The following is a 288,358-nucleotide window of genomic DNA, read 5'->3' on the forward strand; positions in this document are numbered from 1 at the left end:
TGCAAAGAGAGAGCTTTAGAGTGTCGTGCCCATTGAATGACCTAAGTAATAGCCTCACAGAATTAATATTGCTGAGTTTAAGAGCCTGATACCCACCTAGGAAAAATATTCAAGAGATATACAAAAGATGAATGAACTTTGGTGAAGCCATAGGTATACTTTCGTGGTACATTTTGTGATTTATTTACTCTAAGAATACCTTTTAATTTACATTTTATATATAAAAGTACAATTTTTGGTAAATTTAGGACAACCTATCTTGATATATTTATTTCCAAATTGGGTACACTAACAAGTCTGGGAGTAGTGGATTATTGAGGTAGGTTGGTGATTACCTGAAGTAATTAAAGCCTAGAAATAGGCAAGTGATGTTAAAACTAAGAGGAACATGATAGATTAGGTCAGAGTATATAACCTTAGACTAGTGAAGATAAATATATATAGTGGATTGACATCCTCTGTATAGGTAAGGTTACTTGAATGACAGTGTTGTTGAAAGGTTGTTACTCAAGTGTTTTTATTGGAGTGAGTTCTTCCCAGATTAGCTGATTTTTATAAGTGGGATGAACACGGGGAAGAGATGTGAGGCTGACACTGACTGTTGGGTTGAAAAAGTGCGTTCACTGAGGCAAGTTGTTGATAGAATGAAGCTGGTTCTGCTGACTATTTGTTATGAAGGCTCTAGAACAGCCAGAATTTTTCTAAAATACAGTCATGAGAACCTTTTTTAATCTCGAAGAATGGGCAAAAAATGAACAACAAAAGCAGAATATAAAAAAATCTGTAAAAAACACTTAAAAGAAACATAAATGTAATTACTAGACAATATAAGTAGCTTTCCAAAGAATAATGTGATTTACTAGATAAGAAGCATCTACCTGGAAGAGAATAAAAGTATACTCCTGTTTCACACTGTGTACAAATATAAAATCCACATGCATCTAAATTACCAAAATAAAGGAAAATGCCTTAAAAGCATTTTTTAAAATGTCAGATGTACAATCTCCATATGGTGGTACCACTTAACAAAGACTGGATACAAAAAGGGTAAAAAAGAAAACATGCAGCTAGTTTTCTATGCATAATTTATAACTTTTCTCTAGGAAAATATTTTTTCTAGTGCCAATAGACCAATAAATTTTAGTTTTACGAAGCAGAAAAAAACAAAAACCTTTTTATTTTGTGAAAGAGGGAGGCTGATGATCCATTGTTCTTCATGCATTTTACTTATCATAAAGAGCAGGTATTACTTTGTAATTTTAAAACATCAAATTTCAAAGGAGATTTGAATCATTGCTATGTAGAAATTTTAAAATTCCACGTGAAATAAGTAAAAGCTAAATGTTGTCATTTGTTCAGTAAAATTTTATGAATCCTGCCACTTCAGTTCAGATCCATATTTCTTCTTGTTCGCATGAAGCCAGTTATAGCCTGGCCTTGGCCGCAAGTGCCCATGTCATAATGAGGTAGGAGATACAGGAAGTTAACTCAACAACCATAAAATAGCATAAACATAACTAAATACAAAGATTGTTAAGGAAAATAGACCTCAGTTAAAAAATGAATGAAAATGTACAGTGTGTTTCCAGGAAAACATCTTTGAGCATCCTCAAAGACAATTATGCCTTATCCATATAGAGTAAGTGGGAGGCAGCAATCCAGGTCAAGAGAACGTGGACAAAAGCACAAAGCACCAGTACCCTGATGCATTACAATAATTACACAATGCACGGCATGACTATAGTGTAGGGTGTTTTGTAGGAATACTAAAATGCAATATCGGAAAGGGAACTCTTTTGGAAACTGATAGATACAATGATGACATACAAAAACATATACTATTATTCATGAAGAATAGTGTCTGTTCCAAAAAATTTGGATAAATGTGTCATTGACAAGGTTTGATGTTCAGTAGGAAACAATATGATTAAATACCTCAATTTATTTTATCACAGCATCTTTCAATAGGCATATTACTATAAACCCCCAAGAAAGAATCAGTTACTAATTTGCACTTAATTTTACAAAATTGTAAGGTAAAACATTTTAGGAATAAAGCCCTAACACAAATGATCACATATTGCTTTGTAAATAAGGGCTCAAAATTATATCTAATCACATTTGCCTTGTGTCTGTTGCTGTTATTGTTGTTAATCTGTATTAATTAAATCATAATTTGATTTTCTAAAAACTAATCTTTTGAAGAAAATGTCATTAGCAGAGGCTAATGATGAATTCATATATGAAGTGAACCATTGCATAGCTCATTAAAATTAAATAGTATGAAGTTAAACAAACTGATGGGGAAAATTAATGAACAAAGTATCTTAAAAGTTAAGGTCTTATTTTTCAAATAATCACATTATTTAAGTTTATTAAGTTATGAAATATTTGACAAAACTGTAAGTCTTTCACTTTGTCCAAGGTGTATGAACACTTTTTAAATAATTTATTCAGAATATTCTTACTGTTACATTTTCCAAAAGAGCAGTATTTGCTCTTTTGTGCCTTCTAGCTTTGAATTTTCAAGTTCTTAATATTAATCAAGTCAAAAAAATGTCTATTGAGGCTCCTCTATGAGTCCAACTTGTCCGATTCCTGCTCCATTGAGCAGCCTCATATGTAGAGATTAAACATACATCTTATGCCTTCATCCTGCACTTGTTCCCATGTATGTTTATAGCTTTCAGACCTCTAATGAGAATCCAATCAGGTTTGCTGGGCTGGACTGGACAAATGAGAGTTAAAACTTGAAATTTTGGTAAACAAAGTTGTAAAGTTTCTGAATCCGGATTATTTAGCCAAATTTTTTTTAAAAAGTTTTTTATTTAAATGTGAATGTTTTTCCTCATGTTTTCTATTTTTAAGCTATTTTCAACATAAGTATAGTAAAAAGGAAAAAAAAAACTTTAAACCAATTATCATGCAAAAAATAAGAGGAAAAATATCTCATCAAAAATGTTCATTGTTATTTTAAATATAGTTGGCTGAACATTAAAAATAGCTGTTACAGTGCAACCAAAAATACATTTCTCAATCTGATGGGTGCAATCTACAGATTCAATGCAATCCCCATCAAAATACCAATGACATTCTTCACAGAAATGGAAAAAGCAATCTTAACTTTCATATGGAACAACAAAAGACCCTGAATAGCCAAAGCAATCCTGAGCAGAAAAATAAATAAATAAAATAAATCCAGAGGTATAACACTACCTGACTTCAAATTATACTGTAAAGCTATTGTAAGCAAAACAGCATGGTACTGGCATAAAAATAGACACTCAGTCCAGTGGAGCAGGACTGAGAACCTAGAAATCCCTCCTCAGACTTTCAGCCATCTGATATTGGACAAAGGCAACAAAAATTTACATTGGGGTAAAGACTGCCTCTTCAACAACTGGTTCTGGGAAAATTGGATATCCATATGCAGAAGAATGAAACTAGATATGCACTTCTCACCATGTACTGAAATCAACTCAAAATGGATTAAAGACTAAGTATAAGACCTGAAACTGTAAAATTACTAAGAGAAAATATAGGTGAAAAACTTAGGAACTAGGTCTGGGCACAGACTTTATGAACATGAGCCGAAAAGCACAAGCAACAGAATTAAAAATAAACAAATGGGACTATATCAAACTAAAAAAGCTTCTGCACAGCAAAGGAAACAATCAGCAGAGTGAAATAACAACCTACAGAGTGGGAGAAAATTTTTGCTAACTATGTATCCAACAAGAGATTAATATCCATAATATACAAGGAATTCAAGCAATAACACATTAAAAAGACAAACAACCCAATTAAAAAATGGGCAAAGGCTAAATAGACATTTTTCAAAGGAAGGCATATGAATGGCCAACAGGTACATGAAAAAATGCTCAACATCTCTAGTTATCAGGGAAATGCAAATTAAAACTACACTTAGATACCACCTCACCCCCGTTAGACAGGCTATAATCAAAAAGATGGTGAATAACAAATGCTGGCGAGGGTATGGAGAAAAGGGAACACTACTTTACTGTTGGTGGGACTGTAAATTAGTACAACCACTATCAAAAATAGTATGGAGGTTTCTCAAACAACTATGGATAGATCTTCCATATGATCTAGCAATCCCCCTTCTGGGTATATACCCAGAGGAATGGAAATCATCATGTTGAAGGGATACCCACACTCCAATGTTCATTGCCTCTCTGTTTACAATAGCCAACACATGGAACCAAACTAAATGTCCATCTATGGATGATTGGATAAGGAAACTGTGGTATATATACACCATGGAACAGTACTCTGCCATAAAAAAGGATGAAATACTCCCATTTGCAACAACATGGATGAGTCTGGAGAAACTTGTGTTGAGTGAAATAAGCAAAGCACAGAGGGATAAATACCACATGTGCTCACTCATATGTGGGTTAGGGATAATTGGGTGGGGGACATGAGGTACAAATGCAATTTGTGGTAATGGGCATGCTGCCAGTATGAATCTGGCTTTCACATCTTGGGCACGAAAGGTGACAATCAGCTCTGTATCTCATGAATATTCATAACCAATAAAAAAATGCCTTTCTTTTTAAAACATACCAAGAGTGAGCGATATCTTTATTTGATGTAACAAGTTTCACTTTCAATCTCAGGATAAATTTTGACAATTCTAAATTTTTAATCCATTGTAAGTCATATAAGCTCTAAAAATCAAACATTTTTGAGGCCGTGTTTTAGTGTATGAAGTTTTTGTGATGTTTTGGAGTTTTTCAAGTGAAATGGAGTTGACCTAAATGAAAAAGAGGAGGGGGAAAAAAAGGAACAAAAATATCTGTTTTAAAAATTACTTATGGGGAAATAGGAAGGCATAAAACTATATCGGTATTGGTGAATATAAAACAAGTGAAAGTGACTGGGTGTTTGTGTGTCTCTGGGTAGGTGTAGAGAGGACATAGAAGAGAATCACTTCTCCACATGTAGAAATATGAAGAGATCAGCCAAAAAAAAATTCCCTTTGTGCATTGCTGATGAAATAAAATGGAAGCTAGAAAATCACTAGCACAGCAGAATCAAGGGTGTGGGTCTGTGATCTTTCTCTCACCTTTCCTCCTCCCAAGTCCAAAGCCCTTTCACTACCCAACATTTACGAAACATGTCATCTTGTTCCCCATTTTCATGCCTTTTAATTGTGTGATCCAGATCACTGTGATTCTGAGCCTGAATTGGAAGGTCTGCAGAGAAAATCCCTTCCCTAACAGGATGCTTGCACATATCTTGCTGTATAAGGAATAATAGAAGCTGGGTGGGCAGATATTACAAATGGGGAAAGGGATCTGCAAATTTGGTTGGAAACATTGAGCTAAATTATATGATGCAATTTAGGTTACAGTTTTGTTTTGTTTTGTTTTAAATGAGGAACAGTCTTTATGTCTTTATGATTTATACATGCTAGTCCATTTACCAAGCTTACCTGGTTTTTGCCAAAGAACTATAAAGTATTAGGTGGGTAGATGCCCCAAACTTTTCCATTACCTCCCAGGTGCAAACACACTGACACCTGTAAAAGTTACATCCCTGGTGGCAGAAGGTGATCCTGATCCCATAACACTTCAGTTTGTGATAACTCTGACTTAGTCAAGCTTGCAAGCTGGTATCCATGCCTCAGGGCAGAGAAACTCTTCCTTTGGTAGCTACCGGTCTTCTCCCAGAATTTGCAACTTGACTTTTCAGAATTACAACTTATGCCATTGGTGCAAATGCCATAAGGAGAGCAAGATTTTAATTAGCAATTTGACAAAATCTTCCTCATCAAAAGCACACACTCTCAAAAGCTCACTAGTGCTCAAAATTCCACAGAAAAAAATAGCTTACGTGTTTAATAAAAAGGAGAGAGAAAAGATAAGTTACTCTTTCTGTGAGAGTATTATATAAAATGAAAATGTAAGACATTTAAGTTGATGTAGCACAGAATAAAATGTCACTATTAAGTTTGTGAAGGAGAATGGATGATAAAATAAAAATGATGAGCACAGACAATCATTTTTATTATAAATGTGACAAATGCTGAGTCCAAAATGTGGGCATAGTGGACAGAAAAGAAGTCAGTTGCAATGACAAAAACAATTTAAAACAGAAATCATTTTAAGAAAAAAGAGAGATAACATTTATGATTTATATTACAAATTTTGGTTGAAGGGACATATTGTGTTTTTATCCAGAATAAAAATATCAATAAAGATAAGTGCATTATCTATATGATAAATATAAAAAGAAAATTCTGTAAAGACAGAAAAGTAATTGAACAAATAAAGCCAAAGCACCCAGGCCATTTAGATAAAATAGATTCATCTATGAGTTATTCACTATCTCTGTTATCAAGCAAAGTCCTGAAGTATATTTGAAGAATATTTCAACCAACCTTAACACTCGTAATCAACTTTATGGTGGCACATAAATTACTTTATTATTTATTTGTTTTACATTTTCCCAAAAATATTAATTATAATAATTAATATTATTAATTATTATGATTAATATGATTAATTATTATAATTAATAATTAAAAATAATAAAATAAAATATAATAGAAATAATTTAAAATTTTTATTAATTACAAAATATTAATCAAAAAATTTTAATTATACTATATTAATATGACCAACAACTGTATCAAGTAACATTTGATCCTATTACTGATCAAGTAAATGCAAATCAAGACTACAAGTAGATACCATTTTACGTCAATTCAATGGGCAAATTTTAAAATTTTACAGCAACTTTTGTAGAGAAAGTAGATCAACAGCATCTATTAAACATTATTAATGGGAGCAAGAATTGTTAAAAAATACCTTGGAAAACACTTTGGTATTTTCTTATAATACCAAATATACTTCTACATAATGGAGAAATTTCTCTTCCAGTTCTAAACTCAAAAGAACCTCTTACACATGTCCACCAGAAGATTATATCTACATCTATATCTATAATACAACTAGAAGCATTCTTTATGTTAACAAAAACCTGAACAAAACCAAATATCTATAAGCAGGAAAGTGAGTTAAAAATATCAAACAATGGAATCTTATATGGAATTAATAATAAATTAATTACAGCAACATTAATGGATGAATTTTAGCAATATAATACAAAGAAGAAAAATAGGTGTGATACATATATCATCACACTATATCTTAAAAGTTAAACACTAAAATAAAACTGTAAAACCTTATAATAATATGCATTTGTATACACACAAATATATACATAGAAATATATGCAAATATATATATATATATATGAACTACTTAGATAAATATGATCATCCAGTTTCAATGTTTATGTTGGGTGCTAGGTTCTCTGGTGCAAAATGAATTATATTATTAAGTGGGTAAGATTATTCTTGGACCAATGATAAAAGCTTTCCTGGACCAAGAATTTAAGTGATCCTATTCTGTGCACTGAGAAAGAGTAGACTGATATTTCTTTAATTGAAAAAAGTAATTTACACCTTTAGAATAGTTTGGAGAATTTATGTTTTCAGTATATTGCTCATACCTTGAGTAGAATTTTACTGTCATCTTCCCCTACTTAATTTTTATATTTCCTTTCACTGTGTTAAAACTGCCAAGGCAGATCAAACACCAATCAAGTATGCACTTAAATTGCCCTGAGTGATAATGTTTTTATTTAAAAGAAAAACAATACTCTCGAATACATAAAATATTTTCACTTTTAAAGTACTAAGCTGTTAAAAGTAATATTTATAAGTTTAAGTTGGGTATATACTGAGAAGATTATATTTTATGTTAACAATTCAGCAATCTTAAAAATCCGTATCTTTTATTGAAAGGAAGTAGAAAGAATGTCAAAATCTTTAAAAACAGCCAGAGACTTTAAGTACCATCTTTTATATAAGCAGTACCTTTAAGCACTTTTTTATTTGAAAGTAAATAAATAAAGGAAGATTCTGTGAAACATCAACTAGAGATAAGAAAATCTTAATTTCAGAAAAAGAGAACTCCAAGAACCTAATACCTTTCTCGGTACTTTCACTGTTTGGTACAGATTTAGGGTAAATAAGAAGCGCTATTTTTTGAGATTTAGAAACATCACTTTATAAACATGATGTTTAAATGATCCGCATAGTGGTTCGTTTTGGTTTATATTTCATAATTTTCATAATTCTTCAGGTACACTTATATAAGATTTCACATCCTTAAAAATATTGAGTAGTTTTAAAAATATATTTATACAAGTTAAAAACTACAACACTGTTGCTAAATAAATTTGTGATATTTCATGCATGATTTATTTCAGATATTTTAGTTTTTAATTTGAAATTGATGTATTTTATAATGACTTCATAAGACAATGATATTGAGACATATATGTGAAAACTCAATTCTTTCACACACTGTGACCTCTTTCTCTAAAGTTTTACTTTAGGTGTTTAGAGTGAAATTTCTGGGTTTTTTAATTTAAATGATGAAATAAATACCTTAAATACTGATTTATTCATAGATATTTATTTTATTTTTCATAATTTCATACAAATGTTCACTCTTTCCTAATGAAAGATAACATTTCTTCTTATAGAGAAAACCACAATTTCTGGGGAGATTTTATTATTATTTTTTAATTGATTGAAGTCTGTAAATTTATGTTTAGCTCTTTTGCATATTACATTCTTACTATTTTATGTTGTTGCAAAGAAGTGTTATAAAACAAAATTTGAGGATGAAACCTTATAATTTTATACCTTTTAAAATTGCCAGGTGTAACAATTCTTAAGTGGCAGCCTAAGAATTTTCAGGTCTCTTTTTTTGACAGAGATGAGATAGATTTCTCTTTCTTGGTAAACATTAGTTTGCCAGCTTTCCTTGAAATCCTGTTTTTAATATCTTAAAATCCCCTGTGACTTTAGTCTCAGCCCAGGTTGATGTTCAAAGTTATGCAGGAATAACTTTGTGAAAGAGATGTCTACAAACCGCATATTCTCAGGAGTAACACAAAGCTCTATCTGCCTTAAGATTTTAAATTTCTGCTCAAGTACAGTTCATAAAGTTTCTACTACAGAAGATTTCTTTTAAAAATTAACTTTCCAAGATGCACAGATTTGGAAAATATAATTTTTAAAAATCTGAACATCATCAGAAAATTAAATTGAAGTTCATAATTTTTTTTTTTTTTTTTTTTTGGCAGCTGGCCAGTAAGGGGTTCTGAACCCTTGACCTTGGTGTTCTCAGCACCATGCTCTCCCAAGTGAATTAACCGGCCACCCCCATGTTCACAAAATATTCTATAATACATGTTTATCTTTCCCTGCAATTTGTTTTTCAACTGCTATTATCAGTAAAAGGATATTGTGTTTGCACAGTAGAAGCTAGGTTCATAATAAAGCAATTATCACAATCCACTTGAGGACCAACAATTGTAAAGCAGTAACTATTGCAGATTGATGTGATGTCCTGTCATATTTGTACCATTAGAGACATAAATAAAGAATAATTCCATCTTAATGAATAGTGTAGCAGACTGAATGGTGATATTAATGAATTTTGCAGTGCATGTATAATATCAAGGATAGCTGGCTTTGGGACAATGAATGAAGAGTTAGTTTTAAAAAGAAAGAATTATAATAAAAGTATGACCTTTCTTAATAAAATACAAAATGGTTCAGGCCATTTACTAAGATTTTATTTCTAACCTAGCAAAATGGCTGACCCTTCTAATCATAAAGAGAGTAAATTTTCTGACACTTGTCTGGTTCTCTAACAAAAATCTGTAAATATTTTCATGTAATGTTCATTTTGACATTATTGTTGCGTTTTAGCAGGTTTATGAATTTTAAAGGAAATTCTCATTGCTGAGAAAAGTATCTCCACTTACATAGATCAGAGAGTTTTTGTTCTGGAATGATCTTGGAGACTATCTAGGTGCATAATTTAGATATGGGAACACTGAAGCCAAAAACGTTTGTGACATGTTTGAAGTTATAACAAAAACTAATGATGAGAAGTATCAGGATTGGATTTTCTTTCTCCAGATCTCATCAGATGCATTTTCTATAATGCAATGATATTTCTCCCAACCCTGAGTTAGGAAGTGCCAAGGGCCAATGGAAAATGTAAATTGTAGTTAATAAAAAATTGGTCTGAGGTCAGGTTAAAAATCAGTCTTAATGAGGGAATTGGTTTGCTTGATTTGCAAAAGTCTACATCCAGTTGTCAGTTTCTTAACAGTATATCTGATGCATGGTGATTGAAACAAGTAATATTATTGTTATACCATACATTTAATAATTTGACAGAATATAGAATATTTATTGTTTAAAAAGAAAAACCTTTCTGAAATGATTTTTTTTTTTTTTTTTGCCATTTTAAACAACCCTTATTGGAAGCACTAAACAAAATCTAAACTCCCTAACATCTAGTATCTAAACCCCTTTTTTGGCTATTCATTCACATTTATACCTGTGCCACTACAAACTCTACATTTCATTTACAAAGTGTTTCTTTCAAATTTGGAGGGTAGTTTTATATACGGTTACATAATGCTGTTTGTCCAGTGTTTTTCTTTTTTACTTCTAAAAATGCCAACGCTGTCACACTTACTTCAGTTGACAAATCCCTACTCATTTTTCAAAGCTGAACACATGTTCCTACATGTGTTAGTCCGATTTGTGTTGCTATAACAGAAATACCTGAGACTGGGTGATTTATAAAGAAGAGAGCTTTATTTGACTTATGATTCTGGGACAGCTGCAACTGGTGTGGGCCTCAGGCTGCTTCTATGCATGGTGGAAAGTGGCAGGGAGCTGGCGGGTACAAGCAGATCACATGGCAAGAGGAAGTAAGAGAGAGAGAGAGAAAGTGCCAGGGTCTTTTAAACAACCAGCTCTCCCGGGAACTAATAGAGCAAGAACTCACTCATTAATCCCCCGTCCCCCAGGGAGAGCATTAATCCATTCATGAGGGATCTGCCCCCATGACTCAATCAGTTTCCAACACTGCCACATTGGGGATCAGATTTCCACATGAGTTTTGGAGGGGACAACACATCCAAACTCCATCACTACATTTAAGAAGCCTTCTCAATAACTTCAGTAACGTAAAGTTTCCCTCTTCTGCCATCCCCGTCCTCACAGGCAGTGTTTAAGACATGCATTGGTATAGCACTTACAACATTGTGCTGTTATGTCTGCTCTATGTTGTTATCTCTTCTCTACAAAATTTTCCATGAACTGACATCATCAAATTTAACTTCATATTAGCAATTTACTGTGTTAGGAATTATTTATTTTCAGGTTGAAATCTTAAAATGTATGCCTTTTAAACACATAGTACAAAAACTATTGGAAATCTGTATGCAAAAAAATTTAAAATAATTAATCTAAACCTGGTATTATGTTCTAAAGATAACTCAGAACTGATGATAGCCCTAAATGTAAAATTTAAAACTATAGAACCTCCAAGAGAAAACATAGGAGAAAGTCTTTTTGATCTTCTAGCCATCCCCCCCAAAATATTTATTATATATGACAGCAATAGCACAGCTCATTGAAATTAAAAAAAAGGACAAATTTGACTTAAAATAAAGACATCTGCTCTTTGAAAGACCTTGTTAAGAAAATAAAAAAGATAAGCTACAAAGTAAGAGAAAATATATTTAAATCCTGTGGGAAGAATTTTAAGTGCATTAAATTGACCCACATACTTACAGACAACTGATCTTTGACAAAGGCAACAAGAACATACATTGGGGAAAAGACTGCTTCCTCAAGAAATGGTGCTGGGAAAACTGGATATCTATATGTAGAAGAATAAAACGAGACCTGTACCAATCACCATATACCAAATCAACTCAAAATGGATTAAAGACTTAAATATAAGTCCTGAAACTACAAAACTCCTAAAAGAAAACATAGGGGAACCACTTCAGGATGTGGGACTAGGCAAAGACTTTATGAATATGACCCCAAAAGCACAGGGAACAAAAGGACAAATAAACAAATGGGATTATAACAAACTAAAAATCTTCTGCATGGCAAAATAACTAATTAACAGAGTGAAAAGACAACCAACAGAGTGTGAGAAAATATTTGCAAACTAAGCATCTCAGAAAAGATTAATATCCAGAATATACAAGGAATTCAAATAACATGACAGTAAAAAAATAATAATAATAATAATAACCCAATTAAAAAATGGGGAAAGAAGCTGAATAGGCATTTCTCAAATGAAGATTGATCAATGACCAACAGACATAAGAAAAAATGCTCAACATCACTCAGCATCAGGGAACTGGAAATCGAAACCACATTGAGATATCATCTCACCATAGTTGGGCTGGCTATTATCAAAAAGACAGAGAATAACAAATGCTGGCGAGGATGCAGGGAAAGGGGAACACTCCTACACTGTTGGTGGGACTGTAAATTAGTGCAGTCAGTATGGAAAACAGTGCGGAGTTTCCTCAAACAACTGCACATAAAACTGGCATATGATCCAGCAATCCCACTGCTGGGTATATATCCAAAGGATTGGAAATCATTAAGTCAAAGGAACACTTGCACTCCCAAGTTTACTGCAGCTCTATTTACAATACTGAAGTGTTAGAATCAAGCTAAATGTCCACAGGGAGATGACTGGATAAGGAAAATATGTATTATAAATACTCAATGGAATACGACTCTGTCATGAAAAAGAATGTAATTCTGCCATTTGCAGCAACATGGATGAACTTAGACAAAATTAAGTGAAAGAAGCCGGGCACAGAAAGTAATACCACATGACCTCATTCATAAGAAAGAAAGAAAGTAAGAAAGAAGGAAACAATCACAATAATACATTAAATGTTCCAAAAAAATGAGAACAGAACTGTGGTTATTAGAAGTGGGAAAAGAGGAGGGGGAGGAGGTTAGCAAGAAATGAGTTAAGGGTTATGGGACCGCGCCCTTTTTCTAAGCAAAAACAACAGATGGCCTAAACAGATAAAAGGTGGTGCCCAAGGGAAGTTAAGGGGGAAGGCTAAGCATAGAGAAGCAAGGAACGTGCACATTTGACCTTTTCAAGGATTGGCCTAAGCTTGGAAATCCCTGCCTGCTAAGCATACAAATATGATCTTTTTTGTTACAATAAACAGAACTGTCCGACAGAACTCCAGCTGCGTGTGTATGTGTTTGTTCCCTATCTGGGAGAGCAGCGGTGTGCTCACCCATCTCTTGGAATCTCTTTTTGCCCCATGTCCTGGGGTGGGGGGGGAAGGGCAATCCCCTTGGCCCCAACCCTCTAGAGAAAGGAAAAACCTGTTGGAGTCCTGTGCGGCCCCGGAGATGCCCAACAGCCGGTGCCCCATGTGAGGATGGAGCCTCATACCACTTTCACCTTTTCCTTTCCATGGGGATGGCCAAAAATGCCACACGATCCTGAAAGACGGATGACAAAGAGGCCCTGACCTACAGTGTGGAGCTTCAGAAAGAAGGAAAACGTTCAAGAGAAATCTGCTATCGGGGTGAGTACCAATGGCCTCAAGGTCATATCTTTCCTTTTACTTTCGTTTCTTTCTCCTCTTTTCAGTAAACCCCAACCACTTGAAGATACATGGGGAAATCCCATAGATCAACTAAAACCTTCATTTCAAGCCTACCCTGTTATTGTTAATCCAGGGGGCAACAGACCAGCCCCTTGGTATTCTTGGGAAGCCCAGGATTTAAAAGAAATAAAAAAGGCTTTTGCCGAGGATGGCCCTAATTCTCCATGGGCAGAAACTATCCTTCACGGACTAGCGCATCAGCCCTGCACCACTCAGGACTGGAAGATGTTATGTAAGGGAGTCCTCCTCCCAAATTTGTTTACTAAGTTTTGTGCCTTTTATAAGGAGGAGTGCCATGCCCAAGTGGAAAGGAATCAAGCAGCCAATCCTGTCATCCCAGTTACCTTTGGCATGTTGTCCGGAACTGCAGATCAATATAGTACAGGAATCCAACAGGCGGCAATCCTGCCTCCTTACCAAGACCAAGTCCCGGCTACCACCCTAGCTTCCTGGGCAAAGCTCGCAGAGGGCCCCACGGAGCCCCCAATTGCTGGAATAACCCAGAGGCCCAATGAAGACCTCCCTTCCTTTATTGGAATCTCTTTTCACCCTGCGTCCTGGGGTGGGGGAGGGGGAAGATAAAATGGCAATCCCTTTGGCCCCAACCCTCTAGGGAAGGGAAAAACGTGTTGGGGTCCCATGCGGCTGCCGGAGACGCCCAACAAAGGGTCACAAAGACTGATTACATTTTGTAAACATGAGTATACTAATTATCCTGATTTGATCACCACATATTGTGTATGTGTATTGACATTCAATTTTGTACCACACAAATGTATATGACCAATTATCTTTCAATAAGAAAAACTGTCAAAAAAGAAAAAAAAATTAAATATAAAATTTTATATAATATTGAATTTAATTTTTTCTGATGAATAATCTTATCCATGAAATGTAAAGAACTTTTTAAACTCAGTAATAAGAAAACAAACAAAAACCAATAATAATGGCTAATATATTTGAATTAAGCACTCCACCAAAGAAGATACATAAAATGCAAGGGAAAATAGATTAAAACATAATGACATATACTTACACATCTATGAGAATAGCTGAAATTTAAAAGTGTGACATGACCATGCATTAGTGATGATTGAAGGGACTTAGAGTTTCATACATTTATGGCAAAAAACAGTTTGGCAGTTCAGTACACATGTAAATGTACATTTACCATATGATCCAGTCATCCTACTTTTTATGTATTTATCTGTGATAAATGAGAGCAAATGTCCATAAGAGCTTGTTCATGAAGATTCATAGCAGTTTTATTTGAAATAGTTCCAAATGGAAAACAACCAAATGTCTTTTAATATGAATGGCAAAACATACTGTGGTACAGTCAACAATACTTCACTTTTATAATACTAATGAATAAGCTATTAAAACATGAAAGGAATGGGTGAAGTTCTAAATGATTATGCTGTGTAAAAGAAGCCAGACAAAAACTATATACACTTCACAATGCCTTTATATACAACTCTAGAAAATGTAAACTAATCTCTAGTGACAAGAGATCTCCTTGTTGGGGGATGGTGGTAGGAATTGCCAAGGGGCAAAGAAAACTGTGGAGGTGGACAATATATGCATTATCTTGTTTGCGATGATGGTTTCATGAGTGTGTGTGTATAAACCTATCAAGAGGTGTCCGCTTTAACTATATGCAGTTCTTGGTTCATGCAGTTTATTTTCTGTCCTTATACCTGTTAAAATCAAAGAAAAGGAAACAAGGACAAAATAATCTTCAAGGAAAGTATAAAACTTAATGTTATTACTCTCTGAGACCCTGTGAGTGAAAAAGCTATTAAATAGTTTTATGTATATAGGAGTCCTAAAGCTATACACACATATATATTTTCAAATTAGTATTTGGTAAAGGTGCTTTTCCAAAAAGTCAAACTGCTGCTAGTTCGGGTTATTTTTAAATATGTCTTCAAAATACAGTCTTAATTAACAGTGCCTGTCATAAACTCAATAGATTTCCACCTCTTTGAATTCAATATATGTAAGACTAGACAATAAATCAATACACTGCATCCTTAAGGATAAATCAGTTAATGGTGAATAAAAGAAATCCATTCACCCAGTAAATATTCTATCTAAAAGAATGACAGGAACTGTCACTAAAACATAATATAACAAGAATTCCACCATGTATTTTGGGGGATGTTTGCTTTATTCATTTTATTTTATTTTTCATAAATGCTTTATTTTAAAGTTCAACATTTTACAATGCAATCGTTTTTCATGTCCCCTCCACCCCCACCCCCTATTCTCCTTTTCCACCTCTGGTGCCCTCAGTTCTATTCTCTCCTTCAGAAAGTTTTATGTATTATTGTGATTGTTCTATCATTCTTTCTTTTTTTTATGTGTTTATATTATAACTCCCACTTATAAGTGAGGACATGCAATATTTCTCTTTCTGTGTCTGGCTTATTGCAATTAATGTGATTTTCTCTAAGTTCATTCATGTTTCTGTATATGGCAATATTCTCTTCTTTTTTATGGTAGAGTAGCATTTTATTGTGTATATATACCATATTTTCCTTACCCAGTCATTTGATGATGAATATTTAGGTTGGTTCCAACCCCTGGCTATTGTAAATAGAGCTGCAATAAACATAGGGTTTTAGGTATCTTTCAACATGATGATTTCCATTCTTTTGGGTATATACCCAGCAATGGATTTGTTGGATGGTATGACAGTTCTATCCATAGTTGTTGGAGGAATCTCCATACCATTTTCCGTATTGGCTGCACCATTTTACACTCCCACTAACAGTGTAGGAAGGTTCCCTTTCTCCACATCCTCACCAGTATTTGTTATTCTCTGTCTTCTTGATAATGGCCAGTCTAACTGTGGTGATATGATATCTCACTGTGGTTTTGATTTGATTTACATTTCCCTGATACTGAGTGATGTTGAACATTTTTTCATATGTTGGCTGGCCATTGACATAGCTTCATTTCAGAAATGCCTATTCAGATCCTTTGCCCATTTTTTAATCAGGTTATTTCTTTTGGGGGTGTTTTTGGGTATTTTTTGTTATTTTTTACTGTCAAGTTATTTGAATTCCTTGTATATTCTTTGTATTAATCCTTTCCCAGAATGTGTAGTTTGAAAATATTTTCTCCCACTCTGTTGGTTGTCTTTTCACTCTGTTAATTATTTCTTTTGTTGTGCAGATTTTTAGTTTGATATAATCCAATTTGCTTATTTTTCTTTTTGTTGCCTGTGCTTTTGGGATCATATTCATAAAGTCTTTGCCCAATTCTACTTCCTGAAGTGATTCCTCTATGTTTCCTCATAGGAGTTTTAGAGTTTCAGGTCTTATATTTAAGTCTTTAATCCATTTGTGTTGATTTTGGTGTATTGTGAGAGGTATGGGTCTAGTTTCATTCTTCTACATATGGATGTCCAGTTTCCCCAGAACCATTTATTGAACAAGCAGTCTTTTCCCTAATGCATTTTCTTGGTGTCTTTGTCTAAGACAGCTGACTGTAAGTCTGTGGGCTTATTTCTGGGTTCTCTATTCTGTTCCATTGGTCCAGTGTTTGTTTTATGTCAGTACCATGCTGTTTTGTTTTCTATAGCTTTGGAGTATAATTTGAAGCCAGGCAGTGTAATGCCTCTGGTTTTATTTTATTTATTTATTTTTTGCTGACAATTGCTTTGGCTATTCAGAGTATTTTTTTGTTCCCCATGAAAGTTAGTATTTTTTTTTTCTATTTCTATGAAGAATGTCATTGGTATTTTGATGGGGATTGTACTGAATCTGTAGATCTGTTTGGGTAGTATGGGCATTTTCACCACATTAATTCTTTTAATCCAAGAGAATGGAATCTTTCCACCTTTTTGTGTCCTCTTTAATTCCTTTCAACAGTGAATTGTAGTTCTCATTGTAGAGATCTTTCACTTCCTTGGTCAAATTCATTCCTAGGTATTTCTTTTTTTGGTAAGCTAACTTTCTTGACTTCTCTTTCTATTAATTCATTATTGGAGTATAAAAATTCTGCTGATTTTTGAGTTGATTTTGAATTCTGAAACTTTACTAAACTCAGTTATCAACTCAAAGAGTTTTTTTTTTTTTTTTAGGCTTTGGGTTTTTCTACATATAGTATCGTGTCATGTGCACACAGGGACATTTTGACTTCATCTTTTCCAATCTGTGTGCCTTTTGTGTCTTTCTTTTGCCTGATTGCCCTGGCTAATACTTCAAGTACTGTGTTAAATAGGAGAGGTAAGATTGGGCATCTTTGTCTTGTTCCTGCTCTTGTTCCAGGATGATATTTGTGGGGGGCAGGGGTAGTTGTATATGGCTATTATTGTGTTGAGGTACTTTCCTTCTATATATAATTTGCTGAGAGTCTTTATAATGAAAGGATATTGAGTTTGGTCAAATGTATTTTTCTGTGGCTATTGAGATAATCATATGGTTTTGGAACATGATTTTGCTGATGTGGTGTACAATATATTTTGAATTGCATATGTTGGACCATCCTTGCCTCTCTGGGATGAATCCCACATAATTGTGGTGTGTAATTTTTTGGATGTGTTGCTGTATTCTATTTGCTAATATTTTGTGGAGGATTTTTGTATATATGTTCATCAAAGATATTGGTCTATAGTTTTCTTTTTTGTTGTATCTTTTTCTGATTTTGGTATAAAGGTGATGATGGCCTCATAGAATGAGTTTGAGAGAATGACCTCTGTTTCAATTTCTTGAAAAAATTTGAAGAGAATTAGTATTAATTCTTCTTTAAATATTTCACAGAATTAAGCAGTAAAGCCATCTGGTACTTTGTATTTTCTTTGTTGGGAGACTCCTGATTATTGCTTCAATCTCGTTCTTGTTATTGGTATGTTCAGATTTTCTATTTTTTCTTGATTCAGTCTTGGTAGTTTGTATGTATCCAGAAACTTATCCATTTCCTCCAGGTTTTCAAATTTGTTGGTGTATAGTTGTTTATAATAATCTCTAATGATTCTTTGTACTTTTGTGGTATCAATTGTATGTCTCCTTTTTCACATCAGATTTTTGTTATTTGGGTCTTCTCTCTTCGTTTTTAATTAGCCTAACTAAAGATTTGTCTATTTTACCTTCTCAAAAAAACAACTTTTTGTTTCATTGATCTTTTGTATCCTTTGGGGGGTTTCTATTTCATTTAATTCTGCTCTAATGTTAATTATTTCTTACTGTCTACTAATTTTGGGATTGGGTTGTACTTGTTTATTTATTTCTTTCAGGTATAGTGTTAGATTGTTTATTTGGAATCTCTCTATTCTTTTGATTTTGTTTATTTTAGTAAAATTCCCATTTAGTACTTCTTTTGCAGTGTACCACAGGTTTTGATATGATGTGACCTTATTTTCATTAGTTTTGACAATTTTCTTAACTTCCTGTTTAATTTCCTCTTGGACCTATAAGTCATTCAGGAGCATGTTGTTTAATATCCACATATTTGTATAATTTCCAGAGTTTCACTTGATTACTGGTTTTTATCCATTGTGGTCTGTGAAGATACTTGAAATGATTTGAATTTTTAAAAATTTGTCAAGGCTTGATTTGTGACCTAACATGTGGTCTATCCTATAGAATGTTCCATATGCTGATGAGAAGAATATATATTTTGTAGCTATTAGAAGAATGCTTCTGTAGATATCTGCCACATTTAGTTGGTCTAAAATATGGTTGTAATTTGGTGTTCCTCTGTTGATTTGTTGCCTAGATGATCTGTCTAATGTTGAGAGAGTGGTGTTCAGGTCCCCACCTATTATTGTATTTGGGTCTATCTCTTTCCTTAGGTCTAATAGTGTTTGCTTGATATATGTGGATGTTCCGGTTTGGGGTGCATATATATTTATGATTGTCATGTCTTCTTTCTGGATAGATCCCTTTATCATTATATGATGGCCTTCTTTGTCTCTTTCTATAGTTTTTGTTTTAAAACCTATTTTATCCAATATAAGAATTGCTACCCCTGCTTGGTTTTAATTTCCATTTGTGTGGCATATCTTTCTCCATCCTTTTATGCTTAGTCTGTGTATGTCCTTACAGGTAAGGTGAACCTCTTGTAGACAACATATAGTTGGATCTAGCTTTTTAATCCTATTATTCAGTCTGTGTCTTTTGAGAGGGGAATTTAATCCACTTACATTTAGTGTGCTACTGAAAAGTGTTGTCTTATTTCTGGCATTCTATCAATTTTTATTTGGATATTTTAAATTTGTTTCTTCCCTTCCCTTTTATTGTTTATCTTTGGTGTCTGTTGGTTTTTGGAAGTGGTAAAATACAGTTGTTGTTTTTTTTTTCCTCTCTTTCTCATTTGCTTTTTTGTTCTACCAGTAGTGTTTGTTCTTTCTTGCATGTTCTTGGAGTGATTATTGTTTTTTCAGTCCCAGATGCAGGACTCCCTTGAGGATTTCTTGTAGGACTGCTCATGTGGTGGTGAACTCTCATAGTTTCTGTTTCTCTGTGAAATTCACTATTTCTCCATTGTTTCTGAAGTATCGCCTTGCTAGGTATAGTATTCTGACAGGCAATTTTTTCTTTTAGTATTTTGAATATATCATCCCATTCCTTATGGCCTGTGGAGTTTCTGTTGAGAAGTCTACTGTTATTCTTATAGGGACTCTCTTATAGGTGCCTTGATTCCTTTCTCTTGCTGTTTTTAGGATTGTCTCTTAGAGTTCTGCCAGTTTGACTATAATGTTCCTTGGAGAGGAACTTTTCAGATTAAATTTGTTTGGGGATCTTTGAGCCTCCTGAATATGAAGGTCCATGCCTCTCCCTATACTTGGGAAGTTTTCCACTAATATCTATTTTTATATTCTCAATAGCTTTTTCTTTCTCCTTCCCTTCAGGAATATCCATGATTCAGAGGTTTTTGTTCTTAAGGCTGTTTGCTCTCTCTCTTAGATTTTCTTCATTTTTTAAAATTCTTTTTTCCTTTTATTGTCTGCCTGAGTTATTTCAAAGTAAATGCCTACAAGACCAGAAATTCCTTCTTCATTTTCTCTAGCCTAGTGTTTAAGCTCTCAGTTGTGTTTTTTATTTTGTTGAATGACTCCTTCAGTTCCATGAGTTGTGTTACATTCTTTTTTAAAGTATTAAACTCTTTGTCTATTTTTTCCTTTATATCCTGTATTGTTTTGCTCAATTCATTGTGTCAAGTAACTACATCTTCTTGTATCTACTTGGATTTACTTAAGATTTTTGACTCAGAATTCTTTTCCAGTCATTTCAAAGGTTTTATACTCCTTTGGAGGACTCTTATTTTCTTTTCTCTTCTTTTTTTTTTTTTTGTATTTCTAGTATGTCTACACTGATAGCTGGTCATCTGTTAGCTGTTAGAGCGGTTGCTTCTTCTCTATTACTCTCCTTCCCTGGACTCAGCTGGTGACCCTCCTCATATCAATGTAGTCGAATGCTTGGCAGTCTGCCTGAATAGCAGCAGTGGTTGCTGTGGCTGTTTCTGTGGTAGTAGGGCTACCCTTGAAGTGGCGGTGGCTGTGGAGGTGCCCAAGTGAGAGTGTTGGCTCCAGTGGTGGCAGGCTCTTTACACTACAGTGGTGGCTGCCTGGTGGTGCCAGCCAGTGGCAACAACTGTAGTGGTGGTGGTTGCAGCAGCATCCTACTTGGCTGCGGTGTTCACAGTGGCAGCCCACACATCTACAGTGTGTGTAGCAGCAATAGGGTTACCGTGCAGTGGTGGCAGTGGTGTTTGTGGCTGCAACTGCATCACTGGTATCTGAGGTGTCCTTGGCAGCAGTGGGGTTACCTTGTGGGGGTAGCAGCAGCTCTGGCATTTGCAACTGCCCCCCTGCATCTGCAATGTCCTCAGCAGCAGCAGGGTTAACTAACAGTGGTGGCAACAGCAGATTGGTTGCAGCCACCTCCCTCGCATCTGCGTAGTCCACAGCTGTAGTGATGGGCCACTGACAGACTGCTACTCTGTGTGGAGCTGCTCTGTGATGGGCAACAGTTCTGGGGACAGACAATGGCTCTGGTGACTGCAGCAGTGCTGGAGGTGGGCCTACTTTGATCTTCTGTGGGAGGAATGTACCCTGAGCACCTCTAGTCTACCATCTTCCCAGAAGTCTGTTTGTTTTATTTTGTTTTGTTGTTGTTGTAGTTGGACTTCATTCTTGGTTTTGATGCAAATAGCACAAAATATTTTTATGTGTAATATACATGTACACCTAAAAATTGTATATATATAATTTTTTTCTATAAATATCTGCACACTTGAATAAAGTGATAAAAGGTTGTAATTTCTGTGATCACCAAGTCATTTTACATCAAGTCTTTCATGGCACAAACATTTAATTTGCAACAGCAAGTGAAGAGCCTCCACTTAGGTATTGAGCAGTCAAATAAAAATAATGCATGGTTCTTGAATAACTAAAGTTGGTTAAAAATGCCAACATATAAGCAAAAAATGCAGTGTAATATAGCGACTACTCTATGGGGGTATGTAGAAACGTGTAAGAATGGCCGAAAAGTATAATGGAAAAAAATCATTAGACATGGAAATAAAATTCAAGTTTAAATCTTGTCTGTTCCACTTAATAACTATAGCTTTAAACAAAAATATAATGTTTCTTATCCTTAGTTCTCTCATTTATAAATTGAGGAAACTGAAAGTTATTTAAAATAATTATAAGCCTTGAATTAGACAATGTTTTTAGCTATACATGGCAAAAAAAAGCAGACTTGAAGCTCTTATCATTAACAACGTGGTTGAAAAACCTGAATCTAAACAGAAGTGAAAGGAAAATAACTTTGTTTGAGTGTGTCAAAGAACATTTCTACAAAGATGTGATTTTTCTCTTAAACTGCTTTTCTCTAATAGTGGTTTCAGATTTTAGCTAATCAGGAAATGACTAACTGGGTGAATAAGGCAATGATACCTACCCTTCCCATTTCTATTCAGAATTATAATAGCAGAGAAGTCTCATTCATTGCAATAAGTTAACAAAAAGAAATAATAGAAAGTTTTGAAGATAAGAAAAACTTACTTTACTGCAGATAATTATTTAGATAGAAAACTCTGAGACATCTAAAATTAACTATGAGAACGAATAAGTTCATTTATCAAGAACTTAAAAGAGAAAGTTAACACACTGTCATGTGTAATTTTATACTCTAGAAACAAACAATAGGAAAATTCAATAAACAATTCAATTTATTTTGCACCATTATATGTAAAATGCTTAGGAATAAATTTAACAAAAGCTGTGTGGAAAAACTGAAAAATACTGCTGAGAAAAATTAAAGAAGATATGAAAATAATTAGATATATTTTATGAATTGGAACACAAAATTGTTAAGGTAGTAATTTTCTGCAAATTGATCTATGTGTTTAATGCAATCCCAATCATAATTACATCCATTTTTTTGTTCATTTGCTTTTTAAGGACAGACAAGATTATTCTAAAATGTATGTGGAACTCAGAGGATCTAATATATTCAAAACAATTTGGTATGATAGAAACAAAGGTGGAAGACTTAACACTGCCTGATTTTCAGATATACTATAAAGCCACAGTAAATAAAACCTTTTGGTATTAGCATAAGGATAAACATTCAATGAACAGAAAAGAATAGAGTTGAAAAGTAGACCCATGCATACATGTTCAACTGTTTTTCAACAGTGTAATCAATTGAATTCAATATTAAAAGAATAATCTTTTCAACAAATAGTGGTGGTGAAACAACTCTATATCTAAATAGAAAAATAGATGATCTTTAACAATTACAACTCAGCACTTGCAAAAAATATATATATAAATGTGTCTTAATCCTAAAAGTACAAAATTTCTAGAAGAAAACAGAGGAGAACTGTTTATGACCTTGGAGCAGGCAAACATTTTCTACATAGTGCCCAAAATGTACAACTCATAAAGGGGGAAAAAAAAGGAATAAAATGTATTCCACCAATACATTTAGAAGCCTCCTTTTAGAAAATGAAAAGGCATTCCAAAAACTAGGAGAAATTTATATACATATATATGATATACATGTATATATTACCTAAAGAAGTTAAAAACAGAATGTACAATGAACTCTTACAAATCAATAATTAGACAAGCTACCCAGAGAAAAGATTTGAGCATATCTGGCATAAGAAAAGATATATAAATACTCAATAAATATGTGAAATGCTTCTCTTTATCTCTAGTCATCAGGGAACTGAAAATTAATGTTAATATATTAAGATACACAGACTGAAATGGTTGAATTAAAAAGACTGTCAATACCAGGTTTAGTGATGATATAGGGATATTGGAACACATATGCATTGCTTGTCAGAGTGCAAAATGATAAACTCAATTTGAAAAAATTTCTTATACGTTTATCCTTTGACCCAGCCATTTAAGCAAGTGAAATGAAAATTTATTTCCACATAACAACTTATACAGTGTTAATACCAGCATTATTAACAATACCTCAAATCTAGAAACAATCCAAATGTCCATCAATAAGTGAAGGGCTAAACAACATATGTCATAACAATTCCAACACTACACAGCCATGGAAGGGCCTCAACAATTGGAAAATGAAACAGAACGGAAGAATCCCAAATTAAGCTAAGTGAAAATATCCTGATACAAAAGTGTATCTGCAATATGATTCTATTTTTATGTAGTAGTAGAAAAAGCAAAGCTCATCTATGGTCACAGAATGTGTATCATTTGCCTGACACTGGGTATGGAGATGTGTGTAAGAGGGGGCCAAATGCAACACAACTTGTTGAACTTTTTGCATTTTTGACATGTCCTGTATCTTGACTGTGTTAGTAGTGACAGGGATGTATACACTCATCGCAACTTACAACTTACCTATATGTAAATGTAAAACACGTGCATTTTAATGTATAAGTTTTACCTCAAAAAGTTTATTTCAAAACAACTTAATGCAGTAAAGTTTAAGAGCTTAACCACAAATATCTTGCCTTCCATTCTGCTATCACTGGTTAAAAATAGACTCGGACACTTATAAGGCATGTGTGGGTGACCTTGATCTGAAATACATTTTTCGCAACCCATTTCTCTTTCAAGACTTATGTTCTCTGGAGTTGGGTCAGCGAACAGAAATGGGTAATTAGTTACTACTCATGGAAACAGAAAGACACTGGCCTCTCTCCTTTGGACTTAATCCTCCTTGTCATTGTAACTTCTGCTTATGCAGCAGCTTTGTGTAAGGGGTGTTTATTTTTTCCTTGGGGTGCTGCACAGCTTCCACTCAGTCTCTTTGCCATAGGGAATCCTCTTACAGGGGCACAACCATAACTGCTTCTGTCCTGAGCAGAAATCCATTAGCCAGAACCATCCCCGTTCTCCTATCACTTGATCATGTAGCTTCCAAGGCACCGCTGTGACTCCTACTCATTCTTTAACTTCCACACTTCCTGCTGGGGCACAGGATCTGAGTCCCTCTTCCTCCTGTTCTGGGATTTTTAGAGAACTGGAATGACTGACACGGTGCCCATGTTTTTCCCAGACGACCTATACCATGGTCCCTTCAAGCCCTTCTCCCTCAGAACAAACAAATGGATACTTAGAAGTCTCTATACCCTAAACAAGAACACATTTTTATACATAATTACCATTAAGCATTAGGGGACCAACACCACGTTCTTCCAAGAATTCCCCTACCATGCTCTGCTTCGTTCTGATGGCTACATGTGGTGAGCTTGCCGGTTCTACAGATCAGCAACTATACTGAGGGAAACCGACGTCAGTCTTTCCTTCCTGCAGATGTTCTCAGTCTAAATCAATAGCTTGTTTTAGAGCCATTGCCACTTGTGGAAGCAATCCCTTTATTCTCTTACATTAGGCAAAGGGGTAACTCATCGCTGTGAATACTGTAAAGTATGGAAGTCAAATAGATATTTTTCTGGTTTCCTTCTAAGCCCTTTTCTTTCTTAAACTAGAGAAATAGGACAGAGAATTGATAGTAAAAAAAGAGAAAAAAAAAGAATTCATAGTAATTGGAGATTTCTGCCACTTCCAAGTGAGAACTGAGGAAATCATAGCGGCTCATGGGATCTCTTTTCTTATCTCTTTTTCTCCTTTGAGGACTTTAGTGGTATTCTGTCCTAACATGAAAGGTCCCTCTCAAACTCTGTTACATTGCTTGTTGTTTTGCTTACATATTTGTTTTAACTTTTTAAATCTGAATATTATAAATATAAATATAAACCTGCCTATAAAGTTCAAATAGCCATTTTGCAAGAAAGCAAAAATACTTAACTTTTAATTTTCAGGGACAGGCTTTTTTTAATAGAAAATAATTTCTGTTTTTGACCACTATTAACAATAGCAACCAGTAATATACGAGCATCAAGTGAACATTGTATTGTATTACTTGTAGTAATTCTTAAATCTTTCATTTTATAGTTTGTTGACAATCTTAAAAAACATAAAAACTCTACTACATATAATATTTCTTTACATTCAAGTTCAATGGATTAACTCACCTCTAGAAATTTTTTGAATTATAGACTCCAGTTAAAACTTATGGCCTGGAAATTATGCCTGAATCAAAATAAAAATGCATGATATAATATACAACTTCAAACCTCTAAAAATTAGAAATAGTCCTATACCCTACCCTTCATTAGAGATCATCATTGTATAGAGATCATACCTTTTACCTCATATTTTCTCATGCTGGCTCACTTTTTATAACCCCTAAATTTCACTCATATAGATTAAATTATAAAGCGAGTTTCAAGCTCACAGTTTCAGCTATGAGCATCACGCAGAATTTAAATAACTCTTCAAAGACTGCTACTTGATGGGTCACATCGGTTTTATCATTTCTGAAATATTGAAATAAATAATTTCAGTTAGTTTGTTCTTTTGAACAAATGGAGAAACAAAATGTGTAGCAACTCATGTCTCTGAAAATTTAGGGATGGAATCTTTTATGTATTTTATATATACAAAAAATACATTCTTTGTTATTCATAAATAAACATAGTGCTGGAAATTAGAATTGTGAAAGCTTTGTGAGTTTTTGCATGTACTTTTGAGCCATAAAACTTATGAGGCTTTCCAGAAAATTTCAAACTTCAATATATTAGGCTTTCCTTGACATGTTATCACCCTATTATAGAAATGTTGTACCCTTATGTCACACACAAAAACAATGTGGTAAGAAAAATTATAGGATACTGTGATTACAGTCCCAAAATGAGATACTATATTTGAAAGTGCTTATCTGAACTGATATAAAGGCTTTATTATGGGTGACCTAAAACAGAGTACAAATCACTGTATAAATCAGTATATTGTATGTTTTTCCTGTAATCACTTAAAATCCAGGGAAAATAGTTTGTGCTTTATGTTAAGTCGTTAAGTTGCTCACATCAGAAAAAGAGCTCATACAGAAAAAGAGCTCATATATCTAGCATTACCTATTACTAGATGTTTCATCAAATCTAATAGAGTACTTACATCTCTACTTGGGACCAGGAAGGAAAGAAAAAAGTAAACTTTCATTTATCAAATGTCTTTTAATGTCAATTTCTGGACTTAATGCTTTTATATAGGAGTTCAATGAGATAAACTAGTGACCTTGTGTAATCGACAAGTCCCCTATTAAAAATCATGTGTTAAACATAAATATTATATTCATTTCCTATCGAAACCTAAATAGAATGTAAAAATAATAAAACAAACCTAAATAAAATATAAAAAGAAATACAAGTAAATAAAAGCAAAAAAAAATGATAAAAATGTACAAAACTACAGAATCAAAATTGAGAAAGAGAAGACAACTGTAAGTAACTGTTAGTGAAAAACTTTTGCAAGAGACAATACAATTAGATTAGCTGTAAATATTTAGCAAAGTGGAAAGTCCGAAACCAGTGTGTTTGCAATGGGGGAAAGATATAATGAGTAAATTAAATTAGGTAATTGTTCAGAAAATATCTAAAGTTGCATACTCAAGAACTAGTCATCTACACAGACATAACACAGTTGAAAGTGATGGTGTCTCTGGGTTGGGAAGGGGTGGGGCAGGCAACTGCATAAACCTTGAGGTACTATTACATTTTTAAGTTATATTCATGTACTGCATAGAGAAAACTATTTAAAAATAATTTTTAAGATGAGGAAAGAAAGCTTCTTTCTTAGTTCAAAGTGGTATCTCTACCCCTTGGTAGACTGTGCAGCATACAGTAAATACACCATAATGAGTATACAAATGACTGAATGAAGGTTATCTCAAAAAAAATCTCAATAACTCTCTGGTGAAAAACTTGGGGTGTCAGGAAATTTATTCATCACACAGTAATGGATAGATGTGAGTAACAGACCCTGGTTTGCTTCTCTGAGTGATCTGTCATCTACATCATGCTAGGCATTTTTCATTAAGAAATAAAGAAGAATATAAGTAGGTAGAAAGGAAAACATGATTCTACTTTCCCCAAAAGCAGGACAAAATGTTTATGTCAGTGAAAATTATTAAGAATTGGTAGCACAAACTGAAGTCTATCACAAAATAAAAAGCAATATGTAGCTTGTATATAAGTGTATCACAGTAGTATTGGATGATTAAACCATTTAAATAGTCGTGTTAAAGAGATTGTAGGCACCAAACAATATTGTGTTTTACAACAGTCCTCCAACTGGGATGCATGCACATTGGAGACACCTGACCATTTCGGATAAACAAACAAGGCTGTTTGGTTTATACATACTCACATTTCATAAATACTAAACGTATTCTTCTTGACTTGAGGGAATGTCTTTTGCTGAGGCATCATTTCAAATCTTCTATCTTACCTTTCTTATATCAATTATCCTTCCCCAATATTCAAAAAAAGAATGGCATTCTTCTCACTTGTCCCAGATTTCACAATTGGGTTTTGCTCCAGGTTTGAAAATGCTCTGTGCAGAGGCAGACTACAATTTTGAGGAAATTGAAGTTTATAAAAAGGAGCCTGCTTTAAAAAGTAGAATACAAAATTGCAAGTGCAAAATTAGGTATGAAAGTAAATATTTATTTAGAAAAACAAAATAAATCATGAATAATTTCTGGAGTGCTGGAGTTTCAGGTCCATTTCTTGTGAAATTGCTTTAGGCAATTTACCTGAACTGCTTACCTGTGAATGCTTCTTACTTGCAATCTGTCTTCATTTTTCTCCCAAGAGCAGTCCACAACTAACAGTAGATCCAAGCAGTCATAGAAGTCTGTTCAAGGTGGGGATATATGAAACTTAAGGTTCATTAACTTCAGGGTCATCTGCTTCTGCCTGAAGGCCACAGCAAAAGGTAGAATTTGTAATGAGTAGTAGTGAAGCTTTCTTGTTTGTCTGCAAGGTCATTGTAAACCCATGGTAGGGCCATGGTTCATTCCTTGCCTTAGACACATTTGTGTTGAGGGTGCGGTCTTTGTAGAAAAATATATTTTGGCCCATGCTCTAAATTTAGATATTTTGTAGAATAGAACAGAAAGAATAACGACTTTTAATTTAAAGATCATGTCATATCTCCGGACTGTTACCTCTGGTCATAACGAACAAAAATATAGGATGAGTCCTCCCACTCACAAAAATTATAAATCTGAACTGTACATGTGAAGCAAATATCTGCAGACAGTGGAAAAAGGCAGTACAACAATGAGATCATAACATTTTGAAAACGAAATGTTAAAACTGCCATTTATAATGGAATTAAGAAAAAATTCAGAACAGTATCAAAGAAGTGAAAAGGAAATCCACAAAATGGGAGATGATAATATTTGCAAATCATACATCTGATAAAAAATTATTATACAGAATATATACATATATACATAATATATATATTCTGTATTTTATTTATATATTATAAAGTGCATGTATATATACGTGTGTGTGTGTGTGTGTGTGTGTGTGTGTGTGTGTGTGTGTGTGTATACTCATACAACTCAACAACAAAAAATCTGATTAAAATATGGGCAAAGGAAAGGAATTGATATTTCTCCAAAGAATAAAAAGAATGAAATGAAAACATCACATAATTAGGGAAATGCAGATCAGTCCCACAATGAGATATCACTCCACATCTACTAGAATGACTATTATCAAAAAAAAATAATAAAATAATAACAAGTTTTTATAAGGATGTGGAGAAATCAAAACCATTGTGCATTGCTGGCAGGAACATAAAATAATGCAGCTGCTGTGAAGAATAGCTTGGCAGTAACATGAAATATTAAACATATAATGACCATAGGATTGAGCAATTACACTTTTAGGTATATACCCAAAATAACTGAAAGCAGGGATTAGCACAGATAGTTTTACACCAATGTTCATAGCAGCATTATTCACAATAGCCAAAAGGTGGAAACAACCCAAATACCCAACAGATGAATGGAGAAACAAAATAGGATATATACTTTCAATGGAATATTATTTAGCTTTAAGAAGGAAGGAAATTCCGATACATGCTACAATACGGATGAACCTTAAAAACTTTGTGCTGAGTAAAATTAGCCAGACACAAAAGGACAAACATTGAACAATTATATGATTCTACTTGTCTGAGGTAACTAGAACAGTCAAGATCATAAAGACAGAAATTAGAGTAGTGGTTACCAGGGATTGAGGGGAGAAGAAAATGGAGATTTATTGTTTATGACTAGAGAGTGTCAGTTTGAGGTAATAAAACAGTTCTGTAGATAAAAGGTTGTTATGATCACACAACAATGTGAATGTATTTAACGTCACTGAACTGTACATTTAAAATAGTTAAAATGGTAAATTTTATGTTGTGTATATTTAATCAAACATTTCTGGAAGTAAGAAATAATAAAAACAACTTAGAAATTAAATGATTAAATATTTGCAAAACCTCTACTCTAAAGTCTCCGAAAACGGCTTAGACAAATGAGAAGACTGCATTAAAAAGAGATGTATTATGTTAATTAATTGGATTCATAAATATTATTCAGGGGCCCATTGTCCCAAAACTGATTTATAGATTTAATGTGATTCTAATAAAAACCTCAGTAGGCATTTTTGTTTTATTTTGCTTTTCGAAACATTAAGAAACTCATTCTCTAATTTATATGAAAATGTAGAAGATCTAGAATAGCCAAAACAATTTATTTCTAAAGTAAAAATTAAGTTCAAGAACATATACTACCAGATTTGATAATTTAATATATAACCACAGTAAATAATTCAGTGTAGTTTAGGCATAAAGATAGACATATAGATCAGTGGAACAGAATAAAGAACCCAAAGTAGATATGTGGTCAATTGACTTTCAACAGATCAGTCAAAACAGTTCAAGAGAAAAAAGTTTTTCAACAACTAATTCCAAGACAAGAAGGTGCCGGAATAGAAAAATAAGCAAGCAAACAAATAAAACCACCATTGAACTCATTTTTACACTTTAATGACATTTAGATTAAAATAGATCTTAGAACTAGCATGACAGGCAGCTGTGCAGGACCCCAGCAAGCCCTGCCCCACCCTCTGAGAGCCCGACCAAGCCACCATCTAGGCTGCCAACATAACAGGCAGCAGTGCCATCAGAAACACTCTCTGTCACTGCCACAGGAACCAGCACTGAAGGAGTGGACTAGGACAGCCACTGCCACAGCAACTGCTAACACAAGTGTGGCTCACTGCCATACCAGCAGCCACCACCACCTCATAAGAACCTACTGACCATTCATCAGCATAGACAGAAGAAGAACCACTAGTGGAACCCAGGGAAACAGAGAGAAAATAAAGAGAAAATCCATCCATGGTCACCTATTTTAATCGAGGAGCACTAGGATATCTCAGTGCATCCATCAGGGTCAGGGGGAGCTAGCCAGTGTGCCAATAGGCCCACTCAAGAACGCCCACTTTAACATAAGAGTGACAAGAATCCAAGGCACTGCCCCCCAAAACTCAAGAGATTAACCCCCCCGAGTGAACCAACATATTGTTCAGCAAGGAAATACTAAATGCCACAGGGACTAGGCCACAGAGTCACTCTCACACAACTCCAACACTGAATTCAGTCAAAGTACCTACACGGAGACTGCACTACTGTGTCTACCTGGAACCAATACTAAAATATCCCATTCAATCATTATTATAAAACACATCTACAAAATAAACTCTCTCTCCTCAAACCCCACACCAGAGTAGTAGAAAAAGCAACTACTCTACCAGATGACTAAACAAAGATTAGAGACACTAGAAATATGAAAAAAAGAAAGAAAGAAAGAAAGAAAATATGACACCACCAAAGGAATATAATAATTCACACATACCGAACCCTATAGAATAAGAAGTCCTTGAAATAACTGAAAAGGAATCTCGAGTAAGTATTCTAAGGACACTCAATGAGATACAAGAAGACTCAGTTAAATGACACAATGAAATGAGAAAAAGTATCCAGAACCTGAAGGAGGAAATGTACAAAGAAATAAATGCCCTAAAAAAGAATGTAGCAGAGCTTGTGGAACTGAAGGTTTCATTCAACAAAGTGAAAAACACAACAGAGAGCTCAAGCAGCAGGCTAAAACAAGCAGAATAGAGAGCATTTCTGATCCTGAAGATGGTCTTTTTGAAATAACCCAGGTGGACAAAAAAGAAAAAATATTAAAAATAAAGAAAATGTAAGAGAGATAGCAGACGACATTAAGCACACAAATATCCATGAGTATTCCAGAAGGGCAGGAAAAGGAAAAGGGATTGAAAACATATTCGGTGAAATAAAAGTAGAAAACTTCCCAGGTATAGGGAGAGAAATGGACTTTCAGATCCAGGATGTTCAAAGAATCCCAACCAGATTCAACCCAAAAATGTCCTCTTCAAGATAGGTTATAGTCAAATTTGCAAATCTCAAAGACAAAGAGAATCCAAAAAGAAGGAAGAGAAAAGTGCCAAGTCACCTATAAGGGAGCTCCTCTGAGACGAACAGCATACTTTACATTGGTAACCCTAAATGCCAGAAAATAATGAGATGATTTATTCAAAATACTAAAAGACAAAAATTGCCAGCCAAGAATACTATACCCAGCAAGGTTATCCTTCTGGAATGAAGAACAAATATTGTACTTCTCAAACAAATGAAAACTGCAGGAGTTCACCACCACGAGACCATGCCTACAAGAAATCCTCAGGGGGTACTGCACCTGGTATCTGAAAATCAACCATCCCTACCATGAATACACAAGAAAGAACAAAATCCACCAGTAGAAAAAAAATGCAAGCAATAAAGAAAAAGGAATTTTATCTAACAACCTCAAGAAACCAACAAACATGGAAGACAAACAATAAAATGGAATGAAAGGATCAAAAGATATTTAAAACATCCAAACAAAAATCAATAAAATGCCAGGAGTAAATCAACACCTATCAATAATAACTCTTAATTTCAAAGATTAAATTCCCTACTCAAAAGACACAAACTGACTGATTAGATTAAAAGATAGACCAAAAAATATGTTGTCTTCAAGCAACTCACCTAACTTGTAAAGACACACACAGACTAAGAGTGAAAGGATGGAAAAAGATACATCACACCAATGGAAACCAAAAATGAGCAGGAGTAGCTACTCTTACATTGAACAAAATAGACTTTGAACCAAAAACCATAAAAAGAGACAAAGAGGGCCACTGTATAATAATAAAAGGATCTACCCAGCCAGAAGACATAAGAATCATAAATATATATGCATCCAACATCAGAGCTGTTGATTAAAATGATGGGAGACGCAAAGGAAGACAGAGCAGACGAGATGCAGGTGAAGAGCAGGGGGCTACTGCTCTCTCAGGCAAATAGCGCCGACCCAGCCGCAATTACAGCTTTTATTACATTTAGCAAGCTGTGCATGCGAGATAAGCATTAATGCATAAATTCTGTTATACTTTTCTCAAGAGCAGAAGGCCGTTACCTCCCTTCTCAAGCACTTGGTTATCTATAATGCGCCTCCTGGGAACATCCCAAGAAAGCGTTCTCACGACTTCAAGCGTTCTCAAGGATTGTTTGCAATCCTTGACATTTCTTGGTTAACTCGTTTGCGAGTTCGCCAAGTGAACCTGTCCTTGGGTGCTGTCCACAGAAGTCCATTAACCATTTCCTTCACAGAGCAGCCAGATATATATAAAGCAAACACTGTTAGACGTAAAGAAAGAGATAGACCCAGATACCATAATAAAGGTGGACCTGAATACCCCTCTCTCAAATTGGACAGATCATCTAGGCAAAAGATCACAGAGAAACACAAGATCTAAACCACACTTCAACCCAATCGAAGTTGGCAGACATCAACAGAGCATTTCATTCAGCAACCACAAAATATACATTCTTCTCATCAGCACATGGAATACTTTCCAGGATATACTACATGTTAGGACCAAAATCAAGTCTCAACAAATTATAAAACATTGAAATTATTTCCTAATTTTTATCAGACAATGATGGATAAAAACTAGAAATTAATAACAAATGAAACTCTGGAAATTATATAAATACATGGAAATGAAGCAACATCCTCCTGAATGACACATGGGTCCAAGAAGAAATTAAACAGGAAATAAAAAAAAAAATTCTTGAAACTAATGAAAATAATAATACATCATACCAAAACCTGTGCAAAGGAAGTACTATAGGGAAGATTATCACAAAAAACATATACATCAGAAGACTAGAAAGATGGCAAATAAACAACCTAATGCTACACCTCAAAGAACTAGAAAAACAAGAGCAATCCAACCCCAATGTTAGAAGGAAAGAAATAGTTAAGATCAGAGTAGAACAAAATGAAATAGAAACCCAAAAAAACATACAAAAAGATCAATGGAAAAAAGAGTTGGTTTTTGAGAAGACATTATCTAGGCCAACTAAAAAAAGAAGAGAGAAGACACAAATAAAAATTAGAAATGAAAAAGGAAACATTATAACTGATACCACAGAAATACAATGTATCATTAGAGACTATTATAAACAAATATATGCCAACAAATTTGAAAACCTGGAGAAAATGCACAAATTTTTAGACTCATACAAGCTACCTAGAGTGAATCAAGAATGCAAAGAAAACTTGAACAGACAATAACAAGCAAAGAGACTGAAGACGTAATCAGCAGTCTCCCAACATAGAAAAGCACAGGCCTGGATAACTTTACTGCCGAATTCTACCAAACCTTTAAATAAGAAAAAATACCAATTCTCTTCAAACCATTCCAAAAAATGAAACACAGGCCATCCTCCAAAACTCATTCTATGAGGCAAACATCACCTTGATACCAAAACCAGACAAAGATACAACAAAAAAAGAAAACTACAGGTGAATATCTTTGAAGAATATGGATGCAAAAATCCTCAATAAAATATCAGCAAATAGAATATAGCAAAATATTCAAAAAATTATATACAATAATCAAATGGGTATCATCCCATGGATGCAAGGATGGTTTAAGAGCCAGAAAAAACATTTGACAAAATTCAGCATCTCTTCATGATAAAGTCTCCAGCAAATTAGGTATAGAAGAAAATATTTCAACACAATTAAAGCCATATATGGCAAACCCAGTGCCAATATCATCCGAATGGAGAAAAGTTGAAAGCTTTTTCCTTCAGAATGGGAACAAGACAAGGATGCCCACTATTGCCACTCCCATTTAACAAAGTATTAGAAGTAGTAGCCACAGCAACCTGGCAAGAGAAAGAAATAAAGGGAATCCAGATTGGAAAAGGCAAAGTCAAAATGTTCCTGTTTGCAAATGACATGATCCTATACATAGTAAAGTCTAAAGACTCTACAAAAATCCCTTAGAGTTGATAAATGATTTCAGCAAAGTTGCAGGATACAAAATCAGCGTGTAAAAATCAGTAACATATTTATACTCCAATGATGTACTTGCAGAAAAAGAAATCCAGAAAGCTAGCCCATTCACAATAGTCACACACAAAAAATAAAATACCTAGTGATAAAGTTTTCCAAGAATGTGAAATATCTCTACGATGAGAACTACAAATCACTGTTGAAAGAAATTAAAGATGACACAGGAAGATGGAAAGATATCCCATGCTCTCGAATTGGAAGAATTAGCATTCTGAAAATGTCCATACTACCCAAAGTGATCTACAGAGTCAATGCAATCTCCATCAAAACACTCTTCACAGAAATAGGAAAAAAAAATCCTAACATTCATATAGATCAATAAAAGACCTAGAATAGCCAAAGCAATCCTGAGGGGGGAAAAAAATGAAGCTGGGGGTATATCACTACCTGACTTCAAATTATACTACAAAGCTAAAGTAACCAAAACAACATGGTACTGGCATAAAAACAGACACATGGACCAATGGATCAGAATAGAGAACACAGAAATCAGCCCATATACCTATAGCCAACTGATCTTTGAAAAAGGCACCAAGAACATATACTGGGGAAAAGATTTCCTCTTTGATAAATGGTGCTGGGAAAATTGGACATCCATATGTACAAGAATGAAACTAGACCTGTATCTCTTGCCATATATCAAAAGCAATTCAAAATGGATTATACAATTAAATATAAGACCTGAAACTATAAAACTCCTAAAAGAAAACATAGGGGAAACTCTTCAGGAAGTAGAACTGGGCATAGACACTATTAATATGACCCAAAAGCACAGGCAACAAAAGGAAAAATAAACAAATGGGATTATATAAAACTAAAAGTCTTCAGTACAGCAAAAGAAACAACCAGCAGAGTTAAAAGATAACCAACAGAGTGGGAGAAAATATATATAAAATATGCATTCAACAAAGGACTAATATTCAGAATATACAAGGATCTCAATCAACTTAACAGTAAAAAAACAACTAACTTGATTAAAAAATGGGCAAAGGAGCTGAATATGCATTTCTCAAAGGAAAATATATGAATAGCCAACAGACACATTAAAAAATGCTCAACATCACTCAACATATTGGGAATGCAAATCAAAACCACCCTGAAATATCATCTCACTCAAGTTAGACTGGCCATTATCAAAAAGACAGAGAATAATGAATGCTAATGAGTGTGTGGAGAAAGGGGAACACTCCTATACTGTTGGTAGGAGTGTAGAATGGTGCAGCCATTATGGAAACGTGTATGGAAGTTCCTCCAACAACCACAGATAGAGCTGCCATATGACCAAGCAACCCTACTGCTGGGTATATACCCAAAGGAATGGAAATCATCACGTTGGAGGGACACCTGTACTGCCATGTTTATTGCAGCTCTATTTACAATAGCCACGAGCTGGAACCAACCTAAGTGCCCATCATCAGATGAGTGGATAAGGAAAATGTGGTAAAATGTGGAGTACTATTCTGCCATTAAAAAAAAAAAGTGAAATACTGCCATTTGCAGCAACATGGATGAATTTAGAGACAATTATGTTAACTGAAATCTTCCAAGCACAGAAAGAGAAGTAGCACATATTCTCATTTGTACATCAGAGCTAATAAAAAGACAGATGAATGAATGAACAAATAAAGAAAGGAGGAAAAGGAAGCAGCAATCACAAGAACACAATGGACTTTTTGGGAGGGGAAACAGAGCTGGGGTTGCTGTGGGTGGACGGGGTGGAAAGAGATGGTGGGGGGAGCGTGAGGATCGGTTGCACTGTGTAATGGTAGATGTTCTCATTGCCCTGATTTGAACATCACATTTTGCACACTGGCATTGATGTTCAATGCCGAACCCCACAGATATGCACACACACACACACACAAAAATTTTTAAAAAGAAGCTCATCCCAGAAGTAAACCAGTTCCTTTTACCAACTTTGAAATCTTCCTGACTGAACATTGATATGAGGCCTGAAATTCCAACTCTGTTATGCATGGCATAAAAGAAAAATAAAGTAAATAAAATAGATCTTAGATCTCAGAGTAAAAGCTGACACTAATAACTAAGGGAAAAGGACATGGACCTGCAACTTGAGGAAGGCTTTTTCTCGATTCTTGCTTGTCCTGATCCCAGTCTTCTGAGTATTCCACGAGGTCAGTGGAGAAGAGACTGGGACTGGCCCTGCTGTGCTTGAAGAGCCAGATGTTCAATACTCTCACACTCACACCTGGCATTTAGCAATTAGTCAACAATTTTAGCAAAATTCTTACTGGCTTTATTGCATCTAGATCCTACCCTGTTAAGCAAGTAATGGTAAATATAAACCCTATCGATGTTTATTACTAAGAAATGAATTTTCAATAAATTGAAATTGTCCTTTGTGTACCACTAAAACTTGTAATGCTACCTCAATTCGGAAAACAAAACAAAAAAGTATACCTTGGAGTCGTAGGTCCAGAGAAAATTTTTAAAAATAAATGTAAATATTATAGTTTGGTCCAAGAAGCATTATGAAATAATCTGTAAAACAAAATTTCAAATATGCAAATATGTTACATGAGGATAAACTACCGGGTCCTGGGAAGAGATATGGAAATACAAAGTCAGAAAAAGAAAAAAAAAAGAAGAAGAAGAAGAAGAAACATTTTCAAGATTCCTAGTAATAGATAACATACTGTTTATTTTTAATTGATCATTACAGGTGCCAAAACTGAATGGTATATAGCTTCCATTGGATCCATTGAAAAGCATATCATAAAGGCTTTGTTTTAAATGTCAAATATTACAATATAATGGAAGTCACATCCTTTGCAAGTATTTAAACTTTAACAATAGCATAAGCCAAGTCAAAAATGGAATAAAGGCATATGGTTTGCAAAATTATTTTAGGAATATATGACTTAAAATTGTAAAGATTCCTAAAGTAAGACACCAAATAATTCCTATTAACATTTTTCCTGCCATGATGACAGGATTAGATACATACATTGAATAGGTTTCATTGATAGGTGTGTTTTCAGTCCTGAAAATAAGCTCTAAAAGAATAAAGGGAACAAAGGAGGAAGGGTTTAAGTTGTGCATCAATTTGTCAGTCTTACCTGCTAGTTGAACTTCTCCCCTTATGTTACTTTTATTTCACTCAATTACTGCTGTTGTTTTAAATAAGTCCAATGAGGAACATAGAGTTATCTGGCCTTCTCTGGGAATCTTCCTTCAAGGAACGGTCCAAGATCACGGATACTGAGATCATGGAATTCATCCTCTTCATGTTTGTAAACTCAGCTGACACTGTATGGATTTTGGCCGCCTGCTGAATCAACTCCTCTTTCTATGTATTACGCTATTCTCCAATAAGGACAAGATCTACAGAGTATAGTGTAAAGAAGGAATTATCAATTATTTTTAAAGTGATACTAAGAGCAAGGAAAACATACTGAAAAACCAATATGTCTTTGGAATTAAGGGAGAAAAATCTTAAAAATTAGAATAGTCTAGAAGAAACTCAGTAATTGAGTAATTTAAAATATCCACTGATATGATTCACTCGCTTATCCAGAGTGTCCAGAGGGCGTCGTTCACCACGTTCTCAACATCTGAACCCAGGATTATCATATGCCTTTTCCTATATTTACTATTGCATAATAAGTGATTAATATATCATTTAATAGTTAACTGAATGATTGATTTCATCCATGACTCTATGGCATTAATCTTTTTTATCTGGGTAAATGCCACCATCACATATATTATGGATGGGCTGTCTTTCACTCTGTCCTACTATTGAAAGGGAAAATTCCCCTTTATCCAAACAAGAATGCAGGAAAATGACCTATAATTTTCTATCTGAGGCTCCAGCTGGGATTTTTTTGCTTGAGCTGTGATACAAGAAGCAGAGACACTTGGTGATCTGGACATCATAGCAGTGAGCATGATGGTGACACCAAGAGTACAAATTGAAGAGTCCAGGCCAGACCATTCCTGCCAAAGTAGGTCTTTGACTCCAGTTCCCGCTAACAAGAGCTCTGGACTATAGTTAACAATGATCTATTCTATTCTTTAAAAGTGCAAAGAGAGTAGACGTTAAGTGCTCTCACCACGAAAATGATAACTATGTGAAATAAATTTGTTAATTAGCTAGATTTAAACACTCCACAGTGTGTGTGTGTATATATATACTTCAAAACATCAGGTCGTTCAGGATAAATATATAAATAGTATCTATCGATTAAAAAAAATTAAATAAAAATAAAAATGTGGATTTCCCAAAATTAAAATAAAATAAAATAAATATGTTAGTTGTGAGGATGAAAAAAAAACTCTGGATCTCTGCAAAGGTCTTTCCTTTCCAAGCCTGATTTCCAGCCCTCACATTATGTATGTATACTGTGCAGTAACCTGGGCAGATTCAAATAAGATACAGCATACAGTGCTCCATAGCCAAGGATAGGCTTCAGATGACATAAATATGTTACTTTTACAGCCTGGCCTGTGATTTTTTTTTTTTTTTTTTTTTTTTTTTGTCTTTTTCGTGACTGGCACTCAGCCAGTGAGTGCACCGGCCATTCCTGTATAGGATCCAAACCCGCGGCGGGAGCGTCACACTCTCCCGAGTGCGCCACGGGCTCGGCCCTGGCCTGTGATTTATTAATGATTATTTAAAAGGTATCTCATAGTGCAAAACTGACAAATAATCAAAATTACCCTTAAAATGTTACTATTGGAAGTTAACATAACTTCTCTTCATAAGCCTAATTCCAGATACCATTCCCCACGGTTATTTTCATTTAGTTTCAGATGAAGTTTATGTTTAGAGGACATATTATATGAAAAAGTCGTATGTTTAAATATGAGAGTCATGCTCACTACAAAAAGTTGTTTATTCTGTAAGGGGCACATGAGAACTGCTTTCTTGATGGAGTAACAAGATCACATTCCCCCATCTCATTTTCACCCTGTCTTTAAATGGGAAGCAAACTCACTCTATTTAAATTGTTTTGCTTTCTCACTCTCTGCTAAGAGTGCAGAGTTGTATCCATGCAAGTAAATGTGCCCTTAATGTGTCTCCCTTATGTAGAATACTGTTTTATTATTATTATTATGAAATAAAATTTGTATATAGTGTAATGAAAAGCAGGAAAAACGTAAAGTTCTAACCGAGTGCACTGTAGAGTTTAAAATTATAAAGGAGTTTCAAAAATATGCACTTTCACTTGCACTTTTTGATTGTTCACTTCTGGAACTACAGGTGATTAACCACACGGGATTTCACTCTTCGTTCCAATCACTGTCCTCTTCATTCGGTATTGTCTGTTCAAATTTATCAACACATACTTTCATTTTTCCCTCAGCTGATTTGATTGCTTCTCTAATCTATCCTTATTCTGTCTTATATAGTTTCTCAGAGTTTTTGTACATAATTTAGCAATTTTCTAATTATCTGTCTTATAATTTCTACACTTAGTCCAAATTCTGTGCTGTCGACAAATATAAGAAAAGTTTATTTCCTCTTTTATTTGAGATACTGCCACATATTTGGACATAAACTTAAGGATACAATTTTTCTAATTAAAAGTTACAACCCTAAATTTTCTCAGAAAATATTATTGCGCATTGCTCACTACTTTGTCGGAATTCTCATTATAGTTTTCCCATTCCTAGGAAACAGCATGATGTCTAATTATGAATTTTTAAAAAAAGATCATGTTCTAAACATCACAATTACTGGTACACTTCTTAGCATAGCAACTTTATTTATTTGTTTATTTTTTACTTCTCCTCCCAAATACTTATTTGACATGACACTGAATTACAGCCTGAAAGTGCACAAGGAATAATTTAGAATTGCTGGTTTTATATCCTAATTCCACCTTTCTTCCTTGTTTGTATTTTAATGCAAGTTTCGACTTCACAGTCATTTCTGTTAAGCTTAATCTTAATAGATTCAAGTTTTAGTCTTTATTTGTTGACTTACCTTGCTCAAGTTATGGGCCTTTACTCTTTTACTGGCTACTTGATGTTCAGAAACATCTCTGCCTGGCAGGCGTTGGTGGTATAGTGGTTAGCATAGCTGCCTTCCAGAAACATCTCTGCCTCAATTCCTCCATTTGCATTGAAGACTATATACTTCAAGTCCTTTTGCCATGAATTAATGAAATCAGTGCTTGCAATGGTACTTTGCACATGTTAATTGTTTGATAAGTATTTCCTATTACATCAAAACACTTAAAAAAATAAAAACTATTCAGTTTGTACATTAGGCAAACTTCTGCCATGAAGTGTTCTAGTTATACATGTTAGCACTGTGACAGCTACAATTTGGGTTTCTACACTCTGTTAGTTTCTGGTGGCTGCTGTAACAAATGACCTTAAACTAGGTACCTTAACACAACAGAAATTTATTCTCTAAAAGTTATAGTGACTAGAAGTTCTAAATCAAAGTGTAGACAAGGCTGCACTCCTCCAGAGGTTCTGGGGAGAAAAACTATCTCTTAGAGCTTCTCATGGCTATAAGGCATTCCTTGACTTGCAGACTCATTTCTCTTATCTCTGCCTCTGTGGTCACCTTTTTTTCTCCTCTTCTGTCAATTTTCCTTCTGCCTCACTCTTTAAGGACATTTGTCATTGAACTTAGAGCCCCCAAAGAAAATAGAGGGTAAGCTCTTCTTCCCCAAATCCTCTTAATCACATCTTTTACCATGTAAGATAATATTCACAGGTTCTAGGGATTAGGATGTAGAGATATTATTGGGCGGTTATTATTCAATCTACTACATACGCCAATTATATTACTATTCAAATCACAGACAAAAAATATTTACCCGAAGAGAGCTGCGATTTACAATTGGAAATTGTTGCCAGTATTTACATGATTGGTGGTATCACTACTTGGCACCTGTGACATGGTACCTTGGAACTTACTCAAGACATGAATTAGCTATGTGAAGTTGGGCATGTGACCTGAACTTCCTGAGCCTTCAATATCACCTATACAATTAGGAACTTTTCCTTGATTACCCCCAAGTTATTTTCAGCAGTAATTTCACAATTGCATAATTTTACTCAGATATAAAAATGACAGAATTTTTTTATTTTATGATATAAATTAAACTTCAAAATCTAGTGAAATATGAATATTTATTAGAATATGAGTCAAACAAGTATTATATGGCATTATGAGATGAGTGAAATAGTAATTGCTATGCAATTTCTAGAGAATGATTGATTACTTCTAATTCAGATGATCACAGAAGGTTTCATGGAGAAAGTCTAGAAGGAATTAGGTAAAGACAAGACAGAGAAGAGGCAGAAAAGATGTGATGGACCTCCAATCCAAGAACCACTTGATAGTCCTGACATAAATGGACATGTATTAAGCATCTTTAAGAATTGAGTGTTTTGCCATTAAAAAGATGAATTAGGATTTAATAAAACTTGTTGAAGGAAAAAATTCTAAAGTCTAAGTATTATGATTAAAACTTACTGTATGGTAAAGCAAACAATTTTTAGTAATTTAATAAATTTGAAATTGCTAACTTATCATTCTATATAGTATTAATGCATAGACATAGGAATTAAGCCAACCCTTGGAGAGAACCTTGGGCCAGTTCCCCAAAACCGTTCTCCCTTCCTAAGCCCATGGGTCTGTGATGGAAGGATCAGCCTCAAAGATCTCTGAAATGCCTTTAGGGTCTTTCTTCCATTCTCCTGATGATTCCTTCTTTCCGTCCTTATCTCCTTAACAAACGATGCTGGGCTACACTCTTGATTTTCTCTACTGAACATGCTTTCTTACTCTTTACATGGCCAGGCTGAGAATTTTCCAATGTTTGCCCTCGGCTTTCCTTGTAATTATAAATTATGGCTTTATGTCATTCCTTTGTAGCTTAGAAATTTCTCTGCCAAATATTCTAGTTCATAACTCGAGTCCTGCATTTCATAAAGCTTTTGGGAATGGACAGAATGCAGCTAAGTTCTTTGTAACTTTATAACAAAGGTGACTACTTTTTCTCCAGTTTTCTGTAAGTTCTTCTTCATTTACATCTGACACCTCCTCAGAATGGCCTTTCCGTCCATATTTCTACCAGCATTCTGGTCACCACCATTTGCCTGCTCTCTATGGAGATACAAACTTTCCCTGGTCTTCTAGTCTTCTAAGCCCTCATGGAACCAGGCTTTTCTCCCCTGCTGCTCCAGATTATTCCATCCTTAGCCCATCACTCAGTTCCAAAGCTGCTTCCACATTTTCAGATATCTGTTATGAACAACATCCCACTTCTCAATACCAATTTTCTGCATTATACTTCTGTTGCTTATAACAGAATTCCCAAAACCGGGTATTGTAAAAAGAAACAGAATTTTGTCTTACAGTTTGGAGGCTGGGAAGTCCAAAGTCCAGGAACACAGCTGGTGAGGGCCTTCTGCTACAGCTACACAGGGTGTCACATGGAGAGGATGGGCTGAGCAAGAGAGTTACCCTTCTCACTTGCTCTCATTGAAAAGCCATCAAACCCATACCAACTGCTCCATGAATGGATCAAACCATTCATGAGGTCACAGTCCTCACACTCTGATCACCTCTTAAATGCCCCACCTTTCAGCTACCATAATTAGATTTCCCACCCTCTTAATACTGTCAAAATGGAGATGAAGTTTCCAATACATTAACTTTTGGGAAACACATCTCCCGTAACACTTGCTAAGCAATGTTTAGTATTAACAATCACGGCAATAATGCTTTTCCTGGGGAATGTATTATTTTTTCCCATCACAAATGACCCTACAATAGAATGTATAAATTAGCATCCCCATTTTGCATCTGAAGTTTAGAAAAACTATGCCCCAGTCACAGAGCTACTTGACAGAAGAGTGGATTATATAGGAATAGGAAAAAGAAAAAAAAACTCTTAACTTTATTTACTCATATTTCTGTTTATACAAATTCGACCTCAGTATCTTCTCCCACATAAGCTGTGATTATGAGTATTTGTGTGGAATTTGTTATCTACAAATGTAACAGGAGAAAGGAATAATCATTGCATGTGTGGGAGGCTAGGAAAGTTGTTTTCACAAAATACTGTGAGGGGGAAACACAAACAAACAAACAAATAAACAAACAAACACCAAAACCTAAGCCTCATATGTCTCCAAAATCTACTGGTAAATTCACATTTGAAATTTCTTGTAATAGAAAAAGTCAAGGAATTCTTTGTTTCTCAATAGTTTTAGGATCAGGAAATTAAATCTCTTCTCTGTCATTCTACATTGATAATGCAATAGTTTCTGCTTATGTGATAAGAAAAGAAATGCTTTACCTCCTTAAAAAATGAGAATAATAGAACTTACAATATAACACAAAAGAAAGAAATTATCTTCCAAGACAGAAAACAGTACAAAGATACAATTACAGCTGGCAACAAAGGACATGCTAGTGCCTTGTTGTTCAGCATTTTCTATGGTAGCAGGTGATTCAAAAATTCTATTGCAGAAATGGTAGAAAAATAACAAAGATTCACAAAATCGCCAAGTAAACATCAGTAAAATAAACCCAGTCAACTACTTGTTATTTATTTGACTAGCAATGCTGAAGAAGTTACATTTTTTCCTAATATTGACTAGAGTAAAATATTTTTAATATATATTTCCCAACAACAATACCAAGTCACTTAGAAGGCAATTAGGTGGAAAAAAATATCCTTTTCGTGGCGGAGCCACCCAGAAAGAGTGCAGTTGAACAATTTATAGAAAGCAGCTAAGAAACAAAACGGCTTCTTCATCAGGAAAAAAACCCACAAATCTTTCAGGCTGCTAAATTGAAGCTTGTGGAGGAAATTATTTTGTTGATTTCTGACTGCATTTTTGACATATACTGAAACAAAAATACCAAATACATATATTAAAATTATGAAATTAAACCTAATGCATGCACATTATTTCTTTTGTCTATTACTCTTTTTCGAAATTTGTAGAAGTATAACATTTGGTTGGTCATCATAATTTTTATTTCTTTATAAATTATCAGCAGATTCGAGATTCTAAAGATAAAAAATAAAGCTAATGGTTATAACTTCAAGATAAATTTGTATAATAATAAATTATTTTTAGACTTCAAAGTTAATTACAAATTGCTGTTTGGGTAAAATTAAATAAAATAACATTGACCTTCTACACACATTCTGCAAGTGAAACTGAGCATATTCAGAAGTTTTGTTTTGTTTTGTTTTGTTTCTATTTGTGAAGCACTATACTGACACATTTAAATAAGCAACTGGAGCACTGAGCCATAATCACCTACCACTCTATTTTAATTGTTCTTTAACGGCCTTATACTATCTGTTCAAATGTAACTAGTTGGTGATATCACATGAAGAAATTATACTTCCAGCTGCTGCAAGAACTCTTCAATGTCAAGTTCAAACAATAGTATTTTGGTTTTTGAAGTAAAAATGAAATAAATTAATAAGCCATTGGAAATATTTTTCAGTCCTACAATGGAAAGACATTTAAAGACCATCAGTCACTATCAGTGTATATACACCTTCCTGATGTGCCTAGTAGTTTGCATTTAAAATCTAATGCAGGGGATAGACGACTATGTGTATGTGAATCCAATCCAGCCAATATTTAATTTTCTGCTATTGATTTTTTAAACATATATTAGTTTATATATTTCAATCATTGCCAAATGTTATATATTACATTTGCAGCATTTCATAAAACAAGTTTTATGCTTTAGTAATTTTAATCAAAATGCTTCCTTAGGTTATAAAATAATAAAATAAATTTCTCCTTTAGAAGACCAAACGTACTTAAATGGAAACCTTTATATCCTACAATATATTTTGATATAAAATTATGGAAAGTCTACCATTCTTTGGAAAAAATTGTTCAATAATGTTTGTTAACAGTTTCAATGAACTAGAGGAGTCAGTTGATTCCTACATGGTATAGAGATCTCATGTACTACATCATATTTTATAAACAAATCACCATAAACTTTTTGATAAAGCTTTTCAGAGAAAAAAATAGTAAATCTTTCTTCTTCCAAATATGTTATTATTGTGATATCATATATCACACACAAAAAACGCCACTGATAAATAAAACTCAAAAAAGTATCAAGAACATATAATAGCCATAATATCAAAAGTAGTAATATAATACAATTACAAGTTATCAGTGTGAGACTAGATCACAGAAAATAGCCTGCAACATACAAACATTCAAAATGAAGTTATCCTTGGTGACATACCTCTGGTATTTATTGCTTTGCCAGCAACCTAGATTTTTGTATTTGATTGTTTTATCTCTAAGTGGCAAATTTTGTCCTTATTTTAACATGATTATGTGGATAATAACCTGGTGTTAGAAGCCAGGAAAAAAATGTATTACTAAATTGTGTATGTAAGCATGTATGTATTTTTTTTCCCAATGGGATTTAAAGAGGCTACTAACACATATATAATATTAGGTATTTCATATTTTTTTAAGTAATAAAAATTGAGTTAAGGAAATTATGCTTGCTAGAAACTAGGCAATTTTTATAGTCATGGTTTACCAGACTGCATATAACCCTATCTTTTAGGGTGTTGGGGTTTGTTTTCTGACGCAAAATCATTTACATATAATATCAATTAGTTTATATTGCTGATAAATTATTTTACATTTCTAAGTAGATCAGTAGGTAGAATATGGGGCATGTGATTTTAAATGGCTTATAAAACAATTTGGCTAGAAATATTTCCAAATAAAAATTGGCAAGTAAATATGCTTACTCATGATAGAAAAACTAAGATGCCCGGAAAATAATGTAGAAGTAGGAAATAAAATAGGAGGTGTAATAGAGAATTGAAATATATCATTTTATTATAAAATTTGAATCTATTTAAAAAGAGAGAAGCTAGTATAAATGTTCATGAAAGAGAAACGCTCTGAATGTAAGAAAAACATAAAATGGACACAAATAAAGAAATGGGAAACTAAATCTGATTTGACAGGCCCTACCTCAACTGTATAATTTAAATAGACTATTATTCTAATTCTTTAATTATTTTGACCTTCACAACAATTCCTTAAAATAGGAAGAAAAGATATTATTTTTCCTACTTCGTAGTTTGAGAAAACTGAAGTTTACTGATTGATTGATTGATTGACTGATTGATTGATTTGACAATGACAACAGGTATAACCAGTCCCCCACCCTTTGACTGGCTGGATCGAAAATGGGTAAATTTGGTAAGAGTTAACCTATACACCTTAGCTTACGTATATATTTTACATCTGATGCAAGCTGTCATTCTCTTGATACAGCAGAATAAGTGGTTCCAGGAGGTATTAAGATATAATTTTAAGTATAAAACAAGAGTAATACAATACAATGTAATATAATATAAATATAGAGAAAGACAAAGAAAAACAAAGAGAGAGGAAGATTTTACACATTTAAAGAATTTCTTTCAGTGTCCCAAACACATGGTGTAATAGTGAACATTTTAAAAGAGTAGTGTACTTTTTTCAGCAGTAATTTATCAAATTACTTATGGATGTTTACAACATACATTTATTTCTATAATTGTAGTTGTTTTAAATATTTAAAATATTGTGAACTTATGAAAATTCCTTTAGCCTAAGAATTTCTTTCTCTATCTTTAAAAAAGTTTTTAAATTTCAACAAAATCCTTTTCAAAAACTCAAAAGCTTTGCTTTTGATCAAAATTCAGAGAATGGAATGATCATTGAAACATAATCTATGTAAGAAATTTCATTCAATGCTTAGGAAACTTACATGCTTTTTGTTCCAGTTGTCATCAAATAGTAATTTAAATAAGGTAAGCAATTATAAAGGAAACTGGGTTTGTATAGTTCAAGTCATTCTCTAAGGGAAAGGATTTATGAAAGCCTAAGCATGGCCTTTGCAATAAGGCTGTGTAGTTCTATTTTCAGATTTCTATCTCAGGACAATATAAAATACGAGGGGTCTTCAAAAAGTTCATGGAAGGATCCATATTACGTTTAATTCAATTTTTCCATGAGCTTTTTGAAGTACTCTTGTATGAACTGAGAAAAGGACAGAATTCGTACAATAATAAGAAACATTTTAGTTTCAGTTTTACCACTAACTAGTTAAGTGAGTAAGAACAGGGTACCTAGGCTTTCTGTATTTCACTTGCCTCATTTGTAAATTAACAAGGGATGAAGTCTGTGGTTTTTATACGGTGATTCTTTGAAACTAAATGTTCCATGAAGATACCACTGTGCTACTGAGAAAGAGATGAGAGTAAAGTCAGGTGGAGAGGCCTATAAGCTGCCATCCCTAATTTAAAAAGAACAACTATGTTATTTGTTAATGCTTCTTTAATAAACATGTTTCACGTTAAAATATTTCAATGTCATTGCATTATGTAAATAAAATAAATGCATTTGAGCATGTATTGCATATCAAACTTTAACTTACCTCCTTATATCATTGTAGCACTGCCAACATCCTCCTGTTTTTCCAGATGAAAAAAATGAGGCAGAAAGGGGGTAACTAAATGGCCAGGGTCACAAACCCAGCAGTTAGCAGGTCTGCCAGTAAATCATAGCTCTGTATCACTTGTATATTCATTTATTCCCCTTGGGCAGGGGGTCCTTGGAGAACTTCAAGTGTTCCTAAAATTATTGAGAAAGACTTTTTTTCACAGGAATATCTTCATTTTTATTAAAAATGTTGTTATATTTAAAATATAAATATTATATCAAATTATAATACATTATTATGATGATACAATACTGTTATAGTATATTGATAGTAAACATTTTCAGTTTGGGAGACCTAGCTTCTGCCTTTCTCTTTTTCTAAAATAAGTTCATTCATTTCCTTTTGCAAAGCTTTCCCTTCCTTATTGTGGGCCCTCTTGAGCATTCTTTCTCCTAAACCAAGGGGACTTGGGCAGGATTGATGATAAACTAGTTGGACTAGGTAGTTTGGCAGTTGTTTCTCTTTTGGGGCCTCTCTAAGTCCTTCCAATTAAAGTACATTTTGCCTAAATTATCTAGAGTAGATTTCTGTTGTTTGCTTACCAAAACCTTTGATGATACAGGTACACAAAATGTTCCTTTATGTAATTGTTATGGACTGCATCTGTGTCCTTCTTACCTCAAAATTCATATATTGAAATCCTAACCCCCATGGTATAGACTTAGGAGGTGTGGACTTTGGAAAGTAGTAGGTTTAGATGAGATTATGAGGGTGGAGATCTCACAATGGGTTTACTGTCCTTATAAGAAGAGAAGGAGACATGAGTTCTCTCTCTCAGTCATGTGAGGATACAGCCTGAGGCAGGTGTCTGTAAACCGAGAGGGCCTTCAACGAGAACTCAACCATGGTGGCACCCTGATCTCAGACTTCCCAGCCTCAGCAACTATGGGAAACGCACTTCCGTGGTTTATCCCATCCAGTATGATTTTCTGTTACAGCAGCCCCAATTGACTAAGAAAGGTATTGACACAGAGAAATGGGACGTTTGTGTAACAAACAGCTACAAATGTGGAAGTGGCTTTGAAACTGGGTAATGACTAGAGGCTAGGGGAGTTTTAAGATGTTAGACAAAGCTGGTATTTCTGTGAAGAGACTGCTAAAGGTGATTCTGGTGAAGGCTCAGAAAGAAAAGAGAAGAGCTGGAGATAATTCCTCCATCTTCTTAGAGAACACATAAGTAATCACGTACACAATGTTAATAGAAAGATAGATGGTAAAGGCCATTCTGATGAAGTGTTGGAAATAAGAAACATGCTTGATAGAGTTTGGATGTGAGTGCTGGAAGCTGATTGAGTCACGGGGGCAGGTCCCTCATGAATACAGTAATGCTCTCCTTGGGGGCAGGGGGTGGTGAGTGAGTTCTCGCTCTGTTAGTTCCCACAAGAGCTGGTTCTTTACAGAACCCTGGCACTTCCTCTCTCTCTCTCTTTTCTCTCTCTCTCTCTCTCATCTCTCTATCTCTATCTCTATCTATCTCTCTATCTCTCTTGCTTCCTCTCACCATGTGATCTGCTTGTACACACCAAGTGCCTGCTGCTTTCCACCATAAGTGGAATTTCTGCTATGAGTAGAAGCAGCCTGAGGCCCACACCAGATGCAGCTGTCCTGGAATCATAAGCCAAATAAGTCTCTGTTCTTTATTAATTACCCAGTCTCAGGTATTTTGTCATAGCAACACAAAACTGACTAATACAGAAAATTGGTACTGAGGAGTGGGTGTTGCTATACAGATACCTGAAAATGTGGAAGCATCTTTGGAACTGGGTAATGGTTGGAGGAGTTTGGAGGACTCAGAAGATGACAAAATGATGAGAGAAAGTTTGGAACATTTTAGAGATTGGTTAAATGGTTGTGACCAGAATGCTGATAGAAATGTGGACAGTCTATACTAAGGATGAGGGCTCAGATAGAAATGAGAAACTTATTGGTAATTGGACAAAAGATCATCCCTGCTACACCATACCAAGGAACATGGCCACATTGTGTCCATGCCCTAGGACTTTGTGGAAGGTGGGACTTAGGAGTTGTGAACCAAAATGTTTGACAGAAGAAATTTCCATGCAGCAAAGCATTAAGGAAGCTTCATAGCTACTTGCAACAGCTTATGCTGAGTTATGGCAGAAAAGTCATGACATAAAGCCAAAATTTAAAAGGGAAGTAGAGTGTAAAGATTTAGAAAATTTGCAGCCTGGACATGTGGTAGAGAATGAGAGAGCCCTTTCAGGAGAAAAATGCAAGGGTGCAGCAGATAGACTGGTTGCTAAAGACTTAGCTTGGCAATGAGGTAGTTAGATGCTAATAGACAAGACAATGGGAGAAAGTCCCTGAAGGCATTTCAGATGTCTGGATGGGCTTTCCTCCTATCACAGGCCCAGAGGCCGAGGGGGACCTTGGGGTTCAGGAGGACAGATCCAGGGCATAGGTGCTCTTGGGAACCTGCTCTCTGCATACCATCTGCTCTGGCTGGAGCAGCCCTGCCTGAAGAAGCCCCAAATGTGGTTTGTGCAGCAGTTCTGGAGAGCACAAGCTGGAAACCTTGGTGGCACCCAGGACAAAGGTTAAGTCCACAGGTTGGCAGAACATGACAGCAGTGGAGGCATGGCAGCCTCCACCCAGATTTTGGAGGACGGATGGGAAAACCTGAGGGTCCAGGCAGAGCCTTGTCATAGGGGTGGAGCCACTGCAGAGGCCATCTACTAGAGCAATGTGGAGCAGAAAAGTGGAGTCAGAGCCCCCACAGAAAACCCCAACCAGGGAAATATCTAGTAGAACCAAAGCAGGCAATTTTAGGGCCACTGGAAACATTCAGTGCCTGCCTGGAAAAGCCACAGGCACTAGTGCAGCCCAGTGGGCTGTGCCTAGCAGAGCTGTGGGGGTGGGGCTACCCAAGGCTTTGAGGGCCCAGATGCCCCACTGTGCCCAGGATACAGGACTTGGAGTCAAAGAAGATTATTTTGGAGCTTTAAGATTTAATGTCTGCCCTGCTGGGTTTCAGACATGTTTGGAGCCTATTTCTCCTTTCTTCTGGCCTATTCCTCCCTTTTGGAATGGGAATGTGTACCCAATGTCTGTTCTACCATTGTATCTTGGAAGTACATAAGTTTGGTTTTGATTATTACAGGTTTACAGCTGGAAGGAGTTTTGCCTTTGGTCTTAGATGAGACTTTGGACTTTGGACTTTTAAGTTGGTTCTGAAACATGCTAAGACTTTGGGACTATTGGGATGGAATGATTGTATTTTGTATGTGAGAGTGATATGAGTTTTGGGGGGCCAGGGGCAGAATGGTGGAGTTTGGATGTATCGTCCTCTCAAAACGCATATGGAAATCTGATCCTCAATGTGGCAGTGTTGGAAGCTGTTTGAGTCATGGGGACAGATCCCTCATGAATGGATTAATGCTCTGGCAGGGGCTGGGGGGAATGAGTGAGTTGTTGCTCTATCAGTTCCCATGAGAACTGGTTATTTATAGGACCCTGGCACCTCCCCTCTCTCTCTCCTGCTTCCTCTTGCCACGTGATCTGCTTGTACACTCCGGCTGTCTGCCACTTTCCACCACGAGTGGAAGCAGCCTGAGGCCCATGCCCAATGCAGCTGTCCCAGAATCGTAAACCACATAAACCTCTTTTCTTTATAAATTACCCAATCTCAGGTATTCTGTCACAGCAACACAAAATGGACAAATATAGTGTTACAGTCATGCAATGTTTAGTGACTAAATATGTTCTGAGAAATGTGTCACTAGGAAATTTCACTATTGTGTAACACAAACCTAGGTGGTATAGCCTACTATACACTATGCTATGTAGTATAGCCATTATAATCTTATGGGATCACTCTCATATATATGGTTTATCATTGACCAAAATGTCATGTGGAACAATCCTTGCTACAGAGTGGGAAGGAACTTGGCTAAATTGTTTGTGTTATAGGGTTTTGTGGAAGGTAGAACTTGCCAATGATGAAATTGGATATTTAGCTAGGGAGATTTCTAAGCAAAGGTACTTTAATAAAGTATCTTAATGATTATATATATATATATATATATATATATTATATAAGTGTGTATATATATATATTATTTTATATATATATTATGTTTATGTTGGATTTAACACATTAGGAAATGTCACCAAGAATGGTTCCAAATATATATTTTTTAATTTTACTATTACCTTAATCTCTCAATATGAAGTAATCCCAAAACTTTATTGCTTTTTGTATTGAGACATGTCTGACAATGGAGGATTAAAGTCTCCATTCCATTAATTCTACCCCTTCTGTTGGAAGTGCACTGCCCTCAATATTTATTTTCTACTTTTATCAGATCCCTAATAAAATGTCTCCTTATTAAAGCAACCTCCCCAGATCACACTTCATTAAATGACATTCGCCACTGTCACTATCTTCTTATAGACTTTTTTTTGTCTTCATAGCTCCTGTTTACTCTCTGCTATACATTTCATTTAATTTTTGTTTGTCTCCTCAAACTTCACCCCCAACAAACACTGGACTGAAAGTCCCCAGAACAAAAGCATGTTTTATGTCACCAGTAGTAGACCACTACTGACACAGAACATATTTTAATAATCATTCAGTGAATACATGAATGAATGCCTTATTACTGGTAATCCATCTGAAATACACAAAAGGCAGCATGGATTTCTTCAGGAACACAAAACTAATATTAGAGAAGGCTAGAAATGCATCAAAATTTGGATTTGTGCCCACACAAGAACCCATTATTTCATATACCTTACAAGAGACATATCACTGTGTAAAATTAAGACATTTTGATGGTGTCATATGCCTTACAATGATTGATCTGATTTGTAGCTCTGTGTAAAGGTGAAAATTAAAATGCCCATCACTCAAGCAGAGACTATTCCCTCAAATTGGGTGGTTCTCTGCTGTTATGCCACACACAGATGTGACAAAATTAGCTTTGCCAAAGCTGAGGATTCCTGCGCCCGTGGCCCAACTTTTCTGTGTGCCACATACAGGAATGCTTTGTGATATTTTTACATCTCCTTCTTAAGGGCCCAACAGAATGGGTTGTTATTAATCATCAATCCAAATAAACTTTCTCCCTTTCCCAGTCACCTCAAATCTCTCTCTTCTTTTTCTCTCTTCTAATCCTTCCCCTCTTGCTCTTCAGCAGTTAACAAAATCATGTAATGGCATGCACACTTTTGACAAAGATATAAAAAGCCATTTTTTAAAATCATCTTCTGTTTCTTCTCTATAAAAATCCTTGAGTCAAGAAAAGTGAAGCAAGATAGGGTGCCAGAAATGTGACATTGTGTGTTCAAGCCTATAGCAAACTACACATACTTCTGTTTAATATGTGAAGTAATATGTGAAGTTTAGTATGTTGGAAACCTTTTGTACAATGTATCCTCATTCATAAAATCAAACATCAGAAATTCTGCATTCCTGCCTCTGGACATAACAGTGTCTGGTTATAATCTTGGGAAATACGGGGCCCATCTTACTGTCTGAATATAAATAAATGAAGTGAAGCTCAAATAGACAGAGAAGAGTCAAAGCGCAAAATGCATTGCTGGGAGCTTCTATTTCTTTTGGGCAGCTTATTATGTGAAACAATGTGGATTTTATTGTTTAAACAAACGAAATTAGGTATTTTGTTACACATCTGAGTCATCATAATTGACCCTTGTGATGACATGGGTTGAAAACAAACATTTAACCTAAAGGTGTTATGAGGAATCATGGCATCATATAGCAAACTTTCACTTAGCTTATAAAATGAGCTTAGCAAACTCCAATTCTAAATTTTCCCACATTCTTTTGTAAAAATGCTTAATAATTATTGCCATATAAATGAAAAGTCACACATGTTCATATGTTATTTACCACTACACAATTTTAACTTTTGTATTTATAACACACGAAAGTAGTCTTGGCATTGAAATGGTTGTGAGGAGTAATTAAACTTTTGTTCTTCTAAATTGACCAGCAAGAATAAAACCCTGCCCTCGCCCAAAGAAATATATGCCTGGGAGAAGGTGGGCAGGGCTAGAGAGCCATAGGAAATGTGGACTTGAAGTACCAGACACCTGCATGCCTGGGTGCATCCCTGGGTTACCTGCCATAATTAGTGAGTGTTCTTGAGAGTGCTGTAACTGGCAGAACAAGAGAGTGTAACAGTCACAAAATTAACCCCACAATCTCCTGGCAACCAGGCTACAGGGCTATGTACATCTCGAAGGACTGGAACATTCACTGTGAGTGGCATTAGTATCCTCTGTGTATTGAACCTGTCTTTGAGGACTTGTAAGCAGGCTCCTACCTTTCTAACACTATCATCAGCAGTGCTACATTTTTAGAGCTCTTTTTACAAACTGCTGTTAGAGACACATCTCACATCCACATGTAACATTGGTCACTACTCTTAGAGGCTGGTACATCTGTCTGTGGTTTTCAGTGCAATTTTGACATTTCCTGGTCACGCTCTACTTCCAGGAAGCATGGCAGTGCTTTATTCAAGCTTGGATATAGTGATATCCTACAATGTCTTTAAGCTGAGCGGCCAGCTACTACCAGTTCTCCCTCTGTGATTCCAGTGTCTGAGGTCCTCATTCTAGTAGTGTATTCGTCCATTTCTGTTGCTTATTAAAAAAATACCTGGATCTGGGTAATTTATAAAGGAAACAAAATTTATTGCTTTGGAGACTGGGAAGTGCAAAGTCCAGAGAACCCATCTGGCAAGGGTTGTGGTGGTGGCAAGAGCAATCCAGGGGTCTCACATGGCAGAAAATAGTGGAGCAGAGTGAGACTAACCGCTCATGTGCTCTTCTTTTAAAGTCCTCAGAACCATGTCCCTGACCACCGTTTTTAACTCACTCACTACGGCATGGTCCTACAATCTAATCATATGCGCCCCACCTTTCAATTGCCATAGTAGTTACAGTGGGAATTAAGCTTCTAATATATGAGCTTTGGGGACACAATTCAATCAATCCACAGCAAGTGAGTTTATGTATTTAACTGAAGTTTCTTATATTCTTCCTTTCAAGTTTTTGTGAACCCAACCAGATTTAATCTTATTTATTCATTTATTTACTTATTTCTTAAAATCTTCATACAAACTTTTAAATCCATTAACTTAAAACAGGACCTTGAGAAGCACTTAGTAACCCAGAATGCAGGTCCTCTGATCAAACAGAGGAATTTACTTTTATGGATATGAAGGAAGTCTGGGCCTTAAACACAATGGCCTGGATATCTTCTTTGGAGGGAAGAAAACAACTACTGCTTCCTTTCTATAGTTGTGAAATACTAAATGCAAACTATTTTCTTAGTAGATTTTCTTGTTATATTATATTTCAAATAAATTCACTCTACTGTACTTCTATTACTCTTACACTCTTGTAAGAGGTCTGCAAAATAATTAATATGCTCTCATGTGTTGGGTGCAAGCAAGATTACATGTTAAGATAAATATTGCATGTTTTCATAATACATTGCTGAAGTCCAGCTTCAGCGAGGGGTGGGTAGCCGAAAAGTGATGGAGAGGATCAGCGAAAATAACAAACACAGATGGAGACCTCAATGCATCACTATGCATGTTTTCTCTCTGTGGGCCGTCATCGCTTTCGAGCTGGAGCCCAGTAGAGCATGAGACAATGCCTTTTATTTAAATTTACAGCTCTGTAGGGGGGCTTTGGGTACTATTTTTATTACATCAGCAAGCTTGAGTCAAGAATTCAAAAAGGACGGGGGAAGCCAGTTTTTTCCCTTCGTCAGCACGTCTCAGGTGATTAGCTTGTGCTTCCTCCTTTTGGTATCACGTTATCAGATCGGGACCATCTTTTCATTGTCCTGAAGTTAACCTGTGGCCTTTTCCTGTTGGCAAGCTGTGGTTAATATCTAGCCTATTAGCAGGGTTCGGCTATTGCAGTTACAAAGTGATAGACAATACTATCATATGACCTATGACTATTGTTAAATGTAAGTACAAATTTGCTAAAAGGAACAATGCTAACATTTAAATTCTAATGGGGATCTACTGATCTTATGTTCTAATGGAATGAAAAGGAACAATGGATATTTGAGCAGCATTATCATGCACATTTTGAGGTTATGCATTGGCTGTGGCCCTGTAATCTTGATCTAAATGTTAAAGTGTCCTTGTGCACAGCACCATCCCTCACAAAATTAGGTGTACTCTCTTATTTTTCTAAGATCTAATTTTGCAGGTTTAATAATTTTACAGCATATATTTTTATTCCAATACCTGATTTTTAATAATTTATTAAAATTGGACACCACCAAGTAAAAGGGGTTCTATGGCTTCATTCCCATATACCTAATTTGTCCCAATCATATAATTTCTCATTAATGCCAACCATTCTCTTGCCATTAATACAATCTCCAATAAATGACATTTGCCAACTTAGATCATACTTTGGACGTCCCCTGGGAGGGTCCCAATTTTTTCCCTTCGTCATTTTATATCCCATGTAACCATTTACCCAGATGGTGGGAAGAGGATGGGGACTTATTTTATTAATTTCGGGCCGAGCCCGTGGCACACTCGGGAGAGCACGGCGCTGGGAGCCCAGCGACGCTCCCCGTCGCAGGTTCGAATCCTATATAAATGGCCGGTGCACTCACTGACTGAGTGCCGGTCACGAAAATAAAAAAAAGGCAAAATAAATATTTTATTAATTTCTCTGGTAAAGGCAATTGCTCATGATTAATCGTGACCGATGTTTTTGAAACATCCGTTGGCGTAATTAATTGACTCAAAAGGGACAATTTGGAATTGTTCAATCTTCCCAGATCTTTGGTGGGACTATCTAATTATATGACAACAACTGTTTGTGTGTCATTTTCTGCCACACTGACCAAAACATCAAAAGAGAAAATAAAAGCAGTACCACTATGCCAAGGCATAGATCCTTACAGCGAAAGCAAGTGCTCATAGCCATGGCCCTGCCAGCAGCTCTCCCTCTGGTGTCCTTGCCAACTCGGAGAGGGCAGCTCAAGCTATTCTTTTCAGGACTCCACCATGGCATGGACCATGCCAATACATATTATTATTAACAATTATAATAATGGCCTATATGGAGATCCAAACCCAGGACTTTGGTGTTATAAGGCTGCCTTCTAAGCAACTGAGCTACCAGGCCAGCCCTAATATTAATATTGAATAACTTTATTTTAACTAGATTTTGGTTATTCATTACTTTTCTTTTCCAATCCTGTCCTACTTTGGTATGGTAAATCATAAGTTGATTAAATTTGTTTCAACAGAAGAGAACTGTATTGCATTAAGCCCCAGAGAACATTTCCCGCTATTTTAGATTATAAAGGGATAGAATCACATAAATAGAATGGATTATATAAATCTATTAGCACAGCAAATATAAAATGCTTGGATCTACTGAAGCTGAGATTATTAATTTAATTTAAACCTGTTTTCCCTGAGACTATAAAAACTAGACTTATTAGAATACAGAGATGGTAATACAAACCATCAATATGGTATTTGATTTTTCATTTTATATTCACAGTTAATTAGAAAATTAGGGGGAAAAGTACTTAACATATTTGAAACACAATTTTTAAACTCAACAAAATTCAGTGAAACAGTTACTTATAACACGAATATTGGATGAAGGTTGGGAAGGACAGTCATGTGCGGCTTGCTAATCCTTGCATGGTCTCATAAGAGTGCCTGAGTGTTGAATTATCCCTTACGTAGAGATAGAGAGCCCTCACAGCCTGTGATGGGCATATTGTGTTTGTTCAGGAATATCTTTCCCTATTCAGGACTTCATAAATACTTCTTTGTTCTGATTAAAGCCTGTGCATCACATAAAACTTGGCCAATCTCACTTCTCTATCTGCTCCTTCCAGGAAGGAAACAGAGCCCTTCACCTGCAGCACAGAAGGGGAGTGTGCAGGATGGTAAGAGATTAACTGATCATTGAGGATCCACATTCAGTATTAAAGGTAATCTTGTTCTGTGGCTTCTCTGAGTAAAGCATTGTTCTATGCAGTGCCTGCATACGTTGTGTTCTTTCTTGGTGACCCTGACAACAGCAAGCTATGCAGTGAGTTGGCATCCTGGGACTGCTGCTCCTGGTGGTGTGCATTATTATGCTCTTTGCATAAAATGTAGTGGGACTCCTCGCTTGGTGTGGTAACAGGTGTCACTTGCTTGACAATGCATATTTTCAATCTGATATAAATCATTAGCAGAAATTACTTAACAGTGATGTCAATGAGTGAAATTTTGCATTAAAAAATTAAATAATGGGCCAACCCCGTGGCTCACTTGGGAGAGTGCGGCGCTGGGAGCACAGCAGCGCTCCGGCCGCGGGTTCGGATCCTATATAGGGATGGCCGGTGCGCTCACTGGCTGAGCTCAGGAGGGTTGCGATCCCCTTACCGGTCACAAAAAATAAAAAAATAATAATAATAAATAAATAAATAAATAAATAAATAAATAAATAAATAATGCTGAGCAGCTTTTCATATATGTGTTTATGATTTTTATGTCTTCCTTGGAGAAATAGCTATTCAGGTCTTTTCCCTATTTTTTAATTGGGTGGTTTGTTGTTCTATTATTGAGTTGTTTAAGTTCTTTATAATATAATTTTGGATACTAACCTCTTTTCAAATATATGGTTTGCAAATATTTTTTCCCAATCCGTAGCCTGCCATTTCATTTTGTTTATTTTTTTTTGTCTTTACTGTGTAGAAGCTTTTTCATTTGATGTGGTCCCATTTACTTATTTTTGCTATTGTGGCCTAAGCTTTTGGTGTCATAGCCAAAAAAATCATTGCCAAGGCCAGTGGTCAGAAATTTTTTCGCTATGTTCTCTTCTAGGAGTTTCATAGTCTCTTGTCTTACATTTAGGTCTTTTTTCTATTTTCAGTTGGTTTTTGTGTAAAGTGTAAAATAAAGGTCTAATTTCATTCTTTTGCATGTGAAAATCCAGTTTTCCCAGCACAATTTATTGAAGAAGCTAGCCTTCCCCATTTCGTCCTCTTGATGCCCCTGCCAAAATATGTTGACCATTTATGTTTGGATTTATTTCAGGACTCTCTATTCTGTTCCACTGGTCTATGTGTCTTTTTTTAAGCTTGTACTGTACTACTTGTTTTGATTACTTTAGCTTTGCAATATAATTTTAAATCAGGAAATGTGATGCCCCTAACTTGGTTTTTCTTTCTCAAAATCGTTTATATGGAGCCTTTTATGTTTCCATGTGAATTTTAGGATTGTTTTTTCTATTTCTGTGAAAAATACTATTAGAATTTTGATAGGGATTATGTTGAATCTGTTTGTTGCTTTGAGTACTATGAACATTTTAACAATATTAGTTCTTCTGATTCATTAGCATGGGGTATGTTTCCACTTATTTGTGTCTTCTTCACATTATTTCATCAATGTTTTAAAACTTTCAGTACACTGACTGTTCACCTTTTCCTTGGATATATTTATTCCTAACTTTTTTGATGTTATCATAAATGAGATTGTTTTCTTAATTCCTTTTTAAGTTAGGTTGCTATTTATGTATAAAAATGCTACTGATTTTAAAACTTCTATGAGATATCACCTCACCCCAGTTAGGAAGGCTATTATCAAAACTCAAAAGATAATAAATGTTGGCAAAGATGTAGAGAAAAGGAAACTTTTGTACACTGTTGGTGGGAATGTAGATTGGTTCAGCCACTATGAAAAACAATTTCTAAAGAAATTAAAAATAGAACTACCATATGACCTACCAATCCCTCTTCTGGACATATACCCAAATAAAATGAAATCACCACCTTGCAAAGGTATCTGCACTCCCATGTACATTACAGCATTATTCACAATTGCCAAGATATGGAAACGACTTAAGTGTTCATTGACAGATGAATGGATAAAGAAACTGTGGCATGTATATACAATGGAATACTATTCAGCCCTAAAAAAAAAAAATAAGAAAAAGTCACTATTTGCCACAACGTAAATGACCCTGGAGAACATGTGATAAGTGAAAAAGCCATCAAAATATCACATGGTCTGACTTATATAAGGGGTCTTTAAAAAGTTCATGGAAAGATTGTATTACTTTTTATTTCCATTTTTCCACGAACTTTTTGAATTAACCTCATCTATGGAATGAAAAAAAAATTTAAATACTCACAGATAGAGGATAAAACAGTTTGTTGACCAGTTTACTAGGGGAGGGAATAGGAGCAGGGTGAAACTGGGGAGATACAAATCAGAGGACAGAAAATAGCAGATATATAGGATGAACAAGTCTAGAGCTCTAATGTACAGTTTGAGAGCTATAGGTAGTAAAATTATACTATATTTGAGATTCTTACTGAGTATATTTTAGCTGCTCTTGCCACAAAAACAAACAAAAAGAATGGATAACTATGTGAGATGATGAATGTGTTAATTTGCTTCAATATAGCCACCTTATTACTATCCATATGTATCCCATAATATTTTGCTGTATACTTGAAATATATAGAATAAAATTTATTTTAAAAAATAAATTAAATATGCTTATTTATGAAATTTGAAAGTTGAATCATAACATTTGACCTGTTAAGGAGTGTAATTTAAAAACTAAAAATAAACAGAAAGTTCTTATAGCTCTGCCGTAAGAACGTGCAACCAATGATACTGTTCCCAGCCATTTCTGATGGCCCTATTGGTGAACATCTGACATAGGCTGGGTCAATAAGATTTTTCTCTTTCAAAACTTTAGTCACAGTATAAGGTTACAAGCAGTTAACTGAGTTGGTAATAGCAGCGAAAGAACTAAAAGAATATGAAAACTTGGGGAAAAAGATATTTCCACTGAAACACCCATGATGTCAGAATGTGAAAATAAACAGCAGAGTAGAGACAGCAGCCAGAAAAAAGAACAAAGACAAAACAGATATACAGAAGAGATAAGAGACCATGGGACATCAGAGAAAAAAATGGTAAGGCTTCTGCCTGTGTCCTGATAGCGTTTCAGTTACCATGTTCAGTCACTGCTGAGGCCAGGTTGTATTCTGTTCCTTCTCTTTCTGAGATTTCTTGTCAGTCCTAACAATAATAATAATAGAATTTCTTGAAGGTAAAATTCAGTAAGTATACAACAAAATCTTCTTAGGGAATTCTAGAGTTAAGCCATATTTGGAAACTATTCGCATAGAGATGCTTTAGTCAAAATTTCTCTATACTAATTTCTTCTAGGAAAGCATATTTTATATTAGAACAAAATTTCTCCTTGAAAAGTCAAGGTGTTAGTTATCTACATTTAATAGTGTTACAGTAAGTTTCCAGATGGCCGACATAAGCTTTGTATAATCCCACTTACACTTGGAGCACTTTGGGGACCAATCTACCAGGACTCAATATTCACCATGTTTGAAGACTTCTAATGAGAAAGAAGGTGGATTAAGGAAAAAGAGAGAAGAAATGAACAATCAAAAGAATCAGAGTAATTGGTCAGCCTCAGAGTAAAAGGATTACTTTAAATACAGGAGGATAAAGGCTGCTAAATTTCTTTCTCTCTCACCTTTCCATAGGAAAGGAGTATTAAAAATTAACAGCTAAAAATGCTGCAAAATATTAGGAGCACCAAACAGCTCTCTTTTGTGAACTGCACAATGGAAAGTAGCACCAATGGTTATGAAAAGTCAGAGGCTTTATTAGTATTAGACCTCATCAGCACAGCCATGATAAGCAACTTTCCACCCTCTTCCCCCTCGCACCTCCCGATCTCATGTTAATCGACTTTCCACCCCCTACCCCCTTGCTTTCGGAGAAAAACTGGAATTTGTACAAAACAGTTTCTTATGCAAAAACAACCACCCAATGCCCTTCCTCTAATTCAAACCTTATAAAACCTTTTTCGTCTGTATGGGGCGTGGGAACTGATCTAATTCACCTATCCACACTGGTGGAATGAAGCTTCTTGGCTGAAATAGTGCCTGGCTTGGAGTATCTCTCCCTTTTCTTTCTCTCACTGAACCTGATAATTATCACATTGGAGAACAGATGGAGAAATGGGGGAAGGTATTACGTCACAGAGGATCCCAGTATTGAGCACCAGGAGTAGCAGAGATACTGCTAAAAAGCCTGCAATGGATGGACAGAAGGGAAAAAATCAATTCCTTTGTTAGACAAGAGATTAGGAGCACACATGAAACACTTCTAGAAGATTCATGTGCTAATAAAGGGCAATTAGGAGGAAATGTATTATTTAAAATTCTTTGCATGGGAATAGAACCAGATGAAGTGTTTCTCACTGCGACCACAAGCATGATCTACTTGAGGCAATTCATTTAAAGTGCATTAAAAGGGTTGTACTTTCTGCCTCAGACCACCTACCTGAAATTAGAGGCACCGAGGAATTATGGCTTTTGATGGGGTTATTCTAGAAAAGCAAGATAATTACAGCATATATAGTATTATTAGGAAGGCTAGAAATGTGGTCATCCTATAATCATGGGAATTCAATAGATGACCATGAGTTTGGTGAGCGAAAACAAAAAACTGGAAAAAGGAATACAAAGAATATGGTGAGAGATCTATGCAAATTTGTCCTCTTTGAAATTTATATCAGATTTAGTGAATTTCTTATATTTTCAATAAGTCTCACGTTTAGTTTCACTTGGAAAGTGGATCTTTCACTCTCCCTTTCTCTAGAAAACTTATATATATATATTTGTATTCATCTCTAAAATCAATATTTCCATACGCAGGGTAGATGCGGCCCTATTCTCCCCTCCCTTGAATACCAGGGTTCCCCTCCCTCGTCCCTGAGGAGGCTGCCCCTGGCAAAGGCAGTTACCCAAGGAGAGGCATGTTCCCTTTACACAAACGGAATGCTGGAAGAAGCAGGACACTAAGTACATGAGCAAGCACTCTGATGCCAGGAGATGAGCAGGTAGATTAATTTATCTACCCTACCATAGCTTGAGCATGCGCAGAGTTATGTGAGCTGGTTGAAGGTCTGCACAATAGCCTGAAAATGATTTACATTCCTACCTTGATCTGTTAACTATATAACTGCTGTATGTACTCTGTGGTGGTGCAGACTTATCGACTGGTCACCATCGGTGCCTTTCATAAGTCTAATAAACCAATGTCTCTACCTGCTGGACCTCTGGGTGATTTCTCTGGAAAAGGTAAACACTATGCAAGTATTCTGTCGATTTGGGCTCCCGTATTACACCATAGATACAAATAATTTTCACATTGGAATAATTAACTAATTCGTGTTTCCCCAGATTTGTTTAGACCTTAATTTAAATAAAATGATTTATCAGAAGCACCCCCTCCCAATGAATGTTCCAATGTGTTGTGTTTATGTTTAAAAGGTTGTATAACATGTAGAAATCTATTATTATTGAGGAAAGATTAAGAAATATTCCAATTATTCTTTTACAATGCAATCTTATTTAAATAATCTGTCAGGATGGTTATAAATAGGTATTAGTTACCTACATTGCTATTAAAATCTAAATTCTTTACACAGAATTGGAAGAAAAAAAAATAAAGTGGCACTGTAAACAAACTTTTCTCTTTAAAAAGGATTTTTTTTTTCAATAGGAAGAAAAGACAAATTTTATTATTTAATGTGCTGGGAGAAGGCAAAGCACAGGGGACTCACAAGAGAGTAATGTCCCAAACTCCAGTGGGAGTAACAAAGTTTGTACATCAGTGTTCATGAGAAAGTAAAGGTAGAGGGAGGTGGGAGCCCCAGAACAATGGCCAGAGCCAAGGTTTCTCTGAAGTTCTGGTGGGAGTTGTTGCCACAGGTGAAAGAAGGAAGTCAGAAGTTAAAAGTTGAGTAGAGACATCTAGTATGCAAAAGAAAATACTTCAAGGAGTTAAAATCTAACTGTTGTTCACAATGTCATAGTACAAGTACAGGAGATACTTAATTTCTAGTGGAAGTAAACTGAAAATACACATTTCAATTACAGTCAGACAGAATTAAGTTAGATAGTAGATTTTAAATGTTGCAAAGGAAGTTATAAAAAAAAATTTAAGAATGTGCTTCTGTTATTTTTAAGGTTCAGCTCTAGCTCAAAGTAGAAAGATTAATTAAATGAATTCCTGATATCTGTCTGATCATCAAATTTCATAAATATCAAATTATTCAAATAGTTTGTCAAAAAAGTATATACATTTTGTGGCACTAATCCTACTTAAGTAATGCCTGAAGAGTCCATTTGATTCATACACAATGAAAAAAAAAATGCTTCCCTTTTATAATATTTATTTAAAGGAAAATTTCATAAATATTCACTTTTAGACATTAGGATATAGAAGATGTTTTTGGTTTTTTGTTTTGTTTTCCTGCAAGGAGGACCACTTAGACTATCCAGGCATATGGGATCTAAGATAATGCTATTTAAAAACCTTTAGGGAGATCCATCACGCCAAACCACTTTTCTTAATGTTTAACTTTGTCCATGCCTAGAAAATAGTACATTAGACCTAATCTATATTGTTCACGCTATAACTTAAGCCAATTCTTTGTCTTGTTAAGTTCTTACTGTAAGAGAGCTGCAGCTGTTTACCATCTTGTGTGTAATAAATCTTCAAAGACCAATATGTATCTTGACATCCCTCTCTTATTCAAGCATTAAGTAAATAAACATGTAATAAATAAACAGTTTACTTTGCCTCTAGAAAATACAAAGTCTTTGATTATAAGTTTATTTTTCCTAAATATGTTATAAGATATTTGTTTCATTCAAATCATGTACTTGGAAATAGCCACAGAACCATTATAGGTTAACAAGTATTTATAAGCGTATAGTGTACATTGTTCCTCTCAAGACATCCAAATTTTGGCACAAAAACAAATATTTGGACAAGACTGCATGTTGGTAGAAGTCATCGTATAATTGACCATTTAAACACATGGGGCTAATCAGTTTCAGTAGATTCCATTTTATTTTGCAAAGATGGTTGCATGTTATTCTATGACCTAGTCAATCCCCCATCAAGAAGTCAAGTCAAATTCCCCTCTCCCTAAATTGAGGCAGAACATGTGACTAAATTGTAATGAGAAGAAAGAGGCAAAAAAAAAAAAAAAAAAAAGAAGAAGAAAGAGGCAAGAATTAAACTGCATGAAATCCAAGGCTGAGTCTTAAAAAATGGTAAAAGTTCTGACTCATAAGTTGAAACACTTGCCTTTGGAGCCCTGAATGACCATCTAGGAAGTTCCAGGTTTCCATGCTGTGAGAAAGCCCAGGTCACATTGAAAGGCCATGAAGGTGCTCTAGACATATTCCCAAATAAAGTTCCAACTGGCAGCCAGCTGTAAGAAATGTACATGATGAGTTTAACCCAGGAGTTGCATCTTCCCAGCTGAAGCCCTAGATTAGAAACAGAAACAAATCTGTCATAATTGTTTTTCTCCAAATTATTGACACACTACACCAAAGATAAACATAATAAGAATGGTTGTTTTGAGTCAAATATTTGGGGGTAGCTTTCTATTGCAACCATAGCATGTGGAACAGAAGTTTGGCAAGTAGTAGCTGAATGCTGCCATCAAAAATCAAAAAACCAAACTATAATACATTTAAGACAGGAAGTACTGGTTTAGAGAAAGAGCAACAAGTGAAGTCTGGAAAGGCTTTTAGGGAACAGCGAAAACCTCAAAGTCTCGGAAGAAGGAAAGAGAACCTTTGTTATGTAAAAGCAGCATTTGGCAACAATGTCACCTGTGGTAATATGGAAAATAGGAAATGTATGTAAGGAACTTAATGAACTAGCTAAAAATATTTTCATAGAGAAAATGAAAAAAAAAAAATCTGCCCTCTTCTCAATGAGAAGAATCTGAGAAGAAATCAAATCTGATGATAAATCTGAGAGGAGAAAGATCAGCTACAGAATGCATTGTTAAATACAGAGGAACCAGGACACAGTGGAATTAAAATAAAACTGTTTCTCAGCTGATAGCCAGCAGCAACTGCCAGACATGTATTTAAAGACACCTTCAGAAGATTTTGTCCCAGTCTTCCTAGAGGTGTCTTCAGACATTGTGGAACTGAGAGAAGATTGATGGATCTTGGACGTGACTGGCACCATTGTATACACAATAAGCACAAAATAGCCCCCAGCCTTGTCTTCCACTCCAGCACCAAACCCCTCCTCCTTCCCTTTGCGACAAGCCTCCTGAGTTCAACAGAAACCTTTTGCTTCTGCAAGGACACAGTTCTCCACCCTGGTCACATAGTTTCCACATTAACATAACGCCCCTCCTTGATGGTATCAGGCAGCCCTTGGCACACTGTATAAGCTCTACCTCCCCCACACCTGGTGCTGTCCCCATTTTCAGGGCAGCTCCAGGCTGCCTGCCACTTTGACCACAGCCCGGCAGATTCTTTACATTTAATAAAGCTTGACCGGTACCCGGCATCTCGGCTTACTTTCTTACAAAGATGTTCTTGCTTTAGCCTTTTGTGATGTCTGATTCAAAGAATCCAATCTTGAGGTAAGTTTTTAATTAAAAATTTTAATGAAAAAAACTAATGTTTTAATAAAAACATTCGGTGATTTTCAAAATTTTATGTACATATAAATCCCCTGGTGATCTTGCTAAAATGCATATTCTGATTTGGTGGGTTAAGGTTAGGGCCTGAAATTCTGACTTACCATCCTCTGGTAACGAAAATGCTGCTGGCTTCAAGAACCACACGTTGTGGAGCCGCCTTACACAATTTTCACCAGATTAATACAAGAGAATTAAGACTTAAAAAAAAAGATACATGTGGTTCTCCCCTCAGATCTACCAAGAATGTAACATAGCACCATCCTAGATGCATAGGAGATACACTAATTCAATTCATAGGTACATCAAGAAGAAAGAAAAGAAGATATAGTTAGGTAACACGGGTCCGCTTAAGAGAGAATTGGAGTTGAAATGCCAAGTTAGTTCTGGAGTTGTCTTACCTTTGGATTTAAATAAAATGTTCTTAAGAATATGTTTTAGAATGTTGCTTCCATATTGTGCTGGTGCCAATTTTTGCTAACTGTAAAATAAAGGGAGGATCAGAAGAAATAAGCCTTTCTTGTTACTCTGTAATTCTTCAGGGGATGCCTAGTGGCCAAAAGACAAACAATTTGTCCATCTTCATTAGAAAATTACCAGTTAAAATACCTTCTGATTTTTTCTTCTCCTTCTCTTAGAAAACCATTATACTTCTTTTAAACAGCATTTAAACATATTCTCCTTAGTAGAATATAGGAGCTACAGTAATTTTTATAGAGCCAAGCTAGTCATAAAACTTGCAGTTAAAAATAAAAGATCTAAATAAGACTTCTGGAAAACAAAGGAAAAAAGAACTAGCTAGCAGAGAGTTGCAGAAATTTCCATTAACTTTGGAAATGATTCAAAAAGGGATAGCCCACAGTGTTGTTTCACTTAATTTGGTTATAATGTTAGGACATTTTCTTAAAAGACTTATCTTGATGAAACATTTTTGCGCTTCTTTTCACTGCCCTACTTTTTCTGAAAATTTCACAATAAGTAGGAAGAACAGTACAAAAAATAAATAATAAATAAATAAATAAATACATACATAAATGGGTCCTTGCAGTCACATGTGATGAAAATTATTTTTTAAATATACAAATTAAACAAATAATTCTAAAGGGATCATTGTACTTTTTCATCGCATCACACTGTGATACCATAAAAACTAAAAAAAAAACTTACATTTTTGGGTTACTCAGGTAGTGTATATTTACTTCTACAGATCAAAAGGAAAGCAACTTGTGCATAATCAACGTTCTAAGTAGCCGGTGAAAAAGTTTACACATTATTTGAATTCCAACTAATAGGCACCCTGTAGCTTTCCATTAAAATAATATTGCAATTCAACTCAATTCATTTTAAAAACAATTGTATTTAAATAGAATTGCATAGGAGAAAGTGTAGAGGAGGATAATTATTAGCTATGCAGTATTTGTAGTATTCTTACAATCAAACACTGCAGGAAACTTTGCTTGTAAACATAGCTCTATACTCAACTAAATAATCCAAAAGATTTAATTTTACTTTTTGTCTTTGAAACAGAAGAGTTGATAATTCACATTGTTTAAAAAGAATACAGAAAAGTAAAAGATATATGAGTATAAATCTTCATGAATCAACTAATAATACAGTGATTGTTATAAAAGTGCATTGCATTTTCCTATTCAACATACTAATTTTTATTCATTCATTGCTTTATTGCTTTATAAGGCAAATACATACTGAGAAGATATTATCTGTCAAATACTTCATTGTAACTGTTCACCAAGGAAGAAACCATACATGATCTATGCCTTTATGGAGTAAAGTAACCAAAATACAAATATGTAATAAATAATGGCATGTGCTATAATAAAAAAGAGTTGATATACAGCAACTGAAAAGAATCTTCTTTAGTTTGGTTGATGAGGAAAACACTCTCTGATGAAGTGATCTAACCATTGAGATCTAAATAGTGAGGAGGATCCAGCCATTTGGAGTGAGATATTCAAAGCAGAGAGATTTATACACAGAACTAAAGAAGACTGTAGTTGATTGCAATGGATTGAATGTCACCCCTCCCCTGCCCCACCAAACTCATTGAAGCTTGACCCCCACTGTAATTGTTCACAGTGGGAAATTCTACTATGATAATTGAAAGGTGGGGCCTTGAAGAGGTCATCAGACTGTGAGGACCATGTGGTGGTCATGAGTGTGGTTCTGAGGACCTCAAAAGGAGAGGAGTTAGCTCTCTCTCCACTCCAATGTTCTGGCTATGTGACACCCTGCACTGCTGTACAGTCACCTCACCAGATGTGCTCTCTGGACTTTGGACTTCCTAGCCTCCAAAACTGTAAGCAATAAATATTGTTTCTTTATAAATTACCCAGTTTCAGGTATTTCTGTTGTAAGCAGACAGAAAGTTAGACTAATACAGAAAATTGGTACCAGAGAAGTGGGTTGTTGCTTATAACAAATATGTGAAAATGTGCAAGTGGCTTTGGAACTGGGTGTTGAAGAGAGGCTGGAAGAATTTGAAGGAGCAGTGTAGAAAAATCCTATATTCTGGTGAGAGTTTAAGAGAAAAAAAGACCATAGAAAGCTTGAAACTTCTTAGAGACTGGTTAAATGGTGGTGAGCAGAATGCTGGTAGAAATATGGAGAGTAAAGTCCATCTGAGAAGTTCTCAGATGTAAGTGAGAAGGGACTTATTGGGAACTGGGGCAAAGATCACCCTTGCTATGAACTGGAAAGGAATTTGGCTGCATTCTGTTCATACCCAAAAGTTTTATGGAATGTGGAACTTAAAAATTCTTAACCAGGGTATTTGGCAGAAGAAATTTCTAAGCAGCAAAGCATTCAGGAAGTTGCATGGCTACTTGCAACAACCTATCCTGAATTATGGCAGAAAAGTATGACATAAAGCCAGAATCTGTAATTCAAAAAAAAGTAGAGGGGAAAAAAGTTGGAAAACTTTCAGCCTAGCCACAAAAGCAAGGCTGTAGCCCAGCTAAGATCAGTAGAGAAGGGAGGGATTATCAAGAGAATGTAAAAAAGACTTTGAAGACATTTCAGAGATCTTTGAGGCTGCCCCTTTCATCACAGGGGTAAGAGACCTGGGGAGGCAGAATGGTTCCCTACATGGGTTTGCTTCTTAGGGTCACTTCTGGAAGCTGCTTCCAGCACCAGCACCCCAGCTGCTCCAGCTGCCTCACATTATGCAGCTGTAGCTAAACTGGCCCCAGGAGTGGCTCGACCCGCAGCTTTGGAAAAGACAAGCTGGAAGCCTTGACAGTGAACACGTGATGTTCAGTCTACAGGCTCACAGAATTCCAAAGCTGTGAAGGCTTGGGGGCCTCTACCCCAATTTCACAAGATGTATGGAAAAGCGTGGGGACAGAAGAGATCTGTCATAAGGGTGGAGTCACCACAGACAGCCTTCACTAGAGCAAGGCCTAGTGGAAACGTGGGGTCAGAGTTGTAGTAGAGAAATCCCATCAGTGTCGGAGGACTTGGAGGACCAGCCACCACACCAGTGTGCAGGAAATACCAGACATAGAGTCAAGGTACTTGAATCACCAGCTTTGAAATTTGATGCCTGCCCTGCTGTGTTTTGGACTTGTTTAGACCTGTTATGCCTTTTTTTCAGCCAATTTCTCCCTTTTTAAATGAGAATATGTACCCTATGTCCCACCATTGTACCTTGGAAGTAGATAACTTGTTTTGATTTCGCAGGTGGGACTTTGCACTTAGGACTTTTGACCTGGGACAAGTTAAAACTTTGGGGCTATGGGGATGAAATGATTATATTTGTATGTGGAAAGGTCTTGAGCTTTGGACGGGGCAAGGGTGGTATGCAGTGGATTGAATAAAGCTTAATCCCCACTGTAACTGTTGAGGTGGGAAATATTATTATAATAATTGAAAAGTGGGACCCTGAAGAGGTGATTAGATATTGTGGAGACCATGTTATGGTCATGGGAGTGGTTCCAAGAGCTTTAAAAGGAGGAATAATGAATTAGCTCTCTCTCTGATCCACCATTCTTGCCATGTGACAACCTGAATTGCTGTAAAGTCATCTCACCAGATGTATTCCCTGGACTTTGGACATCCCAGATTCTGAAACAGTAAGCAATAATTTTTGTTTATTTATAAATTACCCAGTTTCAGGTATTTCTGTCATAAGCAACGAAAACAGACTAATACATTGATATAGGGGAAAATACTAGCCAATGATTAAACAATACAGAACCTTTTGTTTATATCAAAAAAATGAAATTTCATTATTGTGAAATCTGAATTCTGTTAAGCAGAATGCAATGCTCTGGCACATATATTTTTAGATATCATTTGGCCTTCTTTGTGAAGAGTGCTCTGAAGTAGAAATGCAAAGTGAGAAAAACAGGTACAGGTAAACAACTAAGACAAGAGGGTTGCTTACATAGGCTCCTAGGAGTAGGCAAAGAAAAGTGAATTTGGACATATCTTTCTTAAATTAATTGTTTCATTCTATATATGTTTAATAATAGAGGTTAAGAAACATTATTATTGATGGTACAAGAAGATGTTGTTGGAAAGTAGTAGAAGAGGAGGGGGGAAAGAACACCTGTACTTGTTTTAGGCTTATTCTTTATAATAGGAGAAAACCATTTTTTTTTTCTTTCTGCACAGTATTGTAACAGGTATAAAGTTTGTTTTAGTTAATAAGGGAATTGTTTTCCAGAGAAGAGACAATATCATGTAACATCTTAAAAAGTAAAAAATAAATTTGTAAACTAATTAAAATTAGCACTTACCTGCATAATTTGTAAGAGTAATTCTTGAAAGAAAATATATGTGTGTGTTTTTCTTAATTTTCTTAACAGTAATATTAAAATGTTTAGAATCATAGAGAGTTTTTATAATTTTAAAGCAGTTCCACATACATGATTGCTCAATTTTCTCATAACATTGATACATACTTAGAAATGAGACTCAATCAGGTTATTGTGCCCTCACAAGAAGGAAGTGAGTTTAAACTCTATATATTATGGAGGAAAATTGATGTAAAGTTATAATCTAATGTAGTGGTAGACATTAAATACTATTGTTGTAAAGATTAAATGAGAAAAAAATGTAACAGTAACAAAATACCTGGAACAGGGTAATTTACAAAGAAAACAAAATTTATTGCTTACAGTTTCAGAGGCTGGGAAGTCCAAAGTCCCAGGGAGCACATCTGGTGAGTGCCTTCTTTGGTGGTGGCTTTATAGCAATGCAGAGGTCTCACATGGCAAAAAATGGCAGAGCAGAAGGAGACTAACTTCCTCATTCACTCTCTTTTTAAAGCCACCAGAGCCACTCCCATTATTTCAAGAATGAATTAATCCATTCATGAGGGTACAGTCCTCACAATCCAATCACCTCTCCAAGGCCCTTCCCTTCAACTACCTAATAGGATTTCCCCCCCTTTTAACACTGTCCCAGTGGGGACCAAGCCTTCAACACATTAAACTTTGGGGGGTCACAATTCAATCCATAATATAAGCCATAAACATATATTTCCTTACAGAACAGAGACAATTAAACTTAAAACTAAAAATTCGATTTTGTTTTTGTAAAAATCATAAAAATGACAAAAGGAACATTTTCTAATATAGAGTCCTATGCCTACAGTGATTTTGCAACAAGGCCCTAAGTAAATTTTATAAGTACTCTTTAGGGCATTCTGATTCAAGTGATTTTTGAGAGAGGGGAAAACTAGACCAAACTGCTTGCATGTTTTATACATCCAACCCAACTTTAAGTTATTTTATGCATGATATTTATTAAGTAATGAGTAGAATGAGCAACTACTAAATTTTAGACAGTAAGCAACATCCTCTCATATGTTACCTCATTTAATCCTCACAATAAACCTAAGAGTTAAGCATTGTAACTAATACCTGCTAGTATATGACAAAGGATAGTTACATGTTAGTCTGACCTTAAAACTTATATTTGCTCTAATTCAACACAAACAGGAGGCTATTCAACAACATGCTCTCTTTGGAAAGAAGGACCTTCCAATATTTGTAGGGATATTCAATGTTTCTAATGTTTTATGGGAGATGGAGAAAAGTCGGGTAGAAGATACCTTTCCAACTTTTGACTTCAAGTAAAACCACAAATGAAGCTAAGATAGTCATGTTCCTAATCCTGGTGTTCATAGTCCTCCTCTTCAATCCAAACAAATGTAAATAGCTTTGTCCCTATACTTTTAATTTAAAAAGTGATAGTAATATTGCAATAAGAATATTTTAACAAAAAAGAAGGGAACCACATATAACTATGTACCTAGCAAACACAGGCTAAAATGTAAGTAATAACAATTTTATCCATTTTAAAACATTTTTGATAAAAAATGCTGCCAAATTGAATAATATTTTCAAGTTTACAGTCAAATCCACTATCACATTCACTATCAGGTTATCTCATATCTTAATTAAACAAGGTTCTTCAAAAAACAGAAGTAAGAAAATATAAATCTTTTCATTAACTTTTTGAAGACTGCTCATATAAATGAGTGTGTGTGTATGAAATGAAAATATAGTAATTCAAAACCAAATCATAAATTCTATTTAATGAAACAATTTATTTTTATTTAATATTATACTTTAGCCAAAAGGTATAAAGGTGATGTATAGAATAATTACCCTACATAAGAATTACTAGAATAAAATAAAATTAATTTGTTTTATTTCCATTCATTCTTTCAGTTAATTATACAAAAAAAATTTATTTGAGCTTAACATATGCCAGAATGCAAAAATATAATGATGAGCAAAAAAGAATCACTGTTCTTAAGAAACCTGTAGTCCACTGGTGAGAAATTACAATACAGAGGAAACTGTTATACAATGCAGTTGATGTTAGAATATTTGTGAGTATATTTAGAAAACTAAGATAACACTTCAAATGAGCTGATTAGTCCTGAGGGATTGGAGAGTTTGCTGAAGTGTTTATATCTGAGCTGAATCAGAATAGAAAAAAAAGAAATGACCTGATTAAATTGAGATAAAGAAAGAATAATGCAAAAATAAAAGAATTGATACATATGTATAATGTGCATATACATTTTAAATTTGCTTGAGAACATATTGTTTCAAGATTCATTTTGTGAGAGTAAAGTCAGAAAGATGGCAGAACAGAAGATCCCCAGCCTTTGTACCTCCACAGAAACACCAATTTAACAACTATGCACACATGAACAAAATGCCTTTGTGAGAGTTTTGAAATCCAAGGGAGGAATTACAGCACATAGTGGAGCAGAAAAAAACAGAGAAAAGTAACATTAAAGAGGGTAAGAAGAACAGTCTCACTTTGTCTCCATCACCCCTTCCAAAGCCAGGATTGAACAGCACTGAGAAGGACCCCTCTCAGAGATTGATTTCTCTTATGTGAAAAAGATACAGTGAGACTGACTTCTATATTGGCTCCCCCAGAGCACTGGGAAAATTGGCATGAGTAGATCACCAGGAGACACTTAGATACAAAGAAAATGGGTGGTAGCACTCAGCAACAGTGTGCAGGCCTTGGTGGCAGACCCCATCTACTCATAAACCTTGAGAATAGGCCCTACCAGCACATGAACTCCAGCAGCCAACTCACCAAAGAATACCTGGCCAAGTGGACTGGTAAAGGACTTTCCTTGCTGAAGCCATTCTATAATGTCTAGAAAATGTGACTTCTTGTTCAGATATAAACACAACAGTGCAAGGATCAAGAAAAATCAAGAAGAATCAAGGAAACATGACACCACAAAAGGAACCTAATAAGGCTCCAGAAACAAACCTTAAGGAAATGGAAATCTGTGAACTTTCTGACAAAGAATTAAAAATAATCATTTTAAAGAAGCCCTATGGACTACAAAAGAACACAGATATACAACTAATCAAAATCATGAAAAAAAAAACCCACAGTAACAAAATGAGGAGTTCAATAAAAAAAAAAAAAAGAAAGAAAGAAAGAAAACAAACAACAAGCAAATAAACAGAAATCCTGGAGCTAAAAAATACAATGACTGAACTGAAAATTTGAATAGATAATTTCAGCATCAGATATGACCAGCAAAGAAAATAAGCAGTGAACTTGAAAACAGGACAGTTGAATTTAGACTGACAAGGAAGTAAAAAGAAAAAATGACTGAAAAAGTGAGGAAAGCCTATAGGACATCATCAAGTGAAACAATATCTTCATTCTGGGAGTTCAAAAAGAGAAGAGAAAGAAAAAGCAGAAGAGAGTTATTTAAAAAAATAATGCTGAAAGCTTTACAAAGCTGGGGAGGAAAAATAGACTTCCAGATTCATTAAGCCCCACAAAACCCAAATAGTAGGAACCTAAAGATACCTACACAATGACACATCATAATCAGATTGGTCAAGAGTCAAAGACAGAGAGAATTTTGAAAACAGCAAGACAAGTGACTTAACGCACACATGGGAAGCCCCAAAATGCTATCAGAGAGTTTCTCAACAGAAATTGTGAAGCCAGGAGAAAATGGAACAATATATTCAAAATACTGAAAGAAAAAAACTGCCACCAAAAATCCTATACCTGGAAAAATTGCCATTTGAAAATGATGAAGAGATAAAGACTTTAACAAATAATGAAAAACTGAGGCAGTCTGTCACCACTAAAAGTAGTTCTACAAGTTGGAATAAAAACATGCTAATCAGCACACAAAAGTATACATAGTAGTATAACCTCACTGGTAAGGGTAAATATATACACAAACACAACACATCATATTATTTTAATGGTGGTGCATAAAAAGTAAAATCTGATATCAATAACTTGATGTGTGGGAGAGGTAAAAATGTAGATTTTTTAATGTGATTAAAGCTAAATTGTGGGAAGCAGGACAAGATGGCTGACTAGATGTGCCCAGGGTGTGATCTTCCCACAGAAAAGTACCAGAACAACAAAAGACAGCCAAATATTGATGGGAGCATTGGTGGGAGAGGGTAGGAGTATATCAGGAGACTGCTGAGACCCCTGCGGAGCACAAATGCCCAGGATAGTGGCAAAGAGAGGAGAGAAAGTCACATGGCCTCAGCTCCCACATCTCTGACACAAGAATTCACACTGGAAGAATTTTCTTTCGTGGCAAAAAGTAGGCAGAGCACCCACACCAACCCGCATCCTCACCACAGAAACCTGCAGACCCTCTGGAGGACAAGCCCAGAGCCAGGTGTGGGGAGAGCTCTAGAAAACACACATTGCATCACTCTAAAACACTAGCACAAACTGTGAACTCCCCATCCCCAACCCCCATGACCCAAGCCAATGAGAACAGAACCATACTGAAACCAGAGCCATTACAGGAGCACGTCCTACCCTGGGGCCAGAAGCCCCAGAACTTCCCCAGCCTTAAGGCTCTGCCCTTTTCACAGTACTTTCACGTGAGAAGCTTCAATGCCTTGATCCTGGTGAATTAAAGCCTGGATACACAGAGGCTCAGACTCTAGGTCTGCAGTCTGGGAAGTCAACCTTACTCCTGCGGAACTTATGCACCCCCATGTCTCCAGCCAGAGAGCAGACAGGCAGACCCTTCTAATCTGAGTGAAAAACAGCTTGGATGACATTTTTCTGGCAGGCTTCCCTCTGGTAAGAGAAGCAGAATGGCGACCCTGCCACTGGCAAACCAGCATGGGAGACCGTGACATGCCATACACCCACCACCCCAGCCTGAGAATCAATCCAGCAACTGCATCTCCAGTGAGGCAGATCCTAAGACGACTGAACCACAGGGCCACAAAGTTAAGTCTCTATAAGTTCAAAAAAATTTGAAATCATATCAAGTATTTTTTCTTAGCAATAGAATAAAACTAGATATCAATAACAAAAGGAACTTAAACAGCATGCTCTTGAACGACCAGTGGGTCAAAGAAGAGATTAAGAAGAAAATAAACAAAATTTCGGGAAACTAATGAAGACAGAAACACAGCATACCAAAACCTATGGGACACAGTCAAGGCAGTATTAACGGGAAGGTTTATAGCAATAACTGCGTTGGTCAAAAAATAGAAAGATTTCAAATAAATAGCCTAACAATGCACCTCGAGGAACTCCGAAAGCAAGAAAAAACTAAACCTAAAATGAGTAGAAGAAAAGGAATAGTAAAATTCAGAGCAGAAATAAATGAAATTGAGACTAAAATTACAATACCAAAAAAATCAATCAAATAAAAAATGAATATACAATAAATGGTATAACTATTATTCAAAGAGGATTTATACCTTGCTCAATACCCTCAAAGGCAGGACTGCTCATCCTCTATTTCAAGCATGTGTATTATTTCTATGTAAAATGTCATTTCTGAAACATCTAGTCACCTTTTGGCTTGTAGCCCTCGTTGATTTTGCAGGATCCCGCAGAAGTTATGGTACAACGGACTGTTTCACCAAAAGGCTAGCAGATATAGCAGCATTAAATACATCTCCCACCAACCTTTGACCCCAGATGGAACTCTTTCCCTGGCCTCCCACATTCCAAGCACATATCAGTATTTTAGCAAATGCCCTGCATGTTGTCTTAAAAGAGAAGTGTGAGTTATATTGAATCTGGAAAGGATCAGAGAAAACAAACACATTTGTATGTCACATTTAATCAACTATTATTGCATATGCATTTCACACACTATTATAGGAGACAACAGAAGAAGAAAAAGATACATGTCAGTCTCCCAAACTCTCCTAGGTTATTATAATACAATTAAAATTAATATAAATGATATTGTGCTAAGAATAAAATGTCTAAGACAAAAGCTAAACCAGAAGAGACACCAGAAGAACATGTGTAAATCATTAGAATTCTGGGAAAACCAAAATATGTGGTCATTCTATCTTTATGCCTTCTTTTATTACTACTTTTCCTTTTATTTTTGTATTCTCTTTTTCATAGTATTTTGTTACATCCTGACTCTTTCTCATGTGGATTATATTAATAGAGTGCATTTTACTTGTAAATATATTTATAAGTATGTAGTTTTAAATTTATCAAACTTTTTTGTTTTCAGATAAACACGCACTGAAGTTTCTTTTCATAGATATAAATTCCCTTCATTTAAAGATGTTCTAGAATTATACTTCTAAAGTTTTTAAAGCAACAATTATTAAACAGTGTTTTGAAGAATAACCATATCTATTTAAAGAAAAGCTTAAATAAATACTGGAAGAGGGAGGAATGAATAGGTGGAGCACAGAGGATTTTTAGGGCAGTGAAAATACTTTGTATGAAACTTTAGTGGGTGGATACACATCGTTATAAGCTTGTCCAAACCCACAGAATGTACAACACCATGAGCAAACCCTAATGTAAACCATGGACTTTGAGTGATAATGACGTGTCAATGTAATTTCATCAGTTATAATAAATGTACTGCTCTGGTGGGGGATGTTGATAATGGAGCAAACTAAGGAAGTGTGGGGGCAGGGAACTCTACTTTCTGCTTAATTTTGCTATGAACTTTAAACCTCTCTAAGAAAATAGGGTGTTAAAAAAGCAGAGGCTGGTCAGTTAGCTTGGTTGATTAGAGCACACAGAGTTATAACACCAAGGTCAAGGGTTGGGATCCCCACACTGGCCAGCTGCCAAAAACAAAACAAAACAAAACGAAAAACTAACCATGAAAATTTCATCAAAATGCAAAACTTCTGTTCATCAAAACATGTCAATAAAATCAAAAGACAAGCCACAGAGTGGTAGAGAATATTTGCAGCACATATGAAGGAGTTGTGTGTACATTTATGTACTGTGTGTGTAGGTCAAACTTGTCAATTGTGCACATAAAATCTATACATGTCACTGCAGGTGAATTTTGATTCAATACAAATTAAAATAAATATACTACATTTTTCAAAAAAAAATACTGTCAAGATCTGTATAGAAAAAAATATTGATTTTTATCTCAAAATATACATGAGTTCATTCTTGATTCATCATTTGTTCTAAAATTACTTTTGTCTGTTTAGTTAACTGTCCAAAATACTCACCACCCTCTTCCCAGTAAATAATTTGTCCTTTTCTTCCTGAGCTGTGTCACAATGAAAAAAAGTAAAATTAATCAACTGTTTTATTTAGGTTTTCTTGCTGTATTGGGAGAAGATCTTCAGAGGAGGGTCAGCCTGTATGTCACATCTGAGTCCCTCTTACTGGCCAGATTTATTGAAATGTTATACAATTAAGCTGACGGTGTTGTTCAGTGACGTTCAATTGAACTTAGGCTCCAACTATAGAATTAGCATTGAGAGAATTCATTTTCTTAAGAAAAAGGTTACAGAAAGAGAGAATAAATCTTTTCTTTTTCCCTTTTTATGTCTTCTTGGGAAACCAGGAAGATTGGTGATAACTAGTTCATTGCTTGTCACTAGGTATGACTTCTTGACAGATTCCTCCAGTACCTTCAAATTCTTGGGTTGCTGGAATAGAAAATAAAGTACATAATTTCAACACAGCAGTAAAAGAAATTTGTGATAGGCTTTAAAATGGGAATTGTGGAAATAAGTTCATTGATAAGCATTGCGTGTTGCAAGTAAAAATTGAAATAAAAGAAAATTACTTAAATATTCTGAATAAAAAGTTTGATAACCAGACAAAGAAAAAACCTGGCATGTGAAACTTCACATAAATACAATATTGTTAAAGTAAAATTATTGAGATGATAAAAATATTATTTTTTAAATGTTATCTTATGATGTGACAAATAGGTATATTTTTTGTATTCTCACTATGAAAAACATCATATGCTTTATGCTTCCCGAATTATCCTTCTCCCTATGTAAACATGTTTACTTAATAATTCAAATGGATTTTGGACACTGGCAATTTAATTTTGAAAGAAGGACTTTGTCATTTACTAGTTAAAAATGCCTGACCAAGTTATTTCCTCATTTTGAGCCTCAGCTTTGTGTGTAAAATTAGAAAACAATGCCAAACACATAGAAGTGAATGTGGATTACATGGAATTTTATATCAAAATGTTTAAAATATTAAAATTGTAGATGATGTTAAAAATGTTATGTGTTAAAACTATTTGTAATAAAAAGTTTTGTTATGAGTTTTAAAAATATAGTCAACTATAATATCTTACCAGCTATTCAGTGTATCAGTCCATTTTGTGTTGCTATAACAGAATACCTGAGACTGGGTAATTTATAAAGAACAGAGGTTTATTTGCTTACGATTCTGGGACAGCTGCATCTGGCACAGGCCTCAGGCTGCTTCTACTCATGGCAGAAAGTGGCAGCAGCCGGCGGGTACAAGCAGATCACATGGTGAGAGGAAGCAAGAGAGAGAGAGAAGGTGCCAGTGTCTTTTAAACAACCAGCTCTCCTGGGAACTAATAGAGCAAGAACTCACTCATTACTCCCCTCACCTGGGGAGAGCACTGATCCATTCACGAGGGATCTAATCCCCGTGACTCAAACTGTCAACTGGAGATCAGATTTCCACAAGTTCTGGGAAGACAATACATTCAAACTCCATCATTCAGTTATTTTGAGTGAATACCTGTTATTGGTTAAATTGTGCTCCTCCCCCCAAATTTACATGTTGATATTCTTCTACTCCCCAGTACCTCAGAATGTGATCTTATTTGGGAACAGGGCTGTTGCAGATGTATTTAAGTAAGATGAAGTCAACCTGGAGTAGTACTTCAATATGACTGGTGTCCTGATGAAAAGAAGAAATTTGGACACAGACACATACACAGGGAGAACGTTATATGAAGATAAATGCAGAAATCTGGGTGAAGCTTCTACAAGCCAAGGAATTCCAAAGATTGCCAGCAAATCACCAGAGCTTAGGAGAGACAACCTTAAACATATTTTCTCTCATAGTCTCAGAAGGAATCAACATTGCCAACAGCTTAATGTTGGACTTCTAGCTCCCGGAGACAATACATTTTTGTTTACACCACCCAGTTTGTGAATTTTTTTCTCCAGCATCTCTAGAAAAATAATATAATGCTTATTGCCAGTGCACTGTCTTCTGTAGAATTGGACTATCCTTAATTCAAATCTCTATACATTGCTCAAGTTTACCTAATCTTTCTTCTACCGATTTAATTTACTGCTGTGTTGTTGATTGTTTTCATAATATTTTGACCTTATCTTTATAAATATCTGGTTTCTATGAGGTAACCCTTTATGACTTCTACTACAAATTTATCTTTTTTATAACTTGATTATTAGGACAAAGTTAGCCTTTAGCACATTCTCTATTAATATGACTACTTTTTCATAATTCTCTCCAATTATATACTTGTTAAGGATTTTTTTTTCTAACAAACCTCTCTAAGTTTATTATCCATTTATTCAGCAGCTCTTATATTTCTTTCTTTCTTTCTTTCTTTCTTTCTTTCTTTCTTTCTTTCTTTCTTTCTTTCTTTCTTTCATCCATCTATCTATCTATCTATCTATCTATCTATCTATCTATCTATCTATCTATCTATCTATCTATCTATCTATCTATCTATCTATCTATCTATCTAGGTGGTTGGCCAGTAAAGGGATCTGAACCCTTGACCTTGGTGTTAGGACACCACACTCTAACCAATTAGCTAACCGGCCATTCCTGTTGTAATTATTTTTAAAGCACTAATGGGATTGTGCCACCCTCCAGCTCAAAAATATTTTTACAGAATTCCTTCACATTCAGAGTAAAATTAAATGCCTTAAAATTGTCTTCAGGAGCCTGCCTGTTCTAACCATTTTTTGCAGTTTTTTTCTTTTTCCTTTTCTTATTTTTCTCAGTCTCATCTTCACTGTACTGTACCTCAAACACACAGAGCTCACTCTGCCTCAGCCCAGGGTTGCCAGATTGGATCAAAAAAAAAAAAAATACAGAATGCCCTGTTACATTTAAATTTCAGGTAAATAATGATTACTTCTTTACTGTAATTGTGTCCCTTGCAATATTTGGGACATATTTATAATAAAACAAATGCTGTTTATCTGAAATTCAGATAACTGGGTTGCTTGTGTTTGATTGGGCAACTCTGGCATCAGAGCTTTTACACTTGTTCTTGCCAAGTATACACTGACTTTCTTAGATCCTCATATAACTTGTTTCCTTACTTCTTTCAGGTCTCTTCTTAACTGTCATCTTCTCCAAGAGGCCCTTTTTGGATCACACTACTTCAAATAGAATCCTACTCATGCCCTACCATGGTTTATTTTTTTCTTTATAGGACTTAGATTTAATACTCATGTGTTCATTTTTTGTTTGCCTTATCCCACTAAAATTAACTTTTAAGAAGACAAGGATTTTCATTTGTTCAATTTTATCACTAGCACCTAGAGAAATGATCATGTGCATTTTCCTTCAACCTTTATCCTTAGTCCATATACATTTGTAACCTAAAAAGTGTTTACTACATTATTTTATAATAAATGCATCAGCGATTGAGAATAATCATTGAATGCCAAGTATTATGCAGACATAGTGCTAACATTTAGATGGGAAACATGTTATACAGATTTTATTTATTCTAGTAAAAGTTAAAACCTTTCAAGATATTTTAAATTGTTGGAGAAGCTTGTATAATCACATGTAGATTTTGGAAGGGGAAAAAATAAAAGATCACTGGACCTGCAGTGTCAAAAACAGATGGCAGAGTGAATGCCGATGAAACACTGTGAGAGACATTGGGTACATCCCAATGGGAAGTGTCAGTTTGAACTGGGAGATAGAGAGAGAAAGATATAGATTAAATCTGAGAAATGTCGAGGAAGAAAAATAGACAGGACTTAGTGGTAAATTACCTACTGTGGGTGAAGAAGATGGATATGTCATGGTTTATTGTTGGCCCACTGGCTTGCAGAAATGTATTGAATCGGACCACTTACTAAGATAAATAAAATAGAAAATGTAGCAGTTAAGGAGATGATCAGTTTGGATGATTTGTATATGTTGAATTTGAGTTTCCTTTGACATATGTAAAATTTCAATTAGGCTGCTACGTAAATAAGCAGTAGTCAGTGGAAAAACAGGAGTTAGAGATATAGAGTGATGATGACACATTTAAGTATAGGTGACAATTGCATTTTTGTGAATGGATACAATTGCTTAAGGATAAGCCATAGTGCTTCTCATCTGATCTTGACTAATTCCAACAAAAAATGGCTGAAAAGGGAGAATAAATCAGCAAGGAAGAGAGGGATAAACAACTAAGTAGGCAAGATGACCACTTAAGACTGTCGTGAATGTCAAGATAATAAATGTTTCAACAGGAAGAACACCCTCAGCAGGCTTGATGCTGCTACAGATTTAAATATGTTTAGCACTAGCAGGGTCTGCTTGATTTTTTTCTATAAAAGGCAATGCTGATAATAATGGCACGTGTGTGTGCACACGCATGTGTGTGTGAAGTTCAGAGAATTATTAGTCAGAAGAGTAATTTAACAAACGAGATTTAACTCAAGCACTATATCTGATGTACATATAGCAGGAATACATCTCTCATTTTGTATTTCCTTGCCTTACAAATTCTTAAAGATGTTAAACTCTATGACTAACAGATTGTTTTATAAGTGAGAAAAAAAATTAATATCTTGTTTTGTTTTCTAAACATTATTTATCTATATCATGAAATTTGGGGGTAAAATAATATTACTTATTACAAAGAGGAGAATTGAGGTTTTAGTCAATAGAATTACAGCTTTTAATGTATATATATAGTTTTTAAAAAGTAGGTTGAAAAAAAAAATAACCTAACCTTCTAACTCAAGAGCTAGAAAAGTAATAACAAATCAAACTCCATGCAATGAGGAGGTAAGATCCTAGAGAGTAGAACAAAAAGACAGGAATGAAAAATCGGCGGTGGGGGGATAGTAAGGGATGTAATACAGTATGTTCATTATCTAATTCATACAGGAGTTTTAAAACTTATTTTACAGATTAGCATGCAGAGTAAATACAAAATTTTTACATATAGCTGCACCAGGGATAGCAAAAGAGTCCTAATCCAGAATGGAAAAGAACTCTTCCACCCCAGGTAAGCAAAGATCACTGACAAAGGTATATGTAACTGGCATGAAACTCTTATAAGCAATACTGGAAAATATATTCACAAAATGAGGGAAATGCTCTGAATCTAGAATTTATATGTTGTGATATTCTCAATTCAAGTTTGAGAACAGACTAAATATCGGAAAGGTAAGGACTCAAAAATGGTGTGCTATTTATACCCTTTCTAAGGTAAACAATGCTAAAAGCATCTCTGAAAGAATGTTTTAACATCACATAAATAAAAAGACAGAAAAATGACATCTGAGAAACTAAGGATCAACAGAGTGTTGTAAAAAGAACTATTAGGATATTATAGCACATGAATTCAGAGAAATTAGAAAAAATGTCTTCAAGAAAAAAACTCTGTAAAGAACAGTATTTAAGAATCTGGAAAATATTAGTGGAAGCGTACACTTCCCAGGATACAAGCTAAAAAAGGATGACAAAATTTTTGGAAAGAAGTCCCATTTCTAGTTGCTTAGTTGTTTGGGTATCCACTCCAACCCTCTGATCAAAAAGAAAAACATACAAGATGAGCTGCCAAAAATACTTTCAAAAATATCAAAGCTGTTGAAAAATAGGACAAAAGTATCAAATTAAAATCACAGTAAAACAGGAACTCAGAGAAGCGGATTTTGTTCTGATGGCATTTTCTAAGTCTTACAAAATTTGAACTTTAGTTTTCATTGCTTTGTGGAGAATGGAAGAGGGACAGAGGCAAAGTCCAGTTCCACTACAAGGTAGGTGACCCTTCTGGGCAAAGCATAAGCACCAAAAGCAAAGTCATCAGTGTATGATGAAAACAGAAATATATTTTCTCTATCTCTTACACGAAGGACCTGATATAAAAAAATACCATATCTGTGAGCAAAGCTGAAGAATAAAATGAGTATCTGAGAAGTTATAGCAAAAAGCTCATCTTCACCTGTACTTACAGATCAAATTTACTTAATCTAGGTGTTAAAAATACAAATTTCTAAGTAAGTATAAACCACCAGACAGGTAATATTCCCTGGTACCTGGCAGAGCACAGGGTCATCCTCTATGGTAGAAATTAGCTTAAAACTAGAACTTAGAGATAAAGATTTCCCAAAATAATTTCCTGAGAGTGCATAGATGAGAATTTAAAAAAAAGAAAAAAAGATGTAAGAAATCCGTACATGGAGTTATCCACCTGGTGTAAAAACAGACGTAGAAATAGTCATGCAATAATATACTGGAATAATCAGGCACAGAAAGAAAACAAAACTATGCCTACCATACTTAGACAGACAGACACACACGTGCATAAGCATAAAACCATTTCCAAGGAAAAATTCAGTACAAAAACACACAAATTCTAGATGTGTAAGGATTTGGAAATATTAGTGAGATAGTGGAAGCATATGCTTCTCAATGTACAAACTAAAGAAAGATAGCAATTAAAATCCCCACAATCCAACAGCATGCCCTAACTTCACAAATTTATCAACTCTAAATATTTGATTATGTCAGATATAAGGTATATTTTGTGTTTTTAATATTTTTAAATAGACTCAAATATCACTTTAACCAGTAGAAGAAAAATATCTAAAATTTTATCATAAACATTAAGGGTGAACAATAACCATAATAAAGCTTCTAAAAAAGGAGAAGGGGCTTAGTACACTTTAAATCTTTATCATTTTATTGTAATCAACATATAATGACACTACAATATAAGTGCCCCTAGAGCACTTCATCTATTCCTATACTTCACCTGTTATAAAAAGCAAGGATAACAACTACAGTATTTGAACAGTGCAGATATTTTTATGAAATTAAACCTGTACATAATTTTAGGTTACTGGGAAGATTATCAAGTATTTCTTCTTAAGCATATTTAATAATAGCTAGTATCTATCTTATGTCATTTGTAAACAATAGAACATTATTGACGGCCCTATCAGATAATTGTCTGTGGGCCTAATGTCTTTTTCTGCTTTTCTGCTTAACTTGCTTTTACCTCTTTTCTACCTTAATTTTATGTGGTGCTCTAATTTTTCCTATATGTATGTACAACTATACATCTAGTACGTTTGACCGTAATCTTTTTCTTGAAGGATCATGTGAAGCTTTGAATTAGAAGTAAAAGTGATTTAACAAAAGGAAGGAGCAGATATATTAATAAAACAGTGCTTTAACAACCACTTGATTGTATGCCTACATTTTTCTTAGTATGCTTTTATGAATTTTACCTGTACTCAGTAGAGTTTTACTGAGCCATATATAATAAATCACCTCTGCATTGGAATTGAGCTGTAGGAAGATGTTTGCTCTTAATAGCAAATGTGCAATAACACAGTAATAAGGGTATACACAGAGGTATTGAGATCAAGACTGGGTAAGGATGAAGATAATGATCACAGGGAGAAAGGGGGAGAATAAGACGAAATACAAAGCACTGCTAGCCCTATAGTGATAAGTGCATTTGTCTATTTTAGTCAGAAACGTTTTGCCCATTATCCTGACACTTGCTATATTCCTCGCATAATGATGAAAAACTTCATTTAACACTTGCTAGCACAGTTTATCTCTCAAAGTGTTTCATAAAATTTATTTTGCATAATAAAAAATAATAATTATTTGATTTCTATAAAGGATGAGTTTGGAAACCCCTCATCATTTATATAGTTATCTTAATATGCCTAAGTGTCATAGACATTTCCACATAGATTTTACATGAAAGAGGAAAAAACTGTGGTAACAAACAAGCTGTTTCTGAGATTTTTATTACATGTAATAAATTTTAAATCTCTTTGTAAAAAATTGATAATGAAATTCTAAATTTTTCACTGTAGTGATAATGTTAAGAATTATCTCAGCAAAACATTTTCTTTCCAGGTAATCTATTAATTTATCATCCATTATATTTCTATGAAATATAAGAGCTCTCCTGCACTTGATTACTGTGTTAGAGAATTTGCCAAGTGCAGCAACATTTAGATTTCTTTTGTAGAATCTTTTATTTTGTTTTTAACATCAGTGACTGCTCTAGCTGCTTTTCTAAATACCTGTCATTAACAAAATAATGTGTTTCTGTTATACTCCACAGTAATTTCATGGGTATCACAAACTTCAAAATTAGTTAAGAATCCATAATGTTCAGCTTTTTTCTCAATGTATCTGCATGAAATTTTCATTCTTTCCAACAAATAACCTCAAGCTATTTCATCCATCAGCAGTTTCTGTCTGCCGAATCTACTAAAGAAAAAAAATATTTAAGTTGTTTTAATTATTTAAGACAAAAAACAAGACATGGTCAAAAGGCTGGGGCACAGAGCAGTTGCCTGTGCCCCAGATTTATGCATGTAACGGGGAGTGATGCATCAAGTGAATTTCATATGCCTCCCCATAAAAAATAAGTGAGCGAGATGATGGATATACGAGAGTATTTCAAAAAGTTCATTCAAGTATTTTTATTATCTTTTCATTCTATTTTCCTGCAAACTTTTTGAAGTATCCTCATATTAATTAGCTTGATTTAATCATGCCACAATGCCTACATATATCAAAGCATCATATTTTATGCCATGAATGTATACATCCGTGATTTGTCCATTCAAAAAGAAAGCTCTTGATGGAGGTGAGCCTTGCAGCCAGCTACTCTGTAGACTGTATTCTGAGGAGCGACTTTCACCTGATACTCCCATTCTCAGACTTTAAGCAGATATAAACATTTCAAAATAGCATTATATGTGGGGGCTAGGCCTATTAATATTCTAACTCGGTCTCTTCTCATTAGTTCCAGAAGAAGGGCAGCGCATCCTGAAGATTATTAGGTGCTCATTAAGAAAAAGCTTTAATGTGATAGACCAGGGGCACAAAATAATAGTACTAAGATGTTGCAACACAATATTTAATGATCTTAGACTACAAGCTGATATTAAGCAACAGTTCCTAAAGTTCCAGAATCATGCTTCATCAGGGTATCAGAAGGTAATTAGGGTATCAGAAGGTAATTAAAAGCCAGTTCATGTGCCACCATTTTTCATTTCTCATCAAGAGATATATACAGAAATTAAAAAGCAGAAGTAAAATTTCTTTTAATCTTGTTAGAGTTTAAACTACATAAATCAGTCGAGATTTGCAATTATTGAGCTTTTTCATTAGCAGTTGATATTCCGTATCACGAATATCTACATATTATTGATTTCCTAAAAGGTCAAAATATATTTGGTCCTGATTTTAGATGAAGACTTGATTGTAGGAGTGCAGCAAAAGAATCACAATATCAACTATTATCTTAAAATATCATGTGTGAAATCATAGAAAAGAAAATGTTTCCCACTCATTGTCTTCTTTCTGTTGAAACTAAAAGAAATAAGGTAGTATATGCTAGGAAATATATCCCAGTATGGATTCAAGTTCAAGGGGAATGCTTTCTTTGGGGGAAGGGGTTGATGAATCATATCATATTTAGAAAGGGTCTCTAGCTAATCTCCAGGGAATGCCCAGACTGGATACCCTTCATGACTCACCTCCCTTGCCACAGACCAAACCCACTATCTAGCAGCCCATTTAATTTTCAAAAGGACAATTAGCACAGAACTGGTTTTCTATTGCCCCATTTATTCTGAGTGCACAGTTAGACTGCTTTATTTCAGGTTTTGGCTTACCATTTGATTCACAGTTTTAATACAGGCTCTGTTAATTGCATATTTCATGAACTAACTTTTTGAGATATTTATTGTTATTACAATTATTAGAATATTCTCTATGAAAAGAGCACAATAGAAAGGTACAGTTTGAAATCCCCAATGACATTTTGGATGCATATATAATAAATAAAAATTCTATCTGCTGAAAAATTTTTGAACGAATAAAGCTCTAAAATGTAATTGTTTAATGTTCTATAAAGAGGTGATAAAATGATTAAGGATAAAAAACAGTATATTACTCTCCAGTAACTATTTATAAATATCACATGTGGATTCTGGGAATTAACTATTATTAGATTGACTTTTCTCCTCTTAAGGCAAAAATAATTTAAGGCGCTTATAATACATGCCATTAGGGTGCTAAAGACAAATCTTAAAATAATTTGATTTTTCTGTAATTTGTTTGAAGTACCTCCTTTCTATAAATGATCTGATATCTTATACCTATATGCTTTGTGTGAAATTCAATGATACATGTTTTAGCTTCTTGGATCAATAACCTAAAATTAGATAATCTAGGAAGGAAAGAAAATCAGTATTCCGGTAACTGTAGAAATCTTGCTTACAAAAGTACTGTTAAGTGAGTTACAAAGATTTCTTTACTTTATTGTGCCTTAAGTGTTTTACCTTTAAATGAACATACATGAGAGTTGTTTTCCTAAGTTTAAAAATATATATATTTTCTGAAACTAATTTCAGCATGTAATTGCAAACAAATGACTGAAAGAGAGATGACTATGGTGAAAATAGTGCAAAGCCTCTACTGCTGCTTCATAAAAATGGGTTCCCAGTCATATATTGGTTCTTCAGTAAAAGAAGATTAATATCTATTATATGGGGGGATTGAAAAAAATTGAAGCCTCCACTGAAAAACAAAACATAGGTGTCTCTTGTGACAGTAGAGCAGTGGGGTGATAGTGACTTCCCAAATCCATGTTCATTCAGAACCTCAGAATGTGACTTTGTTTGATAATAGAATCTTTACAGATCCACACAAAGTAAGGATCCAGATAAAATGATACTGGATTAAGGTGGACCCTAAATTCAATGAGTGTCATTATAAGAGACAGAGAGGACACACAGAGACACAAAGGGAGAGGAAGGCAATGTGAAGACAGAGACTGACAATGGAATTATGCTGCCACAAGCAGAGGTACACCAGGGACCGGCAAAAGCCGGAAGAGGCAAGTAAGAGATTCTCCACGAGAGTTTTCTGAGAAATGTGACTAATTTTTGTATGTTGATTTTGTATCCTGCAATTTTACTGAATTTGTTTGTTGGTTCCAATAGTTTTTTGGTGGAGTCTGTGAGGTTTTCTGTATATAAGATCTTGTCATCTTCAAACAGGGACAATTTGACTCCTTCCTTTTCAATTTGAATGTCCTTTATTTTTTTCTCTTGTCTGATTGCTCCAGCTAGGACTGGAAATAGAAAGCCAGAACAGACCAATGAAGTGTAACAGGATTGAATCAGTAATAAACAGTCTCCCATCTTATAGGACTTCCAGTACTGTTTTGAATACAAGTATTGAAAGCAGGCATCCTAGTCTTGTTCCAAATCTTAGACAGAAAGAGAGAAAGCTGTCAGCTTTTCCCCATTTTGTATGAAGTTAGCTGTGGTTTTGTTAAGAATGATCTTATTATGTTGAAGTATATTCCTTCCATAACTCATTTGTTGAGAATTTTTATTATGAAGGGATTTTGAATTTTATCAGATGCCTTTTCTGTATCTGTGGAGATGATCATATGGTTTTTGTCCTTTATTTCATTGCTGCGGTGTGTCACTTTTATTGATTTGCATAAATTGAATCATTCCTGCATCCCTGGGGTACATCCCACTTGTTCATGGTGCATAATCTTTTTGATGTGCTATGGGATTTATTTGCTAATATTTTGTTGAGAATTTTTCCATCTATGTTCATCAAAGCTATTGATCTGTAGTTTTCTTTTTTGGTTGTGTCCTTGTCTGGTTTTGGTATCAGGTTAATGCTGGCTTCATTGAAAGAATTTGGAAGAATTCTCTCCTCCCCGCTTAATTTTTGGGGAAAATTTGAGAAGAATTGGTATTAGTTCTTCTAATATTTGGTAAAATTTAGCAGTGAATACATCTTGTCCCAGGCTTTTCTTTGATGATTCGTCTTGGCAAGTTGTTACCTACACTTACAAAAGCACCATAAATCCCAAGCAGGACAAATACAGAGAAAACCATACCTGGTAATATCATCATAGCAATTATTTTTTTAAAAAATGAAGTCAAAATTAGACAGTGGTCAAGGCCGATGATGTTCAAAGTAGAGACATTCAATTGATAACTGACTTCTACAACAAAAATATGAAAGTCAGAGAAAATTGGAGTGAAATTTTCAATCACAGAAGTGAATGAAGGCTATCAATAGACATTCCAAGAACATCAAAAATTAATAAGGTAATATTATGCACAACTCTATGTCAGTCTGACAACTTAAATAAAATTGAGAAATCCCTTAATAAACAAAAATTACCAAAACTCATTTTAAAAAGACGTAGAGAAATCGGATTAGTCCTATGTCCATTCAAGAAATTATCACAATTTAAAACCTTCCCACAAACACAACTCCAGACTATAAATTCACTGATTTATTCTGTTACATTTATGAAAGAGATAACTCTAACTCTGCACCAAATTGCTCAGGAAATACAGAAAGAGGAAGTTTTCTCTACTCATTTTATGTGGTCAACATGTCCTTAATACCAAACAGTGCCTTAAAAAAAAAAAAAAGCTTACCTTTCACAAAGATGAATATGCTAATTATCCTGATTTTATCACCACATATTGTACACAAGTATTGATAATCAACTCTTTGCCCCACAAATATGTGTAATCAATTGTTTCAATAAAAAAAGAAAAAAATCTATAAATCAATATTCCTTATAAAAATATATTTCAAAAATGCTTAACAATAAGTCGTAGAGTCCATCAATTATAAAAATAGTATAATAGTGCTAGGCATCTATAATTAACAATAATTTATCATACGTTTTTGAATGGTTAGAAGAGAGGCAGTCAAATGTTCTCATCATAAGGAAAAGTTAAATTTTTGTGATGATGAATACGCTAAGTACCCTGATTTGATCTTCACACATTGCATATGTGTATTCAAATCTAACTCTGTACTCTGTAAATATGTACAATCAATGCATGTCAATTAAAATCAATTTAAAAAAATAATAATGCATCATGAGCAAAGGAGTTTATCCATGGAATGCAAAGTTTTCTTTTTATTCAAAATCAATCAGTGTTAATTTACCTTATTACTGGGTAGCGAAGCGAAGAAATGTCAAGGGATAGTTTTAGTAGATATATATACAATATTTAAAAATTCAATTCTTATTTATGATTTAGAAAGAACTCTCAGCAAATTACTAATAGAAGGGAATTTTCTCAACTGGTAAAGGCATTTATAAAAAACTACAGGTAATATCACTAAACAGTGAAAGGCCAATCTTCCTCCCCACCCAAGGATTTTGTCCAAGGCAAAATAGGTCATTTTCACCACCTTTACATTAAATTGTAATGGAGAGCCTACTCATTTCAATAATACAAAAAAATAAAATTTATACTAATTTGAAAAAAAGTTTAAACTGTCATTAGATGCAAAACCTGATTCTACAACAATAATGAACAGGTGATTTTAAGAAATCTACAAAAAAGTTATTTGAAATGAATATTTAGCAGGTTTTAAAACACAGTCAATTGTATTTCTATGTGGTTAAACTAAGCAATTGGGAAATAAAATAAAAATAATTTTATTTACAGTGACATCAAAATATATTAAGTATTTATGGATGTAATAACATTTATGAAATATTTCTGCACTGAAAACATCAGAGTATCACAGAGAAAAAATTAAAGACCTAAGTAATTGCATAGGAATACCATGTTCATGCATTAAAAGTTGTAGTATTATAAGATGTGCTATGGGTTAAATGTTCTCCAAAAGTTCACTTATTGGAAACTTGAACCCCCATTATAACAGTGGTAAGAGAGCAGGAAATCTAATCATGGTACTTGAAAGGTAGGGCCTTTAAAAGGGGATTAGATTGTGAGGACTATGCCTTTGTGAATGGATTGATCTATTCATGAAGTAATAGGAGTGGTTCTGATTGCTTTAATGGAGAACAAATTAGGAAGTTAAATCACTCTTGCTCAGCCCATTCTTACCATGTGACACCCTGGTCAACACAGGACCCTGTAGAGAGTCCCCACGCAGAAGAAGTCTTTCACCAAATGTGTTCCCTGGACCTGGGACTTCCCAGCATCAAAAATTGTAGGAAGTAAATTTTATTTCTTTATAAATTACTCTGTGTCAGGTATTCTGTTATAAGCAACAGAAATGGACTATTACAATGTATTGATTTTCCTTGAATTGATTGACAAATTCAACACAATATCATTCAAAATTCCATTAGATTGGGGGCAACATTTGACAAGTTGACTTTAAAATTTATATGGAAATGCACAGGACCAGAAAAACCAAAGTAATTTTTAGAAATTATAGAATTTACACTGACCAATTTCAAGACTTACAAAAAAAGTATATGAAGAAAGTATGCTGTTATTGTGAGTAAGTGTGCATATGTATGTGTGTGTGTATATGTATGTATAACTCTCTCTCTCTATATATATATAATTAAATATGTAGTACAATAATGGACCCAAACATTATAATTAATTGATTTTCAAAAAGATGGTAGAGAATTCAGTGAAGAAATATAACCTTTTCAACAAATACCTCTGAAACATACGGATATCTAAATGGGGAAAAAAATCAAACTTTATTTTAACTTAATTTCAAGCAGAAACACTAACAAGAAATGTTTTAAAACTCATGAATAAAAGATAAAACCATAAACATTAAGAAGAAAACATAGGAGTAAAGTACAACATTGCTGTACTTGCGGGCAAACAATTCTCAGAACACAAACAATCACAAGGCATAGAAAAGAATTATAAATATATGCATATATTCAAATTCATTAAATGTAAAATTTTACTCTTTAAAAGACAATATTGTGAAAACAGAAGTTGAGCAACATACTGGTAAAAGTACTATACATGTATAGGGGCTTGAGTGCAGAATATATAAAAATCTTAATAAGTGAATGAAAAGAAAGTTTAAAAAGTGGCAGAAGTTTGGAACACACTTTGCAAACAATATGCATAGGAATGGCTATAAGCATGTGAAAATATGCTCCACATCAGTAGTCAACAGGGAAATGCAAATCTAAACTAAGTGGGATATTAATACATGCTCACTAGAATGACTGAAATTTTAAAAAGTCTGACAATATCAAGTGTTGACAAAATTGGAGAAACTAGAATTTCATATACTGTTGGTGGGGATAAAATATTAACCACTATGGAAAACAGTTGACAGTTACTTACTAAGTTAAATCTATAACCATCAAGTTTATTCCTAGACGTAATCCCAAGAGAAATAAAACCATATATCCACCTAAAAGCTTATGTATATCGTCCATAGCAGCTTTATTAATAATAAATCAAAATTGAGAGCAACCCATATATTAAAAAAATTGTGAAAGAATGTATAAATTGTAGTCTATACATAAAATGGTGTAAAAGGTAGTGATAAAGAAATTATAAATAACAGCACAAACAATACCATCAATAACAAGATCAAATCTCACAAACATTGTTCAGAGTGAAAGAAGCCAAACACAAGAATTTTATATTTTATGATTCCATTAATATTGCATTTTAGAAAAAGAAAACCGTAGGGAAAGAAACCCAGTCAAGAACTACCTTGCACCGGGGATTGGGGCGAAGAATGAAGTGGGAAACAAATTTGCTTATTATTCAACAATAAGCTAAATGAAGGTTATCAAGTTGTTTTCAGGTTTTGTTATTATTATTTTGTTCTCTCCCAATATTCATAATTCCCAGGAACAATATATTCTGGGAAATCTTTGTCCCCAGGGCAAAAGAAATTGTAGAGTATCTTCAAAATTGTAGGAGGAATTCTAGTGGTATCTCCAAGTAATAATAGTTATAATATAAAATAATTCACTTCAGTGAATAAATCACATGAATCCTCCATGTTCCTAGATTAGTAAAAGTCTTAGTATCTCTATTTTGAGTTATTTCTCCTTATTAATTGTCAGAGAAACTCAGAGGCTTATTCAACTGAGGAAGGCAAGTACTGCTCTTAAATGTCCCGTAAAAAAAGAGCTGAAATATCTAATCATACCAAAAGCAGGCCCCCACTTATCTGCGGATATGAACTGTAGTACCATCCCTGTCCACTACTGTGATGATCCTACCGTTGGCCTGGTGGTTACGTTTCATAGTCTAAAGGGTGAGGAAACAAGTATTATTTCACAGCATAACACTCATTTGTGGTTACTTAAAATGTCCATGGATTTAGGCTTTATTAAGGATTTTTAATCACAAGTATTAATAAAGTCCCTACCTATCCTAGAATACTTATTTGAAGGAGATTTTCCCAATCTCTCAATCTTATCCTAGGACACATATGTTGTGTATTTAAGGTTTCAAATTATTGCACTTGTGTTTACCAATAGCATCCTCTGACGTTTTCCCCAAAATATTACTACTTGTGCAAAAAAATAAACCTGTGGATCTTGGTGTAGGATACATCCCAGCAAATTAGAGGTCTAATAGCCTGCGACACCAACATTTGATAGCCTAGAGTCTTGGATTCCCATTGTTCATAGGAGGCTTTTAGACCTTTATGTAAAACTACTAATTTTCATTGACCAGATCCAAATGGCAACAAGCACTTACTGATCACTTACTGTATGCCTGACCTTGTTTTAATGCTCAAAGACACTCTACGCTATAGGTCTTATTATTATTCCATTTTACTGAATCAAAGAAAGATTAAATAATTTCCCCAAGGCCACAAAGCTCATATTCAACAATGCATTAAAATTCTTTTCTACTAAGGGGAAGGGAATCCATCCTTAGACCAGAAAAGTGGGGTTTCCATACATGTTTTTCCCAGGGGAATGTTTACTTGCTGTGGTAGATTATTTAACTGTCCCTATGTCCATACTCTTTTACTGCTTTTTTTTTTTTAGCTCCTCAAGAAACAGAAAATATCTCCATGACCCTCAAGTCCATTTTCCTGTGTGACACGTTTGACTAGTGAAATGTTAGCAGGTGTGATGCCAGCAGAGATTTGGAAACGCATCTGCCCTATTGGCTGTGCTCTTTTGCACTCCCAACACTGCTGTTAAAAAGGACATGTTTACGCTGGCCAGCTGGTCCCAGAAGAGGATGAGACACATGTAGAGTGGGGCTGTCCCAGGGAGGGTTCCCCAGTCGAACCTCACTTAGAGGAGAGCCCTAATCCCCACATGAGTGAGCCTGTAAGAACCAGCCATTCCTAAAGAAGCCACCCAGCTGACCACAGATTCATGAGATGTAATCGATGATCACTTATTTCATCTATTCAGTCACACTGCAAAAGATAGCTGATATACTTGCTTTTCATGTAACTTGGACAGGCCGTTCCATGGATTTAAAAAATAAGCCCATATTCCTGTGTTTACCAAGATTCTGTTAGCAAGCTCATGGCAACTTTTGATTGGTAGTTTGGTTTATTAAATTTTAATAAATTTTATCTAACCCAGACAACCAATTTATATAAAAATGGTGAGAATAAATATTTTTAGTGCCTATTATATATGCCAAGCAGTTTACATGTGTTATTTATAATCTACCTCTCACAATCCCCACAACAAAGTTTTAAAGTAAGTTTTATCTTTCTAGATATGCAAAAGCAAGGAAATTGAGGTATTGAAGAGTTAAGTTTCTTGCTCACAGTCAAAAACAAATAAGTGCCAAAGCCAGGACTTAAAGCTAGGACAGTTTGAATCAAATATTGCACTATATTGTTGTTTAAAACAAACAAACAAAAAAAACCCCATGACATTTTTATGCACAGGGTCTGGGATTGGAATTATATTTCTTAGATGTAAGTTACTAAAAAGCATGTTTTTCCCCATAAAACCTCATTTTTCTTGTCTGTAATGTGAATAGCTTGAGCTGGCTTTGGAATATTTGCCCTACAAATTGCACCCTTGCATCTGCCCAAAGCATCCTCTCCTGGGAGGCAATGTGTTATGATGTTCTGATTAGGAGCATGATATGTGATTTCTGGATAAATTTCACAGTTTGTAGAAGTGGGAGAGGTGAGAAATGTTCATCTTCACCCTCACCTAGAATTCTTATCACTAATAAATCAGATAGAATATCATCAGAGTGTGTTCACCTGGCAGGTTGCATAGACTGGATCTCTTAGCTCTGGGATCTTTGCACTGGGATCGCAGGTAGAGCTGTGTCCCTATTTTACCCTCCACCCCATCATTTTAAGTACCAAAATTTCTTCTTTCTCACTCTCTCTCTTTCTGTCTCTGTATCTCTCTCATATTTCTTTTTTTTTTTTTTTTTTTTTCAAAAACCCAATTCTGCTTGAGGACCATGAGGTTGAGAATCAAGGGCCTAGCATAGGTATATTTCCATGTTTTGAGAAAGAAAAAGAAAAAAACAAAAAACAAAAAACAACTAATGACACCTCCTGATGGTTTTCTCTGAGAACTGATCTTTCCATAAAAGTTTAGCATTAGGTACAGGAGAAGAGCGATGTTGAGACTGGAAATCTATGTGGAAAGCACAAGAAGAGTCCATAAAGAGATAAAGAAATAACAGGGAAGCAGCAGCAACAGCAAGGGCACTAAGAAGTAAGACATAGAAATTGTGCAGGAAGGAAGCTGACAGAGTGTGCACTGCTGCTGGCACTGATAGGACAGTGTATTAGTCTGTTTCTGTTGCTTACAACAAAATATCTAGAACTGGGTGATTTTTAAGAAAAAATGTATTGCTTACAATTTCAGAGGCTGGGAAGGCCAAAGACCAGGGAACACACCTGGTGAGGGTCTTCTTTGGTGGTTGCTTTACAGCAGTTCAGCAGTCTCACATGGTAGAAAATGGTGGAACAGAGAGAGAGAGAGACTCTCACCTCAAACCCTCAGAACCATGCTCCTGCCCACAATTTTTAATCCATTCACTCATTACAGCATGGTCCTACAATCTAATTACCTCTTCAAGGCCTCACCTTTCAATTACCATAACAGGATTTCCCACCCTTTTTACCCTGTCACAGTGGGACTAAGTTTTGGGGGAATGTCAGTCCACAACACACAGGGAGGTGGTTATAGCACAGTCAATTTCTAAGATTGAGAAAGGGGTACTAACAACTATTGTGAAAGTGCTCCATTGTATTTTCTGAACTATTTATATTGTTATGCATACACATTCTTATTTTCTACATCTCTGTCAGGCATCACTCAACTACCTCGATTTAGATGTGTTAATTTCTAAGTCATTCTTTCTTTTCTAGAGAATAGTCAAAAATAAAACCAGCTTCTAATTGGTTTTATACAGTATTGTCTCAGAGTTAGAGCCTTGGTATCTAGCTTTGATCCCACCTTCTCACACAGTCCTACTTTGGGCTACTTTATTTCCTTTGAGATGCTTCATGATGTCTGGACTTTGTGTATTTACAGATAATTTCCTTCATTAGAAGATAAGCTCCTTGAAACTATTGGCTTTGCTAGGGTTAATGTTGTTTTCTGGCTCAGAAAAGGCATTCATTAAATATTTATTTATCAACTGAATTGCAAGAATTTATAAGGAGTAACTACACATGCACATGCATTCACACACACACTCTTTTCTTTCCTTTGCTCTCTCTCCCTCTTTCTCTAATTCATCCATGTACGATATGAGAAAAGAACATGAGATGCAATTGAGTAGAAAACTTATTTTTCCTTTGGAGCTTCAGGAAACATTTTGTTCAGCTCATACAGGGGTGGCATCAGCAGAAACTGTTACTAATTTTGAGAGAGATGTAGACAATTTTTTATATGATTATTAGATTTGCACTGAAACACACTAGATCACTGTTGTATCTCCTCTGCCACTAGAGTGAGGCCCTTCCATCATCACGATAATGGAAATTGCTAGAAGATTGACAGAACAATTCCTATGTGGGTCTCAGAACACCTCCAGCATAGAATTATACAATAAAATAGTATTATCCAAATCTCTGGGACTATGTTTATTCTCCCTGACATCTCATCAATATCAGAGCTAATATTGTTTAGTGCATAATATCAGTTTCCTGTCTTTTGTTTCTTTTTTTCATGTTGGCTTGAATAGCCTGAGGTTGAAACAGCATATTGTGATAAACGCTCTAGATTTCAGCTTTCTTTCTGACTGAAGACCTGTAAAACTTCTTCATAATCAAATTAATTAGTCACAGTTCTTTGAACAAATGCAGCAATATAGGTTAATTAAAAAAAATAGAAATGTGCTCATGGATTGGTGTCATTACATAAATGTTTACTTTTATTTAACAATAAGGAAATTATGTTGTTATAATTCAGGCCATTATTTCAACATTTATGAAATCAAATCAGAAAATACAATATTAGAAAGCTATGTTAAAGAAGAGGGAACCAAAAAAATTAATGTTTGATACAAGTGTCCACGGAGTTCGGTTTGCTCTGAAATTGTGTTTAACATTATATTTCTTGAACCAATAGGAAGAGGGCAAAATATCTAGGTCTATGTTCTGCCTGGTAACACACTATTTTATGAATTGCAATATATAAATATAATCTTATGGATTATAAAGTTGTCATTTTGATAGTATTAATTGTATAAAGACTTTAAAGATGATAAAATTATAGTCACTATTTGATGTTAAATTCTATGTGGCAGAGACTGGATAGCTATTCACATAGTCCATTTTCTCTCCTTCGTGGGCAGCTGGACTGCATTTTTCCAGTCTCCTTTGCAATTAGTTGTGGCCAAGTGACTGACTCCTCACCAACGGGAAGGGAGCAGAAGTAAGAGAACTGAAACCAGTTCTGCCCGAGAAATGCCATCTTCCACCCAGCACACACTCTCTGCCAGGCTCACCCCTCTCCTCCAATTCACTAATAAATAGGAGCAGAGCAACCATGGAAACCATGTACTAAAGATAACAGATCCACAAAATCAAACATCTGTGAATTATTACATCGCCAGTTAGAAACACCTACATTTTTACTTTATGTGAGTCAGAATTACACTTCTGTTGTGTTGACCCATTATACAATATATGTTCTATTTTCCATAAATGTTAAGTTTAACATGAGTCCTTAATTCTTACATTAGTTATCATCGAACTATATGTGAATTGTTTCTGTAATAACTTCTTAGAGAAATAGTAAAAAAAAAAAAAAAAAATGAAATAAATCAAGCAAATGAAAATAAGTGTGGTTCAACTATTTATTTTAAAAATTGAACATTTTTTCCCCCACATGTAAGAGCTGCAAATCACATTCATTTCTTTCTCCATAATATTCCCATTGTGATTGCGTGAGAATAAGGCAAGTACCTTAGAATTTGTAGACAAAAGTATCAAACTAACTTAATAACCTTCACATGAAGTGCTCCATTTAGAATATTCCAGGAATGTTACTTTTGAAAACCATCACTTCAGATTGTCAGCTATATACACAACCCTTATTTTGTAGTGAAAACAATGATTATAATTAATGTCCTTTCCTGCTTCCTAAAGAAAGATGTCAAAAACTAAGAGTTGTGATTCAGAAACGACAGCTGCATAACACAATGTATAAACTTTAAATTTTCTTCAAAGACTGATTGGGAGATTCTATTTCAAAACCTGAGACAACTCTCAAAATACTGTCTGCCATATAAATGACTCTTGTCACAGAGGGCGCAGATCAATGAAAACCAGAATGATGATTTGAAAAATAAATATACGACCTTATTGATGACAGGAAAATACCATCTTATAACAAATATTAATTATAAAGCATTCCATTAAGTGTATATTTTACATGTGACTATTTATATTGCCTTCAGAAGTATTTTTCATGAAGAGTGTTTTTTTAATAAAAATAATGATTTGATGAACACAAAGTTTAATCTAAAATCACAAATAGAATATTTTTAATGTCATTTTTCTGGCAGTACTAATCCATGAACAGCATAATTAATTCACTGCATGTATTTACTAAATGTCTTTGGATTTAAATGTATGAGGGGGCTTCAAAAAGTTCATAGAAAGATTGCTATTTTTTCTTAGTTACCTTTTTCCATGAACTTTTTGAAGTAGCCCTTGCATAAATTGAATAATAAAATATTAGTAGTTTGTATAGCCTTAAAAATAACTTTAGCTTATATATTTTGGGAAAAATAACTTTTAAAAGGATGTAATAAAAATATAAATTCAGGCCCATATCATTTAACAGATGTTTGTTATACACGCATTCATTTTGGCATTATATTCTACATATCAACTTAAAAAGTAAGTGTTTTAGTAAAGTGTCCCCATGCTAAGGACATTAATTCTGATTTTTTTTTTCCCTCTAATAGCAATTCCTCTTTTGTTTATTATTTTTCAATGCATGCTGTTGAATCCTCAAAAAAAGGCTGAGGTAATTTATTTAACGGAAACAAAAAATATACTTATACAGGTAACAACCTGGGTTCATATCAAGAAGCCTCTTCAAGATGTTTATTTTACAATTCTAAGATATAAAGGAGAAAGTTATTTAATATGTAGCAACTAGAACCTACATACATTATGAATTCTAGTATTTGACATTCAATTTAGGTAAGAATTTTTAAAAATAGATCTCTTTTTTAAGACACAAACATATTGATTTATAAAACTGATATAAGTAAGTCCGTACACAGAAAAAATAAAATATTTGAATTAATGAAAAATATAAAGAAAAAATAAAATCTGTAAGTCCACACTCTGAAATTATTTCTCAACATTTGGTAAACATCATTTTAAGAATATAACCGTTATATGTACTGTTGTCTTCTTTGTACCAATTTCACTTATAAAAGTACTTTATAAAGAAATGCAGGTATAGTGTTTCCCCTATTTTAGTAAATTTTCTCAGTATTATATCCTCAGGATTTTTCTTTTTTAGTTGGATGCTCACCTTCGGAGATCAGCAAACTATGGTCCCTGGGACAAACCCAGCCTATTGCCTACTTTTGTAAATAAACTTTTATTATAACAAAGCTTCATTCATTCATTTATGCATTGCCTGTGGTTGTTTACTCACTGCAGGGAAAAACTTCAATAGCCATGACCAGACACCATTTATCTAATAGAATTAAAAATATTTACTTTCTAGCCCTTTACCGAATAAGATTGCTGACCTTGCTCTATTTGAAAGATCCTCCAAAATTACAATTATGTTCATCTTTCTAATTGTTTTTTGTTATACATTCATAATAAAGAAAAGTTTATAGTAGAAGCATGAAATATATTCACAAAAAAGTGAAATATATATCTACTATTTACTTGAAAACTAAATCTAACATATATACTCTATTGAGAAATATATTTCTGAATATATATTGTTATTCTATAAATGTCTGGTAAATCTTCCCGTAACAGGGCTGACCTGGGTTGCCACGTAGTAATCCATAGTATGGCTGTATCATGATTTATTTAATGACCTATTAGTAATAATTTAGTTCTCTTTGTTTCTTCTGTGTTACAAGAAATGCTGTAAAGGAAATATAACTATAACAGAGTTTAGTTTATATTATCGGAATTTCTTTAGGGTATGCACTAAGGAGTAGAGCTACAGATAGAGTAGATATCCATCATTATATTTAGCTACCCAATGTGTGTATCTTAAGCCTGCGTTTGGGGAATCCTCCACCTCTGAAGATAGATTCTACCTCACATTAAACAATCTGTAAAGTTCAGATATATACATTCTCTGCCATCCTTGAATCTGGGGCTTGGGTAATCAAAAGTAGTTGCTTAGGCATTGAAATAAAAGACAAAGACAATGATGAAGGAGAAAGGAGAAAGAAAAGAGAGAGGAAAAAGAGTAAGTAGAAAAAGAAAGGGAGAAGCAAGAAGAGGAGGAAGAAGAAAAGAAATAGAGGCCATTCTCCCAAATTCATTCTATGAAACTTGCACCACCTTGATACCAAAACCAGACACAGATACAACAGAACAAGAAAACTACTGTCCAATGTCTCCAATGAACATAAATGCAAAAATCCTCAACAAAATATTAGCAAACGGAATACAGTAAAACCTCAAAAAATTACACACCACAATCAAGTGGGATTCATCCCAGGGATGCAAGGATGGTTCAATACAATCAAGCCAATAAATTTGATACAATATACCAACAAAATCAAGGACAACAACAATATGATTATCACATTAGACTCAGAAAAAGCATCTGGCAAAATTCAGCATCCCTTCATGGTAAAGACTCTCAGCAAATTAGGAAAGGAAGGAAAAAATCTCAACACAATAAAAGCCAGATATGACAAACCCACCACCAATATCATCCTGAATGGGAAAAGGATGAAAGCTATTCTCTTAAAAATGGAAAAAAGACGAGATGCCCACTTGCACCACTCCTATTTAGCACAGTACAGGAAGTACTAGCCAGAGTAATCAGGCAAGAGAAAGAAATAAATGGCATCCAGAATGGAAAAGACAATGTAAAACTGTCCCTGTTTGCAGATGACATGATTCCGTATATAGAAAAGCCTAAAGACTCTACAAAAAAAAAAAAAAAAATCTTAGAGTTGATAAATGATTTCAGCAAAGTTGCAGGATATAAAAATAACACACAAACATAAGTAGCATTTCTAAACTCCAACAATGAACTAGCAGAAAAAAACAATCAAGAAAGCTAGCTCATTTACAGTAGTCACCAAAAAAATAAAATATGTAGGATGAAAGTTAACTAGGGAGGTGAAATATTTTTACAAGAGCTACAAATTACTGTTGAAAGAAATTCAAGAGGACACAAATAGATGGAATGACATTCCATGATCTTGGATTGGAACAATTAGCATTGTGAAAATATCTATATTGCCCAAAGTGATCTAAATATTCAACACAATCCCCATCAAAATACCAATTATGTTCTTCAAAGAAATAGAACAAACAATCCTAACATTCATATGCAACAATGAAAGATCCCAAATAGCTGAAACAATCATGAGCAAATAAATAAAATAAAATAAATAAAGCCCGAGGCATAACACTACCTGACTTCAAATTATACTACAAAGCTATAGTAACCAAAAGAGCATAATACTTGCATGGACCAATGGAACAGAACAGAGACCCAGAAATCAACCCACATATTTACAGCCAACTAATCTTCAACAAGGCAACAAGAACATACATTGGGGAAAAGACTGTCTCTTCAATAAATGGTGCTGGGAAAACTGGACATCCATAGGTAGAAGACTGAAGCTAGACCTTTACCATTCATGATATATTGAAATCAACTCAAAATGGATTAAAGACTTAAATGTAAGACCTGAAACTATGAAACTCCTCAAAGAAAACATAGGGGAAACACTTCAGGAAGTAGGACCGGGCACCGACTTTATGAAAAGGACCCCAAAAGCACAGGCAACAAAAGAAAAAGTAAACAAATGGGATTATGTCAAACTAAAAAGTTTCTGCACAAGAAACAATTAACAGAGTGAAGACAGCCTACAAAGTGGGAGAAATATTTACAAACTATGTATCCAACAAAGGATTAATATCCAGAATATATAAGAAACTCAAACAACTTAACAGAAAAAAAAGATTAAAACAAAGGAGCTGAATAGGCATTTCTTAAATGAGGGTACATTTATGGCCAACAGACACTTGAAAACCTGCTCAACATCACTCAGCATCAGGGAAATGCAAATCAAAACCACAGTGGGATATTATTTCATCCCGGTTAGACTGGCTATTATCAAAAAGACAGAGAATAGCAAATGTTGGCAAGAATGCAGAGAGAGGGGAACCCTACTGTACTGTTAGTGTGACTGTAAATTGCTACAGCCATTATGGAAAATGGTATGGGGTTTCCTTAAACAACTACTGATACAAATATCCTACAATCCAGCGTTTCCACTACTGTGTATACACACAAACTAATGGAAATCATCATGTTGAGGGGATAACTGCATTCCCATGTTTATCACAGCTCTATTTACAATAGCCAAGAGTTGTAAACAACCTAAATATCCATTGTCAGATGACTTCATAAGGAAAATGTGGTATAGATACTCAATGGAATACTACTCTGCCACAAAAATGAATAAAATACTGCCATTCGTAGCAACATGGATGAACTTAGAGAAAATTAGGTTAAGTGAAATAAGCTAGGCATAGAAAGAGAAATACCACATGTCCTCACTCAATAGTGGGAGCTAAAAAATATAAATAAATAAACAAATTTTAAAAATGAAGAAAAAGAGATACAAGAATCACAATAATAGGTTGAATTTCCAAAAGGAGAGTACAGAACTGAGGTCACCAGAGGTGGGAAAGAGGGAGGATAAGAGGGATAAGGGAGGAATTGGTAAAGGGCCACGTAATAGGATCACACTGTATGATGTTGAATGTAATGATTATCCTGATTTGATTATCGCATATTGCACACAGGTATTGATATTCAACTCTGTACCCCCCACATATGTACAATTAACTATGTTTCCATAAAGATAAATAAATAAATAATTTCAAATAAATAAATAGATAATAAAAATAATGAAGAAAAGGAAGAGAATAGGAAAGAAGAGGCTGAGGAGGAGCAATAGGAGGAGCAGGAGGAGGGGGTAATTCAGACCATCATCCGCAATTTCCTTAGTTACGTTTGTGGAAGTGCACAAACGTGCCGCGAATGACTCTGTTGGAACAAGGCACAATGTTCTTGTGCAGTGTTGGCAACGGTGAGAGTCCCAGATTCTGACTCTGGGGCAGGATGTGAGCCTTTTTTCCTGCCTGTCCAGCCTCCAAGACTGGTTTTCTGGCACTGGCCAGGATTTCTAGAGGCACTTAGTATATTTTTATTACATTTGTAGCATGATTAAATTAGCCATATATAATTTTTGTTTCTTGAAATTAGAAACTACCAATGATACAGTCATTTTACCAGAAATGATTGTAGGCAACTGAGTCTCAGGGTCATGGATAGAATTTCATATTGCCTGTGTGTCCTGCAAAGGCTAATGTCAGTGCACATGGTTAAGGGCCTGGAGCTCATCATATGCAGTGTCCAAATAATTGAATTATTGCCTGGGTCCACTGTGATGACTAAAGGGGCTACGAAAGCCAAATATTTTCAATAATTATGAAATCATTTGAATTTGGCAGAACTGGTTTGTCTTGGTTATTCTTCCAACTACAACATATGCAATCCCAAAAGATCCTGCATAAATTTAACTGTGAAGAACAGAGTCTTTTAATGAATTTGAGATTCCACCTGTTAGTTTTTCTGTGAATTAGTATTTTATATTATGTCATTTACTTGCATTTGCTCCTAGTGTTTGTGGGGCCAGTTTTGGAAATGTGTGGCTGAGCAGATTTTGCCAGTATCTAGACTTTGGGATTATTCTATTGTTCTGGGGGGTAATCGTTTACCTCACTTTTCCTGTTTCCCTACCCAAACATATCCATTCTAAGGTCTTAATTGGGAATAAACATCTCTGCTGACCAGGTTTTCTCATAAGCGGAACAGAAAATATCAAACCTGCTAGTTTTTCTCATTGGGTAATCCCAAACCTTTGCTCTGAAAGTGACTCCAGGAGTTCTTCCACGTTTTACAGACATTTGTAGAAATCCTTGCTTAGATTACCTAGGGTATTTAAATCTAATTAAATATGTCCTTAGTCTTTCTGTGATGTCTCTTAATTTCTAGACATTCTTCTGTTATTTCAGAAATATTAAGGAACATGTCTATTTTCTGGGAACTAGGGTAGAAGAAAGACACAAGATCATGGATAGCATCTGTGTCTTGATCTGAAGTTTGGTTATGAGCTGCTTTGATATATGCAATGAACAATTTCTTTCTTTCTTATAATTATAAATATAGAGCTTGACAACTTCTGGTTATTTCAGACAGTTTTTTTTTTTTTTTTTTTTTGTTATCCAGGGAATATGCTACTGTTTCTTTTTTATATAAAAAATTTAATATTATTTTGCAATGTGCATTCTACAGTTACAACTGTGAAAATGCTTATTTGACTTTCCTGTGGTAGAAGTCATATATATGTGCCATATGTTTTAACCCATTCTGCTTCAATTTTTATTTTACCCATAAGTGCTGGATTCATTTTCTTTAGCGAGTACTTGTTTTTAATTATAATTATATTATTAATCAACACAGTAAAACTTCATTTACTATAAATACTCACTACAACTTTGGGCTTATCTGGCTGTGTAAAAAGTCAAAATGTCATTTAACACAGTGCATTCTAAACTATACCAATTTATAAATACAGCACTCAAAAACATATAAAATGTTAATAAAACATTGGAGGACTAAAATATTTAATCAGAGAAATTGAGAAATGATATTTAATTGAGGCTCTGTTATTATTGCCTCTGGGCAAACTCAGGCTAGTTAGGATGAGGTATATGCCTTCTGAAAAATAAAATTACACTTATAAAACTTGCCAGACTTCTTTGAAAAAATAAATTAGGGAATATGATGAATATAATTTTCTTGACTTTTAAAAGCCTGTTTTTAACTTACCATAGAAATCTTTTCCTTCTCTCTGCAGTTTAATAAAAGTTAAAGTAATGGTAAGTGTAACTGAATTGGCCTAGACATACAAAAACACTATAATTAATTTGCCATGAAGTATAATCTTTATGTGTTACGTAGATGCTAAATAATGTTAAATTGTATCATGTATGCTCTAGATCAGATAATAATTGTTTTATGCTTAAATAACTGAAATAACACTCCCTGTAACCAATTTATTTCATCTTTATTTTTAATGATTCATTCACATAATATATGCTTTCAAAGAACAACTCTGATGTTAAAATCTATTTACCACTCTTCATGCTTGAAATATAGAGTTTTAAATACTTTTTAAAGTTCCATGTTGTCTATGTAATGTGTCAGCATTTTTTCCCTATCTATAATATATTTGTTCTATTTGTATTGAACTATTTTCTGATTCTTTTATCTTCAACTCTTAAAAATATTACTATATATTGTATAAGCAAAATAGTAAATGAAAATTTTGTATCTAAAATTTTAATGAAATAGAAAAATCAAGATAAGAGTGTACTATACTGGACTATGAAAGCTACAGACTCTTCAATAATAAAATTTTTAAAATGCACATACACCTTTTTTTAACCAAGACCTGTTCCGAGGATACTCCATGTTAAACATTTCTTCTCTGGTACATTCCTCAAAATCCTTCTCCTTTTCTTATAAATAAAGATTGAGAGATGTCCAGTTATGGCCAAAATATTCTAAGGGACTTAACCTTCCACCTAAAAGCAAAAACCCTATAAAAGCTAGACATGTTTAAATACACAAAAAGCAAAACCTAAAAACCTCTGATGGCATTTAAGGGCAACTAAAACAGGCAGAACTTGAAGGCCTGCAGCTTATGATACACCGAGATACTGTAAGCAGTCTATTTAATATGGTAGTTTCAAGAAGGATATTTACTAACTGTTTTAATATATTCCAAACAGAAATGACATTTACATGGGCTGAGGAGGCAGAATTTCTATTTTAGGGGTGGAACTTGAGGACTAAATTTCCAAAAAAGAAGAAACCTTAGTGAGTGAGCCTGTATTAGTCTGTTTCTGTTGCTTATAACAGAATACCTGAAACTGGGGAATTAATGAAGAAATGAAATTTAAAAGCATTTGATAAAATCCAACACCCCTTCATGATAAAAACACTCCACAAATTAGATGTAGAAGAAATGAACCTCAACACAATAAACGCTCTATATGACAAACCCACAGCTAATACACTGAATGGACAAAAACTGGAGGCTTTTCCTCTAAGATCTAGAACAAGACAAGGATGCCCACTTTCCCCACTCTTATTCAGGGTAGTACTAGAAGTTCTAGCCAGTGCAATGAGGCAATAGAAAGCAATAAATGCCATTCAAATCAGAAAGGAAGAAGTCAAACTATCCCTACTTGCAGATAACATAGTCTTATATATAGAAAACTCTAAAGACTCAACCAAAAAATTACTAGAACTAATAAATGAATTCAGTATAGTGTCAGGACACAAAATTAACACAAAAATCAAAAGCTTTCCTATATGCCAACAATGAAGTAGCTGAAGAAGAAATCAAGAAAGTAATCACAATATAATCATTCATAATAGCTACTAAAAAAAAAAAAAAAAAAGAAAAAGAAAAAGAAATACCTAGGAGTAAATTTAATCAAGGAGATGAAAGACCTCTACAATGACAACTATAAAACATTGCTGAAAAAAATTGAAGAGGGCATAAATAAGTGGAAAGATATCCCATGTTCATGGGTCAGAAGAATTAACACCATCCAAATGTCCATATTACCCAAAGCAATCTACACTTTCAATGCAATCCCTATCCAAATACCAATGACATTCTTCACAGAAATAGAAAAAATGATCTTAAAATTTGTATGGAACCACATTTTTGTGGGCTGGGAAGTCCATGGCCCAAGGGCCACATCTGGTGAAGGACTTTTTCTGGATGTGAACTATGTACAGGGTCCCATGGGGACACAGCATATCACATGGTGAGAGAAATGGGCTGAGTTAAGAGTGAGCTAACCTTCTCACTTTTTCTCTTTATAAAACCATCAGAACCACACCCATAACTCCATGAATGCATCAATGCATTCACAAGGACACATTCCTCACAATCTAATAACCTCCCAAAGACCCTACCATTCAAATGCCATGCACATTTAAGTTTTAACAGATTTCCCACCCTCTTAGCACTGTTCCAAAGGGAGTCAAGCCTCAGTAAGTTTTGGAGGAGACATTCAATCCACAGCAGAGTCTATATTCTGTAACGTTGTTTCTAAAGGGAAACAACTTTCCCTTTAGGCTGTAAAATTTTTAGAAGTTTTAATGAAAAATATTTGGCATCAAATAAAAAAAAATCTAAAATGCTAAAAATTAGAACCAAATTATCAAAGACAAGAATAAAACAGACAATAGAAAAAGGTCTATATTGGAATTATCAGGCCTGGACTATAGAATAACTGGTATTAGTATGTTTAAGAGAATTTCTGAGAAACTAAAATAAATTTGCAAGAATCTGATAGAAATTTTAGAGCTAAAATGTTTAAACTACAATCAAGAATTCAATACATAAGTTGAATAAAAAACTAGGCACAGAAAAATAGAATAGTCAGATGGGAGTGAGGTAAGTAAAATATTCAGATTGAAACACAAAAAGAGAAAAGAATGGGAAATATAGAAAAAAGTGTAAGAAATGAATGGGACATTGTGGAAAGTTCTAACATACATGTACTTGGTTAAAAAAAGTGACAACACAAGAGAAATGAGAAATAATAAATATTTGAAGAAATAATGACTAAGAATATTCCAAAAATGATGAAATACATCAAAATACATATCAAAGAATTTCTATAAGAATTTCCACAAACTCCAAGGAAGATAAATACAAAGAAAACCTGACCTAGGTATATCAGAAGTAAACTGCTGAGTATAATGAAAGAGACAGAGAGACAACATTTTTTAAAAAGCCTGAGAGAGAACAATATTATCAAAGGAGTAATAAGATTGTCATCTGATACCAATATCCAAAATAAATATTATCAAATTAAAATTCCACAATATCTTACTTAATGTTATTGGAATGCACCTGTAGTGTTTGAGACAGATAAATTTGGTCAGTATGACAAAAGAGTGAGTACACGGAGTAGAAGTAAGTGTGGCGTCTGGAGTGGCAGCATGACTGGCATTTTCCTCTGAGTGACATAGGTGGACATTACAGGATTTCAAGCAGAGTGACTGTTCTGAATTAAATAGCACAATTCTGACTCTTGAGATCTTTCCAACACAAAGGGGAATAAAGACAAAAGGAGAATGACTGGGCAGATAACTTTTTCTGTAATAGGGGCAAGAAGTGATGGTGATTGAATCTGAGTTTTAACAGGAGTCTAGAAAAGAAGTGGTTGTTTTCTGGGTGTAATTTAAAGGCAGAGCTGTCAGGATCTGCTGATGCAGTAGGTATAGGGAATGAGAAAAATGGAGGATTCCAGGAAGATTTTTACATGACAGGATGATATAAGTGAGATAGGAGGGTGTCAGTTTCCCTGGGCTCAGATTTCAGGACACACATCTGGGTTTCAAGCCATTCTCCCAGGTCTCAGGCGCCTCCTCTGGGCCCTCCCCTAGAGGAAAGCTGCTGTTGCCAGTTAGACCTATTTTCAGCTCCAACTCAGGGAAAATGAGACCACAAGGAGCTGGCTTATGCAAATCCAGTGGCTGGACATGCTTAGTAGAGAGGGGTTATATAACCCTGGTAGTTGAACGACCTTCCCCTAGAGCTGTTAGAGAACACAGGACATTCTTGAATATGCCTGGTGCGCGTGACAGGATTTGACCAATGAAAATGCTCCAAGAAGAGACCAATTGAGCACGTGCAAGACTAAGGTTTTATAACTGGAAACCACCCCCTGAACTGAATATTCACCAGAGAAACTATAAAAGCTGAATCCCAGCAGAAGGCAGGGTTGTTACTCACTTTTCTTGATTCAACCCTCAGTTCCTGGGCTGAGGTTTGTATATTTTACTTGTATCAAATTTACTTTTAGCAAGCAGCTGCTCTTTCACTTCAGCCAGCCTGCACTCTGTACTGAGATTTAAGTATGTATTTCTTGCTTTTGTGTTAAACTAGGTGTGGACCCTGCTCGGTCTCTAGAGCTATGCTGCACTGTCTCTGTGGAACCTGTATTTTCTATCTGTTATGTTAAACCTGTTCTCACTTCCTACTGTGATGCTGCCCTTGAATTCTTTTCTGTGGCAGAGTCAAGAAGCTGGTAAGAGGACGGGGTGGGTTGAGGCTGTCTATCAGGCCCCCCTAGACTCTACCCCCTACATCATGGGGAAGCATTATAAAATAAAAGCAAAATTGAAATTTGGCATGAATATATAGGTCTTTGATCATAGTTGTGAAAAAATACAAAATGTGCAGCTTCTAATTTAAAGAACATAATTTTACACTTGTTTCTGCTAATTTTAACTCAATTTAAATATGTCTAAGTTAAAGAGTATTAGATAAGTTAAGATCAAGTAACTTCAACTCCATAAAGGCTTTTTGGTGTACTTCACAATGATTTAGAATGTCAATTTCTCTAATAATTTGGTAAAAAAATTATGCAATTCAGGCCATTGTAAATTTATATTAACAAAACTGAAGGGGGATTAACTCAAGCTGTCAGCACATAGCAAGTGTGATGAACACTAATTATGTGAACTTTGGCATATAAATCAGAAATATTGCAAATGATTGGTATTTCAATAATAAAACTCCTTATTTCTATTTATTTCTATTAAAAATTCATACTAATTTAATTTTAAAAATAGAATTGATAGTAATCCTTCATTTTACTAATTATTCAGTAATTTTGAATTAGTTATACATATTTTATTAGAAATATCTAATTATATATGCATAATTATACTAATTATATATATCTAATATGCATATTAGATATATCATCTATGGATATATGAACTAATTCAAAATAATAAATCTCACATTTTATTAATATGTATTTTTGATGAAATTTTATTTTCATGTTCAAAGTACTTATCAAAATTATTACCATTCATATTTATTTTGAAAATTGTATACCATTACACTTAATAATATATGTCAATAGTTTACAGATTATAAACAGTTTAACACAGAGAACCTAATGGTCTTTGGAAATTAAAAGAATTATACTACATTTTATAATACAACTTTTATAGCAGAGATGTGTTATGAAGAGCAAAAGCTCATATTAAACAGGCTTTTTTGTATTTTATATGTGAAGGGTCTTCAAAAGTTCATGGACATTTTCATATTGTCTTTTAATTTCATTTTTCCATAAACTTTTTGAAATACTTTTGTATGTATGCATCTACATAAAATTTTTTGCAACAGGTGGAACAGAAATGCTTATAATAAATAACATTTAAAAAAAATAAAAAAAAATAAATCCTGAAAAAATTTTTAAAAAAAGAAATTCGTTAACAAAAAGAAAAAGAAACCATGTAAATTTTCAAATACTAGAAAAATTTATATGTTTCTTTTAAATAAATACTGTTGGGTTTAAAATTCATATGACATTTGTATGTAATTGGATTCATTTTAAAGGTTGATAATATCAGATTTATTTTAAAGGTTGATAATATCAGATTCATTTTAAAATGTCATGATATACAGTATATACTTTGCATACTTTGTACCATTTAAACTTACCATAGAATCTGTATAAACTATTTTAAGTTTTAGGGTGTGATACATAATTTTTCAAAATTACATTAGGGGAAATAAGCAAATATTTTTGAAGACTATTCTTGAGGGGAGGGAGCTTTAATTAATTACAATTAAAGTTTGAGATTTACCCAAAAGTTTTATTTTATAATGCATCTGTGTAAAACTATTGAAATTATGTTAGAGAAAAGTGTAATGTGTTTAAGCTAAAGATTTTGCTTTGGCTAGGGCCAGAGCTTACATTTCTTGTATTGAGATATTATAATGCCAGTTAACTAGAGCTGGCTACCTTTGATTGCACTGAAAAATTGGAAATACATATTTTTGAGCTACCTATGCAAAGTGGAAAATGCTGATTTTCTCCTTTTTAGACTTGATTGAAATGATAATTGGCTTTTTTTTTTGTTATTTTCAGAATTTGAATCCCAAAATAAAATATTTGCTGAACTAGTGAGGCCCTTCTCTAAACAGTAAGCATCTCTCCAGAGCAAAGATAAATGTGTTTAACTCTATGATCTGTGTTCGGCACATTTGAACTGAACTACTTAGCCAGAAGAGATGCAGGCAAACTGACAGGTTTGTATTTCTGATTACAACTTAATAGTCAAGGAAATAATCTGCAAAATGTTTCATGTACTATTTGTTATACTCACTGAAAACAATGCTATAAATAATACCTTTACAGTTGCATATATGATCATTAATATGAAATGATTTTTCAGCTCTATAAATTCAAATCGAATAGTAGCTTTTTTGTACGAAATGTTTTCTTTAATAAATGTAATTTTAACTTAGTTTTGCTTATATTGATTCAGATTATTCTTCAAAAACTTCTCCTTGTTCTACATGACCTTCATAATATAGACTTTTTTCCCTTGATGTATACTTTGTAATACATATATTTTTAAGTGGTGTCTTTTCCTAGTTTTGAGGCCCTGTTTAAAGGCTGGTTAGTTCCCCTTTATGAACCGTTGGTTAATTCCACACTCCATCTATGTCCTTTTTGGGCTTTCACACTCTGCCACCATGCATGCACTCACCCTAGTGGCCCCAGGGTCAGGTACCAGACAACTAGGGACAACTTCTTTTCTTTTTATTTATTTATTTATTTTTTTGTTTTGTTGATATACAATGTGGCCCATTAAAGAAACCTCCCTCCCTCCTCCCTCTCCCTACCCACCCAGCAATGTCCTTTCTGTTCGCTTGTCGTGTCAGCTTCAAGGAATTGTAATTGTTATGTCTTCTTCTCCTCCCCGGGTGTGTGTGTGTGTGTGTGTGTGTGTGTGTGTGTGTGTGACTATATTTATTTATATTTAGCTACCACCAATAAGTGAGAACATGTGGTATTTCTCTTTCTGTGCCTGACTTGTTTCACTTAATATAATTCTCTCAATGTCCATCCATGTTGTTGCAAATGGCAGTATTTCATTCGTTTTTATAGCTGAGTAGTATTCCATTGTGTAGATATACCACATTTTCCGTATCCACTCATCCAATGATAGACATTTGGGCTGGTTCCAACTCTTGGCTATTGTAAAGAGTGCTGCGATGAACATGGGGAACAGGTATACCTTCGACTTGATGATTTCCATTTTTCTGGGTATATTCCCAACAGTGGGATAGCTGGGTCATATGGTAGATCTATCTGCAATTGTTTGAGGAACCTCCATACCATTTTCCATAGAGGCTGCACCATTTTGCAGTCCCACCAACAATGTATGAGAGTTCCTTTTTCTCCACAATCTCGCCAGCATTTATCGTTCAGGGTCTTTTGGATTTTAGCCATCCTAAATGGGGTGAGATAGTTATCTCAGTGTACTTTTGATTTGCATTTCCCACATGCTGAGTGATGTTGAGCATTTTTTCATATGTCTGTTGGCCATTTGCATATCTTCCTTAGAGAAATGCCTACTTAGCTCTTTTGCCCATTTTTTAATTGGGTTGCTTGTTTCTTTCTTGTAAAGTTGTTTGTGTTCCTTGTATATTCTGGATATTAATCCTTTGTCAGATGTATATTTTGCAAATATTTTCTCCCACTCTGTTGGTTGTCTTTTAACTCTGTTAATTATTTCTTTTGCTGTGCAGAAGCACTTTAGTTTGATATAATATGATTTGTTTATTTTTCCTTTGGTTGCCCATGCTTTTGGGGTCATATTCATGAAGTCTGTGTCCAGTCCTACTTCCCGAAGTGTTTCTCCTATGTATTCTTTAAGAAGTTTTATTGTTTCTGGGTGTATATTTAATTCTTTGATACATTTTGAGTTGAATTTAGTGTATGGTGAAAGGTATGGATCTAGTTTCATTCTCCTGCATATGGATATCAAGTTCTCCCAGCACCATTTGCTGAAAAGGCAGTCGCTTCCCCAGTGTATAGGCTTGGTGCCTTTGTCAAAGATCAGATGGCTGTAGGTGTGTGGGTTGATTTCTGGATTCTCTATTCTATGCCAATGATCGGTGTGTCTGCTTTTATGCCAGTACCATACCGTTTTCGTTATTATAGCTTTGTAGTATAGTTTAAAGTCAGGTAGTGTTATGCCTCCGGCTTTATATTTTTTGCTCAGCATTGCTTTGGCTATGTGTGGTCTTTCGTTATTCCATATAAATGTCTGGATAGTTCTTTCCATTCTGAGAAAAATGACATTGGATATTTTGATGCGGATTGCATTGAATTTGTATATCATTTTGGGTAGTATGGACATTTTCACTATGTTGATTCTTCCAATCCAAGAGCATGGGATATCTTTCCATCTTCTTGTATCCTCTCTAATTTCTCTCAGCAGTGGATTGTAGTTCTCATTATAGAGATTTTTCACATCCTTGGTTAACTCAATTCCTGAGTATTTTATTTTTTTGGTGGCTATTGTAAATGGGCAAGCTTTCTTGATTTCTCTTTCTGCATGTTCACTATTGGGCAATAGAAATGCTACTGATTTTTTTTGTGTTGATTTTGTATCCTGCTACTATGCTGAAATCATTTATCAACAACAAGAGATTTTTTGTTGAGGTTTTAGGCTGTTTGATATATAGGATCATGCCATTTGCAAACAGGGACAGTTTGACTTCATCTTTTCCAATCTGGATGTCCTTTATTTCCTTCTCTTCTCTGATTGCTCTAGCTAGTACTTCCATCACTATGTTGAATAGGAATGGTGAGAGTGGGCATCCTTGTCTAGTTCCTGTTCTTAAAGGAAAAGCTTTCATCTTTTCCCCATTCAGGATGATATTGGCAGTGGGTTTATCATATCTGGCTTTAATTATTTTGAGATACTTTCTATCTATACCTAACTTATAGAGGGTCTTTGTCATGAGTGAATGTTGAGTTTTATCAAATGCTTTTTCAGCATGTATAGAGATGATCATATGGTCCTTGTGTTTGATTTTATTAATATGGTGTATCACATTTATTGGTTTGCATATGTTGAACCAACCTTGCATCCCTGGGATAAATCCCACTTGATCGTGGTGAATAATTTTATGTATGTGTTGCTGTATTCTGTTTGCTGGAATTTTAGTGAGGATTTTTACATCTATATTCATCAAGGAAATCGGCCTGTAGTTTTCTTTCTTGGTTATATCTTTACCTGGTTTTGGTATCAGGATGATGTTTGCTTCATAGAATGAGTTTGGGAGATTTGCATCTGTTTCAATCTTTTGGAATAGTTTGTAAAGAATCGGTGTCAATTCCTCTTTGAATGTTTGGTAAAATTCTGCTGTGAATCCATCTGGTCCTGGGCTTTTCTTTGTTTGGAGCCTTCTGATAACAGCTTCAATCTCCTTTATTATTTGTTATTGGTCTGTTCAGATTTTCTACGTCTTCATGGTTCAGTTTTGGGAGCTTGTGTGTGTCCCGAAATTTATCCATTTCCTCCAGATTTTCAAATTTGTTGGTGTATAGTTGTTTATAGTAGTCTCGAATGATTCCTCGTATTTCAGATTTATCAGTTGTAATATCACCTTTTTCATTTCTAATTTTTGTTATTTGAATCTTCTCTCTTCTTTTTTTTGTTAGCCATGCTAATGGTTTGTCAATTTTATTTATCTTTTCAAAAAACCAACTTTTTGATTCATTGATCTTTTGAATTGTTTTTTGGGTTTCAATTTCATTGAGTTCTGCTCTGAACTTAATAATTCCATCTGCTAACTTTAGGTTTGGATTGATCTTGTTTTTCTTGTTCTTTAAGGTGAAGTATTGGGTTGTTCACTTGCCATCTTTCCATTCTTCTGAGGTGAGCATTTAATGTGATAAATTTCCCCCTTAGTATTGCTTTTGCAGTATCCCACAGGTTTTGGTGTGATGTATCATTATTTTCATTAGTTTCAATAAATTTTTTGATTTCCTGCTTGATTTCTTCTTGGACCCATATGTCATTAAGTAGAATGCTGTTTAATTTCCATGTGTTTGTATAGTTTCCAGAATTTTGTTTGTTATTCATTTCTAATTTTAATCCATTGTGGTCTGAGAAAATACATGGGATATTTCCATTTTTTTTGAATTTGTTGAGATTTGATTTGTGACCTAATACGTGATCTACCCTGGAGAATGATCCATGTGCTGATGAGAAGAATGAATATTCTGAGGTTGTTGGATGGAATGTTCTGTAGATATCTGCCAAGTCCAATTGGTCTAGAGTATTGTTTAGATCTTGTGTTTCTCTGCTGATTCTTTGCCTAGATGATCTGTCCAATATTGACAGTGGGGTGTTCAGGTCCCTTGCTATTATGGTATTAGTGTCTATTTCCTTCTTTAAGGTCTAATAGAGTTTGTTTTATAAATCTGGCTCCTCCAAAATTGGGTGCATATATATTTAAGATTGCTATGTCTTCTTGATGGATCAATCCTTTTATCATTACGTAGTGTCCCTCATTGTCTCTTTTTATGGTTTATAGTTTAAAGTCTGTTTTATCAGGTATAAGAATAGCTACTCCAGCTTGTTTTTTTTTCTGTTTGCATGGTAAATCTTTTTCCATCATTTCACTCTTAGTCTATGTGAGTCTTTATGGGTGAGGTGAGTCTCTTGAAGGCAGCATATAGTTGGGTCCTCCTTTTTAATACAGTCAGCCAGTCTGTGTCTTTTGATTGGGAAATTTAAGCCTTTTACATTAAGAGTTGTTATTGAAAAGTGTTGATTTATTCCTAGCATTTTATTAATTATTGTTTGGTTTTCTTAGGTGTCTTTTGTTCTTTGCTTTCTGATTTACTGTTTGTTTTCTGTGTTTGTTGGTTCCTGGTTGTAGAGAGCCCTTTTTGTTTGTTTGTTTTCTCTTCATGGATGCCATTTTTATTATACTATGGGCTTACTATTAGTATTTGGGTATAATGTGCAATTTGATTTTTTTTCCCTCTGAGAAAGACTAGATTAATCTTTCTATAGTTTATATGTTCTATATAATTTTGCATTACTGAAATTATAGCATCCCAAGTGCCTGAAGCCTCAAAGCAGAATTTTCATTGGGATAAAAACGTTTTTCTTTCTGAGAGCCTTTGTGATTTGTATTGCAGCTGTCTAGTTTAACTGGCTGCTTCCTGGGACATGACAGATTGTGAAGTGATAATGGTTTCTCATTCCGGTCATGATGGTGGAATAGACGGTCCCTAGCATCACTCTGTCCCACAAATCAACCGATTAAAACTATAAAAACATAACATCAAGTGCATATGGAACAGGAAGACGTCCAGTGGAGGAGGCAGAAGCTCTGCGGAGATCACATGCCCTGCGGGGCTGCCGTCACACGATCCAGCAGATAGGCTTCACTGCCGCCATCGGGCTCCATTCCCAGCCCAGCCCAGTGCGCACAGAATGGAGAGATGTCCAGCAGGGGAGGCAGAGGCTCCACAGAAACCACACACCCTGTGGGGCCACCACTGGGTGATCCAGCAGGTAGGCTTCACCGTAGGCAGCCGGCTCCATTCCCAGCCTGGCATGGTGCGCTCAGAGAAGGGAGATGCCTGGCAGGGGAGGTGTGATCTCCACAGGGACCACACCTCTGCCGTGTGATCCAGCAGCCCAGCCCAATGCATACGGAGCACATAGACATCCATCAGGGGAGATAGAAGCTCCGTAGAGTCCACACATCCTGTGGGGGGGGGCCACTGCGGCACTATCCAGCAGCAGGTAGGCTTCACCGCCACCACCCAGCTCTATCCCAAGCTGGGCTAGCACGCACGGAGCAGGGAGAAGTCCAGCATGGGAGGTGGAAGCTCAGCAGAGACCACACACCCTGCAGTATCAACCCCATGATCCAGCATCCTGGGCGAGTCCAAGCTGACCAGAGAGTTGGCTCTCCGGAGAGGCACAAGACCCGAGGCAACTACACACGCAAGGAACTAGTGGCCAACTGAGCACTCACTGAGGTAGCCATACCAAATTGGCAACCCCAGCAACAACTCAGTCAGTCAATAGTGTCAAGCCTGTGGACTGCGAAACCCCATGCCACAATGAATAAACATCAAAGAAAAGATACCAGAAATACGAAAAATCAAGAAAGTACGCTACCAAAGGATAATAACTCTTAAGCTCTAGATCCTATAGAACAAGAAGCCCTTGAAATGACTGACAAGGAATTTCGAGTGATAATTCTAAGGAAACTGAATGAGATACAAGAAAACTCAGCTGGACAACACAATGAAATGAGGAAAAGTATACAGGACCTGAAAGAAGAAATGTACAAGGAAATCAATGCCCTGAAAAAAAAAATGTAGCAGAACTTGCCAAACTGAAGAAGTTATTCAGCGAAATAAAAAACTCAATAGAGAGTTTAACCAGCAGGCTTGTGGAAGCTGAAGACAGAACCTCTGAACATGAAGATTGGCTGTTTGTAATAACACAAGCAGACAAAAAGAAAAAAAAAAAGAAAAAAGAATCAAAGGCATTGAAGTAAATATGAGAGAGATATCAGACAACCTTAAGCTCTCAAATATCCGAGTCATGGGTATTCCAGAAGGGGAGGAAAATGGAGATTCCATTGAAAACATATTCAACAAAATAGTGGCAGAAAACTTCCCAGGTATAGGAAAGATCACAGATCTTCAGATCCAGGAAGCTCAAGGATCTCCAACGTATTCAACCCAAAAAGGTCTTCTCCAAGATATGTTATAGTCAAATTGGCAAAACTCAAAGACAAAGAGAGAATCTTGAAAGCTGCAAGAGAGAAGTGTCAAATCACCTATAAGGGAGCCCCAATCAGGCTAACATCAGACTTTTCATCACAAACCCTAAAAGCCAGAAAGGAATGGGATGATATATTCAAAATACTAAAAGACAGAGATTGCCAGCCAAGAATACTCTACCCTGCAAGGCTATCCTTCCGAAATGAAGGGCAAATAGTATATTTCTCAGACAAACAAAAACTGCAGGAGTTCACCACCACATGACGACCCTTACAAGAAATTCTCAAGGGAGTACTGGATTTGGTTCCTGAAAAATAACTACCACTGCCATAGGGACAACTTCTAAAAGCCAATAAATTTATTCAAATTAGCCAATGCACAGGGAATCCAAGAACATCCTGCTTGCCATACATAAACTGCCTCCTTCAGCCCAAGCTTGCTGTTACCCTGTCTACTGGGGTGCAACCCCTCTTGTGGTCTTGCCTGACAACCTTCTCTCTTTTGGAGCTGTTAAGTAACAAAAAATTCTGCCTTTCATGTACCTGAGTGTCAGTGTGTAATGTTCACCATCAAAAAAATTGTTAAATCTTATAAAATATTGTTTAATAAATATTTACAAGTATATATTTGTCAAAAAAGGCAAAGTCCACTGACTCCTGAGGTATACATTTTATCTATCTAGATATTGCACATGAATATTATACACATTTTTAAAATTACAGTATTTTCTTTCTTGTATGTTTCTCTCTGAAAAATAATTTCCTTAAGAATAAAAACTTTTTGCTTAAGAGAGAGTGGGACTTTATTGAAAATAAGGCTGATCTAACTGGTGCAAAAAATTGAATTATAATTTTTAAAGAAAAAGAACTTGGTATTTTTCAACATTATTACATAATAGATAGTGAATGCAGTACTTCAAAGTAAATATCTGATTTATAAATAAGGAATGACTCGATATACATCTCCAAAAACATAGTAAATGGAAATAGGATACTGTAGAGTCTTTCTTCTCTTGGTGCAACTTTTATCAATCTTAGTGAAGCGTGCTTTGTGTACAATAAGCTGCATCCATATTGAGTGCACAATACAGTGAGTTCTAACATGTTGGGCCTTAAAAACTAATGCCACCTTAAGTGACATTACAAGTGGTGCCATTGTGGGCCCACAAGGGTGTATTAACGTGGCAGCCTAAGACAGCACCGGGGGGAAGTAAGGTGGGAATGTCTGCGGGAACCTTGCCTTAGCCCTTATTGGCCAAATACGCGCTTCCGCACTCGTGAACACTGTGTGATTGCAATAGCTAGGCACTGAGACAGGATGCATGCTCTCGTAACCTTTAAGCTGATAGGATTATGTTAAAACCTCCCCCACATCTGTCTATAAAAGCAAGTGCTTATGTGATAATAAACGGAACTGCTTGACAGAACCCCCGCCGCGTCTGAGTGTCCTTTAACTGGGTTGGTTGGGGCCGGCGGCTGTGCTCACCTCTCTGCACGGCTCTATTCCCCCGTCTCCTTCCAACGGGGACCAGAGGGAAAGAGGAATCCAGGCAATTCGCTCGCCCACCAAGGGAGAGACTGATAATGAGGCTAGGGCTGTTTGAGTCTGCCAGTGGCGGACCCGACACTGACAGATGTCCACACCACCACAATCAGTGTACACAACATTCACTCTCCCTAAAAATGTCCTCATGCCTCCTGATAATCCCTTTCTGTTGTCATCCCTGGTACCACTCAAAGACTAACCTGTTTTATGTCACCATAGCTTGGTTTTTCTTTTCTAGAAATTCATATAAATTAAGTCATACGTTATATTCTCTTTTGTGTCCATCATCCTTTACTTTGCATAGTGACTATGAGATTTTTTTCCATGGAGTTGAATGTGTTGGTAGTTCATTACTTTGTTATTTCTAATAGTATTTCTATGATTAGATCCACATCTTTTAGTTTATTCATTTACATGCTGATAGACGTGTGTTGTTTGAAGTGTTTTGTTTTTTTATAAATACAGTTGCTATGAATTTTCATATATGTTTTGATGTGAAAACAGATTTTCTTATCTTTGGGTTAATATCCAGAGAGAGAATGACTGGAATGAGTGATAACTATATGTTAAACTTTATTTTAAAAACCTGCTGAAGTGGTTTTAACACTTTACATTCTCAGCAGCAGTGTCTGAGAAGCTCTAATTTCTCAGCATCCACATGGACACTCAGTGTTGGGTCCATTGCCGGCTGACCCGAACAGCCCTAGCCTTGTTCCTTTTGGTGGGCGAGCAAATGGCCCGGATTCCTCTTTCCCTCCTGTCCCCTTTGGAAGGAGACGGGGGAAGAGAGCCATGAAGAGAGGTGAGCACAGCCACCGACCGCAACCAGCCCATTAAAGGACACTCAGGGGGGCCGAGCCTGTGGCGCACTCGGGAGGGTGCTGCGCTGGGAGCGCGGCGACGCTCCCAGCGGCCGCGGGTTCGGATCCTATATAGGAATGGCCGGTACACTCACTGGCTGAGTGCCGGTCACGAAAAAGAAAAAAAAAAAAAAAAAAGGACACTCAGGGGCCGAGCGCGTGGCGCACTTGGTAGAGTGCTGCGCTGGGAGCGCGGCGACGCTCCCGCCGCGGGTTCGGATCCTATATAGGACTGACCGGTGCACTCACTGGCTGAGTACCGGTCACGAAAGAACGACAAAAAAAAAAAAAAAAAAGGACACTCAGACGCGGCGGGGGGTTCTGTCGAGCAGTTCCGTTTATTATCACACAAGCACTTGCTTTTAAAGGCAAATGGGGAAGGGAGGTTTTTACATCCTCCAATCAGCTTAAAGGTCAAGGGCATGCATCCTGTCTCAATGCCTAGCTATTGCAATCACGCAGTGTTCACTAGCGCGGAAGCATGTATTTGGCCAATAAGGGCTAAGGCAAGGTTCCCGCAGACACTCCCACCCTACTTCCTCCTGGTGCCATCTCAGGCTGCCACGTTAATACGCCTTTGTGGGCCAATAATGGCGCCGCTTGTAATGTCACTTAAGGTGGCGTTAGTTTTTAAGGCCCGACAACTCAGTATTGTTGGTCTTTATAGACATCTTAGTGAAGACGTAGTTATTATCACAGTGTGGTTTTTATTTGCATTTCCCTGGTGATTACAGGTGTTGAGCAATTTCTCATATGCATAGTAACCCTTCTAATACCCTCTTCTGGAAAGTGTTCGTATATAGTACAAACTTTTTTATTTAGTTACTTTTCTTTTTGTTATTAAATTTTTGAAAATTCTTTATATATTCTAATTTAAGTCCTTTATCAGATGCATATAATGAAAACATGTTCTCTCATTCTATATATTTTCTTATCTTATTAATGATGTTTTTTTAAAAAAGTTTTAATTTGAGAGTACGATTATTTAAGTAAAAGTCATGTTTTTGGTGTTTCATCTAAGAAATCCTTTGCCTACTTTAAGGCTCTAAAGCATTTTCCCTACAATTTTTCCAGCTGTTTTATAGTTTTACTGTTTATATTAGGTCTATGATTCATTTCATTAACTTTTTCATATAAAGAGATGAGAATCAAGTTTATTCTTTTACCTCTGCATATTTGTTTCTTGTTCTTGATTTCAGTAGATAAGCATTTAAGTATTTAATCTTTCACCATTTTGTATGGTGTTAGCACTGTTTTTTGTTTGTTTGTTTTGTTTTGTTTTAATAGAACCCCTTTTTTAGTTCTAGGAAGTTTGCTTCCATTATTAGATACTGTTTTTTTTAATGATCAAGTGTGGAATTTTGTCAAAAATTTTTTCTAAGTCTATTGAGATTGTATGTGTTATTTTTCGTTCTTTTAAAGTGGTATATTTTATTAATGGATTTTCAGATGTTAAATCAATTTTGCATTCCTTTGATAAGATTCCAGTCTCCATAGTAATATATTTCTCTATTTAATTTGCCAGTATTTTGTTAAAGTTTCTGACACTTATTATGTTAACTTTGGTATCAGGATAATATTGGTTTTATGAAATGAATTGGAAATCATTTTTTATTCATTTAGTTTTTGAAAGTCCTATATTCAGGATCATTATTTTTTAAAAGTGTTTGATAGAATTTGCCAGAGATCAATTTGGGATTAGATATTTATTGGTAATTCTAATTTTATATCTTCATTAGTTTTAGGGCTACTTAGTCTATTTAGATGTAAGAGAATTTCTAGTAATAGAATTTCTCTTACATCTGTTTTGGTTATTTGGGTTTTTCAAGGAATTTGATCATTTCAACTAAGTTGTCAAAATATGATACTGTTTATCATATTTATTATTTTTACTATGTAGTTTTGTCTATCATTTTAATTCTGTTTTCTGAATATATTTTTAAACTATTGTTGGGCACAAACATATTTATATTTGTTATGTCTTCCTCATGTATTATTCCTTCTATCAATACAAAATTGCCCTCTTAGACTCTAGAAATACTCTTTGCCTTGAAGTGTATTTATCATATTTGATATAGCCACAGCCACTTTCTTATGGCCTTGGTTTGCATGATATATGTATTATTTTTCCTACCTTTTTTTTCAATCTATTTGTCTTTGTACTTTAAGAGCTCCTATTATAAATTGCATATACTGATTCTTGATTTTCAATCAATTTTTTAAATCTCTCCTTTTTTACAATTGGACTGTTTTGTTATTCGTGTTCTATAATTTGATGTAATTATTCATAGGGTTGTATTGAATTTTGCTGTTGGCCATTTTGCTGTTGGCTTTTAATTTTATTATTTCTGGTGAAATACATGAAACTTACCACAGTATATTTTAGTTTATTCTCAGACTGTATTAATACTATTGTCAAAATATTTGTTACATCCTTATTTATCTATGTATCTATAAATCATAAGCCCATAAATACAATGGTATGTTTTTTCTTTAAACAGAGTTTTAAAGAAATTAAAAGAAGAAAAAACATATATTTATTTATAAATAATCTTTCATATTAACCTCGTGTATAGCATTTCCATATTCTTTATACCTTCTCTAGATACGTTTCCATTTGGCATTATTCACCTTCAGCCTGAAATCCCTTTACTGATTCTTCTCATGCATATCTGCTCTTCACAAAGACTCAGTTTTCACTTATCTGAAAATATTTATTTCCGTTTGGTAGACGAGGCATATCTGTTGATTTGGTTTGGTCTCATTTAGTTTCTCTTATTAATGATTTGTAATTTTCCATTCAAGTCTTGCACATATTCTATTAAATTTATTCCCAAGTATTTTTATTTTGGATGCTGTCGTCAATTGAACTGCGCTGTTTTTTCTCTTCCCAGCTGCCTTCACATCGCATTTTTGATGAATCGTATTGCTTTATACAGAATTATTGACTGATTTTTTTCCTTCGGCACTTTGAATATCTTCTTCTAATGCTCTCTAGCTTCCATAATTACTGATATGAAGTTAGCCGTCACTCTCATTATTCAAATTAACTGTCTTTGCCTGAGGATCTCCTGGGGAAAGAGAGCTATTTTCTAAGTGTGGGCATTGCTTTATTTCTTTGACGTCATCTGGCTGTATGAGATATGAATATTCTAGGTAGATTGGTCCCTTTTCAATACTTGGAAAATTCCTTCAAATTTTGGATTGTCTCTCTCAGGAACCAAGAAGTAGAGAGGAATTGATTCATGTGCTTAGGCTACTATCATTCACAAATACTGGCATCTGTTTTTCACTCCATTATTCAATTCATAATTTAGGTCCTTAAAAAATCTTGCCTTAATTGTTCAATGTTTGGTGTTAATTTCCTGCCTCTATTTTCACAACCTATTCTTTTCTTTTCTTCTTTTTTTTTTTTTGATTGGAACATAGTTGATTGTGCATGATATTCGACTCTGTACAACCTATTATTTTCTATCTAATTTCCTGGAAAAGAGATCTTCCTAAATTGCAAATCTGCCGGGTCAGAACCCTGCTTAATTTTTTATTAGCTGCCATTTGTTACCATAACATAACCCAAAGTCTAAATTACCATGATTAGAACATAGTTCCACCACACTCTCATCCTGTATTCCCTCTTGCTGGTGTATCATCCCTCCTCCGACCTTTAATCAACCTTTCTGAATTGTGTAGAGTTTCCTAAAGACAACTAAGTAGTCTTGTCTCTTTTCCCTTGAATAAGGTGTTATTCTTCCATTCAACTTTATTCATTCATTCATTTGTGTTTTCAACATATACTCACAGGGTTTCTATCATATATAAATTCTTAGAGGGTCTGAGGATAAAGAGCTGAATCAGTAAAAGAACAGGCCCCCGTGAGGCCTGAGTATCCATAATCTTTATTTCAGCTTGTAGACACCCAAAAATAAATGCATGGACATATGTAAACAGTTGTATGTACACGTATATACATACTTGTATATATGTGTGACTATACACTCATATGGCTATGTTAGGTAATGAGAAAGTATATGAAGTACATAAAAAAGTACAAGAGGACAGAGACATAGGGGAGTGTGTATTTTAAATCAATGGAGTAAGTTACGGCAAGATCTGGGGTTAAAGGCAGTAGAAAAAAAAAAAAAAGTCAGAAAAATCTCCCAACACAGCAGCAAGCTTAGAATATCCAAGGAATGAGCAGAGATCCCATACCCCACTTTGGGAGATAGATTTTACTGTCTGTCTATTTACTTTACTGTGAAATTATCCCACAAAGTGTCAGGCTTCTAAAGTTAAATCATTAGTTAAAGCCTGCTATATAAAAAAGAATATACTGATCTATATTCTCCATTTTACTTCTCACCATTCAAAGCAATTATACGTCAATCTGTCTATGCGAGGGATCTATTGGAGATTGGAAGCTATACACAATAATAATCCCATTCTCATGTGAATTATTATTATATGGATTCACATACACAGAAGATAGAGATGCAATAAGTATGTAGCAGATACAGTGTGGAGTTTTGGGATATAACATGTTGATAATATCCTTGCACTCATGATTTTGCAGTAAACCCTGCTACTATTTATTGAACCTGTTTTGAGGTCACAGGAATTTTAAATATACTTTTTTATCTAAAGTACATTCTTTGGTATAAAGCAAAATAATTCTATTGCTTAGCTATATAGCCAACAACAACAAAAAAAATTACAATGAAACATCCTATCTTCAATAAAATCTTGGTTACTTTTCAGGAAATATGAAAAGTGTTACAGAGTTCTGGAGAATAATCATGGTTGCCAACTCTTTGCAAACACTATACCACACACATCCCTACTGACAGACTCATTTATACTCTTGGGTTAAGCAACATTACATAGAGTTATGATTATTACCCTTATTTATTTGATAGTATATATGCACGGTTTTATACAATATCTGAAATTATGCCAAAGAGCAAACTATTTCTCAAAGGAATCTAGAAGTGTAAAAAAAAATCCGGATAACAAATTGTTTGACACATTTTTCTGACCAGTCTAAATGTAATCAAATCCAGAGGGAAGAGGCACCATGTAAATGGAAGATTGTTTAGAGAACCGTATTCCACTAGGACTAAGGAGGAAAATAAAATAAATGGAAAAGGAAGTAATCAAGTCTCTAATAGCTTGGAAACTAATAACCCAGGGTGCCCTTGTGACTCATTAGAGTAAACAAGAGGAAATGAAAACTTGTATATAGATAGTCCAGTCAATGTTTTTAAACCATGGAAAGTAAAGCCAAAGAGAATATTGTAAAGTAAATTCACAAAAACCCTGACATACCATTTTAGATTTTAATGTCTTCAATTTTCTTACACCTTATTTACACTGTTATCTCTCTTCTACCATCTAACATGAATATGCAAAAGAAAAACGAGAAAGAAAGAATCATGAAATCAACGTTTATAAACCAAATAATCTCCCCATATATATTTTGCTGGAAGTCTCATATCTTTGTCAGTACTCCTAGATATTTTACGTATTCATTCAGCAATCACCATTCCTAAATCCAAACTTATTAGCTCCATGTCATCATGTATAATCATACTTTTTTTGATTGTGCTAATGACAAACAATTATCAGTGAAATAGCCTCAATTTTAAATAAATGTTTCTTCAAAATATATAATTTATTGATCCTATCACCTGTGTCTTTTTTTCCTTTGCTTTTTCACTAAATATTATATATTTAAATTTCATTTTGTTTATGCTGCAAGTACAATGTTTTCATAGATTAGGGATTCTCAAAATATTTGATTGGTTTAAGGATATGCCAACTGGATTATGAACCACATAATCATTGATTTAATGTGATTCAAAATCTTATTCTAATACATCTCTAAAACATTGAGCTAATATGGAAAAAGCAATTTTACTGACTACATATATGTACTAAAACAACTCTAGTGTTAGAGTTTGTATATTTATAGATGTGTGTCTTCATGGGATGCATACAAACATTTAGAAACACATATGAACTTTGAACTACTAATGCACTCCAGAACTTTTAAAATTAGCCTCATGCCTGAACAAATTCACTTTAGCAAAATTAATTAGACTAGGCCAACATTTTCTCCCCACTCCGGCCCACTCCTCTCTCCCGTTGTTTCCTATATACCTCTGTTTATAATCCTTGATTCTTACTCATCTCTTGGAGATTTTATTTGGATTCTTTACAATTGACCTTGGCTTCCTTCCTCTATTCTACACTATGTTACTGCTACTATATATTACATTTCCCCTTCTGATTCTGTTATTGATCTCATTTGGAAGTTTTTTGTTTGATTATTTCATTACACTCTGTACCACTATGTCTAAAAAAATAATATCAAAAACAAAAGAAATGAGAGATAGCTTGGAGATGTGTAAATGAGTGAAATACATCATAATAAATAAATAATTATTTATTTATTTATACATAAAATAATTTATTACAGTGAAATAAATTATATAATTGTACGTACATTTTTAGAAACCTCAATAGATGAGACAAGGGACACATGTTTATACCAGCAACACAGCCAGCTCTCTGCAGCAACAGCAAAAGCTTCTCTCTGACTTCATTACTGGAGTACACAACTTTCCACGACGGAAAATGGTAGCACAGATGGGATTTTTTTCCCCCTCACAGAACATAAGTGATTTTAATGAGCCTTGAAAATTGTCACCTTCATAGATGAATGTATTTAACATTTTTCTTATTTATTTCACTTATAACTAGCTTTAAATCAGACAGTTGCCCTTGTCCTCCTGGTAGTTTTCTTGATGATACCCTATGCTTACATAATTTTATATAGTTATAAAAGAATTTCCTTTCTAAGCTCTTATTTACTTTTCTTAACACACTGAAATAAATATTTGATATGAAATTGAACCATCATGATATCAAGCGACTTGCTGAAAATCTTTTGTCTAGTAAGTCAGGAACAAAACTCAGATGTTCCCATCTTTGTTTCAGTGAACTTTAAAATATTGCACTTAGTTTCTAATTAAAGTGTTTTGTTGCTCTCCTACTGATTATTTTAACTTAAATTCCAAAACTGTTTACACCTTATTCTATCTACTAAACTGAATTCTAGCTGGATTATTATATTTCACACAATAATTTTGATTGGACCAAAAGAGAAGAAAAATAATATATATTAAAAGTATAAAAATTCTCCTATTGCCATAGCACTCTGATAGGAAATGTAATATATTAAAAAACAGGATTATATCACTTAATAGTTTGATTTTTTTCCTTGTGTACAACCTTGATTGAGCTCCTGATATACATGTATACTTTGTTCTCTTCCGTTTTTTTTTTTGGTTTGGTTTGGCTTTTAATTTCTGGAAGTGTTCCTGGCACATAGCAGGCATTCAATAAATACATGGTTAAAAAAGAGTGAACAAAAATAAATAACTATGCCTCCATTTCTCTTGCAATATAACTTAAAAAAACTTAGTATGTCTGGTTAACAATGTGGCAAATTAAAAGGCATAGTAAAGAGAATATAAGGAATGCTTATAATACAGTAGGTATAAGCTTAAAGAGGAAGATCACTGAACAAATTTGGTGAAGATTAAACCAGTTTATATGATGCTCTTTTGTTATTAACAAATTTTTTTTCTTTTTTTATTGATTGCAGATGTTTGTGGGGTACTGAATCGAATATCAACATGTGTGAACAATATGTGGTGATCAAATCAAGATAATTAGTATACTCGTATTTACAAAACATAATCAATCTTTGTGACCCTTAACTAGTTTCTCGCCAACCCCCTACCTCTCCCTCTTTCCCACCTCTAACAATCACAGTTGTTTTTTTTGTTTGTTTTTTGAAGTTTAATGTAGTATTTTGATTCTTTCCTTCTTATTTTCCTTCCTTCCTTCCTTCCTTCCTTCCTTCCTTCTCTCTCTCTCTTTCTCTCTCTCTCTCTTATTTTTTCTTTTTTTCTTTATTTTAGCTCCCACTTATGAGTGAGGACATGTGGTATTTCTCTTTCTGTGCCTGGCTTATTTCACTTCACACAATTTTCTCTGCATTCATCCATGTTTCTCCAAATGGCAGAATTTCATTCTTTTTTATGGCAGAGTAGTATCCCACTGAGAGAGAGAGAGAGAGAGAGAGAGAGAGAGAGAGTGTGTGTGTGTGTGTGTGTGTGTGTGTGTGTGTGTGTGTGTGTGTGTGTGTGTGTGTGAATATATCACATTTTCTTTATCCAGTCATCTGCCAATGGACATTTAGGATGATTCCAACTCTTGGCTATTATAAATAGAGCTGCAATAACATGGGAGTGCAGATATTCCTTCAACATGATGATTTCCATGACTTTGGGTATATACCCTGTGATAGGATTGCTGGGTGGTATGGTAGTTCAAACTGTAGTTGTTTGAGGAAACTCCATACTGTTTTCCATAATGACTGTGCTAACTTGACAGCCCCACAAACAGTGTAAGAGGGTTCACCTTTCTGCACATCCTCACTAGCATTTGTTATTCTATGCCTTTTTAATAATGGCCAGTCTAACTGGGATGAGATATCTATGTGTTGTTTTTGTTTGCATTTCCCTGATACTGAATGATGTTGAGCATTTTTTTCCTGTGTCTGTTGGCCATTTGTATATCTTCATATGAGAAATGTCTATTCAGCTCCTTTGCCCATTTTATAATTGGGTTACTTGTTTCTTACTGTTGAGTTGTTTAAGTTCCTAGCATATTCTGGATATTAGTCCTTGTCAGCTGTATACCTTGCATATTTGTCCCCCATTCTTTAGGTTGTGTTTTTGCTCTGTTAATTGTTTCTTCTGCTGTGCAGAAGCTTTTTAGCTCGTTATAATCCCATGTGTTTATTTTTCTCTTGTTGCCTGTGTTTTAGGGATCTTATTCATAAAGTCTTTGCCTAGTCCTATATCTTGAAGTGTTTCCCCTACATTTTCTTTGAGGAGTTTTATAGTTTCAGGTCTTATATTTTAGTCTTTAATCCATTTGAGTTGATTTTAATATATCATGGAGGTACAGGTTTAGTTTCATTTTTCTACATATGGATGTCCAATTTTTCCAGCACCATTTATTAAAGAGGCAATCTTTCCCCCAATGTATGTTCTTATTGCCTTTATTGAAGATCAATTGGCTGCAAGTATGTGGGCTGATTTATGGGTTCTGTATTCTGCTCCATTGGTCTGAGTGTCTGTTTTTATGTCAGTACCATGCTATTTTGGTTACTATAGCTTTGTAGTATAGTTTGAAATCATGGTGTGCTATACCTCCAGCTTTACTTTTTTTGCTCAGGATTGCTTTGGCTATTTGGGGTCTTTTGTTGCTCCATATGAATATTAGGATTGGTTTTCCTATTTTTGTGAAGAATGTCATTGATATTTTGATGGGGATTGCATTGAATCTGTAGATCACTTTGGGTAGTATAGGCATTTTTACAATGTTAATTCTTCCAGTCCAAGAACATGGAATGTCTTATACTCATACTACTCTGACATAAAAAAACAATGAAATTCTTCCATTTGCAGCAAAATGGATGAACATAGAGAAAATTATATTAAGTGAAATAAGCCAGGCACAGAAAGAGAAATATCACATGTCCTCATACATAAGTGGGAACTAAAATATAGAAAGAAAGAAACAATCACAATAAAGCAAATGAACTTTCAAAAAGTAAAAACAAAAAAGAGAACTGTGCTTATTAGAAGTGGGAAAGGAGGACGGGATGTTAATGAGAAATTAGTTAAGGGCCAAACAGGTTAAGTTTTGTAAACATCAGTATACTAATTACCCTGATTTAATCTCCACGTATTGTAACATGTATTTATATTTGATTCTGCACCCCAGAAATATATATAATCAATTATCTTTCAATAAAAAAGCTACTAAAAAAATAAAAAACCTCAGAGATAACAGTGCACAGCCAATAGAATGGCTAAACTTTAAAAGACTGGCATTACCACCACCGGCAAGCATGTTTAACAGGTAGAAATCTTACATGTTGCCAGCAGGGATACAAAATGGCACAGAAAACATTTGGGATGTTTCTTGTAAATTTTAACATATACCTACCATATGATCCAGAAAATCCACTTGTAGATAGAAATGAAAGCAAAAGGCCACACAAAGACCTGTTTGCAAAAGTCTTATGCTCATGAGAAAAAAAAAAAAAAAAGTCAAACACAAAAAACTTTATACCATATGATTTCATGTATACAACATTCTGGAAAAGCAACAAAATACAGTGATTGAAAACAAATCAGTCATTGCCAGGGTCTGAGGGTTGACTACAAGGACATTTTGAGGTGACAGAATACTATTCCTCTTAATTGTAAGGGTAATTATGAAGCTGTACACATTTTTCAAAACTCATTTGAACTGTACACTAAAAGAGGTGAATTTTATTTTATGTAAAATTAAACCTCAATAAACACAACTTTGAAAAATTTGAATGAAAGCAAATCATAGAAGAATATATACAGCATGACCCAATTTATGTATAGATGGAAACTTTATATAAAATTTACAATAATTGTTTTGGGACGTAAAAGTATGCAGTGAACACTACAACATAAATCAAAGAAATAAACACAACATTCTAAATTTTGATTTCCATGGGGGAAGAAGATATGGATATTATGGGGATACATATACATGATCTTTAAGTCTTTCTAGTCCTCTATTTCTTAAGGTAAGTGGTCTCTACATGTCGGGCCTTAAAAACTAACGCCACCTTAAGTGACATTACAAGGTGTGCCATTATGGGCCCACAAGGGCGTAGGCTCGTGAACACTGTGTGGTTGCGATAGCGAGGCATTGAGACAGGATGCAGGCTCTTGTAACCTTTAAGCTGATTGGAGGATGTAAAAACCTCCCTTCCCCATTTGCCTTTAAAAGCAAGTGCTTGTGTGATAATAAACGGAACTGCTCGACTGAACGCCCCCCTCCTTCCCCCCACCCCCAACCCCGGCCGCATTTGGGTGTCCTTTAATGGGCTGGTTGGGGCTGGCAGCTGTGCTCACCTCTCTTCATGGCTCTCTTCTCCCCTCTCCTCCTGACAGGGATGGAGGGAAAGAGGAATCCAAGCTATCCACCCGCCCACCAGAAGGGACACCAAGGGAGAGACTGATAGCGAGGCAAGGGCTGTTCGGGTCAGCCGCTGGCGGACCTGACATCTACATATTTAAGTCTTCCTACTCCTCTATTACTTAAGGTAAGTGGTCTCTATATTATTATTTCTTATACAGTATGTACTTTTGTATGTATGAAATATTTTATTTTATAATAAAATGGAAATTAAAACTAACTAAAAAATAAGTTATAAAAAAGAAGAAAACACACACATACAGGAAATCGCAAAATGTCAAACAAGACTGGCCCTCTAAATCTAAGCATCTGAAGACATTACAAATATTTCATACTATGAACTGATGTTTCTGTATGTATAAGCATATATGTAATGTATACATATAAATTAAATGAGACACTTAAGTCTTTATATAATTATCGAGTTGTTTTATTTCAGTAAAAATTGAAAGTATGTTTTATGTTCTCAGAAAAAAAATAAAATAAAAATCTACTATTCATAGTTAGCTCAAATTATGACCTCAGTAAAATTTTAGCTGCACCTGCAAAACATAACATATTCATGAGTGATTGGTCAAAACCTGAAGTTATAAAGAAGGCTGACTTGATCTATGTAACATTATTGGCAAAAGCCTCCACACACTGTCTGTGCCCTCTAAAATGAGGCTTTATTTTCCATTTGTAATGCTGACCAGCATATTATTGCCAATGCATATTCATTTCTCTGTCATGCATTTTTCTTATTCTAATTTTTTCCTAAAGCTTACAGTCATGACTATTGTAATTATTATTGCACTACTCCTTTTTTTATGTGAGATTCATTTCTCTTTAGTAAGATAAAATTCATAAATACGTAATTTGACTGTTATTCAATCCTTATATACCAATAGTGTGATATTTTGAAGATGTATAAATATTATAATTCATGATATGATATTTTCATATATAGTACCGCTAACCAGAAGACAGGACTTGCTGTTTTAATTTCTCTTGATAGCAGCTTGGTTACATACTAGTAAATTTAGAATAAAATTTTATTGAGATTAAAATATGTGATGTGTAATTCCAAAAATTATTTCAAATGCACTAATGTATAAATTAATCTATGAATGTTTCATCTAAGCACAAGCTACCTTAATTATTATTATTTATAAATATGTCATTCATTTGTTATTTTTTGTAATGTAATTGTACCTAATAGATATTAGAAAATGAACTGTCAGAAAAATGTTATGATTTATCAATTAAAAATTCCAACATTAAGTAGTAAAGTAAATATTAAAGTATAATGAAATGGAAAATAGCAATTAAAGTTTATAAATATGAAAATCAAAAATGAGTAAGATACTTAAGGAAAACAATATAAAAATTGATGCTAAATTGGAACTTGAAGAAGGGTTAATAATTGTATGGATAGTGGTAAGAAAGTCTAAGATTTGAAAAATGGATGTAAAAATGAGTGGCAAATTAGCTTTTTAAATATTTATGAGACAATGACTAGAAAAATCTTACAAAAATTACTAAGCTATACATGAGATAAGAAAAATGACTTTGAATTAATCTGTGATTATTTTAAAAAGGGCCTTCAAATACCAGTATTTGCGTTTAATAAAGTTGCTAAAAGACGATGAAGTAAAAACATAATATGTTGTTCATACACTTGTGACATTATTTTTAAAAATCAGACTATTGTGTAACAACAGAAGCATATAAAAAGTATGTGAAGATCATGGAATTAAACTGTAAAAGACTTCAGTTTCAGATAGATCCAAGAATCAAAGATTGTCGAAGTATCCTGACCTTTTGTCATAATAAAGAATATAAATATTACAATGAAATATAGCTTAATTCATATCCTTACGAATCTGGTTAAACATTACTCTTTTTGTGAACTTGAGCAAATTTTCTTACTTCTGTGACTCACAGAAGCCCTGGTACGTAGTTCAATAAACATTAGTTCTAATTTTTATAATCTGCTTCTTCAGGGTGATATTAAAGGAAAAAAGAAAGGATAATAGAAGCTATACATGCACAAACAAGGAGATAAAAGATAGCAATTTTATTTACAGATTAAACACAAAGAACAGGTAATATGTGCATTTTTTTACTTCATCTTTATTTTTGATCTTTTACCATAAATCTAGAGCAACAATTAATTGCATTTTTGAAAAAAAAATGAAAAATCATTTGGTGATTTGTAACATAATAAAATGCTAACTAATAATATTGATGGCAATATCTTTATATCCACTGTATCTTTTATTTATAAAAGTAGAAATGTTTACATTACAAAACAAATGTTTAATGAAATTGCATTCTGGGCACTTTATCAAAAATATTTACCAAGTGCCAAAAGAATATTATGATTCAAGAATGTAATTGAACTACATGGAGACAATATTAACATGTCAAAAAAAATAGATTATGTGAATATAGATTTCATATGACTAGAAATAATTTATAAATACAAATTATGATGAAATAAAGCAAGTTTTACCTTAGCCATTAGAGACAAAAGTATAATTTTTTATGTAAAACTAAAACACTATTCAGTCAAACCCACTAAGGCTGTTATTACTATCAAATAAATGAATCCTCAAACAATGTTAATTTATATCTCAATAGTTTGAGATTTGGAAAAAAAAAATCACATAGTTGCATTTTGCTAACAAAGTAAAGAGACAACATTAAGATAAAAATTGAACAGTAATAATGTCATTGAAAACATCTTAGAAAATAAGTATTGAAATCTTGCCTTCAAAATACTGTTAGATAAATTATGGTTTGAAATCGACTGGTATAAAGATTGCTAAGGTACACTACATGTCTTAGGCCATGTTGTGCTGCTATAACAGAATACCATAAACTGTGTAATTAATAAAAAATAGAAATTAATTTCTCACAGTTCTGGAGGGTGGGAAGTCCAAGGTTAGGATTTTAGCAAGTGACTGGTGAGGGCTGCACCCTCCAGATGGGAGGAGTGCTGTTGCACATGGCGGAAGACTAAAGGGCAAAGGAGCTGCATCAAGCCTCTTATAAGGGCCTTAACCCCATTCATGAGGGAGAGACTTCATAGCATAATCACCTCTTAAAGGTCCCTCCTCTTAATACTATCACATTGGCAACATCTGAATTTTGGAAGGGACCCATTCAAACATAGGAGAGCACTATTTTTGCATTTTCACTGCTTATTAGATGCTATCAGAATAATATAAAAATTACTCATAAGGTGGTAATGTGTGATGTAAACTTAATATTAAAACATTTATTTTAATAAACAAATTCTTAGTGCAATAATATCTTGTGCAACTCATAAAATCAGATTGAGATTGAGCAAATGGTGTATACCAATTTTGAGTTTTCACAATTTTTAAAAGCTGAACTATATTTTCTTATTTTTAGTTTCTGTTCTAAATTTGTAAACAAAATGAGCAATTAAACTAACAAGTAATTACTGAGAATTATATTCAGAGCACTTAGGCAATACAAGGACAACAGAAACATGGTCTTATTCACTAAAACCTTAGTGAATCTGTATTAGTCCATTTTCTGTTGCTTATAACAGAGTAACTAAAATTGGCTACTTTATAAAGAAATGAAATTTATTTCTTACACTTTGGGAGGCTGAGAAGTCCAAGGTCGAGGGGTGCATCTGTTGATAGCATTCCTCTGGTAGGAACTCTCTGCAGATTCCCATGGCAATGCAGGGCTCAGCTTTTCCAGTCATTCTGTACAAGAGAGTTGGTCCAAAACACCAATCTATTATTGCCAGAAGCTACTCTGAATTTCATGTTAAGTATTGTGGGAAGGGTAAAACTATATAAAATTTAACAAAAGTCCAGGGATTTGAATTGAAAAAGAAAAACTAAGAAGAAATCTTACAGAATTCTAAATAAAGAAAAACTGTACTCACTTGCCTATGCTTTGTCTATTTTTCTAGTATGATACACTAAATAGATAATTTTTAATCATATCTCTAAGTAGATGATAATTCCATATTTTGAAATTAAAAAAAAATCATAGCAGTTTTACTCATAGCAGTTGAAAACTGAAAATAACCAAAATGCCCCTGGTACAAACTCTGGTACATATGTATAATGTAATACGACTCAACAACTGAAAGGAATGAAATACTGATACGTGCATCAACTTGAACAGATCTCAGCTGCATCATTCTGAGTGAAAAGAAGGTTTCAAAATGTATGATTGATTTGCATTTCCCGGATGCTGAGTGATGTTGAGCATTTTTTCATATGTCTGTTGGCCATTTGGATATCTTCCTTAGAGAAATGCCTACTTAGCTCTTTTCCCCATTTTTTAATTGGGTTGCTTGTTTTCTTCTTGTAAAGTTGTTTGAGTTCCTTATATATTCTGGATATTAATCCTTTGTCAGATGTATATTTTGCAAATATTTTCTCCCACTCTGTTGGTTGTCTTTTAACTCTGTTAATTGTTTCTTTTGCTGTGCAGAAGCTTTTTAGTTTGATATAATCCCATTTGTTTATTTTTCCTTTGGTTGCCCGTGCTTTTGGGGTCGTATTCATGAAGTCTGTGCCCAGTCCTATTTCCTGAAGTATTTCTCCTATGTTTTCTTTAAGAAGTTTTATTGTTTCAGGGTGTATATTTAAATCCTTAATCCATTTTGAGTTGATTTTAGTATATGGTGAGAGGTATGGATCTAGTTTCATTCTCCTGAATATGGATATCCAGTTATCCCAGCACCACTTGCTGAAGAGGCAGTCCCTTCCCCAGTGAATAGGCTTGGTGCCTTTGTCAAAGATCAGATGGAAGTAAGTGTGTGGGTTGATTTCTGGATTCTCTATTCTATTCCATGGGTCAGTGTGTCTGTTTTTATGCCAGTACCATACTGTTTTGGTTATTATAGCTTTGTAGTATAGCTTAAAGTCAGATAGTGTTATGCCTCCAGCTTTATTTTTTTTGCTCAGCATTGCTTTGGCTATGCGTGGTCTTTTATTGTTCCATATAAATGTCTGGATAGTTTTTTCCATTTCTGAGAAAAATGTCTTTGGAATTTTGATGGGGATTGCATTAAATTTGTATATCACTTTGGGTAGTATGGACATTTTCACTATGTTGATTCTTCCAATCCAAGAGCATGGGATATCTTTCCATCTTCTTGTATCCTCTCTAATTTCTCTCAGCAGTGGTTTGTTGTTCTCATTATAGAGATTTTTCACCTCCTTGGTTAACTCAGTTCCTAAGTATTTTATTTTTTTTGGTGGCTATTGTAAATGGGCAGGCTTTCTTGATTTCTCCTTCTGCATGTTCACTATTGGAGAAAAGAAATGCTACTGATTTTTGTGTGTTGATTTTGTATCCTGCTACTGTGCTGAAATCATTTATCAATTCCAACAGTTTTTTTGTAGAGGTTTTAGGCTGTTCGATACATAGAATCATGTCATCTGCAAAGAGGGACAGTTTGACTTCATCTTTTCCAATCTGGATGCCCTTTATTTCCTTCTCTTCTCTGATTGCTCTGGCTAGTACTTCCAACACTATGTTGAATAGGAGTGGTGAGAGTGGGCATCCTTGTCTAGTTCCTGTTCTTAAAGGAAAAGCTTTCAGCTTTTCCCCATTCAGGATGATATTAGCGGTGGGTTTGGCATATATGGTTTTAATTATGTTGAGATATTTTTCCTGTATACCTAAATTATAGAGAGTCTTTGTCATGAATGAGTGCTGAACTTTATCAAATGCTTTTTCAGCATCTATAGAGATGATCATATGGTCCTTGTGTTTGAGTTTATTAATATGGTGTATCACATTTATTGATTTGCGTATGTTGAACCAACCTTGCATCCCTGGGATGAATCCCACTTGATCATGATGAATAATTTTTCGTATGTGTTGCTGTATTCTGTTTGCTAGTATTTTAGTGAGGATTTTTGCATCTAAATTCATCAAGGATATCGGCCTGTAGTTTTCTTTTTTGGTTATATCTTTACCTGGTTTTGGTATCAGGATGATGTTTGCTTCATAGAATGAGTTTGGGAGATTTGCATCCGTTTCAATCTTTTGGAATAGTTTGTAAAGAATCGGTGTCAATTCCTCTTTGAATGTTTGGTAAAATTCTGCTGTGAATCCACCCGGTCCTGGGCTTTTCTTTGTTGGGAGCCTTCTGATAACAGCTTCAATCTCCTTTATTGTTATTGGTCTGTTCAATGCAAATCAAAACCACATTGAGATACCATCTAACCCCAGTTAGGATGGCTAAAATCCAAAAGACTCTGAACGATAAATGCTGGCGAGTTTGCAGAGACAAACCATTGTTGGTGGGACTGCAAAATGGTGCAGCCTCTATAGAAAATGGTAGGGAGGTTCCTCAAACAATTGCAGATAGATCTACCATACGACCCAGCTATCCCACTGTTGGGAATATACCCAGAGGAATGGAAATCATCAAGTCGAAGGCATACCTGTTCCCCAATGTTCATCGCAGCACTCTTTACAATAGCCAAGAGTTGGAACCAGCACAAATGTCCATCATCGGATGAGTGGATACAGAAAATGTGGTACATCTACACAATGGAATACTACTCAGCTATAAAAACGAATGAAATACTGCCATTTGCAACAACATGGATGGACCTTGAGAGAATTATATTAAGTGAAACAAGTCAGGCACAGAAAGAGAAATACCACATGTTCTCACTGATTGGTGGGAGCTAAAAATTAATATATAAATTCACACACACACACACACACACACACACACACACACACACACACACACACACAAACTGGGGGGTGGGGGGAGAAGATATAACAACCACAACTACTTGAAGTTGATACGACAAGCAAACAGAAAGGTCCTTGTTGGGGGGCAGGGGGGGAGGGAGAAGGGAGGGAGGTTTTGTTGATGGGGAGCAATAATCAGCCACAATGTATATCGACAAAATAAAACTTTAAAAAAAAAAAGGCATAAAAATACTCTAGATATCAATAATAAAGTACTTTCCTAAAACAAAAAAACAAAAAAACAAAAAAACCCCCAAAATGTATGATTGCATTTACATACTATCACTTAAATGATAAAACTGTTAAGATTTGTGTAAAGATTTAGTGGTTGCCAGGGGACAGGGACAGGGGTGGGAGATGAACATGACTATAAAGTGGTGATAGAGCAGTTCTGCATTCCAACTGTGATGCTGATTACATAAGGATTCATGTATGAATCAAATGGCCCAGAGCTACACACACACACACACACACACACACACACACACACACACACACAGTGCATGTAAAAAATTATGAAATGTGAACAAGGTCGGTAGTCTAATTAACAAAAATCTTTGGGATACAGCTTTTCATGTTTGTTACTTTAATAAAATGGATTTTGATGAAATAATTGCTTTAATTAAGGCAATAATAGGGAATCTAGTGTCACCTTAGGATAAAAGTGATACACAGTCACAAACTGGGTTTTCTTATTACTTCAAATTCTTATTACTTTATGATATTAAAAAGTATGTATTTTCTAATTTTAGATAAGTAGTGAAATATTTTGTGAAGATATAAAAATGCTGCATTCTAATATCAGGTCTATTTAGTAGAGATTATATAACATAAAAGTCACCTTAAATTTTTTGCCCTTTAAAAAAGATAAAATAGATAGTAGATTTTTCACTATCTTTTCATTGTGTGTTGCTAAAATGACTCATGAAGATTGTGCACAATAATTACTGTTAGGATTAAAAATAAAAGTAATAATAAAAATAATAATTTGTATTTTAAAAAATAATGTTCAAAGTATTTGTCAATAATATAAAATTATGTCTTTAGTACTGATTTTTCTTTTATCTTTCTGAGGATTCTAGCTCTATTATTATACAAAAAATTCTTTAAATTTATGACTACCCACAGGGACCACAATTTTGTGGGGTAGTGTGGAGTGGTAGACTAAGCAATGGATATCCCCAAGGATATCCAGGTTCAAATCCCTGGAACCTATGAATGCTATTGCGAAAGAGACTTTGCAAATGTGATTAAGAATTTTGAGATTTAAGATTATCCTAGCTATCTGGATGTGTCCTGAATATAGTCATGCATCCTTAAAAGAGGGTGGCAGAGAGAAGAGGAGAAAGCAATGTAAGGACAAAGGCAGAGACTGAAGTAACAGAGTAATAGTATAAACACATTCAAAGAAGTCTTCAATCTGAGCCTCAGCTTCATCATTTGTCAGGTGTGTGAACTTTCTAATTCATGTAAAATTAATTTTAAATTTAGTGTTATATTGTAGCACAAGGATAATAATAGCCACCTGAATTAGTTAAGATTCTTCAGTTTGTAAATATCAGAACAGGTCTGAATTATATGGAGTAGAAAAGTATTGGAAGTTGTTGAGCAATTTCATACTCTCAGGACTCAAAAAATGCACTGAACAATTATGCTTCAAGACAGATGACACAGACCAGTTAAAACAGGAAAGTTTAACAGCCCAAGGTCATTCCCTATGGACTACCAATAGTAAAATGCTTAAATAATCATTAACCAAGAAATTTTAGGGATATATCTCAACAAGATTAAGGGCATCTTCATAAAAAAACCCTACAGCTTGTATCTTGCTTTCAATGGTGAGAGATAGAGTGCCATTGGAACATGGTTTGGAATGTCTTTTTGACATTAGTGCTCATATTCTCTAGTGTACAGCACTTACATACAAACAATTGCTATTCTTGAAAACATTGCTTGCATCTTTGAAATATAATTTTAACATGCTTATATGATAAAAGACCCTATCTTCACCACTGGCAAGGAAGAGAAAGGAAAAATAATTGAAAAGACAGATGTGGCCCAGAGTTCCTGAGAACACCTGCACGTTCAATGATTTTGCTAGGAAGACACACAACTCAGAAAAGTGGTTATTGTCTATTACAGTGAAAGGATCAAAATCAGAAATAGAAAAAGGTTCAAGGGTTGAGATCCAGGTGAGACCAGGCACAAGCTTACATTTGTCCTCTCCCAGTGGAATCATACAGATAGTGCTCAATTCTCCTAGCAATGATGTATGACAACATGAGGCAGCACTTCCAACCAGAGAAATTCGCCTAAGCCTTGGTGTCCAGGCACATAGTGAGGGTCAATCACATAGACATGGCTGACTAATCATGTGACTGACCTTCTGTCTTCAGCCTCTCCCAGGGTCAAACTGATACCACATGACCTAAGGCCCCCACCACAGACCACAATTGCTAGCATAAAATACCGAACATGGCCCAAGAACCCCTCCATAAATCACATTGTTAGCATAAATTATCTGGCCTCGGGTAAATAAAGACACTGTTAACCACCAGGACATTTCAAGGGCTTAGAGATTATTTCTCAGACCTGCACATGAGCAAACCTCTTTTTGGAGAGTTTGAAAAACCCACCTGAGTTAATCCTTTCCTGCACAACAGAGAACCCAAAACGGTGTGAACTAGTATTCAAGGAGTCTAATGGTTTAAAAAAAAAAAAAAAAAAAAAAAACTTAAATATTTTGTTAGTGATATTTTGCTTCCTTCTCCTTTTCTGGGAAATAAACTTATTGATAAATTAAACTGTTCTATAGAGCCAAACAATAGCAGTTTGACCTTGGTAACTGCACTAATTGTCATGCAATATCTTGAGACTCATTAACATTAACTTACCTTTCCAGACCATCTGGTATTTGATAGATCTAGATACAAAAAGTACAAACAAATGATCTTCTGTTTTCCTAGGTCACACTGACACAATAGTTTCTGCACATGCACTAAATGTAGGTACTCATAAAAAAAAAGAAAAAGGAAAAGTTTTGTTATGAAATAAGAGTAAATTATTTACTGATATAGTGGTACCAAGAGATTCAGGAAAAATTTTTACTTGGCGGTGAAAATTCCTCAAAATCTAGTTCATATTTAAGATTATACTTCTTTAGCCAAACATTTTGCTCAACAAAAATGTAAAAGGATAAAAATAATCAAATTAACAAGGTATCTTGAGAAATTATTTAATGCTATAAAAACCATAAATGGTAAACTTAGTTTTCTGATTTACATTTAAGCAAGAGTATTCATTAGTTCATCTGAAGAAAGATAATGAACAGCCATTTGTGAAATTTTAAAATGGTAAAATCATGCCCTTTGTATGAGAAAACTGCTAGCTAGTAAGAAGCTTTAAAGGATAGTGTTACTCTGGAGAATTCTGGTTTTTTTCATCAGTCTTGAGTGTTTTGAAACTGTTTCATCAAGAGAGAAGATACTTTCCAATTTCATGGAGATATCAATTTATGCAAATTACAGTATGTTGGTAGTTCCATCAACTGAGTCTTTTCCTATCACAATGTCTATTGTTTTCATGGGCACTTTGTGCTAAAAGCATTGTCTGGCTAAGGAAGGAGGCTGGCTTGGTACCTGAAATCAGTCATTCTATCTACCCGATTGTTGAGCCTTTGATGACAGATAGCATTATTAAACATTAATGTGAGATACAAAGATCCATAGACTCATTCTTCCATGGGTCTACATACACACATCTCCCTCAAAATTCCATTTTCCATTTCTCTTAGTCAGGTTCCTTCCAAGGTCCTGATGACTACTCAAGACATTTTCCACTGTTCAAGAGTTACTATATATCCACTCAGACTATTTCCCTGTTGGGTCTGCCGCTGGCCGACCCGAACAGCCCTTGCCTCGCTATCAGTCTCTCCCTTGGTGTTCCTTCTGGTGGGTGAGCGAATTGCCTGGATTCCTCTTTCCCTCCAGTCCCCTTGGAAGGAGACGGGGGAAGAGAGCCATGAAGAGAGGTGAACACAGCCATCGGCCCCAACCAGCCTGTTAAAGGACACTCAGACACGACAGGGGTTCTGTCCAGCAGTTCCGATTATTACCACACAAGCACTTGCTTTTAAAGGCAAATGGGGAAGGGAGGTTTTTACATCCTCCAATCAGCTTAAAGTTTACAAGAGCATGCATCCTGTCTCAATGCCTAGCTATTGCAATCATGCAGTGTTCACGAGTGTGGAAGCGCGTATTTGGCCAATAAGGGCTAAGGCAAGTTTCCTGCAGACACTCCCACCCTACTTACTCCCATGGCCATCTTAGGCTGCAATGTTAATACGCCCTTGTGGGCCCATAATGGCTCTGCTTGTAATGTCACTTAAGATGGCATTATTAGTTTTTAAGGCCCGACATTTCCCTATACATGCAAGTTAGTTATTTTAGTATAGTAGTTATGGCTCTGCCTGCTAGGGAGGCTTTTCTTCAAAATTGTCTTTCAAGGCCATATCAAAGTGGGGATATGTGGTATTAGTCTACTTTGAGCTGATCCAACAGTGTATTTAGTAAATCAACCAAAATCTTCCCATTATTTTAATTGTTCATAAAAAGGCCTCTATAAGGCCACAGATAGGATTTGAAGATCACAGTTACTTCTTCAAGTGTTGAAAATATTGCTAATCTCTGCAATTTCTTTCAGCATATAATATTGCTTCTGTTTTCCTATCTTTTCCAGAGTGTAAGGCATAGAGGTAGCAGTTTTAGGAGCCCTATTCCACAGGTCAGAGCCAAGGATTGTGCCAGCTGTTGTGTTTCTCCTGATTATACATTCGAAGACTAGGAAAATAACCACAAGACCCATTACGAATTGTACTTAAAACAAAGTTCCAATTGCAATTTGGCTTCCACAAGCCAACATTATAATTGGAAGACATTTTGAGTTTCTTGATATTAGAGTTAATTTAGTAACTGCATCTAAAATTTTTCAAAATGTTAGTATATTCTTCTTTCTCCAGTATACTGTACCATGTAGAATGGCCACAGAGCCCTTTGGAAAAGAGTTGAAATTATATCTATTGTATATTTTTGCCATATCATTTCATGGTTCTTCTAGAAAAAGCAGCCTCTTATTCAATCACTAGGCTATGGGATTTTGAGGTGCTTTAATTTTTAAAAAGTGGTGGTAACTAGTATCATCTCTCTGCTCACCAGTGATTATTATTTTTGTGATTATATCAAATTCTGCAATACTTTAGTTTTCTGTCCCACTATGTAACTCCTAAAATAATGATGAGATATTAGCCATTGCCACAGATCTCTGTGGATCCTGGCATACTGAATTTCAGTCTCCCATTAATATACATTGTAGTGATTTTGTGTTTATTATTTCTGATGCTTAAGTGCTGCCACCTAGCCTCTGCTATTCCAGAATTCCATTATCCCCATTCATATTAAAAAGCTTGGTTCCATGAAGTGTTTTTCACTATCAACTGCATTCTGTAGAGTACAGCCACCACTGAGCCACTAAGACATCAATATGGCCATCATCTGGGCATCACTAATTGCCTTAGTGACAGGAATGTGCCCTGGAACTCACTGGAGAACATAACCAAGTGATGGATATTTGCATCTTATAGAGTAAATTAATTCTAACATCCCCTTGAGCATTCCTAACCTTTCCTCAATACTGTAACAAAATGTCCTGGCATTACCACCATGTACTGAAGGCTGTTATCCAGTCTCAGCATTAAAGAACCATCTCAGCAATCTCTTAGGACTATTCCTGGTACCCTTGTTAGATCTGGAAATCTCCAGTTGTGGGTGAGTTTCCCCCTGTCAATAATTTATTTTCCCTATAGTCTTATACCAGCCTAAAAGCTTTCAGATCTATTTCTACGTGTATCTGGGACCAGATCACTTATAATTTCAAAATAGTACCAATGCCCACAGTTTGAGTGAGCTTTGATAATTCACTTAACTACCTCAGTGCCTTATTTTACATGTATGTAAAACCATAATTATAAGTTCTTAACACATAGTGATAGAAATGAGAAAATTTACTAAGAAAGCACATATGAAATGCTCAGAGTAATGCCTTCAAATGGTAAGTATTCGATATGGATTGGATCGTGTCCCCCCCCAAAAAAGTTATGTTGAAGTCCTAACACCCAGTATTTGTGAATTCAAACTTATTTGGAAATAAGGTCTTTTCAGATGTAATTAATTTAAGATGAGATATAAAGAATTTGTCTGGACCATAATCCAGTGACTGGTCTCATTTATAAGTAGAGGAAATTTGAACACAGAGAATAGAAACCTATGTGAAAACACAGAAGACACAAGGGAGGAGGCCATGTGACAATGGAGGCAGAAGGATATATCTACAAGCCAAGGAATGCCAAGGATTGCTGGCAGCCACTAGAAGCTAGGGAGAGCCAAGAAAGTATCATCTCCTGGAGCCTGCAGAGAGAATAGGACACCAACCTTTTACTTTCAGACTTCTAGCCTCCAGAACTGTAAGAGAATAAATTTCTGATGTTTTAAGCCACCTTGTTTGTGGCACTTTGCTATGGCAACCCTAGGAAACTAATGTAATATCCAAAGGGTTCATAATTAAAATAATCCTTTAAATACAAAAGCATATTTAAGCTTTTCTTTGGTATATTTCCTTATCCTTATTAAAACGGATTATATTGAAATGTAATTATTTGCTTATAATAATATTTCCTTGGAATTTTTAAGTTCTTTCATATTCTTTTTTTAAATTTATGGATTTATGATTGACACATAATTGTGTATATTTATGGAGTCCCACCTGATGTTTTGATACATGTATACATTGTGTAATGATCAAATCAGGATAATTAGCATATCTATCACCTTAAACATTTATTATTTCTTTATGAAGAGAGCATTCATAAATCTCTCTTCTAGCTATTTTGAAATATACATTTTTGTTAACTCTAATTATCCTATTGTGCAATAAAACACCAGAATATATTCCCCCTAACTAACTCAATCTTTGTACTCATTGACCAATCTCTCCCCATCCCTTCCCCAACCCCTCTACCCCTTTCCAGCCCCTGATAAATAATCACTATTCTACTATTTACTTCTATGAGAACAAATTTTTAGATTCCACACATAAGTGAAATCTTGTGTTATTTGTCTTTCTTTGTCTGGCTTATTTCACATAACATAATGTCGTCCAGGCTCACCCACCTTGCCACAAAAGATAGAATTTTATCCCTTTTTATGGCTGAATAGTATTCAACTGTGGGTATGTATATATTATACCACATTATATATGCCACATTTTCTTTATCCATTTGTCCACTCCTGGACATTTAGGTTGATTCCTTATCTTAGCTATTGTGAATAGTGCTGCAGTAAACATGGGAGTGCAGATATCTCTTTAACATACTGGTTTCATTTCCTTTGGTTATATACACAGTAATGGGATTGTTGGATCATATGTTTGTTCTGTTTTTAATTTTTTGAGGAAAACAAATGTTTCCCTAACAGCTGTATTAATTTACATTCCCACCAGCAGTGTGTAAGGGTTCCCTTTCCTCCACATCCTCATTAACACTTGTTTTCTTTTGCTTTTTTTATAGTAGCCATTCTCACTGGAGTGAAGTGATATCTCATTACAGTTTTGATTTCTATTTTCCTGACAAGTAATAACGTTGAGCATTCATATTCTTAAATCTAAGCCAATAGTATGTATGGCATGTAATAACATATTAAAATTATACTTAACATCCATTGAGTACTACTCACTCCTAGGCACTGTATTAAGCTTTTTGCATATATTTTATTGTTTATTATTATAACAAACTCATGAAGATATCACTACTCTAAAAGTGGGAAAACTTTGACACTGAAAGAAAAATACTCAAATTCTCACATTATCGAAGTAAAAGAAATGTGATTCCCGAGATTCTTCCTTACATTTTACTGAAGTGTTACATAATATCAGGGAAGTCTTTTGCTGTATAGTGCAAGGAAGATACAACATTTACTGATGGTCTATTATATCCCAGATGCAAAGCTTGCTTCTCACATGTATTACCACAAATTGTCTCTTTTCTCCTCCCCACAAATTAGAAAATTTAGAAAACTTATATTATTTCAATTATACAGATTAGAAAATGAAGTTCGTTTGCTGTTAATTACTTAAAAATAACATAATTATTTTTAATAACCAATGTACGTAGGTGATTAAGCAAATTAGAGATTTAAGAAGAAACTGAGACAATAAAAAGTAAAAACAACAGTGTAGCTTATCATATCCAGTACCTTTGTCATGAGCTCCCGTGATATCAATTACTCTTTCTTAAAGTCCATTGTTCTTGAATAAATTTGTATAATACATGTATTTCTATAATATGTGTCTTCCTCACTCTAATTCTATGAAGTTAAGACAAGTATCTCTATAGTCTAGAAGGGTATCCACAGCCTGTATGTGGCCCACATACTGGTACATAGCTGAAACTCAAAATCAATAGAGTTGAATGATGGTTGCCAAGGGATAGGATGGGGAGATGTTGGTCAAAGTGTACAAACTTTCAATACAAAAGGAATAACTTCTAGGGGTCTAATGTACAGCATAGTGACTATAGATAATAATACTCTATTGTTTACTAGAAATTTGATGAGTATATTTTGTGTCCTCATCCAACATGCACACACACACAAATAATAACTACAGGTGGTGATTTATGTGCTAATTAATTTTATTGTTGTAATTATATTATATAACATATATACACACACACACCAAATCAGTTGAATATATGCAACTTATATTTGTCAATTAAATATTTTTTTAAATGCCTGAGAAAGGTTAATAAACTAGTCATATTTTTCCATAACATTAACAAAATAGTTGCTTCATACAAATAAATAGAATGTTTTAGGAATTTGACACAAATAAAATATGTAATAATTAGCATTTGACAACAAAAGGAATACTGAGTTGATCTGGAAAGAAATACTGAGTTGATCTGGGAAGGTTAAAAAAGCATTACATTTATAAAGCAGAAACCACCAACAATTTTGATTGGAATATCCTTCATCGTTTGACATTTGACACTGCTCCAGACAATGCAAGATTTAAAAATGCCTTCCGTTCATACTCTGGAAGTCAGTAGCACTGCTCAGTTTGCAGCAATCATAAATGTCCCTACCAATTTCCAAATATTATTAAAGAAGGGAATGCTAGCCCTGAGACAGAAGATGATAGTTTCCCATGAAGCATGAGCTACTCATTATCAATTTGCTATTGTCAAAATGCATTTTCCCTGCATCTTGTTTTCATCTCTACACTCACACATTAGTTCAAATTGCCAATGAGAACGAAATATTTAACATAAAAGAGAAAAATAAAATATTGCTAATGTAAAAAGAGACAGTAAAAAAAAAAATGACTCTGTGGTGCAATTTAAAGTAAGTAGTCTAGTCTTTCTGGCAATATTTCACATGCTTAGTCTTATCTCATGGAAAATGTGTGTGATCATTTTTTAAAAAATCCTTCCAAGCTAATCTAACAGACAATGAATAAACTAGAAATGGCAAATATACAATTCACTTGAATGACTTTTATTTGTTAAATGTTAAATCTAGGAGAGGAAAATATATACAGCAAATTTATAGGAATTTGAAATTGTGTTACTTACAGCACATAAGATCCCTGCATTTTCTCAACCCAACTTTAACTATTCTGTACTCCTTGAGAATGTATTGATAAAGTAGGAGAAAAAATGATCCAAAATAAAGGGCCAAAGGAATAAATTAAATTTATTATCAGAGGAAATAGAAAATGTCTGTAAATTACAGCATCTATAGACAGCTATGTTTGTAACGTCCCTTTAACCATGCTATGATATTTGCTAACCATGCTTTTGCTATTTGTTCATATTCCAGACCCAGATGGCCCAGGTTGATCTTTAATTTGTTAGGCTCAAAACAAAATATTGTCCTCTCTAGAGTTTAACAAAGGTTGCCCAACTTTAGAGTTTAAGACATTCCAAATAAATCTGTTTCACACTGCAATTTAACCAAAGGCCGGATATAAAGATTAGAACTTTCTCCAGGGTCTTCGCAGCTGCTCAGATTTAAATACCCTATTCCTTGACCATCCTTCTTTATTGCCTGTAGAGTCTTCCAGCTTCAGTTAATAAGGAACTACGTGTGCGTGTGTGCGTATGTGTGTTTTTCCTTCTGCCTAACTTTTTCTTGTAAGGCTTTATAACCTGGATCAAATGCTAAAATGGGAAAGAGGAATATATATAGCATATAGAACAAAAAATGGTGGCTCCTCTTTATCTTCCATCTGTATGGTATTGATTCATTTCAATCACTGCTTTTATTTGGTTAGATATCTACTGTCATTAAATATGATTCTAGTTGTTGTTTTTTTTAAGTTGTTTTAAATAGTGTATGGTAGAAGCTTAGTGTAGTATCTTTAGGGTAAAGGATTACATTGGTATGAATTATTTGGTGCCACACCTCAAATTTTCATTCAAATGATAAAATTATTTCTGCTGACTCATTGATGGAGTTTGGATGTGCTGTCCCCTCCACAACTCACGTGGAAATTTGATCCCCAATGTGGCAGTGTTGGAAACTGATTGAGTCATGGGGGAGGATCCCTCATGAATGGATTAATGCCCTCCCTGGGGGAGAGAGGATTAATGAGTGAGTTCTTGCTCTATTAGTTCCCACGAGAGCTGATTGTTAAAGGACCCTGGCACCTCCTCTCTCTCTCTCTCGCTTCCTCTCGCCTTGTGATCTGCTTGTACCTGCTGGCTGCTGCTACTTTCCACCATGAGTAGAAGCAGCGTGAGGCCTGTGCCAGATGCAACTGTTCCAGAATCGTAAGCCAAATAAACCTGTTTTCTTTATAAATTACCCAGTCTCAAGTAGTTCTGTTATAGCAACGCAAAATGGACTAAAACACTCATGAATAAATCTTAACATGTTTTAAAAAAATAAGAAATGTTTCCTGATGTCTAGACAACTCTGCCGTTGTGTACTGTTTTGAAATACTGCTGCATTGTGTTTAGTTGTAAATATGTGATAGCATTTACACTGATTTATTTAATATATTTTTGAAGAAAGTCTCTCATGTTCCAGGAGCTGTGTGAGGTGTGGATAATAAATAAAGAGCAATGCTGAAATATTCAAACAAAAATAACTTAATATCTTAAGAAATAGTACATAAGAAATAGGCTGGTGAGAGAATAATATGCCTGCTGAATTCTCAATTATTGTATGGACGAATAAAATAAAACAGAAACTAAGAAATTTAGGAAGAGCCCACAGGGAAGGGATGTTAACTCATATTTTTGATATGCAAGAGAAAAGTATGTTTATCTTTCCACTTAGGCAAATGAATGTTCAATTTTTTGACAATACAGTATTTTCTTAATTTTTATTTATTTTGTATTCTGCTGTGGAGAAGCACTATGAAGAAAATTTTCATTCTTTTAATATTTCTTTCAGTGTAAACAGCCACCTTTAATTAGCTATTAGAGGGCAAGTGTATGCAAAGAACTATAGGGATTAAGCAAAAATTAGCAGCTGGTGAAATAATACATGTGACAAACCTAATCTAGACACAGATCAAGTTGGTAATAAAAGGTAACTGTCTTTCTCCCCTACTGCCCTCTACAGTTTCCGCTTTCTACATCACTGCCTTTACCCTTTAGATTCCACCTGATTAATAATATGTTGCAGTTTCTAATTTCATACATAATGGTATTCTTCATTTATGATTACATTTTCTCTATGTAGCAGAATTTATTCCTGCTCCTATTCATCAAGGTAGACTTTTGAAAGCATGTCACTTATTATTATCATCATCATTATTATTATTATAGTTATTCTACTAACAAGTAGAAATACTTTGTCCTTTATTCACTACAGAGACAAAATAGTTCTCTCGCTCAACAAACTCACCACGCTATACCATGTGTGAGGAAAATGGAGTTAGTTTAGTCAGGCCCTGTCGCCTCATATCTGGCTGGGTATGATTCAGCACATCTGTTGTAAACAAGTTACGTAAGAATAGTATTAATGCGCAGGTGCACCCATGTACCCCTTTGCTGTTGCCAGTGTTGTGTACTTTGTATAAAAGGCAGCAGTTCTAAACCACTGGTCAGCAGAGCTTGTGTCTGGAATAAAGCATGTTTAGCCTTTTATCGGCTGCCAGAATCTTTTTTCAACTACCTGGCTCAAGACCTGCACAGGACTGGGCAGAGGCGTCTATGATCCAGCCTGACACCATACAGTTGTAAACAAGAATAATGAAGCAGGGAACCCCGAGCATTTTCTGATTGTTAAACCTGCCCCCTTCTACTGGAGAAACTGTTTTAGAAATGTTACGCTTGGTTGTCTTAATCATGAACTTTGGCTTCTGTAATCTAGCTTGCTTTCTGCACCCCTGTGCTAACGAAAGGTAACAGTGGTTTTGTGCTGCCCTAAGGAGTGAATGCAAATTTGGCTCCAGAACTGGCCAATGAGCTATGTCTCATAGCCAACCAATCCGAATTAACAGACTTGTATCCCTCATTTGCATAAGAGGACCTAAATGAGAACTTGGGCAGTAAGTTTCGGCTATATAAGACTGCCCCTTTCCTTCACTCAGGGAGACACTAGCCTGATGCTCCTGCTCTCCTTGCTTGCAAGCAATAAATTGCTGTAACACCAAAAAGAGCTGTACCACCGAAAAGAGCTGTAAACTAATAAAGAGCTGTAATACTAACACTGGTCTTGGACTCCTCTGTGCGAGCACCTCCCAACGAATAACAGCATAAACAAACTGGGGAGGAAGGAACCGACAAAGTTTGCAAGAAATTTTAAACTTTCTAGTAAACATCTTCATCGTGAATGGACTTATTTTTATAGTTAATTTTATAAGCTCATAATGGTCTTTTACTGGAAAGTACAAAAACACTTGCCATGCTCACCAGTCTTAAATTTTTATGAAAATCCTTCCACATATATCTGCTATATTATGCCATGCTGACCGGTTGCATGTGGAATGGACTGTCCAGAAAATGTGATGTATAATTCACCAAAACATGCTAAAATACATGGAAACCGAGACAATTATTGAAAGGTAGTATGGAAAAACAATAAGGCAATACTCATAAAGAAGGTAGTAAGGAAAGGTAAGGTGAAATTTGAAGTAAAAATAAACTGAGGTACTAAATAAGGAAGCAAAAATGACAATCAGCTTTGGCCTCAGTATTTAACCAAAATTTTGTCTTGAGCTTCTCTTCAATTTTGGCCTTGGATGTTGGAAGAATGAACTAAATACCTTCTTCAATATCATTTTTTGAAATCTCAAGTATTTATATAATCAAGTTATTTACTAGCACCCATAATCACCATAAGTCAGTCATGCAAACAAGATATGTTATTTGGATTTATTTGAAATAAAGAAATATTTATTTAATTATAAACACTGGTAAGCATTCAAGATGTAACTTGGAGTTACATGATTAAATAGCCACAATGACATGCTTTAAAGGCTTCAAAAGAATACCTTTGTATTGTGTTTTTCAGATAAGAATACTCATGCAGCAGAATTAACTAATGATTGCTTGAAGAAAAAGTAGTCCCTTGCTGGAACCTACTGAATAAGTAAAAAACTGACGTACTTTGAGAGTGCAAGGATGTTTTACACGATACCAGGTGCAAAAAAATTTACAATTGTTCTACTCCAGGGAAGGTTCTAGAAAGGGTATATGTGCAGTGAACGATATCATGAAAATGGAAATTCAGAAAAGATTTTCCAGACTTGAAAACCAACTACATCTGCCTATTGCCATAATTCTAGAGCTTTTTTAAGAAGAAATATTTGCCAGGTGGTTTTGTGAAGAAACAAGTAAATTTATCTTTCTGTACGTGGCTTTTTCATTTAACATAATGTCCTCCAGGTATATCCATGTTGTTGATGTGGACTCCAAAAAAGTTGACCTTGTAGATGTAGAGAGTAGAATGGTGGTTACCAAAGGTTAGAAGGGTGGGGGATTGGGGAGATATTGGTCAAAAGATATAGAGTTTCAGTTATATAAGGAGAACAAATTCAAGGGATCTATTGTACAACATGGTGACTATAGTAAATAGCGATGCATTTTGAAAATATCTGAAAGTACATTTTAAGTGTTCTCACCACAAAAAATGATAAGTACATGAGGTCATGCATGTGTTAATTAGTTTGATAAAGCCATTCCACGATGTATGCATATTTTAAAACACCAGGTTGTTTAAAAAGTTGAAAAATTGAAAATTTTCAAGAAAGAAACGAGTTGCTTTTTAAAAAACAGAAACAGCAAATGAGAAGGATAAAAATGTTGTCTACTTCACGAAACAATGCACATACCCACTTTTTGAGAGCTACATAAACTGCATAACTTCTGTTGATCGAAACTTCCATTCCAAGAGCAGATGAGGAGATGAGTCTTAAGTTGTTATAAAGGAAAGATTAATATCATACTATCAGGATTTTTCTGAGCACAATCCTGCATTAGAAAAGCTAGCTAGAATCCTTTCTCATTCAGTTACATCATCAGTTGAAAGTATGCGCCTATTTAGTATTTTGATTGTTATGGGTAGGAATTATAGGAGCCATTGCAGAGTAGAGAAAGCTAAAAATTATTCCCCCTGAATTACAATGCCAATACTTGAAATCTGAGAATTTAACTTGTATACCAACAAAAAATGGAATAATTCCAAAATTTAAAAATCAAATTTGTTTTTTTTTTTTTATATATCCTAAGTAGTTCATTCAGACTTGCAGTGATTTTAACACTCACCCTAGAGAACAGTGGGTTACAAAGCAGTTAAGAACAGAGGTATTCAAAAAGATATAGAAAGAAATTGAATATGCCTAACACTACGACAAGTTTGAAAGAACACATGTACAGCCAGGGATGACGAGATATCTAAACTTAAAAACTGCGTTGAATTCTAAAACAGCTGAACTATTTTCCAGTCTTCAGGATGTATAAATATACACTGGGACTCTCGTTTTGGCTTCGCAAGCTTTGTACTGTGATTTCCGGAGGTCCCATTCAGGTGGATTACAATATCAATAGTGTTCCCCAGAGTTGGACACTGGACCACCTACTCAAATATGTGGTGACTGGCTACATAGGAGGTCCCAGGACCGGGTCTCATTTCTAAAACTATCCTTAAAATAAATCCTCTGCCCACTGACCAAAGTTAGAACAATTTGAACAACAAACTGAATAAAATAGCATTGGAATATAACACAAAATATATTTTAAAAAATACTCATGAGCCCATATTAATATATTTAGTATGATTGAATAAATAAATAAATGGGGAGAAGGAATAAATCTCCCATGCAAAAGAATCTCAAGCTAATGAAGTAGATACTCTGCTCTCTGGGACGTAGAGCATAACTTCCCACTCCTTAAGTGTGGGCTGCACTTAGTGACTTCTTTCCAAAAAGGATATAGCATGGAAAGGGGGCAAGGGGAAGAGTAGCTTAATCAAGCAGAAACCTCAGCCAGCTGACTACCACAAACATCCACACTCATAAGTCATATTGATAGTGGGTGCACTTAATAGGATGCAGGGAAAAATGGCACTTTACCTTGGCCAAAATCTATGTGTGATTCTGCAGGCCTGACCATTGGGAATTACAAAGACTTTAACTGTCACGCCTCACGGGGGCATCTGTCCTCCCCACTCCAGACTTGCTTGGCAGATAGCCCAGTGAACTGCAGTTTCTGGTAGGAGGTGCAGTCAAGGACTCAAGCCCCCCCTGCTGGCCACGCTTTGGTGAATATCTGCAGTCCTAGCCCCCCCAGGCCTCTTTATCTAGGGCCTTCTCCAGGCACCTCTCTGCTGAGGCCTCCTTATCAGGGAGAGGAGGGAGGAAATTTAAAGATTTTCTCCACTGTGACTCAGCACTCAGTAGTTTTCTTCTTCTAGCTCTTTTTCTTACCCTTCACCCCAGACTCTAGGGCCATAAAATTACAGCAGCGATTGGTTTGGGCTCTCTTATTGGTGAGAGGATCCCCGAATCTTCCCTGATCCACCTGACCTTTGACCAGTGAGCCATTCTTGGGGGAATAAAGGAACAGGGGGAGTTGGGGCTTTTGGGGGTTTAGCCTCTTACTTATACTATTTTAATAAGTGATTAGTCTTGACTGTTACTTTCATTTTGGCTGGTTGTTTAAATCAGCTCGTCTGAGCCCTTGATATCCCTTTGTGAACATTCTGCCCTAAACCCCAAACCTCAGTATAATCACAAAAACAAAAAAATAAATAAATAAACAAATTCTAGTAGATGCATGTTTTGCAAAATGCCTAACCAGTACTTCTCAAAACTCTTAAGGTCATCAAAAACAAGAACATTCAAAGAAATTGTCACAGACAAGAGTAGCCTAAAAGACATGAAAATCAAATGCAATATGGTACCGTGGATAGGATCCTGGAACAGAAAAAAAAGGGCATTAGGTAAACACTAAGAATATCTGAACAAAAAATGGCTTGTAGTTAATTATAATGTATTATCACTGGTACAATAATTATAACATGCACATCATACTAATAGAAGATATTAATAATTGAAAAAACTGGGTGTGAAGTATATGGCAAATCTCTATACTATCTGCTCAATTTTTCTATAAATCTAAAACTGCTCTGAAAATTAAAGTCTGTGAATAATAAAAATAAGTAAATGAATCCCTGTTTATGAAGAAATTTAGAGGAACCTATTTATTTTTTCAATATACTAAGTCTGCACAACACAACCACTTAACATTTCAAGTCCACAGTGTTTAATCTGAAGGTTCCTTTGCTTGAAATCTTTAATATTTGTAGGAGCCTTATCTGTAAGTAAAATGTATCCAGTGAAATACTGAAAAACACTATTCAGTAGCAGTGATTTTTGCTTTTGTTTTTTGTTTATTTTGTTTTGTTTCTAGGAAACTATTATCTTCTGATATGGAAGACTAAAAAGGCTATTTTTGTTGTTGTTGGTACTGTTTTTTTCTATGTTTGTTGTTTTTATTTTCTTAGGTACACACAAATTAATATTTTCTATAACCAGTCTAACAATTTATTATCTGGGGATAATAACAATGCATAAAGAAAATGATATAGATCAATAAGTAGGTAGGCTATGGTTAGATAAATGATTTTTAGAGTGATAGATATAGATAGATAGATAGATAGATAGATAGATAGATAGATAGATAGATAGATAGATAGATAGATGGATAGATAGATAGATGTCTTATGGTATTCTCCATTCAGAGTAATAATTCTGGGGAAAATCTCTACTTATTCATCCATTTCAAAGACTTCATAGTGTTTGCTGACTGGAAAGAAACTTCTTATTTTGCAGGTAAAAAAGCTTACAACAGAAGATCTGAAGTTATTTACCCAGGGTCACACAGCTAAGAAATGGACATTCTGTTAAAGATTTTCTGGGCAAGTGTCCTATGCACTGAGAAATTCATAAGCATCTAAATGTACAATGTGACCATCTGGAATCTATCTATGACTTTATCTAGGTCCAGAAGTATGATTATTTTCTCTATATTAGTGAAAGTGAGAAAAATTAAATGGATAATTTTATATAGTTTGTGACAAAAATACAATTACATATCAATAAAATTTCACAATGTTTTAATCTCATAAATTCTGAAATTGTCTACTGAATTTGACTTGAAATAAGAGTGGTAATGAGGAAGCTTTAAGGTAGATTTCTGTAAATGCTAAAAATGCATACTGATTAATAAAGAACAGAATTCTTGAGCTTCTAATATCTGTAGCCCAAATACTGAATACTAGGGCTTAATCTGTAAAGCACACATCCAGATTAACAAATTGTTGGGCATCTCCGGTGGCCACACGGGACCCCAACAGTCTTTTCCTTTCCCTAGAGGGTTGGGGCCAAAGGGATTGCCCTTTTCTCTCCCCAGGACACAGGGCAAAAAAGAGATTCCAAGAGATGGGTGAGCACACTGCTGCTCTCCCAGATAGGAAACAAACACATACACATGCAGCGGGGGTTCTGTCAGGCAGTTCCATTTATTGTAACACAAAAGATCATATTTATATGCTTAGCAGACAGGGATTTCCAAGTTTAGGCCAATCCTTGAAAAGGTCAAGTGTGCACGTGCCTTGCCTCTCTATGCTTAGCCCTCCCCTTTAACTTCCCATGGGCGCCACCTTTTATCCGTTTAGGCCATCTGTTGTTTTTGCCTAGAAAAAGGGCACCATCCCGTAATTACCCCTTTTTGTTTTAATAGAAGCCTTGTGTGGTTGTGTCTGTCTTAGGTTGTCCCCCCCCCCACATTAGGGGATCTTACCCATCGTTGACTATCCAACCAAGCTGAGGCCAAACAGGAGATTATACCTTGGTGTTAATTTTTTGAAGGGCCAAATTGACCCAAGGGTCTTGGGGGTGTTGTTCATTAGCTACCTTTTCCACCACCTGGATGAGCATGGTGAGGGACCCTAGGTTGCACCTTATAAGGGCCATTAGCTGACCCCACGTGCCTGGAGGGCCTGTTAAGGTGGATATTAGAGTGCTGAGCCAAGGGGAAGTTCTAAACCAGCCTTCAAACCAGCCTTCAAACCAGCCGGAATTGGCCTCTCCTTCCCTCCTATGTTTTTCTAATCCTTCTCTTAATTTAGCTAAAGAATCCTTAACAATGCTGGAATGGTCTGTGTAAAAACAACATTCTTCTTTGAGGCTGCACATAACCCTCCTTGTTGCAGAAACAGCAAGTCCAAGCCCCTTCTGTTCATGCTTGGTTAGCCAGAGTGTGTGGAGAAGAGGGTGGACTTGCTTCACCAACCATGGAGAAGACACCTAGCAGAAGATAAGCTTGCTTCATTGTGGGCTTTCCTGGAAAACATAAGAAAGGTTTTCCTCAGGGTTGTTATCGCCCTGGGCAGTGGGTGAGAACTTGAGATTTCTGGCTGGCACCCATATAGGGTTGGGCTCATTGAAAGGAAAAATACATCCAAATCCTCTGCCCATAGTTAAGAGCGGGTCGGGGCCTCTCCATTGTCCTGACAGGGGATCTTTCCATCACAGCTGAACGGCAGGACGTGGGGATTGGGTTGACCAGTGTTTTGGGAAGCAGTTATTGGCTCGTGTTTTGAAAAATTTAAAATATTTAAGGTCCATAATGCCATTCCTAACTGTTGGTGGGGGCTATTAATTCCCCCTTTTTGTTTTAAAATTTGGTTCTTTAGATTCTGATGGTGACGTTCTATTATGGCTTGTCACTGAGGATTCTAAGGGATGCCAGTGGAGTGGTGTATGCTCCAAGTGGATAAAAAATCTTGGAAGGCTTTGCTAACAAAGCAAGGGCCATTATCTGTTTTAAGTTGACTGGGGAGGCCGAGTGTGGCAAAACATTGTAGTAAATGACTGTGCATGTTTAGCCTTTTCCCCAGTGTGGGCTGTAGCCCAACAGGCATGAGAATAAGTGTCAATAGACATGAAAATATATTTTAATTTTCCAAATGCTGGAAAATGAGTGACATCAGTTTGCCATAAAACATTAGATTTGAGCCCCCTAGAGTTTACACCGGGGGGTTTTAAAGGCGGTACCTGTAAATGTGGGATGCAAGATTTAAAGGTATGAACAATTCTTTTTAACTGTGAAACTGGGATTCATGGGAATCGGGCTTGAAGCCCTCCCCAGTTAACAGGGTTAAGGCATGAAAATCAGATGCACACTGTGTGGTGTAAACATTGGTGCCTGTGGTAGACATTTTGTCTGCCAGGGCATTTCCTGAAGAAAGGAACCCGGGTAGCACCAGTTGACCATTGTTTCTGTTAAGCCATGTAAAATCAGACAGTCGATAGGGGACTATTATTTTATCTGGTTCCTTGGCATAACAGCGCATAGCGGTGTCTCTCCCTTTTATACTTAAATCAGCTAATTGATCAAAAAGGGTGTAAACTCAGGGAGACCCCCTGAGAGAAATATGGATCCCTTCCTGTACCAAAACTGCCATTATTGTGGGTTGGCTGGCCAGGAGCCATAACTGTAAAGGAATGGTGACACAATACCTGGCTAATTGGGCCCGGATTCTTATGGCACAATTGTAATGGAATTTTTCTTGTTATAGACTTTTCCTTTAAGAACTCAAATAAAGGAGTTAATTCCCCTGTGGGGATGGGGATCCAAGATCGAAACCAATGAATTTCTCCTAAAAGACCCTGTAATTCAGGAAGTGAGTACTCATCCTGAATAGAAAGCTGAGGTTTTAAAGGGCTGGCACCTTCCAGAGTTAGTTGTGACCCCAGTAATTTAAAAGGAGGTACAACTTGAATTTTATCAGATGAAATGTGAAGGTTTCCCCTTCTCAAACAACCTTGTAAGATTTTATAAACGTTGGCCAACTGATTGGGTGTAGGGGCCCCCAAAATAATATCATCCATATATATATACATATATATATGTATATATATATTTATAATGTAAGTTTAAAAAGTTGCCTAATAGGCAGCAACAATTGAAATACGTAATTGTGGCAAAAAGAAGGACTATTGGCCATTCCTTGGGGCAATACCACCCACTCATACCATTTGTTGGGCCCTTGGAAGTTGGTAGATGGGACCAAAAATGTGAATCTTTCACAATCAAGTGGATGGAGAGGGATGGGAAAAAAGCAGTCTGGCACATTAAAAGATTAATGATCATGAGATGCAAGTGGCTGGGGATGGCAGGGGCCCAAGGTAGGCCCCGCAAAGGAGACCCCATAATAATGATCCTTTTGTTTATCTCTCTAAGATCTTGGAGCATTCTCCATTTTCCTGAAGCCTTTTTTATTACAGAAATGGGCGTGTTCCAAGGGCTGACAGAGGGTCGAATGTGTCCCAGCCTAAGTTGTTGTTGGATAATATCTCTTAAAGCCTGTAGTTTGTGAGAAGGGAGTGGCCACTGCTCCACCCATATTGGAGGTCTGTCTCTCCATTTAATCTGGGGGACCAGGGGAGCAGTGGCCTCTAGAATTGGGGGTGAACCCTGATTCTGGGGAGGGGTTGTTGAGCTCGGATTTTGTAATTAGGGTGACAGCGGGTGTTGAACTATTGTTGGAACTCTTCCTTATCTAAAAGCTCATCATAAAAGCCCTTATGATCAGTGGTGATGTAAGCTTCTGCCTGGCCAAGGACGTCTTGTCCTAAAAGATCAGCATTAAGTCCAGAAGCAATGAGGGGCTTCACCTCCCCAGTGCCTTCTGCATCTCTCCATTTTAACCATCCTTTTGTTTCAAAAGATGGTGTTTCACCTCCAACCCTGAGGAACTGAGGCCCAAGGACAACATCCCAGCTAGGAAGCACTTCCTCTTGGCGGAGGACAGTTCGATCTGCCCCTGTATCAATTAAGCATCGGAACCTTTTACCCTCCATGGTGATATCCATTTTTGGCCTTACTCCGGGGACTATAGGGACTGTCCAATTAGCTCTGGGCCCTTTTGGCTGGTTACTTTTATGACCCCCTTGGGGTGACAGGGCTAGGGGTTGCCCCTGGCTGAGTTTAAAGGATTGCCATCTTTGTCAAATTTGTACCTACAGTCCTTTTTCCAATGTAATCCTTTTTTACATCACGGGCAAGGTGTGGTAGGGGGTTTTTGCCATGAGCCTTGGGACTTTGGCTTTTTTTTATTATTATTATTATTTTTAATTTTATTTTGTCGATATACATTGTGGCTGATTATTGCACCCCATCACCAAAACCTCCCTCCCCCCCTCCCCCCAACAATGTAATTTCTGTTTGCTTGTCCTATCAATTTCAAGTAATTGTGGTTGTTATATCTTCTTCCCCCCCACTCGGTTTTGTGTGTGTGTGTGTGTGTGTGTGTGTGTGTGTGTGTGTGTGTGTGCGTGTGTGAATTTATATATTAATTTTTAGCTAGCTCCCACCAATAAGTGAGAACATGTGGTATTTCTTTTTCTGTGCCTGACTTGTTTCACTTAATATAATTCTCTCGAGGTCCATCCATGTTGTTGCAAATGGCAGTATTTCATTTGTTTTTATAGCTGAGTAGTATTCCATTGTGTAGATGTACCACATTTTCCGTATCCACTCATCTGATGATGGACATTTGGGCTGGTTCCAACTCTTGGCTATTGTGAAGAGTGCTGCGATGAACACTGGGGAACAGGTATACCTTCGACTTGATGATTTCCATTCCTCTGGGTATATTCCCAACAGTGGGATAGCTGGGTCGTATGGTAGATCTATCTGCAATTGTTTGAGGAACCTCCATACCATTTTCCATAGAGGCTGCACCATTTTGCAGTCCCACCAACAATGTATGAGAGTTCCTTTTTCTCCGCAACCTCGCCAGCATTTATCGTTCATAGTCTTTTGGATTTTAGCCATCCTAACTGGGGTTAGATGGTATCGTAATGTGGTTTTGATTTGCATTTCCCGGATGCTGAGTGATGTTGAGCATTTTTTCATATGTCTGTTGGCCATTTGGATATCTTCCTTAGAGAAATGCCTACTTAGCTCTTTTGCCCATTTTTTAATTGGGTTGCTTGTTTTCTTCTTGTAAAGTTGTTTGAGTTCCTTATATATTCTGGATATGAATCCTTTGTCAGATGTATATTTTACAAATATTTTCTCCCACTCTGTTGGTTGTCTTCTAACTCTCTTAATTGTTTCTTTTGCTGTGCAAAAGCTTTTTAGTTTGATATAATCCCATTTGTTTATTTTTCCTTTGGTTGCCCGTGCTTTTGGGCTCGTATTCAAGAAGACTGTGTCCAGTCCTATTTCCTGAAGTGTTTCTCCTATGTTTTCTTTAAGAAGTTTTATTGTTTCAGGGTGTATATTTAAATCCTTAATCCATTTTGAGTTGATTTTAGTATACGGTGAGAGGTATGGATCTAGTTTCATTCTCCTGCATATGGATATCCAGTTATCCCAGCACCATTTGCTGAAGAGGCAGTCCCTTTCCCAGTGAATAGGCTTGGTGACTTTGTCAAAGATCAGATGGCAGTAAGTGTGTGGGTTGATTTCTGGATTCTCTATTCTATTCAATTGGTCAGTGTGTCTGTTTTTATGCCAGTACCATACTGTTTTGGTTATTATAGCTTTGTAGCGTAGCTTAAAGACAGATAGTGTTATGTCTCCAGCTTTATTTTTTTGACTCAGCATTGCTTTGGCTATGCGTGGTCTTTTATTGTTCCATATAAATGACTGGATAGTTTTTTCCATTTCTGAGAAAAATCTCTTTGGAATTTTGATGGGGATTGCATTGAATTTGTATATCACTTTGGGTAGTATGGACATTTTCACTATGTTGATTCTTCCAATCTAAGAACATGGGATATCTTTCCCTCTTCTTGAATCCTCTCTAATTTCTCTCAGCAGTGGTTTGTAGTTCTCATTATAGAGATTTTTCACATCCTTGGTTAACTCAATTCCTAAGTAATTTATTTTTTTGTTGGCTATTGTAAATGGGCAGGCTTTCTTGATTTCTCCTTCTGCATGTTCACTATTGGAGAAAAGAAATGCTACTGATTTTTGTGTGTTGATTTTGTATCTTGCTACTGTGCAGAAATCATTTATCAATTCCAAGAGTTTTTTTGTAGAGGTTTTAGGCTGTTCGATTTATAGGATCATGTCATCTGCAAACAGGGACAGTTTGACTTCCTCTTTTCCAATCTGGATGCCCTTTATTTCCTTCTCTTCTCTGATTGCTCTGGCTAGTACTTCCAACACTATGTTGAATAGGAGTGGTGAGAGTGGGCATCCTTGTCTAGTTCCTGTTCTTAAAGGAAAAACTTTCAGCTTTTCCCCATTCAAGATGATATTGGCTGTGGGTTTGGCATATATGGCTTTAATTATGTTGAGATACTTTCCCTCTATACCTAACTTATAGAGGGTCTTTGTCATGAATGAGTGCTGAACTTTATCAAATGCTTTTTCAGCATCTATAGAGATGATCATATGGTCCTTGTGTTTGAGTTTATTAATATGGTGTATCACATTTATTGATTTGAGTATGTTGAACCAACCTTGCATCCCTGGGATGAAGCCCACTTGATCGTGGTGAATAATTTTTCGTATGTGTTGCTGTATTCTGTTTGCTAGTATTTTAGTGAGGATTTTTGCATCTATATTCATCAAGGATATCTGCCTGTAGTTTTCTTTTTTGGTTATATCTGTACCTGGTTTTGGTATCAGGATGATGTTTGCTTCATAGAATGAGTTTGGGAGATTTGCGTCCGTTTCAATCTTTTGGAATAGTTTGTAAAGAATCGGTGTCAATTCCTCTTTGAATGTTTGGTAAAATTCTGCTGTGAATCCATCTGGTCCTGGGCTTTTCTTTGTTGGGAGCCTTCTGATTACAGCTTCAATCTCCTTTATTGTTATTGGTCTGTTCAAATTTTCTACGTCTTCACAGTTCAGTTTTGGGAGCTTGTGTGTGTCCAGAAATTTATCCATTTCCTCCAGATTTTCAAATTTGTTTGTGTATAGTTGTTTATAGTAGTCTCGAATGATTCCTTGTATTTCAGATGAATCAGTTGTAATATCGCCTTTTCCATTTCTAATTTTTGTTATTTGAGTCTTCTCTCTTCTTTTTTTTGTTAGCCATGCTAATGGTTTATCAATTTTATTTATCTTTTCAAAAAACCAACTTTTTGATTCGTTGATCTTTTGAATTGTTTTTTGGTTTTCAATTTCATTCAGTTCTGCTCTGATCTTAATGATTTCTTTCCATCTGCTAACTTTAGGTTTGGATTGTTCTTGTTTTTCTAGTTCTTTAAGGTGAAGTGTTAGGTTGTTCACTTGCCATCTTTCTATTCTTCTGAAGTGAGCATTTAATGCAATAAATTTTCCCCTCAATACTGCTTTTGTAGTATCCCACAGGTTTTGGTATGATGTATCATTGTTTTCATTAGTTTCAATAAATGTTTTGATTTCCTGCTTGATTTCTTCTTGGACCCATATGTCATTAAGTAGAATGCTGTTTAATTTCCATGTGTTTGTATAGTTTCCAGAGTTTCGTTTGTTATTAATTTCTAGTTTTAATCCATTGTGGTCTGAGAAGATACATGGGATAATTCCAATTTTTTTGAATTTATTGAGACTTGATTTGTGACCTAATATGTGATCTATCCTGGAGAATGATCCATGTGCTGATGAGAAGAATGAATATTCTCAGGTTGTTGGGTGGAATGTTCTGTAGATATCTGCCAATTCCAATTGGTCTAGAGTCTTGTTTAGATCTTGTATTTCTCTACTAATTCTTTGCCTAGATGATCTGTCTAATATTGACAGTAGGGTGTTCAGGTCCCCTGCTCTTATGGTATTAGTGTCTATTTCCTTCTTTAGGTCTAATAGCATTTGTTTTATAAATCTGGCTGCTCCAACATTGGGTGCGTACATATTTATGATTGTTATGTCTTCTTGATGGATCAGTCCTTTTATCATTAAGTAGTGTCCCTCATTGTCTCTTTTTATGGTTTTTAGTTTAAAGTCTATTTTGTCAGATATAAGAATAGCTACTCCAGCTCGTTTTTCTTTTCTGTTTGCATGGTAAATCTTTTTCCATCCTTTCACTCTTAGTCTGTGTGAATCTTTATGGGTGAGGTGGGTCTCTTGTAGGCAGCATATAGTTGGGTCTTGCTTTTTGATCCAGTCAGCCAGTCTGTGTCTTTTGATTGGGGAATTTAAGCCTTTTACTCTAAGAGTTTTTATTGAAAAGTGTTGATTTATTCCTAGCATTTTATTGGTTGTTTGATTGTCTTAGGTGTCTTTTGTTCCTTGCTTTCTGATTTACTGTTTGGTTTCTGTGTTTGTTGGTTCCTTAGGTTGTAGATAGCGTTCTTGTTTGCTTGTTTTCTCTTCATGAATGCCATTTTTATTATACTAGTGGGTATTGATTTTTCTTGGGTTTTTATGGCAGTGGTAGTTATTTTTCAGGAACCAAACCCAGTACTCCCTTGAGGATTTCTTGTAAGGATGGTCGTGTGGTAGTGAACTCCCGCAGTTTTTGTTTGTCTGAGAAATGTACTATTTGCCCTTCATTTCGGAAGGATAGCCTTGCAGGGTAGAGTATTCTTGGCTGGCAATCTTTGTCTTTTAGTATTTTGAAAATATCATCCCATTCCTTTCTAGCTTTTAGGGTTTGTGATGAAAAGTCTGATGTTAGCCTGACTGGGGCTCCCTTATAGGTGATTTGACGCTTCTCTCTTGCAGCTTTTAAAATTCTCTCTTTGTCTCTGAGTTTTGCCAATTTCACTATGACATGTCTTGGAGAAGGCCTTTTTGGGTTGAATACATTTGGAGATCGTTGAGCTTCCTGGATATGAAGATCTGTGACTTTTCCTATACATGGGAAGTTTTCTGCCTCTATTTTGTTGAATATGTTTTCAATGGAATCTCCATTTTCCTCCCCTTCTGGAATACCCATGACTCGGATATTTGAGCGCTTAATGTTGTCTGATATCTCTCTCAGATTTTCTTCCTTGTCCTTGATTCTTTTTTCTTTCTTTTTGTCTGCTTGTGTTATTTCAAACAGCCCATCTTCAAGTTCAGAGGTTCTCTCTTCAACTTCGACAAGCCTGCTGGTTAAACTCTCCGTTGTGTTTTTTATTTCACTGAATAACTTCTTCAGTTCAGCAAGTTCTGCTACATTTTTTTTCAGGACATTGATTTCTTTGTACATTTCCTCTTTCAGATCCTGTATACTTTTCCTCATTTCATGATGATGTCTAGCTGTGTTGTCTTGTATCTCATTCAGTTTCCTTAGAATTATCACTTGAAATTCCTTGTCAGTCATTTCAAGGGCTTCTTGTTCTATAGGATCTAGAGTTTGAGATTTATTAACTTTTGGTGGTGTACTTTCTTGATTTTTTGTATTTCTGGTATCTTTTTTTTGATGTTTATTCATTGTGGCAGGGGGTTTCACAGTCCACCGGTTTGAGACTAATGACTAACTAGGATGTTGCTGTGGTTGCCAATTCAGTATGGCTACCTCCGTGGCTGCTCAGTTGGCCTCTAGTGCCTTGTGTGTGTGGTTGCCTCGGGTCTTGGGCTTCTCCGGGGAGCCACCTTGCTGGTCAGCTTGGACTCTGCTGGGCTGCTGGATCACCTACCACAGGGTCTGTGATCGCTGTTGAGCTTTCACTTCCTGTGCCGGACTTCTCCCTGTTCCGTGTGCTCTGGCCCAGGCTGTTGGATCGTGCAGTGGCGACCCCACAGGGTGTGTGGTTTCTGTTGAGTCTCCGCCTCCCTGGCCGCACATCTCCCCACTCTGTGCGCACTGTGCTGGGCTGGGGCGTGTCTTCTGCAACCCTCGTCTATCAGCTGGGCCTTCAAGACCCTGCTTGGCACTGCCTCGCCAAGGAAGTCTTCCAGGTTTCTGCTAGGCAGAGACGACCGGTCGCTCTGGGTACCTTTGTAGCACTGTGTAGATCTTTCTTGGGACTTGTTCACCTTGTATCCCCCTGGTATAAACCGAGTCTAGCACCCACCTGCCGCCAGCTCTCCGGCAGGTTCAAGCGGACCTGGGAACTCTCCTACCACACTATTCCCAACTAGAAATTGGTTAGGCTTTTTTCCAAACTGGTGGCCACAGAGATGGTATCTGCCTCCCAGTAACAGGAAGTTTACCGGGGGCTGGAGTCCAGGGTGTGGTGGAGTGACTGTCGGCCCGCCCGTACTTCCTTGCCCTGCCTACACTGGCCGGGGATGCCCCACGCCACCAACCTGCCAGAGAACCGCGGACGGAGTGGGAGGGGAAGCCAGCCCGCAGGCTCTGGAAAGCCCCGCGCCGGGCCAAGCAAGTGGGAAGGCTCAGTGACGGCCTAACCGGGCGGATTTGCCAGCACCTGGGAAAATGGAGGCAGCTCTGGGGTGGTGAGGGCCTGGTGATGCTGGCGGGAGCCAGGTGGGTGTCAGCCCCCCAAACAGGGCTGGTCCAGGGGCCACTCACAGGGTTGTGCCAGGTCGGGCGCTCACTCTCTGCCTCTGGTTTGCCGCCTTCCCCATTCTTGGCCGCTGCCGCCTCGGGCTGTTCAGTCGTGGCGTGGCCCGGGAATCTTCTTTAATGCCGGCCTGAAACCTCGAATCCTGAATAGGGCAGCTGGGCGCCTTCAGCGCGGCCCCAGCCTCCGGGATCCTGGCTGCATCCACAGCAGCCCTGGCGCCGTGTTCCCTGTTTCGAGACTCGCTTTTGCAGCTAAGAAACAGTTCTTTTCCTGCTCCACACTTCAAAGCTGTTGCCTGTAAATGAGGCAGCCTCTCCTGCTGGGGGCAAACTAGCGGTCACCCCCCACGATCGGCCACCAGCAGCGGTCCTCCCTTAAGAGATGGCAAGAAGAAGGTCCACAAGTTTCCCGGCTGGGGACTTTGGCTTTTAAAATTACCTTGTCTTCTGCAACCAAAGCATTGTCCATTGAAGGGTGGGGAAGTATTGTTTCCTGAGGGGATCAGGGCGGTAAACGCCTTGAAGACTTCAGTTAAGTTTTGTGTCTGAGCCTGCAAGGCTGTGGATAAAGTCCTGGCTTGAAAATGTTGATTCCTTACCTCCTTGGAAGTGATAACTCACTTCTCCATGGAGCGGTCCCTTAAGCCTGCACAAGCCAACTTATGATCAGTGGTCATTCCATCCCATAAAAGCATCTTAACAAACTGATCTCTGAGTGAGTCGGGGGGAAATTTTCTTTGTATATTTTGCTCTACCCTAACAATAAAGGATGGGAGGTCTTCATTGGGCCTCTGGGTTATTCCAGCAATTGAGGGCTCCATGGGGCCCTCTGCAAGCTTTGCCCAGGAAGCTAAGGTGGCAGCCCTGACTTGGTCTTGATAAGGAGGTGGGATTGCCACCTGTTGTATTCCACTACTATATTGATCTGCAGTTCTGGACAACATGCCAAAGGTAACTGGCATGACAGGATTGGCTGCTTGATTCCTTTCCGCTTGGGCATGGCACTCCTCCTTATAAAAGGCACAGAACTTAATAAACAAATTTGGGGGGAGGACTGCCTTACATAGCATCTTCCTTTCCTGAGTGGTGCAGGGCTGATGGGCTAGTCCCTGAAGGATAGTTTCTGCCCATGGAGAATTAGGGCCATCCTTGGCAACTGCCTTTTTTAGTTCTTTTAAATCTTGGGCTTCCCAAGGATACCAAGGGGCTGGTCTGTTGCCCCCTGGATTAACATTAACAGGGTAGGCTTGAAATGGAGGTTTTGGTTGATCTATGGGATTTCCCCATGTATCTTCAAGTGGTTTGGGTTTACTGAAAAGAGGAGCTCAAACCGGGAAAGCTTGGGGTTGTTTGAAAAAAGGCAGGAGTGGGCTTTCAAATTTAGCCCAATTGGCATTTTGGAGCAGAGTCTTATGACCCTGCTTTTCTTCCACCTTATCACCAAAAGGGGAAAGGTCGGGATAGAGCTTTGCACAAGGGGCCCCGTCGGCCATTGGTTCGGGCTGTTGATAACCCTTTTCACTAATTGTATTGTCCTGTGCTCGCTCCTCAGCAAAAGCTGTCCAAATGCACTCTGTATGTGGGGAGTCTGAGTCGTCTTTAGTGCTAGGCTTAAAACATAGTTTAAGGGCGGATACAGTGGGATAAAAGCCTAAGGGTGGCTCAACTCCCTGGTAGAATTCCCTCTTCTGAGCCAGGGCCTGAATACGGTCCCTGGTAACATATGAGAACAAATCAGCCAAGAGTGCCCAAGGTGCTATAGATAGAACAGCCACCCAAGTTGTGGCAACAGTAGCATCCGAAAGCTCCAACCCCTGACTTTTTCACAAATACTTTAGAGCCTTAAGGGCTGGATTGCTGGGTTTCTCTTGAGAATTCCCCATGGCCAAAGACTAAAAAGAAGAAGACAGAGAAAGAAACGAAAGTAAAAGGAAAGATATGACCTCGAGGCCTTTGGTACTCACCCTGATAGCAGATTTCTCTTGAACGTTTTCCTTCTTTCTGAAGCTCCGCACTGTAGGTCAGGGCCTCTTTCTCATCCATCTTTCAGGATTGTGCTGTGTTTTTGGCTGTCCCCGTGGAAAGGAAAAGGTGAAAGCGGTATGAGGTGCCATCCTCACACAGGACACCAGCTGTTGGGTGTCTCCCGAGGCTGCACAGGACCCCAACAGGTTTTTCCTTTCCCTAGAGGGTTGAGGCCAAAGGGATTGCCCTTTTCTCCCCCCAGGACACGGGGCAAAAGAGATTCCAAGAGATGGGTGAGCACACTTCTGCTCTCCCAGATAGGGAACAAACACATACACACGCAGCGGGGTTCTGTCAGGCAGTTCCATTTATTGTAACACAAAAGATCATATTTATATGCTTAGCAGGCGGGGATTTCCAAGCTTAGGCCAATCCTTGAAAAGGTCAAATGTGCATGTGCCTTGCCTCTCTATGCTTAGCCCTCCCCCTTAACTTCCCATGGGAGCCACCTTTTATCTGTTTAGGCCATCTGTTGTTTTTGCTTAGAAAAAGGGCATGGTCCCATAATGAATGTCTAAAATAAGACAGTATTACCCAGTGGAATTATCACTATATTTAGCTGTATCAATAGCATAAGCCATGTATTAATCTTGAAAAGATAATTCAATCAGAAATGTATATTAAGCCCAAAATGCACTTAATCAATAAAACACACTAACCATAAATAAAAAAATGCACATCTTGAACATTTGTTTTATCAGAATATATGACTAAATCCCTGAGATGTGCAGCCTAATTGGTAAAACTATTTTATATGGATATTATTAAATTTCTTTTAATATTACAAGTATTAAAAAGTACTTGAGTTCTCAAAATACAGAATAAAATTATGTGAACATAATTGCCAAGTATAAGGTATATTTTTGTATCTTACTGGATATCCCAACTTATTTTCAAGACATATGTGTTTTCTCATAAACAGAGTAGTGGTTATTTATAGATATTGTGGTGGTTATTGAGATCCAGGCTATGACCCTACATCTGAAGCCCATTAATTTTGAGGACTGCTTCATAAAATATCAAATTCTTTTTGTCTGTGTGTGTGGTAGGCAGAATTCTGAGATGGTCCCTAAGATTCCTGCCCCTGAGAACACACGTTCTCCCAGCTACTCATCATGGCATTGCTGGGAATGGATTTTGAAGATGTTAAAGCCCCTATATAGTCAACTTTAAATTAGGGAAATTATCCTGGGTGAGCCTAGCCTGATCAGGTAAAGCCATTTAAAAGTATGTCTAGAGGACAGAGATGAAAGAAGTCAGAGAGTTCTGAGGCTGCAGCAGGCATTCTCGTGGAGACCATGAAGAAGCCAACTACCAGGTTGTAGAGAAGGCAGTTGGGACAGGTCAGCGTGCGCAGCATTTAGAACCTAAGTATGGCCCCTGGCTCACAGCAAGCAAGAAGTGGAGACCTCAGTTTTGCTACTGCAAGAAATGGAATCCTTCCATCAATCTTTAAACTTGGATGAAAACCCCAAGCTTCAGATAAGAGCACAGACCTAACTGATATCTTGATTTCAACCTGGTGAGATCCTGGGCAGGGGATCTAGCTAACCAGTACCTGGATTCCTGACTTATGGAAAGTATGAGGTAAAAACTGTGTGTTGTTTTAAGCCATTACACCTGTAATAAGTTGTTACATAGCAATAGAAAACAAATGCAGTGTATATTTACTGCATAAAGGAAACATTTATAAATATATTTTTAATACCTTTTAAATTGTTAGATTCAAATATGTACTTCAAGAAAAATTAAACAAAATGAATTGGTATAGTACAAGCTTAGTTTGTAATTCATAGTTTGATTATAAATTGGTCCATTTTTGACTAAATATAGATTTTTTAATGTAAACTTTTTAATACTGTCACTGTAAACAATATAAATTGAAATTTTGCTTTGACTGAAAAGTCATTTTTTATCATTTGCACAAAAGATCATGATCATGGTTTTCCACATTTTATATGCAGCAATTACAGAAAAAAATGCATGTGATTCTCAGGTAGGTAAGTATTAGAAATAATATATGAAGAAGTTTCTTGGAAAGAAAAAAAATGACTCATTTTACAATGAGGAAGTCCACATGTCTACATCTCTTTTCAAACAGTGAATACAATTAGACATTCAGGTTAATATATGCATAAACTGATTTTATTTTATTTAGTTAATTCAGCAATTGCTATTAGTTCCTCCGAATGTTTCAAACTACAAGTATCTTGATAAAAGAGAAAGTAAATGCTCAGGAAAAATGTGTTTTGATTGTATTTGTATAAAATATAACATTATAATAAATATGATAAAATATAATATAAATATAAATACATTAATTGAAATTTTAAAAATAAAATAAAAGTTTATTTTATCTGTCTCCACAGTTTTTCAGAAATCTTTTTTTTTTTTTTCATTTTTAAGTGATCACATTTTTAAAAACAAATAAATGTAGTGTGTCTTCTTGTTTCCATTTGGAAATATAGAAAGCTGAAAAGAACATTATTCCTAGACATACAGTAAAAACAAGCCAGGCAAACCAGAAATTTATGAGTTTGCTTGAACCCTTCAGAGAGCTCAGGTCTCAAGGAAACCAACTGGAACACAGTCTGAGAAAATACAGGCACCTCCACAGAGAGATAAGATGCAAGCAGTAGGTTGCCTTGGGTGGATGCAACTGGACACTGGCAAGAAAAATTCAGCTAGCATGGTTGGCGAATTGGTGGAGTCTGAATATGCATTGGTGAGACAGAGTATTCTCTCAGGGTCACAGAAACTAGGAAATCTGAGGTTGGAACATTAGGGGGTGGGGGTGGGGTAGAAAGTCTGGCAAACCAGCCACAACCCCAAATACAAAGTATCCATTCAAGAAATTTGACTTATGATGCAATAAAGGTGACTATTGAAAAATAAACCTCCAAACACAGGGCACGTCACTCTTTTGTCCTCTTTAAGACAGCTAATTTGTAAATACACAAATATGTGTGATGGGGCATTCTTGTCTCATTCTTTACTTTAGAATGAATGACTCTATGTTTTCTAAAGTTTTCTTAACAAAATAAAAATTTCAATTGCATGCAACTGCATTATTACGTCTATGTATAATATTAAAAATGATAAATCCGGGCCTACCCTGTGGCGCACTCGGGAGAGTGCGGCGCTGGGAGCGCAGCAGTGCTCCCGCCGCGGATTCAGATCCTATATAAGGATGGCCGATGCGCTCACTGGCTGAGCCCGGTACGCCGGTCACAAAAAGACAAAAAAAAAAAAAAAAAGATAAAGCAATGCATTAACATGATTTATAACAATTTTAAAATAATGTTTTTGAAGATGAAGGTATAAATGCAAGGGCATACAGATACTGTTATACAGATATACAGATGTGTATAATGTGTAATAATATATATTTAGGTAAGATATCATATATTTGCTGTGGGTCAGATATGTCCTCCAAAAATTCATGTGCTGGAAATTTAATCCCCATTGTAACAGTATTAAGAGGGTGGGAAACCCTATTATAGTAATTGAAAGGTGGGGCCTTTAAGGGTTGATTAGATAGTGAAGACTGTACTCTCATGAATGGATTAATCCATTGATGATTTAATCGGTGGCAATGGGCAGAGTTCTGATGGTTTTAAAAGGAGAGCAAGTAAGGAGGTTAGCTTTCTCTTGCTCAGTCCACTCTTGCCACAAGACACCCTGCTTTGCTGTTAAACAAGACCCTTGCTAGATGTGCCCCCTGGACCATGGGCTTCCCAGCCTCTGAAACTTTAATAAATAAACCTCTTTTCTTCATGCATTACCCAGTTTCAGGTATTCTGTTATTAGTAATAGAAATGGACTAATATAACATTTAATATTCTAATTATATTCTCATACACATTAATGCAGAGTATGCAAAAAGCAAATGCACTTCACAGGGCCTGGTTTTCCAAAGCCTTGAAGTTTCAAATATTGACCTTGCAAAGGACAGGAAATTTTCCCCAGGCTATACTCTCTGTTCTAAGATAAAGAATTGTAACACAGCAAGGTTGCTGGCTCAAAGACAGACAGGGTGGGCCGGCCCTGTGTCTCACTCAGGAGAGCACTGTGCTGGTAGCACCAAGGCTGTGGGTTCGGATCCTATATAGGGATGGCTGGTGCACTCGCTGGCTGAGCGTGGTGTGGACCACACCATGCCGAGGGTTGTGATACCCTTACTGGTCAAAAAAAAAAAGGTTACTGATTGATATGTAAAGATACTGGGAAATTGCTGTGAGAAGAGAATGTTTACTAAAATCAAGTTTTTGTTAGTGGATTGACTTAATTGCATTATAGAATGTCACCTTGCTTGTCTTACTGAATGTTACCATCTTCTATTGTTAAACTTGTTAAACTCTACTTCGCAAAAAACCCAGCTATGTTCTCTTCCTGTAACTTCTTGGTCTGGAGAATAAATGCAGGAAGAGAACCTCAATTTGGGGTTAATTTCACAAATGGAAGGAATGCCTCTCTCTTGAGGGTTCTGGGAGATTAACCCCTTTTGGGGGCTTCTCACTGCTCAGAAGAGATGGGCTTTGAGTAATCTTTGGTGGCTCCATCACCCAGGGGACAAATCCATGGGAGGCAAAGCAACACATTAAATATTTTCAGTATATATATATATTATGTCAATATGGATAAATATGTGTACCTGTAGAAATATATTTTTATTTCCTTCCAGTTATTTTGAAACCTGTATTTGTAAATTTTACATCACTATTTATTAATACATAGTATATTTACTTTTGTTTCCTTAGTTATATTTTAATAGTTGTCTTTGAATTTCTTCATAAAATTTTTTCTAAAAATTATTAGTTCATATTATCATAAACAATGTTAAATATACATGTGTCAAAATGTTGTAATATCAAGGCTCATTAGTATTGACAGTAATTAAATACAATTTAACTATTAATTATTAATATGGACTTGGTTTTATTTAGATATGTGATGGAGTGTCACCTCTCCCACAGGGTGACTGAGACGCAAAGGATTACTCAAAGCCCATTTCTTCTGAGCATTGAGAAGCCCCAAAGGGGTTAATTTTCCAGGAATCCTGAAGTGAGAAGCATTCCTCAGAAAAATAACACCAAACTCCAGTTTTCTCTCAATATTTATTCTCCAGGCCAGAAAGTTACAGAAAAGGAACATAGGTGGTTACAAAAATAACAGTAAGATAATTGTCATGGCAACAATCATTAGTTTAGCTGCACCAAGGACATCTGCCCTTGGAGCCAATAATTTTGCTGTGTTACAATTCTTTATCTACAACAGAGACTTTAGCCCTGGAAAAGTTTTCTGTCTTTTGCAAGCTTAACATTTCTATGTGTAATTCTAAAAAGTTACTCTATACCTGAAACTACAAGGCCTTGGAAGTGAGGCCCTGTGAAATACATTTGGTTTATAAATGTTAGCATCCTCCACATTTGCCTCTTTATATGTATATATATACATACACACATACATTTAAAGCAAAAGCAAAAACTATAGATCAAGGTTTCACAGTTAAGACAAAAACATTTGTTAAAGCAAAGTTAGTATCATTTTAGCATGACAAGTTCTTTTAATTTATCCCAGGTGGAAACAGATGATGTCATTGTCTCTCAGGGCTGTTGCATCAGCATCATTCCTGGTGGTGTGAATTGGGGTGTTATTGCCAGTTGTTGACACTCTGGAATGGGATTCTGTTCCATGTGATAGTTGATTTTGAGTCCAGAGAGTTTGTTGATGTTCACCTGTCCAGGATACTGCTGCTTCCAAAGCAAATAATCTTTGTAAAATTTTTTGATCAGTTACAAATCTTTTGCTTTAGAGAACAGGATGTATCATCCAAGTCATGAGATTCCCCTTTAAGGCCCTGAAACTTTAGAGAACTACTTTTGTAGGCAAGATATTATTTCCCCCTTTTACAATCAAAGCATTCCTCATAAAAGCATTGATAATCAATTTTCTGATTGAAAAAGTTTTACTTTTGTTTGTATAGATCCCTTGGCACTGGGAAGGCTCATTCCCAGGTTGTCATGTCCCACTTCGGGGGGAGTGATGAAACAGCAAGATGAAAGAGCAGTTAGGCCAAATTAGGGCAACATGAAGAGGGGCCAGGAACTTATAAGAGACATGCTATTTTATAACCAAAGTTTTAAATTATATGCTCTTAAAAAGAGAGTCAATATTTGTTGAACTTATGAAAATAGCCACATTGCCATAATAATCATAAAGATACTCAAAGTATTTTAATTTGGGGGGTTCAAATAGGGAGAAAACAAATGCTTTTATCTCTGTTTTAAATTATATTTTACCAAACTGTTGTTAGTTATAGCTTAAGAGAGAGAGTTTTCTTAAATATGGAAAATAAGACATTAATGAGCAATGTTTCAAAATAAAAATTTTAAAAACCTATAATTATTTTTAATCAGTTCGTTAGTTTTATGTAATTAACTTTTGTTGTTTTGATTTTTGTGAGTAATTTCACAAACCTATCAGTTTTTTCATTAGAATTTTGGAAATTTAATTCAAAGGTATGAACTCAAAGTTTGTCATGAAACTGTACCTGTCAGAGTTTTTTCATGAATATTTGAAGACATAACATTTTAAAATTATAATTGAATGAAGATTATGACCAGTAGCATTTATATCAAGACACAGATTTCCAAGAACCTTACAAGATTTTGGAACATATTAATAACGTCTTAGTATAAGCAAAAAAAGTCAAACATTATTTCTTGTTTTGACAATGTTTTTCATATAGTCTAATTTATCAAATAAGCCAGTTGTTTTTGATATATCTCTTATATACCCTTTGAGAAGCTCCAGGGCCCTTGGAACCCCTCAAAGTTAGTTCAAGTCTGAGTTTTTAGAATTTGGTTTTGGAAAGTTAGGTGAATACCAAAGGCTTAAAACACTCACAAATCATTACAAAAATAAAACCAAAGTGACAAAGGATTTCAAAGGCAGAGAACACAAGAAATTATCATGATAAAACACTAAGTAAGTTTCGTAGGCCAGTTATCTTAACAGATAAAGAAAATTTCTTACAATTTTCTATTAAGAGCAGTTAAGTGCTTTTAGGAAATCTGGTTGTTTCAATGCAGCAGAACAAACTTTAAGCCTGTAACAGAATACTTTTGATATTTATGTTTAATTTTTAGAAAAACTTACACATAATTTGTTTTTAATTTTAGCAATTTAAAAAATATATATAAATTAACCTGTACAAACCATTATCATGACTTACTCAGACTTTCTGTTTTTGTCCTATATTTCCTACTTCCTAAATATCCAGTCATTTTACTCCAGGACAAAAATACACTGTACCAGATGCTTTCTCACACAAAAATTGTTTTCTTTTCTTTTTAGCCTTTCTAATCACAACTACATCTACCCATCCATAAATTTCATATCACCTTTTTTTTCCATACTTGTTTTTTTCTCTATTAATGTTAAATTGGCCTCATTTGTCTAAAAAATATATATATAAAGGTTTTTCTGGTTTTGGCAGGGTTTACAACTTAAAAGCCTCTAGAAAAGACAAATGTAATCCTGTTTGATTAGTAAACCCAGGCAAAGATGTGTGCTGATAAGGACATTATTATACATTCAGGTTAGTAAATGGGGGTCCATTTGTCAGAGCAGTTTACATAATGCCCAGTTTGAGCCTCAGCTATTTTTATCAAATAAATATTTATGGTTTCCCAGACAAAAACTTGGTGTTTTAAATCTATACCCTTATCAGATAATGTTAACTAGGGCCTATGAGATATTGGGCATAGGTCTCCTTTCACCAGCCATCCTGGATCCCAAGTATCCACATGGCAATAGAGTTTGGATGTATTGTCCTCCCAGAACACATGTGGAAATCTGATCCCCAATGTGGCAGTGCCGGAAGCTGTTTGAGCCATAGGGATGGATCCTTCATGAATGGATTAATGCTCTCCCTAGGGAGGGGGAGTAATGAGATAGTTCTTGCTCTCTTAGTTCCCTAGAGAGCTGGTTGTTTAAAAGACCTTGGCACCTCCCCTCTTTCTCTCTCTTGCTTCCTCTCACCGTGTGATCTGATTGTACCCGCTGGCTGTCTGCTGCTTTCCAACATAAGTAGAAGCAGCCTGAGGCCAATGCCAGATGCAGCTGTCCCAGAATCATAAGGCAAATAAACCTCTTTTCTTTGTAAATTACCCAGTCTCAGGTAACACATAAAGGACTAATGCAATATTCCAAAGAAAATAAAAATAATGCTATTTGTTTTCCTTTTTCATTGTCAAAACTTTCTCTTGTAACAGTACTGAGCAGAAAAAGAGGTTGGTGGGTCAGCCTGCCTGTGCTCAGTCATTAATGGATAAAGGTGACCAAGACTCTGCCATTACCCTCCACATATGTCTTCCAAGTTGTCCTTAGAATCATCTGCATTCCAATCAGCCAGAAGGAGAAATATCACAATGGAGCATGTGTGGGAGTCATTATAAGCCATGACAGGAAAGAATTTACATTTTTTCACTGTTCAAACCCCATTGACTGGAATTCAGTCCCATGGCTATATTCATCTACACCAAAGGCTGGGAAATGCTAGGTGTACCCAGAAAGAAGAAAAAAAAAAAGAAAAAATTAGATGTGGTGAGCAATTTCTAACATTGAAGAATATCATGGGAACTCTTTGTTGTCAGGGGTAGATTTTGCACAGATTTGAGGAAAGTGTTAGAAAGCTGGGCCATTTTCATACAAAGCAAACATCTCTAGACCCCTGGAAGTAATACAGTGCACTTTTAAAGTATTTTGTAAAGAATGATGAAAGCTTAAAATGAATTAACAGAATAAAGATGAAATGAGGGCACCTGACATTATTTGATAATCTGGAACTCTGAACATCCATTCATTGTCATTTTCATGCTGACAAATACAGGCTCAATAATGCTCAGCTTGACATAGATGGCTTCACTGGGATGAGGAAACTGTAAAGACTTTTGGTGAATTCCACTCTTGCTTAATATACATGTTTCTTTGTTGGCTAGAGTGAGTCATGTAATGTCTAACTCTGGGGACTACTCTATACCCACTCTAAGACTTGAGCATGTTGTTATCAAAATAAATTAAATAATCAATAAGAGGCTCAGCTTACATGCAAGTCGGTAAGCCAAATATCACTTCAGTTTTCAAGTTTTTATTACCAATCTCAGATTTGAAGTTAGATTTACTTTTGAGCAAAATGAAAGCATCTTTTTAAAAAAACTCTGTTTGCAACATTTGTATTTATTTCCTCATCTTTTTCAGAAATGTGGCCATTGATTTTGGGGTGAACATATAATGAAAGAGACACAGTGTCTATTTCTTATTTCTATTTCTTAAAGTCTTTCTATGTGAAATACATAAATTCCAAGACAATAAAGTAAATCAAAATATCTGTACGTGTTAAAAATATTCTTTTTCTGGAGAGATGGTTTGTGCCTTTAAATATATTCTCAAAAGCATCCAAGAAGCCAAAATAGCTAAAGAACACTGATTTATGTGTTTGCCAGGATTTGGGTTTTTAACTAAAATTTATTTTCAAGAACATATTTACTCAAGTATAACTGCATCATATTCTAAATATATAATATATGTGGAAAGAGTTTAGTGTGGGCAACATGAAATTCGGGTGCATTGTTTTTTAAGAATATATTCTACATCCAGGGATACCACAAAATTCAACACAGGCAAGTTTTCTTGATTTCTTGCCCACTTTGTTCTGTGTCCTTCTATATTTTTCTATTATCATTTTGCAGTTTCCCAGTGTTCAGCAATCAATATATCTTTTGACCCTTAATAACCCCTCTAAAAATTTTCATAGACTCTTTCAGTCATTTTTCTGCATTCTTTCTTACGAGCTGCTATTCACTTTTATGTGTTGAAGTACATATTCTTTTCTGCTCTGCAGTTTGCTTTTTTCTGCTGTCTTACTGCCTCTAAGGCCTCTCACTGAATTCACTTTGTATCCGTGCTTTCCTCCTGCGATGCTGTCTAGTCCCCTAGCAACACTGTGCTCCTTCATTGAAGTCCTACTGTACCCTCACTCTCTACAGACGCACTAATTCTCTTCATGCTGTTTTTAGGATCTTCACTGCAAGGTGCTTCCTGACATTTGGTTTGACACTGGAACCCTTCCCCTAATTCTTGGGAAGTGTCCATGCTTTACAGGAGGAAGATGAGCTTCCCAGCAAACAAATGGGATATGGAACCAAAGGTAAAAATAAACCTTTCAATTCAGTGTAATTTCTGACTTTCTAAATCAAAAATAATATTGTCCCTTGTATACTTCAATACTGTGGTAGCCATGTTTTCTGAAGTTTTAAAGATTAAATCAGAAGATACGTTTGGGCTTTCTTTTAACTTATACTTCCTATCGTTTTTATGTGGTTTACACTTTGATAACCTCCTTCCAACATTTCCTGGAATGACCTTTGTTGCCCTTTCCCCTGAAGAATCTACCCTTCCTTCTAGATCTCCATTAAAAGTAATTTGTTCTGTGAGCCTTTTCAGGCCAATAAGTAGCATCCTTGATTATTTTTTGACCTACATACTACTCATGAAAACCTGTGCTATCCTGCCACATATAACACATGTCATTGTTGATTATTCTTTTCCCTTAAGATATGCTCAACTGAGGGCAAGAAAGAAAACTTACCCATGTTACTATGAGAAACTCTAAGTCTAAGTATACAATAAAGTGGAGCAAAAACACATTTGCTGACCGTTAATATTAACTTACTTTAAAAGTCTTCCAAAAGGGAGAGATGCACCCCATACTGCAAAACTAAAATGTCACTATGTATATACATTTATTTCTTATTTCTATTTGTGTTTTTTGATTTATGGCATATAAATAAAATGCCTTATGTCAAGCTTTTTTGGTTCTTCCATGAATGAGCTCCCATGTGAAATGAAACAAAGATTTATTTGTTTCAATGATATCCACTGGCTGGAGAAGCAAGGTACTCCATTGTAAAACAAACAAACAGACAAAAAACTCTAACACCGCTTTTAAAATAATAATTTTCAATTATTCTGATTTTCTGATTTTATATTATAAATGTAATGATACTTGTATATTATCATTACTATCACCAAGCCACAAGTATGTATTTCCGAGATCCTGCGGCTAAAACACATGAGATTTTAAGATCATGTTATATTTAATTTGGAAGATACTGAATCGTTTACATATTTATTAAATCCCAGGACAGCGATATTTTAACATTATGAACTTCTGCACTTCTTAGACTGGGTGTTCAAGGAATACTGTGTTATGAAAACAGCAAACACCTTTTTTGAGTGATAATGTTAATTGATATTACTGAATATTTATACGTTTCATGAATATTTACTTGATTTTCATGAAGAATTTGGCAAGTGAGAGCATTTGTTAAATGGACCATTAAAAGTGTGGTGTATAATTCAAATACATTGTTACAGATGCACAACTTTAATAATTAATGTGGAATAAAAAAATTTAATGTTAATAGTAACAATATGTTACTGTTTTCCCAGGACATTTTCCAAACAGCATGTTCTTTTTTACATCATTGTGTTTGTGGGGTAGCAGAATATGCCACCACGAAAAATAACACTTCAGTTAAGAATTATTTTGGGCTGAAGGCACTTGAGAAAAGACAGATACAAGAAAAGCTCTCTGCTGTTCCCTATTTGCCTAAAAGCAGGACATAAAATTGCAAAGACCAGGAAGGACGAAAGCTAATCACTGGAGACAAGTTAGGACCCTATCAACCTGGACATGGCACCAGAGGAATCTACACAACAGACTTTACTAACTGGCCTTTACCTACCATTAATTTCTTATCATGTTTGCCTTCCCATCATTTGCTGCTGTAGAAAATTAGTCATTTTCCTTTGTCTTGCCACTTCTCTAAAGACTTAAGATGCTTTATAAGCCCAAGTTCTAATCAAGCCTTTGAGTTACTACTCTGGGTAGTCCCATGTATAAGCATGATGCACAGGCTAATAAATTTCTATTTGTTTTTCTCTTGTAATCTGTCTTTGATCACTCCAGTTTACATAGCTTCAGCTGGAGAACCTAGCAGAGTAGTAGGACAAATAATTTTTTACTTTCCTATTAATTATAATTATATAAGGCAATATCATTCCCAACCATTTTACAGAAGAAGTGGTTTTATATTTTGACATTTGAATATTTTTGTAGACTAATTTTCTAATTATTTTTAGAATTTCCCACCATAAATACTTTAATAACCAAGCAAATCTTTCAGTGTAAATGTGCAAAGATGTCATATATTTTTGACACAATATCATAAAAGTAGTTGGCAGCAAATTTTAATTTTTCTTGTTAGGTTTATGATATATGAGGATATTTCAAAAAGTTCATGGAAAAATAGAATTAAAAGATAATACGCATCTTTCCATGAACTTTTTGAAGTACTCTCTTTTATACATATTTATGATATATATTTAATAGTTATAAAGCTTTTTAGATATTTAATCTGGTTTGTATATTTGAACATTTTTCTATCACTTAAATACTTCATTTTAATTATTTATTTTAATAGCTCTTCAGTATGATTAATAATTAGCAAGTAATATTTATAAAATTACATATGTAACTGAAGTTCTGATAAATGCTCACTATCACTATCAATTATATATTTGAAAACCCCTGAATCCTTTTTTTAAAACATAGGCAATATTTTATAATTATAGAAAATTTTAAAACATAAAAAAAGGAAAAATAACTCACTTTATTACGCCTTTCATAATAATTATTAATATTGTGGTAGCCATTAGTTCTAAATTTTTAATGCCAAAAAGATATATACTGATAGTCTAAACTGATAGTCTTAGTTAACATAATTAATACATGTAGTGTTTATTGTTTGCTAACTTTTTGGCCAGATAGATAGAACAGTCTATACTGTGTATTTGCTTTACAACATATATGGACCTCTTTTCATATTCTACAGTTCAACCTGGTGGAATTTACTCCTAGTGTTCTCCTGATGGTCTCAACATTGCAAGTTTGTTTTTTTTTTTTTTTTTGTCTTTTTCATGACCGGCACTCAGCCAGTGAGTCCTGCGGTGGGAGCATCGCCGTGCTCCCAGCGCCACACTCTCCCGAGTGCGCCATGGGCTCGGCCCAACATTGCAAGTTTTAAAGGCAACTAAGAGAAGTCCTTTTCCTCCCAGACTAAAACTTTTGACTCTAGAAGCTCACAGAATTTTCTGTGCTCTTGGTAATGTAATCCCTAAGTGCTCCCACATCAAGCTGCTGGCATCATCATGAAAATATGCCTAAGAACAATTTTGAAGAGGAGGCTATAATTATAACTGCCCTCCAACCTTCTCTAAGAGAACATCACAACTAATATTACTAGGCCTTACATCTGTATTTATCTAGATGACCAACATAAATCCAAGTCTTTCAGGTTGTCTGCCAACATATAGACTCCTATCTACATGCCACTATGTATTCTCCCTAATTGAAGCCAGTCTTTCAGCTCTATCAGACACTCTTGTGGGAGATTAGAAAAATGGCCAACTGTTCATTTCCTCCTGCATCCATGCTCTTGTAATGTGACATTACAGATTGTCCCATTAAGAAATAGTCTATTTCTCTACCTCTTGATTCTGAGTTGGCCATTTGATTTGCATTGTCTAAAGACAGATTCAAAAATATGATGAAAGAAGAGATTTGAAATGTGTTCATACATCCAGACTAAACCACCTTTGCTTTCTCTTTGGATTACTAAAGCTTCTGTGTGGGGAAAAAAAATAGAATAGAGTGCTGGAGGAAAAAAGAGCACATTGACAGACATCTGAGCCTTCCTAACCAAGTTCATAAACCAGTTAACCCTAACAGAATCAGAGCCTGTATGCATAGATTTGAGTGAACTCAGACAAGAATAGTGCAAGAACCTCAACGTCCTTGAAGATTTGAAGATGATTCTTCCAAAACTCTACTTATCTTTTCTTGACAGAGGTGTGTCACCTAGCAGACTAGCCCAGGCATGTGCTCATGAAAAGGCAAAGGTCAAGAGAGAGCAAGTCCTAATGATCTCTGCTTGCATCATGTTCGCTACATCCTATTGGCAAAGACACATCACATGGCAAAAACCCACAGTAAGAATAAGAAGGTACTAAAACGTCATGTAGCTAAAGGAATGGGTACAGGAAAGGGTAAGGAATTGAAGCCATTAATGTAATCAATCTACTGGTGTGTCCACTTAAAGTACTGACCAACTACTCACTGTTAATCTCTGGAATACCAAGGAGGAATCACTACTGCTAACGTCAGCTTCTTGCTATACTAAGGCTGGCTATACAGAAACTTAATATATTGCTTGCCTGACCACATGTCAGGTAAGGGCTTCTTTCCTGGAATACTAAAGAAAATCTATATGAAGGAAACAGTGTAGTTGAGCTGACAGTGGTTAATACAATATTCCTCTCCCCTTTGTCTGTTCATAATCAATTCACATGCCTCTACCCATATGTAAACTTCCAAGTGGCAACATTAAAAACAACATTATGTTTCTACCTATCAAGATGCAACTATCCCCTGTCCATTCAAAGATATGTTCCTGCCCTCCCAAAACTGGAGGGGAAAACTAGAAATATAAATGACTATTAATTTCTAGGTTATGTATATTATTTTACTGTCACTTTGTTGTATCTTAAAATAGAAGTACAACCACCATACTCAAAGCTTTTGATGGATATTATGGGAAGAGAGAGAGGCAAATACATATAAATTTAAAAATATTTCATGGGACAACATGGCTAACACGAAAGTGATAGCCATCAACAATTTCTGTTGGTAACCCATCCTGTTGAACCACAGCACTGTAGTGCTTTCACCACAATCATCTTGTGTCTCTCCTATACCAAACCCTCTGCTTTATAGATTTCATTTCTTTCCTACCTTGTATCTCTTCCATTTTGTTGGGGTATATCCTGTAGTTTTTATAAATTGTAGTTTTGCTAAGAAACTCTGAGAAGTAAAACTTTTAAGACATTGAGTAACTAAAAATAACATTTTCACTTTATTCTAACAATTGGTTAATACTTTTGTATTATCCTATTAGTTATAATATTCTGTTTATAATATTCTAGGTTTCAGATTTGTTCCCATGAAGATCAAGTAGCCTGATATTTCTGTGAAACTGTTTTCTTTTCCCTATGTTGATATTTCTGGAATATTTTTGGATAGCTTCATTATCTCTACCGCAGTAGGTTGAATTAGGTCATCAAAGAGATATGTTCATGTCACCAGACCCCAGAACTTGAGAATGTGACCTTACCTGGAATAAGGGTCTTGGTAGGTGTAATTAAGACAAGGATCTCAAGATGAAATCATCCTGGATTAGTTTGCATGGACTCTAAGTTCAGTTACCAGTGTTCTTAGAAAAGACAGAAGAGGGGAAAGAGCACACAGAAAGGAATTGTATGTGAAGATGAGAAAGAGATGGGAGGGGTGCTGCCTCAAGCTAAGGAATGTTAGGAACCACCTGAAATTGGAAGAGGCAAGGAAGGATTCTCCTCTTGAACCTTTTGAGGGAACATGGCACTGCCAACCAATAGGCCCAGTATTTTAGAATTTCACACATTTAAATTACAGCACATCTTTTTAAATTTGTGCTTCTAGGAATCATTGACCCATTTGATTCTTAAATGTCATTTTTCTTAATTCTAGGTACTTCCTTGCCTATTTGCTAAATTATTTCCTCCTCTTTCCCTTTCCTTCTTATAATTATTTTTTATGATATTTTATCAAATCTATGTCTTCTTTTTCACATTTTAGGATGTGTTTTATAATCAAAGTTCTGTCATAATTCAATTAGCAACACTCATTATTAATGGCTTCTTAATACAGCAGTGAATCTTCCAATCAATGGAGTCTTCAATTGGATGTATTATGGTATTTAAATATAGTAACCTGTATACTTACCTGTGTTTTAAAAAATAATTGTAGTTTAAATTTTCATAGTGTAGAGCTAGGGCTAGGGTCTGGAGCTCACAGACCCCTTGAGCCCATTTACAAACCCTTCACATGCAGAACTATGAGCTAGGTAACAGGAAAAGGTCCTTGGAGCCTTGGTTAAAGAAAGAATAGTCTTTATTCAGCACACACACATCTAAATGATAGGCAGTCCAAGGAGAAACTAAGCAGCTGCTGGCAAAGTCCAAAGAAAAACTGAGCAGCTGCCAGCAATGTAAACGTGCTCTATTTTTAGATGCAAGCTCTTCCAAGATCCTGCTTCACACATTCTCTGAAGAACAGACAAGAATAGCAACACGCTAAAAGTACCCAGGCAGCATGCGCACTAACTCCACCCCCACACAACTTGTTACAAAGAATATGCCACACCACATCCAACCAGACCGGAGGCAATGGGGCCTGACTAAACTACTCTTATTTTCCTCACACATAGCTTTTTCTTTACTCTCTGGGAAATTCTTCTAAAATTTACCTATATTCATTTTCTATTTTTTTAGAATTCTGAATATTCTCTGTTCATTTAATTATGTATATTCTTATAATGAATGTTATATTGTCTCTGTTTCCTCTGAGTTTATTTTAAAAGTTTTATTTATTTTGGAATCTCACGTTAGACATTGGGGACCTTAATTATATATAAATTTCTATTTGTATATAATTTCTGTGGACATTGTTAAAACTTATGACTGGAAGACTCTATTGTCAGACAAAGGAGGTAGTGAGCTGGCTTTTTGACTGAACCAACATCAGCTAGCTGTCACTGTTCATAATGTTGTTTACCACTTAACACTCTTACCTTCAGCAAAACCCCCAATTCTTGCTTTCGGCTGTGCTAGGAAGCATCCAGTCCAATACCATCATCTTTCTACCTTTCCAGTTAATAAAGCTCTAAGCATCCAGGGTGCGAGTGTAGTATGAAAGTATGTGTCTGTTGGGTGTAGTGATTCCTTCTTCAACCCACTGCTCTGTTTTCAATATCTTCCTATCTTACATCTGCATTTAATGACACATTGCACATATTACATTTCTAAGCCTTTCTTGTGCATTTCAGAAGATTTTCTTCTGGTTTGTATGTAATTCATCATTTATTTACCTACTTTCTCCTATGACCATCACTGTTTGCTTATGTGCTGTACTAAGTATTTCAAACTTTACTTTGGATGAGTCACTGAATGATTTTTAATCAGTTTGTGGAGTGATAACTATGTACTTTTATATTCTGAACAAAAATAATCTGACTGCAGTGTGAAGGATGTACTATTCGAAAAAAAATGTAGACTTATATTCAACATGAATCCCTTTTTATGAATAGAAAATCAACTTCCTTCCCATCCCATCACCACTATTTGCCTAAATATCAAATAACTTGGTAAATTACCCCCTGGGGGAATTTTTGTCACTCAAGGAAATATGTGGGTATGTGTCTATCTGGCTGAAAGAGGTTCCAGAATTAGATTTCAAAGTGTTTTGGCAGCATTAACAAAATGGTTTGTGTTCTGAATGATTAAAAATGTTTAGAATAAAGCAGATATGACATTAAAACATAGGTAATATTTTATTTTAATTTTTACAACTTCACTAAAAACTCCACCAAAAAAAGTCTGGATATATATTATTAATGAGCACACTTCCAAATAATTAGGTGATGCATTTCATTTGTAACTATTTTATGTTATTATAAAAAATACACTTTAAAATAACACAGTTTATATTTTAAATCAACATTCTCAAGGCACATGTTTTTTTCAAAATTTGGATTGATAGTGAAATATGTAGCAGCGATGGTCTATATTACAATATTCTTCGGTAATACTTATAAAAGACTAAAGAAAAATAGTTGCTGTAAAAAGAATGTGTTAATAACAGGGAACATGATTTCAGAATTCCTCTAGTGTGACTTCTAAATTATTCTTTTGTTCATCAAAATACTAAGTCAGGAGTAATTCAACAAAATATGTGAGAAGAAAACTTGTAATAACAGTGGAAATTGTGGTGAAAAAACACATTACCTAAGAAATACATCCATTGTTTCTTGAACTCCAATTAAACGTTCACTTTGTATTTGTTTGTTTGTTTGTTTGTTTTTGGTGGGGGCGAGTTTGTTTAAAAGATATATTGCCTTATTCCATCCGTCTACGAAAGGAAGAAGTAGAAATGCCATTTTTGTGTATTAAATGGAAGTAAGGATGATTTAAAAAGAAAAGACTATAAATAGACATAGATTAAAAAGTACAGGCAAATATAGAAAACTTCACTTTATGATCTACTTGAAAGTCTACAAGAGTTCATTTTAATTTTTTTAATAATAGGTTTCTTAAAATATATATCTTAGCAATATGTTGTGCATATACATACATAGAATATATATATAATACATATACATGCACCCACACTCACACCCATACATACATATGGAGAGAGAGAGAGAGAAAGAGAGAGAATGTTATAGATTCATGAATTTAATCATGACTTAGGTTTTTTATTATTATTATTACTGCTTTTAAGTGTATGAAATTTGGAATAAACTGGGTTTGAATCTGAGCTTTACAACTTACTAGCTATGTGACTATGAGCAATGTGATTAACTTCTATGTGCTTTAGTGTCTTTCTTTGGAAAACAAATAAAATAATTAGGTCCTCCCTATGGTCTCTTGTAGGGAATAGCAAGAAAAATATGAAAAGCACTTAGAATTATGCCTGTCACAATATATATTCCATATGTCATAGCTATAAACAAATCTAAAAGACAAGTATAATTTCAATTAAACACAATAGAATGTACTTGTAGAAAATCCTGCATTACCTTTTTGACATTCTAATACCATCTTTGAACTTTCCTGAATTGCTTTGCCAGTTCACCTACTTTACTGTAGCTGGTAATTAAAATGTAAAAACTAGCAAAAATTAATATTTTACATTCCAGAGGTTTTAAAGACTAAGACAAAGTTAAGTTTTGTTTTTTATGAGTTAGTAAGAGAGCCCATTGAAAAGATTAATATAAATATAAAATTTTAATACTATCACTTAAATAAAAACAGACTAATTACAAGGGGTAATGTGAAAAAGAGTATATTATTTGTCTTACTTTATTTTGCCCAATTTATAATACAGTTTGAGAAAGAATTAAAATTATATTTAAAGTAACCTAAATAACAGTGCACAGTAAAACCGCACATGACTCCTTCTTACGATGTTTTTTCTTTTGAACAGTCTCCCAATCTATCCTCTACAATTCTACCCTTTAGTAAAACATAAATAAGAATGGTCTTCACCGTCAGATACTGTATTCATGATAGCCAATGAACAATCATGGAAAGAAAGAATAGAGATGGGATGAATTTGCATATAAACCCAGATGAAAAGATGCATATAATTCATTTATTATATTTCAAACTGTGTACCCAGTATTCTATGTATATTATATATTTTAATCTTTTTATGCACAAAACTTCAAATAAATATTTTACACATATTCAATACATCTTATGGAACACTTCACAAATATTTCATCATGTTTACATGGGGACAGTAATAATTTCTTCTCTATTGCTTCAATTTTAGGATGCATGCTGCTTAAGAAAACAATTACTGCAGGGTTTTTGTCTGTCTGTTTGTTTTGCAAGAGGTTTAATTTTTAATTCTAAAATCTGTTTCTTTAACAGCCAATCTTTGAAGCTACGGTTTCTATTTTTGTCGCATTTCTCTGAGATTCATTTAGTCTCCTTGCTTATGGGTTGGAAATTTTGTCTTCTTCATTTGGAATAAGAATTGTATTTCTTTTTTGTGTGTGTGACTGGTAAGGGGATCGTAACCCTTGGCCTGGTGCTGCCCGCAACGCGCTCAGCCAGTGAGCGCACCGGCCATCCCTATATAGGATCCGAACCTGTGGCCGTGGTGCACCCAGCGCCGCTGTGCTCCCAGCACCGCACTCTCCCGAGTGAGCCACGGGGTCGGCCCAGAATTGTATTTCTTGAGGTTAAACCTTATTAGACTTATTTTTCAGAAGTTCAACTTTTGCTCTTTCTTGCTGTTACTGCAGTATTTGTATGTTTTTCTAATGTAACATTACAGCAAGAAATGTTTAATTCTATTAAATATTCTTCAAAGACATGGTTATTAATGACTGTTAAGAATTCTGTTACCTTATTTTTTCTTAAATGTTCCTCTATTTTTTCTACTTTAACTAGTGTTGCGAATATTTTCTTATTACCTTACAAAATTAATTCTGCAACCTGTTAATTTTCCTTTAATATTTAAGAAATACAGACAGTGGCTTAATGAAAGAAGGAAGTGACATACCACAATGAGATTATCCATCAGTGGTGTCTCAGAGGACAGACTAGTTATTCTTAAAAAGGCTGCCTATCTTTTGTGCTAAACTCTCTGATCCACTTTTCCATATCATTCTATTAGGTAAAAAAAAAAAAAAAAAATTAAATATATGAAATATGTAGAGTAAAACTCTTAATATTTCCTTAGCTACTTTGGCTAAAGCCTTAACAATGAGGATAATACATGAAAATTGTCCTTTGTTACTAGAGCTAGATCTACCCTGTGCTAATTACCTCTGAGATAGCAAAACTAGTCAATTGACCAACACCCCGTCCTGTCTACATGATATAACACTAGACACTGAATAATTAGATATATAAATCTCAAGTTTTGAGAAAGCTTTGGGTTTCTTTATTTTTACAGATAAATATGTGGGAGTCATCAGCATATACTATTATTTAAATCCAAGGGATTAGTTGAAATCACTAACTAATCCCTTCTTTAAATAGAGAATAGACTAGGACTGAGAAAGTGTTCTGAGGACTGTAATATACAGTAGCCTGGAGAGAAAGAAGTCAGAGAAAAGGAATTTATGAAAGAATAGTCAATGAAGTGAGAGAAAAGGTAGGAAAGTGAGCTGCCATAGAAACCAAAAAAAAGAAAGTCTTTCAAGACAAAGACAGTGGTCAATTTTGTTGAATGCTGCTGACAGGCCAACTAAGATAAAATACAAAAGCACCCATTTGATCCAACAACATCAAAATCATTAATGTTTTTAGTACAGAATTTAATTCTTATTTAATTACATTTATTAAAATAAGTGAGTTTGATAGATATACTCTCCATGTGTTGGTGTTGAGGTTAATGTATAGTAACAACGGGGTTGGACTTTAAACCTGCTAAACAATTAATGACGCAGTTCTGGTTGTATTGTCTTCTACAGTTACTCACAAAAGTTGATGTCATTAAAACATGAGGGTACTTGGCTTCTGGTCAAGATGGTGGAATAGATGGTCCACAGCATCACTCTCTCCCACAAATCAACCGATTTACAACAGTTAAGAAGCAAGGACAGCCAAGCTGGAGCCGCTAGAGCTCAGGGGAATAGGAGGAGAGACTTACAGCGTACATGAAGGCAGGAGAAGCCATGATGAGAGAAAGAAAGGACCATTCCTACCATTTTGAATCCTGGCTGCTTCAAAGCTGGCCCTGGTGAGGTCACAAAGCAAGAGCTGGCAAAAGCCCAGTTGTGCTCTTTGTATGAAGTTGTTTGGAGGCTGCCGGGGAGAAGAGAGCCTTGGTGGCCCTGAGGACAACAAAACCACTAACAGGTTTCCCATGGACCCACATAGGAGCAAGGAACCACCCAACTGAAAAAAGGAGCCTCTCAAAGGCTGGGGAGTATTTGGAAGGGATCAGAGCTCAGCCCGTCCCATGGGAAGTGTTTGGAGTGTGGGGAGTGGTGGAAGTAGGCCCACCGGGGGAACATTGGGGCACAGCGAGGACAGCTGATCTGCCACCAGTCAGCACAGGACCACTGAGTGGAGACTGGTCAGGAGTATAGAACTTCATGGGATGCAGTTTGCTGAAAAGACTCAGGCCCAGACCAGTGTTTCTACACAACCCGGGTGTACCAGATTTCATGAGACCCGGAAGTACCTACAAAGTCAACCATTAAAACCTGAGCTGCACAAAATACGTTCCCCTGGGAATTAGCAGCAAAGCAACAATTTAGCTCAACTATAGGACTCAAGTGCTGGTTCCCACAGGAAGTTCCCCCATTTTAGAAGTCAGCAAAGGACAACAAATTAGTTCCAGTGCAAAGTTTAAGTGGTGGAAACAGCAAATAATCCAACAGAGAACTGAAAGAAAAAACAAAATACCCACAGACCAGAGACAAAGTTTGATATTAACTAGTAAAGATCTCACTTCACCAAAGAACGCCTATAAAACCTGGAAGGACTGGAAGACCCCTGGGCCACCAAACTTGGGAGCAGGGAGGGCTGAGGGCCTCAGCCAAACCCCCTGATACCCACAACCAGCCCAGCTATAACCACCGAGCCACCACAGGAAAAGACCCAGGTTCCCAAGCCAGGACAGTGGGGGTCCGAGGGCTTCAGGCACACACTCCTGACATCTGTATTCAGCCCAGCAACGACAAAGCCACCTCTGGAAGCCACCTCTGGAAGCCACCTGGTCTCTCCTTAAGGAATGAAGGGGGGATGCCACGAGCCTCAACCATGTCCCCCTTCTTCCTCCTTCTCTCACCCTATTTGCTTCCCCCATCCCCTTTCTTTTCCCCCCAACTGCTGTGCAATAACATCTTAGAATGTAAAAAACAGATGGAACTGGGGACCGACCCCTCCTCTTGCAACCAGGCAAGGAGCATGCCAAAACACCACTTCTGTGTGACCACAGCCACCACAGTAGCCATGTCTGCCACAAAAGTGACTAGACGCTGCAACCACCGTGCAGATGCCCACCAGTCACTTGAGTGCATTGACACAGGAGAGTCACCAGTGGAGACCAAAAACAAGAAGAGGGTGTCTCTCCACCAAGCCCATTCCAGAGTGACAGAAGAAGCATCTTCTCTATGATAATAGTGGGGGACCTGAACACACCTCTCAGCACTGGACAGATCATCTAGGCAACAAATCAACAGAGTAACCATTACTCTTTCAGATGGAGAGAAGAAATCTAGGGTTAGCAGAGGTGGGAGGGGAGAGGGAGAGGGGGGAGGGAGAAATTGGACAAGGGGCATTGGAGAAGAATATGTATGATTTCTAATAAAGTATATGCTAATAATATTGATTTGATCAACATAAAATAAAGTATGAGGGTACTTCAAAAAGTTCATGGAAAGATTCATATTATCTTTGAATTCTATTTTTCCACAAACTTTTTGAAGAACCCTCCTATCTAGAGAAAGACAACCCAGGCCTCCTCCTTGATATGGTTCTTTGCTTAACATACTTTCTTGTTTTTATCAGAGAGGTGGGGAAAGCTTCGGGTGTGTAAAGATGATTGCTGTAGGTTGCAGGCTAGAGATAATTTCCGGAAGCATTGTGATTCCCATTAAATCCTCTCTCCTCTCCCTAACTTTCTTCCTCCTCCCCTCTTTTTTCTTCTTTTTCCTCCTCTCCTTTCATTCCCTACCTTCTATTTGTTCTCCCAATCCTCCCATATGCCCTTCACTCCCTTTTGCTAAGTACAAGAAAATGTAAGACTCCATCTCTCCCTAAAGCCTCCAATCCCCGTTTTCCTCCTGTCAGCTTCTTCTGTATTTTCCTTCCACAGATTGTATCAATATATGCAGCAATGCATATGACTTAAAGTGCCTCAGTCAGGTTTTCTGAGAGATATTTTATTTCCATGGAATAAAGGAAAATATTTCTTCTTCCTCTTACCACACAACCCTGTGCATGAACACATGGGGACTTTTATAATTAGAACTGTAAAGGCACAGGGACCCAGTGAGTAAGAGATTAGGCTCACTTCTGCACAGCACAAACAAAAACAAAAGCACTTTCTCTTTACGTGCCATGAAGCCCCACCCTGTTATTTCTGCAGTTGAGTATCTGCATATATTTTCTTTTCCTTCCTGGAAATGACAGCTAAAGTAATAAGAAAAATGAAGGCAATTTCTATTTTGTAATGCACAGTTCTTTAGTAAATCTGAAGGTCTTTTGACTATTATACTTAATAAGATCTTGCATAGCTTCTCCATGTTGTACATGGTTCAAGTTCGATCTAAATATTACATTTGGGTGATTATATTTTCAGCACTACTCAAAAATAGTACAAAGAAAAGTAGCACCAGAAATGAAAGTAAATGAATTGTATTTATCCTTGAGTTAATCTAGGGTTTTATTTTACTTTCTATTTATTTATAGTTTAATTATCAAAACAGAAGTTTTTGGAAGTAGCAAATCTAGCTTTGGCCTATTGTACAATATCAGAATTTTTGTCTTTGACCTGAGATCCAACAAGTTGATTTTTCATGTACAAAGGAAAATATATTCTAATGAAAGTGCCTAGATCTCATATTTCAGAACTTCAGTTGATAAGTTACACTAATAATGTATTCTAGTACAAAAGTTATAGTGTCTTATTCCTTCTAGATGTCAGCAGTCAAGGCTTAGAACTAGCTGTATCGTCTCCTTACATGAATAATTCTGAGAATTGACAACAAGAGCTACATTAAGTTCAGCAAGATTCTGGGCCACTCTAGCTGTCAAACTTTAGAATTATGTCTTCTACAGGTAAAAAGCAGGGTAATCACAGTCATACTCAAGGACCTGACAGATATAGCTCTATAATTCCATAACTCTATGTCATAGCTCTAACAGAGATGGAACAGGGGAGAAAAAAAGGCTAGTTCTTTTTTAAAGAAATTTGAGCATAATGGTAAACTTTATGTAGGGATTTCTTTCTAAAATAATACACAATACTTTTAAATAAGCCAATTTTTCATCATATTTTGAATTTTTTCCTAGATTTCAAGTAGACTTAATCTTTTTAACCTATTTTATTTTTATATCAACCTATCCATCCACATATGTTGACTTTCTTTCCAGTTTTCTTAAGGACTTGCTATGAGACAATTTGATGTGTGTGAAATACTGATTTTAAGTAAGGTTCTAATGGTTAGCAGGAGGCCATCTACGTCCAATTTTTTATCATCTTTTAGACACTACCCAAAGGTAGGTCAATTGAGAAGATAATTAAAGCAGATTCCTCTTTAACTCCATAATCTTTCTGCATCTATAAAAACAAGTAAAATAATGTACATTTGTTTATTCATTCAACAGCCATTCTTCGAGTATATACTATGTACAAGTCACTATTCAAGGAACTATATATAAGACTTAACTCAGCAGAAAAAGTATCTGTTCTCATGGAATTTACATTCTAGATGGAGGAACTAAACAAGAAAATATAAAATAATTCAGGTGAATGTAAGTTCTAAGAAGGAAAGTAAACCAGTAAGATCACAAATACTGATGATGGGAAAATATCAAGTGTTGCCAAGGATGGGGAAAAATCAGAATCCTCATTCACTGCTTGTGGGAGCACAAGTTGGTGAAGCCATTTGGAAAACTGTTAGACATTCTCTACTAAAGCCGACCATGTTCAAATTCTATGAGCCAATAATTCCATTTCTAGATACATTTCCAACAGAAATGTATTTATATGTTTACCAAAAGATATATAGTAAAATGATCAGAGCCATACTATATGTAGTAGGCCCTCAAAGAAAAATAAACAAACACTCATCAGCAGTATAATAGATAAATAAATTGTGGTTATTCACAACAGGGAATATTATACAGTGATGAGAATGAATTGTCAACAACTGCATGACCAAAAGGAGGACATAATGGACGATTCCACTTATATAAAATGCAGTCATGCATTACCTAACAATGAGGATAGATTCTGAGAAATGCATTGTTGGGCAACCTTGTCCTCATGAAAACATTGGAGTATACTTACACAAACCTAGATGGCATAGCCTATTACACACCTAGACTATATGGTATAGCCTGTTGCTCATAGGCTACAAACTTGTATAGCATGTTACTGTACTGAATACTGTAGGCACTTAGAACAGCATGATAAGTATTTGTGTATCTAAACATAAGAAAGGTGCAATAAAATACAGTATGAAAGATTTAAAAAAATGGTACACCTGTATAGGGCGCTTACCATGAATGAAGCTTGCAGGGCTGGAAGTTGCTCTGGGTGAGTCCATGAGTGAGTGGTGAGTGAATACGTGGGCCTAGGACATTACTGAATGCTACTGTAGACACTATAAACACTTAGTGTACACTAAATTTACTTTTAAAAATAAGGTAATTTCACCATGACATTACAATGGCTACTATATCAGTAGGCAATAATAATTTTTCAACTCCATTGTAATTTCATGGGACCACAATTATATAACCAGTCAATCATTGACCAAAACATCATCATGCAGCACGTGACTGTTCTAAAGTAGGTCATACTAACCTACGTTGTTAAACAACAGGGCAGTATCATCTGGGAGGTGATAAATACCAAGGCAAAAGAGTGGTGAGAGTGTAGGAGTGCTGATAATGTTTGGTTTCTTGATTTGGATGCTGATTTCCTGATTTGGGTACTTTATTTGTGTCTTACAATGACTTTGTCTAAGTCTGATCTGCTTTTTTTCAGAGTGTATTTGTCAAGACTTTTATTTTTCTAAGTAGTGTAGCAGCAGGTAATGAAATGTCTCTTCTTTATAAAGTTTTAGGAGGTGATTTAGTCTCATTAATTCTCACAACAGGGAGTAAATAAAAAGTGTTATTGAATAATGAAGCAACTGAGATTCAATGGAATTGTATCCCCAAAACATGAGTTGGTAGCATAAATAATGAAAAAATAGCCCCTGTTTTTCCTGAATTCTAGTCCATGAATTTGTAAAATCTGTTGAAATGTGAAAGTGTGTCCAGCCATTAGAAAGTGTTAGTGACCCTCATCACCACATTTAATTAATTAATTAATTTATTTATTTTGTCGTTTTCGTGACCGGCACTCAGCCAGTGAGTGCACTGGCCATCCCTATATAGGATCCAAACCCGCGGTGGGAGCATCGCTGCGCTCCCAGTGCCGCACTCTCCCGAGTGCGCCACAGGCTCGGCCTACCACTTTTAATTTCAATCTAACATCAACTGATATTTTGAAAAGTAAACCCTTTCTAAATACAGAAGTTCAAAAGAAGAACAATTTATCTACTGTTTGTTTAATAAGATTGTATTAGTCCATTTGTGTTGCTATAACAGAAATACCTGAGACTGGGTAATTTATAAAGAATGGAGGTTTATTTGGCTTATGATTCTGGGACAGCTGCATCTGGCACGGGCCTCAGGCTGCTTCTACTCATGGCGGAAAAGTGGCAGCAACTGGTAGGTACAAGCAGATCAGATGATGAGGGGAAGCAAGAAAGAGAGAGAGGGGAGGTGCCAGGGTCTTTTAAATAATCAGCTCTCTTGGGAACTAATAGAGCGAGAACTCACTCATTAACCTTGATATCTGGGGAGAGCATTAATCCATTCATGAAGGATCTGCACCCATGGCTCAAATAGCTTCCAGCACTGCCACATTGGGGATCAGATTTCCCCATGAGTTTTAGTGGGGACAACACATCCAACACTCTATCAAAGATCAAAACTATTTATAACATAAAAGGTACTAGAGGATGCTTTTTTGACATTTCCCTTACTTGCTTATAATGACATTATATTCCTATTGCTACAAGGTTTTCTTCACAGTTTTTCATTTTTATTTTTTTCTAAAAATGTATATGCCAACTCAGTTCTTGATAAACAAAAAAAGTTTTGCTTTTCAACATTAAATATGTCTTCAAACTAAAAATATGTAATGTTCTGAATTCTTTGCAAAATAAAATTAAGAGTATCTGAAGATTATTGGGAAGAAATATGTCTAAAATTACAAGATTGTGTTTCTGAAAAATTGAATTCATGAGAGTCCTTAAAAAATGCAGATTTAAGGACATATGCACATAATACTGAGGTCAGATTATTTTTGAAGGACATTTCCGCAGGCAGCTAAAAAAAATCTAAAAATATCTTGAAAATGCCTATTGTGATATTTTGACAATTGCAACTAATACGTTATTTAAGATTTCTGAATATGTAAAAAATATCATTCACATAAATATTTATTTTTTATTGTCACAAAAAGTTACAATCAAAAGTTTTGTGTGAAAATTATGCTACAGATTTTGTATTTACCCCTTAGCCTGTGTACGGTGAGAATAATTAAGAAATTAATTTGCATTTCCCGGATGCTGAGTGATGTTGAGCATTTTTTCATATGTCTGTTGGCCATTTGGATATCTTCCTTAGAGAAATGCCTACTTAGCTCTTTTGCCCATTTTTTAATTGGGTTGCTTGTTTTCTTCTTGTAAAGTTGTTTGAGTTCCTTATATATTCTGGATATTAATCCTTTGTCAGATATATATTTTGCAAATATTTTCTCCCACTCTGTTGGTTGTCTTTTAACTCTTAATTGTTTCTTTTGCTGTGCAGAAAAAAAAAAAAATTTAAAAAAAAAAAAAGAAAAAGAAATTAATACCAGGTTGTATTGCTAGTAACTGTACACATATCTATCCCTCATACTAAGCTATGTATACCATACAGTCATTGCTGTATTTAATTCAAGTCTATATCTCTGTGACCTATACCACTTTCTACCCACAATAATTAACTGATAAATATTTGGTGAATAAATAAGTGTATAGTCATATGAATGAATAAACACAGATACATGTAGAGTAGAACGAACTGTGATAAAAAAAGACTTTTATTAAGTTAACTGGCCCTATGTAATTTTAAAAGTAGTGGCATTTTGCATGATATCACAAGAAATTTTGTCCTGCTTTATTCTTTCGTTATTGACCTAAATATTACAAACAACAGAATTAGATGCTCCCTCAATTACATCATAAACCACATAATTTTCAGCTGAAATTACCAAAGGTGCAAATTTTTAAGAACATGCAGAATGTAATACAGATAAATACTTATCTGATTAAAAGAAAAGAGAGAGAGAAAAAAAAACACGAATAACAAAGTAGTTCCCCAGAAATAGACTGATTACCTTAATTATATTTAAGTGAAAGGAATCACATACTTCTCCACACTGTCAAATTTTATAAATGAATTTGGGAAATAGGACTAGGAACACATATTACAGAGCAAGGATTACTATCCTTATGAATTAGTGTTACAAATTAATATGTGAAAAATTTGCCATTAACAGAAGTATTGGTAAGGTACAAACATGAATAGAATGAAAAATTGTATAAATAATATAATCAAAATTTTCTGAAACAACAAATAACATATCTCTGTGTGTGTTTCTATGTGTCTTTTTCCCCTGGGGCATATGTTAAGAATATGTATTTATTGCAACTTTTAGTTATCAAATATCTTCAGTAGACTCCTGTTAAAATTTGATGTCCTTGGAATATAGAGAAATACGGTAATTCGTTGTTATTTTAAGTGTTTGTCTAACTGTGGTGAAAAACTTATGATAATTGTTAGAACAAGACAGTTGTGAGGAAAAGGATTAGTGGAAAGGTGTGGAACATAGAAGTCAGCTTCTGTGAAAATTCTGAAAGGGCCCTTGTAGGAACAATTCTAGGATAAATATTATTAACCTCTTTGCCTCAGGCATACTTTAGCAATGGGAATGAATATCAGCCACAAGCAGGTAAAAATTGTTTGGGGATCATGAACAATGTTTTGATATTACAATGGTTTGTGTTTGTCAAAAAAAAGGGCCACAGTACCTCAGCAGCATAAATAGTATTTATGGATGGGGAAAGGGTGAGATTAGAAAGAAATATCTTTAAAAGGCTGCTTCTTGGAGAAATAATGAAAAAAAAAGGCTGAGAAACACCATATCTGGGGATGGTAATTGTCCTTAGAAGAAGCTAATGATAAAAATCTAATTAAAATGTACCCTCTTACGACCTTAATATTTTTTACCTGTTCTACTTTGAGCACCACAATCTTACAGCAACAAAATTTAATAAATAAAAAAGTGATAATAATAAAATCCTACTATAAATTAAAAATCAAAGAAGGAATTAAAAGTTTAAAATGAATTATATACTATATGTAAAAACTAGTAATCTTTAATGCTTAATACCTACATAAAGTATATGTATGCATGTAAAATTAGAAGAGCAAGTGTCAACTAGATGAATTTGCAAAATCTACTGCATAAAGTTATATAGCAGTAAATGACTAAATTTTACTGCAGTATGAAGAATGAAAATTGCTCTTATGACAAATAGATAAGGTAGGGCAGCACTGGAAATCATAAACTTTACACAGTGTAAAGCAACAAATAAAACAATGGTCAGTATAAAGAAACAAACACAGAGTAAGAGAAAAGAATTCCCATCAGCTTTTTAATCTGAGAAAAGAGACCTATTGCCTTAGCACATCACAGAGAACTACATTTCCAGTGGGAAAGCAAAAGTGGTCTGTTTACTTTCATGTTTGAAGGTAACATTGCCAAAAAGTAAAGATATAGGCTTGCCAATTTTGTGATTTCCCTTCGAGACTAGGAAATCCATTTGGATGGATTTTTAGACAGCATCTGGTATACTGAAAATATTCTCTAGAAGATTGTAGCTACAGATATGATTGCATCCATCTAGTAACTTGAGACTTGCAGACCAACCTGGTAGGCATCTTTACTGTAAAACTGGAAAATCCAATCTCTGGTTTCACTAGATGGAAACAAGTCATAATAAAGGAAAATTTAAAAACCGAAACAAGGCAAACAACTCAAAATTGTAGCATATATCACAACACATAAATATGAGCACATTAAATTTGTAATAGGATATAAATCCAATGTATAAAATGTAACATGAATTAGAAAAAAAAATCTGGTAACGTTCAAGCAATAAATATTAGGAAGTAAATAATGTGAACACTCTTGTATATACTTTTTCTTTGCTATACCACTAGAAACATAGTAATTCCCTTGTCTTTTAGTATCTTTTGGAATCATTTTTAAGGACCAGATTGCACATACAGTCTGTGGTTATGTTTCTGCAATAACTGATTGTTAATACTTCTTAAACTAATGTATTTGTCAAAAAATAATAAATACTACAATAGGCAGTATTCATACAATATGATTTCATATATGGGGTTGACATTCAAGTGGATTTAATTTACTTTAAAATGGACTACTTTGGTTATAAACATGGCCTGAGATGAATTTCCTGAGATTTTTTTTTTTCCTACCTACCAATGTGTGGTGTGCTTGTGCCACCAAGTGATACAAAATAGGCTACTGGTGACTATGTGGAAAAATTTAAGGCCATTTAAAGCCACGACTTTCATGGAGAAATCACATAGAAAAATTAATTTGTTTTAATAATGTAAAGGAGTATTCATTTGGAGAGAAAAGCAGGAAGTTAGAGACAAGACTGCTCACTTCATTACTGCTTAAAATGCATAAGTGGTTCTCTTAGTTTACCCCTTACGTGAAGGAAAAGGGTTTCCCTGCTCACTAATGCCATGTATCTGTGGTCACAAATACTTCCTGATGATGTGGCTGTCACAAAAATTCCCCTAAAGAATGGGTTAAATTTTTGTTGTCATTCTGACTGGTAGGAGAGTACCCTATAAAAATTAAAATGTTGAGAAATTCTTTCAGATTAGAACATATTAAAGCCATAACAACAAACCATGTACATAAAGCCTGATTGAGTTCTTGTTAAAAAACACTGGAATAAAACATATTGTGGAGAAAATTGGAGACATTTGAGTATGAATGGGATATTTGATTATATTAGGAAAATATATTTATTGAGGGTGATACCATTATTGCAATCATGAAGAATAATTTCCTAATACTTAGGATATTGTATTAGGCCATTTCTGTTGCTTCGAATAGAATACCTGAAACTGGATAATTTGTAAAGGAACAATACTTATTGCTCACAGTTTCAGAGGCTGGAAAGTCCAAATTCCAGGGAACACATCTGGTGAGGGCCTTGTTCTTAGTGGTGGCTCTATAGCCACCAGGGTGTCACATGGCAAATGGCTTGAGTGAGAGAGAGAGTTAACATCTCACTTAGTATCCTTTTTAAATCATCAGAGCCATACCCATTACTCCATGAATGGAAAAATCCATTTACAGGGGCAAGTCCTCACAATCGAATCACTTCTTTGAGGTCCCAACTTTCAATTACCATAACAGGATTTCCCACCCTCTTACCACTGTCACAGTGGGGATTAAGCTTCAGTGAGCTTGAGGAGCACATTTAATCCACAGCAGATATGCAGTATTTACAAGCCAAGCATTGGATTGTCTACAATTTAATTTTCATTACTTAATGTAATGCACAAAATCTTTATCTTTATCTGTAACCATATCCATATATTTTCTCTGTATCTGTCTATGCCCCTCTATCTCTCATCTATCCATCTATCTATCTATATGAGTCAGGGTTCTCCAGAGAGAAAGAACCAATATGATATGTACATAAACATATGAGAGGGAGTTTATAAAGGGAATCGGCTCATGCCATTGTGAAGGCTGAGGAGTCCCATGACAGGCCTTCTGCAAACTGGATTCCAGTAGCGTGGCTCAGGCCAAGTTCAAAAGCCTCAGAACCAGGGAAGCCGGTGCTATTATTCTCAGTCTGGGGCCAAAAGCCTGAGATCCAGGGGAGCCCCTGGTGCAAGTCCTAGAACCCAAGGGCTGAAGAGTCTCGAGTTCGGATGTGCATGGAAAGAAGAGAAGAGTATATCTCAGTTCCAGTGGATAGAGAGAGATTCGACTTTTCCTACTTTTCCTCTGTTTTTCTTTTCTCTGGGCCTCTAGCAGATTGGACGGTGCCCACCCATATTGAGGGCAGATGTTTCCCACCCAGTCCACTCAAGTCCACATGATAATCTCTTCCAGAAACACCCTCAGAGACACACTCAAAAGTAATGCTTTACCAGGTTTCTATGCATTCCTTAATCTACTCAAGCCAACCATTACACTCTCTCTCTCTCTCTCGAACAGTTTCTCCAAGTTGGCACTATGGGGATTTAGGATCAAGTGATTCTTTGTTGGTGGTGACAAGGTGTCCTGTGCCTTGTAGGATGTTGAGCAGCATTCCTGTCTTCTGCCCACTAGACACCTGTACCTCTGCCTTCACTTGTGACAACTAAAACTGACTCCGGACATTGCCAAAAAATCACCCCCTATTTGAGGATGAATGATATATATTGAAATAGATAAAAATATAAAACAACATGGCATATTTAAAATTTTGAATATAAATGTCAGTATGTGTGTTTGTGTGTGTGTGTGTGTGCGTGTGCGTGTGTGTTAATTGTACACTGTACTCATTACCAATTTGTTGAGCCTTGCTTTCTGAACTGGGACATGCTGGTTCATGGTAACTTTGCAGATACATTTCCCAATACAATTTTCACTACATACTTGAAAAGAATCCATTTTCCGGGAGATAAAATATCTAAAGATTGAGCTTCTTAATGGTATTGAGTTTTAACTCTTATCAATTAGCATCCATTTTTGAAATGTTCTATCAATTACTGAAAGAGACAAGATAAAATATTCTATTTTTTGGATTGAATTTTCAGTTTTTTGCAAACTGACACCATTGCAGTTTAGATGGTTAATTTTATTTGTCAACTTGACTAGGCCACGAGGTGCCCTTATTTGGTGAAACATTATTCTGGGTGTGTCTGTAGGGGTGTTTTGGGATGGGATTAACACTTGAATCAGTAGACTCAGTAAAGCAGATTGTCCTCCCCAATGTGAGTGGGTCTCATTTAATCAATTAAAGGCCTTAAAGGAACAAAAAGGCTGACCCTAACTCAGGTTAGAGGAAACTCCTTCTGCCTGACTGCCTTAAGCTAGGATATCAGTCTTTTCCTGACTTTAGACTCAAACTGAAACATTGGCTTTTCCTGCGTCTCAAACCTGCCAAATTTAAGACTGGAATTTATGCCATGGGCTCTGCTGGTTCTCAGTCCTTTAAACTAGGGCTGGAACTACACCGTCAGCTCTCTTGAATCTCTGGCTGTCCAAATGTAGATTTTGGGACTTCTCGGCCTTTATAATCTTGTGAGCCACTGTATACATCCTATTATTTCTGTTTCTCTGGAGATTCTAATATACTAGTCATGTCAAATATTCTTTATATATGGGCTATAAGACTAACTGAATACAAAACTGAAACCTAATGATAAATCTTCATCTTCCTGATAAATTCAAACTTTTGTTATTATAGTAATTCTACCACTAGTCATATTTTGAAACTTTGGTATATTTTACCTGGTACTGTTACCAAACTCAGGTCCGGCTGCCTGCCCCCTCAAGAAGGAAAGAAAAAAGACTCAGAATGCAAATGCTTGGTGTTTAGAAAAGCAGATGCATTCAGCTGAAGGAGATAGTAGGCTGTCCCATTTCAAAGACTTAGATTTACCAAGGGGTCTTAGAAGAGGGAGGCTGAGGGAATGCAATGTGGGAAATGAGCAGCAGGAGAGCAGGAGACTTGAGCTATGAGGGGTCCATGTCTAGAAGTCACAGAGAAGGTCTTGCCAGGGCCTCGAGGGTTTCTGTTCTCATCTTTGCTGTCTCTCAGGGCCCTGCAAGATTTTGATTTACTCTGGAGAAGAATCAACTTTTCTGAAAAGTCTTGGGTGTAGTTTCACTTTGCAAAGCTCGGGTTGACTTGGCTGGTTCCCAGGGTCAGCCTCCAGACATTTGGCCTTGGTCACTTCTCAAAACTCTACAAATCTCAAAGACAGAATGGTTAGCTTTGCAAAGTACTGATTTGCTTCTCAGTCTTGTTTTTCTGATTAGCAAGGAAGATAAGAAAGTCAGGGGATGGGAAAAAAGAGTGGAGGAAAAACTGTCCTTTTTAAACCCCACGCATCCCGTGCAGCCCAGGAAGCTTTAGGTCCCAACATGGCTTCAGTCCTGCTCACTCCAACAATACTAGCAGAGACATCCTGACTTTCTTCCAGATGTTTTTTTTCAGTATCCTTTGGGTCTTCTCACTTGAATATTGATGTCTTTAAGCCATTCTGAAAAACTTTCAGCCATTTCCCTTGGAAATATTGTCTCTAACTTCCAATTTCTAATATCCACCTCTTAAATTCCAATTAAACAAATTATATGTTTTCTTTCCTTATCCTTAATGTATCTTAACATTTCTTTCATAGGGTACATCCCATTGTCATTTGGGGTTGCGTTCCAAGTAATTTCGACGGGATATGTTACAGATTAAAAATTTTCAGCAGCGTCTATAATGCAGCTACTAGATCACTGATGTTTTTATTTCAATTATTGTACCTTTTTATTTTTCTTATGTTATTTATTCTCAAATTTGCGTGGTTATGTTTTACAGTCTGTGGCAAGAGGCAAAAGGCAAAAATGGCCAAAAATGTGCCCCATCCAGTTATGTAAGGCCTTTATATCAGGACACTCAAGAACCTCTTATCAAAGGTTATAATCTATTTTATTATAATTTGGAGCTGGGGTGGCTTTCAGATTTGCTTTGGCCAGTAAGACAGTAGTGAACACAGTATAAGTGGAGACTTGAAAAGTTCCTCTTCCAGGTTTTGTCAAACTTCTGCAATCATGTGAATAACTTCAAAGTATCTTTCTGGCAGTTAGAGAACACACTGGTGGGAGAAAGCCCTCCAGGTTAGGGCCCTGGTTAGATTGAACCCACTCAGATGAATTAGAGTCTGACTGCAGATGCATGAATTAATTCATCCAAGACCACCAGAGAACTGCCCAACTGATTGCAGACAAAATCGCTGCCCTACAAGTTAAATAAATGATTGTTCATTTAAGCTGCTAAATTTTAGTATACTTTGTTTAGCAGCAAAGTCTGACTGGTATGTCTTTTGCTCCTCTTTTAGTGTAACATGATTTTTTCCTATTTCTTTAAACAGAGTACTACAGATATTTTGTATTCCAGATTTAAGAAGTTCAATGTCTACTGTCTAAATTTTAATTTATTAGATCCACTACTATTTTTTTTCCTGCTGGTTTTTTATTTACGCTCCTATGATTCATTTTTGTTTTGTTGTTTGTCCATTTTTTGGTGTGTTTTCTTTTCTAATTTTGAGTCCGTGTTCCTTGGATTTTCTGGGTGAAATGCTTTGAAGTCTGGATTGAAAAGTCATCCCTCCAATGGGGATTTATGTTTGATTATTCCAGTTACCTGCAGGTACTTCCAAGGAAGAGGTACTTTAAACGAAATTTTCAACTTAAAATTTTTAAGAATCATAGGATGGCCAACATATCTTTATGAATTGTCCGGTGAGGTATTTTATTTGTTTTGTTTGTTTTTGTTTTCTCTTTCGACATTAAAATTAAGATATCCGGTTTTCTGTTGCAAGTTACATTGATTTCTCATTCACAATAATACTGAAAATGTCATGTTTGGGGAAGCCGTATTTATGTGAGGATCTACTATTAGATTTCCCACCTTGTACAGGCACTGGGCTTTACCTTCTATCCTCTAACTCATGCAGTCATCAGAACAAAATTTCACTATTTATTTGGTGCGATGGATTGAATGTGTTCCTCAAAAATTGATATGCTGAAGCCTCATCCCCAAGGTGCTGGTATTTGAAGTTGGGACCTCTAGAAGGTAATTAGATCATGAGGGTGGAGCTCTCCCCAGTGTGAATAGTGCCCTTATAAGAAGAGATATGTGAGAGATGATCTTCTCGGTCATGTGAGGATACAGTGAATAGGTGGCTATACAAGCCAGGAAGTGAGCCCTCAACAGACACCAGAACTGCAAGCTCCTTGACCTTGGACTTCCCAGACGGCATAACTGTGAGAAATTAATGTTTGTTGTTAAAGCCACACAGCCTATGGTAGTTTTGTTATAGCAGCCCAAGCTGACTGAGACATGGGGTCAGTAGAAAATCTCTGGGATAAACTGTTTTGATGATTAATGACTTTCCAGAGTTTCCACTTTTGCCATATTTTCAGCCTCTGTAAATTCTTTCTTCATGACAACAAAAAACTGCATTTAAATGTTCTTATAGGAAAGTTTTTCATGATTTATTTTCAACCATATTGTCACTAATGGGTAACATTCATATACAAACTGCTTGGCTATCTGATGCATAATAGAAACCATCGATTTCTTCCACTGTCTTTGCCATCTTGTATACTGACTGTGTGCATCAGGTTTTGTGTTGAATCATATTATTAGCATACTTAGTTCATTTAGATTATTAGACATTTGTGACAACTCAGTGTACAAATGCATAAGACAACAGTCTTACAGAAGGTCCAACTATTCCAAACTCTCAGGCCGTTCACTTGTAATGAAGCTTGAAAAGCCAACATTCTTGTCAATCATTTTATTTAATGACTCTTACATAGGATTCTTACCAAGTATGAGAGAAGAGCAATGAACAGAGAGAAACTGAAAACACATATTAATTTGCTCAACTGTTTTGCTTAGGGCTGGCCCTGCATATAACAGTGTATGTTTTTCATTAAATAGAATAATAAAAAATCAAAGGCAATTAACTAAACTAATATGAAGGGACAAGATAAATGATATATCCTAATAGAATTCCAATGCTAACAACTTCAAGCCATAGCTGCCTTATTTGTGGACCAGAGCAAACAACATTAAGCTAAAGAACCAACTAACAGATGATTAATGTCTCTTATTAAATTAGATGAAAGAAAATAACAATGTTAGTTGTTAGCAAGTCACCAGCTTAGAGGGAAAAAAAAAGAAAGTTTGGCAAGGATAATTTTTCTGAAGTTTTATTTTATAAAGATGCTGGAGACAATTATCCAGAGAAATGAAATTTTGTTTTTATTGATTGTAGATTTTCCTTTAATTTTATATGAAAATATAGTTTATGATTCAGGGTTGTTTTTGTAAATAGATAGCAGGCTACACCTAGGTAATACACTTGTGTGTACATAGTACACATTGCATTTAAGATAATTTTTTCATGATCTCATTTATAAAAGCCTTTACACTCACTTTGATGATAGGCAGATTTGTGGCATAGTCTTAACCAAAGGATTTGTTTTCCTTAATTTAGCATTAACATTTATAACATTTTTATATAATTCTCTTTTTTGTTACATCAATTACATGGCCAGACATAGAAAACCAAATCTTTCTCAACACTGCATTTGAGAATCTACTATTTTGCATAGTATGATTAAATGAGAGAATCAGGAGGAAGGTTAAAATGTCTTGGTGCTGGAACTGTCTCCAGGTTGACAGTAAGAATACACCTTATAATCTACATTAAATAAAGTGAATTCCTACCCCTACAAGTACTTTATTATTAACGGACTTTTCTTTCTTCCCGCAATCTTCTCTTCTGGAAATTATGAATAAATGGTACATGGAAAAGTATTGATTACTTCTTCTGTATTTATTATGAATGCTTGCTACCTAACCAAGCTTTTATATTGCATCATATATATGTACAGAGAGAGAAACAGCCAATGCATCATTATTGTTATTGCCATAAAGTTTTTTAACATAAAAATAATAATGTTTATTTCTAGGTGGTAGAAATATGGATTACTTTTTATTTGCATTTTCTAAATGTTTTACATTAATCTGTTTCACTTGCTAAAAAAGTAACAAAGTATGGAATGCATTAGGAAAAAAGATAGTTATCTTTAAGAGTACTATTATATATACATTATGTGTAGATATTGTGTCTGTGTATATACACTTATATACACACATACACACATGCAAAATTATTATAACCCTCAAAATTTCATTTATTCTATTTCAAATATTCTTCATTTTTCTGTGTAGATCCAAGTCTCTGATGGTGCAAAGATTATTTTGCCTTCAGAACTTAACTTTGTTTTGTCGAGTTGGTCTCCTAGAAATAAATTCCATCAAGTTTTGTTTGTCTGAGAGTCTTTAATTCTCCGCTTTTAAAGAATATGTTCTCTGAATTCAAATTTCTGTGTTAAAAGATTGTTTTTATTTTAATAATGCATTATTTTCTTTCTTTCATGGTTTCTGGCCAAAAAAAAAAAAAAAAAAAAGCAAAAAACTGCCATAATTCTTATTTGTGCCCATTTGTAGAAAAAGAATCCCCACTTCTATCCCAGCATTCTTGAAAATTCCTTTTCTTCTTTAGTTTCTACAGTTTTAATATAATGTATGCAAGTGTTATTTATTGTTTTTGTATATTTTGTGCTCTTTATTTTGCTTGCTGTTCTTTGGGATTCTTGGATTTGTAGTTTGGTGTCAGTAGTTAATTTTGGTCAATTTGCAGTCATTTCTTTTTCTTAATATTTCTTTTACTTTGTTCTCTTTTCCTCCTCTTTCTGGGAATCTAATTACACATATGTTATGCCATTTGATATTGTCTCACAATCTTTGGCTAATTTCTTCTTTCCTTAGTTTTACTCTTTTTTTCTTGAATTTGTTTGGGTAATTTCTATTTACCTGTCTTTAGGTTTACTGATCGTCAGCTTTGTCAAATCTACTGATAAGTCTGTTGAAAGTGTTCTTCATTTCTTATATTATGTTTTTATATTTAGTATTTTCATTTTTTCTTTCTTACAGTGTCCACTCTTTGCTGAAATTATCTATTTTATCTTGAATGTTGCCTACCTTTGCTATCAGAGTCTTTAACACATAGTTCAAATTCCCAGTCTTATAATTCCAACAAATGTATCATAACTGAGTCTGGTTATAATAATTGCTCTGTCTTTTCAGACTCTGTTTCATTTTTCTTGCTTTCTGCTATGTCTTATAATTATTTGTTGAAGGTCAGACATGTTGCAAAGAACCATATATTCTGAAGTAAATGAGATTTTAGTTAAAAAGTCAGGGGTAAAAGATGGAATAAAGAACAAAGTAAGAGGTAAATATGTGAATAAATCCTATGGCTACTTACTACAGACTGCATAAAAAAGCAATAATGCATTTTTATTTCAAAAGATAAACTTATATTATCCAAATATTGCATAAGATGAGAAATATAAACATAAATTTTCTAAGAGACTGGTATTGTTGGGGAGGACATGGATATGGATTGATTAATTTACATGATAATATGTTAAATAAGCATGTTGTCATTTGTGTTGTCACCACTAGGCAAGACACAGAGTATAAAAATTCCAAACTAGTGAAGAAGAAAAAGTTTTGAGAAAAAACTTATTTGATCCCCCAAACAGGCAACAAAGCTGGGGAAAACATAGAACACTTGAGACACATGAAATGCCAAAAGAAGTTGATACATATGACCCCCAAATATCTGCTTACATTAATTATAATTGTACTGAAACTCCAGTTAACAAACAAATATAGAGGGCCGACCGCGTGGCGCACTCGGGAGCGTGTGGTGCTGGGAGCGCAGCGGTGCTCCCGCCGTGCAGGTTCGGATCCTATATAGGGATGGCCGGTGCGCTCACTGGCTGAGCGCAGTGCAGGTGACACCAAGCCACGGGTTGCGATCCCCTTACCGGTCACAAAAAGGACAAATATATATATATATATAGACAAGCTAATGAAAAATTAATCAATCCAACTGAATTCTCTGTACAATCACACCCCTAATTTTTAGGGACAAAGAAAGTTAAGAGTAAAAGTGAAATAGGATTTAATATAAAAATACTAACCAAAAGTAAACTGACATGGCTCTATGAAAGGCAAATAAAATAGATTTTTGAACAAAAAAGAAAAAACTAAATAGAAAAAGCTATACTTCACAAAACAGGCATTCCAAATAGGTAATACGTATAATACACACACACACACACACACACACACACACTCTTAAACTCATGAGTAGTGAGGAAAAGGTAAATTGAAATTATAATTTGAAACCATTTCACCCTTATCTAGTAGCAAAGTTATAAATTTTAAAAATGTTGCTGAGGATGTAAAAAACTGAAAGTCAGTTACCTTGCTGCTGAAAGTGTAAATAAATATGACCATTCAGAAAATAGTTTTTCTTTATCCTGAAAACTTGAAGGTTAATTTTACTACCATAATTGTGTGATCCATCAATTCCACAGCTAGCTATATGCTGAAGAAAATCTCTTGAAATATGCACCTGTAATTAAAGTGCCATTAAAAGAGCACTTGTTCATATGGACAAAAAAATTGAAAACAAAGGTGCATGCATGGTAGCATAAATAAATAAATTGTGGTTTATACATATAGTGAGATACTATAAAAAAATTAAAATGGACAAATTACAGTTGTACTTCAAAATGGCACCTAGAGAACTATTTTCTTAATAGTACTAAAAATATTGTTAACCTTTTTTCAATCTCATCTTTTAATAAGCATAATAGTAATTTTTTAAAGAAGTACATGAGACGTGATTACATCATTTCTTTGAAGGCTAATAGAATGTGTGTTCAGGTAATGGTTTGTGTTTTTTAATTTTTCAGTTTTTATTTTCAATGTAATAAATTGTCAATAAAATCTATTATCTATGACTCTACTTACTGCCATGGTATCACTGACAGACGTTTTCACTTCCTGTGACTATTAAAATAAGAAAGTAAAACTATCTAAATGCATGCACTCTAAACATCAAGTTGATAATTAGCTGAGCTCAGCCAAATTACTCAAAAACAGAGAACTGGGTACACTATGTCTTAAATAAAAGTGTTTGCTTTATTTCTAGACAGTCAGGTGTTCTTAACTTACAAAGAATAAGCACATTTGAATTTTTCAAATAACATGAATAAGGTTGAATTCATCAAAAGGAATGTTTTATTGTGTGAATATTCTTAGGGTTCCAACTTAATAGAGCATTCAAACTTAATTTTCAGTGAAGCCCACTACTTTGAAAATTAACCAGTTGGTTTTCCACATACCTGCTGACTCTTTCTTATGTTATTTTTTCAGTTTATGAGCCCAGGACATTTCTTAGTTAAAATATTTCAGGCATACTATGGAGTTTTGTTTTTGTTATAGATAAAACAAACAAAGAAACAAAAAACCGCTGGTGTGTTACTTAGTTAAAGATGCAGGACATAAAAGTAGGTACAGGCATATGAATGATACATTTTAAACACAAGGTTTTTTTGTGATAAGCATGCTTATGATTTCTAAACATTATTCCTAAATAGCATAAATTGGTATAAATTTTACTATATTATTTAAATTATGACCTTGAATCTTACAGCACATTTATTAAAATTATGATTTCAAATTAATTAAGATAATGTGTGCAAAAGAATTTAGCACAGTGCCTGGCACATGCAGTGCTCAAGAATTTTCTGTAGAAATCGAATATTAAGTTTATGATTAAGTCAAAAAGACACCAAATTAAATAATTTTTATTCAGTATTAAGTTTTTATATTTATATTTACTTATTTATCCTGAAAGAGTACACAAGATATCTGGATCAGAGAATGAATTTTTTATTACTTATAGAGCATCTTAGTGCCAGTTCCCTGAGCCCACAGCATCCATGGAGTGATGTGATCAAAGCCTGATATTACCCTGTATGTGCACTGATATTGCAACATGGAAGAGGAACTCCAAAACTATGTGACTCAAAGCTTATTTAGAAAAGCTGACATATCTGTTCCTTCTTCCTTCCAGAGAGAGAAAGACCTGAAATATAAACAAATCCTCTGGGGAAAAAATGGGAAGGTGTCCGGTTGATAATTATCCTTCCAGTAAGTAAGGGTAGGAGAGATAATACTCTACATCTCCATGAAGGAATCCACTATATCATACCTCCAAGGCATGTTTACTCTTTAAAGATCTTCTTACCATTTACTTTGCTGAGTGAGTCCTAACTGTGCAGAAATATCGAAATATTCATGGCACATTGTCTCTTCCAAATAAATTATTTTATAAAATATTAGAAATTCTTCTTACATTTATAAAGCTAGATCTTTTGTGCCCTTTTAAGTAATTCATAGTAAGTTCAAGCATTTTATGACCTAGAAAAAAATAGTAAAACCACTCAATTTAGCCCTATTGTTCATATGAGAAACTGATGTCCAGAGATGCATAAAAAAAATAAAAAATAAAATAAAATAAAAAATTGAATAGTCCAAGATAATTATTTTCAAGGCAAATCCACATAAGTAAACTAAATACAATATTTTGCATTCTTATAATTGCCAAAACAAGAAATAAGTTTTCATTGAATTGACATTGAAAACTTACGTTAATAAAGATTACCTTAAGCCAGGAAGATTTTCAATTTTTCCAGAGAGAAACAGCTACTATGAATGCAGTGAAATTCACTGTAATTGTTGTTTATATGTGCTAGTATGTGCAATACAAGTATTAGTATTTTTCACATTTAAAATAAATACTATGTAAACAGAATTTTCATGTACTGAATGATATTCTTGATAGATATGCCCTCTCAAACTAGCATTTATACCAATGATGTAAATCAATTGAAACACAAATGTCATTTAGACATCTTTGCCTTTAAGATTAGAAAAGATTTTGACCAAATGCCTTTCATTAAGCTTAAGAATTTAACATTCTTTATATTTAATAGAATAACATTTTAACTTTGTGTCTTTTCATTTAGCATCTTAGTTGAATATTATTTTCTCATAGTTTCAAACCATTTATATAATGTATATTTTCAAACATAATTGGGAAAAAGATAGCCTCTTCAGTCAATGGTGCTGAGGAAATTAGATATCTACATGCAGAAGATTAAAACTAGATCCCTATCTCCATCATACACAAAAAAATAACTCAAAATGGATTAAAAACTTAATTTGAGACCTAAAACTTTGAAACTACTGGAAGAAAATATAGGGGAAATGCTACATGAAATTGGACTGTGCAACACTTTTTTGAATAATACCTCAAAGTCACAGGAAACAAAACCAAAAATAGACAAATGGGATCACATCAAACTAAAAAGCTCTGCACAGGTAAATAAACTATCAACAAAATGAAGAGACAACCTACAAAATGGGTGAAAGTATTTATAAACCATTCATCTGACAAGGGACTAATATCTAGAATATGTAAGGAACTCAGACAACTCAACTGCAAATAAATAAATAAATATAAATAAAAAATGGGCAAAGGACTTAAACAGATGTTTATCAAAAGAAGACATACAAATAGCCAACAGGCACATGAAAAACTGTTCAACATCCCTAGTCATCAGGGAAATACAAATTAACACAACAGTGAGATATCAACTCACTCCAATTAGAATGGCTATCACCAGTGAGACAGAAAATGACAAATGCTGGTGAGGATGCAGAGAAAAGGGAACTCTCATATATCGTTGGTGGCAATGTAAATTAATACAGCCATTATGAGAAACAACGTGAAGTTTCCTCAAACAACTAAAAATAGAACTACCCTATGACTCAGCAATCCCACTATTGGTATATATCCAAAGGAAATGAAATCAATATATTGAAGTGACACCTGCACTCCCATGTTCATTACAGCATTATTCACAATAACCAAGAAATGAAATCAACCTTAATGTCCATTGATGAATGAGTGAATTTTTAAAATATGGTATATACACACAATGGAATACTATTCATTTATAAAAAAATAAATAAAATCCTATCATTTGCACAACATGGATAGAACTGGAGACTATCATATTAAGTGAAGTAAGTGAGGCTCAGAAAAATAAATGCCTCATGATTCACATGTGGAATCTGAATAAAACAAAACAAAAACAAACAAACAAAAAAAGTGGTTATCACAGAAGAAGAGAGTAAAATAGTTGTGACCAGACACTGGGAAGGAAAGAAGTATGGTGGGGAAGGTGGATAAGTCTGTTTCTGTTGCTTAAACAAAATATCTTAAAATGGGTAATTTATAATGAAACAAAATTTATATCTTACAGTGCTGGAGGCTGGGAAGTCCAAAGTCCAGGGAATACATCTGGTTCCCAGGGACTTATTCTGGCTGGGAACTCTCTGAAGTGTCCTGTGGTGACCAGAGTGTCACTTGGCAAGAATGGGTTGAGCAGGGTAGCAAACCTCTTCATTTGCTCTGCTTTTAAAGCCATCAGAACCAATCCCATTTCACCATGAATGGATCAACTCATTCACGGGGGCATAGTCCTTATTATCTAATCACCTCTTAAAGGCCCCACCTTTCAATTACCGTAATATGATTTCCCACTCTTTTAACATAGTTATAAGGGAGATTAAGTTTCCAATACATGAAATTTTGAGGGACACATTTGATCCATAACAGAGGAGAAGAAGTGAATTAACAAGTACAGGGTTACAGGTGGATAGAAATAACAAGGTCTAGCATTCTAGGCTGACTATAGTTAATAATATACTGTGTATTTCTAACTAGCTAGAAAGTTAAGATAAATATTCAGGTGATGGATATGCTATCTAATCTTAGTGAATCTCTGTGCAATATACACATGTATTGAAACAACAAACTGTTCCCCACAAATATGTACAATTAAAAATTTAAAAAAAAAACTTTAATGTTTATTTAATAACCCTAAAAATCTAGAAATTCATTCTGAATCACCATAAAAGGTCAATTAATATGCAATAAAATGTTAGTATTAAAGAAGTATTCTCACTATTTTTGTATTTATATTTAATATATGACATCAACAAATAATCAGAATATCTTAATACCCAACAAATACAAATAAAGCAAAAGAGAAATAACTTCTGAAAAATATTAGTCTTTAATCTTAGCAGTGTTTTTAAATTTTAATTATAGAGAGAAGCTTCTGATTTTAAAAAGTGCTATTTTATTTAATTTTGCCCAGGTGCTTAAAATTTCATCAACTTTCTTTTTGCTATTTCAGTTTTCTTTCATCTTCTCTGTATTTTATTCTGGGCATGTGCTTTGGGTACTTATCTATCACAATAGCTGTGAGTATTTTAACCTCAGTTACTTTCCATAGGACATAATGTATCCTTCTGAGGTATATTCTCCAAGTGTATCTTTTATCTCATACCTGTGGGGACTTTCTGGGAGACAGTTTAATTCTATCATTCTCATAAAATCACAGAACTTCCATCCCATAAGTTAAATATCAAGTAAATCATTAAAAGAATATAGACAAAAAGCTTATGCTTACTAAAGTCAATGCATAAATAGACATGAGGAACTTCAATGGAAAACCCTCAGGTACTTGAGATGTCTATAGTTATAGACATCTTTCTCAAATTCTGTAGACAAGACCACTTTCTTCTTTTCTCAGAGTTCTCCATCAATAGGTGCAAGGTGGAGACAGTTATTGCCCTTAAAGTAAACAATCTGCATGTAATAACTTGTTTAATTACAACAACCATTCAAGGTAGAGATTGTTTTTATTTTATGCATTTTAGAATTGAAAAAAACTGTGGCATAATTTCCTTTTCCTGGGTTGCACAATGAATGGAAAAGCAGACTTCTGCATTTGGGAATGTGGTGGGGTAAATACTCAGAGCGTCCTCACACTGAAAAACAAGCAGACTATGGATAAAGTATATTTTAATGTATTGATGCAATTGTATTGACATCATAGTAACATTTTAAATCATTACGCAATAATAGAGAATTAATTTAAAACAATTAAAAATAGCCATTTAAAAACCCAGCAAGGACCACCCTCACAGCCATCAATCTAACAAACAAGCAAGCACAGAACAAATTGAGGAGAGACTGGAACCAGAAGCACGGTGAAATAAGGAAACACTAAAAGTGGGTTTCCCTTAAAAACAAAGTCTAACATCAATGATCATCGAATTTTTTTTTTCGAATTATACTTTCAGTAATACAATACTTCTAAGACAGCTTATAAGTCATAGGAACAAATAACTTTTTTATGAATTATATATATTTGTGGGGTACAGAATCGAATATCAATACATGCATACAATGCATGGTGATCCAATCAGGATAATTAGTATACTCTTGTTTATGAAACAAGTCAATCTTTGTGACCCTTAACTAGTTACTCACCCACCATTCTATATGGTGCTGTAATGTTAGGTCCATGTCATTATACATTTATGCAAATCTATAGAAGAGTGAATCCTAATGTAAACTATGGGCCTTGGGTAATTATGATGTGTCAATATTGGTTCAATTGTAACAAATGTACCACTTTGGTAAGGGATGAAATGAGTGGAATAGAAGGTATATGGGAAATCTCTGTTATTATGCTCTTAATTTTTCTGTGTATCTAAAATTGCTCTAAAAAAAAAGTTTTTATAAAAACTGAAAACACTCTGTTTAAAACGTACTAAATTTTCTATTTTATTTTATGGTATTCGGTTCTATTCTATTTTAAAATGTTAGCCATGATCCGCTAAGCTGATCTTAAAACATGCTAATGTGTTGTGACCATTATTTGCAACTCTTCCGTAATCTCAGTTGCAAGTGTTCTAATCTACAGTACTCACTCCTGTCTCTCCAGCTCATTCCCTTCAAATCCACCACTCCAAAAATTCTTTGTCCAGTTTCCCCAAAATATGTCATGGATTCTACCACCTATCCAATATTGCTCACTGTCCTCTTGACTTCATATTCCTCCATGCCCAAATTTGATGCCATGGTTTATCTTATTAATCATACCCCTGCATGTACAATGAACCCTTTTGCCCCCTTTCTTCTTCATATCTATCTGGAAGGAGCCCAAGTCTTGCTAGACAAAACTTTCCACCAATCTGTGCAGATATATTTGCTGGAGCAAAACCACATATCTGTTATTAGTTTTACGTTAAATTTTAAACCGCTAACTTCAAGCATTATTTTATTAGTACACTATCACATCACCTTTTTCCATAATCAATCAAGAAAATAAAAAATTCAGATGAGAACACCCCAAAGCTACAACTACCAACTCTACCTGTTTACTTGTATGCACACCTATAGACTCTGCATTCTCTCTCAACATTCCATACGAATAGCATATTTCCTATCTGATATGCCAAATTTGACACTTGTGACTAGATTCTATTTTCTCTCACTCAGTCAATTACAGTCTTTAGCAATTTTCCCCTTCCACCATCCAAGAAGAGTGCCTGGCACTTAGTCTCACAATGAATATTTTTGAATAAATGAATGTAATTTTTATTGGCAATAATCCACACTTAATAAAATAAAAAGGAGAGGTATTAACATTTATTGCTGAGTTTTCAATGTCTGTGTATATTGAGGTTTTCAAGTCAACATATATTACTTAAATATATACAACTTGACTCAAAAATTATATGCAATAATTTTAGAAAAGATGAATTGATGCCCATTTTACTTGAACATTTCTCCCCTGCAGCTGTCTCATCAGTTCGTTTTACTAATGTCATAGGAAGTAATCAATGTGTTGTCTCCATGATAATGGGAATAAAAGTTGTCCCACCTCCATGATGCATGCATAAGGATTTATGATTTGGAAATTACAGAGAAAATTGCGGTAAAATTATTGATGTTCCCATCAGTTTGGGTCTAAGCCTGCAATTAATATCTTGTTTCCTGTCATTTCACTGAGGAAAATCAAATTCTAGGTTAATTAGGTAGGAATAAGCCATAGATTACTGTTCACCTTAAGAGAAACTCTGGTTTTGAAACAAAAGGCATTCAGAAGTTGGAAAAAGAAAATACATTCACAATACTTGAGTTGACATTTAGAGATGATTCTGTTAAAAATATAAAATACATTTTTTTACTTTCTGATGAAAATGTGATACTCTAGCAATCATGATTTATCTTTAGTCAATACAGCCATTAACTAGCTGACGCGTTCTCTCAATAACTACATCTAGTGGTTTTGGTGACTTTTATTTTTCACTACAGATAATTTTGTGGTTTCGCTGGCAATGTTCTAGTTTCATAGATGGTAAAATCTTCTGTTTTGTCACAAAGCCATGGCTGTTTTGCATGATATGATCACAACTGATAAAATTCTTAACAGTGACATCAATAATAGTTTTATTTTAATATTTCTACCTAAACTTAACAAAAGATGAGTACTCTCAATAAAAAAAGGAATTAAACTAATTTCCTCATTCTATTTTTTTTAATTTTTATTTTTTTAATTTAACATTTACTTTTACATATTTCTGTGGCATAGTGTGTTTTAATACCTGCATATTCTTCACAACGATTCACTTAGGGTAGATAGCATAGTTCTGCATCCCTTAGTCCACAACTTTTACTTCTACTCACCCTCTACCTACCACCCCTCCCAGCCTTCGGTAACCATTATTCTACTCTATACTTCTCTGGAAACCTTTTTTTTTTCTTTTTCTTTTTTTAGATTTCATATATGAGTGGGATCGTGTGGTATTTGTCTTTCTGTGCCTGACTTACTTTACTTAACATGGCGGTTTCCAGTTCCATCCATGTTGGTGCAAATGATAGGATATCATTTCTTTTTACAGCTGAATAGTATTCCATTGTGTATGTCTACTACAGTTTTTTTTTTTTTTTTAATCCTCTCAGCTGTTGATGGGAATTTAGGTTGATTTCATCTCTTGGCTATCGTGAATATCGTTGCAATGAACATGGGAGTGCAGGTGTCTTTTACATATGTTGATTTCATTTCCTTTGGGTATATACCCAGGAGTAAGGTAGCTGTGTCACAAGGCAGATTGATTTTCATTTCTCTGAGGACCCCCCATACTGTTTTCCACAATGGCTGTTTCAATTTCCATTCTTAATAACAGTGTAGAAGGATTCCCTTTTCTCCACATTTTTGCCAACATTTGTTATATCTGCCATGTTAATAATAGTCATTGTAACTAGGGTGAAATAATACATCATTGTGGTTTTAATTTGCATTCCCTGATGATCAGTGATATTGAGCATTTTTCATGTGCTTTTTGGCCATTTGTATGCTGTCTTTTGAGAAATGTCTGTTCAGGTCCCTTGCACATTTTTTTAAATGGGGTTATTTTTGTTTGTTTGTTTGTTTTTTGGTGTTGTTTGAGTTCCTTATATATTCTGGATATTAGCCCCTTGTCTGATGTGTAGTTGGAAAACACTTTATCTCATTCTGTGGGCTGTCCCTTCACTTTGTTGATAGTGGCCCTTGCTATGCTGAAGCTTTCCATTTTGTGTAATGTTTCTCCTGTTTTCTTCCAGTAGTTCCATAGTTTCAGGTCTTAGATTTAGGTCTTTAATTCATTATGAGTTGATTTTTGTGTATGGTAAGAGATGGAAGTCTAATTTCAGTCTTCTGCAATGTGGATATACTGTTTTCCCAGCACCATTCATTTAAGAGGTTCTTTCCTTACTGTGTATTTTTGGCACCTTTGTTGAGAATTCACTAGATATAAGTATGTGACTTTATTTCTGGGCTCTGTATTCTGTTCCATTGGTCTATTTGTCTATTTTTATGCCAGGACCATGCTGTTCTGGTTACTATAGGTTTTTAGTATATTTTGAGGTCAGGAAATATGATGCCTCCAACTTTTTTCTTTTTGTTCACTATTGGTTTAGGTATATGGGGTCTTTTGTAATTCCATAGAAATTTTAAGATAGTTTTATCTATTTCTGTAAAGAATGTCATTGGCATTTTTACAGGGATTGCATTGAATGTGTACATTGCTTTGGGTAATATGGATATTTTGATGATGTTAATTCTTTCAACTCAAAAACATGGGATATTTTGACATTTATTTGTTTCTTTTTCAATTTTTTTTCACCAATATTTTATAGTTTTCATTGTACAGGTCTCTGACCTCCTTGGTTAAATTTACTTCTAGGTTTTTTTTTTTTTTTTTTTGGTAGCTATTGTGAATGGAATTACTTTGCTGATTTCTTCTCCAGCTATTTCATTATTGCTGTGTAGAAAGGCTTTTGAGTTTTGTGTGTTGATTTTGTATCTCAACAAATTTTAAAAAATTGAAGTCATACCAACTCCTTTGTCTGACCATAGTGGAATAAAACTAGATATCAACAATAACACTGACACTAGAAAACAAACAAATACATGGAAATTAAACAACATTCTCCTAAACAATGAATGAGCTGAAGAAAAACTCAAAAAGGAAATTAAAAAATTCCTGGAGACAAATGAAAATGAAAACACAACATAGGAGAACCCACTGCATGCAGTGAAAGCAGTTATAAGAGGAAAGTTTATAGCAATATAGGCCTACATCAAAAATAAGAAATAATTCAAATAAACAACCTACCCTTACACTTCAAGGAGTTGAAAAAATAAGAACAGACAAAACCCAAAATTAGTAGAAGGAGAGAAATAGCAAAGATCAGAGCAGAAATAAATGAATTAGACATTTAAAAAAGCACAAAAGATTGATGAAACAGAGTTGGTTTTTTGAACAAAATAAGCAAAATCAAAAAATCCTTAACTAATAAAGAAAAAAGGGAGAAGACTCAAATAAATAAAATCAGAAATGAAAAAGGAGACATTACAATTGATACACAGAAATACAAAGGATTATAATAGCTACTACAAGCAAATATACGAGAACAAACTAGAAAACCTAGAAGACAGGGATAAATTCCTAGACACATACAACTTACCAAAGTTGAATCATGAAGAACTAGAAAATGTAAACAGACCGATAACAAATAATGAGATTGAAGCAGCAATAACAAGTCTCCCAACAAAGAAAATCCCAGGACCAGAGGATTTATTGCCAAATTCTATGAAACATTTAAATAAGAACTAATGCCAATTCTTCTCATACTCTTCCAAAAAAAGGAAGAGGAGGGAATATTTCCAAACTCATTCTATGACACCAACAGTAAATTCATACCAAAACTAGAAAAAGACACAACAACAACAAAAAGAAAACTATAGACCAATATCCCTAATAAACACTGATGTGAAAATCCTCCATAAAATACTAGCAAACAGAATCCAACAACATATTTAAAAGATCATTCACCATGATCAAGTGGTATTCATCCCAGGGATACAAGGATGGTTCAACATATGCAAATCAATAAATGTGATGCATCACATCAACAGAATGAAGAAGAAAAAAAATATGATCATTTCAATAGATGCAGAAAAAGCATTTAATAAAATCCAACCCTACTTCACGACAAAAATTCTGAATAAATTAGGTACAGAAGAAATGTACCTCAACATGATAAAGGCCATATATGACACATTCACAGCTAACATCATTCTGAATGGACAAATATTGGAGGCTTTTCCTCTAAGATCTGGACCAAAACAAGGATGCCCACTTTCCTCACTCTTACTCAACATAGTACTGGAAGTTCTAGCCAGCACAATAAGGCAAAAGAAAGCAATAAAAGGCACACAAATTGAAAAGGAGGAAGTCAAACTATCCCTATTTGCAGATGACATGATCATATTCAGAGAAAACCCTAAAGTCTTCACCAAAAAATTAATAGAACTAATAAATGAATTCAGTACAGTGGCAGGATACATTTTTCCAATTTTTAAACATGCTAGATTCATAATTTGTGTCTGTTTCTCCTAAAGTATAAATTTATCTGAAATCATTTCTAGTTTGACAGACAAAACATGGGTGCAAGTTTGTATTTCTTCTTTTCTATCATGGGATTATCAGCCTCAATGATATTTAAGAGATAAGATGCACTTATGTTTTAAATAACCTTGAAATGTTGCTTTGTTTGTTGTGTTTGTTCTATATTGGTATTTTGATTTCCCAAATTAGTCTGTAAGAAAAAAAAATAGTACAGGGATGGAAGTATCTGCCTTAGTCTACTGATTGCCCCAATGATTAATTAAATAAATGTATATCTAAATGCACACAAAAACAGACATACACTGTAGGGTCTCCCAGTGTCCCACACTTTCTTTTTGGGTCCTGACTGAGAAACACAGAGTGCCTCAACTGCTCCATGTTTTTTCTGGCAGGCTTGAATCCAAGCTGGAGTGATAAACATTCTCAGGCACTGTTAAGGTGTCTATATTGTTCCCCCAAACACTGAAAGACATTGGCCCCAGCTCTGAGCCATATCCCTTACATCTTCATATAAAGTCCATACTCTTACCCCCTCAGTATGCACATAGTAGGTGGAAAGTCTGTTTCTCCCACTGTCTGTTGCAATGCCATTCAATTCCCCAATAAATGCTTTAGACTGATCATTCTGTGTTTATTGCTTCTTTCTTTGGAATCCCAACTGTCTGCCTCTCAGGAAGGTTTGGGGCACTCCCTTGGGTGAACTCCCCTGCCATGGCTATTGGGGCAACTCTAGCCTCTAGTTTGGTCAGATGAAACACACACATACACATGCTCCACAATGATGCCTTATACATAACAGATATTAAATTAAGTCTGAATATTGCACTAATGATATGAGATAATAGCTTTCTTCTGATCATCTAGACAGCATTACTACATCAGTTATGGAACATTTACTTGCAAATGCAGGTGCAAGTGCAGCTGGAGATAGCCTGGTTTGTACTTGCCTCGTCAACTTTATTTTATAATAATCATTTTGGTTAATGAAAGATGAAGTAACATAGATAGGGAGCTTGAATTTGGATTTTATTTGTGGTTATGCATTAAGCATCCACAAAATTGGATGTTAAATGTGATCTGCTTATAAACTTGTTACTACATTGATGAACCAAGATTTATTTAAATGGTATTTTGGCCAAGTGGATGTCTTTTCCTCCCTTAATTCACTATACCATTACATTAAAAGTTTCTTTTCTTTAATACAAAGACTTTTACAGAAAAAATCTTTGGTCAAGGATGCACACACATACACTCATATACATATATACTGTATTAGTCTGTTTCTGTTGCTTATAACAAAATACCTGGAACTGGGTAATGTATAAAGAAACAATATTTATTGCTTACAGTTTTGGAGGCCAGGAAGTCCAAAGTCCAGGAAACACATCTGGTGAAGGACTTGGTGATGGTGACAAAGGGTTCTCACATGGCAGAAGGGTAGAGCAGGGAGCAAACTCCTCATGCACTCTCCTTTTAAAGCGTTTTAAAACCACACGCACAACCACCATTAAAACATCAAATGGATTAATCCATTCACTATGGCATGGTCCTAACAATCTGATCACCTCTTCAAGGCCCCACCTTTCAATTACCGTATTAGGATTTCCCACTATCAACATAGTGGGGATTAAGCTTCAAAGAATTGGGAGAACAATCAACCCACAGCATCTATGTTCATAGACATGTATATATATGAGTATACAATTAGATGGGACATCTAAAATGCGTTTGTTTTCGGATGTCCAGTCTAAATATATACACTGTGGTAATCTTAGTAAATTTTAGATGAATAAATTAAATTTTGAGTCCTAACTTCTTGTTATGTGGTTAGAAATATTTTTGCTAGTTTAAAGAAAAAGTGATATGGGAGGGAAAGAGACTGGGAGTTAAATTAAGTTCTTAGACTACTTGTCTTGCGCTTTTAGGCTTGATAACTTCATATAAGTTTTCTATTGTTTCATGGGATACATATTCATTTAACTTTTCTAATCTATCTGTTTTTATTTTTCTTTTAAAAGCAGGAAACATTTATTTTCATATATAAGTTCATGGTTAGAATGACATTGAGTTTCTGAACAGTAGTTTTAAACAACCAAGAAATTGTTTCTATTTGATACTCTGCAACCATTTTAAAATATTTTCAATACTACTGATCATTTTCTGCCCTGTTGGTTGTTAACATAATAATCTGTGCGTACATTGTCAATTGCCTGAACTTAAAGGGGCAGATGATTCTAAACATGATTTCGTTGTTTATATATTTTTTTCTCTGTGAAGCTTTTTTGCTACTTCTTTATGTGATCCTGGTAAACAAACTATATATAATTTCCTGAAACATATCACAAACCCCAATTTTAAAACACATAATCAGCAATAAACTTGCTAGACATTAGTGAAGTGTTGATAGTTCAGAATTTAAAATTTGTAAACTTTTCTCTAGTTTTCTTTACTTTTCTGTTTCCTTGAGAAATAAAATGGAGTTTTCTTGAAAAGATACCATAAAGTTGAGATACGATTTTCAGGAGAGCTCTCTCTAAGACTGCATAATTCTTTCACAGCCAAATATTGTTCCTTCTCTTTATTATTTCTTCGTTTGGGACATATATGTTGAATATTTGTCCAAAACTGGCTGTCACTCTTTGCTTTCTTATTGCCCTTGGAATGGTGGTTTATCATTTGCTCTCTTACTATCAAGACATTCCTTTCTAACTCACTCAAAATGTCTCAGTGTCAGCTGTTTTCCTCTAAGTGGTTACGGTACAGACCACGTGTCACAAAGTAAAATTCTTGCAGATCTAACAGGTTAACAAAAATATATAATAAAAGTGGGCAGGAATAAAAAAAAGCCTACTGACAGAAATAGAATAAAATTTTATTCTTACTACACTGTATTTTAACATTTAGAATAATAAAACTATATGTGACACTGGACATTACAGTTTTTATTCCAAAATTAAACATACAAATTAAAAATATATAAAAATTGTGTTTCTTTAATAAATTATTGGTCGTTTGATTTAGAAACAGAAATTTCACTTTTTGGAAATCAGATTTCGTAACCTAGATAGTAATATTCAGTAGTCAAAATGGAAAAGTAGTTGTCAACAGAAGAACTTTTAAAAATGGATAATGATTACATATGCAGGATTTTAAAAATTAATTAAAGCATTAATCCAAAAATTGTTGGAGACATATAATATTACCATTTTTTGTATATATTACAGCATTGCAATACAATAATTTCTTCATTCAGGCTCTGAATATTAAGTGGAAAATGTACCCAAATAGTAATAATTATTCCTAAAAATTATCAGGGGTACTGATTATCCAAAAGAAGCAAAGTATCTAATTATGTTTTTGAAAAATGTTGGCTTATTTTTTTAAATAAACTCATTCACACAAAAACAAAACAAAACTAAAAGAATAAGAAGGAGGAAAAACAATTAAGAAACAAACAGAAGACATCACAGATGTCCAGGCACTGTTCAACCCACAGACAGCCAATGTGGTATATCTACTCTATTATCAGTAGACTTTTCCTTAAGGAAGTTCTATTGGGCGCATCTATTTCTCTCTTTATCTTGTGCATTGCACATTCTCTTGCCTTCACTTGGCACAGTCTGCATTAGATAATTTGATTTCTTATGTGACCTTCATGGTGTGAACACTTTAATTTTCATTGGTTTTATTTTCTTTTTTCTGTATTGCCAAGATTCTTTGGTGGATCTACTTCTCTTCACATTACGATGGGCTATTTTTTTTTTTTCCTTCAAGAAAATCTATCTTCTGCGGAAATTACAAATGATTCTTAGTTCAAAACATATATAAAGGTAGTCTTCCTGCCCCACCTTCCAAATGTAAAGACTTTTCTTAACACAAAGGAGCTAGACGAATAAGTTCTAGAGATATGCCTTACAAACAACATAGTGCCTATAGTTAATACAATATTGTGCATTTCAAATTTGCTGAGTATAAATCTCATGTCAAGTGTTCTGACCACATACAAATATACACAAATACACAATACAAACAAACAAGCAAAAAAAAAAAAAGCAGCAAACAGACAGAAGGAAACTTTGGGAGGTGTTGTATATGTCTATTATCTTCATTGTGGTGGTGGTATCATAGTTGTTTACATATGTCCCAACTCATCAAATTGTACACATTAAATATGTGCAGTTCTTTGAATGTTAGTTATTTTTCAATAAAGCTGATATTTTAAAAAGGAAAAAAGAACACATGGGGTCAAGCATGGCAAATAAAACCTAAGAGGTAATTTGTTAATTACAGGTGAAACTGCTGACTTGCCACATTTACTGTAAGAATAAATGACAAATTGCACTTTTGAATCTTCTAAGAGAGTAAATTGTTGCCCAGTTATAGAGTGACATTTGGCGGACATGCAGAGGCTCATGTGGAAAAGAAATGTCATTGGTGGCACGGATTTTTTAATATATAAACATATAGTGAGGTAACTCTCTGAGGCCTCCTTTATAAGAAAACTAAGTCAGGATGGCTCCATGCCCATAATCTAATCACCAGCCAAAGGCCCCCAACATCATTTTATTGGCGAGTAGCTTCTCAATATATGAATTTTGTGGGAACACAAACATTCAGGCTGTAGCAGCCATTCTACCACTTTTATTGTTACCCTCCTGCTACTCATTATATGAGTTACAATATATCTTGAAACAGCAAGTCAACATATATTTTAAATGTCTTAAAGCCAACTATGTACCCAGTAGAACCTATTCATGGGAGCCTACTTACTAGGTCCAGAGTTAGAATATTAGATGCTTAAATAACCAGTACCCACATTTCCACTATTCATATAAATATTTTTTATTTAACAAATCTACTCTGTGTACATTGTTTTAATTTATTCAACAAATATGTATCAAGTTTCTATTATATTCCAATCAGTGCTATTCTTTATGGTAAAAAAACAATGGTGAATAAACATACAAATTTGTTTCCCTTATTTAATTCCCATCCTACTAGGTGAGACAGGAAACAAATGAATTAAAAAGTAAATATACAATATGTCACATGGGGATATTTTTTATGACAAAAAATAACGTAGGGTAAGGGAATTTAGACTAGCACTAGCTAGTATTTTATAACATGTGGCACAGAAGGTGCTATCTAAGGATATGTAATTTGTGGAGAACATAAAAAATGGAGAGTGCAAAGTAGGCAAATGTGTAACGTTGTACCAGATCAAATATGTAGCAAGTGTACATGATGTGAAGTAGGAAAGAGTTTGTCATAATGGATAAATTCCAGTAAATCAGGAGAATAGGGAAGAGAAAGCCAGAGCCATATTTTGGGGATGCAATTAGCATTGGAAATGGGAAATTTGAATTTTGGGGTGCCTTTATCCTTTGTGTTACAGCATATTCATCATCTCAAACCTTGCTCATTCAATGCTAGTAGAGGGCCTCAGACCCCAAACAAATGTCGCCACATGTTTATAAACACATTATTGTGTATTAGTACTGCTCCCGTTTGACAATCATCAAATTATCTTTTAAGTCATCATAGCAGTATAATGGCTTTGGATCTGGAACTAAATATCCTATGAAGTTATTGGTAGATTCTGCAGCATGAGTGTAACAATTTGCACTTATATTTATATTTTGTACTTTATATTTTTATAAAGTAAGTATATTTTTAATTTAAAAATTATCTTTTTTATATTTTGAAAAAAATATGAGCTAGGCTGCTTTATATGGAATAGACTAAAAAGTGAGAACGTGCAAAGATAAGAAGTCACTGCCATGGTGCAGGTGAGAGACAACTGTACTAAGAGGTAGCATTGGTAGTGGTAGGAGGAAAATGCATGAAGGAAGCACAAACAGATTTGCTAAGCATCAAGACGTGCAACGTGAAATGCAAAGAGAACTCATATGTAACTCCTGCATTTGATCTGAGCAACGGAGCAAGTAGTAGTATCACTTACTGATACCACCATAATGGGGAAGAGCTAGTTTGGTGAAGACAGATCAAGAATTAATGTTATATTGAGGTGCCATTATACATCTAATGTCAACATCAATTTGTTTTGGATATATGAGACTGGAATTCCAGGGAGAGGTCCAAAAGGTAGAAATAATCTTGGAGGTTTCAAATAACAGTTGGTACATATAAATCCAAGAAAGCAGATAAGTATAGGGGGAAACTCCTTGAGGAGGCACGAGGTAATGGAAGTAGGTGCACAAGCTGAAAATGTGTCTTTAGATAAGAGCAGATACAGATCCCTCATTATAGTAGAATTGAAAGCAGAATATATGGCTACAGATGTAGGAAGATTGTTATATCTGTTAGTAAGAAAAAAAGAAAAAAAATCCTCTGAGATTGCTTTAAATATGTCAAATGAAAATCGAAGTCATTCAGCCCTGTAAAAGGAGAGAAGAGGCACATCTGAGGTTTGAGATGAAATGAGAAGTTGTGAAATAGTCATTCGGGAGAGTAAGAAAGTCATTCAACTACAGAAACACGTGTGCTAGAAAGTTCTAGACAATTATTTGAGTTTGGAGCCATATATTTCAAGAGAGATTTCTTCCTACAATGCCTGTTTTTCTGCAGCCATGTTCAGTTGCCTACAGGTGCATAGTTAATGGACAATTGGATTTAAACCAGTGTTGGGTTTTTTACAGGCAAGTGTGAAATGCGAAAGAAGGGCAAGAAGGCTAAGGTGATTAATTACAAAAAGGCCATACAATCTAAGCTGTATAATAAAGAAATGAGAACTTGACTGTGTAATGGACAGCAAAGAAAATATAAGATCATCTGGATATCCTGTCCTGATGGGAAAGATTTGCTGAGTTGAAAGTTAAGAGTATTAAAAGAAGTGACCTAGGAAGATGGAAGACAGAGGTCAGAGAATGCAATACTTGAAAATGAGATCTGGGAAAAGATGTAGTTATCAGCAGTCATAAAGTTTAGGGTAGGGAAACTGAAGTAGGTTGCTGAGCTATGTAAACAGATCATGAGGGGAGAGGAGTTCAAAAAACTGAAAGGCTGAGTAGTTGAAACTACTCAGGGGGAAACATACAGGCACATCCCCCTGCCACCACCACACACACACTGAGCCAAGTGCTAGCATCTAATAATAGAAATAAACCACTATAGACAACTGTAACTACAAAAAGTAGCCAAAGTAAAATATGAAGTCATGTACTTTTAAAACAGTTGTTTCTACAAGGCAAAGGGAAGAATAATATTATGGAAGAAGTAGCACGTGTCAAAGAGGACATGGACTTCGCCTCTAGGCTTTAGAGTCAATTTGTAGCAAATTTGGTGTGGGAGAAAATATAACCACTACTTGAGAGAACTTTAAAGCAAAGAGTGTCATTTAGGAAATGGGATATCACTCAGAAAGTTAACTTAGACATTATTCTACAGGACTTAGGAGAGAATATTATTTGGATATAATATTATTTTATGCACATCTGCCAATGACAGAACACATAATCAGGCATAGCAACGTATGTGAAAATACACTGCACATTTTCTATTACGGTGGCAGGAAAGCTCAGGTTACTCAAACATTAGAAACTCTTGTATGTATGTATATTTTTTTACAATTAATGTATTCAGGTAAAGTTAATTACCAACAAAGCAACATTTGGGGAAGTATATAACTCATAATTTTATAATCAAAATGACATCTAACCTTTCCTTTCAAAGCTGGATTTGTAGACCAGAACCATCATAATCACCTGGAATCTTATTGGAAATATGGTTATTACAGAAACTTACTGAATTGACATCTATATGTTAAGAAGATCACTAGGTGATTCATATGCATTTTAAAAATTAAGAAGCATTATTTTAATATGCTTTCTTAACGTACCATTCTAAATGTTATCAAGACTTTTCTGGTTACCAGTTAGTGCACTCTTCCTCTGCCTGTATTTGGTATCAGCCAATATTTTTCCAGAACTAATCCAGATCTGAGATATGAAAAACTTTAGCTTTCACCCAACATATTGTGACTCAAGATTAGGGCCTATCTGATTCTAGATTAGCTTTGATATTTTATACTCTTTGAATGAATGACAGCTTCATTCTGCGATGTAATGCCAATCACACATAGCTGTTATGAGCTGATTGTGTCCCTCCAAAATTTATGTTGAAGTCCTGACTCCTAATGTGATTATATTTAAAGATAAGGCCCATAGGAAGCAATAAAAGTTAAGGGAGTCCATAAAGGTGGTGCTTTAATCCCGCAAGACTGGTGATCTTTTTTCTCCATGAGCATGCACAGAGGAAAGACCATGTGAGGACACTGAAAAGATGGCCAGCTGCAAGCCAAGAAGAGAGCCCTTGCCAGAAATAAACCCTGTTAGCACCTCAATCTTAGACTTCTAGCTTTCACAATTAACGAGAAAATTAATTCCTGTTGTTGAAGCGTCTTGGTCTGTAGTATTTTGTTATGGCAGCACTAGCCACCTAATGCAATAGCCTACTTAAAACAACTGGGTCTTTCTCTTATTTTTCTTTTTGAGAAATTTTGTGTTTTTCTTCTAATAGTTATATTCCTGTTTATATATTTTTAATACATTTAACCCCCTCTTTATTATTGTGATGGTTAATTTTAGGTGTCAAATTGACTAGATTAAGGAATACATAGAAACCTGGTGAAGCATTATTTCGGGGTGTATCTATGAGGGTGTTTCCAGCTATGAGGGTGTTTCCAGCGAGATTAGCATGTGGGCCTGAATGGACTAGGTAGGAAAGATCTGTCCTCAATATGGATGAACACCCTCCAATCTACTGGGGACCCAGAGAGAACAAAAACAGAGGAAAAGGCAAATATTATTTTACATTCTTCTCTCCTGCCCGTGGACATATGAATCTAAGACTCTCAGCGTTTGGGTCCTAAGACTTATACCAGCAGCACCCCTGGCTCTCAGGCCTTTGGTTTCAAACTAAGGATCATAACATTGGTTTCCCTTGCAAGATGCTAAATGTTCCCTTTTCCTTTTAGTCTTTATCATCCAGTTGTCAAAAGCTATTTCACTTTTCTTTTTTTGCCATTTTCCTCCTCCAGAAACTGTGCAACTTGAAGGGGGCCCCTTTAATTGCAGCTGTTCCTTTAGATCACTTCTGTCTTTATGAATTACACCTGATCCTTTCAATGGTATTTTCCCTTTAAATAGTGCATCCTTTGAAATGTCTTCCTATAATCTTCGCTCTGTTCTGCCAAGACACTTTTCCTGTATTTTGAGATTTAGGGATGGGTTGATTCTTTCTGATGGTTATTTCAAATCATTGTTAGGCCCTGATGGAGTTTGGATGTGTTGCCCCCTCCAAAACTCATGTGGAAATTTGATCTCCAATGTGGCAGTGTTGGAAACTGATTGAGTCATAGGGGCAGATCCCTCATGAATGGATTAATGATCTCCCTGGGGTAGGGGGGATTAATGAGTGAGTTCTCGCTCTATTAGTTCCCGAACGAGCTCGTTGCTTAAAAAGACCCTGGTACCTTCTCTCTCTTGCTTCCTCTCCCCATGTGATCTACTTGCACCCACTGTCTGCCTGCCACTTTCCACCATGAGTAGAAGCAGCCTGAGGCCCACACCAGATGCAGCTGTCCCAGAATCGTAAGCCAAATAAACGTCTCTTCTTTATAAATTACCCAGTCTCAGGTATTTCTGTTGTAGCAACAAAATATGGACTAATACAGTCCCCTTTGCCAGACTCCCCCTTACTATTTTCTTCCAGTTTTTATCAGTCTGTCTTTGCTCACCAAAAGTCTTTGCAGATCGGCAGTGATAGGACAGTAATGTGACTCAGTGATCACTGGGATTTGCTGATTTTCTTTTTACTCGTAATTCTTTTATGACATCACTATGCCTTGTGCAGATTGTTTTATTGAAAACATGGTTTTACATAGACTTGACTTTTACTACCTTGTTATTCATCACTTGGGAGGGAAATTTTGGCAGAAAGCTAGTAGCTATGCTGCTGACATTGTTCTAAGCTATGTGAATGTGCTCTCACTACTGATTTTAAAACCTTGACTTGCTAATCTACCTAGTGCTACTGGCCATCAAGACTAGAACCTTGCCTCATTCTTTTAGGCTCCTCATGTTCTCTAGAAGTGTGGATTTTAGAGCAATACACTTTAGGCTTATGTTTGTATAAATTTAAGTTTTCTAACTCTTAAAATTGACTGAAAATTTCATAATAATTAACAAAAAATCTTTTTTTTTTCTATTTTGACCAAAAGAAAAAAAAAAAAAGAAGTGGTTCAACATCAGTTCAAATACTAGAAACTATGAAGAATAATCATTCAGCATGTGAACAGATAAGTAAAATAGAATCCATAACTAACATTTGAGAAGAAAAAACATTTATTTTCTTCAGTCTTTTAAAAGATGTCTTAATTTTTATAAATATGAAATGTTGGTAAAACTGTTGACATGGTGGGATTTTTTATTTATTTTAGCTGATTTCTTGTGTCTAAAGATTAACCAATCTCCCTTGTCAAATTCTTGGAAATTTAGGTTTATATCATGCATAAAGCTCCTAATCACACACAGAAGGAATAGTGTCGTTCATCTTTGATCCATGGGGGGAAAGATAATAAGACTATCCACTGCAGAATTTTTAGTAATAGTATAAGTTTGAGCAAAAATCCAAATACCTATGAAAGGAAAATGATCAAATATATTTGTTACATCCATAAGTTGAATACTATTCATCCAAAACAATGAAGGATTGTGCTCTTATATTGAACCGTATAAAAAACATATTAAAGCACACACACACAAGATTTAGAAAGTGTAGAATATTCTCACTTTATCTTAAAGGCATTTATATGTAATAAATTCATAAGCCATCTGAGAATCTGTATATAGGAAGTGAAATTAAAGCCTGAAGATTTGAAAGAACAGTAGTCTTCTGCTATCATTGTCTATTTATAAATATGTCCTTGCATTTCTAGAATATATAGATGCATAGAGGTTCATGGCCATTTTTAAAATAACATTTACAATAATAATGAAAATATGAAATACTTAGGAATATGGAAAAAGATGTACAAGATGTGCATGAATTATAAAACATGACTGACATAAATCAAAGAATATCTAAATAGATAGAAAGGCATACTTTACTTATGGATTGGAAACTAAATATTTTCAGTTGTCAGTTCTTCAAAAAACAATCTATAGATTCATCATAATGTCAATCAAAATTTCAGCAGGATTTTTTATAGAAGTTGACATGCTTATTTAATAAATTTATATGAAAATCAAAATAACCTAGAAAAGGGGAAAAAAAACTTTGAAAAAGGAATAATGTTGGAGGGCTTTTAGTGCATGATTTAAAGGTAACCAAGAGAGTTTGATGTTGGTGTCAAGGTAGATGAATAGATCAGTGGAAAATAATATATGGTTAATTGATTTTCATCAATATTAAATAAAGTGATGTCAGCAAGATAAGCAAATAGGAGTTTCCAGGCCTTATTGCCTAATAGAAGCATCAATTTGAACAACAATCTACATATGAAAATACTTTCACAAGAATTAGGAATATAGGTGAAAGATTATAGCATCTGGGTATAGCACAGAGATAAAAATATGCATTGAAGAAGGTAGAAAAGACAGTTTCACATTATCTATGTCACCCACTCTCCAAGCCCACACAGCACTGTATAGAAAAAGAAACCCTTTGTGTGGGGGAAAGAGTGTAAAATCAGCTCCCAATTTCATGGTAAACCCCAGAAACAGGGCTACCCCAATAAGCCACAGTGCCAGGTTGCCTGCCAAGTACCCAGGCTCTAGGACTTCCTTCATGAACGCAGTTGCCAGGGCCACACCAATGGACTCCAGTGCCATGCTGGTACCTGAAGTCCCAGGCCAAGCCCCATAGTACCAGGATCCAGCCCAGCTTCTGCTGACCCAGGATCCATGCCTGCCCCAGCATACCCAGGCTCAAGGCCTGTCCAACAAAAGCCAGTCTGTAAAGGCTGGAAGAAATGCCCGCTTTTTCACAGGCACAGACACCAACACAAGGTCACAAGAATCACAAATAATCAGGGAAACATGATTCCACCAAAGAAATAAAATAAAACATCATTAACCAACCCTAGAGAACTATCTGACAAAGAATTCAAATAATCCTTTTAAAAATGCTCACTGAGCTATAAAAGAACACAGATAGACAACTAATCGATACAAGAAAACAATACATGAAAATAATGAGTTCAACAAAGAGATAGAAACAATAAAAAAAATGAACCAAAAAGAAATACTGGTGTTGAGAACACAATGTCTAAACTGAATAATTCCATAGAGAGCTTCAACAGCACACTTGATCAAGTAGAATAAAGAAAATCAGTAAGTGTGAAGACATGTCTTTCAAAATTTCCCATCAAAGGAACAGAAAGAAAAAATAAGTGAGTGAAGGAAAGCCATAGGATGTATGGGACACCATCAAGTGCACCAGTATGTGGAAGTACCAGAGAAGGAGAGAAAGAGAAAGAAGCAGAAAGCTTATTTAAAGAAATAGTGACAGAAAACTTTCCAAATCTGGAAGGGAAAATGAACACCAGATCAGTAAAGCATGAAGAAACCTAACTAGATTAAACATAAAGACATCTTCACTGAGCCAAATTATAGCCAAATTTTCAAAACTCAAAAACAAGGAGAGAATTTTGAAAGCAGCAAAAGAAGAGCAACTCATTACAAACACATGAAACTTTGTAAAACTGTCAGTGGATTTCTCAGCAGAAACCTTACAGCCTAAGAGAGCGTGGGATGACATATTTGAAATGCTAAAAGGAAAAAACTGCCAACCAAGAATACAATACTTGGCAAATCTGTCCTTCAGAAATGAAGGAGAAATAAAGACTTTTCCAGACAAACAAAAGCTGAGGGAGTTTGGCACCTCTAGACCTGCCTTACAAGAAATGCTAAAGGGAGTTCTTGAAGTTGAAATAAAAATAAGCTAAATGACAACACAAAAGCACGTGAAAATATAAAACTCACTGTAAAGGTAAGAATATAGTCAAATTTATGATACTCTAATATCATGATGGTGGTGTGCAAGTCAGTTTTAACTCTAGTATAAAAGTTAAAAGACAAAAAACTTTTAACTAGCATTGGAAAAAACTGTAGCTTGTTAGTCAAAGGGAACAAAGTTTCTGTTAGACAGGAGACATAAGTTTTGATATGAATCACACAGCAGGACAACTATAGTTAATAATAATGTATTGTATATTTCAAAATAACTGAGAGTAAATTTAAAATGTCTCACTATAAAAAATGATGAGTAAGTAAATGGATAGTTATGTTAAATAGCTTGATTTAATCATTCCACATTGTATATGTATAGCAAAACATCACATTTTACCCCATAATTATATATAGTAATAATTTTTCAATTAAAAATAATATTAATTTTAAAATGTTTTTAAATTAGGTAAAATTTAAATAAATAAATAAAAATAGCTGTAGCTACAATAATCTGCTAATGAATATCTAGTGTTTAAAAAATGTAAATTGTGACATCAGACATCAACTACATAAAATATGGGAGAAGTTAAAGTGTAATATTTTTTAGGCAAAGTTACATTGTTATTAGCTTAATATAAACTCCTGTTACATGTTTTATGTTAACCCCAGAGTAAGCACAAAGCAAAAAACTGTCTTAGATACTCAAAGGTTAGAAAGAAAGGAAATACAAAGGAAAAAAAGAGTTTGGCAGTTTTTTTTAAATTTAAATATACATCTATCATTGGACCCAGATATTCTCCACATAGGTATTTATTAAAGAGAGATAAAAGCATATACCTGCTCAAAGACTTGAACACAAATCTTAATACCAGCTATATTTGTAATAGTCAAAACCTTGAAACATCCCCAATGCCAATCAACAGGTGAAAGCATAAAGAAACTGGTGTGCCCTTAAAATAGTAATGAAAAAGAAATAAACTAGTGATATATTCAACAACCTGAATGGATCTCAAAAGAATTATGCTGAGTGAAAGAAACCATACTTCTATCCCTCCTTCCAAAAATGCCTAGTACATACTGTATATGTCCATTATCTAATATTCTAGAAAATGAAAACTAATCTATATTGGTATAAATTAGATTAGTTTTTCCTGGAACAGAGAGTGTTGAGAGAAAGAAATTACAAGGGGTAAGGAAGAAACTTCTAGAAGAGATGAATATGCTCATTTTCTTGACAGGTGATTGTTTCAGGAGATACACATATACTAACATCTGGTACACACATGTTTTCTTTTTAATTAAAAACATAGTGTGTCTGATTTCCAGATCACTTATCTCATTATGTTTTGTAGAGGATTCTCAAAGCAAATGTACTTCACAGGGCCCGGTTTTCCAAAGCCTTGCAGGTCCAAATATTGACTTTGTGGAAGACCGGAACTTTTCCTCAGGCTATAAAGTCTCTGGTGTAAAATAAAGATTTGTGGCACAGCAAGGTTGCTGGCTCAAGGACAGACTAGTTACTGATTGTTATGCAAAGATACTGAGAAATTGCTGTAAGATCACTTAATTGTCTGATGGAATGTCATCTGACTTGTTTCACTGAAAGTTACCAGCCTATATTAAACTATTACCCCACCTATGTTCTCTTCCTATAACTTCCTGGTCTGGAAAATAAATGCAGGAAGAGAACCCCAATTTGGGGTTAATTTCCCAAGGAAGGGATGCCTCTCACTTGAGTGTTCTGGGGGAGATTAACCACTTTGGGGTCTCTCACCACTCAGAAGAGATGAGCTTTGAGTAATCCTTTGCGGCTCTGTCACCCAGGAGATGTGGGGTGACAAATCCATGGGGGGCAAAGCAACAATGTTTAATAACCTATTACAAGACATTGCTACTGTATAATGTATTAGAGGGTATAATCTTGTGTCCAGAGTTTTGCCACTATGTACAATGCTGATTATCATATCCTTTTTGATACATACTCATATACTTTATTTTGTTTCTTTCTCTCTTTGATTTTGAGATTGTATTAGTTAGGGCAAAGCTAGTTACTATAATAAACTACAATATATTAGTGATTTGACACAATCAGAATTAATATCTCACTCATTTCATAGTCATTCTGGAACTTAGAGTGACAAAAGCTCTTTCATTTTCTACCAATCTTCCAAAATTTCCCTGAGAATATCCTCTATTACAGATTAACCTGAAGGTGAAAAAGCATGGAGGATTACTGCAAGGAAAATGGAGTCAGTATAGTCAAGCCCCCTCGCCTCATATCCAGCTGGGTATAATTCAGTACATCCATTTTAAACAAGTTATGTAAGAGTGGTGTAACTGCATATGCACCCATGTACCCCTTGGTTAGTTGCCATTGTTGTGTGCTTTCGGTATAAAAGGCAGCAGCTCTGAACCACTGGCCGGCAGAGCTCGCATTGGAATAAAGTATTTTTATCCAGTTATTGGCCACCAGAATCTTTTTTTCAACTACCTGACTCACATGACCTGCACAGGACTGGGTAGTGGGGTCTGTGACCCAGACCAACAATTACCCATAGGAGACACTTACAAATTATGCCTGAAGTAGCATACATCCATTCACAGCTAGATCTCAGCCATATGTACACCTCTACTAGCAAAGGGACAGGGAAATGCAGTCTTTGTCAGCGACACTTAACAACTCCAAATTGTGAAACGAGACATAAAGATTTTCAAACATCTCTTACTGGTGATACAAATTTTAGTGGACAAACTTATTCAAAATTTAACAGACAATAGTTTATATGATCCCAAAACTTATAACATCCCATTCCCTCTAACAATGTATGAGTTATTTTTTCCTTATATTTTCATTAGCACTGGATATTATCAACAGTTTACATTTTTGTCAAGTATATCATATGGGTGAAAAGTGTTATACTCTTGTCTTGATTTGCATTTTCAGTCTACTGGTAAGTTTGTATGTGTTTCATTTTTTAAAAGACACCTGTATTTCTTATCCTGAATATGTACCTATAGTACCTATATAAAAGCATAATGCCTGGATTTTGGAACAATATAAGATATTTACATTTTCAGTAAACTTAAAAAAAAATAGCCTTGTCATGTAAACTGAACCCTAGTTCATCCCTTTACAAAAAACAAGGAATTCCCACATATTTTAGGTGTCTTTAAAGCGAAGTTAAAGTGAGTCCAAGGAATAAACAGAGGATTTAATATTTCCTTGGAGACTCAGAGAATCTTATTTGAATGCAGTTGATGGCCATAAAGTAGAACATATCCACTGCCAGCTAAATTAGGTGAGTTTGTATTTTGAATTTATCCCTTCAGAGATATTATCAAAAATAACCAATAGCAGTAGGGGGATCGTCAAACAAATAAATCATTTTGGGTAGCAAAGAAAGAAAAGTGCCATTGCTCCCAGTCAAATTTTGAAATGTCTGGACACAGTGAACTATCTCCTACTACAGGTTTTCGCCCTTATGGTCCTTTATGGTACAGACTATCCTTAAAAGGTTAGTTTATCAGTACCCCAAAGTAGGCCAAAATTGCCTTGTGATATTTATTTCCAGGATATTATGATTAAAGAAATTTCATACAGTCTTGCATATTTCATATTTGATAAACATTAAGTCCTAATTATATAATTCAAAAGGACATACTAGATAGGTGCCAGTTTTCAGGATAATAATCATGACATCATGACATTTCAAATTGATGTAGCCACATGGTCATGGAAAGTATGTATAAAGTAGTAAGAAGTTCTTTTCTGTAATAATGTATACATATATGCACACACACCCAGGGTACATGTACATCAGTTTTGAAGCTGTTTTCTTTAAGCTGAATGTCTCTAATGCCAAGTGTTTCTAATAGCAAGTCAAAGATATCTCCAAAAAGTTAAGTTCTATTCTCTCTTCCATTTCTTTTGCAATATCCCAAATATTGAAATATCAAAAGTCACTTAGAAAGATTGAAGGTATTTGTATGTTATAAGTTCTTAACATGCTAGAAGTGTATATTACTAAGTATATGGTCAGTGTCTGTTCTTTCTAAGGAATGTGTTCCTTGTTTCAAAACTCTGGTTAATACTTTATTTTTACATGGAAACCTTGCATATGGAATGCAATTATTTCCTGAAAAGTTTTCCTTGATTACTGAGGTCTTAAGACTATATCATTGTATTGTGTGATCATTTTCATATATAACATTTTCTATGACATGTAGTCAAGGTTTTGCTTAGGGTTCTAAGAAAGGAAATTGTAAAATGGAAATAAATGTTTATTGGGCATTCACTATTTGCTGAACACTATTCAAAGTTCATTAAGTAGATTATCATAAAAAATCTTTGTAATTATATTATTATACCCCATCCTTTTTTTAAAAAGATGTTATTTTTTAGAGAAGGTTTAGCTTCTCAACAAAATTGAGATGAAGGTATAGTGATATTCCATAAACTACTGGCCATCACCAACATCCACCACCAGAATGGTACATTTACTATGTCTGATGAACCTACATTGTTATTATCCAAAGTCATAGTCTAGATTAGAGTTCACTCTTGCTGGTGAACGTTCTATGGGTTCAGACAAATAGAAGGAGAACAGATTATTATGACAGGGAAAATGCTTTGCATGATAACATAATGGTAGATGACTCTCATTGTACATTTGACCAACCTCTGTCCATGATTTTGTAGATGAGGAAAATGAAGCTTAAAATGATTGTCACTTATCCAAGGATATATTACTAAGAAATGGCCAAGCTGGAATCAAACTTTGAAATCTTAGATCTAAGGGCTCTTTTTGTCATCCTTTCTTAAGGAATCAGTCCAAATGCAGAGTTTATGAACCTTTCCAGTTATAATTTTATAGGATTTCTACCACACTGAATACTTAATACTTACCTCAGCAGATTGAAATACCCAGATAATCTAAGACATTACTTCCCTTGGCTCAATATGCAATAAACTAAGTGAGACTCCTTAAGAGAGTTACCAGACTATTGATAAAATAGGTAAAACTTAAATTCATAGCATTTGGTTGTTATGACATAATTTGGTTTGAACTTAAGACAATTCCACTGATCGGCAGAATTTAGAATGGAACAACTGGACACAACTGGTGATGAGTGATAAGAATCACAGCTATATAGTTCTCATAAAAATGTCAAAACACTTCCTTGGTTTTTCTGGTTTTAGCTGAAACCCCCTAGAAGAAAGAGGGTGATACAGTATTTTAAGAACATAGTTGCTGAGCCAAGCTGCTGCTCTTCTCTCCACGAGGCAGAGAAGCTGAGGTTCACCCCAGCTAGGAACACTTTACTCCACCCCATCTCGAATTGATGTTGTATGCCAATTCTTTTAGGAACAACACAGTTATCTAAAAGTATATGCATATATGTGTTTCTTACAAAGCATAATGAAAAACAAAATAATCTCAAACAGATCTTTTACAGATCCATTACTGGAGAGATTTTAGAGGTCACAAATGCATTTTCAAACAGTTCTTGTCACTTTTAGGTATCCATCACAACTTTTTATTCATTTGGGGAGTAAAAAAATGTTTAAACCTTATATTGATGATTTTAGGGAACTTATCATTTTGAAATTATTACTATAAGATACTTGGGAGACATCTTACCATTTGTGATCTAGAAAGTGTTTTTTTTTTTCTGTGTGGTATGGTTTGGTACACTGGGTTCTAGCAAATGCCAAGAGTGCAATTAAAAATGTAAGTAATGGGTGGTAGCAATGACATTACATTTAATAAAACCTGGGTCAAGTGAAATTATTGCTGGACCAATGATGCTATAGAACCTTATAATTTGATATCGATGTTACCTCAGTGTTGGAGTGTCACCTGAATAATAAATCATAAAGCAAAAAATATTAAGAAATGTTAAAGTATTATAAAAATCTATACTGGTTATTAATAAGGTTCATGTTATTTGATTTAGATAAGTATTTGCTTTCATAGTATCTGAGTTAGATGCTAAAAATATTTAGTAGCTAATAGACCCTCTGTCAAAACTCATCAGATATTCTTTGAACCTATGAATTTCCAATTCATATCACCTCCTCCTGGGCTGATTAATTGAAAATCATTCAGCTGAAATATTGTTATTCTTCCTTCCTGCACCACTGTTTTGTACACATGTTTTATCTGCAAAAGAGACAAAATAAAATCCACTTTACATATTATTTCAGGAGAGGAGTATATAAATAAAATAAATCCATATATTGACATCCAAATTAATCAACTAATCAATCTTGGCTGCAGTAGTAAACATATAAGAGGATTTTTGTGTTTCACTTTAAAATACTCTCAAGATTTATATTTATGCATTGTCTGATCTAATATCATATTGAATATGTAGAACTCCTGCAGATCAATACAACAATTTACAGAACTGTCACAGTACATGAAAGAAACTCATTTAAATTACTCAAGCACTCTTATAGGAAGCACCTTTGAATTTAAATAATAGCAAAAGGAAAGTTTGCCAAATGCATCTTTCTAAACATTTCATGACAATTTCTTATGAACTACAGAACAAGGTAGAAAATTTATCTTTTTAGTAAAAGCAATATATATATAAAATTATTTCAGGTGTTAATTAATGTAGATTTGATGCACTTTTAAAGTTTCTAGAGCTGTTTCATATAATAGCCAAAAAGAATATATAAGTCCCATTTCACAAATCATTAACATGAGTTTCAGAGAGTTTTAATAATTTGCCCAAATGGCAGATTACACTGATATTCAGGGTTGCTCATTTCACAGGCAGTAAACCTTTTGCTCTACCACATTACATACTTCGGTCACATTGTACCTCTGACACATTAAATACAATGTATGCTGGTCATTTTGAACAGTGAGAGTGCACTTGAACATGAAAATGATGTATTTATGCCTCCTCAAAGAAGAAATTCAAAATCTTACTTGCAGAATTTGCAAAATAAGTGGAAGAGCGATGCCTCGTAAGGGTTGTTGAGTAAAAACCATAGCAAGAAAGAAATAGCAGTGTGGAAACTTCAAGAAACGAAAAAAAAAAAAAAAAAGAAGAAGAAAGAAAAAGAATACAAGAAAGAAATATAAGGGAATTCTGAAGTTTGCAGTCACTTATCATAATAGTTTACTACTTTGTTTAATATGCAAGTCTGACATTTTCTACCTGGTATAATTTCTCTAAATATACAAGTCCATAATTACTACCTTAGTATAACAATATTAAAAATGCATAAATAATAAATTCTACCATGAAGCTTTTTAGAATAAATTGGCTTTTTTTTTAAAGATAGAAAGGTAGTGATCTGGATTTGTTCTTTTGTACTCCCAAGAAAATGCCAAGGTGCCATTAATAGAGAAAAATCAACAGGAAGGGGGAAGAAGAGGAAGGGGGGGAGAAGGGGGCGGTAGGGAAAGAAAGAAAGAATAAACAAAGTGGGAGAGCGATCATCAGAAACCCATAATTTTCTACATATATGATTATCACAGAAAGCTTTTAGAATGTTGGTGAAACATTCTAGAAACAGAATGGGTGAAACACTACAGTACACACAAGGAGACTACGGTAGAGACAGCTTAAATTGTCTGCAAATTTCCCAAGACTCAGGACTCACAAACACCAGTCAGCAAGTGGTAGTGGGAGATGCGGGTCTGTAAAAGGAGGTTTAACTACAAGGACAGAAATGGATCTACGAATCAACCCCCTTGAAACCATCCACCTCAGCCCCATATTACCAATAAAAGTATTAGAAGGAGAGAAAAAAGAAAACGGAAGGGACGCCTAGGAAGAGGATAATCCAGCTGCAACCATCATTAAAGCAACCACCGAGTATACAGAGCAAAAACTTTTTAGCAAGTATCTACAGCTTGGCAAATATCATGAAATTTGTCATACCAGTGATATGCAGACACCTCCAAAAATTTCAGAGAATACAATGTTATCTACGCAAGACCGAGATTGCATTAGAGTTCTCATCAGCAAGTCTATACAATTAAAAAGTGCCTTCATATTTCTAAATGAGAGTGACTTTTAACTAAGGATTTTATGTCAAAACAATCAAAATATTAAAGGTATTTGTGTATGGGAGAATGTAGAAAGACTGGAACAGTAGTTATTAGGGATCTCCAGGAGAAAAGAGGCAAAAGAAAATACTTCAACAGAATAGCTGATCATAATGGCAAATCTGAGGACATGTTAACTAAGTACAAAAGAAATAAAGTAACACGCACATATCATTCTCCACATGAGGACATGTAATTTTTGGCTTTTAACACCTTTTACATAAAGATATTGAAAACACTTTGTTTCCACAATTTCTATTTCAGCTGTAGACCAGTGACTTTTAACCCTGACTTCAAAGCAATTAAATTAGAATGTCTTGTATCAAGACCCAGTTATGAGCTTGTTTGTAAAAGTGCTCCAGACTTGTTTCTTATATAGCTAAGTTTGAAAAATGAAATACAACGTACAATATGGACAAACTACAACTATCAACCTTGGAGTTTTAGAAGAGAAGGTAAAATTAATCAATTTTTACATGATAAAGAGAAAACCAGTGATGACAGGGGCTGGGAGTTTAGAAGTGAGGAGGTGGGCGATGGGAAAGTCCGGAGGGAAGCACTCAACATAGGCTGTTCACTGCCTGTGTCTGTCCTGAGTGGTCAAGAGTTCAGAATCCACGGTAAATAGTGTCTGTTCTCTACAGGTTGTTAAATATTTTAAATATTAACTTTAGTGTATTAATATTATCCTCTAACAAAATCATGAATTAAGATATTCTCTTTAGGGTTGACAGAATAAAAAATGTAAGAAAATAAACATTACATAAAGTTGTAAAATTAACATAAAATAACTAAAATTAGTAATACTTACATTGGAAAGATGTGGAAAAAGTCAGAAAGGAGAAGTTTAAGTAAATTAATGGATATTGTCTAAAACAACTAACTAAACAATCCTAGTAATATCTGTATTGTTGATTTTGATTTAAAAATTAGCTAGGGTTTAAACATAATTGACCTTTAAAAAAAAAGGACTGCGGTTGCAAAGCAGGTTGTTGCATTTCATTCTAAGTATGCACTATTAGCTTTTTAAAAATGTGCATATTAATTAGATTGAAAAAGTGTATAGTTTAAATAACAATTACTTGTTGAGTTCCATTTGTAGCTTGAAAAATATGAACAGTCATTTAAATTTAATTACTTACTGTGTGAGGAGTCAATGTAAATTTCATGCAGAAATGTTGCAGCCGATGTAGGCAGAAACAGATAGAAGCACTTTGGATGCACTTAGCATGGGCAATAACAGATCGTCCTCCCCAAGTGCACTGCTATTGTTTGTGAATGATTTCTCTGAATGGCTATTACTAACCTGTAATAAAATATGCTTCCTCTTCTGGGAGAATTCAACTCCAAGAACTGCAAAAGGTTTATGGTTTCTTTGTGTTATTGGTATCTTTCAGTATCCTGGTTCTTTCACTGAGGAGAAATATTTCATGAAAAGCAAAAGATATCTTGTATGAGACTGTGTAATAATCTCCCTCATTTTCTTCTCGGTTGTGATTTCCATTAAACCAAAGATAGACATGACTGAATTGTTGGCTTTCTGCTGATGGTTGCTTTGATGCAGACATTTCTAATTTCTTGGTTTCTCGTAGAAATATTATGACTTTTAATATAGTGGAATTACTTTTATTTGTAACAAAACTGGAATGCAGTAGGAATATATAACAGTGAGGACAGTGGCTTAGAAGACTGGCCTGACTAACAAGGCTTTCAAAAATTAGCTAGAGGAAAAATATGCCTAACTTGGGAAAGAAGTAATCTGTGGCCAAATATCGAACGTTGTGAAGAAGGAAGAGGAGGGGGAGGAGGGGGAGGATGGGAGGGGAGGGGAAGGGGAGGGGAGGGGAGGTGAGGGGAAGGGGAGGGAAGGGGAGGGGAGGGGAGGGGAAGGGGAGGGGAGGGGAGGGGAGGAGGAAGGGGAGGGGCAGCAAGCAAACTTATCATTTGAAAAGAAATTAAATTCCCATCTAGGCCAACACTTGACACTTAAAAGAATGGTAAGGGGCTCTCCATTCTCATACTCTCCTCTCCTTTTTTCCAACCAAAACATAATGTTCAATTCTCAACTGATTTTTCTTTCTTTTTTTTTTTTTTTTTAGTGAAAATTCATTCTCAGTCTTTGCTCACTTCAATTCTCCCTTTAAATTCTGTCAAAGAACCTGGACATGGAATACCGATATCTACATTCCAGGTCTTCTATTTTTTAAAATCATTCTCTGGATTTTTCCTGATGATCTAATTCGCTATAATGATTCCCAGTTCCCATTTGAATATTGCTGATGCTGAAAACCATCTCTCAGTCTTCTCTCAAAATTTCAAAGCCCATGTATCCTTCTGTCTGAGTGTCTAACAGAAATGTCAAATGTATTAAGTCCAGAAATTAACTCCTTTATATTCTGCAACCCACAAAGACTAAGTTTTGTTGATTCCACCTGCTGAATGCGTCACAGCTCTGCTTCTTTCTCTCCATTTACTATGGCCACTACCCTGATCTTTCTGAATCCATTTTTGCTTGGAATTTTCCCTCTAATTCTCCATTTGCAGCCAAAATGCAAATATGATTTTATACACACACACACACACACACACACACACACACACACACACACACACATATGTGTGTGTATATATTTATATGTACATATGCATATACATACACACATGCACACACACATATTACCTTTTTGTAACATGTGTCACATAGACATTTGGGGTTTTTTTTTTGTACAGTTCTACAGTTCCATGAGGGAATTTTCCCTTTTATTTCACACATACTTTTAAAAGAGAGCTTCTTTACTTTAGCCTGAACTTCTGTTTTTCTGAAGTAATAGAGCCATTCTAACTTGATATACTTTTAGAATAAAATGTTTATTACAACTTTTTTAAAGTAGGGTAAATTGGAAATATCCTAAATGCCCAACATTAAGAAAATATTATATACAGGTTGAGTTACATTCTTTCATTGGAATGCATGCAGACTTTTCAAATTTACTGTATATAGAGAGGCTTAAGGCGGAATATTACATTAATATTTAAGAATCTGTCCGATATTAAAAAATACTTATCCTCTTGTATTTAAATTATGTACACAGAACCTCATGGTGGTAAAGCTAACTTTCAATTCAGTAAGAAGGCTTATCATCCATTATTTCTTTAGGCAACTATTTCTCTAATTTTAATTCACAAATAGAAGTTTATTAATATGCAGATACCCCAAACCTAATGGACTGGAATCTCTGGATATTGGGGCTCAAGAACCTTCATGTTTAGCAAGTGTGTATGATAAATTTTAAAATTACTGTAAAGATTAAGAAAAACTATTGTAGACCCTTGCTGTTCAAAGTGAATCCTTGGATCAGCAACATTGTTATCACTTGGGAACATGTTAGGAATCAGAATCTCAGGCCCCTTCCCATACCAATCTACCAAAACATTTTAACAAATTTGTATGCTCATTAAATTTGAGAAGCAATGATGTAGATGATAATTCAGATCCATTTAACTCTCATGTTCATTTAAAGTCCTGAAACTTTAGTTCCAACAGATAATATAGAAAACTAAATGGCAAGAATTTTCAAGTAGAAATTGGAAGTGGGGAAAAATAGTAAGTGTTAGAGTAGCAAACTAATTTATACTGTCTCTATTTTGTCTCTTACCATCATATTATACCCAATGAGTGATTATGGATCTGAATTTAAAAGATATGAGAGACAGATTTTTCTTGAAATATATAGATAGTACTATGTCCAAAGCCCTTAAGTATAGAAGGTGCCTCTGTGATTGTATAAGTGCAAGGAGCCCAATATGACACAGGTGTAGGAAAAATAAAGATTCCTGAATGCACAGCCTTATACACATAGATCACTATATATAAATTTATATTGAAAGCAATGAAGAGTTAGTAGAAGGGTTTTTTGTTTGTCTTTTTGTTTGGTTTTTTTACAATAAATAATGAAAAAAATACTATGTTTTAGACACTCTGTAGTGAAATTAAAGTAGGAGAACGAAAACCATTTAAAAGAATATTTAAAATCATTTATGTGGGAAAAAACAACAGCTTGAGTCAAGGCAAGAAGAGAGATATAAGAGAAAATTTTGTTTCACAATGGATGAATTGGTGACAGATAAAACATGACTTCTTTGGGAGAAGTAGTTGAATATAACAAAAATTTCTCCCAGGAAGGATCATTTATATGGCATGCTTGGGTTGAGCAGTGGATTGAAGGCATGGAGAGAGATAATGAGCTTGGCCTTGGTCGTGTTTATTTGAGCCACCTCTAGTAAATTCAATGTGCAGTGGAACTTAGATCTGAAACTCAGGAAAATTACTTCTGAAATTATACAGTAGCTTGACAGCTGCTAGAATTTTGGCAAATAGATAAGGTCATCGTTGATTTCCTCCAGTAGGAGCATATTAAGAGAGGAAAACTAAAATTAGAACCTTGAGGAATATCAACAAATAAAGGGTAGGTGGAAGACAAGATGTAAAAAGAGGAGACTGAAAATGAAAAGCCAAGGAGGGAGTAACAAGTTAGCATTGCTTGAATAATATCAACTTCTTCAAATGAAATGGACCTACATTTTTTCTTTTGCTTTTATTTATTTTTTATTTTTTTGGTATACTAGTAAAAAAAAAACTTGGCTTGTTCAGGAGTGAATAAGAGTTGAAACTGTGGAGTCTCTCCATTGAGATTAATGATGACAAATAAAAAGATAAAGAAATATATTTAGTAAGTGGCTACATGTACAACTTTTCCCTGAAAGTTGATTGTACTTGCTCTTGATTAGAGCCCTGCAGTTGTTTACCTGTTGGGTATGCCCGATTCTTGACGCCCACCCGTGGTAAGACCTAGACTTGTTCAGCCAGAGAATTTTTCTATTTTCATTTCTTTTGCAGAAAATCAGCAGCTGGGATCTGATACCAGCCAACATCATTTTTGAAAAATATAAAAAAGCCATCTCTAATAGAAACAGCTTAAATAAAAAATCCTGATTCTTGGAACACTACACCCCTACTTGTCAGGTGATCTATTTCATTGAATGAGGGCTTTAATTGTATGCCTTTTTAGCCAAACCAGCTTAGAACGATGTTTGTTGTTCAATATTTTAATCAAGCCCTAGAACAAATGCTAGTAAGTAGATTTTAAGCCATTATTTTATTTCTCACAGAAGTTAAAAATTTCTTTGAGGAGATACATTATGCTGACATTCAATTTCTATAGTTGAAGTTGCATTTTATATTTGCAACTTTATCAGTCTTTGACAATATAATCTAAATATCACTTTAACACTAAGAAAAATGAATATTTTACTAGATCCTGCAGTCTTCATCTTTCTTCATTCCAACCAGTCAGTAAATTTAAGGAAAGCTAATGTGTTAAAAATTATTTGAGCAATGGATAATTGGCAAAGTGCAAAGTTTTTTTCGTAATATTTTTGCTAAAAAAAACTAAACAGCTGTGTCATTGTATGATATTATAGTGGACCCCAAAAAGTAAATTTCTAAGCCACTTTGTTTTAATTTTGTAGCTGGAAAGTACTTGCTTGTGAAAGACATCTGAGTTGGTTTAGTGTTAATGGCTGATTGCATCTCTGGCTTCCATAAACCTTGCTGCTTGCCTGTTTCAGGGAACTTGCATGCTCACGTTTCAAAAGCCCCTTAACCACATTTCATGTCACTGTAACCCTGCTTGGTAAAGCCCCTCATCTGTTTTATGGAGCCCCCCAGCTTGGGTGACTCTGCCTGGATACAGACAGGGCCAATAAAAGGCTTGCATGCCTGCTCAAGAAAAGTATATAGCCACAGCTCTCTCTGCACTCAGGGTCCCAGGATCTCAGAACCAGAGTTCACCTGGGTCCTGCTAGTGTTCCAGTCCCACTAGCATAATAAACTCCCTGACTCTCCATCTCTCCGAGTGACTGGAATTTTTCCTCACCGAGTTCTTTCCATAACAATATAACACAACAAATTTCAAGAAATAACCTCATTTATTTCCCATAGTATCATATTATATGGTGCCAAAATAATACATCAGATCTCATTTTATTACCTTACTCACTAGAAATATTTACTCTTCTAATTCCCCTGTAATTTTACAGCATATGGGAGGTCCTTTAGAATTTGTGAGGGTGTTCTTAGAATTTCCTAATCACAGAAATCTTTGAGAGCATATAATAAAAATGAAGAAAGGAGGTACAAATAACCGAGAGCAGAAGGGTTACCTGCATACTCTCTCCTACTTCGTGGAACACTGAGTTCAGCTCCCCTCCAGGTACCTCGCACTTCAATACTAACCCATCTTTTCTCTCAACATAGCATCACAAGTGTTTAGGACAGGGATGCCAAGAACATAATTTTCTATTTGTGGGAAGGATCTCTTAACTACATGCCTCAAAACAGAACAAAACAAAGTATCAGTTATAAATGTCCTCATCTATGAATATGCTTTCACAAAACCCTGGGAAGAGACTTGTGCATGAAAGAGGGAGTGGAGATACATTTTAAATGCTGCTGTGAGTTTAGTAACTGGAAAGCTAAAATTGACTCTTGGTGCTGGCAAAATTTAAGTCATAGTTGACACTTAAAAAAAGAAACAAACACAAACACAGGAGTAGGATTGGTTTTTAGCTTGATGGGAGCATGATTTGAGGGGATAATAGGAAATGTAAAAGTGAAAATATTAAGTTTACAAAATGTAGGTGTCTTAAAGATTTAAGAAGACTTTTATGCATATTTTGGAAGACATTTTATCAAATGTATCCTAATGAACTTATGAGAAGAAATTGTCCTCCTACACTTTCTGCCCTTTTTCTCCTCTTTTCAAGAAATGTTGCATGTATAATTCAGATGCTGCTGTCATGTGTAGCTCTTTTAAGAAAAGGACGGATGCGGATGCTGCAAAATTCCTCTCTTCTCCCTATTGGGGAAGGGATCCATCCTTCTTGTCAGTAATTAAGTTAAAGAAAAACAGTCAAGTCAGCAGGTTAACTAACTACTGCAGTCCCAGTTTTGCTTCTAAACTACAACCAGAGGGATGAGCTCTGCTGTCTCCATCCTGGAAATTACTCATACAGGAATGAAGCAATTAGGCAATGTATCCCATTGTCTGAATTCTTCACATTGACTTGTGACTATGGCAGTAGCAGAAAGACAAGTATATGCAAAATCAAGAAATCTTTACACTTTCAGGCTAGGCACAACACATGTATGCATCTAAAATCAGAAATCCTACCTCTATTCTGTCTTTAATCCACCCAAGATCCCCTCCCGTCAACATTCTGATCAGGGTCTGCTATTCTGGTCCAGACAAGAGCTGTTTTTATTTACTCTTCTTTCTATTGTCGTGTTGCTATAACATGGGCAGGTCCAGGACAACTTCATATAAATAATGTGGAGTCTTCCTTTTAAAAGAATGAATATTGTGTTTATTTTATGTGATCAAAAGAGCTACATGTTCTATTTTTCACATTTTAATGCCTATTGCAGTTAAGCTGATGGCTTTTGTTTTTTTCTCAGTCCTTTTACTTTTGGTTTACAGTTTTGATTGAGAATGTTTTTCTTCATCTATTCTTTGCTTATTGCTAAAAATTTCTAAAATAATATTAATTTGCTTAATTATACTCTTCTGCTAGTAACATTTTAATGCCACTATTCATTTCACCTAAGTATATATTCCCTAAAATAAGTTAATGTTTTGAGCAACTTCTTGTACAGAGCTATAACAAAAGTTAAACCAGCTCTTGTTTTTATATTACATGCCTCTATTTTATCATTTATCACTTTATGTTAAAAGAATTGCTCCATTTCACTGGATTATAATCTCCTGGAGGGCAAGGGCTTGGTTTCTTTTGTTTCTGTACAAAACAGGTACATGTTTTCATGTATACTGCTTTGCTTTTCTGGTGTACAGATCAAGGAATTTCAACTAATATTTAATAAGTCATCAAATGCTCTATGAATGAAGTTTTATTTTCTGTCAGAATTTTCCTTCTTCCTTGGGTTGCTTTATATCCACTTAGAAACTGACAACTTTGAAGACTTAGTGGGAAACTCTTACTCACCTAAATATTTATTTAAAAACGTAATTGCAAATGGTAAAAGTTTAGTGTTTTAATGTAATGTATCATTTAATTAGCTTTCCACTTACTCTTAATAAAGAGTTTGAAAGAAATCGGGAACCTTATATTATTAAACACAATATTTGTCATATAAAATCCTGTGAAGCATTTAATTTGTATGCATGGGTGATAACTAGATGGCTATGAAAGCATTTTTTATAAAGTGGTTCATTCCCTTTCTTTTAAGGATGTGGCTTCCTAAGGCAAACAGTTTTCTATAACAGTGATAATTTATGTGATTAGATGTTTTCTTATACCAGGTCACGAAATTAATTTTCATCTTAATTAGTGCCCACAGCAATGATTATATTAATAATCCATTTAGCTAACTGCATTTTGCTAAGTTAGTTGTGTTGCATTTTGGACATTGCTGATATACCAAGGTCAGTATGTCTTTTCATCAGTATCTAATAATAATTGATGTAAGGTAATAGTGAATAATGCAGCTTGTATTTGCAAATCCTAGGTTACCTACATAGTCATATTTCTTTTGGTGGCCTATGATATTGTACTTAAGGGCTTCAGTTTAAGGTCCTTTTTCCATGATTGAATGGTTTATTAGGCTCTAACAGCCTGACATAGGCTAATCGAATTCACAGAACACTAATTTGTTACAGAGAAGGGCAATAGATTTATTTTCCATGGGAATTATAACTACCTAGATCAACTTCCTCTGGTTTCCCATCCATGTATTCTTTTCTCATTGGAAGAAATCTATTTAGCAGGCCAAGTTAAGGTCATGAAATTTCTTTGAAGAACATAAAGTCAAAAATAATGTGATGGAAGAGAAGAACAAATTTCATAAAACCATAATTTTTCAAGGGACATAAATAGATTGGGTCCTGTTTGTTACTTTAGAACAACTATGTACTTAGTGTAAAAATCCTTTAAAAAGTCACAGTCTCTATCTCCCAAAAGATTTTTAGGAATCGAAGCAACACTTTTCATTTAGTATCCTATATCATGGCTTTGGAACTTCGGGTCCAGGTTATACGTGTTCATCCCCAAGTGAAAGAAAGAAGTGAAGTCTTTTCATCTTTTTGCACAGGCTGTACTGCCCATTTATTTAATCATCGCAGTCAAATTCTCTTTAAAACCCAATATATATATATATTTTTTCTTTTTCTTTTTCTTTTAACCTAATTTTTGGTACATGGTGCAAAGAAGGGCTCAGTATACTAATGAGTTTTAACTTGAAACACCTATAGAGAAGTTCTCAAATCTGTGCATTTTGATATCCAAGTTTGTGAAGGATTGTTCACATTGTAATTATTGGTAAAACTTGCCAAGTTTTGTGCTTAATCATGATTTCTGAAAGTGGAAAGATGAGAATAAGATGGTTGACTCAGAGGAGTGGAAGGAAGTACAAGTTATTCCAAAACATAGAAAGAGGGTTGGCAGGAAGAATAAACAGAATATGTTCTAAGAAAATGGCAAATTCAACTTTTCTGTGGGTGTAGAGAACATTTGTTTCCCTTAATTCTTGATTACCTGAAGAATAAGTATTATGTATTCAATTTGTTGATAATACAGAAAAAATACTATTAAAACAAGTAAATTAAAACATGGCTTTGGACTTTTCGTTTCAGCTTCAACATGCAAGGAGCCTGGAAGTCATCACTCCTGACCTTAAAACAAGATAAAACTGTACAAAGCGCATATCAACAATTTTTCTTAAACCATCAAAAAAACTCAGGTGGCCGATGCGTTGGTGTAGGAAAATCAAAACTGGGTGAGAGTGGGAAAAACACACATTGTCTTTCCATTACTTTCTCTCAGCAACAAACACAATCAACAACACACAGAAGACAGACTTCTGACTTCTGTGTCCAGTGTGGGGGAATTTTCTCCACACCAGCAAGCAAGCCAATAATTCTTCAGCAGACACCAATGGAGAGTCCTTCAATTTAACTCTGACAATATCTCCAGGGAGATAGCATCAGATCCCATAGGGTGAGGGCTCGGTCCCCAATACTTTCCCTACTTCAGATATCAGTCACCAGTCCAGGCCTCTGGAACTTCTGACCAACCAACTATAAATTAGGGATCCCACCATCCGTTCCTTGGGCTTGATTAGTTTGCTTCAGTTGCTCACAGAGCTCAGGGTAACATGCATTTATGGTTACCAGTTTATTATAGAGCACACAGATGAAGGGATGCATGGGGAAAGGTATGGGGGAAGGGCACTGGAGCTTCATTGTCCTCTCCGGGTGCACCTCCCTCCAGGAACCTCCACGTGTTCACCTGTCAGGAAGTTCTCTGAACCCAGTTCTCAGGAGTTTTTATGGACGCCTCATTACATAGACATGATTGATTAAACCAATGTCCATTGGTGATCAACTTAACCTTCAGTCCCTCTTCCTCAGGAGATGGAACTTGTTCTTGAGATGGAACTTGTCCTTTCCTGTGACCAACCCCCATCCTTAAGCTACCTAAGGGCTGCCAGCCACCATTAACATACAAAAAGACTCTTATTATTTTGGAGATTCTAAGGAGTTTTAGAGTTGTGTATCAGGAGTCAGGATGAGAACCAAATATATATTTTCATAATATCATAGCAGGGAAAACTATCACTTTTCCAAAACTCCATCCCAAACTGGGGAGAAAAGTGCATCTAGAGAGTCACAGCTAAGATCTGCTCACCAGAAGCAGAAGTTTCTGGAGCCATAAACTGGTAGAATTGGTAGAAACACAAAGATAGTGATTTTAATGAGTTTCTGGTGGCTAAGTGTGAACTACTATAGAAGTGAGAAAGTCTTGGGAAAATGTGGGGGTGCAGGCACACCTCTGTGTGCTTTACCTCCCAGAACCTAGTCAGGTTTATACAGTGATAATGTGAAAAAAAGTCCTTTCTCCTCTGGCAGGGAAAGAGTTAACAGTCATTGTGAAATATTCTCAGAGACTTTTCCATAACCAAGGGCTACTCTCTAGGAGATAAAGACTTTTCCTTTTCTGGACTTTATTACAGCTAAGGAAAGGGAACCCCTCCCATCCCAGCTCCTTATAGCCTTCCTGGACCTACTCAAAAGAAAAACAAAAGTCAATAGTCGCCAAAGCTTTAAGGAAATGAAGTTTGAAAGCTGCAGCAGGGAAAAGGGTAGGAAGGGGGGTGGAGGGAATATCACTGGAGAAAAACTTGTGAAGGTCCAGCTCAGAGAGATTGGCTGAAAAGAGACTAGATTTAACTGTAAGGTTATAAAATACTCCCCCCAGTCTCCCCCACCTTATCGCCGCACCAACAGGCTGCAGCATTAAAACAATGGATGATAGTCATGAGAGTTACAAGACACAGACTTTCTCTAAATTGGATTGCTTGGGAAACCACAAAGTAAACCCGAGAAACAAAGCACAAGGTGACAAGAGGAGTGTAAAGCTTCTGGTACCTGCAGTTATGGCAAACATTAAACAAAGCCCAACTGCTAGCCAGATTAACATACTTTCACACTAAGGGCCTATTTTTCCTAGTTCCTATTATTCAATGTGTGTTCAGCTTTCAACAAAAAATTACAAGAAAAGAAAACCTTCTGACCACTGTTGGTTTAATAATGATGCAGCATTATTCTATAATAATATATATGAGAATATATAATATTTTGAAGTTAAGATTTTATTACTTCAGCATTGGGGTGATTATAGCATATGGATCATTGTGTTCTTCCTAGGGCGTAATTTGTGGTTGTTTCCACTTGAAGTTGCCACGTACATCCAGGTACACTTCACACTTTTACTGCATCACTTGTACAACAGTTGCCAAATATTAACTTGCAGATTTGGCTATATTTTCCTTGAAAAATAATTATATCACATGCATTTTCACACAATCATCAAACTCTCCTAACTCAGATATCTCGTAGACATGCTTTTCAGCACCCTCCTGACTGTGTAGATCTTACTTTCTATATTACAGTATCTAACCTTCCATACAAAAGCTAACTTCAATATAGGAAAATGCCACTTCCAACCGAGAGCCCATATGAAAAGGGGTCAGATTCGCACATCACATTATTTGGAATTACATTTAGTGATTCCCAAATCCTCAGGGCACTATAGAATTCTATGTGCCTGTGAGGAATAGATTTGTTTTGTCGTCCTTTCTGTATCATTTGAGTGGTAACCATATAGTGATCAACAGCAAAGTCTGTATCATGACTTTTCTGGAGTCTTTGGATTGCCGCTGCTTACTTCCTAAATGAGCTAGTATGAAGTGAGTGTGGTCTTTATAATTTTTAAAATTTATATCATATCCATCAGAATCTCTGCTTGGAGCTCTTATACTTCAGTTCATTTCACATTTCCAGGCCATATGCTATATGGATCTGGTATGATGCAGCAAAAGTTTCCTGGATACTAGCAGAAAACATGAGACACCTGGGTCTGAGACAAAGTGGTTTATTATTCACATCATGAGCTTCATGTTCACACTGATGCCCCTGGTGCCCAAGTTTCATGGGGGCAACACAGAAGGGCCAAGATGAATTCAACATACACGGTGGGTCTGTGTAACAGATGACATTGTCAATCTTAGGAAACACCCATCTTTTAAATTGGGCTGTGCAAGCTAGCCTGTCCTAATTGTGCCCCAGGTAGAAACATTATCTTTATTATGTTGGACAGTAGCAATACTGCCCTTTGCTTAAAAAAAAAAAAAAAATCCTTGAAAACATAATCTGGGGTATAGGTTGTTAGGGTCTCTGCTTTTATAGCATTCCATAAATACATCCTAGTAGGACGGCAGTCCTAGCATCAGCCTTTCTCAGATTACCATTAGATGTCTGAAAATAGGCTGCACGACTACAGAATTAGTGGATGATATTTATAACAGATTTTTAGAATGTCCCCCAGCACAGTTCCTTTAGCTCTACTATATAGCAGTGTAAGATCATGAGCAAGAAAATCTGTATATTGTTAGACATATCCTCAAACTGTATCTCCTGTGGCTTTCCGAATTATCATCTTTCTGAAGCTTCATTTCTCAGGAAGAATATGTTAAATCATGCTGATTCTACAATTTCAAATAAGAGTTCTATAGGCCTTGATTGTTGATCACTTCTTAGAGAATAGGCTGGTTGCTTTAGGAGAATATCCATGAAATTGCAACGCCAGACAGCTCAGATACAATGCGAACTACAAGAGAGACAGGTAGAACCTGATAGGTAAATTCAGTGCCTGAGTTAAATGTTGCTTGAATTTCCAGGTGGAATTAGATACTCGGGATAGAATCTGTTTGAGTGATATATGTTCCTGACACTTATAATAGCTCCTTGTAGATTACATCACTAGGTTAAATTTATAGAAATATGTTAGAAATACAAATGAATGTTAGTACACATAAGTAAAGAAAAATAAGTTAGTTGCATACCTCAGAATTCTGTAAAAGGGCAAATACAAAGATTAGAGCAACTTAAAGTAAAATGTGAGAACAATGCTCGAGATGCAAGGTTAGAAAGTAAGAGGTCAGCAGAAGGTTGGAGTCCTCGGGAAACCTAAGACAAGCAGGTAAGAATTAAGTCTAGAAAATATCTCAAAAGTAAATTAGTAGGCTTTTAGAAATTGTAAAGCCATGAATTTTTTCCAGAGGGACAACCTGTTATAATGGAAAATTTCTCTGACCCTGTTACTACACCAAGAGGGCTCTGTCATTCACCAAGCCAAGTGACTAACAGACTCTCATGCCAGTGTTTGTAGTGATAGAGAACAGTGTTCATTTGCTTGGACAGTCAAAAGAGATTAGGCAGCCAAAGGAGCTTAAAGACCTCAAACTCCCAGACAGCTTAAAATTACAAGCATTTATAGACCAAAATCATGAGTGGGGGGCCCGGGAGTCCTGTGGGAATCTGATTGGTTTGGGGTGAGGTCAGCACAACTGTTTCGGGCATCTTGACTAATATCTTCCCGGCTCTTTCAAGTCCAGGCTGTACATATATCAAAGCAGGTTTATGGTTGATGGGGCACTGCAAAACAACTTGAGATTGAAGTCACAGATACTGTCTTAAGCCATTGGAAAAAACATCTTAGCCAGAGAAAGTGCATGTTTAATTAACTCTACTCCTATCTTACTGTTAACCAAATTTTATTGCTACTCCTAGGAAATTAGCCCATCCTGGGTTTTTTGTTTGTTTGGGTTTTTGTTTTGTTTTGGGGTTTTTTTTTTTTTTTTTTTTGCTATTTCCCCCTTTCCCAGCCAAGGCCAGTTCTAGCCTTCAAGGTCAGGGGAACAGCTAGGGGAAATAGGGGGATTGTCCCCCAGTTTCAACCTCAGGAAAATATAGAGGCTGTAAAATCAGTTAGGACTTCTGCTAACATATCAAGACTAGGCCATACCTTTATCTCAAACTACCATTTGAAACCTGATAATGCTATAAATACTCTTTTCTGTTTTCTGTTTTTCCTCTTTGCTTTGACATCTAACAAAATCTTATATAACCACCTGGAAATTGCTAATCCAATCTTTAGGGAGTGGTTCCCCACAGCACTGCAGCTTTCAGAGAGTGCTTCTTAATAATGTCTTGAATCTTTCCTCTGAGAAAGCCACTCTGCTCTTCTCCCCAGTACTTTCTTTTTTTTTTCCTGTAAGGTGCAACTGTTACTTTATGTGACCCAAAGCTATTAATACTTTCTACAGTTTTCCAGAATCATTTTTAAAAGTTATATCTGTGTTAAATTTATGGGTATTCCTTTACCTATGTTCAATTGAGTGTAATTTAACCTCTGAAATCTTGAGTCCTTTTGAATCATAGCCCTCTGCTCTTTGATTTCTCAGGACATTTTTATTTGTCTTCCATCATATCTAGAGATAAAAGTGTTTCCTAAAGCATAATTTATCCTTCATCTGAAGTACTAGCTTTAATATTTTAACTATAACTCACACTTCATACATTTTATATGAAGTCCTAGTACACAAAAACACACACACAGATCCCCCACATACACACACACACACACACACACACACACACACACACACACAAACTCTTAACTGAAAGAAAAAGTTTCACTAAATAATATTTACCACTATTAACTTTGCTGTACTCTGATATTTTCTGTTATCATTTAGTTCTTTAAAAAAAAGAAAAATCCTAGGATGCATTCCACTAAATTGATTTGCTATCCGATAATTATAGCTCATCTGGCATTTGAAATACATTGATTTAAGTGTCAGGCAATTTTTCTTCTTTCCTAAGCACATGCATTGTTTCAGATACAGTCTAATTTCTGAGAACTAAGTTGTCAATGCTGTAATACTTCAATGATTTTTTGGCATTTGGATTTTTGCTCCTTTCATGCAGATTTTTCTTTCTAAGTGAGCATTTTATCTCCAACATGATATAAGCCTATCATTTGTATTATTTGTTTTTTAGTAAAGCCACCCATGAATCTATGCATAAAACTGCAATCTGTATCTTTATTAGACAGATGTATAAATTGCGCACAGGTAGAAGAGGAAGGTTTCTGATAGCAAATATACCTTTCACTTTAAGAAATAATCCTATTGTGGCCCCAAATAGAAATCAGTATTTAAAATCATAATGAGAAAGAAAATAAAAAGAGTAAAGAAAGGAAGGAAGAGAGGAAAGAAAGGCAAGAATGAAGAAAGAAAGGAAGAAAGAATTACTCCAAACCAAGCTCAGAAACACAACAAAAGGAATGTGACTATTCAGTCCACCTAAGTTTTACGTCATCTTCCAATAGTCTTTGTGGGCAGAGGGCTACATTTTCAGTTGCTGCCATATTTCTTCCTTTATAAGTGTGGTTACTGTAGTAGTCCCTTTCTGTTGCTTATAACAAAATACCTGTAACTGGGTGATTTATTGAGAAAAACGAAGATTATTGCTTATAGTTTCAGAGGCTAGGAAGTCCAAAGTCCAGGGAACACATCTGGTGAGGGTCTTAGTGGTGATTTCAGTGACCCAGGGGTCTCATATTGCAAGATGGTAGAAGCAGACAGAGTAGAGAGAGAGACAGACAGACAGACTCTTCTCTCTCTTCTTTTAAAGTCCTCAGAACCATGCCCTGACCAACATTTTTAACCCTTTCACTACCACACAATCCTACAATCTTGTTCAAGGCCCCACTTTTCAATTACCATAATAAGATTTCTCACCCTTCCAACAGTCACAGTGGGGGCCAAGATTCTAATACATAAAACTTAGAAGACACAATTCAAGCTTCATTGAGTTTTGGAGGAACATAATTCAATCCACTATAGTCACTGTTACTATTGTAGAAAGAACAACTACTTTCTAAGGATTATTTTCTTTCACTTAAGCAAGAGAAATCAAGTGAGGCTTCTAACCATTTACTGCTAAGTATAGTTGAGTTTTGTAAAGTAAAATATTAAATGTCATATAACTACAAATGTTGCTGAAAACAATCATTCAGAATTAACTTTGTATTCTTGGCTTTTAAAAATTTCTTTAAGATTTGATTTTTTGTGCTATCATTAGTAATTTCTAAAATTATAATAGATAACAAAGTACAAGGATCATTATTACAAAAATTTGATACAAATTCTATTTAAAACAGTGTTTTTGGTAATCCCATTTTTGTAAACTTTCTAGCCAAATTTTTGCCACATATGATTAGATTATAATTGGTTTTGACTTGTTATATTACTGATGAGAAATATATAGGCGGAAAGTGTTAACTTACAACATTTTTGTTCATTCTGGTAAGCTTATTAATATCAGCTTTAATACAAAGTTTATTTAGACAGACTATAATATTGCAAGTTGCTTGTGTATTTTGTCAAAAGTAGTCTATGCATTCTAAACCTTTATGACTCCTAACCAGGACCAAGTTACCTGCTACATGCTGCTATACACTGCAAATGAACATGAGAACGCCACTTCCAACACTTCCTTGGGGGCTTTGGTGCTTCCTTCAGATTTCCTCATATATTGAACTGTACACTTGACTTTCTACCTTATAGACCAATGAGGACATAAGATTCAATGTATACATTAATGGTAAGGAAATGTATTTTTTTGTCACATGAAATAAAAAAATAGAGGTTATTTATTGCAGCATTAAAACAAACAAACAAAAAGAGCTCCAAAATACAGCAGTTCAACACAATAGCAATCATTTATTTTGCTCATGATTTTACAATTTGGGCAGGGCTTGATGGAGACAGTTTGTCTTTTTCCCTTGTGATGTCAGCTGGGGTAGCTTAATTGGGGCAGGTAAGTCAAGTCTGAAGGTGTTTCAGTCTCATGATTCACACCTTAGTGCTGCCTGACAGTTCCTTTCTACAGGAGCACCCCCACAGACACGGTGGCTACATTTAGGACCAAACATCCAAGAAACAGTTAAGTAAAAAATGCCAATTTCTTAAGCCTTGGGCCTGGAAACGGGCAGAGGATTATTCCCACATATTCTTGTGGTCAAATCGTCACAGATCCCAGCTTCAGGGGCACAGGCATAGACCTCACCTCTCAATGGCAGAGGCAGCAAAGAACTTGGGGCCACATGCAAACCGCAACAGAAATTACAATGTTTTTGTTCTCTGTTGGATCATCTTCCACATGCAATTTTAGAAATAAGTTAAAGAGAATAGATAGAAGGAGATACAGTTAGAAAACAGGAAGCCAGTTATTAATTTATTGCTATAGTCCATGCAGAGTAGTGACAATGACAATGGGGATGGGTGTAAACTTGGTAATTTATGATACAACAGAGGGTGCATAATTGAGAGAGCCAAATCTAGGTAAATTGTGATGATGAGGAGGTGTCATTCATTAATCTAGGTATACTTTACAGGAAAAGGCACAGTATGGGGGAACAAGAAAGCTAGATAATGAGTCAGTAATGAATTTGTTTAGTTTGAAGTAGCTTTGATAAATCTAGATGGAAAATGTCTCATGAAAAATTGGAAAAAATAGATTTAGAACTCAAGAACTAAGTATTCACATTTAGGAGGGTTCAGTGTTGAAGTTATAGATAAATATGTACGGGCAAGATTTCTCTAAATAAAGACACACCATGGGGAGAAAATAAGACTGAGACAAGAAAATTGAGAAGCACTACAATTTAAAAGTGTGACAAGAAAAAGAATCTATTGATGGAAACTGAGAAGAGATGAAGCAAAACAGGAGAGCGCTGTCTTAGAGCCGGGGCAGGAGAAATTCAGAAGAGGAGGCAACTGGCTGTTTATATTGAATTTATTGATTTGGAAACTGAAAGGTATGTGCCAGATCATTCGAGACATTCAAATTAGTTTCCTTAAAGCTGTAATTGGAGGGAGTAAATATCGACAACTAGAGGAAGCAATGGACCTACGTTTTCCTCCTTTTTCTCTAAGATTCACCATTTCTGCCACCATTTAAACTGGATTTAAAAGAGCACTTTCACCTCCTAAACAGTCTGCCCAAATCCTGTAAATAAGATACTTTTCCTTAGTATATTCTAGCACCCTCGAGATTAAATTTTACTAATGTTTGTTTTGTGGATTAGAAAAACGTAAGTAGGCATAACCAATAATTACTTAATTTGACTTTCTGTTTGTAACCCACAAGGCTACTTTCTTGCTTGCACTCTGTATCTGTGTAGCAGAAAATATTTTTATTCCCAGTAATAGAAACAATCTCAAAGATATCCTTTTCATTAAAGCCTTAGAGATCTTTTAGTCCTACCTAAAGCCCACCTACCAAGACCAGATTTTCTGTATGAGGATCTACTTAATGACTAACAGGGGAGACTGTTATAACAGGGTGACTCCAGGAAGAAGCCCATTCAAAGCAGTACTGTCTTAAAAATTATACCCTTTCTTCACTTTGAATTGCAAAAGTTCGTGGGATTTTATTGTAGTTTCATATAGGCTGTGTGTGATAATTTTGTTAAAATCATACTTTATGTAACATTTGGATGTCTTTGAACATTTTTCTTAGGATGATTTAGTCCAAGAATAATTAAAATAAATGCAAAAACACTTTTACACTTTTACATTTGAGGAATGAATGTCCACAAGTTAAAAAAAAAAAAAAAAAAAAGCATTGTCGTAACTTATGGCCATAGCACATATCCTTAACACAATGTCTTAGAATAATAGGTACTCTATAAAATTCTCTGTGCATTTATATTTAAAGTTGAGATAGCTTACTTGCACAAATGCCTCTTAAAAATCAATACAATTCCATAACTATTATGCATACAAAGCAAAAAGTATAATAAAATAAGATGTATTTCACTAAATAAATGTTTACAAAGAATGAATGAATTAGAAGACATAATGAAGGAGCCAGTTGCTTGTACCTATATTAGAATCGTTGTGATTGTGACAGCTACAAATATATGACATATATACTGTATTATAAATGATGCTGCTGTTGGTGACACAATTTTATGAAATGGTTAACAGCTTTTGGAATTTCTGAATAAAAGCAAATATAATCTCCCTCAATTTACATAATTAGTATATTATTTGGAAATTCAGGTGAACCAAAAATATTTTAAAAATTATTTGTTTTCATATGTAAAAAAGTGTTAGGTTTTAGGTTTATAATTTGAAGAGGTTTTTTACACATGCACATGTTCAGAAGGGTATTTAAACTTAGTTTTTGCAATTGTAGTTTTTTAATTATATGAAGGATTACTCTGTGTCCTGCAATACCTTGGGTACCCAATAAGTTTATTGTTACTAAAAACCTGGCCTTAATCCATAAATTTTATGTAACGACTGTGTTGCAATACACCAAAAATAAGCTTAACATTAATTCAAGATATAAATAAATACAGTAATGGTGGAAAGCTTTCCTTATGATATTGGCAAGAGGACATTCAAAAGAATGTTGGGAAAAAAAATAGTAGTAATGGTATAGAAGGGCTCAGGTTACAGGACATGCCTCTGGGTAATAAGCCACTCCCTGAGGTTTGAGGCCCCTCCTGCGGCCCTCCCCTGGAGGAAAGTTACTGTTGCTAGTTAGACCTATTTTCAGCTGACTGACTTATAAGGGGCTGGCTTATGCAAATCCAGCAGCTAGGCATGCTCAGTAGAGAGCACAGAATATTTTTGAGTCTGCCTGGTGCATGTGACAGACTCTGACCAATGAACATGCTCCAGGAAGAGACCAACTGAGCATGTGCAAGACTAAATGTTACATAACTGGGAGCTACCCCCTTAATTGAATATTCATTAGAAAGAAAAACTATACAAGCCAAATCCCAGCAGAAGGCAGGGTTGTTGCTCACTTTCCAGGAAGTATCTCTCACTTCACTGGCTGAGGTGTGTACACTTTCCTTTGTATCAAACTTACTTTCAGCCGGCAGCTGCTCATTCTTTTGAGCCAGCCTGCACTTTGTGCTGAACTTTAAGTATGTTTTTCTTGCTTTTGTGTGAGACTTGATGTCTGCGGTGAACTTACTTTTGAGTTAAACTTGGTGTGGGCCCTGCTCAGTCTCTAGAGCTATGCTGCAGTCTCTCTGTGGAACCTGTATTTCTAATCTGTTAGCATTAAACTTGTTCTGACTTTCTCCTGAATTTCCCTTGAATTCTTTCCTGTGGTGGAGTCAAGAACGTGGTAAGAGGACTGGGTGGGTTGAGGCCCGCACCCCAGACCCTACCTCCGGCATCAGACTTTAGGTATTTTTTGTAAAGGCTGAGTAATTAGAGCCAGCAAAAGTGTACACAACTCATGCATGTAGCTTGGTTACTAAGAAAGGAGAAAGTATATAACAGACATTTTCAGATCTATTCAGTGAGAGCAGTGTTAATGGAATTAAGCAAATTTGAAATAATGATATAAACATTCCTGGAAAAATGTGTACTCAACACAAATTTAAACTCCATTTAAAATACTTGGGTTTTTTTCCCATAAAAAAATAAATTGCTAACAGTTTTCCTGCTCGTACCCAACTTTGGCTTTAATTCTTTTCTTCTGTTCTTTTGACTGGCTATTATTTTCACACCTATGTTTATTCTTCTCTCTGGTTCTGAAAAAAAATGGCATTATGAATTACTATTTAAGCTTTAGAAAAAACTCACTTACAATTTGTCAAATTCATTTAAAATTGCATTTCTCACTTTTAGATTCATTAACAAGCTTGTCTAATTTAGTATCATCTGTAAATCTGATGAGCAGATTTTCAATTGCTTTGTTCAGGTTATTAATAAGTATAGAACTCTAAGAATAGATTAATCCTCAAAATTTATGCTTCTGTGACTTGACCCTCTAAGGACAAATTATTGATAACTCTCCAGAGTTCACCCTCAGTTCAGTTGTTCACCAAAAAGTAAGGTTTCTTGGATAAGTAATGTCAATGTAATTATAGTTAAATGATAGCTGTCTATTTAAACCACTGCTGGGCCTGCTTTTATAGCAATCAATATTTATATATTTTTTGATTATTTCATTTCTTCTCTGTAAGAACTGTATGAGCTAGGTACCTCTCTTACACCCATCAATAATATTCAAAACCAGACTAAAACCCAGTCAGTCTGAATTCTGAATCTAAATTGCTTTATAAGGTGTCTTTATAAAACAAACAAACAAAATCCAAAGTATGCTTCTTCATATACCACACCACTGAAAAATTTTTATGCTCTTCAAATCCCTTCTTTTTGTGTGTTTCAGAGTTTTGCTAATATGGAAAAAAAAAAAAAGAAAATAAGACAAAAAGAAAACAAGCTAAAATTAGCAAGTACCAGATATTTTAAATAGTTGTTCATTTATTTCTCATTCCCATATTCTTTTCTGGGAAACATGTATTCAATGACTATTTCATGTCTAGTCTGTGCTTGACTCTAAATATTTGGTAGTAAAAAATAGCCTTTTTGTAATGTTTAGTATCTAATGAAATGTTGGCACATGAGTCCTTATAGTTTATTATTAGAAATGTTGTAACAGGATAATTTCAACGTAACATGAAAGCACAGAATAGAGGACCTAACCCAGCCTAAGGGTCAGGAGAGACGTCCAAAAGGAAAGGATGTTTAGACACTAACTTGATGGATGAGTTGGAGTCAATTAAGATTTGAGAATCTTGCTGCTTGTCTAGCTAGTCAAGCTTTCTCTGTTTGTTATCCAGTATGCACCTCTATGAAAATGTAAGCTATTTTCTAGGCCCAATTGCAGTTAAGGGTCCCCATGAGATAAAGTTAGCTTTGGTGTGTTGGAGCTGGGGGTGGGGGTGCGGTGGCATTGTTTTTTTAAAAAAATCTTTCCCCTCCAGTTAAAAGATAAGCCTCAAAAGAAGAATCATTTCTACACCTTCTTCCAGTGAATAATACATCCCCCCCTCTTTTTGCAAAAGCCTTCTGAAAGTGTTTTAATCACTTTTTTTTTCTCCTGATCATAAAAATAAGTCTCTAAAGGGATATAGAATAATACAATTTACCCACGAAGGAAATTGGAAATTAAGAGAATGAGAATGACTTCCGTAATCATATTTTCCTTTCAATTAATTGTATATTACACAATTGGTAGGAGTATGATAGAGCTATGTACATTCTAGGGAGAGGCTGCAAATGCCAAGCATCTGTGTCTGTCTGTAAAATAAAGAACAATGAAAGGGTGGATGTCCATTTGCTGTAGATTCCTCCTATGAAATCAGTAATTTTGCAGGATAAAAGATCATAAATTCAAATGAAACCTGTTTTAGTACAAAATAAAGTAACTCCCAAGTGGCATGCCACAATAATAAGAGAAAAGCAGCGAAATTAAACTCATTAGATAAATGGGATGGGATAGATAAGTGGAGATGTGATAAAGAGAAAATAAAAAGACATCTGTTATTTGCAAGTTGTTTAAAATATGTCTATTTGTTTATATCCCAACATTATTTTCACATTGTTTATCTGAAGATGTGAATTATTCGAAGAATTTAGTAATTCCACTTTCAATAACATATGGAAGTTCACATAAATATTTAATCGCTGTACAGACTTTTTACAATAGTTCCTTGTATCTGATTTAAGATTACAGAATAAGTTGCAATATATGACAACCCTTTGCTGCATTATCTGTTTTATGAGATCTCAAAATTTGCTTAGCACATAAAATAATTTCTGAATTAAATGTAACATTGTTCAATTTTTTAAGCTTCTACAACTTCTTAAGCCCAGTATTGCAGAAAACATCACGCAGTCCTTGAAATTATTAACATAGTTTGAGAATGTATCCAGGTGAATGTATTTTGAATAAAAAACATGGTATTGGGTGTAGACATAAGGGTGAACGTTTATTTTTTGGCTTTTAGAACTGCTTTGTATACACACACAGTTTAGACACAATAAACACCATTTGTTGTCTACTGCTTTGTCATTTAGTGAGCCATTGCTATCTCATGGCTCAATGCTCATTTAATCATAAGAGTTCAACACAGAACTAAATGTAATATGTTGAACTATTCTTCCAATTAACTTACTTTAAAAGTGATCCCATCTGGAAAATTATTAAATTGAATTTTGGTGCTGGGGAATGTTTATGTATAATAAAATGTTAACAATCTATAGCAATGCTCCTGAACTTCAAATGTACTTTTTAAGAAAATAAGTTCTGGTGCTCTAGGGTGACTATAACTAATGCTATTGTATTGTATATTTCAAGGTAGCCAAAAAAGAGGATCTTGAATGTTTTTGCTACAAAGTAATGATAAGTGTTTAGGTGATAGGTATGCTAACTACCCTGATTGGATCATTATGTAATATATGTATGTACTGAAACAACACACTGTACCTCATAGACATGTAGAAGTAAAATAAAAATATCAATTAAAAATTTTTAAAAATAATTTTAATGTCTATGCTATTAGTGAATATAATCCTCTTAAACATGTTTTTAATATAAGTAACATATTTAAACTTTAAAATCAATCTAAATATTTACTTAAAATCCAACTGAAACTACATCAATTATTTGATTAAAAATCCATGTCATTATCTAGCAAACTTTTTTTGACTCTTATTAGAAAATTGACAAAAAAATAAAATCTAGAATCAAAACAATTTACAGCAAGAAAAACTTATAGAAAACAATAATAGTTTTGTTTTTTAAAAAAGCCTGAAAATTTCATGTAATAATACATTTGACCCTACTTACTTACAGTCATGTAATAAAGTTCTCAGTAAGATGAAATTCAGATTTTCATTTTGATTAATATTAAGAGGGAGCAATTTAAATAAGAAATATCCAGCAACATCCTCAGACATATGAATAGTGTTACCTCTGATTATTTACTGCTGTAATTTGTATCATATGGGACAAAAAGGAAAAATATGAAATGCCAAAAAATAAAATAAAAACTTTTCTAGAGGATTTTTTGTCTGTTGTTTTTGGTAGTAGTGCATTTTTTCAAACAACTACACTTCTTACAGAAGAAAAAGTTAACTGTGATTCCAATAAATGATCGAAATTATATAGTTTAACTACCTGTCCAAATTTTTTTCTTACTTATACATCACTTTTCTCCTCAGAGTTTAATTTCAGAACATATTTTAGACAATTTACATATATAGGTAGACTGCATATTCTTTAGCAAGCTTTTATAAATACTGTTCTCCATCAAACTTTTAAAGAAAGGTAGTAGTTTACATACAGTCAGAGTTTCATCAAAAACCTGGATTAAAGCTATATCCAAGTTAACTGCAATTATATACTTTACTAGTTAATTGTATTTACTGTGTCTTGGGATAAGATTAAAATCAAGTTATTCAGCCTGTCAGAACTCACAAACGTGAATAGGATACATAGACACTACCTCCTGAGTTAAGATCTCCATTCTTTGATGAAGACAAAAATTTCTTCAGTTAAGTAATTTGAACTTTATTAATATACAAACACATTGGTGCACAATGTTCCAAAGTGTTATACTGTACAGTAAAGTTGCAGAAATATTCCTCTGGGGAAATTATCCAACAATTCTATCAAACTGTACAGCTCAATCATAGAAAAAACAAAATGTGTCATAACAAAATGTGGAGCAAGAAGTACTAAAACTGTCCCACATCTAGACGTACTAGATAGACATCATGATTGTTTTCTTTTTTTTTTCTCTTAAATAATGGTATGAGCCCTAAAGAAACGTAAAAGGTACTTTTTTGGAGACAGACATGAAGGGTTGCTCTACTGCCATGTGAAAGTGTAGTGGGCCTGGTATATCATGGATCCAATGCAGAAGGTTGAGTTTTTCCTTGAATTTACCAGGACAGTAGAGCACCTTGTATAAGATGAAAATTGGAAATGAAACCCCAGGCCAAGATCCCTGAAGGCTGAAACAACAGTGAAAAAGGAATTCATAAATCTGGCCACTTGACCAAAAAACTAAAAAAAAAAAAAAAAAATTATATATTTTGGTGACTTTTGCACGGGAAAATATCTATTTGAAACAGCAAAGCAGTCGGTTTTTGAAAGTCAAACTTGCACTATTCTAATGATGCAGAAAGGCAAACAATGAAATGTAGACAAAAATTGCTCACAACATGAACAATTGAAAAGAGCAAACCCTATACAAGTCTGCCTCTGAGTATGTTCTTCTCATAGAAAGAAAGGCAGGAGATACACTTCATCTACAATAAAATAGTGGCAAGGGGATTGATACAGGAAAGAATGAATAATGAAACCCAATAATTCAATCTACTATATATGCCAAAGATAACACAGGCTAAAAAAAAGAATGCCTTAAAATGGCAAAGCATAATTACCAAAATAAAAAAAAAAGTGACACACTACAGTCATTTCCTTTAAAGATCAAGAACATGAATATTATATTGGCATTAATCATTTCTTGGATGTCAACAGCAAGTTGCAAAAGCATACATAATACATGATATCATATATGTAAAATTTTCAAAAGAAAAACTATAAAAAGCGAATTTATTGTTATTTACATATCTATTTACATATATAGCAAAAGTATAAAATATGCATAGGATTGATTTATTTCAACTTTAGTAGAGTGCTCTCTCTGAATAGGAAGACAGAGAGCAAGAAGTAAGGTTTAGCTGTCTCTGTTGAATTTCATTTTATTTCTTTTGAGACATCTAATGCAAATAGGGCAAAATGTGGCCATCTCTTTAATCTTTGCAGTGGTCACATGGGTTGTCTGTTACATGATTCCTATAATTTTCTATGTGTTGTAATGTTTTAAAATTGAAAATTCTAAAGAAAATTTTTAAAACATTTTACTTAATCATCAATAATATGATTTTAGCTTCAAAGTCTATAAAATATTGGTGTCCTCATTAAAAAAAAAGAGAAAAAACAACTAGCAGCAAAAGCTAAGAAAAGCAATTTCAACATTGGAATTATCTCCCCAAGTTATACCTGTGATTTTAAAATGGCTAACCTGAAGTTCTTTTTAAGCAACTCATATCAATTAAGGCCACACCATATTAATGGAATTATCAAGATGTCAACAGTTTATTGATCTATGCACTTTTTAAAATAGGAAGAGAGCCATACAAATAGGTCAGGCAAAAATGCTATCAAGTTATTAATACCCAAGTTAAAATTGCAGGAGGTGGAAGGAGAGGATTTCATGTCTATGCCTGCTTTATATGTCTGGAATTTGTTATCTATCTATCCTATCCACAAAAACAAACAAATTGAGGGGCAAAATCCCCACCATAAAACACTTGATGTTTTAAGAGTACAGGTTTTTATGGTTATCAACATTGAAAGGAGTTTGTATGAGCTCATGAATTTATATCAGGTAATTACAGCTGTTATTAAGCCTATTGAGAAATTATAGCCATTCAAGATCTTTACAGTCAGTGTCAGTTTTGATTGGTTGTTAAATATTTATAATACCACCCTTGTCCATAACTTACTACTTTTAAGGAAAGCAACATTCAAAGAAAATATAAGATCAACATAGTGTTCTTTCTTCCTCATAAATTTTTCTACATATAGACCAGGAGTACAATTATTAGAACATAGTAAAAGAGCCATGCTTACAAATTTTCCTGCCATTGTAGTAGAATAGTGTTGGAAATGTTCAGGTTGGTAACCTAGGAAGAAAATACTGGAATGTCTGTTATAAGAAATCTAATTGGTAAAGTTAAAATAATTGGCTCCAACCAAATGGTATCAAACTGGCAAAATACATAGTAGTAAACAAACAGGCAAGTTTGAGAGTACACAGTTTAGAGAAACAGTGTAATAAAATTTCTGGAAGTTAAAAGAATATTCTTCTAATAATATATTTAATATTTTTAAACTCCGAATTTAAGAATTCAGAATTAAATACTGAAGATAAAAATGTTTGCTGATGCATGTTAAAATATTTTATGTGGTATTTATTTGCATGCATCTATAAAATATTAAAGTGTATTATTGTTTTATCAGTTGATGTGCATATTCTACAACATATCTAGGTAACTTGAAGGATTAGTGATTCAATTTTCTTCAGCAAAAGCTACCTCGTACACAGAGGGCAGGCAAAGGTTTCTGCTCCTTATCTCCTCAAGCATACAAGAGTACTTCAAAAAGTTAGTGGAAAAATAGAACTGAAAGATGTTTCATGAACTTTTTGGAAGTACCCTGTATGTCTCTAAGCCTTTTGTAGGTATACATTCTATACATTCACCAACAATTCTCTAAATAGGCATGTAGAATGCCTGTCTAAAATATATCGATTCGGAAATACTCTTTGGACTGTGAACTGACCAATTACACATTCTTTATATACAGTAATGTCATGTTTAACATGCTATAACACTATGTACATTAATTTTTAGAACTCAGTTTCTCAGGACTTTAATAAAACCATACTTCAACATAGTAAATTTACTTGCTATTTACTTGTAATCAGTGACTCTGCATTTTTCATGAAAATGTTTTCTATTTCACTGACAGTGCTGACTTAACTACACATACTAAATAAGTATCCTAATACATCCTAATACAAAAACTAAACTTTCAGGTAATAAAACTCTGAACATTTACCTTACCTGAGAGTAACCTCAAGTTCTAATAGTATAACTCGCTGATGTCAGGTATATTATTGTTGGCTGCTCCATATGTGAAGATGTATATCTCCCTAAATGACACTTTTTTACAAAGTATTTAATATTAGTTATACAGAGCCATTTTATTTAAAAAAAAAAAAAAAAATATATATATATATATATATATATAGGATTTTCTTCTTTTCCAAATCTAATTCCTATCACTTACATTTGACTTCTTGAGGCCATAGTTAATTATTGTAGTATAAGTGAGGTAAAACTAGCTTAAATGTATATATGGCAGTGTTTTTATAGGAACCTTTGGTTTTACTCTGCAAATCTATTTAGGAAAAACTAATGAGTTGGTAGAAGGAAGAACTAACTCAGAAAGAATTAGGACCTTGTAAGTAACTGATTCCCTGCAAAGAAAAATACTTGCATGAAAGAGATTCATGACAAGATTTAAGATAACAAATGTTTATGAATAATGTTCTAAATGGCTGAAGTCAACTGTGCTATAAACCATCTGGCAGTTTTAAGTCCTAACTGAAATGCATATGAATTATTGCCATTTAATGAACTATTAAATGGACCTATGAAAAAATTTGGCAAAACCACACATTTTGAGTAAAAAGAATTAATCTTTCTGAGGACCATACCTAGAGAATATTTCCCCACTCAAACATGAATAAATACAGATCAAATGATACTCCTTAAATTTCAGAAAATAAAAGTTATATTTGTAATGTGTAAATAAAAGAAACACATGCCAGTGTCAAAGATAACATTCAATAGTATGACAGAGTGGCATCCAAATCCACAGTCATCAATCAATAAGATGAGTAAAATCTCCCAGAAGAAAAGTAAAATTATACCTGCATAATATTTTGGAAATAGCAGTAAAATCATATTGAAGCATGAATTTTAAATGTATATAAGGTTAACTTGTTAAATTGTATTAAATCAATAATTCCACTCAATGATACTGATTAATATTTCAGTCATACATTAACATTAGAATATACTATAGTTCATAGTTGATCAGAAAAGATCCAAAATGCTGCTCTTTTCTGAGATTTTCAGTTTATTTTCTGCGTTTTCTGCATTATTTTCATATAATCAAGCAGAAGATAGCAATTATGTTACTAAAGGTTTTTGTTTCTTAAGTCACTGAAATGACATTGTTCTTTAATGAGGTGAAATGTTTTTCTCAATTATTTCATAGCATTCTGTGACATTATTAAGCTTGATTTTTTTTTAACATGAAGCAAGGTAGAGGGAGACAAAGAAATTAATACACAATAGTGATTTATGTGAAGGAAAAATTGTGTAGGCTAAAGGTATGTTTGGAGAACAGAATGGTTTGGTCAGGGCCCTCGCCTCCTGTCCCATTGTGTGTGGTTCAGCGCACCCACTGTAGGCAGATTGTGTGTGTGTGTGTGTGTGTGTGTGTGTGTGTGTGTGTGTGTGTGTGTGTGTGTGTGTGTGTGTGTGTGTGTGTGTGTGTGTGTGTGGAGTTAGTGCACATGTGTGCCAATGTATCTTTTTAATTTTGTTGCTATTCTTGTGTTCTTCAGAGAGAGAGAGAGAGAGAGAAGAGAGGAGTTTGTTGAAGCAGGTGGGCGACGTCAGCCTTGGGCATCTGCCCCTTGTAGCCATGCTTTCCAACTTATGGCTCCAAGGACCTTTTGGCCACTTACCTAGCTCATAGACCTGTGTGAAGGGGTCTGGTGACCAGCCTGGCGTGTGGGGTCTGGGGACACAGCCTGGCATGTGAAGGGTTTGTGACCATTCTGTGAAAGGGCTTGAGGGGTCTGGGAGCTCCAGACCCAGCCCTAGCTTTACAATTGGTCCAGTTGATGCAGGATTACCGGCAGGTAAAAGAGCCTGGGCGGCTTTGCAATTGGTGTCACAAACAGGATTAAGAGCTAGACAATTAGCACTGTGAGCAGGATTCCAGGCCTTAGCCTAGCCAGACAGGGTATGATATACTGTTGATGTTCTGTAAGTGCTCCTGTTGAGGCTCTGATTTTTAAAGTCAAAATCTAAATTATTCTAAACTATAATATCTAGAACAAATATATGAAAAAACTGCCTTAACAGCTAGGGTAGGAGCACGTGCAATAGAAAGAGAGAGTAACAAAGGTAGGTTGTCTAAATGTCCCCTTGTAACTGATTAGCTCACTCATTATGACCGTTAAATTTATGAAAACAAATATATTTCTTTATAAGACACAGAATCTAGTTCACAGAACTAGCCCTCTAAACATAAAACATATACATTTTTGGTTACTCGGAATAGGGTGAAACAGCGTGAGGAGAAAAATTGATTCATCAGGTACAGATTTATCGAGCTACTGGTATATTTGAAGAAGATTCAGTACTTATGTGACGTTAGTTCCATACCCCACAACTGGCTTTGGCAAACTATGGCCCACTTTCCAGTTTTGTAAGTAAAGATTTATTGAAACACATTCAGGCTACACTGATAGGTTAAGTAATTGTGGTAGAAACAGTGAGGCTCTCCTAACCAAAAATATTTTTACATCCCGCTTCTTCACAGAAAAAGTTTGCCAAACTCTGCTCTGCAGGGTACCAGCTCTTGTATTTTACAGTATATCTCTTTTATATTTTACAATACATCTAACTACTATAGCTGTGTTTCATGCTTTAGTAGCTGAAGTAGAAATTCATCCTTTTATGCAACAAACACATTCATTATCACCATTATGCCAAATACTCGCTCTTCCAAGCACCAGGGATACAGGGAAGAGCAAGACAAGCAAAGCTCTGATCCCGTGGCCTTGACCTTCTAATCTGAGAAAGCAAACAGTAATCAACAAGTAGACATCATTTTTACTAAGACGTGATACCTGAGGTGCAACCTGAATGAAGAGTGTTACCCGTGCACGCATTGGGGAAGGGGTCCCCAGGTGGGAAGAGTAGTGCTATGACAGGCCCGAATATAGGAATGGGCCTGGGAGAAAAGCGATGTGTCTGAAGTGTAATGGGGGAGAAGATGGAGGTGGTGACAGGATATGCAGGCAGGGCACAGCAGGCATTTTCTCACTAGGTTCTACATGTTAAGTGGAATAAATGGTAACATACAATATCTGGTAAAACGGCATTAGCAAGGGAAAAACACTATCTTTACATTTCATTTTTTTAAGCTTCAGAAAATGATAGTACAATTATGAGAGTACTTCAAAAACTTCATGGAGAGATTGTATTATTTTTTAATTCTATTTTTTCCATGAACTTTTTGAAGTACCCTCATGTATATCTCTTTCCTTTGGCTCTTTTAAACTAAGGCAAAAGGGTGCTATCCTGGGGGAGAGACGAAATGAGGGTAAGGACAGGCACGGAGGGGCTCTACAAAGGAGATCATATTTAATGTTCTTTCTTTTAAATTAATTAATTAATTTATTTATTTTTAATTATTTTATTAAGAATATTCATGAGGTACAAAGCTAATTGTAGTGTTCTTTCTTTCCTTCGTCCCTCCTATACAATTCCCACAGAGTGCCTTGTGGCCAGCCTCGACTTTCAGCCCACATACTGCATCAGCCAGTACTAAATGAGAAGGCTTTTCTCCTTTAGAGTGCTTCTGCCAGCGTGGTGGAGATCTTATGTTTTTGCTTGCATGTTTTCCTTTCACGTGCTCTCTGATGACTCAGATTTATATTTATGAATGCACATTATTATCTCCAAATGAATTGTCATATACCTCAAGCTTAAAACATTCAAAAGCAATATTCTCTACTGCTGGCACTATTATGTTCCTTCTGCATTCACTGTTTACTTCATGTACCAGCTTTATTAAGATGTCTCCTTTGGTAGAAATAGACTCAGCATTTACAGAAAAGCAGTAGGCTGAGGACTAAATTGTTCATAATTACCCAATGATTTAAACCTAATAAACTGGCTTGTTCTTGATACTCTCTATAATGTGGTAGAATCTAACCTTTTAAATTAGGAGGACTGAGTTTGAATGTTAGATTTTTTATTTAGTCTCTTTATGAACTTGGACAAGGAAAATGAGTTCCTGAGACACATTTTGTTTATATAAATAATAAGGATAAGAATATTTATATTTATATTATTTACTCTATAGGGTATTATTTGAGATTAGAACTAATGATTATAAAAAAACCTAATGAGGTCCCTATTAAATCAAGGAGAAAAAAAAAAACAACAGCCACTACCATTTACTAAACACCTGCTATTAGACAGGTACTATACTAGGGTATTTCAAAAAGTTTGTGGAAAAATAAAATTAACAGATAATACAAATCATTCCAGGAACATTTTGAAGTACCCTTGTATATATTACATTAATTAATTATTAAAGCAATAGTCCAAGATAGATATCATTGGCCCAAATTATTGAGGAACCTAAGTTTTAGAGACATTTAGAAGTTAAGTCCCTAGTAAATTCTGTATACTTGATTTAATAAATAGTAGGTATCTCATTAGGTATCTGAGAAACCTCAGCTATATCATATGGAGCAGAAGAACTGCCCTGATGAGCCTTTCACCCCTGAGTCATGATAAATAATACTAAATGTTACTGTTTTAAGCCACTATGTTTACAAGAAACATTAAAACAATCCTCCAAAATCCTGCCTAAGTTATATGTAATGTCTTATATTGTTTTTTGGCTATGTCTTTGCTTTAGAACTTTAGTAGAAAAAAAGTGCATATTTGTACAACTTGGGGACATTCCTACCACAATGAACAGAACAAGCATTTTGAGATGGCCCCAGCAATACTGATCTAAAGATGGTCTAGAAAGTCCCATAAAAAAAAAAAAAGACTAAAATCAGACAAATGGTGTCATCAGCAACAAAAGCAGCAATAAAACCCAGGAAACAAAATATACTGGGATTTACTGTATATTCCAGTATTTCCCCCTGAAGAACATATAATTCTTTCTGACATGCCTGTCTCTTCTTTCTTTGTGAAATACATCTCTTCTCTATTTCTTTTCACTGTTTCTCACTGTGCTGAATGTCTTCTGCTTGCTCCTTAGTCTAGATCCAAATTTCCACATTTCTGTACCCTACTCTGGACTGCATCAATAAGCTGCCCTGCTCTCTTATAGGAAGAAGAGCACATCAGGAAATTACAGGACGGGAACAGAGTGAGGCTGGTGATTTATGCCTGCCCCACATCCCCCCACCACACACACTTTCCTCCTCCAGTAATCACTTGAACAAAAATCAGATCTTTTCAGATAGCCTTCTCTCTCCATGTTTAAAGAAATGTTCTAGTCCTTTGCTCCTTTGAGCCAAAAGATGTCATGAGTACTTTGCTGTTAGTAGCCCTCAGGATATTGCACAGTTCCTTGAGTTTCATGAGCATTTGCCCACAACATTATAAATACTACTACTGATGGCACATGCCTCTCAAGTTGCACAAATGTGAACATGCCATCTATTCCTTTTCAGCACTGTGATTTACTACTGTAGTGTATTCACCTAAAGGCCATTTATATAAATGTTCCCGCCCACTTGAAATATAGCCATCCATAAGTGAATGTAATAGCTGAGGTTCCGTGTAATATTTAGTGATATTATCCAAGAATGTATTATAATAATACATTCTTCCTTGAGTAAACATTACATTGTGCCATGAATATCCCAGCAATATGAATGTGACCATTTTTTACATGCTATATAGACTTATAAATTTATGTTCACTCATAAAAAAAATAAAAAATAATAGAAATGATGCAGAGATGATCAACAAAAGGAATTTTTAAAAAGAGGGTTTTTTTTCTTTATTTTCTTTTCTCTCCCTCTTTCTTTTTCTTATGTAGAAGAAAAGTACAGGGAAGTTCACTCACATGTCTCAGAAATCATTTTTACATCTTTGAGAGGTTTTTTTTTTTTAAGAGTGCTTTTAGAATCTGCCAGAATGTCTTAAATGAACAAAGCTTTATGCAGTCATACCTACCGATTATTTGACAAGTTTCTTCCCTTTGACCATTTGTCTTTGAAAGGATTTTTTATCAGATGAAGTTTATATTCTTTCTCATTTAAAAAAAATGGGTTGTGTGGAGTGAAAATTCTACAATGAATATATGAACTATGTCTGTCTTATCAATGGTATGAGATGAACAGGTCAAAGTCACAGCTTCTGAGAATCTGAAAGTTTTAAGGGAATACATAGAAGCTTCTGGAACTGTCATTATGAGGCACATCTGAACTCTTGTTTGTGCATCACTGCAAAGCTGCATCAGTGGATAAAAATCACTGAAGAATAGATTACTAAACCAAAAATAGTAACTTGCCATTTAACTGTCCTCTACAGATCTATACATTTAGGTCTTGTCTTTGGATAAGAACTTTGGAAAAAATAAAGCAGTATCTCTTACAACTTATTAGAGAAAAGTTTTATGTGACTTTACAAAGTCACTATTGACTAGGTTGCTGTAAGAGTAATGAAAACAAAAGTAAATGTAGAATGTCCCTGACATTTTTATTTCCAAATTCATACACATATCATTTGAGAGAGTCAAAATGTGGGCTCAAAAGTTTAACAAATTGAAGAATTTACTGTATTGCAGATACTACATGTGAACTCAACTCAAAAGTGGAAGGTTTCAAAATAACTTTCAAATTAAATCTTATATTTCCTACACACACACACACACACACACACACACACACACACACACACACGTTTTTATTTCTCCAGAACTTCATTTACCAAGATTATTGAGTAACAGTTCTGCCTGTGTTTCCTCTATTATGAAGACCAAGGTTAATCAAAAGGAAAGACAATACCCGCCTTGTTTATTTATATAATCTATTAACATTGCATAAAATTTGAAAAATTGTATTAATTGCATTTTATTCTATAATAAATGTCCTTGATGTTTATTCTGTTATTAAGTAACTTCTGTAAGAAAATAAATTCTAAATGATGACTAATACCAAGCTAGCCTTCTATACCAACAGATCAAATATATTGAATAAAATTGTACAATTCAAATTCTTGACAGCTATTTTACAAATTAGGATTAAGGGGAAGTATTTTGACAAAAGCCACCCAGGAAGCTATTAAGAAAATGTAATAAGGTAGTTTTTTACTCTTCATATGGTTGATGAAACTTTCTTCCAGTAGATAGGCTAATTATGTTTGATCCTCTGTCGCAACAAGTTAGCCTTTATATGATTTTTAAGATGATTTCTGCCTGTATATTGAAATATGAAAAAAACCAAACAATGTGTACCTGAGATGGACTTGTAATACTGAATTGTTTGAAAACAATTGTGTGTGTGTGTGTGTGTATCATGAGAATTTTCCAAATTTACATAGATTCAGATCTAAATTTCAGAAACTCAACTGGGTTCACCCTAAGAATAAGATATGTCTAGGTCACCAGAAGTTATTCTGAAATAAAAAACTAAACCTTCCAGGAAAGAGTTCATCATAGGGAAAGTTAAAAAATATATAAGAGAGGGCAAATTGTTCATGATCAGAGAAGTAATGTATGATATTGTAAATCAACTGATTGTTCTCTGGCCTCCCCTGGTCCCTCCTAGGAAGAAAAGAAACAGAAAATAGTGAAAAATAAAAAGGCATTTTGCTTAAATCTCTTCAAGACACTGAGATTCCAGGGCAGTCCTTAGGTACAACACAAATTGCAAAGCAATCTGATGACTACTGTGTCCATCTGAGTGAAATCAGGAGGGAGAAATCACACAGCAATTTCAAAAGGGAAAGTTTAATATTAAAATAATAAGAGAAACCAGGTACAAACCAACAATCTATACATTAGGATTAGTCTGTTTCTGTTGCTTATGACAGAATACTTGAAACTGGGTAATGTGTAAAGGAATAGAATTTATTTCTTACAATTTTGGAGGATGGGAAGTTCAAAATCCAGAGGTACACCTGGTGAGGCTTTCTGCTTTCTTCTGGTTGGGAACTCTTTACAAGGTCCCGTGGTAACAAGGGTGTCTCATGGCAAGAATGGGCTGAGCAAGAGACCTAACCTCCTCAACTGCCCTCCTTGGAAAGCCATCAGGACCACACCAATTATTCCATGAATGGATCAATCCATCCCTGAGGGCACAATCCTCATACTCAAAACACCTCTTAAATGCCCCACTTTTCAATCACCAAAATCAGATTTCCCACCCTCTTAACACTGTTATGATGGGGGTCAAGTTTCCAATACCTGAACTTTTGGGGGACACATTTAACCTATAGCAACACTATTCTATAAACAATATGGACAAGCTAGTACAATTTGTCCTTGGTCTATCTCAGATTCTAGCACAGTAGCACAGGGATATAGTAAATGAAATCGAACTTATTTCACCCCAATATATACTTCTTTGACATATTCCAGGATGGCTATTCAGAAAAGCTGGAAGTAAAAGGATAGAAACAACACTGCCTTTTGGGGAGGAGATTTACATCTGTAGAGAAAATCTGTATCGGTAAAATAAACAGCCACACTTTCTCTGAGGCCCCCCTCACTTGTCTTCCATCTATTCTTTCTGAAGGCAGCTCCTAGATTACCTGAGATATCTTCATCTGCATAACAAGACAGGCTTTGCTTGACATGTTTTCTTACCTTCACCTGTGACGCCACCTACCCCAGAGCTCAGAGAAACCTGGCCCCAGGCCATTGACCTTTGGGTTCTTTCATCTCACCTGAAAGCTGTTTAGTCCTACACCCCTCTCTCCCCTCCCCCCAATAAAAAGGGAGATGAATGAACCCAGACATTTTGTGTCCTTCGAGCTTTCACATTTGATATGGCTCCTGTACACAGCTGTGCATGTAATAAAATTTGTTATGCTTTTATTCTTGTTAATCTGACTTTTATCAGTTTGTTTTATAGATTTACATTATCAAATCTTCATGGAAAAAATTTAAACCTCTATAGTTTTGGCACTATAAGCACGATGACAAATCACTCTGTTCTACAGAGGAGATCTGAGGACAACTGATGGAAAGCCCACAAAGAGAGAGAATTTTTACCAAGATAAATTCTCCCAGACTTTTGCCTGTATAGCACCATGGAGAATGGAAGGTAAAAATTTTTCTTTATTCTTTCCTTTCCAAATTCAGGTTGGCAGGGGAAAAAATCATTTGCCTTTTCTTTTTCTTCTCCCTCCTAAATAGCTATCCTGTTTGTCTCATTTCAAGTCCTGAAAATGTGGTTTGGCTTGCTGTCCATAGGGGGCATGCAGATCATTGGGTCTACATTTATAGACAACCAACTGAAAAGTTGTGGGACCCCATAAAAAGAAGCTTAAGATCTCCCCAAATTGGCTCCTCTAGCAATTGTTCTCTCATTTGTTTTCTGCCTTCAAACCTGAAGAAGTTTTCCTCATTTACTCCTCTTTTTTTCACCTTTGATACCATATAAAGGGACTTAAGAGACACATCTAGTGACCCTAAGACTCCTTGAGTAAAACAGCCAACATTCCAGTGAGCTACTTTGGGGTTCCCTGTCTTTTTAATGGAGTTCTATTTGTTGTGAGTGGGTTCAGTCCTATTTATAAATGGGCTCTACCCTAAACTCAGTAATCCAGTTAAGAAACAGATACCAAATTAAAAGCCACCTACCTATCTCACTAAAATTGGTCTTCTTATAAAATCTTTTGGTTAATTTCAATAATTTTATTTTACCTTGGCATCCATTTTTAACCTTGTTTAACTGACATTTCCAAATTCCTTGAAACAATTTAATTACTATCTCTCTGTGCTTTGACATGTGAATTTTCTACCTTGTATTCTGTAAAACTCAATGAAAGCTTTTGCCATGTGGGACAAAGTAAATTTAACTCATTCCACTTATAGAGGCACAGTTTAAATTCAACTGTCCTTTTAAACTAATGAGTTTTACCTGTCTCATGGCTGAAGTATAAAAATCAAAGCTATAAAAGCTTTATGTTTTTTTTCTATTTTTATTCATACATGTGTACATGTCTATGTTTGTATAGTTTCTACATGGTACCAAATTTAATTATAAATAAATGTGCACTCATAAATTAAATAAATATGCCTAAATGCTTTTCAAGTTCACATGACTTTAGTAATCTTTTGTAAATAAAGATGGTTGGCAAAATAAAATAGAAATGTTTCCAGAGTTTAATTTAGATATTTCTACCTGGGTCTATTGGTCAGACAGATTTATGCTGTCTCTGCTAAATGTCTTAAGGTCATAAAACTTTTGCTTCTGTGACATTTTTGATACTTCTTTTATTTGTCTGTGAGCTAAAGCTGTAAAAACTAGCTGCTGGGCTTCTCCAAAGACTTATATCTTTCTGTAAGCTTATGTCTTTGGTTTTGAGCCTCTGAGTTCTGAGGACTAGACAAATGTCCATGGTGAGGCCTGGGGACATGTGTGTCCACAGCACCTGAGCCACCAACTGCAGGGCAAGGCCAAGCCCATTACGACTCCATTGTCCCTGGCCCAGCTGTACCTCCTGACCATTCTGGGAAGTATCTAATCTTCTGGAAATCATCTTTATAGGTCTGTTCTCTGCCCTGGGCTCTACACCTGGTGTGTGAAGGCAGGACCCAGAAGGGCTCTGCCCTTTATAACTATTCTGGGTGTCACATGGGTACTTGGGACCCTGGATGACTGGGGCAGACATTAAGGATGCTACTTGGGTCCAGTATGTCAAAGGCCTTGGTTAAGATGAGATTGGTTGAGTAAGTTTAGCTTGGTTTTACCTTTTCAGAAGAAAAAAATAACTTAAATGGCTAGCTTTGTTTTCCATGAGATATTCAAAAAATAGTTAAAAATAAGTAAACTAAATAAATGTGAGATAAAAGTTTATAAATAAATGTTTTAATAAAATTATGTTTTATAATATGTTTACTTAAAAGTTTCTGAATCCCTTAAGGGACTACAGCCTTAAAATTTTGCTAAGTTAAATTAAGTAATAAATACTCATTATCTAGGTCGTTTCCAAGTAATATTTAATGCTAAAACATTATTACTAAATATAATATTAAGCTTATATACTTTGACTCCGAATTTCAGAAAAACAAAAGCTGTTTGGGTTTGTTAGTAAATATGTCCTGTGCCACACTGAAAAACATTCTTCTACAAAGAAAATTGTTTCCTAGAAAATATAAAATATGTGCTCATAAAATGTTTTGGTATATAACAATATTGATTACTTCCTAGGTTTTTCACTGTAAATTAGGGTTACTATGAGTTAATATTGTAGTTAATATAAGTAATTATAATTATATGTATAATAGAAACACTTCTGTATAAAGAGTGTGTAAGGAAAGTAGGGTATGTTTTTGGTGAGGAAAGTTATGAGGAAGGTTATAAGGAAGACATAAAGGTGGTTTTTGTTAAGGGAAAAGTAATTTTGTCTAGTTTAAAGGGTATTTAAAGGTTGTTTTAAATTGAATAAAAATTCCAAAATTGTAAAATGTGTGATATAAAAGATTTATAAAAAATCTTATCTTCTGTGGTCAAAGATGACTGAGATTAGATGGAATTCGTTTGTAAGGTTTTATTAAAATTAGCTTCAGAATTCATAATACACTGATTCAAGGGAAAATTCAGTTTTCTCCTTTAAACAAGATTTTTGTGCGTTAATGATAAAAGTAAAATATTTTTTTCGCCTTCTCAGTAAACTGTAAGAAAAAGGCGGGGGGGAGAGAATGAGTGAGAAACAGATCTTGAGTCTTTCTTGGGTCTTTTGATTACTTAGGAAACTGAGTTAAATATTTAGGGTTTTTTAATATGTAAATTTAAATTTATATAAATGTGTTATTAGTATATGTTTCAAAATTGTATAAGATTCCTGAAATCCTGATATGTGTTGGTATATGTTATTAGTCATAATTTTGTCAAATTTTCGTAGGCCTCAGAAAATAACCAAATTTTTTTTTCACTTGACTTTACCAGTGGCCATTCTAAGTCTTGTTGTCCACCGTTAATTGCTTTATTGTGATGCTTTTTTTTTCCTAAAAACTCTTTGGAAATCTTAAAGTGTTGTGTCTCCAAAGAGGTTCATGAAATGATAAAAATACTTTGACAGGTATTCAGAAATATAGACCTCTGCTGCTTATTTAACTGCGCTTGGTAAAACCTCCAAAATTCTAAAATAAAAAATTGTGCTCATAAAATTGCTACTTCAACATCAAGCAGGACAAGAATTAATCACATAGGACTGAACTCATGGAAGACTGAAATAATTGCTCTATGCCTTTTTAGTTTAAAAATTGATAATTATTTTTATGTTTTCTTTTGAGATTTAAGGAAATTTTTTCTTCTTTTAAGTTATTTATAGCTCACAGCAATTTGGTAAGTGTACATTAGTGAGAAAAATTGAAACATTTACCTTTCTCTCTACCTGATCTCTCCAGAATTTAGAATCTATTTATGAATATTCTTATTTTGTGACAGCATAGTTATTTGCATAAATTTAATAAGAATCTGTTTTCTTTTGTAACAGGACAAAATTGTCGACACTGGTTATTTTACCATGGCTTTGACTGGAAGTTCATATTTTCATATATGACCAAACTGATTTGAGGGATTGAGATAGTCTTTATACATCCAATAGACTTGAAAAAGACTGGCCTGATATCCTGTCTATGTGGCTTTCTCCAGGGTTTCTGCCCTTGAGGTAAGAAAAAAATGATACTTTCTAACAGGCCCAGGAACCTCAAGATATTCTGTGGACCCATGAAAAGAGATAAATTCACCCAATTCATACAGATATTACAGACACAGTCTTTGAATTGGCTCCTAAACCTCAGAGGCTTTTAAAAGTCTAATATGAGATTCTTTATAAAAAGTTCCATCAGAGCCAACCTTAAAAAAAAAAAAAAAAAAAAAAAAAAAAACCTATATGGTAAACCACTATTCTCACTTCACTTCACATATATAATCAGGTGAAATGCTAAACTTATTTTGCAAACAAATTGTAAGCCTTCATACCTGTTGATGTATGGACTACTCAGAAATTTCACTGGAATATATAATTTGATCTGTAATCCAGAAAAACTGCCAGAATGTCATTGCCAGCCAACTCCAACTTCATGAAGATGCTTCAGAGAATCTTTAAAAAACTAGCTTACAGTCTACTCCAGACATTAACCTTTGTTTTTCTTTTGTTTCTACTGAAAAATTTCTTACTAAATACCTGTGTGCTTGTACCACATAGAGACCTAAATTTGATGGGACCCCATTTGCAATGCCACCTCGTGGACTGGGACACAATTGTTTAACCAAACTGTCTTATTCTTAGGACTAAGAGACTTATTCAAGAAGGTATAGAACAGTTAACTCAAATTTGTTCTTTGTGCTTGTTCCAATCTATGTTTTCTTCCTTTGCCTATCTCTTATCTCAAGACTTAGAACCTAAATCTCTCCATAGCTACCAATCCTACTTTAATTTATGAAACTTTCTGAAAATAAAGTTTCAAAAGGAGGGAATAAAGGAAACCGAAATTATTTTACCATAAAATGTACTTCTTTGACGTATTTCAGGATGGATACTCACAGGGGCTGAAGACACAAGAATAGCTGCAAAGCTGCCTTTTGCAGAGATTTATGCCTGTAGAGAAAATCTGCATTGGTAAAATAAACAGCCAGGCTTTCTCTGAGGCCCCTCTCTCTTCCCTACCAACTGTTCTTTTGAGGACAGTTCCCAGATTAGGTGAGATATTTTCACGTGCATAACAAGACAGCCTGTGCTGCTCCTGCTTCTGTTTGTTCACCTGTGGCATTATCTATCACAGAGCTCAGACAAACCTAGCCCAAGGCTATTATTTTTTGAGCTCATTATTTCCCCTGAAAATCAGTTACTTCCATACCCCCCCATCTCCCTTTTCCCTAATAAAAATGGTATGTAAGTGTCGAAGATTTTGCTGTCCTTTGAGTTTTCATACTTTGTATGAATCCTGTGCATGGATGGCCCTACAATAAAATTTGTTATGCTTTTTTTTTATTATTCCTGTTAATGTAACTTTTATCAGTTTATTTTATAGACTCAAATTATCAAAATTTCAGGTGTAAATTTTAAACTTTCCTACACTAGTAATTTATAGTTAGTACTGCAGGGGCCAAGAGAAGACCTTCAACTGCCTGAAGGCTCTCTGAAAAATCACTTAATAAACAGATTAATATGAAGAAAAGCGTAACCTTTTATTATGTCCTAGTTTTACGTGACACAGGGAACTTCAGAATGAAGACTCACAGATATAGGGAAAATTGTCCATCTTTATGCTTAGGTTCAATGAAGTAGACACAGACATGTAGAAACGTGATTGGACAGAAATATATGATCTAATGTTATTACACTGAGTGAAGCAACCCAGTTAGGCATGTTCGTTTAGATTTTTCTTGGCCTCTCTGTGTAATGTTTATTCCCTCAGCGTATGGAGCAGGACCCTTTCTGGACCTACCTGGTAGGATCTTATGACCTACCATCAGACAAGGTATGTCCGAGGAATTCTTTATGGCCGGCTCCAAGACAAGGGCAGGGTGGAAGATTGGAATGTATCTATGACGCCCCTTGGGGGAGAGGAATTCTAGTTTCTATGGCTTGCCTCAGGGGGAATGTGGCTGAGATAGGAGAGCAAAAGAAAAGTCAGAGGACAACTTTGTGTTTGAAGCTGTTTCTGAAGCCTTCACTTTAGGGTAACACTTTTTGGGCTCCAAAAGTATGTTTCATTCAGGTTTGGTCCAGGGTCATCACCACAGCTCTAGGTTCATGGAGATTAGCACAGATTGCATCTGGTCTTCTGAGAAGGCTTTACTTTTGCAGCTAGACAGCAAGCAGCTAGAGCTATCTCTCAAAACACAACTCAGGAGTGACACTACTCTGTTCAAATCCACCAAAAGTCTCCAGCTCATTCAGTGTGAAAACCACAGTAGCTACAGGAGCCCAGGGGGTCTTAAATCAAATGTTGATGTTCCAACCACAACCACCATTTGACCTCACATCTCCCTTCAAATGTGAATCGCTCTGTTCCAGCTACATTAGTTTTTTTTTTTTTTTCATTTTTCATTTTTCGTTCCAAAATACTCCAAAGAGTACTCTGAAGTCAGAAATTTTGTATTTCAGTACTTACCGATTTCTCTGCCTGTTTTACTGAACTGTTTGCCTGCACACCACGGAAAACCAATGACTGAAGTACACTTCTTTGCAGTAGAAAAAGATAGTTTAATCACAAGGCAACAAATGTGAGAAGGCAGAAGAATAGCATCTCAGATACACCTTCTCCACAGTGCGGAGGGTGGTACATTTATGGGGAAGTGGTTAGGGGTGTTATGAGATGTGGAGGATTGCAACTGGTCAAAGGGTTTGAAGGAGTCCCTCAGTGATCTGCACCAGTGCAGGCTGTCTGCACATTCAGAAGATGACAGCGTCTGAAGGTGGAAACTTCCCACTCTGACATGAAGGTCAGACATTTCATACAGCTCAGTAGAGATGTCTGCAAGCTCAGCCAGCCTAGCACAGTTTGGGTTGGGCCAAGCTAACCTCAAGGATCCTGAAAAAAAAACTGAAGGCACACAGCTCCTATGCCAGAGGCACCATCTTAAAGAGTACACAGGAAGAAACAGAATGAGAGTTTAGTTATGGAAATTTACTGAAAAAACAAGCAATTTAAACTGGGAATTTAACTGAAAGCTAGGTTACACCTGGAGCATTCTTTCCCAAGGTATTTCCCAAGGTATTTTCCCAAGGCATTTCAAGTCCGGTTCAATGTCAATATAAAAGAAGACTTTTATGACAACCTTACACAAAATAGCAATCACCTATTCCTTTATAACAACTGACATCATTATTGCTCCCCCCACCTTACAAGGGGAAGAAATTTGGTTTGTTTCCTCCTGTATTTTCTATCCCTTAGAACAATGAGTTACTTTTACCTCTACAAGTTGGAGTACTCTAGGTCTTTGTCTAGAAGAGCCTATATCCCTTACCTAACTCATTATTTGCTTTCAACAAATGTTTGAAATAGCGTAAATGGATAAATAAACAAATGAATGAGTAAAAACAACATTAATTACCACCTTGCTATGAACCTGGATTTTTGTTGCTGCTGGGGGATGCAAAAAAAGGATAAGCATGGCCCTTCATGGCCTTGGAGGTTTACTAGTTTAGGCCAACAATAGTGAAGAAAGGGCAGTCGGAACAATGTACTTGAGGTAGAAGAAAATAGAACTTGC

The sequence above is a fragment of the Cynocephalus volans genome, chromosome 8 (genome assembly GCF_027409185.1).
Source record: "Cynocephalus volans isolate mCynVol1 chromosome 8, mCynVol1.pri, whole genome shotgun sequence".
In the NCBI taxonomy this organism is placed as follows: Eukaryota; Metazoa; Chordata; class Mammalia; order Dermoptera; family Cynocephalidae; genus Cynocephalus; species Cynocephalus volans.